At 45.8% G+C, this 223,417-nt stretch overlaps 1 protein-coding gene and 2 long non-coding RNA genes across 3 annotated transcripts; 1 reads left to right on the top strand and 2 right to left on the bottom strand.

The window, feature by feature from the left end:
* Positions 1-473: 473 nt before the first annotated feature.
* On the bottom strand, positions 474-169,117 carry HS6ST1 (heparan sulfate 6-O-sulfotransferase 1). The gene is made up of 2 exons (XM_052685579.1): positions 168,521-169,117; positions 474-6,897 (listed from the first exon to the last, which is right to left on the bottom strand). The coding sequence occupies exons 1-2, from the start codon at positions 169,036-169,038 to the stop codon at positions 6,189-6,191; spliced, it is 1,227 nt and encodes a 408-aa protein (XP_052541539.1). The 5' UTR covers positions 169,039-169,117; the 3' UTR covers positions 474-6,188.
* Positions 12,372-32,859, top strand: LOC128081880 (uncharacterized). The gene is made up of 3 exons (XR_008207438.1): positions 12,372-12,487; positions 14,400-30,175; positions 30,273-32,859. It is a non-coding gene; the product is annotated as an uncharacterized LOC128081880 (long non-coding RNA).
* A 17,145-nt stretch (positions 169,118-186,262) lies between the features above and the next one.
* LOC128081878 (uncharacterized) lies at positions 186,263-223,057 on the bottom strand. Its single transcript, XR_008207436.1, has 5 exons — positions 222,827-223,057; positions 222,518-222,606; positions 196,486-199,383; positions 192,628-195,821; positions 186,263-186,436 (listed from the first exon to the last, which is right to left on the bottom strand). It is a non-coding gene; the product is annotated as an uncharacterized LOC128081878 (long non-coding RNA).
* Between the last annotated feature and the right edge of the window lie 360 nt (positions 223,058-223,417).

Here is a 223,417-nt window from a genome sequence, read left to right as displayed (position 1 = left end):
TTTCCCCTCTTTGCACATTGAGGTGCCCCCCCTCGCTTGCTGCCCCTCCTTCCTTCTGGTGCTCCCAGGAGGAAGAGACATCATAAAAATGGCGTAGAAGGACTGGGTGTGAATGAGAGTGCTCTGCCCAATGCCAAAGGGTTGGGGTGGGCAGTGCTACAGAGGGGATGAAGCTGCGGTGCCGCCGCCGCCATTTTGTGGCTGAGAGGCAGCATGGCCGTGCACAGCTGAGGGGGCAGCGGGTGGCACGTGGGGTTCTCTGGGAAGCACTGTGCCCGAGGCAGGTGGCAGCCAGCCCACGGTGGGCTCTGAGCTCCTGCCACAGGGCTGTGGGAAGAGCAGCCAACCCTCCCTGCTGGTGGGAAGAGAAATGGGTGCGATGCAACCGTTGCTGCAGCAGCACGCCGAGCGCACTGCGGCACGCAGCTCCGCGCCGTGATGGAGGTCAGCAAGGACGACACACACACCGAGGCTTGGATTTAGGGTTTATTTCATCTGCTAACATTCATTCTTCATCTAGACAAAAAAACAATCAGATGACTAATTTTTTTAGAATCCAATCTTTTTTTTTTTTTCTTGTGGAAGAAAAGGAGAAAAAAAAAACAAACTTGAACACTTTTGTTGTTGATGTTGTTTTGTAAGATGCTTTAAATAAATAGATGAAGCTGTAGGTGTTACGTGGTTCGAGTTGAACTGCTGCCTTCTATCTTATTTTTAAGCTCCTGATCGAGGAGAAAAAAAAGCACTGAAATAAAGAGCAAAGCATACAGACTGAGCGCAGTGGGATGGCTCCACCACTGCAGATCTGTCTGATGGAAGATTGAGGTGGGAAGGGGCATGTTTCACTTTTTGTTTTACCCTCAGTCACACGATTCCCTAAAGATAAAAACTGAGTTCCATGGGAGGTAAAGCACACAACAAAGAGGGGAAGGGGGAAAAAAAAGAGCTCCTGCATTGCCTTTCCCTTCCCTGTGCAGATCACGAAGCACAGAGGAAAGAGGAGACGATGCAGGGAAAGCCTGTGACAAAACCACAAGTATGAAGAATCAGACAGCAGAAGGAACCAGTGGAAAGGCTGGCGGCTGTTGCAGGTTTGCCTGGAAGACTGTGCATAAACAGAGGGATTTCACATTGAGAGAGTGTGGGGGTTTCTGTCTTTTCCTTAAGAAAAAGAAGGTGGAAAGGGGCAATAAGTTAAATCATATTTTGGTATGTACAAAACTAATCATGGTCAGTAAGCCGTATGAGTATAAAATTCTTCATTACTGTACAACTCTCTCAATCCAGTCTGCAGAACAGGAAAATGGGCAAGAGGAGCTGCGGGGCTTGGAGGAATAAGATAATCATTTGCAAATCGTGCTTGTTTTTCAGCTTGCATGGCTCAAAATGAGAGAAATCCATCACCTGCAGCTGGGACAACACGGGCCTTATACCCATGTGCTCATCAGGACTGTGTTAATCTTGGCAGAACAGTGGATAGACAACACAAGCAGGCAGCTCAGCCCGTGCAGACACAAACCCTGCTGCTATGCTGCTCACTGCCTGCTGCTGGGCCGGCCTGGTCCCTGCAACACTGAATCCTGAGCTCACTTCTGACCTGAACGTGATCTGCTACTTCCTGCAGAGTAGTCTGCCTTGCAAATTGCTGTAGTGCTGTTCTTGTGATACTCAAAATTCCACAGGCTAGGAAGAGATCTGAGTAGCTCAATGCTTGAATGAGAAGCTAGGGAAGCTGGTAACCCTGGGATATAAACACAGGCCAGGCCCTGCTCTGCTCTGCACTTCCCCATCACTGCCTGCAGTGCAGTCTGCACAGTGGTATCATGAGCTCAGTGGCACTCACTCCCCAGCAGGGTGTCCCTGTGGTCCCTCTGCCTCTCTCCTGCCTCAGCCCTGCACTGCCCCTCCTGCTCCCGTAGAGCAGTCCTGGTAAGGGGGACAGGTGTCTGCTGTTTCCACTGCCACCCCCATTTTGTAGCCATGGAAGGGTGCAGGGTGCAAAACCACCCACCTGGAGTGTTTTCCATTTACTCAAAGATGTTGGGGATGAAAGGAGAAACTGAAGCAAGGCAGAAGTTTGCACAGATCCCGTGCAAGGAAGTCTTCACCTCAGTGACTCTGAGCCCAGTGACAGCCTTGGTCTGCAGCCGGTGCAATCTGCATCAGTCCTCAAGTGTGACTTGGGGTGGTGCAGGGAGGCACCCACCTGGGAAATGTGGGTGGGAGGCCAGCTTCTTCAGTACAACTAGCTGGACTGTGACAAGTGAGCAACACGAGGTTTCTTCTGCAACAACGCCCACCAAGCAGCGAAGTGTGCATCGTTCAGGTGTCTAAAAGCAAAAAAACCTCTTCCTTATTAGTGCTGCAGCATGTGTTGTCCTTCCCACCTTCCCAATGCAGGAATGGAGTCTGCTGGCAAATCCTTTGTGTCTTCACTCGTTTGCAAGCATGCAGGACAGTATAAGGCAGCAGAGCCTTACCCACTGTCTCACTGTATAAAACGCTCCCTCACACAAATACTGCTGGCTGGACAAGCCCTCAGGAAGCCCTCACACACCCCCAGCTCCTGCAAACGTTCTGCTCGGGGTGCTCCTGGAACGTGCACCACGGGGATGGATGTGTATCCAAGTGTCTCAGGACCAGGAGAAATCTGAACTGGAGGGGAACCAGCTTGCTGACCCCTGCAGGAGGCAGGTCACAGGGCATGGGTGGTCCAAGAGAAACACTTTACGTAGTGCAGAAAGTGTCATTGTGTCACGGGAAAAACATTTTGGGAGGAAGGGGCACACACTGAATGAGGATGTATACTACCTGGCCACTACGTCAGGCCCATTAAGCCATTGCTCTCTGATCACTTTAAAACTATACACACAATTTTCATGTTATTGTAGCATCAAATCATCAGCCCTAAAAATAAAATTGTACCACTTTGAACTGTAGTACATAGAAATCACAAAAACTACATTCACATTATGTTAAAATAAGTTCCCTTAAACCCACGAAAGGAAGAAAATAGTGCCAGGTGCACCCTGCAGCCTATGCTGTGGCACACAGCACTTAAATAAATCCAAGTGTGGCAGACAGCCTTAAGCAGACTGGCATGGCAGCCGGGGCGGGGGATGGCTTTTGGGTCATTCTCTCCATTTCTATACTCAGACTTAAAATCTGTTTTGCAGTGTGCTATACATCTGCTACTTTGGGATGCCTCTTTGCAAAGGCGAAATGTTCTAATCCCAGTGCACAGGTGGAGAAGCAGAGGAATTGCCAGGTGCAGGATTGGAACCTGCAAACTCCCGCCTCAGTGCTGAGCTGAGGTCGGCCCTCCTTTTGTGGGTTGAAGTGAAACCGTTAATGAGACTCTGTAGTTTCATTCCTTTTGCTTGTTACTGTAATATATTACAAAGCAAACACTGGAACAAGCTCTACCAACACGCTCCCAGGGTCAGAGGCTGCCTCCCATTTACAGAACGCTGAAGACAGAACCATTAAAATCCAGCTGGCTGCTCAGAGCCCATAATACAGCAACAACTCAGGCAAAATGAACCCAGTTACGGTACCGGTCCCGATCATCTGCAGTCCCATTGACCATCACCTTTTGGCAGACAAGAGCAGAATCTGGCCATCAGTGCAGATCGATTGGAGCGCTCGCAACACCGGGGCTGCGTGGCTTTGCTGCCGTACCCATTTGTGCATGATGGATCCCTAACGCAGGGCAGATCACAACAAAAAGCCTCCGGGCAGAGCTGCAAACTGTGCATATGACATGGCTGCTTTTTATACCTAGCGTGCTGGTTCTGTTGGGTAAGCAGCCTGTAAAATGGCATTTTGAAAACATAAATGTTTTCCTTAGTTACAGCAACACATGAGAGTGCTGGGAACTAACAAACACAGCTCCTCCCAGTCTCGGAAGTCAGATTTGTAAATACTTTCTGCCCCCAAGCCAACAACTTTATTTTGCCTCTCACATTTCAGCCAGGAGCATGTGCTGATGGCCAAGAATACACATCTCCAGAAGGGTGGGCCATTTCGTGAGAAACCTGGAATACAGTGACTCCACCAGCACGCAGGTACCAGCCAAGCGCACAGTAACAGCGCTTTAAGATGAGCACTCTGCAGCACCAGGATGCAGACCTGACCAGCACCCATCTTAAACCGACAGGCAATACGTCCTTCAATGTCAGTGGATTTGGGGTTGGTCTGTAACAGGGCTGTCTGACCCCAGCGTGCTGCTTGTAGGTTCCATTCCCAACTTGTTAGTCATCTTCCCTCTTCTGGAGAAGAACATCTCCAGCAGCCAGGTGTAAACCTCCTTTGCAAAACACAGTGTGAATTTGAGACGGCTGGGAACAGTGTGCTCTGCGCGTGGGGCAGAGAGAGAACCAAAGCACAGAACGAGCAGCAAGTTCTGTGGATTCGTGTGATGGGAGAGGCTGCAAAAATGACACGCTGAGTGTATCAGGTCTCTGCCTCTCCTTGTGATTTTAATGCCATAATCGATCTGCAGTTACCATGGCCTTTGAAAATCAAATCCTGTTCCATCTGAGTCATATTTTACCCCAGACAATAGCTGGTTCAGGTCTTACCAGTTGAGTAATAACGAGATGAGACATGAAGCAGGCAGAAATGGCATCATCTCCATGCTTCCAGACAAACAAAGAAGTGCTTGCAACAGCAAGAAAATAAGCCATACTTCAATTTGTTGAGTGGGAAGAGGAATTAGGGAGGCCATTGTTCTCTGACTGAAAAGTCAGTAAGCTGAACCTGGCTGGACTGTCACCACATCAGAGGATTAAACTTACATGAGTCCCTAAAAACCAGAATTAAAAGAGAGAGTTCTGCTTTGAAAGTGGTCTGAGACTAAAAAAAACATCATCCACGATCCTCCTTTCCAGTTTTTTGAACACAGCTTGTTCATTTAAAGCAAGAGCTGCAGCGCAGGCACTCTGCCAAAAGACAATGTGCACCATCTCATCATTAATTCAGGCCACAGTCAGAAATTTTTACAGCTCTGGAAGAGAGCCCCATCCTGTTCCCACTTAAATCAGTTCTAGTGACTTTGCTGGAAGCAGGATGACGCCCATTATCTCTTGATAAAAGCAAGTAAAAATAGCTTTAAAAAATACAGATACGGGTACATCCGTATGCTTGTTGTGGTTAAGTATTTCACATAGCAATGAGCAAAACAAAATCACCCCCTCATCTTGTTGCCATAACCCATTATTTGCAGGATCTTCCAGGAACTTGTCCTGCAGATTTATGAGGGAGTACTGCTATTCCACTCGTTCTCCCTGTCTCAGCATGTAGGACAGGGTTTTCATGTGCTGTTAACATATTATACAGATGAAGGAATGAGTGTGTAGGGTGACATTATGACATGGGGCTGCATCTTTGAGCCTATGCAGAATTTGGTTGGCTTTGAAATTGGTTTGGGACCTGCCTGTGAAATCTGGGAGCTCTGAGCAGGAGTTCCCTATTCATTTTATGGTGAAGATGTGTGATACAAGTGCAATGTATCAAAACCACTGTGCTACGTACGTATCTTAGGCCACAGCCAATTTGCTTTCATGTTTCTTATCCTCCCATGCTTTGCTTCTTCTTTCGTACTCACGGTGCTCTACTTCCTGGCAGGGCTGCCAGCTGAAACGAAGCAACTGCCCTTGTGCTCAGCTCACAGCCTGCCAGCACAGCGCACGCTCAGCTCAGACACTGTTATCAGTTACTTATAAGCAATGCAATCCTCATCCCACCTCTAAAAACACCCACAAAAGAACACCTCCATTTCCTTGTTGTTTTCTTTTTTAATTAAGTATTCTGATATCATTATGCTCGGGGAAAAACAGATTTTAAAAAATCCTGCTTCTGCCATTCGTGTTTGAATTATGAGGATAAGAAACATTCTTTTGCATCTGGCCTTAAGAGGGGGTAACTGCATCTGTGCATTTTTTACCTCTGCGTTATAATGTTGACCCTTTTTTTATTTTTATGCATTTCTTTATTTTTTTTTAAGAATCTCACTGGTCTTGTAAGAAACAGTAAAAAGACCCTATGCTTAAGGAAGCAATCTACCTTCTGTTTTACAGACTTGCTTTTAAATAAAATATTCTTCTGCCGTTTTTGTGATTTTACTTCCACGATCTTTTAAATGGAAACCCTAGAGTATCATTCATTCGTATAAAAGTCTGCCTAGGCTACCACTTCTCTATAATATGGCTCATGTAGTCCTCAGTGGGCAAGCGTCCTTGCTCTTCGGTCTCTTCCTTGGGAAGCGCTTCATTGGACCGGTGAAGAAGCCTCTCTTCCCGATTCTTTATCCTCTGCTCCATCCTCTCTAGCTGCCGTTTGTACTGGTAGCGCTGCTGGAAGAGGTCCTTTGCATAGTCGTAGAGCTGCATGTCCAGGTCATTGAGCTCCTCGATCCTGCGGATGGTGTCATTGTCCACCTCCACCCCTCCTGCCCTGGTGCTGTTGTACTGCATAAAGGGCCGGATGAATTTCAGGTTAAAAGTTCTCTCAAACAGGTACTGAGTCTTTCTCTGGAATTCTGTCAGGCCGAAGAAGGCCATGTCTTTGAGGTTCTTTTTTGCGCTCTCCAGCAGGATCTGTGCTCGCTTGTTCTCCGGGATGAAAGACATGTTGTAGCAGCCCACCAGGCTCAAGTCGGCCAACATCCTCACCTGGCGGTTGTTGGCCAAGTTATAGGGGCAATCCATGAACTCCTGCAGCGTGCAGCCTGACCAGTCCGTGCCCTCGTAGCACGATGGCAGCTCTTCGGGGGTCGGCGTCCTGCCATCACACATGTGCAAGGAGGTCTTCCAGGTGGCTCCTCGCTGGACGTGCCGCCATTCGCTGAGGTAACGAGACACGGGGTCTCTCAGCAGCGTGATGTAGTAAAATTTTCTACAAGAAGGAGAGAAAACAAAATAAATTCTCTGCCACTAACAGGAAAGATGTTTGGAAATACGAGATCTAGAGCAGACATCAAAAAGGACAGAGTCAATCAGCATCATGGCATCCACCGCAGTGTACCCTTGGTCGATTTTCTTCCTGCAGTCCCCGCACAAAGTGCTCAGACCCACCTCGCCCACCATTTCAGTCATGCCAAGCAGGAACTCTTCCACCGGTGCAACCCTTTCTAGAAACAGACTGCAATGTCAGAACAAATCACCAGGATTCAACTCATACACCAACCTCAGAGAGCAGCTGTAACTTCAGAAGCCTCCTGGCCCTTCCTACTAGCGCGCAGGCTCTGAAGAAGCCAAGGCCTGCTCTGCAGGACATGCCCAGGAGCCGCTCTGTTTAAGAGCTGGGCTATCACTTCCACTTCATGCAGCTGCTGACCTTGCTGCCGAGCTGAAAGCCAGGAGTCTGTGCTGCTTAGCAGGATAACGCCACAGGAACATAAGTGAAAAATAAAGGGAAACAGGAATGGGATATGCTTTGTGGAAAAAGAAGGCATGAGTTGACAGCCAGCAACAGTAGAAATAGTCTGTTCTCATTTCAGCTAAGCTGTTATCAGTTCAAACTTAAGACAAACCTGGATACATGAGGCTATCAAGGGCGTAAAGGGTGTAAAGCTAGGTGGAAACTCCTGCAGCTCTGTGCGTAATAAAGCCCTAGAGCTGAAAGCATGACAGCTACTGCCTGCAGAGAGAGCCCCCGGCTCTGGCTCACGTCAAGCCTGGCTAAAGTTATGGGACTGCTAACGATGGCAGTTTGCAATGGCCCTGTCCAGACAGAGGGAAATGGGTTGGTTTTTTTTCATTAAATGGCTTGGGACCGTAGTGTCCCAGAGTGTTTCTAGAACAAGGAAATGCCTTCTCTAGTTGCTGAAATTGGCAGGGAATTAAATCCACATGTGCTCCTGGTGCGTGGGGCTGTGTGACATGGCACACACAGGAACAGCTGGCTTTGGCAGGGTAATGCACACCTATGGGCTACTGGAAATGCTTAGCATTGGGGGTGGCAGCAGAGTTTTTTCCCATCTTTGTAAAGCTGCTATGGCTCACTGCTCTGCCAGGAAGGCTCGGGAGAGCTGAACGTGGTGGCTGCTATGAGGGCACTGCACAGTCGTATGAGAAACTCAAGATATTTTAAAAAATAGCCTTTGGCTAATATTAGCACACCCATATTTTCCTTAACAACTTCAGTGTTATTCTTCCTAGAAGCAACCCAAATTACTGCAATAAGAATAATGTAGTTTAAAGAAAATACATCAATTGCCTGGGAAGTCTGATTTTAAGGAATGTTGGCTTTCCCAAGTTATTACTAATTTGCTGAAGAGCTGCCCTAAAGCAGTGCATCTTGGTCTTTCCAACAACAGCACGGGTGTCAGCTTGGGCTCCAGCTTCTCCTTTGTTTTCTGCTTTCATAACTAGGGCTGCTAAAAAAACTTGCTATTTTTTGAGCCTCCCTTCATAGCCAGGGTATCACGCTGTCTAGCAGTGCTGTGCAATACAATGTTTGGGTGTGGGGAGAGGGGACATGGGGAGCAGAGCGCATAAGAGAAACTCTCCCTTTAACTTGACCTCATTTTCCTTCATTTACACTGCAGTCTGTAAGGATTCAGCAACCCAGCTACCCAGACTGTGAAGCAGACATTTATACAGACACTGCTAAAAGCTCAACAGATGGGGATAAAATATGACAGTGGAAGGAAAATGGAAGCAATGATGAATGCCAGATGTGCAAGTGACAGACACTGATGCTAAACACTACCAGCATTTTTTAAATTATGAACCATAGTGGGCTTTTTATTTACACCAGTGCAATCCAAAGGCTGCATCTTTTCCTCAAGCAGGTTGAAGGCAATTATCATTGTGTGGCTTACACAAACAGTCACGTTTCACCTCAGATCAGGGACCCACATGTGAGGCATCCAAAGGCATGAGAGGAACTAATTCCTGCCCAGACCTGCAGCTTATACAAGTGTGGATAGAGGAAAAAAAAAGGACTGGTAGACAAGGGAAATATTAAATGATTCGCATGAAGTTGAAGGGTGGCATTGGCAGAACTGGCATTAAACTCACTGCTGTAACCCTCAGTCCAGTTTGCCATCTCCTCCCCTTTAAGAGTCTGTGAGTACATCAGCTTAACAAACATCATGCAAAGCTTTTAGGATCCACTGAAACTGAGACAGCTTCAGCAGGACACGGAGTGTAAAAATATGAATGAGCAAGAATTTCTTTCTTCACATCTGTACTATAAAAGCTATCATCTGAGTTGATGTGATGCACCAGTAGATGAGTTGCCACTGTGATCTCTAATATCCATCTCAGAGAGCAGAGAATGCAGTAAAACAGCTTACATACTGAATTTGATGTGCCCCTTTGCAGATCTGCTAGGTAGCCAGCTCCCCCCCTTCAAGCACTGTGCTGTCTAACAGAAACAAGATGCATCTTTGCCAGCTGGAGTATAGGCAGCAGAACCAGGCACCCTGAGGTTCTTTGGGAAGCTGTCCCAAAAGCGTATAAAATAATTTTTACAAGACTCCAAAAAACAAAGACTGCAATGCAAAAGAATAGTTTTAACTGCCCAAGTTGAGATGCACTGCTGACACACGGGGAGCTGTGCTCCCAAAGCTGTATTCAGCTTTCAGGTTACTGGTCTCAGAGGTGCAGGATCACGCAGCTCTCAAGGAAGTGAAGAGCACATCTGTGAGAAGACCGCAGCCTCAGGAACTGCAGAGGTAGATAAGCTGCTTTGTTCTTAGATGAACGACCAAGGAAGTATTCACCCAAGAAGTTCCTCAAGATAATTAGGTTTCCATTCTCAAACAGAAACCTGGGGATTGCATTTAAGTTCAGAGAAAAGTTAGATCTCGTCCACGAGCAGCACTGCTATCAATGCTGTGAGCCAGAAAGTCGAGAGAACTTTCTGCCAGCATGGTGGAGAACACAGGCAGCGCCACTTGACAGCACTGCCTTGAAATTTATGAGGAACCGCGCGACTAATAAGTTCTCTTTTGTCATCAGAGATAAAATGAGCTCATAAAATACGCAGAGCTGGGGGTGCCCTTCCTTTCAGCATGGTGCCCCAGACTGCTACTTAACTCCAGTGTTCCTAAAGGCTCATTGCAGAAGTGCATTCTTCTCGCAGCCCAGATGGCTCCACTCAGTGCTGCCTCATAAAAAAAACCCAACAGCCCAAGCTTGGTCGTGCCACACCAAGTCTCACTGGCCTTCCTGGAGTTAAAAACCTTGAGAAAGAAAAAGGGCCTTCTAGTTAACAAGATATTTCCTTCTTCCCCTTCCCATGTGAGGTTGGGCAGGAAAGTACCACTACTCTTGCAGGCTCCCTTTCTATCCAGTAGGCTGTAATCGCCACAAGGGCAAGGAAAAGCTCAAGTCACATCTCTGTCTTTCCTTGCATTAGTCTCCTTGCTGCACCCAAAGTGAAAACCCACCCGAAGCTTTTGCATTTGCCACTTCAGTACTGCAACTCTGCTGTGCATGCAAGCTATGCAGCTTTGTCAGAAGAAAGAAGCACTAAAATATTTATTAAATAGAGCAAAATATAGTCGTGTTTTTGATAGACAAACCTGTCGTGGAACTGAAGTTTCGGAGAGAAAAAAAATCTATTGTTAGAGAGCAGAAGAAGCCCTGTGGTTGCAGCACACAAATGCATTCAGGAAACTTGAGTTTAAGGAGCCCTTATGTCAAAGTTCCCCTGTGTGCCCCAGACAAAGCTCTCTCTCCATGCCTCCATTTCCCATGTGTGAAGGGCTGACAATGTTTCCTTTGTCTATTTTGGCACTTCAAAACATAACATCTCTTGGAGCGGGGACCCTCTCTTCAATGATTATGCAAAGCCCCCGCTTCAGCAGGGATTGAGGTCAGATGACAATGGTTAACTGAAGGCTATTTTCATGACACAGTGTCAGCAGCAGTGCCGCCCTACACATTTCCCACCCTGGACCTCTCATTCCCATCTCACAGCACAGCACAAAGCAGCCTCAGTTTTGCCAGCACTGTTTTTTTGAAGGGCCACGTTGCAAACACAGTCACTGAATAGATGTGCATGAAAAATAATGTGTTCTTGCAGATCCAAGGGAGCAGCTGAAGCCTTCCATGTATTTTGCCCTAATTCCTCAGCAAATGAGGGGGAAATGAAACCTTCCTTCCTCTGAAAAACACAACATTCCTTTGCTTATAACCAGTCAGCACACTTCTGATTGTGACAGATTCTAAGTATGATACTATCGTCTCTAGGCCCATTTCCATCAATTCTCTCCAACGCTCCTATGTGATACCCCCTTCTTCCTTCCCACCGCTGGTCTCTGACATCTGCTAAGAGCTGTGCAGTTCCCCATTCCTTGCTGTGATTAAATTCTTCCACACAGCCAAAACATCTCGTTTTTTTATTCCTACAGGTTCTGAGCTTTCCGCTGTCCCTCAAAGGAAGAGCAAAATCCTAACACAGCCTTCCTGTGGCGGCCTTCCATCAGATTAAGAGCGAAATAATGATAGTGCTTCCATTCCCATGCCGGTGGGGGAAGGGGAAGGAAGCTGCATAGGTCAGCTTCAACCATACAACCCCAATCTGTCAAAGCACTGTGCCCTCAGGCTATGCTTTAACAAAAAAAAGATATATCCTTCCATGTCCTTGCTCAACGAAGCGGATGGAACAGGGTGTCTGCCAGCTTGCAGGACCAAAAAACACTCTGTTTTGTTTTAAAAAGAGGAGCAATGCCCAACTTATGGTGGGTGGAAGGCATCTCTGCAAGATGCCTTCATGCCACGTGCCAGTTGTCCCCTCACTAAGGCTGCTGGAGGAGGACACTAGTTAGCTCTCACCTCCAGACAGCATCTCCTAAAGAAGCACTCCCAGCCACGACCTGCGGCTTGAGAGTAACCTACTCAGTTCTACGGTCAGATTTCTGGTGTAACACAGCACACCCTCGCTAGAGATTGGAATTTAATATATGTACAATGATTACTTCCTTTGGTAGCAAATAGCCCTAATTTTCCTCCGTCTATTTCCTCTCATCTGGTGTTCATTTAACCTCTTCCTGCGTTTCACACACAATCAACTCTCTCCAACCCCTTGAAGTCCTGCAAAAGAGAGGAATACCCAAAACAAATAAGTCAGCCTGAACTCTGGCACCTACAGCACAACGGCTGGGAGCTCAGGAGAGTCCATCCCACGCTGCAGAATGCACACCAACTTTTTTTGATTGAAATAGTGGGGGAGCCAAAATCTATTACACGCTTCTGTCATCCTGCAGGAATTAAATGTGCTGTACTCATTATAGGCACACTTAAAAATACCAGTTTGATTTAACATTGAGTTAAAAAGTAATTTACCTATGATTTAGGCACAGATGGAAAGCCACACCTCTCCTTTTTCCTGTTTACTTCCTAATGTTGTGAGGCTTTGTGATGCTGGCTGACACAGCCTTCCATCACAGCCAGGGAGTGCAAAGCTCGTGCAGGTACGGACCTCTATGTGCAGGACTCAGCACATCTCTCCTGCAGAAGTGGTGGAAAAGGTAAGAGAAGCTGACCCTTCTGCCTCAGCTCTCCGTGCTGCACAGTTTTGATGCTGCGCATTTCATAACACTGTCCCACACTCAGCCCCTCTGCTCGGCTCTTGTGAGGCCCCATCTGCAGTGCTGCATCCAGGCCTGGGGCCCCCAGCACAGGAAGGACGTGGAGCTGTGGGAGCGGGGCCAGAGGAGGCACTGAGATGAGCAGAGGACTGGAGCAGCTCTGTGTGAGGAAAGGTTGAGGGAACTGGGCTTGTTGAGCTTGGAGAAGAGAAGGCTGCAGGGAGACCTCATGGTGGCCTTCCAGTACTTGAAGGGAGCGTATGAACAGGAGGGGGAACGGCTGTTTGTGAGGGTGGTTAGTGATAGGACAAGGGGAATGGTGTTAAACTGAGACAGGGAGGTTCAGGTTGGATATTAGGAGGAAGTTTTTCAGCCAGAGGGTGGTGAGGCACTGGCACAGGTTGCCCAAGGAGGCTGTGGATGCCCCATCCCTGCAGGCATTCAAGGCCAGGCTGGATGTGGCTCTGGGCAGCCTGGGCTGCTGGTTGGTGACCTGCACACAGCAGGGGGTTGGAACTGGATGAGCACTGTGCTCCTTTGCAACCCAGGCCGTTCTGTGATTCTATGATTCATACAAGTCAGTTACATAGCTATTGCTACCAGGTGTTTACCCAGGAAACAAATCTGGCCTTATTACCACCCTGGTGCCTTGTGACTATTTCACACACAATGTGCAGAACAGACACGGACTGAGCTTTAACAACATCTCCGCTTTTCAAGGAAATTGAGCTGTTCCGTGAGCACAAGACTTTCCTGTAGCACTGTCTCTTGCAAACAAGTTAATCTAAAAAAAGATACATCACTTCTTAGGAACCTTAGGAGCAAACTGCCAGTTCATTTTTCAAAATGACAGATGTGATGAAAATTGGCCAAAGGCTTGAGGAAAAAAATATGGGGGTCATGGTGAGGGGAGCAGCCGGGGGCGGAGAGGAAGGCATTCCTGAGCCCCCTGGAGCCTCCTGCTCCTCCCGGGCCCATTAAAAGCTTATGTTACTTGCACTGCCTATAAACAAGTGCTTTCTTTTGCCATCATAACCTTCCTCACAGCAAGCGCTTCGGAAGCGTTGACTGCTGTCTTGTAGTGAAGCAAGGCACCAAAAATGACAGCAAGTTACAAATCAAATGCCACTGATTTATTACCTTCCCAAGTTTCAGGAGGTTTGTTGCGATTCCTAAGTGACCTTCGTAAACTGACTAATCAATAGCACATCTGAACGCTGACTGACTGCAATGGAAAGTTTCACTGCCAGAGGAATGACATCAGTGCTGGCAGAGGACAGATGCAGAAATGTGGATGGCAAGCCCGTGCCTATTCTTCACATTCTTTTGCTTTTATTATTACCCCTCCTGTCATCAAGGTAGGAAATTTCAGGACGGAAAAAAACCCAGAAAACTCTGCTATTCTCCATAAGAAAGATTTCCTTCCATTCACTTACTGGGTCTACTGCAGAGACCTTCATTTTTATTGGTTTTGCAGTACACAAAATACAGATTCTAGTAACAGATTACAGCCCTATTTACTATGAAGTAATGTGTTAGAAGGATACTGTACCCATTCCTTGTTTTAGTCTCTTCCTGTTAGACGCACTGAAATCAAGCAAGAAACAAATTGACAGCTGGCGAAGAGAAATGAGAGATTCATAATGAGGCATTACACTTTCCATCTCTGTGTAGGAAACCAACTTGAACCAGACAGGTAGCATAAGATGGTTCTCCCTACCAGTACATTGCTTCAGTGGAGAACACCGGAGGTCCCATTCTAGCTGTAGGGGATCAGTGCTGTTCCCTTACCAATGGCAGTGCTGGCTGCTGGGCTACCAGGGAGGCTGAACTTGGGTGTTGTCCTCCTCAGGGCCGGAATGAGCTGATATAGAAAGGAAATCCGCACAGCTCCTCGCTGCGTTTGCCTTGGGAGAACAGAGTGTCAGGGGTTCACCCGAGCATCAACGTGCAGACAAACAATCTTAACTAATGAAGAAAGCTTCCTGCCTTGATCCCTGCACGCTTCAGGATGCAGAAGACAGATCAGGATACGGCCACACAGGAAAAAGAAAATCAGAAGCGAGGTGAAATACTGCAAGGACAAAGCAGAAGTACTGACGCAAAATGCAAAGGCGTGTTATCTGAATTAGCTGCAAACAAAGCAGATAGGCTGGAATTTGCATTTTCTTTTGAACCATAGGGCAGCTTCTCTTGTGAATCACACCAGCTCTGCCGGCAGCGAGGTTCAGGAAAGACTCAGGAAAAGGCTAACAGCCTGACAGATAGGAAGCCTGCCTCCTTGAAGATAATTAAATTATAGAGACACCATACAGGGAGACTAAGGAAGCAACAGCAGAGGAGCAGATACCGATCACTTCAGCACATGAGAACTGAATCCCTTGGCAATGGCCTGCCTTGGCCCGAAGGGATGCGGTGTGTGTCGGACACTGCAACAACCCGCAGCCATCAGGTGCCTGGGGCTCCATCTCGTCCCAAACAAACTGTGTTGGGAAGGCTCAGGAAAAGGGACGGAGATGCACAGAATTTGGAAACCAGCTTGGCAAGCCCTGGACATCCAAGGAAACATGGTAACTCTCAGCTGGCCACAGCATGTCAGGAAACAACGCGTCCCAAAGAAGACACAAAGAGCAGAAACCACTCCTGCAAGCAGCTGCAAGGAGTCATTTCCAGAGATCCCAGTGGGCTGTGGAGGCACAGCCACTGCATCCATGTCAGCTACACGATGCAGGGCCCTGAGCAGCGCAGAGAGGGGACTGGCCCTGATTCCATTTACTCAGCTTCTTCTAAACCCAGTGCAGGGAGAGGTCCCACACTGCTGCTTTTCTTGTGAACGGCCACGTCAGTGGCTTATAAGCAATACCAAAGCTCCCTCATCTCAATTAACTGCCTCTCCTTTGCACAGGAATAGCAGATGCTGTCAAGCAACAAACAGATAATCCTCAGAAAAGCAGAGGTACTAATCAGTTGCTTTTACATTTAAGATTACTAGGAGTTGCCACTGCCTAATGCTGTTTTTCTAATTAATTGCACTGGAATGCACTTAAGCAAGCCCTGGATCAAAGAATCAACTGCACAGATTGAAATAAATCCTGTCTGCTGCTAATGCCTTGGAAATGGATGACTTGCTAAGCATTCAAAATCCAATGGTGCCAATGGTTTAAAACTACAAATAGTGCGAGAATCCTGCAAAGGAGTAGAGCTAAGAATAAAGAGGAAAAGGCTTTCGTCTTTTACTTTAAACAAAAGCAAGTGTTGAACTAATTCATGTTGTAGTTCGTATATCTTAAGTTCCTTATTCTCTGCATTCCTAGCACCAGAAATCATAATGCAGAAGTGTCAATTTGCATTGCAGTGAAACTCTATCATCATTACAGATTTATTTACTTTTTATTCACTTTAACGAAGGATTGAAATCTTTTCAAAATAATGATAAATAAAAATGACTGGGGATGGATGTGTTGCCGGCTGGCGCAATAAATCACTGTCTCTTTCTGCACGAGTCTCTCCCATGGTTTAAAATATCATCAGAATGCCTTTGATTGATTTACAATTTAGTAATCCAGCCATCATCATCCCTAATTCCACAATAAACCACGCCACTTCGTGTCGCTGCTACAGATGTTCAGAAGTTCATTCCCTGCCTTTTAAGAGGTGATATCTAGACAGCAGCTGCAGACACCAGGATTAGTTGGGGAAAAAAAAATCTGTCTTCAGACAGTAAAACATCCCATTTTCCTATAACAGCGCCTTGCTTTAAAGCTGGAAGGCGCGCTGGCAACCTGGATACGTCCACATTCAATTATTCAGCACCAAGTCTGTGTACGCACACACGCACACCGCTGTTCCTGGAGTAACAAGATGCCTGCGCTTCTGTCTGAAATATTTCCTAGGAAATCAAGGCACTATTAACAGCCAGATGTGAAGCACCCATGAACGGGCATGCAGCACACAGCAGCTGACCTCACATGGGCCTTGCCAGCCCCATGACAGCCTCGCTGCAGAGCCAGAGCTTGGGAAGTGCTCTCACTGCTCCTGAAGGCAGTGCAGAAGGGCCTGCAGCTGCAGGGAGATGCTGCTGCTCCTTATGCTACACCAGCACTTCTGAAAGCACAACTGGGGACTTCATGGTCATCGTTACCTTTTTTTCCCACAACTTACTGAACTGAAAACAGTAGGTTAAGTCTTAATTTCAACTTCTTTTGCTTGAGCCTGAAAACAACACAGCATGAGCTTGGCTTGCAATTAACAGTTAACGCTGCTTCCCAAAGAAGTGGAAAATCTTTAACGTGCACAGTGCAAGGGGCAGATATTTTACACCACACAGCACCAGCACGTTCCTGCAGGCTCAGCAGCCAGAGTTCATTGAAAGCAGGCACACAAACATCCAGCAGGAACTGTCAGAGTTACAGCCTAGGTCACAGCAACAATTTCTCTCCTAAGTGAATCACCATGCTGAGGAAGCCAACAAATACTGCAAAACCCATTAGCTGGGCAGTGCCGGAAAGCACTGCTCTACATCCATCATGTGGCCAGGCCAGCACCCTGAGGTGACAGTGACCAGCTCCAGGTACATCAGCGACCAAGGATGCGGTGACAGGAGTCTCTGCCTTCCTCCTGCCTGTACCTGCAGGCATCACACAGACAAACTGGTGGCTTGGCTCCTCACAGGGGCATGGGAGCCTTCAACACGTCAGCAGCCAAAGGCTTTCTCTGCTGGGTGATCCCTCAGATCATTACAGGCCGAAGAGCTGGCAAGAGAGAACTTAAGGTTTAGGCTACTGTGGGTGTCCTGCTCTGGAAGGGAGGGATGTCACGCCTGGCAAACACAGCTCCTCCAGCCTCCAATGGTGCTCAGTGAGGCTGTGTGCCCCGCAGCAACTTGCAGGACTAACAGCTAGCAGAAGAGCAGCAATGTGCTGAACATGACTTTGAAAAGCTGCTTTTGATTCGAAAGTCCTCGTGTGGTTGTTTGGTTTTTTTAAACACAGATCAAGATTATTGCCTACCCTTCCATAGGAAGTACTCTGGAAGGCTCCCAGCTCCCCTGCAGCTTCACTGCAAATGGATGGAACGATGCGCCTGGATGTGCACGATGCAATTCCCCAAAGCACTGCCTTCAAGTGAGAAGGAGCAGTCCTCCTGCACCTCCTGCAGCCTGGGAGCACCCAGCACTCCAGCACAAAGGGAAAGTGAAGCTTGGATGGAGCGGCCCTGCTCCCACTAGATGGCAGCTGCCTGCTGCAGAATGGCGGGTGATGCTGGCAGCATCCACGGAGCCTCCCCAGGGCAACACTTGTCTTCCCTTCTTATGGGATCTGTTGTAAGCACTACGTCTGAAGGCCACAAAAGTGCAGTTTCATGTCATTGGGTGGGTGGGGGAGCAACGACCGTGTGCCCCCCTCCCTTGAGGGGCAGCAATGCCAGCCGACAGAGCCACAGGTTCAGCTCAGTGCTGCTGAGCATGAGCTCAGGCTGAGAGCATCCTCCCAAGGCAGGTTGCTGCACGCACAGCTCTCCTCCCAGGTGTTTATATTTCCAGTGCAGATGTACATACTCACTGCTTACTGAAACACCGCATGCAAAGTGCCCTCGGCCTGCAGGTCAGGCTGCATACATAACCACGAGGCACTGGGTTTTGTGTGGAGAGATTACCATTCTGTACCTGCTGAGCCTCCTGCTAAAGTCTCTCCCTCAGGCTTGACTAAGAAACCTCACCTCCAAAAAACGAACACAGGGTATTTCGCCCTCACTCATTATAGGAAAGTTCTGCTGGCAGAGCCATAGCTGGAAGAAGTAAATAACACAAGAACGTTGTCAGCCAAAGAGCCACGCCAGCAAGTTGTGGGTGGCTATCTACACAGCTGTGGGCCCAGCTTATTCTGTCCAGGGAAACGGGGTAAGTTGCAGAGGCAGAGGAAAGCTTGCCAGTGTGAGTTCTCTTCCAGAAGGCGTTTATCAGCACAGCTCCACTGAAATAATCCCATTCTGAATGCAGGCATGTCCTTAGTCTCTCTGTCAAAACAATTCATCACAGAGAAAAAGTTTCTCGTGTTTGGTAAATTCTGAAACAGGAATGTGGCAACTGAGATCCCTAACCCATGCAGGGCTAAGACTCTGCCCGCTGGGACCTGCTCCTTCAAACTGCTGCGCAGGGACAGGCTCTCACTCATCGCCAACCAGGGAAGGATGAGAGCTGGGATCTCGTTTTAAGAGGCTGTTTCCAGCCCAGAGCCATCCAGCCCCTTGACTGTCTCCTCACATGAGAATTTATCTTTCCTCTGAGTACTTTGCCAACAGGAGCTGGGTGGGGGTAGCAGGGTCATTGCAATCCATTCCTTTGAATCCCCTGTGGAATCTCAGCCTGGCGTATTTCATTTTTTCATCTCAAAGAGATGGGTGTGTACATAAGAAAAAGATCTGGGAAATGTTTAGCATCACAGCAACTGCCAGCAATGCCTCCTTTGTTTGCTCCATTTAGCCCGATGATGTTTTTTATCATCAATTAGCTCAAACAGAGAAAAGCTCCATCTCTCAGCCGACTGTGGGACACAGGTGCTGGGGTTCAAGTTGTCGCTGTTCCTCTCTCTGTGAAGCCAGGCTGATGCTTGTTGTGCATCCTGTTCTTCCAGTCAGCCTGGAGACAAGTGCCAGAGCTGGCATGAAAGGCATGTAGCGCAAGCACAGAGAAACCAAAGGTAAATTCCTCCCACTCCATGCTTGGGCTTGGTGTACCTGTTACTACACGCTTGTGTGCCTTTCGCCAGATCTAACAAAGCAGAAGCAGGAGCAATCGTTGAGAGGGACAAGGAAGGGGGTTGCTAGCATTGAAAATGAATATTGAAAGAATCAGTACAGCAAAGATTCGCAGTGCACACTCCAGGGAGACAAGGTCTTCCTACTGGAGAATCCCCCGCAGGGAGGAACAGCAGCAATAAATTTGGAATAGGAAAAAAAAAAAAAAAAAAAAGAGAAGAAATCCAATCACATACTCTATACTTAAAAATTAAAAAGACTACCAGATGCAATTACATTCATGATTAAAAGATCTAACAGAAGCATATTTAAATTCATTAACTTAGTCCACACTTCAGCACCTCAGGAGACCAGCTGCTCCTGGAATACAGGGCAGCAAAATACAAACTACATCTTGCTTGTATTTGATCAAAACCTTTTGAAAGTTTCAATGATCTGGCTGTTAACATCTCTTAGGTGATAATTAGGCTCTAGGGGCAGCAAACATTGTTTGGGAGAGAGAACGCACCGTGGAAACCCAAGTAGTGGAGCCTTCTGCTCTGCTAAAGAGCCAGTTATTCCACCTATAAGAAAAAAGCAGGCAAGGGCAAAATGAAGCCATTTTCAAACAGAGATTCATTTTGCCTGTGTGTATCAGCAATCAGCAGATGATCACCTCTGTGTGAACAGTTTACTTTAGATTTTGCTCATTTCTTGCATCTCGTATTTTCACCAAGAGATTGTAACCACTGCACGCTGCAGCTCGCTAGCACAGCGCTCCTCCAAAAGCAGACGTGGAGGGGTCCTTCATACAGTGTTTGACAGCTGCTGGGTAGCAGCTGGGCTGGGCAGACCCTCACCAACCCGCACCCTGCCAGGCAGAGCCCAGTGCTGCAGGGCAAGGTGTGGGTGGGGAATTTCAGGAGGTGCCTGGAAGAGCCAGAGCCTCTCTGTGGCTTCGACAGCAGGGCAGACGCTCAACAGTTTTCTCAGGATGATCCACAGGAAGGTATTAAATTAACAGCAGAGGCACCAAGTTTTTCCCTTCCAATTACTGCCGTGGGATCTACTTCCCAGCAACTGGACAGGAAGAGGCTTAATTAAAGAGAAATGGGAAATTCTGTTTATGGCTGGGTCTGACATATCCAAGAGAAGCCTTCATCTCCATATGCTGCATCTGGTTTTGGTCTCCTCCGTGCTGCAAGGCAGTGCCCTCCATATAGATGCTTTCCTTCTCATGGGGAATAATTTTGACAGTTTGAGTCAACTTGGGTCTTTCCTGTTCTTGCACAGTCCCCAGCAACCAAGTGCAAGAAACACCAAATGACACAGCTGGCCTTTAAGACAGACAGCTACAAGTGTGCCTGAACTGTCACACAGATGTTTTCAGGGCCCCTTCCTGCGTTTTACTCTGGTGCACTGCTATCAAGACGCAGCAGAGCTCTGCAATGTGGAGCTGCCTGCTCTCCCTCTGAGCCCCTGAGAAGATACACCGTTCCCAAGAAGCTGCAGTTCTGCTCAAAACCACCAAAGACCAGCAGATTTAGACTCCATCTGTTAGTGCCACACAAAGAGCATTTCCTCCCTGTCTGCAGATGTAACTGAAGTGCCCGGTTTCTTCCTGCATCACTAAAGAAACCTTGATGACATTCACATGCTATGCTGGTACAGTTCTGCTCCACTCTACTTTATTTCTCCTTTGCTGATGAATAACTGGAGAGGTCTATTTTGTTTTGCTTTAAAAGTCATGCAAGACAGCTGACTTCCACTGACAAAAAACTGAAAGCCAAGAATAAGTCAGGTATTCAATCACAGCCTCAAAACGTTCCCTGTTCAAGCACCAGTGTGTCAATAGCTCACAGCTGAGGATATGGAAGTGAAGCTCCTGCAGGGGCTGGAGGAAGATGCTCTTCCGTGACTCATCAGGCATCCTTCCAGCAAACAAGGGCATAGTGGTGAGTGATGGGATTAGTCAGAGAAATTGTACTGTGACCAAAAGCAAGAGGAAAATATAAGAAAGAATGGGGAAGAACATGGAAAGTAGCACCGGTTGAAAAATACTCAATTTTCAACTCAAAATATTTTCAACTAACTCAACTGTGGGCACTTGACTTCGGACAGGTTTCCATCTTTGAATAAAGGCGTTCTCAGTTCCTCATCCTCATGAACAGTAACTACTTTTTTTCTTTGTTAGATGTAAGAATAAGTATCATAAGTATGACATCACGTTTCAAACGCATGGGAAGATTTCCCCTTACTGCCACAGTTCTGGGACAATCCTTAACATGGCCCCAACAGCAAAATCTACATGCTCCGGTCCCTTTTACTACAAAACAGCTTTCCTGATTGGGACCCAGATTTCAACCTGAAGTGAAGTTACTCACAGCAAAACCTGAACATTTTTCATAGAATAAACATGCTATGCATGTGATTTAGGAAACAGGGGGATTAAGTTTAAGTGAGGAATTTACATGAGATTGTGAATGAGTTTTCCTCTTCCTAGAGTTCTCTTCCTCAGATGAAAAACGTTCTTAGATGCAAATAATCAGCAAGATGTCCATTAATACCACGGACACAAAATCCTGTGGATGAAGCTTCCAACAGCACTTACAGCAATCGGGTACCAAGAGCCTCTTGCAAAGACAGACGTGCCTTACATTGTTCTCATCGTCTGAGTGCCTGCTGTGAGACTTGAGATTGGGTACTGGAGCGGGTAGATGGCAGATTTATGAATCACATTCCAATTTGTTAACCCAAAAAACCTTCGAAAGCTTTTATTACCTTTCCCTTCATCTCAAAGTTAGTGGTTATCCTTGAAAACAGATAGCTCCATCTGCACTTTTATTCATCCCCAATGAATACATAGCTTGCCTTTAAACACAGAATCTCATCTGAGCCTTAAGAAGTAGGAAAATATTCTTAAAGAAAAACTCAGAACGACCCAGATGACAAGGTAGGAAGGACCAGGAAGGCAGAGAAGAAAGGAAGAGCTTCAGATGAGTAGTGATTAAATTTGTCACATTTAAATTTAATTTGTTTGATTACATTTCCAAAATTACCTAAAGTATTGAATATACCAGCCTTCAGTTCACTGTTAAGTCAATCTGGTTGTAAAACAAAACAAAGGGCTTCCCTTTTAAAGAAGCAAAATAAAAAATATTAGACGACTTCTGTTTTAAAACACAGGAGAAAGATGTTCTGGTTGAACAGCACAGTTAACTCTCTGTTCAGCCAACATCTGGGATGAGGTTAGCTGCACTAGTCATCACCACACAGGGTTCTTTTTACCCTTGTACCTACTCTCATTTTTCCCTTTTTCTTTACATGGACAAGGTTTCCATAGGTCTTAGTGAAAAAAAAAAGTAAATGCATTCCACTCCAAAAAGAAGAAACCAAAACATTTCAAATGATTACCAATGATAAAGATGAATTACAAAGAAACCTGGCCTGGCTGCAAGCTGACAGCTGAACACCTCAGGCGTCGACTTTCACTGCTAACACCAGTAACACCAGGAACTTCTGTCTGCATGCTATTTCAACACTGGCACTTCTCAGATAGTGGTAACATGGTGTAGTGGGAAATGGTGGTAGTGGGTGGATGGCTGGACTCGATGACCGTGGAAGTCTTTTCCCACCTTGGTGATTCTAGGATTCTACAAGTAGGACCCCAATGGTGATGTCATCTTTCTGCTAGAAAGGGAAGAGACACTCTATTGAGGATGTGTGGATCCATCAGATTGTTCGAAGGTAGAGCTTCTGAAAACTCCCAGCTGGAGCTATTGTGCTTTCAGTGCCTCCAGCAGGCTTGTCAAGCTATGGGAATGCCATCAGACCCAGGAACTCTTACCCAGTTTGTCCTGACTTCCAGCAGTGCCCAGCCACCCCGTGCTGTGGTTCTGCTGGGTTGGGACAGAGCTGAAGGCTGCTCCTTGTTAGTTTGACAGAGGAATCAGGCCATAAGGGATTGCAACAACATGCACGTATCTCATAGCTTAGGCAGAGGCTGAATGACCCATATTCTTTGGAAGGCCAACTTGTGAAAAAAGAAATTGTCAAAACTTGTGTACAGAGCCAAGCACTGTTCTCTCCACAGAGTTATGACTTATTTGCCATTACTGCAATGTCAACCTTCTGTGCCCAGTTTATTGCCTGGGACTCTGCTGATCTCACTGGCTTCAGCTGAAGCACTGGGGACTCCCAGCCGTCCTACTGCAGCCAAGAAAATTAAACACTCCTCCCTTGCTAATTCACTACGAAGCTAAAAGGCAAAAAATAAAAGTCTGAGTAGAAAACTGGTGCCTCTTACTTCAGTCACTGCTCTGCCATGACAAGACAGTTTCCCAGTCGGTTCACATGGAATCTACCAACTCCATAATCCCTCCTGCCCACACGTACAGGCAAAGTGGTTTTTATACTGTTGTGACTGGATGTTATAAAAACCAAAAGATTTGTGAATTGCCAGATTCACGTGTTCAGAAAATTTGACTCAGGCCCCTGGAAAACCACTGGGCCAGCTGAAAAATTCCACCGCTTGAGGCTGACCTCATTCTGTTCAGCTCCAAGAACTCTGGCACTGGACCCCAGGATCCTTCTAGCTCCAAGCCGTTCACTCTAAATACACTAGAGCTGCAGGAGGTGTCCTCTGCCAAACCTCCATCTCTCACAGCAGCAATGCCTCTGCTCATCACAAGCAGTCATGATTTCTGTTAGTTGTGGCCCAGTTATAGTCTATTTTAGGATTTTCAGAAGCTGTTGAAAACTAATATCCTCTCACTCCCTCCTCCTAGAATCTCATTTATCACTCTGCCTCCTGCACAGTTACAATTCTCTCTCTTAGCTGGCAATTTCTTTACTGTGATAGGAATTTTGGATGACCCTAAGGGTTTGTAAGCACATGGGTGCAGTGGACCAAACTAGAAAGTGATAAGGAAAGATTGAAGCAATTGCAACTGTTAGGCTGAGGGAAATTGCACTAATTAAAAGGAAAAGGGATGGTAAACAGTGAGAGACAAAATATGAAGATACTCCTAAGATACTCAGAAGCAGTAGCACCCAAGCAGCAGAGACTTGTGATCTGTCCTGCCTACAGAGCAGTTCTCTGAGGCAGGGCTATGAAATAATAAGAATGAATAAGTTAGTAGCATGTGGATTCGTTCTCCAAATGCATTCAGTGTCTGCTGGAGTATTTTCAGCACATTTTTACAACTGTGTGCACCACAGTCACCAAGATCACAAAAATGGCAGTAGAACTAGATTTTGCCTTGTGTCTCAAATACAACTTGTTAGCCAAGCTTGATTACCAAGGCTTGTCCAAGATGGCAGTTGGTTAGCCACATGGTGGCACACATTTAGACAATGTGCACACATACAATAGCAGAAATATTTTGGCTTACAGAATCAGCATAACAAGCAGTGATGCTTAATGTGTTAAGACTTGATGGCTAAATACCTGACTGTATTTGTTGGTCCAACTAAGTTCTACTTGCAATATCATTCGACTCACACATGACTGCTAATCTGACTTACAGGTATTTTTAAACAAGCAAATGCTACTTACGCATAAGATGTGGAAACAAAAACAGGTCTATAAAGGAAGGTGGTTCAGGAGGAAGGCAAGCTTTTCAGAACCGCTGTACTAATCAGACGCCATTGTTTCTAAATGTCAGCTGTGAGTTACTGAAGTCTTCCCACAGGCCAGCTCAAACTTGCACTAAGATAGCTGTGGGATACAAGAGTGCACACAGGAGGAGGAGGAACTCAGTCTCTCCCAGGGCTGCTGCCCCTCAGGCTGACCTCTGGTGAAGCAAACACACCTCTCTCCAACCCAGCAGGGCTCTTTCCCACAGGCAGAACCACTCTTGATACGCTGACAGTGCACCGGTTCAGAAAGCCAAGGAACACCACATTCAGGGGATTGCCATTTGGTACCAAGCATTTGTACGCTGGCAAACACAACTAAGCACCAGCCTCCTTTTCTGCTGTGTGCTGTGGCATATCCGCTGCTGCAATCTAAAAATGCATAGCATGGGTCAGGCAAGGGCCAGAGGTAGCTGCCAAACACTGCTGATCCCAAATCTGCCTTATGTCTGGCGAGTGGCACGAGTACAAAGGTTGTTTTAAGTTTATGGGCTGTCAGTGGCTCCTGTGGACCAATAAAGCACCAGGAGATCAGCAGTAGCGTGTGAAGAAACCCACTCCGATTCCTTTAAATTAACAGTGGGGAGCCGCAGTAAAGACTCTGGGGTGCAACAGGGCTCCTTCCCTCAGCTGAGATAACAGCTGTACCGCTGTGCATCCCTCACTGCGTATCAGTGCAGACCAAAGCAGCCACGAGACCTTCGGCTCTGTATGGAAAGGCAATGGAAGAATATACACCATATATCCCCCAGGTCCTGAAACCCCTCATAATGCCTAAAGACTAATTATACAAGCACACATCTCTGAGCTTCTTACTTCATGCAACTTGCTGCCTTGCTTTCAAACAATGCTCCCTCTCCTTTTTGTGCACATTCGTATCAAAACACAAACGAACGGACAAAGCCAAAACGTCCCAACTTTTCATCTCATTATGGGCATCTTCCTTGCAGCTCGCTCATTTTACTCTCTCAGGTCTGAGCACTCCCAACAGCAGGTTTCCAGGAGCAAATGAGGTGAGCTAAATTACTGGAAGTTTACCAAACGAAAAGGAAATAAAGACCTCAAACACCTCGTGGACTGTTCTCTCCCTCAAATCAGTAGCTTGTTTATTCTAATAATAATAAAGCAGGCAGAAGGATGCAATTAATGTCAAGCACAATTCATTCTTGTTACTTTTCTAAAGGTCCTAAAGGTCCTAAAATCAAAACCAGGAATTCTGACTTTGAAGCGACGTACACACAAAAACACAAAAAACTTTTGTATGTAGGATTTTCTAACTTAGCAACATCCATGTGCAATGTGAGCTGCTCAGCAAATTGAGGCAGGAAATACATTAACTGGAAGCTCATTTAGGGCAGAACTATTTTACCTCATATTTGAAACTATTCCACCAGGTTATTTCACTGCAGAAAAGCAGAACATTTTGGAGAGGAGAATGAGTGCACTACGGGGAAGGGGAAAGGAGGAGATTTTCAACTGTAGCTTTCTGGCTAAAATGGAAAGGAAGCTATTTCTGGTGAAATGGACTCTCTCCCACACCCAATTAATGGATAAATCGTGTAAGAAAAATGTCTCCATCCCAAGGCAGACCCAATTATGTTCTGCATTAACCAAAACATATGGGAACATTTCAGTATAAACAAAAACTGCACTGTATGAGCTTTCTTCTATGAGCTTTCCAGTTCATTTAACCCTTGCTATGGTGCACATTAACTACAGACTGAGGTTACTGGTATAACACTCCACTGAGTATTTTTTGGCTGCGATAACTCCTAGATTTTATGTTGCAGAATTGAAAGCCTACCATCAGCCCTGTTCTGGTCTTTACACCAGGTTTTTCAGCAGAAGGAGCTGGATGTTGAGTGGGCTTCCACAACAAAGCCTGGTTTTTTGAAAAGAAGCACGGCAACACTTAAAATTCATGAGAATGATGATTTTAGATGCTATTCATGGGAGCTCAGGCTCCAGAATTACCTGGCTGCTTTTGAAAACACCACCACCAAGTTCTTGCTTCTGCCCGTTCCTGACTGTGTGCTTGTCCACCTTTGCACACCAGCATGATGAATGTCCACCACTCTGATCTTTGTGGAGTCCCAGAGCAGCCAAGCCCAGCCCTGCTGAGATCAGCCCTGTTGAGATCACCAGCTGTACAATTGCCTTTTGGCGACGTGGAAGAGGAGCTATTGAGTTTCACACCATTTTCTTACATTAACTAGAACTATGTTTCCACACTAATACTTATTACATTAACTATTTTACTTATGCCTCAAGAGCGAAACATTTGTTTTCTCTTTTAAGAGCACGCTGACATTAAATTAGCAAACATACCTCCAAAGTCTTGTGACTGCTAATACAAACACCTGCAGCTGCTGTGAAAAGCTTTGTTCTTATGTGTTCCACCTGTGCGTGTGGCAGGAAAGAAGCTTCCCAAATCAAAGCAGGAGTTCCTTCTGCCATGGAGAACAAGGTGAGAAGTTTCTCCAAGTCAGTGCCATGGATACATGCTGATTTTCATTTCCTGACCAAATCTCAGCAAAAAAAGGAAATACAGGAAATTCTTAATTTTGCTGTCATTCATAGAAAGTAGTACCACAGAAGCCTACTGCAAATCTCCATTCTGATTTCCAAATGACATGGGCTGTTGAGCTTCTATGACTTCATACTGCTTTGAATTCCGCGTGTATTCCTGAAAGACTCTTGTTTCAGTTTAACCGCTGTCAGCAGCGCTTCACCTACTGCACAACCTCAGGTTGGTCTGACTGTGTCCACCTTCAGCTTTCAGTTACACCTTTGTCTACCAGCCCACTGCCAAACTGCCATTCCTCTCACAGCCTGCAAATCAATGGCCCTTTAAACTTAAGCTTGAACTCAACGGATTGCACTCTGCAGCTTTCATCTCGAAGCCTCTCTTCCAGCCTTTTCATCTTTCATTTCACTGGGCCACGTCAAATGTTGTTTGGATGAGCCTTGTGCTCCTGTGTTTGGGATATAAACACTGTTCATAAACTGATCCCATCACTCACTAAGCATTTACTCTCTTGACAACAGTGGAAGTGAAGCAACTGTATGATGAAAACACTGACAGGGATGTTCTGGACACAGCATCGCATTTTGTCAGATGGAGTAACAGTGCCCCAGATTGCTCAAAACTGGAATTGAGGTGCTACAGTGTTTGGTTGCTTTTTAATTTGGCTGGGCAGGTGAAGGGGAGGCCAGGATATAGCCGTCCTCCAACAACAGTCTCATAAATTATTCTTGCTTTTAAAGGTGGCTTTCATTCCATAAGCAAATGTCTGTTTTGAACAGGGAGCAATGTGTGACACGAGGAGGGTGCCCGTTCTGCCTCCAGCAGCTCTGCCTGCTTTGACAGTTCAGTGACACAGTGCAAGAGTCCCCCTTCCCTCTCCCTGTGTGCTCTTCTCTCACAGTTCTGCTGCCCAAGAGGTTTTCACCTTTTTTCCAAACACCTTTTCGGCTATTTTTGCTTTCCTATGCAGAGCACAAGCCCCATAATATTTAAGAAGAAAACAACTGTGAGACCCACAGTGTCCAAATCATAAAAAACAAAGATTTTGTTCATCCCTGATCTCCACTGCTGTCAGTTCTGGCACTTTTCACACATCTGAAATTCACTTCCAAGTGTGTCACCATGGCAGGCTCCTTGGTGGCATCCAGCCTCCTTAAACCCTCAGGCCCCGGAGTGTTGCTGCTGTGGAAATGCCTGGAGTGCAGAGAGAAGCTGGCTGCTCACTGCCACTGCTCCCACTCTTCTCCCACAAGCGCCATTTGCACGAGGAAGAAGGAGGACAGGACTGTGCACTTCACTGCTCTGCCACGGCTGCCCACTGGCTGCAAGGATAAGCGCAGAGAAAGGAGGCAGGGAGAGCCCTGCGCAGAGTCCTGCAGGCAGAATGTGGGTGAGCTGTGCTACAGAGCTCCGGGCAGGCGATGGAAACTGGAGTGAGAGTGCACACAGCTCCCACAGCTCTGCTGGAGCACCAGGCCAGGCTGGGGAAGGGCAGCAGAACTCTCCCTAGGTATTAACAATAGGGCAGGAATCCTCTCACTGCTCTTCTTCACTTCTTAGTTCAGCTTCCCTTGATGACCTTCCCGGCTCCTGAGCTTCACTATAAATCACAGACATGCAATAACACACAGTTCTGAGCGAGCAAGCAGTTCTCCACTGCAAGTCAGGCTCATTCCCTAGGTAACTGGAGATATTAAGAAGTTAAATCCTTCGAACTACTCTTGCGAACAGCAGCACTTGACACGGTGACCTGAGACCGGAATAATCTCGGGCTCTGATCTAGTTAAACGTCCTTGTCTAATAACTGCCTCAGGCTTCCAGACTACAAAATCTTGGAAAATAAAGCAGTGTTACAGTAGAAAAAGCCCTTCTTGTGGCATTCTTGGCTGAGCACCTGCTCTCCATGAGCCGTTGGTGCAGACAGGTGGGTGGGAAGAGCCGGGCAGCGGCGCTGGGGCAGGGCCAGGCAGCTCAGTCTGCAGTTCAGCTCAGAATGAAGCCAAATGAGCTTCCACCGCCTGCTGTCTGTCTGCTTCAGCCCGTCCTGTCAGCTCCGCACAGCCTGCACTGCTCAGCAGGCAGCGCTGCCCATGGCGGCCGGGCTCTTTGTCTGAGGCTGCAAGGCCTCACATCCACACTCAGTGCCTGGCCTTGAGAACTGGGGTGAATTTTCTGGAGCATGCACAGGGATCCCACGGGTGGTGACGTCTGGGGTCAGGAAGGACTGTTAACCTGTATCTGTGCTGCCTGCATGGCTGTGCAGAGCTGCAGAAGAAGGAGCCTCCAAGCTGTGTCACGTTACACGTGAAACGATCCCCAGAGAGCAGAGAAAGCTTAAGAGCAACAGTTCTGAAATAAATAATGGAAAATAAGAAATCAGGAGTAAATTGGTAAACCAACTGAGGCCAGGCCCAGGACTAGAAGAGAACTGATAATGATAGGCTCTGCTTTTCCCCTCCAGGCTGCAGCTCCTCCTTTAGCCTCACCATGGCTGCTCCAGCCCTGCCAGGCTCCCTCAGTGCCTGTCAGGAATGAATCTGTGGCTCTGGGAAGCCCAGCAGGATGGCCATATGCCCCCCAGTGACCCGCGGGTCCCGCAGAGCTCCAGGACACCCCTTTTGGCCTGCAACATTGCTTTGGAACTGCGTGGATTACAATGAAGTGCCATGTCAGCCACGGGGATAGGACAGAAAAACTAGAGCCTTTGAGGCTCATTTACCGCATGGCAGGTATAACATTCAGTCTTTAACAGACCTTTCTTTTGCTTTTCAACAGTGGCAGCAGTTCAAAAAGACCCTTAAAAATTCTTTTTGTGCACCATCCTAGGCACTGCAACTATACACAGCCGCTCCTGGACGGGATCCAGAAGTGTCAGCCACAGCCTGAGGGTTAAGTCCCTTCCCTTCTTATTGAAAACAATAGTCTAAAGCTCACCATGAAGCTCTTTGTTCCACATCCTCTACAATGAGGCCGAATGAGACCCCAGGGCATCCCACAGGGATAATCCACCCTCATGTAACTTGCCCGAGGGCCTGTGAATTAACATTTGCAGTGACTGGGTAGGTAAGAACTTTCCTCGCAGCCATTATTTGGTGCTGCGTCACCCATCAGGGCTTGAGCATTCCTAGGGTGGCCACACACTGTGCAATATTTATTGCAGCCGTATGCTCAGTGCACATTCTTTGGGAGTGATCCAGCATGCTTCCTCTTCCTTCCATGTTTTTGTGGTCTTCTACCAATTAGCCTTCTTACAGATATGTATCCTGTTTCAAAGAACATTTTTAATGGGGAAAAAAAACCAAAAAGCCCCACAACAAAACACTGTTGAGAAGTCTTTAGTCTGTAATGGGCACAACTGACCATCTCCTCCACAAAACCCAGGAACCTTGATGTCATTGATTTAATTTCTTGTGACACATTGGCAGTTTCTGTAATATTGCCTCTGGCCCTGGCATCCAGCCACAGTGGTGAGTCACTGACAATTCCATTTCAAGGGTTAAATTTACATGTTTTACATAATGGGTACACAAATTTTTCCATTCCCACTAATTAAATGCATTGAGTCTTCTGTGACTCCACTGTCACTATGTAAATGGAGGCAACCTACCATTGTCAAGCAAGGCACAAGGCTACTGGGTCCAACCCTCCCTGTCAGTCACTCTCTGGAACACAGCCAGGCCTTTGCGGGGCTGCAGAGATGACCCAGACACTGCAGCATGTATTTCTGGACCTCTGAGAGGGGCAGCAGTACGAAGTCTGGAAAAATAATAGCGTCTTAGGAACTGTTGAAGACGAGGACTGTCTCTGTGCAAGCTGGGAAGCGTTGGGACTTGACTGTTTGCCACTTGCTGATTGCACAGAACAGTGCTTATTAAAATAAAATTCCCTACTTTAGTTCCCGTTGCTTGTCTTCAGCAAAATTCTGGGCTGTGAAGTTGTCAGAAAATACACAGCCTTGCCTGTCAACATCTGCACATTTCTAAATTCCTGCTGCAGAAATTTCTCCTCCCTAAGGGTCTAGCTCCTGAGGAGTGGAAGGTACTGAAAAGGCATTAAAAGGCAGCAAGCTCTGGGAAGGAGCGTGTTTGGAGGTATTTCACCTCAGACTTGGCAGACTCCTGAAAGCAGCAAAAAATGCAGTCTAAACCACAGACATACTTGTACTACAGCAACAGAAAGAAAACACTGCAAGCTTTCAGGGAAGAGACAATGTCTTTGCCTGTCTTTGTACACATATCACTACATCCTCTGATCTTGATTGGCATCCATCTCTCTATTGTAATTTAAACAAGCAGACATGTATGCATCTTTACATTCACTGAGCCCCATGTCAACAGCAGCAATTCTCTGGAACCCCTGCATGAAGGCAAACACGAAGCGAGCGTGTCTGGCTCCTTGCAGTCCTGGACAGATTTGCTGCTCCAAGGCTGCTGCACAGCTCCTCAAGCCTTCTGCTTGCCTCTCCATCGCTCCCAGCAAGGCCCTGGGAAGCAGCAAGAGAGACACAAGGTGCAGCATGGCACAGCATGGCACACTGTGGCATGGCATGACACAGCAGTGCTGCCTGCAAGGCGCTGCCAGGGGCTGCCAAGGAAAAGACCAGCCTCCTCCCCTGGGAGCACCCCTACTTGCAGCCAATGGTTAGCGCAGACACAACAAGAAGTGTACCTCTTAATTGGACTTCTTGCACTCCAAATGGCCGCTAATTATTTTGCCTCTTTACGAACCTCTTCCCCAGCTGGCTTTCAAGTTGAATTTCTGCACCTCAGATATATGTATGATACTGACTTAGGAAATAATGTTCTTACCTTTAAAGTAATGAAGAAGAAAGGATCACACAGGGATATCAAAGCCATCCAAAGACAAATCCAGGTCAAATGAGAAAAGAAAGAGAGAAAGAGAAAAAAAATTACATTTATATTTCACTATGAGCACGCCAGCTAAATAGGAAAAAGAAATTTAATTTCGTGTATTTTACTTTCTCCAAGAAAATGATAAAGTTAAAACAATGGAGCAAATGAAACACAGCTATACAAAGTGCTTTTGTCAGTGGATAAAGATTTCAAAGACAGATGCAAATAAATTTTCATCAGCGTTCCTTTGTGGCACTGATTTGCTGTCATCAAAGGAATAACAGCAAAGTCTTTTATGTACGATGAAACTTAACGCAGACACATACCATTCTACTTTTGAACAGTAAGTGTAAGTAATGGGTGCAGATATAGAGGAAAGGTATGGTATGTATCAATACATCTGTCTGCACGCACTTAACAGGATTAATCCCTTGGCAGAACCCCAGTTCCCAATGGTACGAGACCAGCCTATTGTACTTGGCACAGCGTCTCAAAGCCTGCGTGCAGTTTTAATATCCAGTCACTTTTCTCTATATTAGCACTATACTTCCGGCACTCAAGCAAGGAAAATGCTTTGGAGACCTGTAAAAGCTAAAGCAAAAATCCATAAAACAACAGAAGTTCGGTGCAATGAAGGGATAAGAAGAGGGGGGGGAACAATTACTTGTAAGAAAAGAGAGAAAGAGTGCACTGAAGTCAGAAATTCTGGGAGATTCCTGGGGATTTTATCAGGGATACTGAAAGATTTCCAGTGCTACTGAATGAAGCATGAGGAGCTCAAATTGCTTAACTGCCTCATCAACCCAACCATTCTATGATTCCACGATCATTAGCACTTCAATTCTGGAGCAAACTACATCTCCAGTACTGCGTTCAGCTTTGGGCACCTCAGTACAGAAAGGACATGGAGGTGCTGGAGCAGGTCCAGAGAAGGGCAACAAGGCTGGGGAAGGCTTGGAGAATACGGCCTACAAGGAGAGACTGAAGGAATTGGGGCTGTTCACTCTGGGGAAAAGGAGGCTGAGGGGAGACCTTACTGCTCTCTTCCAGTCTCTCAAAAGGTGCTTACAACAGAGTGGGGCTGGTGTCTTCTCATTGGTGACAGGTGACAGAACGAGGGGAAATGGCCTCAAGTTATGCCAGGGTAAATTCAGGTTTGATATCAGGAAAAACTTTACAGAAAGGTGGTTAAGCATTGGAATGGGCTCCCGGGGGAAGGTGGTTGAGTCACCGTCCCTGGATGTGTTTAAAAACCATTTGGATGTGGTGCTCAGGGCCATGATTGAGCAGAGGGCTGTTAGAGTTAGGGTAGGATGGTTAGGTTGTGGTTGGACTTGATGATCCTTAAGATCTTTTCCAACCTGAGCAATTCCATAGAATTACTTATGATTTGAAAGGGCTTTCTAAAGCAGAAAGTGGTCTCATGTGCTCCTCCACCTCAGGCCTGCGTTCAGGTATCATGAGTTTGACTCGTCCTGTTTGATTTCGCCCACCTTTTTCAGGAGTTGCAAAATCAAGTTTGCATTTATACGAAAAACATTCACAAACGGTGCCTTAAGAGCTCTGTATTTTTTCTACTTGAACTTCGTTGCTTGAACATGGATAAAGACAAAGAGGTGCTCTTCCAGAGGACGTAGGGCCATAATACAAGGAAAACCACCACAGACAGACAGACGAGTCCCAGCTCTGACACTGCCTTTCTCAACGTAAGGCTATGATGAAAACTGAGGCCTTCTGCCAACACGTTCTTCCATCCACCTTTGTTTCTGCTCATGCTAAACATCAGGGAGGAAATGAACTCTTGGATAAAGTCACTCTGCTGAAGGACCCACAAGGGTGGGGAGAGCATGGCTCTAAATAAATGCCAGCTATGATCTCATTCCTGAGTATCTGCTGAATGCAGACGAATGAGAAAGGAGCAAGCACACGTGTCAGGAGACATATTTTCTCTGAGTTCATACGTTCACAGCAGTAGGGAACATGAACTGCCTCTGCCTTTCACCCCCACCCTTTATGGGATGCCAGTTACTGTCTTGTTACACATCAGTGTATGGAACTTACCCAGTGAACTCCCTTTTCAGAAGTGAAAGCAGTAAGAAGGGAGGAAAGCGATGCAAAAAGCCTGCTGTAAGTGGCAGGGGGAGCCAGGAGGGACAGCAGAGCCCATGGGGACCAGGCTGGGGCAGAGCTGAGACCTTGTCTCTGGGCTGGAGGAGAGCTGCTGCTTCACCTGGTCCTTGGAACCTACAGGGAGGCTTTGCAAAAGGTCTGCTTCTCTCTTCTTCTGTCTCATAAGGACCATGGGGCTCCACTTCCCAACTGTGCACCAGCACGCAGCACCATGCATGCGTCCTGCTGCTGGGGCATGCTGTGCACAAGTCAAGGACATTTGCTCTCTGCATTTCCAAGACTTCCTGATGCCCTTAGGTGCTACGTTAATGCTGCTCTACAGAATCAGAAGAAAAGAGTCCTGCAAGCTAACTCACAAAAAAGATATCGTATTCCAGGTGAATACCTAATGCTTTGAATTTACCCTGCTGGATTTTAATTGTGGGCAATGCTGCACTATGGGGAGACTGAACATAAAAGCCAGCTGTAGTTACCAGACTTTATTTTTGTTCCTAAGGCTAGGTGAGCTGGTGAACATATTTATTTAGCAAGGGGATGACATAAGGGACAGCTCCATGGGGCTTAAGAGCACCTCCCATCACAGGGTCACAACCAACCTCAAGGGCACTGAAATGCAGCTCTGCAACACCACGCTGACTTCAGACCCCCCTGTTGAAAGCACTGCAGCCACGTCTGCCCATGCCTGACACACAGCCTGCAGCAGAGCGTGACCATGAAGCTGGCTGAGATATCAAAGGGGGTTTTGCCTTTTTTATCTTGGATGGCACGGTACTGATGGAAATACGTTCTGTGGTAGCGATGAACTAAAGACAAGGCTGTCTGCATGGAACTGGACAGCACTGTGTCTTCAGCACTCACACAAAAGTGCTGCTCTCTGTGTGCTGTGCTACGTTCCTGCAGAGCCCAGGGCAGATTCCAGTCATTCCAAAACCAAAGACAGCATTAAGGATCCAAGAGGCGAGCACATCCAAACTCAGGTTTCCTTTTAATTCATTTCCTTACAGCCTGTACTGATGTGCACAGCGTATCCTATCAGCAAAAAGTAAGAGCATCACCGTGTAAATCTCTTTCCAGGGGTCAACGTGAGAGCACAGAACTATTGTCTAGGGAGAGCAAGGTTATTTGCTTTATTCAAAACCACTTTTTTCTCATTAGCTGACAGAGACAGGGAAGGGAGTAGAAAAATCGATAAATATCATAACTTTAATAATAATCGCATAGGGAAAAGTTGAAATGAAGTTAAATAAATGAAGTTTAATAATGATTTTTAATTACAGGGGCTCTCATTTCACTTTTCCAATGGATCTTAAAATCCCTGCCCTCTGAAACCTCACCGTATTTATGAAATAATGAATAATTCAACACGGCTGCAGTTGACACCTTACACGCCGCTGATGGTGACAGCACTGCAGTGATCAATCTGCAGAATGCCTTCCTCCAGAGCTCCTATATCTGCCCGCTCACACAGCCGTGTATCACAACATCTTTCTTCGCCTCCAACTTTGCGTAGAGGTGCCAGCAGAACTGAACTGCCTCCACGTGACGCCTCCTTTGGGGCTGGGAGCAGAGCACGGCCCTGGAATCACAGCAGGATGGCACTGCTGGCTGGGGCAGGGAGAGGAGAACAAGCAGGAATGTGCCCGCGGGAGAGAGGCGCTGCGATGAGCCCCGGCACGCATGCTGAACAAGTGAGAGTTTTGTCTCTCTTAGGACAATAATTTCTGGAATCTTACAGATGCCAAATTGTTCTTAAGATCTGAACAGGAGATGAAAAGCAAGAGAAGCTGACTGCTCATTTACTACAAACGAAGTCTGCCCCGGCCCCTTTTCTTAGAATATCCCATCACCATCAATGCACTGAAGTGCTGTTTGTTTGCATTCAGCAGGGAGAAAGCTGTGTTGCTGAGGGCTGGGGGATGTCAGCAAAGCACAGGGGATGTACGGATCCACAAGCATAAAAAGAAATGAAAAGGCTCCCATTAAAAAACAACAACAACAACAAAGCAACCTCAGAAAACCAAACAACAAAGACACTCAAACTTCAGAAGGAAGTTTCCCAGTGAGTGACAGAGCTGTCACTAAGTTTCACGATGGGGAGAGAGGAAATGGCTTTAATGTTCTGCCTTAATCAGAGCGAAGCAGGGACCTGAGAGAGCATCACCTGCACTTAGTGCTGCTCTACTGAAGGAGCTGCAAAACTGTTAAGAAATTGTGCCACGGTTCACATTAACCCAATTTTTTAGGCTGTGGGCTCTTAATTCAGTCGAGTTAGATTCTGGGGGGCAAACTTAAGCCAATTAAATAAAGCCCCCTCCCTGGGAGGCCAGGCTGGATGGGGCTGTGAGCAACCTGGGCTATGGGAGGTGTCCCTGCCTATAGCAGAGGTTGGAGCCAGGTGATCTGAAAGGTTCCTTCCAACCCAAACCATCCTATGAAAGTATGAACATCAATTTGTGGAGAGCTGGGTTTGCAGGCGATTTGGTAACAACTGTAAATACGGTGCAGATGGTGGGCTGCAAACAGCTATGCAGTTGAGTAATTTCATTTCCATGCAAGCTAAGGTGCAAAACGATCTCATTCATTATGATTGGCAGGACTGGGGTAGACACGAAGGGAAACAGGGTGAGCCTGCGGCTCCCAGGGTTCAGAAAACTACTCACAGCTTATTAGCAAAATCTGTGGGTTGTTTTTCCTCGCTCCGCTTTGAGAAGTTGATTGACTCTAAAATGCTGTTTGCCAAGCAGAAGTGCCAGAAGCTGTGCTGCCTGTGCATTCATCATTTCACAAGTCCCTTCCAAAACCACATCCCACAACCACCAGGTGAGGAGGAGTTCAGATCCCTCTCAGAACCCACTTGTGGGAAATCCCACAAGTCTTCAGTTCTGCTCAAACTCGGTCCTTCATTCCCTTCAACTCACTCTCTCCGCCACTGCACAGAGAGGCCCTTCAAAATAACGTGCACACTTAACTTTCAGTCTAAATTTTAAAGGGTATTGCAACAGTAATGGCTTTTTCATTTGGGGCTAATCCCAGGGAAAAGCCCTAGCTCTCTCAGGAGACTTCAGTTTTTATTAGTCATTTGGAAACGCAGGCATTTTTAATGTGATTTGGAAAAAAAATATTGGAAGTTTGCGCTCTCGTTTACCTGCCAAACCCAAGAAAGAAGCAGCATTAATGCTTACCAGGCAATAGGAGAAAATCTTCCTAACGACTACAGGAAAGAATCTGCGCTGTGAGCCCCTCGGCATGCCAGAGGGGAGAAGAATCTGCTTTGTGGTGGCATCTCTCAAGAAGTCCCTGTGGCGGACTGGAGGCTTCTGTAATGTTTCCCTGTGCCCAGCCCAGAGCTGTGCACTGATTCACAGGAGACAAGCGTGGCTTTGGATCCTTCCTAAAGCCATCGGCATCAGACCGCCAGCTCCAGAGGGGCACCAGGAGGGACAACAAAGTGCAGACCCCACGACACTTTGGGTTTCACTGTTTCTGTTCCTTTCTGCAGAATGACATGCTGACGGAATAGGATTTCAGCTGTTACAGGCAGGAATATAATCTCGCTCCTGCAGTTTGAGAGGTAAATGCAAGAAAAGATCAGATGATCTCCAGAAGTCCTTTCCAACCTGACTGTTTCTGGAAATGGTTGAAAATGTTTCATTTTCTTGTCAATAGTATCATTAAAAAGTTGAGATTTAAAAAATAACCCTGCTTCTATAGAGATTGGGTTAGATCTGCTATTGGCCTTACTTGCTCTGGGTGTGAAGACATTAAAATCTGGAAGAATGCTTCCAGAGCATGTAAGACTACACATTAACCTGTGATTCTGTTACTAGAGTTCCTGCATTATGATGTGAGTTTGATATTTATTAAGTATCTTTGAATCCAGCACCAAATGCTAGTAACAGAAATAACTCCTTAGTATGTCTTCCATGTTGCAGGTCAGTAGGTTGAAGGTGTGGAGGTCCCTCCAAGAGCCAATGCAATGTTTCTGGGTACAAAACTAGAGGTGCTATTCTATTTGCTAACGGTTCTTTGCCTGATGCAGCACAACCTGTATGCTGAGCTGACCTCGTGCTGGGTTAGGACAGACCTGGGCAGCCTGCTCTGGTGGTTGGTGACCCTGCACATAGCAGGGAGGTTCAAAGCAGATGATTACTGTGATCCTTTTCAACCGAGGCCATTCTCTGATTCTATGATTAAGCAAATCCTAGCACCACATCTCTGAAATCAGTGAGATAGCGCAAAGTACCAAGGTCCTTTGGAAGCTCAAGTGCCATTTCACTTGCAAAGACTATGCTTGCTTTACTGGAGCAGAAATTACTTCAAAACTGCCTTTGGATGGAAGCTGAGCACATGAAAACTCTTGGGAAGCAAGCTTTGGTTCTGCTCCTAGCACTAGCTTCACTACAACCTGATATTTCTTACCCAAAAAGAACAAAAAGCAGAGAATTCTGACTGAACAGACTTTGTTTTGTTTCCTTTTTCTCCTTCTTTCAGAAGAATCGCTGATGTCAAAAATGTCAAAACACAATCAGAGAGGTCTTTCCTCTTCCTCTGCATGCTTTCTGACAGTATTTAATCATTACCTTCCAAATTAGTTTCAGAACGATGGCAAATAAACTGCAAACCAAGTGCAGCCAGGAAAGGCAGCAGCCAGGGATAACGCCAAAGCCTGAATGGTGCTCATGCTCATGGTTTCCCTGGATCTTGTACACTTTGGCTCCTTCTTTTGGGTGATGGGCTGCCTGGGTGAGGACTCACCTAATTGTGGTGTTTCAGTAGACCTACACAAGCTGAACGGCCATCGATCAATCCACAAATAGCAAAACTTACTCTACATGCCCAAATTCTGAGATGCAGAAATGGGACAAAGGATGCTGTCTTTAAGGAAAAGGCAGGTTTTACTCTTGTGTAGATCAAATCCCAAATCCAGACCTGTGTCTGACCTTTGGCTGCAAGGAATCTCACACAAGACAACCGCACAGGATGATTTGCCATACTACAGAGTTTCCAAAACAGCTAAGATAAATAAGGAGGAGAGCACTGGCAGGAATTTGGAGGCAGAGCAAGCGCTGTGGGATTGATGCAGGTTTACCCATGTGGAGCTGAAACTGAATTCTAAAAAACTGAAGAGAAGGTGGATGCAATGCTCCATCCTGGGCTCAGCACCTTCACGAGTCAGGCCAGACCGCTCAGCATCACCTCCACATGACAGAAGTCAAGGCTGGCTTTCACCTCCATTTGTTGTCCCACAAGGCTGAGGCTGCGGCAAACGGCTGCAGAGAGCTGCGGTGAGGACTGTGCTTGTGGCAGCAATCTGTGCTCTCCAGCTCTTTCCTTCCAGACCTGGATGGTCTGTGTGATGGCATGTAGCTCACTCTGATGGGTTGCTAAAACTGTTTTCTCTGCTCCTATCCCACTAGGGAGCCTTTCTCCACCACCTGCAGCTCCAAGCTTCGGAAACACATATCAGCCTTCCTCTCTCTCCCCCCTGTATCTCTTCCTCTTACTAAAGTTCAACATAAAAACCCCTCTGTGTACAATATAGAGTGATACACTCATTACTTCTTGCAAGTGAACTGAGCATAGTGACCAATTACACAAATGTACCTTTTTATCTCCCATCACCCCATTTGTAGAATGCTTGTGAATGTAATATTAATTTTAGAGTGACTTTATTGTCACTCTAAAGCTCTTTATTGTGCATTTCTTATTTCTGATACATAGCTCTTCAGCATAGCTGGACAACATGCTTTTCTGCTGGTCACATACACTTAATTACAGAAGACAAGGGGATATCTTCTGCCTTAAATCATGCCCCAAGAACTACATCTGAACACCTTAGATTTTTACTCTAGATTCTCTGTCCCAGAAGAAGAAAGCAGACCAAAGAAATAGATGGGCAGGATAAGGAGGGAATTTCTAATGCTGAGCTGTGGCCCAGCAGTTCAGCAATGCTCTGTGCAGCTGAAGCACTCCTGCATCTCCAGAGCTGCAGCCCAGCCCCAGGGCCTTGCCTTTCCACGAAGGCAGGAAGGAAAAGGGTTCTCAAAATTCAAAATTGTAGGATTTTGGAGAGGGAAAGAGGCAACCAAGTCACCAGATCTACATCTGCTGAAGGAACTGAGGTCTGATGTGCCTGCAGGACCAGAGATGGGGAACCTCTCCATAAGGCTGCACTCTACACAGGAAGATCTCTTTGAAAGGTGTAAATGCTAACTACCACAGTTCTACTAATGCAGCCAGCTGGTGCTTCTGCTGAGCCTGGCACCTGCCCCAGCTGCTGTCTGCAGGACCTGGTGTTCAGCAAAGGCCAGCAGATTGCCTCCCAGCCCTGCAGGCCAGCTCCCATGGAGCAGCGTGCTGCTGGAGTCTGGAGAGATGCCATCTGCACAGCACCGCTGCTAAGTGCTCCCTGCAGAAGGACATCACTGAATCACTTCTGGGGATGGAGGACACCAAACTTGTTTAGCTCTTTCACAGGACACTCTGACATGCACTTCACCACCTGCAGAACTGAGGGGCTGGGTCCTGTTCTCACGGATTTTTTCAGGGTATGGACCCTCCTCTCATCATCTCCAACAAATCAGGGCGCATCACGCACCTCTTCCTTCACACACAGGATGACGGGGCAGCTGCCTGCATGACAAACCTGCACAGGCTGTATCATCCATGGGATGCACCATCCACACAGGGTGATGGGACAGACCAAATCTGCTCGACGCTACTGCTGAGGAACACCACGCAGCAGATCTAACCTGCGAAACGGCCAGCGGAGCGAGAAGGCGGAGAGGAGTCACAAAAGCCATTAGGAGGGAATCTGAGACAAAGAGCCTCCCATCTGCTTGCTGCAGGACTTCCACCCACCTCTTCCCATGTGCAGCAGGCAGAGTGGAGCTGAGCATGCTGCATTACTCCTTCCCTTAGAAAGACTTCTGGGGTTAGTGAATGATGACACTACAAAATACACAGAAAGGAAGAGTGATCTGCTGGCACTGAATCACGAATTTTCTGGAGAGATTTGATGAAAATTAATGAGAAATACATGTAGTCGTGGTTGTATTAGCCAGTATTGACTCTCTTGAACTAGTTACCAGATGAAATCACGCCCTGGAATGCAGTCTGCTTTGCCAGAAGCATTAATTCTTTCTGGAATTCAGTTTTGCAACCCAAGAAACAACCATACTCTGTCTAAACTGGAAGTATCAGGCAACAGCATTGCATTTTAAGCATGTACTGAAAGTTTAAGTAAAAAGGAAAACAAACAGGCCTTCTGCTTCTTTACCTAGCTCTGTCAGTTCATTCAGATGTCCCTTTCAGGGCTGCAAAATAAAAGAGACACCTTTAAAGAGTTAGCTGGCTTCCAGCACCACCAAAAGGCAGGCATGGCCTCTCCTGCTCTGCTGCTGTGCTCTGTCAGCCTCGGGGGACAGCAGGGAACACTGTAAGAAGGCAAAAAGAGGGAATCTCTCTGAACCCCAACCCAGAGAACCAGCCAAGCTTATCACAGACCCATTTCCATTTGGGGTAGAAAGCCTTTAAGCGACTCAGTAGGGACACATGCTGCACAGGGAAGGTGAAGAACAAGCTTATCGTTTTGCTAATTGTAGAACAGAGAATGATGAGTGAAAACCGGGCTGAGTTTTGCCAGGTTAGTCTGCACTGATCTGTGTGAGTGGGAAGTAATATACAAGAGGGAGGATGAGAGCTGAGAAAGAAAGCAGGGAGCGATCAGGCTGCTGCAGGACACCCACACACCACAGCAATGCTCCCCTGTGCACAAACGGACATGATGTAATTCCCACCTCGCATTTACTATTCTGCTAGCTCGTTCCGTATCTGGGGAAAGCTACCTGAACACGAACACAGCAGGGAAATCACCCATATGGGCCCTGCATCCATTTGCAGTACAGAATTTGGTTCCTCTGAATGTAAGTACAGCACAGGAGTCAAAATATGACCTCTTTCAGTGGGCATGTGCTATTGGCTACCAGCTCCAGTGCCGTGGAGGGGCACGCATACCCCTGCAGGAGCTGCTTGTTGGAGGCATGCGCTGCAGGCAGCCAAGCAAGAGCAGCTCTGGGGTGTTCAGGGGGGTGCTGGAACTGACCTGCAAATGGGAGAAGATCCATGGCTTTCTGTCATACCTGCTTGAAGTGAGTGAACACTAAGGCTGGGGCAAAGGCAGCCCGATGCAGAGATGCTCTGCCTGGCCCAAGGCAGCCTCTGCTGGCCTCCGTGGGGCTGTACCAGTTAATTCAGCGAGAGGAGTGATGCCAGCACGGAACATTACTTTATTTGCGGCTGTGCCTTAGGAGGGACAGGTCATTCTTCACATTTACCTCTCTGTATTACAATAAAGCACCGCACAAAAGCACTTAATCTTCACTTGGGCCAGCAGGAGCTTTTTGCACCGATTGGTATGTCAGAGACGTGCTGGCTTTGATACTGAAAGGGCAGTGATTTTCTTACAGCGAATATGCACATATGTCATGGAGGCGATGTGTTCAGAACAGGGAGACGGGAAAAAAGGAGAACAGAAAGCCAGCAGCAATCTTGCTTATCTGTGCCATGCTGTGCTCACAGCCAGGAGAACTGCTATCTGCATCGCTGCGATACGGCCTCGTGCCTCGTGGGACTGCAGTAACCATCTTCACATGGAGAACAGCTAACAACATGCTACATATAAAAGAGCTTGCCACAACCGATCCTCAGCCGCTCCACTCAAAGACTATTAATCTAATTTCTTCATGATTATCTCTTCAGAAATTGGATCCAGCTGTTCAGCAATCTTCAGTGGGAAGTTAATGAATATTGCTGAGCTTGCAGAGCAAAATGTTGAGCTTCAAAAAACTTCTGGGTTCATTTTTAATCAAATGCTTTAAATTCTTGGCTTTTATCTATTTTGCAAGCTTCAGAAGTAGCCCTGGCACTCTTTCATGTTGCTTACTTGATACTTTTTGTAAGAAGAAACTCAAAACGCGTGTATTAAAATGCATCATATTGTTGCCCTTTTAGCCCACATGGTATGCAAAATTCAAAGCCTTCGCTATCTTGTTCCCATGAAAAATTGATAGGGCTCCAATATTTCTTTGTGAATAACTAAAGCTGCACAAGAATCTACAAAAAGTCCTATTTTTTTCTGAACACGCTAGGGATTAAAAAAGGAAGAAAAGGGCTCTGGGAGGCTGGCAGGGAGCTGGGGGCAGGTACTGCACACACAGTATGCTGCCAGCCAGCCCTCAGCACCAGCTCTGAGTGCTGAGAGGTGAAGGGGGGTTTGGGTTGGTGCGGTACAGCTGTCCTTGGCCTCCTGATGCAGCCCTCACAGCGCGTGCTCAGGAAGCCCTGCCTCGGCACCCTGCCTTTGGGACAGTGCTCAACCTCTCTGCTTCCTTTCCCCTGCTGCTGACTCCACGGAAGAGTTAAAAAGATGCTGGGGATTCACCAGATCAGTGGCCTTGCTCCTGCAATCAATGTCCACTGGAAACAACATCCACCGTGGGACTCAGCTTTGGCTTGGCATCCCTTGTTCGCTTCATTATTTAGCCTTAATGTGAAAGATTCATTGCTGACACAAATGTGGCCAGATCTGTGCCTCAGAGCTACTTTTACTTCCCACCCCCCCAGAATTTTCCCCCACAGCAGGAGCACAGCAATGCAGCCACCTCTCCGTGCTCCCACGGAGCCCTGTGCTGCTCCTGCAGTGCCCCGTGCTTCAGCCCAGGCAGGACACAGGCCAAGGTACTCCCCAGCCCGGAGACCTTCTCACCCCCATACACCACAGTGCAGGGTCCCTTCTGGGATCTACATCACACCCGTTTTCCCTTTGGGACCAGCTCTGGGCATGCAGCACAGGTGGATGCACTGTTGCTCTCTCAGGCCGACTTCTCAGAGCCACCTTCCCACCCTGTCATCTCTATAGAACTATTCTGCCACTGATGCTCGTGTGCATTGCTTTTGTATTTTACAGTGTTAGGCATATACAGATCTCTATGACAGATCTCTATATTCTTTCATATGTCTGTTTTCTAAGCAAATGCTAACAGGGTAAGTGTACCCTCAGCTTCAGTCTCTGCTTGCCTGTTTCTTCCAAATTAGTTCTGCAGGATCTGAGTGCTCTCTGTGGCAAGCTGGTTCTCTGCTGTCTTTATCCACAAGCTGAACACTGGCACATACAGAAATGACAAGGCACATTTTTGTGGGAGATAAACTGAGCTTTGGTCGGAATTTGCTCTTCTCTATATGAAATAATAATAAGAAAAAGTATGTAATTGTTGTACAGTCCCAGTGACTTTTAGGCATATCCACTCTTACACAGACCTGTGGGACATGAGGAGGCAAGAGTTTATGGTAACTGAGGCACTTTTACATCAGTTTACTATCAACAGGAAGCAAACAGTTTGAGAAATGCCAGACAAATGGTTTTCTGAAATCTCGTGGCCTTATAAAGTAATGCTTTTAGGCAGCTAAGCAAGGGAAATCTCTCGAATGAAACTAAGTGATAGCTCACCATCAAATGCGCTCACAGAAGGAGACAGCAATGCTTCAGCCACAGGAAAATTCACCCTGCTATCAAGTTAAAAGCTGCACTCGGCTAATTATGAATCCAGATAATAATCGTGAGAGGAAGCAGGAGAGACTGTTCTGTACAGGTTGAAAAATGCATTTATCCCCCGAGAAACTCCTCTTGCACTTCTATAAACATGTGGTCTTGCATCCAAACAGCCTGATTTCCAGCTCAGCTCTGTGACAAAGGCTTCTCTGCTGGCTGGCTCACCTGTAACTTGCTGCCTGCCTATAAGGGGTACAGCTTTCACTGCCAAATGCAAGGTGGGAGTGGAAATCCAGGCTTTCACAATGTAAGGTCTGGTTTAAGAGCCAGCCTTACATAGCTGCCTTTGAAAGATAGGATACTTCTCATTTTCACACCACAAATTTCACTCTGTGTAGGACATACGCTGCATAGCACCATGATGGATCTCCTACCTGTGGATTTAACATCCTCTGATTGCGAAAGCCACGTTTTTATCTTGGACTACTGAGTGGCAACTGCGGGGAAGGGAAGGCTTCAAAATGCTGCAAAGATTTGCAACAAGGTCTCATTAACTTGCATTTTATTCTTGCAAATTGGGAAATCCAGTTAAAAATGTCCCTGTACATAGTATTCTCCTCTCCTGTAATATCCAGGATATTGGTAGCAGCTGCTTGAGCAGCGCTCTGCACTGCAAATGCAGACTCCAATCTTTCAGTGTAATTGCCGGGCGCTGTGGAATTATAAACACCGGCAAGTACATCACAGGTGGAAAAAATCTCCTCATATATAAGGCTTAAAAAGATCTTACACTAAATTGACATTTCACTACTTCCCCATGTTAATAAAAAGCCTCACAAGCAGCATGTATTTTGAGACCAGCTCTGATGCTCACGGCTCGGCACACACATCCCCAAAGATGTAATTTGTACTTTGATTCTGAGAACATGTAACACTCACTGTATAACAGAGTAAATTCATCCTCTATAAATATTTTTGAGGTAACTTCAAAGGCTGGCTGGAATCTCTCCCACGGAAAGCATGCAACCTCTAGGATTACATGCATGAGGAGGGCAGCCCAGTGCCGGGGATGACAGCGATGTGACAGGCTCCCCTGCCAAGGTCACAGCATCATGGCCAGCCTTGGTGCCTGCTTTTACCTAGAGACTCACCAGAGTCCTATGTAAACTGGGAAACACCTAATCCAGCCCCTAGGCAACGGATGCCCACATCAAAAACAAAGCCTTACACAACATGGTGGACTGGCAAGGCCAGGGGAGATGCAAAAGAATGAGGACACGAGCAGTAATGACAGCTTTGACCTACGTGCACCTTCATCGTCCTAACAGCTCAGCTAATGTTCCTAAAAGGGCTGCTTCTTGTCGATGAGGAAGCACTGCTGAGGAAACTGTTCTGCTCCCTGTAAAGAACCTTCATGGAGGAGAAGCAGCACCTTCTGAGCGTTTAGGCTCAGAAATGACCTTAATTCCTGACACTGGAGGACCCCCAGCATCCCCCCACCCTGTGCCCTTCGTCCTCGGCAGTGCCAGAACAGCTGTTTGACAAGGCTGAATGCCAGGCTTCATCAGGCAACTGGGCCAGGTAAAAATAACCCCCAAAGCACTCGGCCCTGGGCACCGTCCTGCTTCGGCCCTGCATCCCACGCCAACCCCAGCAGCTGCAGGAGGTCAGGGAAGATGGAAGGAACAGCAGGAACAGCCTCCGGCCTCACTGAAGTGTACTGCTCTTTGCTTCATTTTACATACTAAGAAAATAACAATTTGGTGGAATTTCCCAGGCTGCACCACCAGCAAAAGTGCAGCTCGGTGGCTTCAGATCCAAAGCCACCCACATAACCACAGCGCTGACGGGGTGACAAATATCTCCTCGTGCCCAGAGGTGCTGATGGCCCTCAGGAGAGCAGGCGAGATGCAGAGCTGACCCTCAGCCTGGACTGCCCTGCAGAGCAGTTCTGACAGCTGCACAGCAGCAGGGGCTGGGCTCAGGGCTGCCGTGCTGTAGCTCTAGACCTCAGCACATCCCTGAGCCTCTCCAGCCCCTTTCACATTGCCTCTTCCACAAAGCCCAGCTTCTGCCAGCCTCCTGAGAGCATTTCTGTGCAGATTTCTCCCTGGCTTTGGCTTTTCCCATCTCAAATGTGCTGCATGGTGTTGTGCCCAGAAAGCGCTCCTGCTGTGCCACAGAAGCAGCACAGGCCCCTGTCCCTACAAGGGACCAAAGGGAGTTATAAAATTAAATCACTTTATGTAGTTCCAACTTACTAACCACGAGATGTCATATGAAAGCGGAGCCTGCGTCTCGATTTTCTAGGCTTCCCCAGCCACGAGGGCTGTGTCTGTGCCCTCGGTACAGTTCAGCTGTACTTCCCCTATTCGTGAGCTTCCTGTGAGTCCAACCAAATTGATGGGATAATTACATTATAAACATTTACTAGGAGGCAGCAGAATTTTGGGCAAACTCCACTAGCTGTAGCACCGCATCCCTATTCTCGATTATAAACCAGGCTCAGGATTGCTAAAGCTGATACCTGAAAGACTGTGATCAGAGAAGACACAGAGCTATGATGGGCCGTCTCAACGCAGAAGGAGTTTATTAAGCCTGCAGGGCACAGACATTCCCGCAGCTCCCATGTTCTCCCTGTTACAGAGGTTGGCAGTGACATCAGGAGCAGGGCAGTGTGACTCCCAGTGAAGGACGAGCCAGCAGCCACAATGACTGCCCGCGGGGCCTTGGGGAGCTCGACCACTAGCGGCTGCAAGAAGCTGTCCATCAGTGGAGCAGGTCAGTTTGCACTGATCCTTTCTGGGGCAGCAGGGTGGCCTGGATGACCTTCTGTGCTTTCAGCAATTCCAGTAAAAGCACAGGGACCAGAAGCCCGATTCTAATCTCTTCTCTGAATACAACTTTTTTTGTCCACGCAGTTATTGTTAGTTTCTCCTATTGCTCTACTTGCTAGAGAGCAGGGATTAAAGCAATTCCTCATTAATACGAACATATAAAGCATGCACAGAGACAAATTCATACATGATGTGAATCTCTAGCTATATTTGTCTCTATAACCACTTTCTACAAAACATACATGTGTCATTTCTGTAAACAAGAGTCATTGCAGACGATCATGAAAACAGTAGATGGGAATGAAAATGGAAGAGACAAGCATTAAGGCTACAGATACCGTAGCAGTAATTCCAGAGCTGCTAGTCACGGCTGCTATTTTTAAAGCAGGAACAGCTACATGTCAGCCTAGTCACATTCTGCTTATAACACAAATGAGCGACTGCAAGTCCTGAAGCCAGAACAAATAACTGACTGCCGTGGCATGTTATAACCATCACGCTCCAAAACATCGCAGGTATCACTAGCGCTTCCCTTCTGCACCAGTATGTGCCAAACTGAGTAAAATAGAAGCTCTCAAATAAAGGAATGTTCTACCGCTCATTTTGCACTGCGAGAAACCAGAGGAAAGGGCACAGTGACACATCAGAACTTCAGTGTGAAGGCCACAGAAGGCAGCAGAAGCTGCAGCTTAGCACTTACATTTCAGGTAAGCCCTGAGCAGAGCGGTGGCTTGCACTGAACTGAAACCACAGCTTGGGACAGAAACAGAAACCAGGCAGACGTTTCCTGGCTAGTCTGCTTAGCACACCCCATGACAGCGGCTCAGCTCTAATATACGGTCTAATATAAAATACACAGAAGATGGAGTTTGCTACAATAGTTGTTTACATATTCTAAGCACACTACGGGATTCTTACACAGCAACCAGCTTCCACTTGCACAAAGTGCAGCGCAGCTCCTTGCTGGATCATGTTCATTCTACCTCAGAATGCACTTCTGCTCGCTGAAGAGGATGCATGAAGAGGCACTGCAGGCACACTCATTGGGGCCAGATGAGAAACCTGGTGTCCTGCGTGCATCCACATATACTGTCTATGGCTGTCGAACACCTGAGTATAGGCAGGCAAGTTTAAAACAGTATGTAACTACTACATACACACATTCCTGGGGAGATCAGATGTCTGCTCTCAAGAAATGACAGAAAACGATTGGAGAAAATTTATGAAAACTGAAATAATCACCATGCAAATCAGCAAAGTGGGTTTGAGATGCAGAGGGATTTAATTCATCAATTTGCACAGATTAGGCAAAACTGAAACTCACTGCATTAAGAGCTCCTATTTATTTCTTAAAACCTTTCTTGGCTAGGAGCCATTAGGTGCTCGTAGAAGATTAGAATTATTGGTGTTTGATGGGCTCTCCTGAAAGGGATGGAAGGGAGAAAACAGCAGATTTGAGTCATTAGAATCATCTTCTGTTAACTCCTGTATTTTACAAGAATATACTTCTAAAAGCACAAATAGACGACAAATTGCCTAACTATTACCTAGCATGATTCCTGACTGCTTCCAAACATGCTTCCAGGCAAACCGCCTGCACTTTGAAAGTGTTCTTCTTCTCTCACACTGACACATACCAGAGCTGAAAGATTCATTTTACACACCCTTTTGTTCTGTCCCGCCACGTGAACACTCAACAACTCTTCCCCGATAGCAAAACAGCTCTTACACACCACTAAGCTAGCTCCCCTTCCCTTTTAAATAATGTAAGCAAGCTGACTTAATTCAAGATGAAGGATGAGCCCCGGTGACAGCACGCCTCCGTTCATTAGGCTGCGTGCAAATCTTCCTCGAGCAACTCCTGTTGAGATACCTACAAAGCAACCATCACATCTTCCCTGCTCTTCTCCCCACTGCTTTTCTCCTCCTAGACAGCCCTTGTTTTGGAGATGAGGCCCCTACCAAAACCTGTATGCGTTTTGGAAAGCGCTAAAATCATTCTAGCCAGTTTGATTTGCAGATTAACCTCAGGTTTTTATTGGGCAAGAGATTAGCATCCTAATGCATTTCATTAACTGTGTATCAGCAGACTCAATCTCTTGATTGACTGAAGTTATTTGATTTGCAGGCACTGTGGAAAGGAATGCTTCTGCTGACCTTGGATTCCAACAGAAAAAAAAAGAGTAACCTCTGAGACAGTTCTACACCATGGAAATATGCAGACTAGCCAAAGCAGTAATTTTGCTACTGACCTCAGAAAAGCTGACCCTGGTTTCTTACATTATTTTCCCTCTCCACTGATCCATGAGCCTCAAAAATGGTTTAACAGTTGCTTGTGATGGCTCAGAATTCTTTATGTTGTCAGAATTTCGTGAAGTATCTTGAAAGTTTAGTGCTTCAGGATTAAGAACATCACGTTCCAATGGAACAAGCTTGCTAACCCTGCTACAAACAAGTTACATGCAATTTTAAGATGCTAACTCTCATCCAGCCATGATGCATGAGAAGTGCATTGCTGTAGTTCATACAGGCAGTGCAAGAGAACTGGCAGGAGCAGGGTTAGCCACACACAGATGGCTGATTAATGCCAGCGTCTTGCAAAATAAATGTATAACCTTTCTGCCTTGTTTTATAACCTGTATCAGGTGCTAACTGACTGAGCTATAACTAAAATCTGCCTGGATCTTTAAGGAATAGCTCAAATGTGACACACAAAGATAGGCAGCAATCAGATTAGGACCTGTTCTGTGCAGTTTCTTGCACTGCTATAAGTTCAAACCTGAGATGCACAAGACTGAAGCATCCATTTGGATTGCTGAAGAACAGGCAGTAACACCAAAAGAATCTTGCATGAGTTAAAAAGGTGTTACCTTGAGAACTTGCAAAGAAACCATGTGAGGTTTATAGTTGGATGAAAAAATGAAGGTTAAATGTTAGGTTTTCTGAGTTTTCCTTCTGTTTTGCTAAGTTTTCCTTCCCACTTATTTATAGTACAGATTTATGTCTTGCCTGTTCTCAAAGGTCATGCCAATGCCAGAAATCGTGACAGAGAGAATCAGGAGAATGAAAGCAGAGTAATTGAGAAGACCTCTCAATTTGGGCTGTATAAAAGCTCTAATATTTTGTTTAAAATTCCAGTAGCTAACGAGCATTTTTCAGAATGGATGTCCTTGTTAGCAATTCAATAGCTCTACTCTTTCAATTATGAAGTACGATCACACTCATGCTTGAATATCTAGGAGCAAAAATGGGTACAAGTCTGGAGCACAAGAACATCCTTTGAAAAGGTCACTTTCTAAAGACATTCCAGAATGCTATATAGGGCAGCTGTGCTACCTCCCCCAAGAGCCTGGCATGCTTTCATCCCTTTTAAATGTAATTCTGGGGAAATGAACAGCCCTGACTTTTCCCCTCAGCACTGCAGAGCCCTGCTTGCTGTACTCAGCACTCAGTACACAGGCACTCCTGTTAGGGCATGCACAGCATCCAAATGTAGTCATTTATTTAATTGCCTGTGATGGGAGAACAGGCTTCACAGGTAGTCAGAGGAGAGCAAGGCTCCCTGGATGCTGACCCACAGCATGTTAAACAGAAGCCTGTCCCACTATGTTAACAATATAAAGGGCTTGAAGTTAGATGCTGTGCAGTTATCCCAGCTGTGACAGTACAGTGATACACTGATTAAAATTAGTAGGAATACACATCACTGTATTCAAGCACCATCAGAATCAGGGACGTTCTGGAAAATGCTAGATGAAATTCAGTTATGTTTGCAAATTGTATTGTATCCCTGCCTGCACCTCTGCCTGTCACTGCACAGAGCTGGCAGAGCTGCCACACAGATCTTTCCACATTTGGCTTTGCATACGTTCTTACCTTTTTGCTTTCTCCCTGACAAAATGTCAGTGCTGTTACTAACACTTGGCAGCCAGTGGGTTTCCTCCTCCTTCCCACCTAGATCCCAGGCTGGGCAGAAAGTTTGTATTTTCCTTATGGATTAAATCCCCTTCCCAAAGTCCACTTACCTCATAAAATGGCCTGGGCTGAAAAGGACCACAATGATCATCTAGTTTCGACCCCTCTGCTGTGTGCAGGGTCGCCAACCACCACACTCATCATCTTAATAACGCTAAAAATACTAAGTGCACTAATTCAAGGTATGAGTTTGCAGTGCATTTCAACCCCTCTGCTCCAGAATTACAACAGTGGAAGAAAAGAAACCCTTTTGAAGAAATCTTTTGTTAGAGGGAGGATGACAGCAAGGTTGAGTAGCACAGAGTATTTTCATTTCAGCTCCTATCTGAATTTTGATGTTTGTTTCTACAAACTGTCATAACAGATAATGCATGAGACACCTAGGAAAAAAATCACATTATTTTGAAACTATGAAGATTTCAGAAAAGCTGGAGTCCTGAGGAGCAATGACTGCTACATTGCTCAAGAAGAAAAGGACACAGGACTTTTGAAGCCATGTTTCAAATGAACAAAACAGGCCTCCTACAGCAGGCCAAGGACACAACAAGCAAACAGCAACAGGGTGCTCCTGAGAAACTGGCCTTAGCTCTCTGAGTGACAACAGGAAAGAAAAAAACATGATGGACGGATGTAAGTTTACACTGTGATGATGTACAGATTTGGACCAGAAGCCGGGAAGGGCTGCGTTCATTCATCTTGGAATGGCTGCAAGAAGAATGAAAAGGAAGAAAAGCTTTCTAGATTTGATCTCTAGTCCTATTCTGAGAACCCTCTCAGGGCTCTCTGCAAGCTCACTTCACTGCTTTCCACTCTCAAATGTGGGTAATAAAATACATACATATATATATATATATATATAACAAAAACAGCATTCAGACAAATAAAGCCAAAGGATTCTTGTTAATCAAGCCCCCTCCTCCCTGCCACCGTGCCATGTGCCATCTGGGCTCCCTGCTCCAGGCTCTCCTGTGGGCCTGGAGTGCTCACAGGGAGCAAAACTGCTCCTCAGGAGGAACAAAGCAAAGCACCACCCTGATCTGTTGCTCCTCTGCCCAGCTGGGACATGCGAGCAGTCACACCAGTCACACCGCGGGAAACGAGGCCTTGCCAAAACCTCGCCTCCACTGCTCTGCTGTGCCGTAAAGCAAAGTGTGTGGATGTGTGCACATGTGTGCATGTACTTGGATGGAGAGAGAAGATGAAGTAATAATTCCCCCCTCCACAGGCCAATTAACATTCTCTTGGAGGTTTTTAATTAAAGCGAATGTCCGCCCAACAAAGAAGGCAAGTCTGGGAGGTTGACATCACACCTCTTTAAAAAACACACACAGACACACCTCCCAGATAAAGGCTATTTATTATCTGCTCAAGAGACTCTCTGGGATTCTTTCCCCCCTTTTGGCCTCTCTATGGCCAGAGAGTCCCTTTCTTATCTGTCTGACAGGTCCATACAATGCTTAATTGACTTGCCTGGGGTCTTGTTTTTTATTTCTTTGAAGGAAGTAGAGCCTAGGGGGTGGTGATGGAGAGAGATCCTGTCCTTTTTGCTTGGAATGAAAAGACTCCATGATAATGGCATCCATTTGCAACCATGACCCCCTGGAAGAAGATACTGTGCAGACAACGGCTTTCCACGCACAGTCAGTGGGAGCTGGGACAAACACAGTACTGAATTCCCAACTACTTTGCCTTTTGTTTTCCTGACGCTTTCAGAAATCTAGCATTCCCAAGCACTGAAGCTGGTTTTCATGAACACCAAAAACTTCAGACAAGGCGGTCCAGCTCAGCTAGAAGCACGGCTGACTGCCAACATGTCTGGGACAAGTAAGGCCTGAGAAGAGCCACCTCTTGCAGAAAGCCCAGAAACCACGGCATCAGCGATGGTCCAGACCTGGGGAAGGAGTGTGGAAGGCTCCCAGAGAGCACCTCAGGAGCATCACTGCCGAGGAGCTGTGTGCCCAAGCACTGTGGGACTGGTGACATTTTTTCCCAGCAGCACTGGATGGCAGCATGGACCCTGTGTGTGAATGAGGCCAGCGAGAGGAGCAGAGCTGCTTCTGCAGTGGGCTGCTGCCGGCAGGAGCGGTGCTGCGGTGCTGCGATGCTGCAGTGCAATGCCATGTGGTCTCACCCTCCATCAGCCCCATACTGGCACTCACCTGATGCCCCACTGAGCCCAATCAGCACAGCGAGCTTTAGTCCTTAGCACATCAAGTCAGCACACACCTTTCTTGCTCTGCTAGTTTTTTTGCAGGTTTAGTGAGGTGAATCCGCTCGCTATGGTGTCACATCCCACGTATCTTCCTTTGCAATTAAGGTATCAGTATGTGTCCCCCACCAGGCCTTCCACCACAGCGGTCCTGTTCCACACCAAAATGTGAGACCAGCCTTGGTGGGGCTGGAACACACATCTACAAACCAAGGCTTGGTGAAACCTAGTGGCTGGAAATCTGCCACCCATAAGATGAATGATGACACCAGCCCTGCTGCTAGAACCGGGGATGGCAGCAGCTCGCCTTGCTGCCTCTCTGCCCCAGGAAACGGCTTGGACTCGGGGTTCAGCTTTGCCCACACGTCCTTCCTGATGAGAATGATCAGAGTGCAGAGGGGACGCGGTACAGGAAGGGTCAATGAGCAAGCAGGATGTGCTGAGCACCTTCCCCTCCTCTCCCTGGCAGTGCTGACAGCACAGGGAACCATGTGTTGCCGCAGGGAAGGTGACGCAGAGCACTTGCCATCTGTGCACATCTGTGAGTGTCACAGACCCTTAACACACCCTCGGGCAGGGCCAGGGCTGTGCGCTGCCAACTGCAGGGACAGAAGTGCTGGAAATCCTCCAGAGCAAACCAGGAAGACTGGGGATCTTACAGGTATGTGCAGCGTGGAGAATGGTCTGCGAGCAGGATCTTGTGCTGGAGAGCGAGAAGCTGTCCCTGTGAATTGCCTTCACCAAGTATATTTAGCATCTGTTTGTTGTGCTAAAATCAATTGCCATAATTAGATAAGAAAAATGAAAAAAGAGAGCCGAGAACTGTCTGAGTGCCTGCTAGAGAAACATCCAGATAATGTAATAAAAGTGCAAGGAAATCCGCAATTAAGAACCAAAGCATTCCACAAACCATTTCTCTAATTTGACAGCTTAGTATCTCTTCTGTCTTGTATTCTGAAATTAAAAGATGCTGCCCCAGCATCCCAGCAATGCTTTCAATGCTGTTCTCACGCAGCAGTGAAATTCAATACCCTGGAACCCTGTCCCATGCTCACAGCTGTACGCTATGTGCACATGCTATGCAGCATGTTCCCAAGATATTAAAATAGAGCAGAGGCTTTATATGGGTCCCTATCCCCACTGCTGCTTTTTTGCACATATTTAAAGGTAGATAAAGCATACTGAGATCCTCAGGTGAAAGTATTCCAAATGCAAAGAACAATAAGCATAAACAAGACCCTTTCAAGAGATAAATGCATCATACACTGTGTGTTTATATATTAATATATTATAATTAATTCCCTCCTGCACTAATGCTGGCTTGGCCTGGAACCAAAGCAGCTGTCTTGGGGGATTCTCTGCATGGTACTCCCTCTTAAATACACTAGAAGCAGACACTTATCCACTTTTAGGCCTTTTATAATGTTTGCATGGACGAAAATAGAGAAAGAGGCAAAGACGGAGGCATGGGGAGAAAAGAATAAAAACAAAAAAAGAAATGCAGCCTGGAAGTCAGGAAAAGCGAGTTTCCTGCAGCACAGCTCCAGGGGTGCTTTCTAAGTCTCTCAATAGTGATTCAGAGAGCCGACGCTTACTGGAGGAAACCAGGCTAAAGAGATTATCTGAGTTTGCAATTGTATATTGGTTTGGTTATTTTACATGCGGCTTCTGATGTCCATTTCTATTCCAGAGACAGAGCTAAAAAGCTCAGCTTTGTTTGCTGCAGCTCAGAGAAGGAGGTGTGGGGGGGCAGCTTCCATCGACACAGCAAAACAAAGAAGTCCACAATCACTCCAAAGTCCAGGGTTGCTTTTCTTTGCAACCTGATCTTTCTCTGCTGGTTTACAAAATGTCCAAATTTCAAAATAGTTCTCACTGTGACCTTTAGTGGAGGCTGCAACGTATTTCCCAGTGATCATCAGTTGGGATGAGACGCTGGATTAGCAAAATGTGCCATTATTTAACCCCCTTAGATTCACCTTCACCCAAGCCAAGGATCCAACCATAGCAAAAACGAGTACTTCAAAGACATAAAGATCTTTACTGACAGCAGCAAATATAGCAAATAAATCGAGGATGATGTATTAATAAGTTTGCGTCACATTCTGTACGCAGTACTGTGTTCATTAACTGCAGAAAGGAAGGACTCCTATCAGTGAAAGTGCTGAAGTTCTCAGACCTTCAGGAACATGACCAGACCGGCTGACCTGTTACGACAAACTGCAACCTAAGCTGAAGAAAGTTGCCTGAGAAGAAAGGGTCTCATAGGTGGAGCTGAAAGATTTCAGCGTCAGAGATGCATCCCCTTCTAGCACCTAACACACACTGCACAAAGTGCTGCCAATGGATATCCCTGACTTCAGCACCTTGTCTGCAGCTGTCCTCGGTGTGACACCATGACTCTGCGGGTAACTCAACCTGCCCAATCGTGTATCTTGTGGTTAGTTTCACTAGAGGTGAAGAGTTCACCAGTTCTAATGCTTCTCACCCACGACCATTTCCAACTCTCTCTGACCTACTTCTTTTAAAAGCCTCAGCTTAAAAAACACAAAACTTCCTTCCATGTAACTGAGTTCAGCTAAGAGGGACTGTTAGCACTGCTGCTCCCCTGCCCCTCGTACCGCCACCCTGCTTCTGCAGGGCTCTCATCTGCCCAGCCCTGTGAGCAGAAGGCCTGGCCTCCAGGTGGAAACTCAGGGATTACTGCCTGCTATTTTTCACACAGTCATCAAGAACTTTCAGGTATGCTGAACAGCACTGATGGGGCAGGGGTTTTTGTGAACTGTCCTGTCATGCTGTTTTACATAAATGGCTTAAATTACTACAAGCTGACTTGGCCAGTGTGATGTTAGTCTGCAAGATGCGTTCGCATGTGTAACGGAGCCCAATAAGACAGAAAGATTAAGGTCACACTGGGAGAACAAGAATGAGCAGAAAGTCCACAGAACTTCCTCGGTCTGGGAACAGCTACTTAAGGCACTGCAATCCCAGGCAGCTGTGTAAGAACCACCTGATACTTGGAAAGTCAGGCACAGCTCCAAGCGCAGCACGGACACGAGGTGCTGAGCCCACCTTGGCTGCTGGTGCACACCAGGTGTCCCTGCATGAAGCCCTGGGGCTCCTAACCACAACCCTCACCACTTCTCCTAACACCCATTGCACGGTGCTTCGTTGTAAGTCAGGGCATTCCACAAACTTTGGTGGGTGCTGACACTGCTGGCTCTCCAGTTCAGCCTGGAATCCAGCCAGCTCTTTGGAGCAACGTGTTCAGCATTCAAAAGAAAACGGGGCACCCCTGAGAACTTCACAGTTACAACAGCAACAAAAGATACAGGAAGAATAGCTGTGAGCTTCTTCTTTTCAGGTGTTTGCCACTTGTTGCATGGCAGAGATGCAGCCTAGAGCTGGGTGCCAGAGCCAGAGAGCAGCAGGAATGGAGAAACCCATAGCAGAAGCAGTGGGGAAGACATTCTTCTGCTAGACAGCAAAGCTCCTCCACAGGAGAGGTTGTCATGAATGCTGCTTTCAGGTAAAGCCTTACTAAAGCAGCAGATCAACCCACAGGTCACAACTCTTTAAGAAACCAGAGTTCGTCAGCTCTGCTGCTCACAGGGAATTCTGTGCAAAAGGACACAGCCCGGGATGAGGTTTTTTACCCTCTGACACCCTATAGACCTACTACTGTCAGCTGCTGCTGCCAATGGCAGAGCTTCATTGTATCTTCTTCATCAAACAAGAAAAAACAGGAACTTCCACTGCAGTCTTGGAATCCGAATTTCTCTGCCTGGCAAGCACTGCAGATTAAGCAGAACACCACAGTACAGTGCATCAAACCAAACTAATACAGCTCAGTCCTTCTTGGATCTATTCCTATTGCTGCAACTAAAATTAAACGTCGTCCAGCAACATATCAAGCGCTAATCAGAGTTTTCCCTTTTTTATTTTAGGAAACCATACAGTATTTTGTCTGAATTTGTCAGGAAATTTCCAATCTTAAGCCCTACATCTGCTAAGGTTAATAAATCTCCCCATGTCATCCTGCTCTGCTCCTTATTTCTCTTTTTCCCCTGTGTGAGTGCTCTGGGAACCGTGCTGCTGTTATTTATGGCACTCCTCACCCCTTTGCTGGTGCAGACATTTTTATGACTCATGGCCACATTCCAAAGCTCAACGTGAAGGGGCTTAATGGCTGTGGCAGAAAACTTTTTAGATGCCACCTCCACGTCAGCCTAATGTTTTAATCACTCCCTGCTCTCGGCACAACGCTCTGCCCTCCAGGGCTCAATGGCTCACAGCACACTGATATATGTTTCAGCAGCTCTTCGCCGCAGGAAAGCTGCATCAGAATCGATGGCAGGGCAGCCCCGTGTCCAAAGGCTCCGGCCCACAAGCAGACATGAACTTCACAATGTGATCCACGTGCCTCTGCTGGACAGCCCTGTGCAGGGCTGCATTGTACTGCACCATGCAGCTGGGGGAGAACCCGCTCGCACCCCAGCACTCCCACTGAACTGTATTTACCAACCCACCACACTGAAGTGAGCTGACAAACCTGCCTGTGGGAGGTGTTCCTCAGGTGACGGCACCAGTCGGTCCCCCCACAGTGTTACACACCCCAGCCATCCCCGAGAAGTGCGGGGGGAAGAGGCAGCTGCAGGGGGTCTGGAGAAAGATGCATGGAAAGCTGGGGCTCCTGGTATGCCACAGGAATAGGATTGGGGGACTTCTTGTCCAGGTGGTTCTGCACGTGTCCCAGTTACTCATTAAGACATGAAAATACAAGTAAATGAGGATTAATAGCTGTCAGCTCAAGCTGGAACACAAGGCGCAGGCTGAGCGGCGCACCCTGGGGCTGCAGGCCAGGCTGACACGACCCTCCCATGCTGTCTGGCTGTTCCTCTGCTCCGGCACCAGTTTTCTCCCAAAGAGCCCTTTAATAGGTGACCGACCCTGCACAAAGCCTGGGAACACAGACCCGTACCCCAACCCTGCCCCTTCCAAGAGCTGAGGATGCCCAATCCATCTTCTAGGTGATGGGGCTGCTCCCCAGAAGGAACCAGCATGCCTCACACAAGTTTCTCCCCTGCCATCTGCCCAGCCTGCCACACTGGGTAAGTAATGCTGCTCTCCTCCAAATGGCAGGCCTCCATTGTGCAGAGGTGAGGCATGAAAAGGAGGATTAAGTCTCCTGACTCGAGTGCTTTGTAGAAGGGCTGATCCAAGGTCAGGCCCGCGCATCTCATTCCCACAAGGCCCAGTTGAAAAAATGAACTGCAGACCAAGAGAATCGGCCAACAGAACTGCAGTTATCTTTTTTTAACCTTTTAAAAATAAAACCTGCACCAAAATGAAAATAAAATAGGCAGGGAGGATAAAAATGTCTCTGGAGCATCGGGAATCATTTGAACATGTGCTTCAGTGCCTAAACATAGCTCAGCCCCAAGGAGAAGCCCAAGCACAAAGCGTAACCCCAGAGGGAAGATAAGCATTCTAAGGCAGGCATGGTTAGAGAAGACCCGCCCAGAAACCAGTTCCTGGAGCTGCATATAGCCCGAAAATGATGACAACAAAATTGCACTCACACAGGGTATTTCCTGCCTCGGGATGCAAGCACACCCGCTGCAGGGCTGTCCCAAACCTGCTGCTTTCTGCTGCAGAGGCCTCTGCAGATCTCAGATCTTCTGAAGCATACTTGAGAGACATGCTTCTAAGTGAGAACACAACACACCGCTTATTTAAAAATTAAAATAATACACTCTTCAGTATGAAATAAACAGAACCGAAATGGTGCTGTTTGAACACTACAGAACGCATTTTAACATCCCTCAAATTAAAAAAAAAAACCCCACAAAAAAACTACTACAAGGATATCATAAGAACCCCTTGTGTCCTTGCATGCCATCATCCATCGGCAGCTGCAGCCTCACACTTCAGTGGGATGGCTGTGCTCACCTGGGCTCCTGTGTGCTGCAGGCGATGTCGGTGCAGTGCAATGCTTTTCACAGCATGAAATGAATACAGCCAGGTATCATATGATAGCATCTCTTTATCTGGGACACTCGGAGCATACACTGAACACTCCGGACTGGGTCTCTAGGGGAAGGATCTGGGGCCAAGCCTAAGCAAGGGCTGAGCAGGAAAGAAGCAATTCTTACAGCAAGAGGCCTTAAGGAAATGCAGTGTTACAAAGCCAGGTTCCCTGCCTCCCTGGGATCTGCTGCTCCCAGCTGCAGCTCACATGCGCTCTCCTTGGGCTGCCTCTGAGACGCGATGCTGCTGCTGCTGCTGTCGTGATGCAAAGAAGCCATCTCTGCCAGCAAACTGACAGGGAAATTCAGTCTTTATAATCATCCTGCCCTGCACTGCAGCCTGATCCACATCCCAGAAGGAAGATTAATCCACTAAGCCTCTCAGCTCCTAGAAACGATACTTACAGGCCAACAACTATCCCCAGTCATTCTCCTCCTCAGATGATAATCAGAAAAATGTCTGTATTTGGCTCACTATGACAAGCTGATTTTAAACCTCCTAAGGAGCAGAAGCTCCTTGGCCCTAGGGATAACCTGGATCTGCTTCAGGCAAGCCTGCCTGGTTGGGCTAACGTGGGGTTGTGTAGGTTTGGTGCCTGGCCACCAGCTGGGCAGGGAAGCCTTCGCCTCTCACAGACCACAGCTACATTTCATCACTACTAAGGCACTCCTTAGACGCACAGAGCAAGCAGATGTGTAGGCACCATGGACATCTTGGCACCTTGGAACAAAATTCATTCACAATTAAGTTTGAAGCTGGATCACTTTTAGGAAGCCAGTTAAGCACTCTATAAAGAAATCAATACCTTTGAAGCTTCATCTTGCCACGCCTCAGTTTAAAGCAGCTATTTGGTAGAGGCTTTGCAGAGGATGAGAAAAGCAGTGAATAAAGACATGAAACATCACGGTCACAGCATTTAAGAAAGAACTGGGTACATTTTTTTCCTCTTTTTTACGTTTTTCACTTTGAGCAATTCTCTATAAATTACGCTTTATCCTACAAACTTTACACTTGCTTTTCTTACTTAGGCTATAAACCATTTGAATGATCAACCATATTTTTTTATGCATTTATAATGCATACCACAAAGATATCCCAGGAACTGGAGTTAGTAAATTACACAGTTGTTTTTTTTTTCCCACACGTAGATAAAGTACACAATTTCTGGCTGAAGAAAATTGCCTTTGGGTATTTCATTCTCTCCTGGAATCAAAAGGAGCTGGAGGAAGAAAGGACAGGCAATAAAATACACGCAACACAAATAGCTTGTGATAGGCTATGGCTGCTTCACATTAAGAGGAGGTTAATTAGAGCAGTGATATAAAGCAGGCAGTGATGGAAACGAGGAGAAGGTCTGCAGGGAGAAGGAATAGCTTGCCCAGCCCCGCTAAGCATTCGTTGGGTCAGCAGCATGAGGCTGCACAGCGCAGAATGCTGAGGAGCTACGACCTCTTTGCACACCTTCCTCCTGATTCAGGTCTCAAATGCACAGCACGACAGGTCAAAGCCAGCCCTGAATTTCTGGCAGGGAAGGCAAGGCAGAAATGCACAGGTAGCTCAGGTTTTCTACTACAAGTGATGCGGTTGCTCAGCCTCACCTACATCTAATGCTGTACGTTTGGAATCTGTGCTGCTCCACCTCAGATTCGGGTATTTTCCAGATGTTTGCCCACTGCTGCAGGTCATTGCTGTGCTCGCTGCTGTTTTTGGGAGGTTCAGCAAACGTGAAAAGTGCACAGAACCACAACTAGGGAGGAAGTGATGTCCTCTGCCATGCAGGTGTTAGGGGAGCCCTAGGAAGAAACCAGCGGCACCTCGCTACAGCACAATGAAAGTGGATGTAACTGAGACCAATGGGAAGAGAGGAACACACTGTTAATCTTGAAGTAATTACTCCACACTGAATAGTTGGGAAAATGGTGCAGATGTAACGGGTCTTCCCCTACGTATCTGCAAAAGGAAACACTGCTCTTGCAGCAGCTCCACATTTTGTTCTCGCTCATTGGACCAAGCACTCAGAACAGTTAGGGATCCTACACTTTCTGAAGGCCTCAGTGCACCAAAGCCAGGCAGGTCATTCAGGAAAGCTGTGAGTTCACAATTTGCTCTAATTAATTCATTTCTTTGTAAACGACGCTGTGGAGCCTCCATTACTTCAACACCTTCCTAATGCCCCTCTCTGGCAGCTTTCACAAACTCACACCTACATTTTGTAGTCTTAACAATGATCCATTTTGCTGAGATCTGGTTAATTTCTAACACATTCTCCCACTCAAATCGGGCTCTTTTAAGGATAAGAAACAAAATAAAAGGGCTGCACTGTAACCAATCCTTCCACCCTTCAAAAATAAAAATAAACTCAGCAAGCTCAGTAAAATGAATGACAAAAAAAAAAACAACACCATAAGCCTGGAAAAAGTGAGTTAAACAGAAGATTTTATAACAAACCCTCAGCTCCCCAGTGTTGAAATTGAACTGCACAGGAGGGCTCTTTTTTTCTCCTTCCTCTTCTGAAGGCTTTCTCGATAAAGTTCTGTGACAGGACTAATTCTGTGTAACCAAAGTGCGCTAATTGAAATGCAACCCGTCATTTCCTTCCAGGTGATTTGCTCTTAATATTTGTTCTGCATCAGGGTTTTGATACTTAGATGCACCCACTGTGCCATTGGGAGGAAGGAAAAAAACCCTATTAGCTGTAGCGGAGATGATGAAAAGCACAGAAATCAAAGGGGAAGGGAGACAGAAGGCTTCCTCTCTTCAGTCCAGGCCGTTCCATATCCACATGGCTTGCCAGAGCTGGGCCAGCACTGCCGAGTTGGCACCCGGTGCCCTGGAGGAGCAGGCTGGCACCAGGCTCTCGGCCCACGCTGGATCCCATCCTGGCTCTCCAGCTGACACCTGACTTTGGATGGAGCTCAACAGGAAGCAAGGCATCTGGAAAAAAGCCCGTGCTTCCTTGTCTGGGGAACAATGAGAAGCTAATACGGCAGCCTAAATGAGACATGACTCAATTAATGAGAGCTGATGGGGCTAATGACTAAACAGATGGTATTCCTAAAAAAAGATGAGGGAGGGGAAATGTAGCTGTGGTAATCGACCTGCTGCAGCTCACACGGCAGCACCAGAGCTGCCTCTTGCAGGGCACCAAAGCCATTGGGAAAGCAGTGCTGCTGCCCTGAGCAATGGGGCCTCACAGCTCTCCCTCCTGAAGGCAGGTGATGATTTCCCTAAAAAAGTCTCTGATAAAAGCCACTGATAGAGTGGTGGGAGCTTTGTTAACAACCACAGCTTTTCTCTACACACACTCATTCTGCAGCCCGACACACCAAAGCAAAAGCACCTTGCCAAGTCTTTTGCAGAAGTGTTCAGAAAGGAGAAACAGATGGAATGAAGGCACTCCTAACTGCAGAGCAGCGTGCAGAGGAGCTGCCAGCACCTCACCTGGTGACAGATGGGCTGTCCGTTGTGGGACGTCGTTACGTGGTCCTGGAGCAGCCCCACGAGGGTCTGACTGGGCTCAATCCCACTGACTGCTGTAACTCTGCTGTGATTAGGGGTCAGATGTTATGGGCCACTGGACTGTCAAGGCAAGTCACCATTAGGGGGAAGGAGCGGCCCCTCTCTCACTGTATGTCAGCTTCAATTATATCTGTGACATTTTATCATAGGCCTGAGAAACCGTAATGAGCACAAACCTCCAGTCTGATCAAAATGCAATGCTTCTGGCCCTAACTGGAAGCCTCCTTTTAAGCACTACCCATATGTTCATCCGCCAGCCTCTCTTCGATCAAGCTGCTGTGATCAATACGCACGGTGCTGCCGCAGCTTCCTGCGGGTTAAATACGCCACGCAGCCTGTCTGCTCTGATGGCAGGTTGTGCAACAAAGGGCCCCTCCGTGCTGAGTGCCAGCGGGAGGGAGCAGAGCCGGCCCTGTGCGGCCATGCATGAGGACCAACGTGCAGTGCTGTGCTGTGCTGTGCTGGCTCTCTCCCTGCACGCCGGCGGCACGCAGCTGCCCTGCCACAACCAGCCCAGCACAGCACACGCTCCAGACAGCCACAGCTCTGCCGATTGTTGCCATTCAGCAACAAGCTAGAGGAAAAAAAAACCAAATAAATTAAGAAAATGATTTTTTTCTATTCCTGAACCTATAAAGATACTTCCCGAAAACAACAATGCTCAGAGCATCCCTTTTCCCACTTACTGACATCTCCAGACTTGACATTCTCGTGCATCACTTTTCGCTGTGTCCCTGAAGGCACTGCACTGTGACTCCCGCTGGGCCAAGCAGCCCGTCCACACACAAATCAGCACCACCAGAAACCTTCCCATCACATCAGGTATAATTTGCAGAGGAGGAATGCCAGCATCGCTCAGCTGTTAACTTCTTGCCAACAAGCGCAGGGAATTTCTCTCTGTAGCAGGGTCTATGATGTTTATGAGATTTATAGTTGAGCTGCATAATAGCATTTTTTCAAGGAGTATTTGAACAGCTGCCATCCATCCCAACTTCCAAATGCAATCATCTTGATATGCCTCGTGACTATAGGCAGCCAGTGACAAGAAGCACTTGCAAAAGCCAATGGCCCCACTGACTGGCACTAACATACAGAGTGCTGAGCAGTTTTATGGCTACGAAGGGTCAATCTGAAGGGTGCATGAGATGTTAAGGCAAGATGTAAGGCAGGTGCTGCCTTCAGCTCCCCAGGCTCAGGGACAATGCTCAGGGAGTTTACAGCATGGACCCTGCCCATACCCACCATCTCTGGTGCTGACTTTCAGCCTCTTTTTTAAGCTAGAGACGCAGCAGTGCTGGTAAACCTTGAGTTCTTTCTGATGAAAGAACATTAAAATATGCTCACTAAATTCAGAAAGATTCAGGGGCTGATGTCAATATACTTCAGGAAAGAACAAAAACTCCACTCCTGGAGACATTTGCCCCATCCCTGCAGGCATTCAAGGCCAGGCTGGACGTGGCTCTGGGCAGCCTGGTCTGCTGGTTGGTGACCCTGCACACAGCAGGGGGTTGAAACGAGATGATCATTGTGGTCCTTTTCAACCCAGTCCATTCTAAGATTGTATGAAAAATAAATACATAAAGCCAACATTTCTGCTTATGTTTGATAGCGGCTTTGAGTGATGTCCAACGCCAACCAAGATCTGGTTGAACATTGCTGCTGACAGTCAGGAGCAGAGCCCACCTGCCTCTTGGTGAAAGAAGATGGTCACAGAAATCAGAACTGTGTGTAGAGGAAGGAAGAGGAAAAAAAAGCCCTAGCACAACAGTCTGAAATGACAGACTATACTGCAGGATTTAATGTTTCATCCTTAGCTCCACCAAACAATTAGATCAACACTTCTTAAAAATGAAAGGAAGCAAACGGAGCGTTTTCAGGGCTTCTTTATCCCTGCTCAGAATGTGCCATGGAGATAAAGGGCCCTCCACCTCCGCTGCCACAAGCACACATGGTGGCAGGGGAGCGTGCCAAGCCCGGCTGAAACCAGCTTCAGCAACTCACAGCAGGGAAGCAGCCCCAGAAGGTAGATGGACCTTTCTTCCAAATTACACTGCAGAATCCCCATCAAATAAGCAGTGCGGCTCCTTGCACTGCGATGGAAAGAATGATTTACGAATATGGCAAATCTTGGGCAAAAGGCACAGGGGGGGGTTCTGAGGCAGAAGCACAAGAGAATTAAACTGAACGCACAGGCACAGCATCAACAAATCTTTCAGAGAAAGGCTGACAGTCCTGCACAATAAATCTGCTCCCTCTTCGCTACAAGCCTGTCTGCGAGAACTCTCTCCACTAAAAGCACTGCTGTAACCAAGTTCTATTTATAGCAATCCTCATGGCAGCTCCCTACTTCTCCCCCTTCCTTCCCCTTTTCAGCAATTGTAATGATTATCTCTCGGACGGTAGTAAAACGGGAGAAGCTAATTATGGGGAAAGGCTGGTATTACACCAAAGGACCGAATAAAAGGTGTTACAGTGGTGACACTCGAGTTCTATGACTGTGAGGTCAGCTCATAAGCACATGATTTGTCTTGATCTTTTCCCCTCTTTACCTTATTATACCCTCCTGGAGCAGACCCAGCCACAAGGCTGCTCACCACACTCCAGGGAGAGCTCATGCAAGCCTGCATCATCTTGTGCGTGTGCTTGAGCGTGAGCATTAATGCCGGAGTTGTACTGCAACCAAACAGACCAACCACCCCTACAACACCTTTTTTCAGGAATGTTTTGATCATTATGGCACAGTATTACCACTCTGGTTTGTGTTCTCCCTTGCTCAGCCTTGATCTCTGCTAGAGCGTGGCAGTTACCACAGTGGCAGGTGGTGAGGGACTCGCGTGCAATTCCCACATTTGCTACAAAACGGAGCGCTTCTTGATCGCTGTCTTTTTAATGAGCATCGAATCATCCAGCAGTGAAGACGTGTGCGTGCAGCAGGACTCTCTGGATTTCTGCTCTTGATTCTCTCCTTTTCAAAATGAGAGTTCCCTCCTTGCAGCCCTATTCTTTGCGCAGGGTTTGGATTTCTGGGCCGGGGCTGCCTGCATCTGACTGGGCGCTCTGCAAAGGGAAAACCAGGGCAGACTGCACTCCTGGGTTCTGACCTTGAGGCACGGCTGGTTCAGTGGCAGGGCAAAAACGTAGCGGGAACAGAATACTTGTTATGTTTGTTCCCAGGAATTTACGCTTCTGAACGGCGATTCTGCTGACACACTACACCTCCAGCTCGCTGGGTGCAGCTCCATTTTTAGTACTGCAACAAAAGCTGCTGTGCCTAACAGCTTTCTGTCAGTCAAAGGGCAGCACCAAAACTAGAAGCCCAAAGTGAGGGGCTCCTAAAGCGCCTGAAGTGTCGGCACACGGAGACAAGCCAGGGAGTAGCTGCACTCCCTGTGTGTTTCTCCTGATGCAATTTTCACTACGCTGTTTCAATCTGATTAGGATCTTCATAACTTTCCCTATTAACTTCAAATGCAAACAATATGCCTTAAAAATACATACAGCAAGCCAAGTTTCCACTTTCAGCACAGCCTGACACACGGGCAGTAAGGGCTTTTATTCAAACGCTGCATTTCCAGCCTGATACTCCCATTACATAATTTGAAATCAGGAATGCTTGAAGCTTCACTTCAAACAGCAGCATCCGCCGGTGACGCCGGCATCGCTGCACCATCGGCTTATTCTTAGGCAGCGAGTACAAAGAGCTGAGCAGGTGAGTGCATGTGCTGTGCAAAGGGAGCTGGCCCAAGGCCAGGTGGACCGGCTCTCAATGTCTTTTTCCATCCATTGGATTTGTAAATTTTCCAAGATCTTTTGCGGTCTTACGAGTTTTCAGTTATTAAACCATAACTGAAATACACAGAAAGAGGCATGTGATATTCAAAATAAAAACCCGGAGCCTTCTGGAGTGTGAACAATGTGCCCTGGGGAGCGCTGCTGTTACTATAATATGGATTTATTCTCCATTTATAAACAGGAGCCAACAAACTCTAGTGCAAAATTCCTTCTTTCAGTTAACAGAGAAGAAACTATCATGAAAGGATGAGATGTGCCCGGATATGGCTATGCACAAAATCACATCCAATCCAGTTTTTGATTGAGTTTAGGAGGCTGAATGAGAAATTATTTAACGACACCGCTCTTTTTCACTGACCCCCTGGTAAACGCTTTGGAATTATTTATCATTCTCATACTAAATGGGGCTACTCAAAATTACCTCTCCTTTTTTAATCTTTTTCCCACCAAACGACAGTATTTGGTACTCGTGCTTACAGATGACAGAACCTGAAAAGTAATTTCTTCCACTTTCCCGACTCTTTGTGGGAAAAGTGGTCTTTTGTGCTTGCCCTGACTAAAGCACGCAGCGTCAGTCCAACTGTAACTGACACATGAGCCTCCAGCTGGGAACTCCTGCATCGCCCATTCACACTTCAAATGCAAACTTTAACAGTCACAGACTTTGAAGAGAATCTCAGAAAATTAAGAAGTGCACCCAGAACGATCCCACGTCTGGGATCAGCGAACACGAAAATGCTCTTCTCTCAATTTCTTTCAACGATCAACAATTGCATGTTTGCAGCCATAAAGAAAGGAGCTATCCATGATGTTCCACCTTTCTTTATATATTACACCTCTGTTTTTATAAACATACGGAAGTGCTAATTAAACTTTGCTCGTTCCAAATTTCAAATGCTATTCCTTCCATTTCAGATCTTAGCTCTCTGGAGGTTGATTTTTTTTCACTGAAAATAGTATCAAAAAGTCCCATTTTGGTGCAAGCAGTGGCTGGAGCCAAGCTGGGCAATGTGAGTGCCAGAAGCGCTGCCAGCGCTGGAGGTGCAGTGTCCCCTTGCCCAGCCCCAGCTTGTGTGGAATAAGCAGAACTCAGGCAAGTGAGAACAAAACCTTCTGAAAAACTGATAAAAGGAAGGGCTCTGGTTTTGTTCCTACTGTGCTTCAAAGCCTGGAAAGAAGGCGTAAGACCCGCATCCTAGACACAGAACCCGCTAAGATAATAAGAAGGATTCACATCAGCAGTAGATGGCAGCTGCCCACAGCCCTTGGCACAGGACCCGCGGGCGGTGCAGTGTGCAATGCCCCATCCCAGGCGTCAAGCAGAGCGGCTGGGGAAGGCCGGCTCACGTCACCCCTCACAAACAGGCAGCACTTCGACGCGGAAGGCTGACTTCTTCTACTTCATCTCTAACCGATTTGATTTCCTGAAGAGTTCCTTTGAGAGAGGTGGTTAATAGGGAGGCCCTATAGAAATGAAGAATACGGCTGATTGCATATGCAAATCTGCGTGTGCATTTTCTTTCGCGAGGAGGATTTGCAGCTGAATGGGTTAACGATAAAAGCAGTGATAAAAGCGATTACTTGGTTTTCTTTTTTGTTTTTCTTTTCCCTCTCGAGCTCCACAGCTGAACTCAACGGGATGTGTGCGGGAAAAGGATGGTTAGGGACAGAGATTAAGCAGTACAAAGCCATTCTGACTGCTTAAAGCATTTCTGGTGAGGCCGATAGAGCTGCTGAGCGCTGCCACGTGGGGGGACTCGCAGCTGCCCGGCGCAGAGCCCTTCCCTCGCAGCCTGCCCCAGCTGCTGCACAGAAAGCACACAGCTAAGGGAGCAGCGCAGCCTTCCTCTGCTCAGACGCTGACGGGAAGGATGCCTGTGTTGTGAAAGGCTGAAGAGAATAAAGGTTCTATATGCAAACAGAAATAACGAGGCAGGAGCCCGGGCCCTCCACAAGCATAAACCTTCCCTTCTTTTCTTTTCTGCAGTGCCTTTGGAAGCTGCTGCTGAGGCACACTGAAAGGGGGCTGTCACAAGCCCTCTCTGCAGATGTCTCCTGATCCCCTTTGGAGGCATTTCAACCCTAATACAGCTGTCACTTTCTCCCTGCTGCTCTAACATGGAAAAAAAAAAAAAGGGGCAAAAATATAATACCAATAAATTTCTGCCTAACTGAGCCAAGTGCCGCTGACAGCCACCCAGGAGGGGCCTAGGATTGCTAGGATGCCCTCTGAGCACTGAGGAGCCCGGCCTGCGGCTGCCCTGCACCCCAGCCTGCTAGATGCACTTCTGACACCTCCAGCCGCCCCCCCATGGCCGCACTGAAAGCCGAGGCCCATCTGCGGCTGCCGCACAGACTTCGCCCCACTTCCTCAGGCTCATCTCTAAGCCTCCTTTAGGCTCCCCGCGGTTTAACGCATCCTGAAGAACTGCCACTCCATCACTGCCTCCCTCCCCCCCTCCGCAAATCCTTCCCAGCTGAACAAGCGTTTCCACCGTGCTCAGCTCAGAAATGGGCCCTCCCCCCTGCCATGCATTCGTATCCCCTGAATGAGAGCCGCCGGAGCTGCGCTTTTTGCTGTCATTTATGTAAGATGCCCCTCGCTCTGCACGTCAGGCTGCCTTGGGACACCACGCACACCACAGCATCACGTTTACACCTTCGGTGCGTTAACATCTCCAAAATGCAGTTCTCCTCCCTTTGTTCCCCCCATGCACTGTAAGGAAGGATGAGGGGCAGTAAGGAAAACAAAGAAAGCATTGCTGGAGGACTGTTCACCCCATACCACACCTGCACACAGGACGGCCCCAAGAACCACACCAACGGGAATATTCCATAGCCGTGCTGGAGGGAAACCAGAAACCACCTGCCAGCACACAGGGCTGCTGTTCCACAGACTCTCCCATGCTCAGTACTCCTTGTGCCCACAGAGGAATGATCCCACAGCTGAAGGGGTCATTTTCAGTCTTAAATTCCTGAACAGGTACAGCAGCAAGAAGCTGGGAAATATAAGAGCCACTTGGTGATGTGAAGCTAAAAGACCTGGCACGTCACTGGCAGGGCAGGGAATTAAAGTCCCAGCTCTGGTTTAGAAGATTTTCCTTCCAATGAGGATTGTTGCAGTTTTGATGGAGGGAGGTTGGGAGGGCTTGAGCATAAAGGCACCGGATCCTTCAAGGGCAAAAGCTCCACTGACTGTGACAATGCCTTATTGCTTGAAGCAATAGAAAGCTGAGAAGGAGCAGGGCTTTCTCTTGAGGAACAAAAGTCCTTTGAATTGTTTCAGAGGCGGCGGATTCACTTAGCTCTGAAAGCTGCAGACTAACCTGAGCTGGTGCTGACCTGACCACCACCACCAGCCCTCCCTCCCGCCGAGGCAGCCCTCCATTTCCACATCCTGGTGGCAGAAGCCTTGAGCCTTGAGCTTGCAATCAGACAGCAGGAACCACTCTAATCAAACATCACAAAGCCCATCCTGAAGCTGGAGCAGAAACAGTACTCAAAACCCAGAGCCAGGATTGACTTGACAGACCGCTCACCTCCCTCCCTCCTGCTGCCTGACACTGACAGAAAGCACCGCCGACCCTGACAGGTCCCACGTAAATCCCAGATTGGATTTCTCTACTTCCTCAGCACTACGGTTTGACAAACTTCCCGTGACACCAGTGAGACACGGCCTTCGCAGAACCCCCGGCACAGCATATTTCTCTGCACAAAAGAAAAATGTAACGCTCAGATGAGAAAGAACTGCTCGGTATTGGCACAGAGTTGTACAGCTTCCTCTGGTGGGCTGACACTGCTGTTCGTGCACGGAGAAATCCTGCTGAAAATGCAGTGGATTTGCTCGCAGACCCAATGCTTAAGTCTTCAGACCTCTTTGTATTCAGGACAGATATGAGCGAAAGGATATTATTCTGAAAATAAAGCCATTTATAACGTTTCCTGCACACAGAACAAGACTGACAAAAAGAGGAAAGATCCATAACTGGTTTGAAAGAACTGAGAAAATTTATTTTGCGCTGCTATTGAGGTGGAAGAGAGAAACTGTGTGATAGCCTCCACTCTCCCCGTCAGGAATGCAATAACACTGATCTGTTTTCTGTCCCCAATTTTGGGGTTGATTGAAAAGCAGATAACTCCCAACACTGAATTACAAGCAGTGCTGTGGCTGCCTGGAACATACACGGAATGGGGCTGCTGCTGTCGTTCAAGCACACTATGTGCTGCACACACTGCGTGCCACATACGTGAGCTGTCGGAGCGGAAGCCACCTGAGGATGCAGTGAGAGCACAGCATAGGGTTCACATGCTCCATACAGATGCTCTCTCTGATAAGTCCAGCCATCGAGCACCAAATCCACAAAGAGCTGTAAATTAGCACTGAAATTTGTGGGGTGCTGTTGACTTGTATGAGCATTTGGCTGACCGTCTGTGAACAACGAGAAAGGACTGTAAGCGAGCAGTCAGTATGAATGCAAGACCACAAAACTCCTCCAGTGGTGCTAAGAGCTATGTAGGGTCGCACTTTCAAGGGCCTGCATCACTCAGACACCTCTGAAAATTTCATTTACTGAGCTGTACACTCCCACATTGTCCCTACCGACACATACTGCAAAGCGAAGCAGGTGGGATGTGTATTAAGAGGCAGGGTTTAATAGGGTTAGAAAGGATTAATAGGCAGGCTGACAGTGAGAGGCTGGGACTCATGAGCAGCAGTGCCACACTGCACACCACCATAAGGCCTTCTATAAAACCAGATGAATAAACATGCTGCACTAAGGCTGTGCGCACACTGTGGGCTGCATCAGCCCATGGGGGGTGAGGAAGGGTGGCCTGGGTGGGATGGTGCCAGCAGGAGCCCTGCTGTGCTGGCAGAACTGGCTGAGGGCTGGAAGGCTCCCTTCATGTGTGCTCACTCCAGGGAGAGGTGCTACTCAAACAGCACACAGCAGCTCTGCCAGTATAGCTGATGCCATTGCAAGAGCAATTTGTCAGTGTGGTGCTTCTTTTTTTTCTCCTGAAAAAGCACTTCCAGTGCAGCTTTCTTATCAGTTCTTAGGTTAACCTTAGTATTGACTCCAGCATTCACTCAGAACTCAGACAGAAGTTGAATGTGGAAAAGTTAGAAAAAGCTCCTTTAAAATAAAAGACCTCAAACAATTCCACCCTTGGGTAGAGCTCTGTGTCTCTGAGGTGATACACTGCTAGCTGATCTTCAGCAGCTGTGGGATCTAATTAGTGCTCGATGCTCAGGTGCGCTCAGAGACAAACTGAGAAGGTAAAATGTTGAGTATTTGTAATCACGGAAGCACCAAATGTAAATAATGAGGCTTGGGACTTTGCTGTGGCCAGGGAAGGGTGCTGTCAAGGCACCAAGCCTACTTTCCAGATGAAAATGTCCAGTAAGCACTGAATCAGGCTGCTGTATAGCCTTGCCCAATGCCAGTTACAATCAATTTTCCATTCTCCACACTGGCAGGAAGCATTTTTTGGGGGACTTTAGGCCAGAGAATAAATTAAAGTTGACACTGCAGTGTATTATTTTGCTGTCTGAAACCTCAATTTCCTTGCAGATAAGACTACAGGAACTCTAAATCACGTTTATCAGATGCTAACCCTCTGGAATGGGACGCACTCTTCCATCCATTCCATTCTGCACAGGGAGGTCAGAATGTCCAACGCTGGCAGTGTTCAAGAGGCATCTGGATGAGGAGCTATGGGATATGGTTTAGTGCTTGTGGTAGCAAAGGTAATGGGAGGATGGCTGGATTGGATGATCTTGCAGGTCGTTTCCAACCTTGCGCTTCTATGGTTCTATGATCCAGCTTCACGACAGAGAGAAGGAACAGCTTCTGAGGGGCTCTGCATGGCCCACTCCAAATGCTGTCCTGGTCTCATCATCTCTCCCGGATAGAGGGAAGAAATGCAATTGGCCATCAGTTAGCAAGAGTTCCCACTGAACACGCAGAAACTCAGATTCACTGTTAGCTCATTAAAAGTGCTGATGTTTTTAAAGGTTCAGATGGGCTTTTCAGGCTTCAGCCAGCAAGAGATCTATTCCTCTTGCTTGTTAGGTAACTGTCAATTAAAGAATTTAAATGCTCTGTGGCAGTTTAAATGCGGAACTGACAGCTCTTCAGAATTCAACAAATCCAGGTGACATGAACATAAACAGAAATACTGCAGAGTATCCTAAATACATGACAACACGTGTGTGACCTCAGAGCCTCTGCACGGCCCCATTTCATGGCTGTAACCAACAAGACAGTGGCATGCAGCATTTAAAAGCAGCATGCAGCATTTGAAAGCAGCAATGCAGCATGCAAGACTACATAAACCTCTAGCAGCTCCTTCATCTTGTTCTAGCAGACTGTTTTAAGGCCTTAAGAGTTATAGCCAAATCCTTTGCAATCCAAACCACACACACATTTTTGCATTTCCACTGAATGGTAGTAGCAACAGGCGTGTGTGTGGAACTATTCAGCACAGGTCTGAATAGATTGTACAGTTCCTGCCCTGCATCACTGTTATTTAATTCAGAGACCACCTCCCCTACCTGCATTCACTGTAGGACCCAGAACAGGAGAAAGCAGACTACAGCATAAACTTAGAAATAAGCATCTCTGTAACAACAACCGAGGTGAACATTTTGCCTGTGGTCCTGGCAGAGTATGCATAGTTTCCCTGAATCCACAGAGGAGCCCACTTCCTCAGGAGAAGGGTCCTGGGGTCCCTGTGAGCACAATTAGCTCAGTGCTTGCTGGGACTGACGGGGCTGAAAGCAGCTGGGCTGAGGCTGAAGGGCAGGCCAAGTCCTCACCTCACCTCCCTGACAGAAATCACTGCTGTGTGATGAGGGAGTCATTCTGTCCTTCCCAGACACTCTTCATGGTGAATTTACTGCCTGACAATCACAAAGGAAAGGACTAAACAATGGGGGAAGCACTAGAGGGGAAACATGCTTGGCCTTCCCTTATTTTAAAAAAGGTTACTTGCCAGGTTTTAAACAGTTTTTATGTTGTTTCAAAGAGTGGCCAAAAAGAAGAAGAAGAAAAAAAAAAGCATCTTTTGGGAAGTAGGTGTGGATAAAACTCCCCAGTGGATGTGGGTAAAAAATCAGCAATCCTATCCTAGACTTTTTTTTAACTGTCAGAGAGAGTGAAGACCAAATTACGCATCTGCCTGCACCTCTGCATGGAACCAATTCTTCAGGACAACCACAAGCAGTCCCATGTGAACGGCCACGGGACACCACAGCAGCAGCAGCATAGAGGTGGGCTGGCAGAGGGGACAGGCAGCGCTCCAAACTCTCACACTTCTTCCTGGTGTCACTGCCCCTGGCAGATGCCTCTGGTTAACAGGAACAGGTCTGCGTTGCCAATCTGCAAACACTACTGTCCTCCAGGAGCAAGGCAAGTCTGCCACCTGAAGCAAACAAATGCACAATGCCAGCAGTTCCCTCTGCTTCAAACGCTGTATTAAGGCCAGCTATCTGCCTGCTGAACTTGAAATGAAGACGTACAATTAAAGTCCTAACAGCCAGTCACGAGCAATAACAGCAGGCTGCAATGGTTTATTACCTCTCATGAAGCTGCAATCAGAAGAGCTGATATTACCAAAGCCTTCACATCCTGCTGGGTGACAACACAGTCCCTCAGACCTTCCAGCTCCTTATTTCTCCTCCTGCCTCTGGTATATACACACATACTGATTTGCACCAGAGGCTGCCAGTGCCGATGCTCTCCCAGTGAAACCATCAGGATCTCTGCTCCGTGGCTGGTAACCATTAGCATTAGTGCAACACAAGGTACAGAAAGTCTAGGATTACTGAGCACAGATGTCTGGAATGAACACAATCACCTTTCTTGGGCAGCACTGTAAGTGCCATCTGACAAACGGGAAGTTATTCCAAAGAACCTTGAAGCAACAAGCAAAGGACTTTGGAGATATCTTCTTCACAGCTTGCAGCGTAACAGTGCTGAGCGGGGAGCTTGATTCCTGGTGCTCAGTATGGCAATGGCTCTTCAGTCTGGAGTCCTGTTTTTTTGCCTCCAATATTAGACATCACCAAGCAGTCTCTATTGGACAGGCCCAGGACAGTTCAGTTCCTGAAGTCTGTACATGCCCTGAGCCCACTGCAGTCAGTGCTGGACACAAAACAGTTCTGAGCTACGCCCCTCCAAGACACCTAAAACCACAGCTCTGTGATGGGACTTTTTATATTATCTTTGGCTGCTGCTACATGCTATTACTATTATTAGCATTGAAACCACTCTCCATTCTATAGTTTATAAGCAGATTGGTATCTCTTTTTCCCTCCCACCAGAGCATCACACTGCTTATCCATTGCCTCTAATATGCCATTTGGCTCCAGTGACACGTCACAGAGATAGGGATAAGAGGGAAAAAGCTTGAGAATCTGCATGATGAGAATCACTCCTTAGTTTGTCCCGTACCTCCAAGCCCATTGCTGTCCTCCCATGGCAAACAGCACTCCCTGCCCATGAGATGGCATGGGCTCAGCAGGACGAGGTGGCTGTAGTTGTGCTGTGGCAGGGCAGGGGACACGGAGCTAAGATGCCAGAGCTGCCCAAACTGCACAGGTGACAGCACATTCACTGCCACAAGAGTGTGCTGGATGAGCCCTGCCATCTGCTCGTAGGGAAGGTGAATGTGCCAGCCAGGGAAAGTTCTTGACTTTACTGCTGGCTGAGCTGCTGACTGCTGTGACCTGAGATGAGCTGCGTGAGTGATGCAGCCGACAGGGCTGCAGAACTGGCAGAAGCCCCTCTCAGAAATGGTTGCTGAGATAAGGGCTATAGAACCAGTATGATTTTAAAAAAGAAACTCCATAGCCTTTTCCCTGCTTGGAAGCACATTTTTAAAACCAGAGATGCCAGGGTACAGTGCAGGAGCAGAGCTGGCAGCAGGCAGTGGGTTACAGCCCCAGGCAGCACAAAGCCAAGCATGCCTGAGCCCCCAGCACAATGCCTGCTCCCCAGGGCTCTCACTCCTGCCTGAGCTTTGGAACCTGCGGGCTGAAACTGTGACCAGGAACTTCAACGTCCTTACATTCACACATAATACATGTATACATATAATATACAATATATATTCCTTACATTCACAGGAAGGTAAGGAGACTTGCTTTGTCTCCTAATAGCAGCAATAAACACTTTGAAGCACTGATGTATCATGACTACTACTTTAAATTCCAAAGCACACAACGTAATGTGAAACTAAACTGTGGCTTTATGCTTGGTTTTACAAGCTACAGCCTGAGCTCTGCAGCAACCTGATGCTACCAACAAAGGCAGCCGCCTCTCAGCACTTGTGATCGGGATTTGATTTTGTAACACACGCTTCTTCCTTTGTATTTTTGGAGACGTTTTTGGACACCACCGATTTAGAGCTTTAGAGGGGATTTTCTCCTGCTGTCAGCAGGCATGTCACAATCTTCCTACAAGTGATTTGAATTATACGCAGTTCTGCTGCAGATACTTAACGGAGGTAATTTTACTTAACCTTTGCAACAGAATCCCAACAGAACAGTTGGGTGAGCTGCCTCTGCTGCTCCCACCCAGCAGGAAGCTGCTGAGATGGGCAGAGCCCGGCACCTGGTGGGAGCAATCCTGGAACAGGCTGAGGGCCGGAGCTGCCCGCGGCGCTGGGCTGCCTGTGCACCACGAGCTCCCCGACCTACTGGGCCTGGTGAAGGATCACAGGCAGCCCCGGGTGCAAGGGGCCACGCACAGGCTTCTGCACCCTCATTCACACCTGTCACGTTCTATGCACAAAAATTCCTTGCAAAACAGGAACAACCAGCAGCACGGCCAAATCTCACCATTCCTAAAGACTTAAAAACCAAGCAAACAACAGCAAAACAAACAAAACCTACAAAGCCCCCCAGGAAATACCTTTTTTAATACTCAAGTGCTGCTCTTCATAAGCAAGTGAATATGAAAAGGGGAAAAGTGTTAATTGGTCAGCTGTACTAGCAAAGTGTTGCAGGAACAGAGCGGATTTCCACAGCTTCCTGACTATCTTTATCTTTTCTTGAGAAACATATAATTATGTATCAACCCCCACAGAGCAAAGAGTAAAACACAACAAGGTCACTCATCAGACAGTTTAACCCATCTCCTAAATTCTGGCCTACAGATCCAAACATTGTGAAACACAGCTAACCCAAACACTGATGTCCCCGTTGCACTGCCAGTCACCTTTGCTTCTAAGAACCCCTCTGAGATCACTTTCACCACCCTCAAACACAAAATTAGTTGCTGGTTTGTATTTGCTAATCAAGTCCTTCTTTACACTCAATCACTTCTTTATATCGGGGGTTAGAAAGACTAAACAACACCCCAGGGCACAAGAATACTCACAACTGACTGAAGAGTAGGAACAAGAAAATTGGAGGAAAATGGGAAAAAAAACCTGGGGCTGGAGCAAGACAAACCAGCTGGCTGTAAGAACTGGGAACGCTGCAGCACAGCAGCTTTGTATTACTGCACCAATAAACACAGCAGCAACAGGAAAAGAAGTTCTACAGGGAACTGAAAATAAAATGGTATCAAGGTATGTGCTGGTAAAACGGGATCCGTGCACAAAGCAGAGCGGGGCAGTGCCTGGCACGGTGATTCTCCAACACTGATAGCCCTGTGTCCTTCTAATAACATACCAAGGGCAGAATGGCCTTTTGCCTCCTGGTTTGTTTGGCATTTTCTCAGGAACATGCTTCCCAGAGGAAAAATACAAGGGCTAGAGAGAGATCAACTATCAGAATAATTTAAACCTTTGAGAATTATAAGTAATGGGTGTGATTTTCTACAAGCCAGTACAGTTTATCTCAGCTGATGTCAGGGGAGTTACAGTGGTGCAAAAAGGCCTGATGCTGAGCAGACTGCTTTGCTCGGATGGCTCTGCATCGCTCATCTGTGCTCTCTGGGCAGTTGAACTCCCAGCACGTCTAATAGCAAACTCATTTTTGGTTTGTTTTTCCCTGCCCTTTCTTTTGAACAGGAAGGACTGATGGGCGCAGGAAGAGATGGAGCACTCTGCTCGTCTCAGTGGACCATCTGCTGATATTCCAGGAGAATGTGCTGGTATTAATTAACTGCACAGCCCCGTGTGCTAATTCTGCTTGGGAACCTAGCTGCAGCAGTTTAGCCTATTTTCAATGTGATGCTGCCAGCCATTGATGCTCTGAATCTGTTTCATGAAATAAGAATGATTGCCACAGATTTGCCTGGGAAATACTGGAGGCCTTTGGGAAGTTTAAGCAATGCCAGATGTGAATGCCTTGCTTTAACTTGTGTGCTGCCAGGCACTTCCCCTTCTCAGCCATCATCTTCAGGACCACAAAAGCCACAGGACAAAGAAAAAATTACACTGCACATTTCAATGAAAGACAAATGAAAGCCCACGTATGTGGCCATTCACGGATGCAAGGCTGAAGAGTTTTCTTTCCTCTTAATATCTTCTGTCTCAACAGATCTAAGTCAAGCTCAAGCAGCTCCAAAAATTAATTAAAACATTCATGCTGGTGTGTCATGAAGAAGTGAAGCCATCTCTCTGCCTGCTTTTAATTCAGCAGTATCTGCCCAGGGCACTGGTGGAGTCCCTGAAGGTTTTCAGCAAACGTGGAAACGTGGCACTGAGGGACATAATTCAGTGGGGAAGGTGGTGATGAGCTGATGGTTGGACTACACGATCTTAGAGATCATCTCTTCTCAACCCTAATGATTCCACGGCTCTATTCTATGACTCTAGGATCAGGAAAGCAATGTATGATAATGGCAAAGTTGTCACTGTTCACCGTTCAACTGCACAGAGACTGACTTCAGTTTGCAGGTGACACAGTGAATCCCTGCAACTGAAACACCTGTGACAGCTGGGCATCAGTTCCAGTTGGCTCCTCAGGGTGTAAAAGCGTGCAGTGGTTGAAATTCCCAGACTGTGTGATGTTTCTGCCTTGTTAAAGTGGCAAAGGGAGCCGGCAGGGTGAGGGCACAGAGGGCCAGCGGGCAACCAAGGCTGCCGGCCTGCTGCCTGGCAGCAGCTCTCTGCTTCCCCAGGCTCAAGGCTTTCTGCTGTGAGTTCTGGGTAAATAGAGCAGTCCTTCTTTAGAAGACCAACATTCCCCCTTGCACGGGTGGATGCTCTCCATCTCCCAGCAAGAGAGTTAAAATGCTGGCTTCCTGCAGCAGCCCCAGTCCCTGAAGTACAGCAGGCTCTAAAACTGCATCAGCTGCTACAACCGTAACAGTGTACTTTTCTCAAGCATCCTGAACTTCTTCTTTAACATAATAAAGCTCTTGTATCACATAAGTGCACAGAAAAAAATATAATCATCCCACAGCACAGGCAATTTGTCCACCGTGTTATCATTCCCATGTAAACTCAAGTGCTCGGATTGAGGAATGCTTGGAGCTTTCCCTCTCCTCCCACCCCCAGAGAGGAGGGCCAAGGCTCAGCAGCAGCACAGCAAGGCTGCTCACCAATGTCTCAGTGCTCCTGCTGGGCTGCTTGGGCCCGCAGGGAAACCAGCCAAGACAGAATGCCCTTCCGGGCATCTTTTCAACATGCAATTTCATCTCCCCTTTAGCCTACGTCATCTCTGTAAAAAGCCCTGTGCTCCTGAATGTTCTTCCATTCCTTTAGCTTGCAGCTAAGGCCCAAATAAGAGCAGGAAACAAAGAAAATACAGAAGCAATAAGCAGCATAAAGCCAGTTTACCTGGTCTTATTTCACTGTGATCATAAAAATAACTCTATCTGCTCTCTGCTCACAAGAATGACACACACACACACACAAACACACACACACACAAAAACAAAAAACAAACAAAAACAAACCAACAAAAACAAACATCTGAAGAAGAAGGGAAGAAACTTTCCCAATCAATTTACTGAAATTTCAGCTGAAAGGCAATTGGATTTACATAAGGAAATTCTTTTCGGCAGTGTTTGCATTCTAATTCTAAGTCTATAAAGGAAAACAAAGTAAGCAAGCATTACTGCTGTATAACTAATGAACCAAAGAAGAAAAATATTTATGCTACAGAATGACGTTAACTGCATTCCCACTTGAGTGCATGTTATGGTACAACATTTAATTACATGCTTGCTTATCATTTCTCAAATGCCTATTGCAACGTATCTTCTGTTGGACATGATGCAAGCATTTTGTTTGTCTGAGCAGCACTGTAATACACTGAACAAAGCTGCAGGAGCGGGCTGCAGTTTCTGAGCAGAATGCCAGTTGCTTTCCATCACAGACAGCCACCTGGACCACTGGGCTGCTGCAGCCCTGCCTCCTGCACAGCCGTGGGCAGGAATGCCTTAACCACAGCCTGGATCCAGAATGCCATAAAGAATAAAGAAAATATCAGAGCTACTAAGCAACTCTGAACACGAGGACTTGCTCCCGATACAGCTCTATCATAGCAGCAAGGCCAGGCAGCAATTCACATAGCTTGAAAGTAAATAAAGCAGAAGAAAATGCAGTGTCTTCTGTAACTGATGTGTGCTCTCTCTCGGCTCCTTGTATCAATTCCAGAAACTTCAGCCAACCACACTAAATTCACTTGAGAATACGATCGATGTTCAGCTGAGCTTTCACTGATACTCAGGGTTAGTAAACTGCAAAGCCTGGCTGAATTTTCCTATTAAAGGCTGAGCAGTGGATCTGTAACAGTATTTAACATTTACAGGAGCCCCTCATAGCCACAATTACATACGTATATCAAAGTTTAGTGTCTAAACCAGCAAGCCCAGTATTTCACTTCAAAGAGATGTCAGTACCTTTGATATGGCTTTAAACCAAGACGGATGGCACTGTGCTACTTGCAGGCTGAAACTCAGTGGTGTTAGATACTGGCTGGGAATGCTCTAACTGCACACAACAACAGAAATTAGAAGTTAAATACAAGAGATGGAAAACACTTCTAATGCATTTCATCTTTTTTTTTTTTATGACAGTCTTTTTTTTCCATAAATCTTCAACATTATGTCGATTGTGTTCATCCTGCTACAGTTTTACTCGATTTCTCCTACCTTGAGATTTCTTTTTTTCTCAGGAACTGCATTTGTTTACTAATTGCTAAGTCAGGAAAAAATTGCTTTGGTTTGATTTGTTCTCATATACAGTGCGTTAAGGCACGAGAGACAGGAGAGTGCTGAGGAGCTGAAGAAAGGGAAGATGGAGAATTTCAAGGCCATTAAACTGGACGATAGTCAGAGGACTTCCAGCGAGGTGAAAGCAGAACCTTCTTCATTTTTTTTTTCTTTTTTAATGGAAATATCGGTTGTAAATAAGGACTGTCTTTTCTAAACAGAACTTTTATGTTCTTAGGCCTCCCAGTCACAGCTGACAACGCTCCAAAGGCATCGTTTGCCAAAAGCAGCAGACAAGATTGCTGCACATCTTCCACGTGCTACAGCTGGCCAGCTCAGAGCTTACAGCTCAGTTAAGCCCCAGCACCGAGTTCTTATTCCAACACCCTGCTAAAGTAAACCAAAGATCTGTCCTTTTCAAACAGATTACCTTTTCAGATGTCTGTGCATATAAATATAAATGAACCTTTAGTAAGAAGAATAATGGCACTGCTTGTGCTATTGCTACTTGCTCTCTCCTGCATGTAAATAACTCTTACCTTTGCTGCATCTCTCAAGAAGCCTTTCCTGAGCATCATCTGCTCGAGGACACAGAGCAAGCATTGTACTGGTTGCACAGCCTGCTCTATCCTTTTCAAGAAGAATTTGAGTATAGCTGATAAAATAATCTACCACATAGAACTACCAAGCACATCCAGCTCCTCGTCTCCAACACAGGCATGCTGTATTTCAAAACGCACATTCTGTAACCAAACTGAACGTCATCTGTAGAGGATGACAAACTACTTCTGCAGTAAGTTATTTCACAGTGACTCCCACTCTCCCTGTTCCATAAAGGATGAGAAGGCCAGCTAATCATGCTGGTGATGAGGATTACACTCGGGCTCATGACATCCCTTGGACACTGGAACAGCTGGGAGTCACTCCAGAGAGATTTACTTGCCGTTCTACATAAGCCCATGCAGTCACCAAGACCTTGGCGTTCACGTGAAGAACAACTGTTCCACAAAAAGCTAAACCAGAAAGAGTATTCATTCATAGCAAGACTGGAAGACAGTGCATAAAAGCCATGGCCAAGCCCTGCGTGAGCCCTGTGCCTCTGCCATGAAGCGAAGAAAAGGCTCCTTCTTCTCCAGGCCCACCACCAACTATGACTTCATATGATAATTATCACTTGTGCAGAAATGTTTTTAAGAGAGCAGCACAAAATTGGGGTGCAATGCTGGGTAAAACGGGAACCTTAAGGAACAGGGGATTTGGAGAAGGAAGACCTATGTAGCTGTGAGCAGTGCTTAAAAACCTGAGGTCAGAAAATCCACATTCCAACCTACATTTGTCTGGTGAGTTTAATTCTTACCCCAAATAGCCTACTTTAGTTATACTTCAGTCACTAAGCTGAAAATAACTGAAAGCTGGAGAACTATTTGAGGGAAGTATCACATGAGCTCATCCCTTTTCACTCTTCCCTGGCTATCACACTGCATGGATTTTTCTCCAACCCCAGTACAGCTCCTTACCTTCCTTCAGAGATAGCATCCCACATCAACAGAACTTAAGGGCAACTTCTACTTGTGCAAGTATTCAGATGACATCTGCATGCATATAAACTTGCATAGCTGGATCACTTCAAGCTCCATGGCACCGTTCAGACCCACAGCTCAGACATGCTCCATGCATAGCATATGCAATCCTGATGGTATTCTGTTGTATTTCAAATTTTAAGGCTATGAGGAGTATGCAGCTTTTAAAGCACGCAATTTACACAAGAGCCATCATTCTTGCAATCACCATTTGCTTGCTTGGTTACTTAAGTGGTAAAACAGTTTTTCAACAAAAAAAGAAAAAGGGAATTTTCTTTTATTTTTTTGGCTGTTCTCTCATTTTGCAGTACTTTGTTAGCCAAACGTGTGAGTAACTGCACCACAACAAGATTCAGCTTGGACAAAATTATGACTGGTGATTGAGCAGTGGCAAAAAGACAGCAGCGCTGCCTTTGTAACATCAGTGCAGCCGCACAGCTAGGAGATGGATGCAGAAAACACAAGGTCAAGAACAAGACTGAATTTTCAGCAGCTGCCTACAGATCACCATGAAAATCACAGGAGACAGCTGAGGTGTCCCTCAAATGAGGCAGTGACCGCAGGGAGCTCCAGAGCAGTGAAGAAGCAGTTTGAGGGAGGCAGCAGCTCAGGTCGCACTGAGGACAGAGAAGCCCAGGATGCATCCTGTGCTGCTGAGCTCAGGTGCAACCACCCAGCCTCAAACTGAAGGCTCCAATTTGAGACTTCAGACCTTTTCTGCTCTCCCCACATCTCTGAAGGCAGCAGAAAGTCCTCCAGGACTCCAGAAATTAAATGCCCCTTGTTCCCTTTCTGTGTATTTCATAAACAGAGGAGGGCAGGGGGCAAGATTTGGGACAGATTTTGAATTACAATAGGATTAAGCATCACAGTAAACTTGCCAGCAAAGCCTTTCTGAAAGCATGCTAAGAGTTTTGAGCTCAAGGTTCTTCTGATGAAATGCACAGGTATTCTTTCTTACATAGAAAAATCCCAGTCACATTTCTGAACTGCACTTGGAAATACATTTGTGACTTCCTATAGAGGTCCACCTCACAGAAGGAAAGGAAAGAATCTCTTCATATAGAGTTCTGATTTGCAGTGCTTTTAATTACAGCACGGGCACAAAGACTAGGTTAGGATTTCACTGGCAGGAGAATGGTGCTGTCCCACTTTCCTGTTTCTGGGTTAAATGGGAAACTTGCTTTTCGAATTTTCCTCTCTTTTTGTGAAATGGCTCATTGTTTGGGAACATGTATTTATACAGCTCTGGGGATTGTATCTTCCTTATTATTTCTCTCTCCATGAAACACACTCCTGAAAAAGTCACTTGCAATATAGGAGAGAGTATGAAGGAAAAGGCAGGGGGGGAAAGAAACACCAAGGCCTCCAACACAGGAAGGATGTGGAGCTTTTGGAGAGGGTCCACAGGAAGGCCATGAACACAATCCAAGGGCTGGAGCACTTCACCTATGAAGACAGGCTTGCTCAGCCTGCAAAAGAGAAGGCTGCAGGGAGATCACACTGCAGCCCATCAGTATTTCAAGGGAAACCAACTTTTTACAGAGGTAGATAGTGATAGGACAAGGGGGAATAGTTTGAAATTAAAGGAGGGGAGATATAGATTAGATGTCAGGGGGAAGTTTTTTACTGAGAGAATGGTGAGGCATCGGCACAGGCTGCCCAGAGAAGCTGTGGCTGCCCCATCTGTGGAGGCGATGAAGGCCAGGCTGAATGGGGCCTGGGCAATGTGGGCTGGTGCTTCACCTAACAGCTGGCAGCCTGCCTGTGGCAGGGGGCTGGGAGTTGATGATCCTTGGGGTCCCTTCCAGCCCAAGCCATCCTATGATTCTAGGATTAATAATGTAATTGATATTAGCAAACAGGTCATACACTTACCTTTGTTTCAGTTCAAGTTGGAGGAGCAGATTCAACAGCAGCAGGCACATGGAAAAGGAAACAAAAGACATACTGTTAATTCAGAAAATTAGTGATCGGTTATAGCAGCACGTTTATGCAATGCATACAGCTCAGTCTTGTCGCAGCAGAAGTCTGAACATCCTGCCCACTGCCTCTTCAGGAACTAGACTGCATCCAGGGAGGAAAAACATCACAGCAGAATCATGGCCCTGCAGCCCGATGGGGAGCTTGTTTCAAGTCTGAGGACACCATCTGCTGAAATAAGCTAAAGCTGTGGAAAGCACCGTTTCCTCCTTTTACCACAAGGAAAGTTTGGCCAAAGTATTTACTTTGCTGAATACAATGTAGATCTACAGTAACCTCAAGATGAAGAGATTTTCCAGTGTATCTTTTTGCACATTCTAGTAGTTTTAAAGAAAAGAACAGCAGAACAAAATATTTTGGCAGGAAAAAAACACTCGTTCTATCCCTGGAGGGGGCCTGGCCCTTATTTGTCTTTTCAGTTAATGCTTATTTACCATCAGACTGCTTTCGAGGAGTCCAAAGCTCAGAGGTCTTCTCCCCTTTGCCCTTGATGAATTTTACCAACGCGGGACACAGCCAGGAAGACAGGACTGCCTCTTTCCTCAAAAATCCTCCTCTCCCTCCCTCCATCCTGCCCTCCCAGCATCACTGGGGAAAGCGCCCACATGAAAGAACTCCCTCTAACTAAGCCCTCTGTCTCCAGGAACTGGGGCTGAGCTTTATTCCTGCACCGTACACAAAGAGAAGCCATTAGAAGCCCAAGGTTACGGGAAAGGCGCTGACAGGTTCCTTTTAATTAGGCTGAAACCTAACTTGGTGAGAATAGCTTGTCTGTATCAATAGCCCTAATTGACTGTTCTGAAGACAGACAGAGCGAATAAAGCAGGGGGTAATTATTGTCTGTGACAATATGATTGACAAGCTTGTCCCCTGGAGGAGAATCCAGAAAGCCTATTGTCTACTGAATCCCCCAAAATAAAGCACTCACTTGCTGAGGGCTCCATTAAAAACCACACTGAAGGGCTGGGAGAACTGGCATTTGTGCTAATGGGCTTCCAGAGATCTCAGCACGAACAAATGGCTCAGGTGGGCTCACTGCAGAAAGGAGGAGAGAGCTGTGCTTCTGCCCAAGGCAGGAGAAATGGGGACCCATGGCAAAGGTGCTGCTTTGCTCTTGCTGCAACACACCAACTGATTATCAGCAGCAGATTGTCAATTCAGCATCACAGCCTGTCTTGAGAAACTGCTGCCTGCGGTCAGCTAAAAAAAAAAAAAGCAACTGAAAGGACTGATCTGCCCAACTGAACTCAGGGATGCAGGAGAGATGCCACCCACATCTGATTTCCAGATTGCCCCGTCAGCCTCACAAAATGTGAGCTGTGGTTTCAAAGGGCTTCTCTGGAACTGCTCTAAACTGCAGCCAACAGCCCTCAAACCATCGTACCACCTCCCAGCACTGGGTGGCAAAGGCATGGTCCCCAAAAGACAAAGAAAACTTGGCAAGATGGAAGAAAGCACCAACTTGCTCAGATCCATCTGGCAGTTACCCTGCGAAGCAGCAGACACCTCCGTGCTGCCCGTCTGCCCGTCCCTCCCGTTCCTGTCTTTTACACACACACACAGCACCACGGATATTTCATCCACCAGCTGGTGGCCACATTTGCTTTCTTCTTTGATGACTAAGTGCGTGCTTCGCTGAAAATGAAGTGCCACTATAACCAGAGGCATGCTTTTAATTTTGACTTGCTTAACTATTTAATCAGTACACCTGCTTCCTATGGAACCTGTCTGGGCATCCCAATGCAATTCAACTCAAGAAAAAGAAACTCATTCCCGAAGAAGCAGCCTGAACTTCTCATTCACTGACCCAAAATTTAATCATAAGAATGATGCACTGATCCAAAATTTCACCTGAAGAAGTACTTTTTTGGTCTTTCCCACACACTGTAACAGTGTGCAACAAGTAACAAGAGCTGGGGGGGCTCAGGCAAATGATGTTGGACCAAAGCTGCCTAAAGCCAAGGCAGCAGAGGCACTCAATTCCAGGCTGTTGTCCCATATATGACAAGCAGCAACTGCTCAGCTAATTAAAGCAGGCACCATAGTACTGCACAGTGGGAAAAGCAGAGTCTTTAAGAGCTTGCAATCTACATATCTGAGACAAAGGATGAACAGGAAATAGCCGTGAGGTAAAGCAGGCTGCTCAAGGACTGAAAAGCACGCCAAGGGCAAAACTTGCAAAACTCCCTAGATTAGTTGACCTCTGGTTCAGGAAACAAGCACTAGCTCAGAGGTCAGCAGCCATCCAGCTTCACATACGACAGTTCCCATTTTGTGATGGAAAAAGACAAAGAATGCTGGTTTCATGTTTCTCATCTTGCTTCTGTGAACATTCCCAGCTTCCACATCCTCTCACACAGCAGCGCTTGGGGTTCCCCCATTCAGAAGGGGATGCAGCAAGGACTGCTGGCAGCAGTTTCTCTCTGAGAAAGGCAGCAGGAGCCTCTTGCTCTGTGCTCCTACCTGGTTGCTCCCCACAGGGCATGCGATGGGCATCTTGCCTTCTGCGTACCCTGGGCTGGAACACATCTCAGGAGGCTCAGGAAAAGGTCAGGTTTGGGAGCCATATCCTCTGGCACAAGCAAACGAAGCTTCTTTGATGCCAAACCATTTGCCTCCTTAGTGCTTTCAGAAAGAGTGCCGCAGGTCAGCAGTTCCTGCACTAGATACCAGACTCCCAGAACATGGTCCCAGAAGAATTAAGAATTAGTGAGTCACAAACACGGGTCAGTTTATACAGTCCAACTGCTGCTCTGCCTGCAAGGTCAAAGATACTGCTTCAAGAGCTGAAATTGTGCTTAGAGGTCATTGCCCAAACAGACATTGCAACAGCACGACCACATAAACCACAATCTCAAGAGACGTAGCTGGAAGAGTCAAAGGGTTAGCGAGCATTGCAACTTGGGCCTTGAAAAAGGAATAGAGAAACCTCAAGGCTCCTCAGCTCTGGAGCATCTTTTGTTAGTAGAGCTTAGGCTGAACTCAGGAAAACTCCTGAGCTACACAAAACATCTTTTTAAAAAACACTGACCAAATCCATTTAGAAGTCTCATTTTTGTTCTTACAGGAACAATTTCATTTTCTGAATCTTAGACCTTTGTTCCATATACACAGGAAAAGAGTACTTGAATGAAACTGCCAAATATAACCAGAGTTCAACCACAACACTGATTCCACCAGTCCCCCTTTACACTTCTTGGCCAACTGAGTATTCATGGGATGTTTTGCAGTCATCTGCATATAAACAACTCAAAGAAGCAGGCAGCCGAACTGAGGATGCCACAGTGAGAAAACACACCTCAAAATAAGTCACAGCCTGTATTTCTACATTTCCACAGTAGATACAGCAAAAAAGGTTTAAAATACGCAGAGAGGACTTGCTGAATGCTGCCAGAAATGCAAGCCACATCTAAATCCACCATCAGGCTCACAGCAGCAGCTTAACAACACGGCCAGGTCATTACAGCCCAAGCCAGAGTAGCCAGGCTCCTAAATGATCTGGATTACAGCCAGACCAAAGTCATCTCAACTCTTGAAGGAACAGCAGACAAAAAAAATCTCAGAATTGACAGCGTTCACTTATGACATGCTCCTGCCTTCCAGATGAGGTAAACACAATTCGGCCTCCTCCCAAACTGCAGTTCTGATACCACTGCATGGGAGCTGCTCCTGCAATTTTCTTTGCTGTTGGCTAACTGCTTAATGAACAGACATGTTTCAGGCCCTCGGGTGTGAGCAGTTAGCACCCTGAGCCACCATGTGCCACTGGCAGGGCTGGAAGGCCACACTGCTTTCCCTTCACGCAGAGCAAGTGCCACCTGTCACTGCAGATACATACATCCTCACCAAAGGCACAGTTTCAGAAGCACCTCAGACACTAACGCGCCACTCAATATGCTACACAACTCAGCAAGCGCAAGAACAGACGGAGCTGAGATACCCCTGCGTCCCAGCACTTGGCTTCGGTAAATCATCTGCAGTTTGGTGGGATGGTGGGTATTTTAGCTGATAAAACGGACTGAAGCAGCTGCTCCTGAAGCTGAGAGCCCTTTGTTTCTGTCTATAGCTGGAGACAAAGAGCTGGGCTGTGTAAGAAGATCATCCCCTGGAAGAACTCTGACGGGTTCACCTCGTCCATGGGATGCTGGTGCCCGTGCAGAAAGGCAGCGCGCCTGGAGGGAGCTGCCTTAAAATGGCAGCAGGGCCTCAGAGCCTCGCTGGAGGAGAAACAGATGGCGGGGCAAAGCATGGGCACGGAGCAGCATGGAGGTTCCCTGAGGCAAGGCAGAACTGCATCGATCAGAGCAAGGGCGCAGTGGCACTCACCAAGGCCATCTCCTGTGTGGGGTTTGATTATCCCATGGTGAATAACTGGGAGCTCTGCTCAGGGCTGCTCCTGAGCCAAGTGCCCTGTGTGGACTCATTAACACCTAATTATGTAGCTGAGCTTACCCCTAACCCTCCCCTCCAGGGGGAAGTTAATTTGTGCCTCTTTGCTTTGCCCAGGCACTTATTTTCACAGAAATTTTAGGCTGAAATTGTCCAGTGGGTTCAAAAGCTTCTAGAACAGGAGTGGCAGGCATGTGAACAGATGATACAATCGCAGGAGCTGCAGTCCCTCCAGAAAACAGGCTAATGATGGCTCCGGACCTTTCTCAGCACCAAACTCCTAATGGTCGATCATTTCAGAATTATTACTATTATGATTTTGTAACTAATATGGTAAATAGCAATAATTAATGGGATTAAAATGCGGTGCACAGGAGCCTGTGCTCACAGCCGACCCGATCAGAAAGCATTTCAAGTATGAAGGCCACACTAATTGGAACCACACCGCCATGGGTAAAGCACAGCAGCTCTTGCTCCTGCCACTGAAGTCACCAGGAAATACTTTCTTCCTTAGCTGTTTTGGAAAGGACACATTCCTAGTGACTGCTGCTAATTTGTATTGTAAACATCCAGCTCTCAGAGCTAGAAAAGCACAGATGACTCTGCCCGCAGTGGGGACCCAATTATTCCTCCATCCTATACGTAGGGATGCAGGTTTCCACGCACGGCACAATGGCTGGCCCTATGAGCAGCCACCACTGTCCTGCACGTGCTTCACACTTTGCATTTATTCGCGTTTTTCAGCTGCTGGCACCATTAAGAGAGATGCTGTTCTCAATTAAAACCAGCCCATTGCTTCTCCAGGCTTAATTAGGAGTAGGGCTGTACATTCTGGCACCAGCAGGATTTTCTTTTCAATTAATGGACTTAACAGGCAGCAGATGCCAGTGTCTTCCTTTCTTCACTCTCCAGCAAGCACCCCATCCCTGTTTTAAAGTAATTGACGATGATTTAAAAGAGATGGCTAATTCAGACACTGCTTCTTGGACTGGAAAGAGAACAGTCCTTAAAATAAATAAATAAATGAAATCCCATGTACTTTTACAGCACTGAGAGAGCCTGCAGTAGTCTCCCATCTTCTCTATACTGTAGAACCACTGATAAATACTGAATACTAAGCAGAGTAGTAAATTAAGTAACAGTGCCAACCACGGTAGTCTGTATGATTTACCAACAAGCCCAGCGGCGGGGCTGATAGGGAATGTAAGTGTGAGAAAATGGTAGTTAAATTTTTCCCACTGAAAGAATTCAGTCATTTGGAGTTTCCTGCATCATCTTCCTCAACATAAAACATGAAGAGCAATCGGTTATTATTCTTACTGGAAAACAGCAGCATTCCAATTAAAAATATACTTCAGCTGTATTTCAGACTTTTCTACAGCCATCCTATGGCATGAAGAAGTTAATCTGTGTCATTTCAGATAACGCTCAGTGCTAAGCGTAGACTTCGGGAGAATATTTTAACTTGATTGAAAGCATATGCAGGAGTGTAGAAAGTTGAAAATTAAACAAAGAGAGGTGGTTTTTTTTTGTGGACATTTTCAAATTCTGTGTGGATTTCTCACCAAGCAAACACATTCAATTACCTCTCTTCCTTTCTTGTACAGTCTTGTCTCCAGGCAGTAATTATTGTGATTAGGCTAATGAACATGATGCAATCTTTCCTGGTAGCCAGGTGCCAGTGAACAAGCCTAGGCCAGAGGATGCCTATCCTGTTCATAAGGGGACGTAACACAGCTGAAGTAATGCACGAATTTAGCACAGCACCTCCATCCACACAGGGCCCTGGCCAACCTAGTGAGATCCTTCCCTGCTACTGAGCAGCCAATGGAACTGGGCAAAAGGGGTTTCTTTTGTTGGGCAGTAAAGTTCAGATCACAATAGCGACCGTCCATCTAACTCAAGATTACTAAAGAAATGAACCTTTCATCCCCTAAAACAATGCATTAGTGAAAAAGCATCGAGCAGATAACCCTGAAGACATCTTTGTTCAACTGTGTGATGACTTGCATGAAGTGTGATGTTTTCCAGGTGGCTGTTTGAGACTACCACTAAGAAACGTGAACTCCATCTCAGTGCTTACTTCAGGTTAGCTGGCATACATGCTGAGAACGAAGTACTGCCTGTACCTGCCTGGGTGAACAGCAGCACGATGGCAGGACTCCTACGTGGCTAGGTACTGGAGACACTAGTGAGACATTATCCACTTCCCAGACATTAACATTAAATTACATGCAAACTCTACTTGCAAATTTTCAGGTCTACCTATGCTTCTGGAAAATCCTTCTGTGCGTAACAGAGCAATGATGCCTGGCTTACAACACATCTGAGTCTCATTTTCAGGAGCTGGCATTAATTCTCTGATGTACAGTAGGAAGCTCCAGCCACTGCTCTGTGAGATGACTGCATCTCTCTCCTCTGTCATTACCTCCTGCCTTCATTAAACTTTCTAGACCTCTCCCTAAGGTGTCCCTTCCTCTTTGGCTGGAGTTTGTCAGACATCTACTCCAGATTGTCTGCTGGGGGAATCCACGGGAACACAGCATGCTCACATAAACCATGTTTGCTTGGAAACCGAAGGACAGCAGTGGGGAAGTCATTTACAACTCATGATGATGAGGACTCTGTTTGAGTAACTGGGACTACATAGAGGTTTCAGATACTCCTCATAACAATGCTGCCTTTCTGCCAGGACCAGGCAATAGTCCATTTCCAAGCCATGGATGAATCACATGCAAAACCCTTACCATCGTCCATTGGGTACCTTCTGAACCTTGAAAGATAACAATTATGAGGTTGAAGGTTGCTTTAATAAGCCCAACAATCTGATAGCAAGCGTACTCCTGTTTTTCCCTTTAGTTATAGCACAAAAAGGGGAATATATCAGTACAGCACATAAGCATCAAAATATACGCACTGAATTGCAGTGCTTTAAATCAAGGCTTCCATTTTACAATAGTGGGCCCCAACGGTTCAACAAAGCACTTCTGAAACCTGCCTGCATTTAATGCTTGAGGACATCTACCTGTCCCACGTGTGGTGATGGATTTTGTGATTCTGTGGAGACCCCTCTTTACCAACGGACTGCAAGCACTCCTCTCCCACGAAGCTGCTTACCACAGAGCTGTCAGACAGCACACCTCAGTTACGGTCCCCTTCTGTCATGTAAACCTGGAAATAGATGGCAACGTACTCTAACATTCAACAAGCTGGCCTGCCTTGTTCAGAGGTTTCACAGGAGTGATGAAATCTCCCAGATTCACCTTTGAGCACTGTACTGCAGAAGGACTGATGTCACTCTTCTCCTGTTCCCACAACCCAGGTCAGTATTTGTGCTCTTTTCATGGCAGAGAGCCAGGAAGAGAGAGGAAAGGAACAGTTTGCTTTCCTGGAGCCTAAAAAAGCTAAACGTCTCCTTCCGCTGAGCAGTTGGATCAGATGAGGTTTAAGGGAAACTGTCCTTAATTAATTTTGTAAAATTAAATTTAATTTAGAAAAAGCACAGAATCTACCCAAGGGAAAAATCTCCCTCTCCAATCTGTAACCCAAACTGATTCCAACTCCGTATCCAGTTTAGTGGAAACTGTGAATGTGAAAGATAGGGTCACGTGGAATACTTAAAGGGGAAATGCAACGTAATTGTTGCTGACATCAGAATTATTACTCTTGTTTAAAAACAGTGCTAAGCAATTACAAAAATGGTAATCAAGAAATAGGGGATGGGAAAGTAGATGAGGGAGTTGTTCTCAGATGGATTCTTAAACTCTGCTTTTAGAAAATCGAAAGGAGACTGGGTTAGTTTCACAATCTATAAACACTTTAAAAATGATGCCTTCCTAATGCTATCTATTTCTAAATAGTAATAGATACTACTAATACATGCTAACAAGACTTAGCTAACATGACTGAGCATTTCTGCTGCACTCGGTTTTCATGATCACACATCACATTTTTCTCAGCCTTCTGCAAGTTGGAAGACCAACAAATGACTGCTGCTTACAGAAAGCCTTCTGAGCAGCACACCAACAACCAGAGGAGGCCACGACCAAAAGATCCTCCTTAGAGACAACAAAAACCTCCTCCTGCAAGATCTAAGGGAACTGAAGAAGGAGAGGAAGCACTGCAGCAACACGAGGCAGAACAAGACTTGGCCTGCTCAGGAAATCATGCCACATCACGTTATATGCTAAGTCTGGCGCGGGCATCCTAAATGAAGGACTTCTATTTGATGCTTTCCATTTGACGTATGCTGGTTTGCTTTAGAAAAAGCAACTCTGTCTAGCTGAAATTTGCTGACATTTTGCCTGTCATCCTCTAAGAATGCTGGTTTTGAAGCTGTCTGATGAGCACAGAGATGCTAGAGAGATCTTGTGCCTTACCACCTGGTCTCACAGCCAAGGGCTTTCAATAAAATCCTCTCCAAGTCCTTGACTGACAGAAACATGAGGGAAAGGTCTCGAAAAAGACCCTTTGGCAGAAATCCATTTCATCAGACCAAAGTGACTTTTGTGTGAAATAGATTCAAGGAAAGAGTTCACTAGAGCATTTTCCTTTTTGTTTGAAAGGAGTGAGGTGGACTTTATCTTCTACTACCACTGCTAACCCAGACTGGGAAGAGGTCAGCAATTGTCACCAACTTCTGCTTTTCATGAAGGCTCAGGCTGGCAGCAGTCTTCTTCCCTTCACTCTACCTCTGCTGTAAGCAAGCAAGCAGGGAGGATGACAAGAAAGGACAAAGAGATACCATAACCATGGTGTGTAGGACCACAATGACATTATCCAAAAGGTCTTTAAAAAAAGAAAAAAGTTACTCTCAATACACAAACTGCCTTGGACCATTTTACAGGAAAAAGACCTGGGACGAACATTTGCTAAACTGTGCCCAAAGTAAAAAAGTGTAGAGAGCCAGCAGAAGACCAAGCATGCTGTGATGCCCTACTGCAGTGCCAGCTAGAGACTGTGACAGGAGCTGATACAGAGCTCATTGCACACCTGTTAATTCTGGGTATGCTGCACTCAACATCTGCTGGTTTTTACAGTCTGCCAGTTCTGCTGTTGGTACTGATAGTTTACACAGCAGGGAAAAAAAAAGGTTTTAGGATGGAAAGACAAGTACAAGCCTGGAAAGGCTAACACAGAGAAGCTCTGTACGAGGCTTCCTTGAAAAGCCTGCTTCTAGGGACAGACTGGTTTCAAATGGTTGATGTTACATTAAAACATGGTGTGAAGAATGAGACGCTTGGGGATTTCACTCAGTTTACACTGTCTTAATTAATATATATTTTTTTCTTACTGTAATGCTCATCTCAAAGACAGCAAATCAGCTCAATTTCCTAGCTGAAACAGGACCTTCTGGGATCTAGTATTTGTGTGCCATCCAAATATAGAAACCAAGAGCAAAATGAATGCATGCGGTGAAATACAAGACTGCTTCAATATTATTTAAAACAAAGAAAAAAACACACAGAAATCCCCAAATCCCACAGTTTGAAGTTCTCTTCCATTCAGTGCTGCTTCCAGAAGTAACTGAATTTGAAAAGAAAAAGCACAGCATTCTCATCACAAATTGCTGCTGACGGTGCCATCATTTTATGAGACGCTGTCTCTTTCCTGCCATCGATCCGTCCCTGAGGGTCCTCATAATAACAAGGAAATACAGCCAAAGTGAATTTCCGAAGTAGGAATGTGCTTTGCATCCCACTGCCACACCGGCAGCTGACGCAGCCAGCATGCCACCCACAGCACGGGCACGCATCCATCCCAGGGCTCCTGGAGTGAGCAACTTCTTTTCCCCGTACGCTGCATCATCAGGTCCGCCCATCAGCTCACAGTGAGCTCATCGCAGCAGCACCCCAACATACTGGAGACTGCTGAATTTCAACTAGTTTATCTGGTAATACTCCAAGCATACGTGCCGACGTGAAGGAAGCTTGCAGACATCTCCCAGGAGCCTGTTCTTCACACTCACCTTCTTGCTACGTGATTTAAATACACTTTAACAGGAAGGAGCATTTAGACCTACTGAATCATCATGAAAATGGCAGAAAACAGGATCTCTGTGCCATGCAGATAAGGAATGTGCTCTGATGTTTCAGCTAATTAAATAGCTGCCATCAAAAGCCTGTCCTGCTTCCCCACGCGTATCAGGGTAACACAAGATACCATCTCTGTCTTTGAAACTCATACACCCTTACACTTAGATCAGTGCAGCACTGCTGCTATTTCAATAGTCTCCCAGTTGCCTAAAAAAAGACATGTGAACAAATGCAGGCTATTCTAACGTGTCATCTGCTCTACTCCTCAGCTGCAATAAAAACTCACTGCAACTTTAGCTCAGCAGTCCAATAATGAAGCCTGCAGCCCAACCATTTCTTGTGCACCAAGGAAAGTGTAACAAAAGCTAAGCGAACAAAGGTTGCACTTTTGAAAAGTTTCTACAGCTAAAAGAAGATAAACTGGTTTAGTGGTGTAGCACTTAGCAGGGGGGTTGAAATGAGATGGTCATTATGCTCCTTTTCAACCCAGGCCATTCTATGATTCTGTGATAAACAGGAAAAAAACCCACAAACAATCCCAAATCAAAGAAGCATGGAAGTGAAGCAGAGTCGTAGCACACCTATCTAGCTCAAAACTGAAGACTTCATTTTCAGAGTAAGGCGTATTAAAATGTTTCACTCTGAATTTTAAAGCACAACTTCAGCAGAACCTTCAGGGCCAGGAGTTCAGCTAGTTAAATACTGCAGGCGATCAGGAAAATATCCATATTGCCTAACTCAAAGGGCATGCCACGGGATGAAAGAAATCCGGACTCACTTTTCATTGCAGCCCTTGCAGTCACGTTCTGTTCTCGTGTTGTAACAGGGAGCACCCGGGGGCACTTAGCAATGCACCTGGCTGCAGTTCGGCAGGAAGGCAAGGTTTGGGCTTGCTAAGTTCACAGTTAGGCCAGGCAGCTGCCGCCTTTTGTTCCTTGGGTGAGTTTTGCTGTAACTTCTTGAAGACTGATATCTGTTCTGGTCATGACTGAAATGTCATCTTTGGGCCCAGCCCAAGCCTTTCACTTCACTTTGCACACTGGATAAACAGAGCAGTGAGAAAATTGTCACCTCACGAAGTTGGTGCTTGTTTTGGCAGGACAGATGGAACTGGTTCTGATCAACAAAAACATCTCCTGTTTTTCAGGTCAGTAACGTGACACAAGTTAAAAGTTTGCTAGCAAAAACGTGGGGGAAAAGAGAAGCTTTGCAAAACAAGAGCTACTCCAAAAACAAGGCAAATGAGTTGAACTGTTCCTATCTCTCCCATTTCAGATCTGCTCACTGCTGCACAACAAATATTATTTGCATTAATTGAACTTTACATTTTGGGAGAACTACCCAAGCTGCCTGATTTCACTGTCAGGGTGTCTGCCTTCCTTCCTCCCAAGATTCTCTCGTTTCCTGCTTCCTTCACTTCCTCTTCTGTCTCTATAAATCAATCTCCTTCCTGCGCATCTATGCTTGTCTTGAAACTGCATTCCTCTCAGCCACTAATTTTGTAAATTAGCAAACAAAACAATGGGATTTCTCTGGCAAGAGTCCCTCTGCGCAAACCCCACGTGCTGACTGCTTGTGGTTGTGCTGCTCATTAGGACCAAAGCACTGGCAGCACTCACAGCACACTCACCTCTCTGTGCTTCTCCTCCAGCACAACGCAGCATCCTCCAGCTGCCTCGAGCCAAGTCAAACCCAGGAGATACACCCCCACAACAGGTGCCTAAATAAAGCCAAAACCTGCAGAGATTCAGTAATATGCAGAAAGCAATTCTTCTCCACCCTCCCTCCCCATGCTGGTGTTAAATACTGCAGTTGAATTTGAGCTCACTGCAGAGATTACTGCTAACCTGATGGAATATTTGAGCTCCGTTATCACAACGTGCCCTGCAACACCCAGCAAAGCGTGACAAAGCTGTGAGTGAGTGCTCTGTGCAGAAGCCAGAGCTGAGTAAAAGATATTACAGGATAAAGAGCTACAGCAGGCAGGTAGATAGCAGGTGTACAACAAAAGCTGCTGGAACACCAACTCTGGGGCGAAGGTCTTTGGTCAATCAGTGGCACGCTGATGGACAGCCAGCACTGAAGCCCCACTTGTGGGCCCTGGATAAGATGATGAAGTCATGGACATGCATAAAATCTGGCACTGCCACTGTAACATGGCTTCCACGGACAGGAGGAACACAGATTCTTGTTTATCTGCATGCCAATTTAGGTATGTCCCATGTGCAAGCACGGAACAGTAAATGCTTCTTTGTAGACATAACTGCTGCCAAACCCACTCTTTGGAGGAACCAGAAAACTGACTTTATTCTAAGAGGAGAAGACATGTACATGCTTTATTAGCCACCCGTGTAAGGACAAGGCTGAGAGACCAAACTTCTTTTGGTGCCCACTGAGAGCCCAGTATTTTAAGCAGTACTCTTCGTGTTGGTTCTACTGACCTTGACACTTCTATATTCATGATGGAGTTTGAGCCTGAAGATAAAATTCTGGTCTCCTGCGCTGTGTTCCGTGATGCAAAGACATGGTGAGTAGAGAGCAACACTGGTAATGAACCAAGCTGTGTGACAGCTCGTAGATAGAGAGCCGATACAAGCGTGTATATCGTAATCTGCTTTTATAGCTGCAATTCTTTGGGTTTAACACCACTATACTTTACTCTGAACAGTATTATCTGAATGGCAGACAAATAAGCACAAAGAGGATACAATTTATCTACATTTTCGGTGAAAATTTTACGAAATCTCCTCTAAAAGAGACCATTAAAGGAACACAGAACTAAAAGAGCAAACATCCTGTCACAAACTAGAGCAATGGGAAGCATAAATGGGAGACACTTACACAAGCTTTCCAGTGTACAGACATGCTACTGGGCTCAGACCCTGTGCTGATGAAAGCCCCTTCAAGTCCATTAGTGCTCTTGCTGGCATCTGAAGAAAGAACTGGAACTGCAGGGACTACAGCTGCGTACCTTATGGGCAACCAACCGAGAAGTCTCTCTACATGATCACCTCTACCTGATGTGACCACATCGTCTGTCGGCAAGAAAAACCAAAACAACCAACCAAAGTCAAAATTAATCAGCGCTCGGAAAGCTTAATGGGAAAGACTAAATGAACTGCAGGGAAACTGTGGAACATGCATTAAAACACGGGGGTCAATAATACAACAAAGGATTACTTAACCCATTCCAGATCTGAGCAGAACCTCCAGCTACATGCACAGTTCTCTAGGATTCCCATGCGCAATCCAACAGCACAGGGGAAGCCGCATGAAATGTCTTTGCAGCTTTTACCACAGCAAAGTCCTGCCTCTCCTCTATCGCACAGATGGAGGTAACAGATAAATGCCGTGCGTGGAGTTATGTAAAACTGATCTGAAAAGATGAAGGGTAGAGGAGGCGTCAACGGAGCTGCAACAAAAAAGGGAAAATCTACATCAGAGATGTGGAAGGAGCCAGAAGAGTCTTCTCAGGACCTCCTGGTGATATGAACTCCCATGTCCAACTGGCGAGTGCACCTACAGCTGCCCATAAACAACCACCTGTGGCTCTCAGAAAGAGCGAACAGTGCATGTTTTCAGTCTGGCAATTTATTAACCTCATCTATTGGCTCAGGCAGCCTTTTAATACTCCGATCTGTTTAAAAGAGATAAGCAGTCCTAAATCTGTGCAAGATGAGAATTTCTTTGCCCAAACTGGCTAAAGGTTACCACAGACACTCGGAGGCACTGGCCAGATGCTAACAATATGGCACTCCACAGACAACAAGTACTCTTTTTAAGAAAAACACATAATGTTGAGATAATAGCTATTACTGGTCCTTGACAGGCAAGCACCTTGCTCTGCCATCAGACTGCCAGGCAAAGCCACCACTCGCACTGACTTGGAACAATGATCGACATTCATCTGACTCAGATTTGCAGGTCTATAATTAGGAAACCACCCGCAGACAAAGTATGATTCTCCACAATGAAGACAACTCCTGAAAATGCAATGCTAACAGCGACTGCACAAATAGCCAAAGGATTCCTAAACATGCTTCGTGATAGCAAACACACAATAAATAATTCCAGGCCACCGCTCATCTCCTCCATACTTTAAAAGGACTCAGTTGCTGCTCACATCCTCTACCTGCCCTGCCCTCTCACAGGTTTCTCCATCAGAACCCCCACCAGGGAGGATCATTCAGCACCTAACAAAGCTTGGAGAAGAGGCAGCTGGCCTTTGCTGTGCCTTCATATAATGACTTACAGAATGGGTTCTTGTTCTTGGTCAGTAAGCACAATGGGAGACATCCACTGAAGTGGAATAAGGACACAGACTTACCACTAATTTGCCTCTCAGAGCGACACAGGGCATGGATCACACGTAAATCACGAAGACTGTAGCCGTAATCTGAGATGTTCATAAGGATTCATTTTTACTTATGTTCTGTATTGTAGGAAAAAGACAATATGGCTGCACGAACAGCAGGATACTTCAGCCTTGAACTTAAAAAGACCTTTTTCTCTCACTAAGGGGGGATCCCTTTGAACAAAGATAGAAAACTGATTCAGCTCTGAAATTTCCTCTCATTAGCCACTGTGATTTCCTCTTTCCGTGAGTAATGTATTTCCCACAAAGATCAGACTGTTTTTCAGAGCATCGCTATTAACAGACATCCTCTGGGTTTTTTGCATGTATGTTTTTCGTTGTTATCTTTCACAGCAACAAAGCTAATTCCAAAGCATTAGGATACGTTGTCTTCACAGATCAAAACTGACAGATTCGCCACAGGTTAGAAAATAAACCTTAGTGCTATTCTTGCGCTGCCCCTGGTGTTTTTTACCTTTTACTTGTTGCTGTTGAAAATCACTCAGCTTAGAGAGAGATTCAACTCTCAAGCAGCTCTTTTAACAAGATGTGGGGAAGGGCTGGCACATGGCACAGGTTGGAGTGCTCAGCAGGTAACAGCTGCTTCCCTCCTGCAGTATGTAAAAAGTTTATCTGGATATGTTTACAAGGGTGGGTGGTGATAGGACAAGGGGGAATGGTGTTAAAGTGAGACAGGGGAGGTTTGGGTTGGATATGAGGAGGAAGTTTTTCAGCCAGAGGGTGGTGAGGCACTGGCACAGGTTGCCCAAGGAGGCTGTGGATGCCCCATCCCTGCAGGCATTCAAGGCCAGGCTGGATGTGGCTCTGGGCAGCCTGGGCTGCTGGTTGGTGACCTGCACACAGCAGGGGGTTGGAACTGGATGAGCATCGTGCTCCTTTTCAATCCAGGCCCTTCCAAGATTCCCTGATATGCTCTCCAGTTGGGACTGCTCAGAGAGCAGTAGAACTCCAAAGACCAAGCAGAAATGTGCAACTAAAAACTCTGCACCTGTGTGTCTGAAGAGATGATCCATGATGAGCAAAACTCAAAGCAGGAGACAAGGCTGTGCTCTGCCTCTGTGGCACCTGGAGGGGCTGCTGGTGAGCAACCCACCAACCTGCAGACATCACCTGAGTACTTTGATGGTACACACAGATGGGGTTGCCATATTTGAAGGGATTGTAGGATAAGCTCTACATCTTTCTGGAGCTCACCTGCTCTGTCTTAGGGTGCACTTCTTAGGGTGACATACACCAAAGGTACAAGCCAGCAAGCTCCTCTGGTGGGACTGCCTGAAGCCTACAGAGCACATTTGCAAGAGATGGAAGCTGGCAGTTGTGAAACAGATGCTTAAAATCTACAGAGGTGATGAGGATCAGGTGAGGACAAGTGACTTGCATCCAGCTGTGCAAACAGGTGTGCAACTGGAACACGCTCTCTTGCTACGGCAGGCAATGCTGGGGGCACAGCAAGAGACACTGCCTGTAAACTTGTGAAAAGACTCCGAGGACACTTCTTCCTAAACCCATCCCTAGACATCACATATAACCCAGGACACCACTTCTCCATGGAGCAATTAACCAAACATTAAGGAGAAATAGTAGCAAAGATGGCCAAGGCGGTACTAGAAATCTCGTGCCACCTCATCCTCATCATCCATCCAGGCACGTATGATAATGGAAAAAAGCTCATGCATACCAGAACTCACAGCTCCTCCCAACTCAAGGCAATCAAGTAGGGACAAAGCCAACAACAATTCATGCTCCTGAGCACAACCCAGAGCTCTCTCTTTCAAGGACACCCTGCAACTTGTTAGCCTGCAGATCCTTTGTTCAGCAGAAATAGCTCACAGACAGTTCTGTGAAACCTCACCAGGACATTCACCTTTTAGACTCATGTGCATTTTGTTCCATCTACTTGTTAAGTTAAACTTAAAAATATATCCTAGAAAATACAGGTTCCAACATTATTACCAGTAATTGACAACAACAAAAAAAGTAAGTCTTAGGAAAACATATGGTGAATTCTAATTTGCCTTGGAAGTGCTGCAGCCCAGCTACGTTTTGCAAAGCAAGCCTTGATGGGATTATTCCCTGCCCGCATGGAGCTCAACACCAACTGCTCATGCCAGTCTGTGCCCATAATCTCTATCTGTGTAAGTATCCAGATAATACTATTTCTACTATTAATAATGATAATAAAAATACCTCCCCCAGATCAAACCCAGTGAGAAACCACAATCTGAAAGCATTTCAAATGCTGTCAACCATGAAAATCAATCAGCGCTGACAGGCTCAGCTGAAGCGGGCTGGCTGCAGCCGTCCCAGCAGTGCTGGAGCACTGCCAGCCTAATCCCCTGGCTGTAAATACAGTGCTGTGTGTGCCTCCTGACAAGGGAAATGAGCAGATTACATGGGGAGGTAACAGGCTTGAGCTGCACCGCAGAACTGACTGGGCCGGGGGAAGACAGCAGCTGCTTCTCTTATTCTTAAACTACCTGCTAAGGACCAAACTTCTGCAAGTTTCCCCTGCACACGTACAAAATAGGATGGCAGTTGAAAAAACCAAGCTCTTATCACCCAGTCAAACAGAAAATAAGCAACGTGCCAATTCTCGAATGCACCGTACCAGTGTGAGCTGCGCACCGCTCTGCCAAAGCAGCTCTGTGGTGCGACACCAGGAGCGCTCCCTGCCAGCACTCCGACAGCCGCCCTGGTAAGAGGAAGGATGCTGCGGGGGGCCCCACTGCAGCACCCCTGGGAAAGGTACGTCGAGGTGGCAGATGGGCACGTAACCACACCGCCATCCACCCACGTCTTTCGTCGCTCTGTGCTCTTAAAGGAAACCGGCAGGTCGAAGCCACATTTTCTCACCATTTCTTATGCTTGTACTCCACTAAAAGGCGCTCACTTGCTGCAATGGAGGAGGAAAGATTTAGGTTGGATGTTAGGGGGAAGTTCTTCACAAGGAGAGTAGTTAGGGCCTGGAACGGGCTGCCCAGGGAGGTTGTGGATGCCCCGTCCTTGGACGTGTTCAAGGCCAGGTTGGACGGGGTCCTGGGCAACCTGATCTGAATGTGTACGTTTGGTGGCCCTGCTAGGCAGGGGGGTTGAACTACATGATCCTTAAGGTCCCTTCCAACCCGGGTGATTCTGTGATTCTGTGATTCTGTGACTGCCTAACCTATCTCGACCCTCGGGCATCACCAGCACCACGAGCTGCATCAGTTCTGCTTTTCCTCATGCACATGCAGCTGTGGGTCTGTTATGCAGAGCTGGCACGTGGCAGTTGGCCCATGAGCTAGAAACAGCACCCATTCTACAAAGCCTCGTCCTTGCATTAGGAACATCACCCCAATGAGCTCACATCGAGGTCCACATGCTGCTGAGACCAGCAGTGCTGCGTGCAGGCACACGTGCTCTGTGCGTTTCTTCAGACAGCACTTAAGTCAGTATTGGCACCTTCAGGCATTCCCAAGTTTCTGTCTCTGTCGTTGTGCATCAGTGCTTTATAATTTTAATGGTTTGTGCTTTTCTAGAAATGTCACACGCACACGCAAAGGGGTGAGCCCTTCAAGGCACGCTTTCCATGCTGCTTCTCACCAAACAGCTGTTACAGACAACACTGCCTTATCACTATGCATGAATTGGGGTTTTATTGTTTATTTCCACAAATGTTAGGGATAGAGCTGCTTTCTCCAGAGCTGAAAGGGTGCTCCCACAAGAACAAGAATCCCCATTATTACCTAGATGCTCATTATTCTTTGTAGTTCATTTCCTTCCCTTAGAAATGTAAATTATGCAATCAGAACAAAGCAACAATATCACCTTCCTTATTAAGGCCAATCACTCACTACCAGTTCCAAAGAGAAAATAATTCAAATGAGCATTTTCTAAATAACTGTTTATCCAAACTACTCAGTGAATTAGCCTCAAGTTTGCTTAAATCAGGCTTGAAAAGGAGTTCAGGCCACAGCGAACAATGGTGCTCTTTAAAAACTATTATTTTTAGCAATAAACCACTGATCAGCCTTATTTTTGAACAGCTACAGACAACAGGCCGGTAAGAGCCTAAATACTGCTGAGGAAAGCACGAGGATTATAAAGTCATTGAGCAAATTGAGAAAACCTTCACCAGTTGAACTCCTGAAAAGATCTCCTTTCCTACTGCATCCGTAGTGGAACACATTACCCAAAGATGATCCTTGCTCTGCCTTCACGTTGGAAACCGCACCTCCCACCTCCATCCTCAGACTCCACCTTTCACCTGTTTCGCTGGGCACCTCGGTGCTTTCACAGCGGAAACTGAAGAATCAGACAAAAATCTGCCTCAAAAAGGAAGCTTCGGTGGGTGTGGTGGAGGACAGATAACTGCCTGAAACACAGATAACAGGAACAGCAATGGACATGTTCCTCCACAGTGCAGGGGCTCACAGAAAGCAGCACAAGGACCGATGGTACAGCCCAGGCGGGACAACAACAGGTGACCCATGACACCAAATCTGCTGATAATGACACATCAAGGCAGGGAAGACGACGCATTTCAGGAAGTGGCTCTCCACACTGTAATCCAAGTACAAAACCTATCTTCACAGCATCCAATAAACACTAAGATGCACAAAGGCTCAACAGACAGTTAAAAAAAAATGAATGGGAATAATATCCGAAGGTGCCATTGATGATTCAGGGAAGTCTTTCAGGTTGGAATGCCACTAAGAATGCCCCTGTCTCCTCGCCCCTGTTTGGGTGCTATTTGCCAGGCTTTCAGTCTAGCTGCTGTTGGATACAGGGAGGTAGATGGAGATTTTTAGTCTCACATATACCTTTTCTCTTTTTTAAACAACAGAACTTAGTCTAAACAGATCTAAACCGCTTGTGCTTTGTTATTTATCTGTGCACCGCTCAGGAGCTCTTCAGCAGAGTTCCTGTAGCAAAAGGCTTCTGGAAGGGAAAACACACACACGACAGGTCCTTTCAACACATCTGTACATCTACTCTGGAGTGCCTGGATACAGATACAGGCATGCTGTACTCAGGCTAAAAACATGAGAAAAATGCTTACATAGTGAAAGGTAAAACAAAACATAAGCCTGGAGGAAAATAAAAATACACCCTTCCCCACCCCAAAACAAGGAACTCCTTCACATCAGCTTTGCTACAGAAATCTGTCAGAAGCACTGAGTGGCTCCGGATGGATGGCTGAAAAAAGAGGAATCACATGGAGATCCACGGAGGAGAGATGAAGTGTAGTTCTCCCCTCAGCTGTGCGACCTGACATCACCTTCTGCTGGCACTGCCCACCCGCACTGTGCATTACCCCTCTGCTGGCCGTGCCACGGGGAAGCTCATTCTGGCCGGAGAAACCTATCCACAGAACATCCCCTTTTGCTCCCTAAGTAACCCAAACACCACTCCAAACCACAGACAACCAAAGGGTTCCACTAGAGGACTTCTCCACATCTCTGAGTGCCAGCAGTACTGACATAAAAGAAATTCAGAATGGCGAAGCCAGCAACCCAGACATGAACAGTACAAATGATAAAGTGAGCGCTGTAAGACTGGAGAAACACCTCCATGGCTGGGAGAAATGAAAAAAAAATGGGAGAACTCTATGCACTTATGGCAGGAATCAACTGTGTCTGCTTTGGGCAGCTCCACAGATCCCAGGAGGATTTGAGCTGCCATTCACGTGCTGAAGAGATTTCCACGAACCAGTCAGATCCAACAGGGGGGATGGGAACAGGAAAGGGGAGAAAAGGAAACAAATGCCCTGAAACCACCACGGTTTGGCTGGAGGCGGGAGCAGGGCTGCCAGGTTAATGGTGGCACCGAGCAGGAGAGGCCAGGCAGGGAGCAAGGGCAAGGCTGAGGCCCAGGGCAGGCCCAGGCCGGGCTGTGGGATGCTGGCGGCCAGCAGGAGCACAGCATGGTCTCAGAACATGCTCCCATTAATCATCTGCTGCTAACCGGGGCTTCAGCAGCGAGAGCCGGCATCTAATAAAGCCCTGACAGGTGAAAGGGAGCCCGAGCCTCCGGCCCGCTGCTCTTCTTCCTTTGAGAGCTGGGGTGAAGGCTGGGGGAGAACAAAAAGATGCTGATGATTGATAACAACTTAATATCTTCGTGCAGCTTTATCGGGCTTTTTAACTAATGACTGAGGCAACTTCACCTCTACAAGATCAATCATTGTGTCACAGAAATCTGAAACACTACAAAATGAAGTGCCTGCCCCAGGGAATACAGCGTGTGTCATGCTTAAAGTGAACCTAATTCTGCTGGGGGTCCCTAGATGTTATTTTTGACTTTTGTTTCCCTTGGAGATAAATTCAGAGATGGAAAGAGACACTAAGAGAACCCCGCATTAGAGCCTTCCAGTAAAGAAGTGAGCTGAGTAAACCCAGCTACCTTCAGCTCCCTTATCAGAATGGTGTGCTTATCACACAGAAGTGAAATCGGTGGTAAAACAAAGTAACTGTAAACACAGCAGAGGGAACCACGCTGCCGAAGTGCACCACGCTGGACAATACAACCCAGTTCCTCCCCAGGATGCATGGATTTCGGCACCAGAAAGGCAAGCAAACCCATGAGGCAGATTCTGAGAAACCCTTGCTTCCTCCGCGAGGTTGCACTGGGTCTCAGGGAGGATCTCTCCCTGCTTGTACAGAAAAAGTCATACTTCTCACCAGCTTCTCTTCTTGCACAAGAAGAACAAGAGCTCCTGCATTTTCCTTTGCATTCTCTGCAATCTCTTGCTGCACGAGGAGCACAGGGGTACCAGCAGCTCGCTGTGCAGTGCATCTGCACCACTGCTCTTCCCCTCCCACACCACTAACCTGATGCCTTTGCTTCCCCACCACCGAGACAGAAGCCCACATCCTGACCTCCAGGAGGCAGAAAACATTCCTCTAACTTATGAAAAGGAACATTTTTCTTAACTGAGTCAGACACCTAAACTGTGATCAAGGCTTGATTTCCTTAGCGATTTAAATGCTTTAGGGCAGAAAAAAGAAAACAACAGACATATTCTAGTTCCAGATTCATAATCCCCAACTGGATATTTATGTGACTAAACTCATCATTCTCAACAGCTGTTGCACACTGCCAGGTGAGATCATGGCTCCGCGGTGCAGCCAGCAGATAGCTGTGCTGACCAGGACACAACACACTGCTCGGCCCTTAAACTATTTCAATCTTGTTTGTACCCATACAAACTTTTAATAGACAGAGCCACTGCCAAGTACAATTACTTGTACAAGAAGCTTTTTTATTTTATTTTAAAAGCTCACATTTGAGACAAGCCCTGGGATCTGTTTTTCCCCTTCTCTGCAACACATTATTCAACCTCTCCTCATTCACAAACTTTCCAAGAACTGTACTCAGACAAAATCTAAACTGGCATATTTTTCATACACTTCATGGAAATATTCCTAATTCCGCGAGCAGCTGAAGACCTGCTTTTATCTTGCCATGAAGTCATAATGTTTAATTTGCAACATCACAGTTGCTTCTATGGCAACAGATGGTGACATCAAACACAGGATCATGACTTCACTATGGGATCAAGAAGGATTAGCTTTGCACTGAGGAAGTTAAGATCTAATGCAAACAGATAGCTGCAACAATTGCAAAGAGAATTTACGGCAGGATAGTTTACTGGTTGTGTAAATGTTCTTCTTGTTTACTCCAGGACGAAAATCCCTTTAAATCGACCAGCTGTTCATAAATTAAGCACAAATGGATTAGTTTTAAACAGGCTCATAGGTTTAAGATGGGGTTTGCACTCAGCACACTCGGTGAGTTCCACCTATGCTAAGAAAAAAGCACGCATGGCACTGCAATCCCACCGCCTCGCCACGACTGTGAGGACATTTACCTGCCCCAAAAAGGTTATGGCAGGAGTGCTGCAGGTAGATCCATGATTTTTACTGAAGCTTTTTTTTTTTTTAATTGCTGCTTGTTACCCCTGAAGACCGTGCAGGCACAGTTATTTAATTACTGAGATTCTCCTTCCTAAGGGGGGATGCTCACAGTGATGAATTCCCTGGCCTTTCACCTTTAAGTTAACAAAGCAGGACCAAACAGAAGGTCCCCAGCTTTGAAGGCCTCTCTCGAGAAACCTCTTCATCGTTAATTATCCCGATAAGAGCAGCCCTTGGTAGCTCCACGCACAGTCAACAAAGCAACTTCCCCTAAGGAGAAATACAGAGACTCTGCTGTTGGGATATGGAAATCTGTGTCCTGCAGCTGCTGCAAGGACTCTTGCAGGTGGGAGAAGAGACAAAAGCCCTCCTAGAGGGGGAACTGCTCCTGGGATCCACCCTCACAGAGAGCTCCAGGGTTCCCAGGAGGTTCTCTGCTCATGGGCTCTACACACAAACCTCACACTGCACCATGCAACTCTTCACTTACTGAAATGCGTCTGCTCACAGCAGTGTACGTAGAGTCCTTTCAGCAAGTGACGTTTCACCATCTGATGAGTATTTGAAGGAATTCTGCTGGACTACAGCATCCTCTGCACCCCCACAATTTTTGTTTTGAAATGGTGCCAGATTCAACAGCTTTCCTGCCTCAAGAAGCAATAAGCTCACGAGTGCCAGCATGCCCACTGCTGCATGGCCATGCCCTGGGAGAACCACCATGGCTGGCCATCGAGGTAATTTGGATTTCACGCCCAGTCAGTCTCATGCCTCTGTTGAGATGCCAACTAGGGTATAAAATTCTGTTCCACTAGCAGAGTTTTCTTTTACATGGACACATCAATTAGACTACCAGTCCTGATGCATAAAGCAGATTATGTTGATTAGCACAGCCCTGAAGGAAGGGAAAACTTTGAGCAGTCCTCTCAAGAATTACAGCTGAGCAATATATGAACCATGCACAGGGTAGCAGTCACCCCGAATCTCCCAATTCTCTTCCATGGGTTTTTAAGTACTCTTGCAAACAGGGCTCATCTTTTCAGACTTTGCTGGACTATCCTTATCACGGTTAACAGCCATTAATTTGTAATCAGTAGAGACTCACCCAGCTAAACGCACGCATTTTGCACACGACCAATATAACAAAGTAAATCAGGAGAAGGTGGGGCACGATGGATCCTGATGTAGTGGGACACATCAGTTACATTCATTTCCACCCACGTTTAGTTTGAACTGACAGATTTCTTTGACCTTCTTCTTCACATACTTATGTGATAATGGAAAATCTTTTGGACTGCCTTGTCACCTTTACTCTTCTTTTCCTGTCGCTTATCACTTCCAACCAGCTGCCCTCATGTGCCTACCGAGTGCAGCTCCTATTTCAGCAGCACTATTCGATACTTTGAAAAGGAAGCCAAGATCTTTTCATTCCTAAGAAATTGTCAAACAGAATGAAAACAATTTCACTTCAAAATAATCATCATTTAGTGAAATCAAAGGCTGATTATAGAGAAAGGAAAAAACCATCCACCTCAGCGCTGCAGAGATTTGATGAGCCATTTAAGTTCTGTGCCTCCTTCCCAGCAAACAAACCCTGGTGGTAACAAACCCCATCTCCCGCTTCTTGCCTGCCCAGGCATTATACAGGGCACTCACCTGAGCCCTACGCCCAGGAGACTGCTTTTGGCCAAAGAAACCATTGACTCCTCTCAAGCTGTGTGCTGGCTCCCAAAGCCAAGCAATGCCTTCGAGGCCAGGAATAGTGCTGAGCACAGAGGTGTAGGTTCCACTGACGTGAATAAAGAAAAGATGGGGAAATGTACGTATGTGCACCTTTTAGGAATTGGTTTGAGCAAAAGGAGGAACAGTGTCCCCAAGTATGGAGGTAACCTGAGCTGAAGGCCAGCTCCTGCAAAAGCCAACTTGTAGGAGAACCATTTTTGGACAGTTACATGGAGATGAGAGCTGGGAGCATCAGACCAAGCATTTGTGTGAGCCCCGATGGTCAGCAGGCTGGGGATGAGCTGCGTGCACAGCTCTCCAGTCCAATTCTTTTCTAAGATTGAAGAGCACTAAAGTCAGAATGGGAAACATGGCAGCTGCTGCACAGAACGGCTGGAAAGAGAGAAGGACAACATTTCCTAGGGCAGGTCAAAGGAACACCCCATCCTAACGGCTACCAGCAGCGAGCTGCTACAGGAGGAAGTGCAGCAGGTGCTGCTGCTGAGCAATGGGCAGTAGCACTGTAAAAACTGAGGTGGCTTTTGGCTTCGAGTTTTACTAGAAAGATTCAAGGTCTTTCAGCCTTCCTACAACGGCTCTTAAAATGAACCTGGTGTGCTGTTCCTGACCCAGTTCCACTTACTTCTCCCAGAAAGCAATGCTCTGAGCCCTGACCAGCAAATGAACCTGGGGCTTAGGCTCGCTTGGGTTCACCTTGCACAACACTGTCTATCCGAGCACGAACTCCAGAGGCCCAGATCCCCATCCATATTTCATATTCCACACTTGTTTTCTCCCCATTTTTGCTGCCTGTTTTTTAATGCACCACTGGGTCTCTGCACAACCCCCTTTTAAAAATGCATCCTATTTTTTGTTGTAAGAAAGCAGTGGGGTGAGAAGCAAAACTGAAAGGCCTGACAGTCCCAGCTTCCCACTGTCATAATCCCTTGTTTACGTCAAAAACCAGGGGCTGGAAGTGACAAGAAGGCAGCGGAGAGTGGAAGGTGCACAGAATCATTTATAAGGCAGTAGCGACATGACAACCTTCAAAAGGCCAGAGCTGATGTTTGGCAGGCCAGGAGGGTGGGATTGCATTAACTTGCATTTCATTAAGAAAAAATAATACTCAGAAACTATTAAGGAGTCCCATGTGGCTCCTTCACCACATTTAATTTAATGTCTTTCCTCTCCAGTGACCAATCCACCCCCCACTTCCTACAAACGATGACTTGTGGGTCTTAACCTTACAAGCGAAGATACATTTGACCCATTAGCTACCCTATTTAAGGGCTTTTGTTAACCTACAGCAGAGAGCTCCAGCCATGATTTTACTTTGCGACTCCAGATCACGGAAGCAGATGGTGTCATAAAAACCCACCTCCCCCTACCCTAATTATTCAACTTCTGCTGTGTCACTGACATGCATCCTTCATGCTCCATCTTCTAGGCGCCGTGTCATCACGCAGAGCTGGAGCCGGGGCAGTGGGGCTCTGAGAGCTGCTCGTGGGGAACGCCTCGGGCAGCACGTGTGCCTGAAGCTGCTGCTCCTGGCCTGCTTCTTGGGAACAGAGCCCCGAATGCCGAACACCAGGCTCCAAAAAGCAGAGATCTCCTTGAGTAAACAACTCTGATTGTGTTTGGGGGATTCAGAAGAGAAACATAGGACTAATTCATCTAAAATTCATCCCTGCTCCTACACTGCCTTCTGAGGCTGTTTTAATTTTTTAAGCTTCCTATTCTCACCGCCCAGAACCAGTTTCCCCACCAAATATATTTTCTCTTTCTTGAAAAAACTGTGGGAAAGATGATAAATCCTGGCTCTGCTGGTTAGGGAAGAGGATTTCCCAGTAAGCTGCAAAGTTCACAACCTGCAAAATTCATCTCTGAGGAGAGATACATGACTCAGAAATAAAGCATGTGGAATTAAGGAATGGAAATAAATCCAGACATGGGCAAGTCTCTCTTACATGACTTTTCTGAAAAGAAACTGGAAAGCTAAAAGAGAAAAAAAAACAACAACCCAACAACCCTAAGGAACTGTCAAGGAGCATCACACGTGCACAGAAGAATAATAATTAACGAATGATCTGTTTAGATATCCTGTCTCAACCAGTCAAATCGCTACAGAAGAGATTTCCAAAGTCTTCTCTGTTTGATTTTCAGACGGAAAGAAGAAAGGATAGCACTGTGGCTTGATGGTAAAACATTGACATTTTAAGGCAAAGCTAATTCCACTGCAGCTTAGCACTGGCAGAACATCACTTTGCCTTTTGTGCTGTGAGGTGCTGCTCTAAACCCAAGGAGCGTGCTGGATGCCTGATAACAGGCTAGGTGCAAGCTCCTGGCCACTGGATTCTCTCTTGCTGAGCTCTGATACAGTGACACGTACAGCAATGAGCTTTCAGTGATTTTACGTTTGGACCTGGCTCAAGCACTCAGGCTGTCTGTCTAGAGAAAAAAAAACCACACGATATGAGAGTGTAGGAAGGACAATTCTGGTATGAAAGTAGCAAAAATGGAAGAAATGCTATTTCAATTCTTTGAAAGAAATGAGCTGCTCCACAAAAATCCGGAGAATAAAAAAAAAAAGGAAAATCATAAAGGAGAACTAAAAGACAGTAAAAATATTAAAACCGAAATATGTTATCGGCTCAGATCTTCATTGGAATCTTCTCCAACAACTGCCACCTCCCTCTGATCAGCTCTTTGTACCCTGGTCATTCTCGCCAGGCTGCAGACAGCTTCCCCCCGCCCTGACCTGCCTGTTGCAATGAGGATATCTAGCTCAGCCCCTGCAGGAATTCCATCCTCCGTAAATTCTACCGCACTTCCCAGCACAGGCACATCTGGTGGGAAAGCCAGAGAGGCTGTGCAGGCCTGGCAGGGTCCTGGGAAGCACATTGACTTGTCTCTGTTTGTTGTCCAAATGGAGACTGTAGGGAAAGCCTGCATTCCATCAACGATCAGATAACAAGTTCTGCAGAAACCTGTGAGCTAACATCACCCACACTCTCATTGAACTGTCTACAGACAGACAGCAAGCAAAGTCATCAGATAAGAGAATCTGTGTAAGGACTACAAGATGCCCTGGGCTGCCTCCTCAGTTACAGCACAGCTCACTCCACAGTGTTCAGCAGCGGGCCCCCAGGGTGCCAGGACTGAGCTGCTGCCCATCAGCAGCCTGGGCAGAGCTGATACAGCCGCACAACTTCAGGTAAAGGAAATCTTCCTGTGTGCTTGGACCAGACACAGCCTCTGCGTGCAAGTCCCAGACTGCCACTGCAAACTTACAGAAAAATAGTAGGGAAAATCAGTGTGATTGCCCCAGCTGAAAAACTCAATAGCTCATCTTGATCAGTCGTGGGCTGCTGAATGTCCACAGGTGGACAGACACATGAACGGCCCCTGTCCTTGCCCTGCTCACCAGCAGTCTCACATTCCTCCTGCTCACCAGGAGCACAGTTCAGGCCTGGATCCTGAGATGCAGCAATGCAGCTACAGCTGTGGCAGGTGCAGAGCAACGGCAGGGTGCTCACCTGGAAGGCTTCAAGCCAGGCAGAGAATAATGGACCAAGATGACAATGCAATCAGCAGCACAGCCGTTATACCTCTGCTTCTCTTCTGCATAAAAGCCCAGGCAAGGCATTTAAGAGCACGTGGGCTTAGGGGCCATGAGATCTGCAGTGCATGAGGCGATGTGCAGTGGGAATGACAACACTGCTATGTGAGGCTGCGACTCACTGGGCTGCTTCTTGGGATCCAGTGGACAGACTTCACCTTTTCTAAAGAAGCTTCATTCCCATCCTTCTTGCCATCATTTATTTTGGTTCCCATGAAACAGTGAGGGAAAGTTCACAAATCTGTGCTGATGTATAGAGAATGTGCTACAGGCGACTGATGGGTTATTAATAGTGCAAAAATTGCTGCAGATTAGAATACGCTCCCTAATTGCAAAGCAAAATATTTATCTCACTAAGTGTGTGGCACTTGAAGGGAAATACATGTCATCAAACCTCAGTTTTCTTTCCCTTCCTCATGAGGTTGGTGAAGTGTCACAGTCATCAACAAAGGAACCAGGCCACAGCAGGGAAATGCAATGAGAGGGTTTTAAAGACGAGGTAACACCCTGATAATGTAATCCTGCTTCTGCTCCACCAGGTAATCAGGAGTCTTGGAGACTGTGGAAATATGTTTTGTTTGAAGCAAACATTTTCATTGCCTCCTGCCCTGCAAAATTAGAGAAGAGATGGATTCCGGTCACCAGAGCAGCCAAGCTCACAGTGGACACTGCTTTGCCTCCAAAGCTGGAGAGACTGGGTTACAAAGAGATGCTGTGTCACCTCTCAGGAGTACATTTTGTCTTTTTGCACAAATGGAAGTGGCTGGGGAAAAAGATTTACAACAGAAGTCAGGAGAAGAGCTTGGAGAGTCCTTGAAGGCCTGAAGAGACCCTGCTCCCAAGAGATTCACAACAGAGACCTTTTCGGTAAATGTTTGCCCGGCCAGTCCTTAAACTTGAGCAAATTCCCTCCACACACACTCAAGAAACCCACTCCAGTGTCTGACGGACAAAGTTCACCATTTTTTCTAATACCAGCCTTCTGTGGCTGAAATGTAAGCCCATTAATTCTCAGATCGTGCTTCCCCAAGCACTTGAGCATGCAGCAAAACTGCAAAGACTGAGCTGTAAGCAGCCGCTGCTGCCGTCTGCACGTTGCTTCTTTCATCCCAGCCCCTGCCCGTTTGTCTCCCCCATGAATGAGATGACAGGCTTAAGTGGAGGCAGGCATTAATTACAGCGTTTGTTCTGAACCTAGCACAGCACAGAGATAACATAATCAAGTCTTTTCAGCGCTACTACGGCATAAATGATGCACAGCCCCCTTCAGAGCTGTCTCCTGCCCAGATGTTCTGCCTGCTGTCAGCAACGCACAGCCTTAGCAGGGTTATGGGAGCCAGGACAGGGTCAGGCACGGCTGGCTCCCTTTGTCCGCTCCCTCGCCGTCCTGCGCTCAGCTCCTCACAGCTGCTCCACACATGGAACAGGCAGCAATCAGACGACCCTGTTCTTTTAAAAGGAAGTATCTTTTCTTTAATAACGTAGAGCTCTTCCTAACCACCACACTAATAGAAACCATAGCTCTTTTTCCTTTCCCTCCAGCACTGACTTCTAGCATAGCTGGCACTGTGAGTACTCAGACCGGCTGCCCCAGACCAGGGTTCACCAGGTGACAGGAGGTGCCTGTGCTGGATACTCCCTTCTCTCCCGATGCTCACAAACAGCCAACACATTGTCACCCAACAGTCTTCCTGCTGAGCAGCCTCTGAGACGAGCCTCCAAGAGGTCCTTCTCAAGAGCAAAGGACAACAGGTAACAAATGGGTGCTGTCAAGGAAGGGCTGGTAATGAAATACTGGTGGCTTAACACTACGAGAACACGTGGGGACAAATGTTCAACCAGGCATGTCACCTCCACTGCAGGTGGAGAACACAGAGCTATGGGATTTGGATGGCAGTGACAAGCGAGCAGAATCTGCTGCTGCGGCTCGGATAGGAAACGATATGATGGCAAACGACACCTCATTTAGCTTTGCTGAGGCAAGTACAGTCCCTGCAGAAGCACTGCATAAATGTGCGTGGTTAGCGATACATTTTCCATGCATGTGATGTGCTGGGGGCCCAGTTGGCAAGCTCTCTATGGCGAAGACAAAGCCGTTCTGCTTTTGCCGTTTCCCTCAGCACAGCAAGACAGATGTGCTCAGTGCTGTGCCTTCTTCTGAAAGCTCTTTTTTTGCTTGGAACAACTACCTTGGAGAAGAGCCGCAGCCGTGCTCATGGGGCCGCTCAAGGATTCCGAGCAAGCAGCTGGTGGGCAGCTCCTGTTTGGCTGCCCAGCACACACCGCACTGAGGCCCAGTGCCCCACTTCTCCTACGTGAGGACACAGCCAGCTGCACGTCCCCTGGAGCTGAGCTGCGTGCTGCTCCCCGCACTGCCCTGGCCTCCCCCTGAGAGATGGCAGCCTGGCCTGGGGCTGCCTTGCCATCTGCTTCTGTCAGCAGCTGCTGCAGAGGAGCTGGGCTTCTCGGACAGGATTTCTTAGCTGGTCTGTCCTCATTTGCTCACAAAGGCAGCATGTGGGGTTGGGTATTTTGGCCCCTATGGGAATATTTTCCTTTTTGCCTTTTCCTCACCACCCAGCCTCACACAATCAGCACAGAAAGCAGTTAGTTTTGTTGTGCACAGATCTCAGCGTTATCTCTGAGCTGAAAAAATACAGATTTGAAGGATGGACTATTCAGTGGAAAAGGAATTGTTTTGAGAATCACAGTCAGGGGATCACAGTCAATGGCTCTATGTCCGGGTGGAGGCCAGGGACAAATGGTGTCCCCCAGGGGTCCATCTTGGGACTGGTGATCTTCAACACCTTCATCAATGACCCGAATAGTAGGATTTAGTGCACCCTCAGCAAGTTTGCAGATGACACCAAGTTGAGCGGTGCAGTTTGGAAGGAAGAGATGCCATCCAGAGGGGATCTCACAAGCTTTAGAAGTGGGACCAAATGAACCCAATGAGATTGAACAAGGCCAAGTGCAAGGTCCAGCACATGGGTCATGCAATCCCAAATATCTGTACAGACTGGGAGAACTCATTGAGAACAACCCTAAGGAGAAGGACTTCAGAGTTCTGGTAGACAAAAAGCTTGATGAGAGCTAAGAGTACGTGCTTGAAGCCCAGAAGGCCTTTTGTATCCTGGACTGCATCAAAAGAGGGATGACCATGGGTGAGAGAGTGTTGTCCCCCTGCTCTGCCCTTTGTGGGACTCCATCTGGAGTACTGTGTCCAGGCCTGGGGCACCCAGCACAGGAGTGATGCAGAGCTGATGGAGCAGGTCCAGAGGAGGGCCATGAAGGCAGTAAGGGGGCTGGAGCACCCCTCCAATGAAGAAAGTCTGAGGGAGGTGGGCTTGTTCAGTGTGAAGAAAAGAATGCTGTGGGAAGTCTCCACTGCAGCCTTCCAGTACTCGAGGGGAGCTAATAAGCAGGAGGGAGACTGACTTTTTACAAAGGCTTATAGGACAAGGGGGAATGGTTTTGAATAAAGGAGGGGAGATTTAGATTAGATGTTCGGAAGAAATTCTTTACTCCAAGGGTGGTGAGGCACGAGCACAGCTCTCCAGATAAGCTGCGTGTGCTCAAAGCCAGGCTGGATGGCCTGGGCAGCCTGATCTGGTGGGGGGCAGCTCTGCTCACAACAGGGGCTGGAACTGGATGACCTTTAATGCTCCTTCCAACCCAACCATCCACCATTCTATGATTAGCTCCGTAAGGTATCTGCTACCTACACAGCAAATTTAACAAGTAGGCTGTCCTCTATACTTACACTTTCGTAAAGCAGATGGAATCCCACATTATGCCTGCAGGCATTTGATGAACATAAAGCGATGTTTCTCTCACAAATACTCACGAAGGAAAGACAGTTCATGCAATCATATTCTTCAGTGCAAATTGTGCCTCATTCGTATCACTGCAAATCCACTGCAGCTCCAGTGAAGCCAATATCTGTTCTATTACATCACCTAGAGTGTGATCTGTTCTATTACATCACCACCCCAGTATGTCAGCATTTCTAAATGCTGTCTCACTTTTCAAAACAAAATCCATCACAAAGCTTCACACTGATCAGAACTACAGCCGATATCACCAGTAAGTTAAAGGTACCTAAGGCAGATCCCCCATCAAGTGCTTAACTTGTCTAAGTGCGTGGCTGTACTGACACTCTCAGTGGATGCCAGTATACCCTTCACAATTTGTGAGCAGGGGTAAACAAACGCCAAAACTGGAGCTTTTGCCAAAAAAAAGAAAAGGGAAAAACAAATGACAAAACTGGAACTCTATGTAAGACAAAGTCATCTTGTGCAGACCTGGATCTGAGGGTGCCGTGTCAAAGCTAGGCCAGCAGCAGTGTGACAGACTCCAAACACAGCTTTCCTGTGGCTGGAGGAGCAGTCAGAGAATGCTTCATGATGTACAGGAGGGGAGAGGGAGAGCAAAACAAAGAAATAAAACCATGAAACGCACAAAAACTCACATCAGAGCAATACTCCCGTACAGGATATGCACTTACCTAAAATGCATCAAATGGCGGAACAGGTTCAAGAAGCATCACGCAAGCATGAAAAAGAAGAGAGAGAGTAAAATTAGTTCAGAGAGATGCAATTCCAGCTACCTTGATAACAGCAGCTAAAAGCTCTCCAAACAAAATCAGACGCAATCTGCATTCTAGCAAGCAAAGCTTATTAAATGAATACTACTACTCAAGTGCAGCCTCTGCTATGTGATGGTTTTCATCATTACAGCAGCGTGGCAAGTGCAGGTGAGTTCATATCAAAGGCAGGCACAACAAGGAGCCCTCAGTGCACTGCGGATGGGACAAAGCTCCGCCTGCCAGCCCGCAGCGCTGCCCACCTCTGCTGGCTCTGCACACACACAGCACCGCTGGATCAGCACCCGTGGCTCAGGGGCACGAAGGCCTGGCTCTGCCTTCAGATCTCACTGACTTCAGCTAAGAAGTTTTAGGAACTTGATTCCTATTGAGCCCCTTAATTCTCAGCTGTGCTAAGCCTGAAGCAAATTTCAAGAGTAGATAATCACCAGGGGAAAAAAAAACACTTCAGTAAGAGGGGGATAAAAAGACAGGAAAAACGAGTAATCTTCAAAACACCTTTATTTTGCACCTTTATTTTACCTACTGAGGCTCTTTTTGCAGTCTGTGATATTCACTTAACACAATTTAGCCTGACTTTTTTGCCCCATTACACGGCAAAAATCTCAATGATCTTATAGAGGAACAGTCAGCCCTCAGCCCTGGCAGCTGCAGTAACTCACAATAAGCCACATTTCTGCTCCAAACAACACCAGCTGTTTACCCCAACCATACACACACGCCTTTTTGCTCTACTGGGACCGTGCTCTATGGGGCCAGCTAGGACCCTCTCCCCTCGATGGGAAGACTTCCTCCTCTCACCACCAGCCCACGTAGCATTCTAAGAAACTGCAGGCAGAAGACGTATTTTCTTGGTTTCTTTGTTAATCTAAACTCAGTTTACAAGCAAACGACTCGAGCAACTCGGGGCAGACTAGAGGTAGGTGAAGCACAGATGCTATTCGGTCTTTATCAGCAATAATATTTTAGTCACTGTGTGGCTCTGCTGACATAACTCAGCTCTGATCTGCAGTTCCAGACCTGCTGCCTCATTAAGGAGGATAAATGTGCCTTTATCTTTACAAGCGAGCACTTCTGCGGGATTAGAGCTGCAGAGGTATAAAGAAGAGAGATTGTTGCTGGCCACCTTCCGCAGCGTATTAAAGAAACCTATATGAGATCCCAGAGGCAGACAGTAATAGGCATTAAGATTAGAGGTATGTGGCATTGCCAAGGAGATGGTGTAAGCTCTCACGGGCTGACAGATGCAGCAGGAGCAGCGAGGAAACAAAAAGCAGACGAAGGCAGTTGTGAAAGAGATGACACAAACATCACACATCTCCACTGAGAACTTCTTCCCAGTCCTGAGCTTAATAATTACAGCCTAACAAAAAAAGAAACCACCACAGCACGATGCTGTGTCGAACCCTCCTGCATTTCTCAAATCCTAATTCCCATTGCAATCCAGACCTGTGAGGCACAAAGCTATGCTACAAAGGAGCAAGACCCCGCCAGCATCCTACCCTACAAGGAGTCTCCTGGGGGTAGGTAACCCTTCTTGCACACCCAGGGCTCAGCTGGGTGCAGTGAGACAACAGGGCTCCTCGCTTCAGCTGTTAAATGAGGTTCTGCTTCAAAGCCTTGGGCAGGGAGTGACAGAACTGCACGGTTATTCTGCAGCTCAGACTCAACAGCCTCTCCAGTCAGGACCTTCTGTGACATCACCCCAACAGCCCTTCTGTGATCTGAAGAGGAGGAGAACCAGCTCCACTAACACAAACATTTCTCAAACGCCTTGACGACTTTCGCTGCTCCGAAAATAAGCCAACACTTCATTGAAGTAGAACCATATGGTAAATGCTACGAGTTGGTTTTTTTTTTCAGATCAATCATAAAAAGGTTTGTGTGGAATGAAACTATGTTGATTCCTTTTAATTGTCGCTACAGACTTTTCATTTTCTCTTACTGTACGAACCAAGTTCATTTTTCATTGGACGTGGATGAAATTACAGTTTTCTCCCCTCTGTACATTTAAAATGTATTCAGTATTCCACTTTGAGAGTTCCCAGATTCAGCAAAATGAAAAATAATCAACAGATGTCAAAACGTTAACAGGCAATAAGGGCAGTGCTTCAATTTAAAACAGAATTGCTTATCCAAGTACACTGGATATTTATTTCATTGAACACCAAGAGGTACTTTTCAGAAAGCCTATGGGTGCCCCATGCCCCTGTGATACCTCAGCCGTTCCGTTTGGTCTTGGAAACCAACGAGGTGCTTTAGTGGACTGGCACTGCCATGGTTGTCCTCCCACAAAGCAAACAGGACCATCAGCCTGCTGCCAGCAAAGCAGGGGCTCTGGTCAGCAATCCCACCCCAGGTTCAGCACAGCTTGTTCTGAGGGCAGGGCTTCTCTCAGAGAGCATTACAGAGCTGCTTACTTTAGAAAGAATAAGAATATTTGCAGGAAAAGCTGGTAAAAATAGCACTAACGTGCTTCTTCTTTTCAGGCATATCTTAGGATTGAGAAAATAGTTTTGTTCTAAGGATGGGAGGGCTACAAGGTTTGCTTTGAACGAGAAGGAAGCGGTCGAGGCTGGCTGACAGAGCACAGGGTCCCGGCTCCTTGCCCTGTTGCACAGCTACAGCAGCAGCATTTCCCCTTCCTATGCTCATGTTCCTCCTGTCTTTGATTGCAGGCATCTGCAAGCAGAATTGTCTGTTACCACAAATTTCTATGACATCCAACAACAACAACAAAAAAGCAAAAAGGCAACATGATTTATGACATTCTGTACCACCACATTACAATGATTTTGCAATGATTTCCCTCAGCAAAGCAGCTGGAGCACCAACCTGGGTTCTCCCCCTCATCAGCTCCATTCAAATTAAGCTTTTCTTCTGCTGTTTGTCAAGTTCAAGAATAAGAGGTTGTTCTTATTAACAAAGGGATGTCAGCTCCTGAAAAGCACTTCCTCTGTGGCTTCTGGTTACAAAAAGCTTTCCAAAGCCTTTCACAAGGTCTGCTCTAGCTTTCCATCCCTCAGCCTTGCCCTCAGTCTACAAAGCCTTTTGGTGATAAAGCTGCACTCAGACAGATGATCTTTAGCTGAACATCTATTTACTAGAGGTGTAGAGGTCAACAGGTATGAAAATCTAAAAGACTGCTTAGAGAGTGAGTGAGGAATCTCATCCTGCCCAAACCGGGCTTCCTCAAGCCCCCCAAGTCTCATTCTTGCTTTTGTTTAGGAATTACGGAAAAACCAGGGAGCTGCAAAACCTCTGACATCTTACCAGAGTGAGAACCATGAATTCTACTACATCCACTCAAAAAGCAAATCAAAACATTCCTTCTCCTTCCCCTTCCACTAACGCAGACCGCTCACAGAATCACAGAACCACAGAATGGCTTGGGTTGGAAGGGACATCAAGGATCAAATTCCAACTCCCTTGTCACAGGCAGGGCCACCAACCTCCATTATTACACTCCAGCCACCGCATATGGGAGGCTTCTCTCCAGCACACAGCTTCATGGCAAAACAGCACAGGACTGCTGTGACTGCATTACGGTGTTCACTCAATCAGAGTGGAGCAGACAGGTCTAATGGGCAATTGTATGCACAGCCTGAGATGCAACACAGCAAAGCAACTCAGCTCTTTGACAGGGTTGATAACAGCAGGACAAGGGGAAATGGTTTGAAGTTGAGGGAGGGAATGGTTTGAAGTTGGATGTCAGGGGGAAGTTCTTCACTGTGAGAGTGGTGAGGTGCTGGAACAGCTGCCCAGAGAGGCTGTGATGCCCCGTCCATCCCTGGAGGTGTTCAAGGCCAGGTTGGATGGGGCCCTGGGCAGCCTGGGCTGCTATGAAATGGGGAGGTTGGTGGCCCTGCCGGTGGCAGGGGGTTGGAGATTTGTGATCCTTGAGGTCCCTTCCAACCTGAGCCATTCTGTGATTCTGTGAAGCAGATCAGTACTTCCATCTAAAAGGCTGGTATGCGTGGCTGTTTTACTCAAGGCACTTCTTATGTCAAGAAAGGAGAAGAGGAAGAGTGTTAAAGAAAAAACCTTCTTAGAAGAACGCCTTCCTCACAAGCAGAAGACATCATTGCAGGTGGAACCAAACACAAACTGGGAGCACTGAGGATTGGCGATGAGTACCTGATAGCCCACAGTGGCTGTGAAAACAACTGGGGCCTCAAAAGTTTTCTGTCCTGATGAGTGCAGCCGTCAGCCATTGACCGTGTGTGTCAGCTCTGTAATGGAGAGGGTGAACACAGAGGGATGGAGGCACCAAACAGAGGTTACAGCACTGCAGGTACCAGTGGGATATGGTACGGCTGCGGTGGAAGGGGAAACACATGCAAACATCCATCCCATATTGGTAGATGCCTAGCAATACTTTTATGCCGAAGTGATTTATAGGCCAGCTGCTGTCAGAAATGAAAACAGTGCTCAGGAAAATATTGTCCTATGCATCAGCAACAAAAGGAATAAAGCCATCTTGCAGTCATTTCCCTAGGGCCAGATAAAAACAAAACAAACCGCCACCACACAACTGTTTCCCGTGCCGTAGTAAACTCAAGTTGAACACTCCACTTTGACAGAGCAAAGCACAGCACAGGGTCAGTGCTTCCTCATGTCTTCATTTAAACTCAATGCAAACCTGAGGGACATTACACTTGTCCTTCATCAACAGTGCCAAAAAGGATAGCCAACGGTCCAGACCTAAATCTCAAAGTTCAAAAGGGTCTTGCTATCCCAGTTTGGAAAGCTTTTGATCAAAGACAGGAGTAGCTATGGAAGCCCACTTTAGCTGTTTAAGAGGAATATAATACCTCCCAACATTCCAGGAGCTGTGTCCACCAGCGCATCTCTAACATCTCCAGCTGAGCCCCGCAGTACAGGATCAGGCCACCTGCCTGGAAAGGGCAGCACATTTATATGCTACTGTGCAAACAGACATCATTTGTCTGAACATCAGTACAACTTTCAGCGAAGCTCAAAGCAACAGCATGGTGACAGCTGCCTTCTTTGTTGTGAAAAAGCACTCAGACAAAGGTTGTGCACTGATTTCAGGTGTGCTGGAGGTGAACATGGACACCTGCCTCCTTCCACCTCACCCAAGACCATGTTAGGACAAGCCCACCCTCTAATACGCCAGCACGAAAGGATTTAAATTTGGAGGTGCAGACTGCTGCAAGACACCTTTGTCCAAAGAATGAATGCTCTTAAAACCAATCATGAGTTTTGTTTGTTTTGCAGCACAGAGTCTGGCATTCATTAGGCTTGAAAAAGAGAACATCTGTCCTACAGGAGTAGCGTTGCATAAGAAACTTTTGGACACGGAATTCTGACCTTGCTTCCCAGCACTCTGGTTTGCTGGCTAAGAGCAGCCCTGCCCACAGCCAGCTATGAGCAGCATTTTCCTGAGCCCAGAGTGATGCAGGCTTTCCTTTCCACCCTCTCTGTGCTACAGTGGGATGCAATCTGGCAATGCTGAGCTCTGGATCTCATCGCACAGGAGAATCTATCTGGAAGAGGTTACAGAATAAGCTTTTGCCCAGACATGGGCACTTATCCCAGGGAATCTTTATTGAATTTTTTATCCTTCTAGGAAGAACCCGAGAGTGACGCAAGGGAGTTGTGCTATGGCTGTAAAAAGTGCTAATCCTGGAAACCAGCTTCCAGCCCACGGACAGTGCAGCAGGGCAAGAGCTCGGTGCTGCTGGGTTCACTCCCAGCAGAGCTGAGGGGAGCACGCTTTACTTTGCATGTGAGGAGTTTGTAAGCCCTGAGACATACCACACTTTCCTTCCCTCTGCTGTTTTCTCTCCCAGCCAGGCAGAAAGGTAGACATTTAATCTGCAGCCTCATTACTTGTCCTAATGAAATGTCAGCAGCACATGCACAGGTGTTTAAACGCTGCTGGAACGTCTGCAGATGGCAACAATCCCTCTGGCAGGGAAATCATCACAGTCAGCTGCCTCCAAAAGGGCATGGAGGCAGTGCAAGGTCACAGGAGACCTCTGACCTTCATCTGCAGCTTTAGCACTCTTTCCCTTTGTTTTCCCAAGCCCAGAATGCATTCCCTCTTCCCCCAGCTCTGGATGGCAACACAGCCTCTCAGGGGTTCTACCTTATTCAAAACAAGTGCAAATGTGTGACCTAAGGGAGACCTGGCTGGGACTTAACAAAAGAGAGGCACAAACAGCCAGCCCTGAATGCAGCCAACTCTGCCTCCCTGCTTGCTCCCGGCATTCCCGGGAGATGCGGATCGTTCATCTGCATTACAAGCCCCAGCTCTCTGAAAGCATCCTTCTTCCCAGCCACAGCAGTGGGCGTGATTTATGGCTGCTCTCAGCCCTGTGTTGGCCATGGCCCTGGCTGTGAGCAATCCAAGGGGAAAGGACATATGAGAACTGAGAAGAGAAAGTGCAAAGAAAGAAGAGGCCAGCATGATAATCTAGTCAGATTCCTGCCACCTCCACCCCCTTGGTTTCAGTTAAAAAATTAAAGATCATACGACTGCCAAAATCTCCTACCTGGCTTTCCTTTCTTGAAAGAGGGAATGGAGGAGCCTGGAGGGGGTGGGGAAAAAGGACTGAATTCCTGCACACATTTCCTTTTTCTCAGCTGTAAGCCACACAACAAAAAAAAGCCTGCAGATCCTTGGACAGCCACAGACTGCCACCGTGGTTAGAAAGCAGGACAAAAAGGAGGAAGAAATGCAAAGCAACATTCTCAATAAGGCAGCCAGAGCTGCCTTTGTTTTATGCCTGGAGTCAGGCACCAGCACAAAAGTAGTTGGCAAGTCTCATCCTGTTCCTCGGGGGCTGCAAATCCACAGCACCTTTCAGCACAGTCGGCAGCTTCTGAGAGAGCCCCACCAGGAGAGGCCCTGTGGGTGACAGGAGGAGCCTGCTGACCCGCACACAGGGAGCTGGGCTCTCATAGCTCCCTGCAAAGCCATGCCAAAACATACCTGAGAACAGACAGCTTCCTTGTCTGCCTCAACAACACCTGTGCTGCCTCGGACTGGCACAGAAAGTTAAAGCTATGAATTCCAGATTCTGCTCATTTGTAGCTGACTGGAAAGTTCTCTTGGTGACAGTTTCTATGTTTGGTCTCCATGAAAGATGAGGAATTGCAGAGGTTTATGAAATCAACTGACCTTTACCCGAAGTAGAGGCAGACTGGTGTTTATAGTGCCACAAGATTTGAAATTAGGCACAAAAAAATAAAAATCAAGCAGTCGTTTTGGAATAAACAATAAAATCTGGGAAGGCAAGAATAAAAGATTAAAATATAAAGTGCCTGAAAACGAAGATGCTGATAAAGAACCTCTTGGTCCACATGAGCTTGTTTTTTTTTCTGTTCCAGATTTTGCTGGAAAGCATTTTTACCCCAGTTACAGTGCATGGCAATGCAACCCCTTCCTCCACAAACAAGAATGTAACCTTTGGGTCCAAGTGACCACATATATCATCTCTAGGACCTGTGGTATAAGGCACTGCCGGGACAGCCATGGATCAGCATCTGAAGAGCATCCACAGGGCACAGGGAGAGAGGGCTGTGGAAACTGGTGCGTATTCAAACAGATGGAATCTCACCTGCCTGGGCTCTCCAAAGAGTTTAACCTGTTTGGGCAACTGCTCAGAGAACAGCTAAAGTTGGCACTAAAACCATTTTGGGAACAGCAGGGCTTTCACTCATGTTCTAGCTCTGATGGTGCAACGGAAGGCTCAGCTCCTTGGGCTCACAGGTGGGTTCTCCTCCCAGAGCTCCATCAGGACTGAGTTGTGGAGATGGTGCCAGACACAGATCTTGCAGGATTTTCCAAGTAAATGGAGCTGCCAGAACTGTTTTAAAATCCCCCCTTCCTGCCCCATTAATCCTCTCCACAACTCCTTTTCCCACACAGATGTCACAAACTCACTCACTCATCAGCAGACAGAAGGTGGCTCTGGAAATTATCCCCAGCACAAAACACCAAACTTCCAGCTGGGAGCAAATTCCCCCAAGCCCTGAGCTCCCCTGGAGTTTATCAGAGGTCAGGGCAGCTCCAGGCAAAGCAGGGTAGAAAAAGGTTCACCTAGCACAGACTGGCTGATGGTGGTGGGTACAACGAAAAGCAGCATTTTGTAGCTGAGATTTTCCTCTATCAAACAGTGTTGTTGTGCTCTTTGTATCTGTTGTAGTTTTCACGGAAATAAAATGGAGGCATTACTTTCAGAGTGACCCACGTAAGTACCATCCACCCGACGTTCAGCTGAAGGCAGTGGGTTCGAGGTGCCCGCTGTGAGATACGCAGGGCTGGTGCTGAGAGCTGAGGTTTCCAACTAAGGGAAAAACAGGAAGCGGTTACCCCAGCCAGCGGAGCCTTGAGGAGGCCCAAAGTTTGCCTTTCTAAACACCAACAGTCGCTCTTTAAATTCTATGTTCCTTTGCTGGATAGCAGCCCTCACAATGAAGACCAGGTCTGGAGCCGGTACTTGCTCACATTATCATCTGTTTGTGGTCATTACAGCCTTATCCCCACACGATTTATGCAGACAATGCAGGCGAGCAGAAAAAGGCAGCTCTAACCCAAGCCTTTGTGCCACAGACTTCTCCCATTGCACCGTACAAGTTACATAATTTCTTCATGCCGCTCCCTGTGCAATTTGGAAAGCCTGCAGGGGTTGGGGTGCATTTACGCAGCACCCAGCATGATCCTGCAGTCAGATCCCCACCAGCCTACAAATCAAACTCCTTAAAAACAAGATATAGGAATCACTGTGTTGCAACAAAGACCTTAAAACAACTAGATCTTGAGCCAGCTCGGTGAGGTTCTGCTGCTGGCCCAAGCAGTCCCAGCCTAACAGAGAAGCCTCTCTCCCCCCCTCCCTTTCTGTGTATGGTAGGCAATCACACTGGCTAAAGACTGTCTTCATCATTAGCTTCAGAGAAACGTTTCTAAGAAATCTCTTGTCTGTGCATTGCATCACACTGTGTCAGCTTACAAAGAAATCTGTTCACAACTTTTTAAGTGTCCACAGATAGCCTAAAACCAGCTTTCTTACAAAACATCCACACTGTGCCTCTGGTGGGCCTGATGGATCCGTCTCAGCTGGGTGCTGGCTGGCACTACACCACTTAAATCTGCACATTTATTTACAATTTTGGTATGTAATAGGAGATAGTCACAATATGATTTTTTTTTTAACTATTTAAAAAGTTATCTCTCACTGTTTTCCCTCCCCTGGCACGTATTAAGGTATTCACATTAGAATTACTCCGATAACTCAGCATCGACTGCATCTGAATAAGGACAGAAATTCCCTATGCTGACGGAACCAGTGCAGTCCAGGAACTCCAGTACTCTTCTTCCAGCTAATGGCACCGACTGGGCGGATCGTGTGGCATCAGATCATGCGGTCATTTGGAAAGCTGGCTCACATATGTCAAGGAACAGAGATGAACCTCAGAGATCCTCACTTTTGGCATGGGGACTGAGGTAAAAAGTTTAGGAGCAACAGCTTACACCCCAGGGAAGGAGAGCACGGCCGTGTTTCTAGCCCCATCTCTGCCGTCTGCCCCATTCTTCCTGCAGAAAAACAAGCCTCTCCTTCAAGGTACTGATGGCAATTTCTCTGCACTGGCAGTCGGCACAACTGCTTCAACCTAAGGACAGAAATAGCTATGGCAATACCCCAAATAAATATGCAATTAAGGAAATAATTTATTTGCTAAAGATGGCAATTATATCAGTTCTAGCCAGCAGGTGCTGCTCTGGCAATAGGAAGTGAAGAGTTACAAAAGCTGGGTAAGAACAACTGAACTGCATGAAGACAAAAGAAACATCCTATGGATATACAGACATACCAACAAATGAACTGTAACGGTTCCTTGCCCACTCCACTGTAAGCAGCAGCCCAAACATGCAGTAAGGAGAGGGAAAAGGAAGAAGGGACACAAACATTTTATTTATCTACAATAATTATTTTTTAAACAAGAATTAGCTGAAGAATTGCTGAGCACTTGCCCCCTCCCCTGATGTCTGTAACCTCTCCTCTTTCCCAACCACCTCCAGTCCAGAGGGAAAACATAAGGGGCTTTCTATTCATGGAATATTTATGGACCTGGAGACCTGGGGGCCTTGAAAAAGAAGAAAGACTCATGCATAATACAGGGGTGGATCTTGCCGTATGAAAAGGCAAATTTACCACACTGACAAACTGAGCGGAGAGGCTGAAAACCCATTAGCAGCAAAAGAGATGGTTCAAAAGTTGTTAACACTGGACAAAAAACAGAGTCAGAATAGGTAACCACTGTACACTATAACAGAGTAACAACATTTCCTATTATAATTTATTTGCTGATAAATAATCAAGCTTATTAAATCAACGCTTCTCCGCTGATTGAAAAGTTCCATCCTCTCTTAATTACAAGTATGTTAGGAAAAACTAATGAGCAGGAGTAATTAATGTAACGGAAAAGCCTTCAGCTCTGGCATGGCACACTAAGGGGAGGAGATCAAGCAGCAGGCATTGCTCCCTGCCTCAGTGGTCAACACCACAGGTCCCAATCCACCAGCTGCTGGGGAAGGAGAGGAATTTCTGCACACCTTCCCTTGGTCCCCCTGTGCAACCGAACAGATTGACACAGGACATGTGCAAGACTCTGTGCTGCACGGATGCAGCCTGATGCTTCTCAGTGCTGCTTCAAAGCTGCCAGCACACAGCTCCTCCCAGGTACATTCAGCAGGGACACGTTATGAGGGAGTTCCTAGAAAGCAACAACCACAGGACTTCACCTTTTCTGACTCGTGGAACCTTAAACAATTGCTCACAGACAGATGGACAAATTGTTTTAAAGGTTCCTTAGAGTATTCAAACGGACCTCTTCAGAAGCAGGCTGCACTATGGGCCCAGGTGAACCTCACGAGGTTCAAGAAATCCAAATGCAAGATCTTGCACCTGGGTCCAGGCAACCCTCACTACCAATACAAGCTGGGGGATGACAGGATTGAGTGCAGTCCTGACAAAAAGGACCTGGGGTACTGGTGGATGGCAGCTGGACATGAGCCAGCAATGTGCCTCACAGCCCAGAAAGCCAACTGTACTCCAGGCTGCACCAAAAGAAGCATGGCCAGCAGGTCAGGGAGGTGGTCCTGCCTCTCTGCTCTGTGCTGTGAGGCCTCACCTGGGGCACTGCGTCCAGATGTGGAGTCCTCAGCACAGGAGAGACATGGAGCTGTTGGAGCACAGCCAGAGGAGGGCCACAGAAATGATGCCAGGGATGGAACAGCTCTCCTACAGGACAGGCTGGGAGAGCTGGGGCTGAGCAGATGGAGAAGAGAAGGCAGGGGGAGAGCTGAGGGCAGCCTGTCAGCATCTAAAGGGGAGCGACAGGAAAGAAGGGGACAGACTCTTTAGCAGGGTCTGTGGTGACAGGACAAGGGGAAATGGCCTCAAGCTCAACAATGGCAGATTTAGGTTGAGTATAAGGAAAAAGTCGTTCACAGCGAGGGTGGTGAGGCACCGGCACAGGCTGCCCAGAGATGTGGTGGGTGCCCCATCCATGGAGACTTTCAAGGCCAGGCTGATCAGGCCCTGGGCGACCTGATCCAGCTGTGGTGTCCCTGTGCACTGCGGGCAGTTGGACTGCGAGGCCTTCAAAGGTCCCTTCCAGCTCTGAGGATTCCATGATTCTGTACAAGAGCAGTGACAACGCAGAGGCTGAAACAGGACGTAGCAGCACTCGTGGCATTTGTGAGAGAAACTCCTCGCTCCAGACACAGTGGGAAGCTGCGCCGCCCCCCTCAGCCACGGCTCCCTTCCACAGCAGCCCCAGGCCGGTCCCTGCCCTGCACTGCTGCTCTCAGCACGCACCACGGGAGGCCCAGCACCCCCTGCCATCCTGTGCTGCTGTCCCTGAGGACGTGGGAGCACAGGCACGCTTCACCCAAACCTGCCTCAGCCCGGCACAGTGAGCAGGCAGGATGGGTTTCTCTGCTTTCTTTCTGCTTTCTTTGCAAGATGGAGGCGGCACCGTGAACATGAAGGCGACTTTGTCATTTCAACTTTCTCTAAAAATAAAATTATAGCCTGCCCTTCAGTTCCCTTTGAAAGGCATCTGAGCTCAATAAACTCTTTTATCGGGATGAGAGGTGAGGCTGAAAGCAAACGGTCTCTTTTAGCTGATAAAAAAAGGCATTCCATTTCTCAACCTCCCCACCCCCTGGGCTGAGAGTTTCATGCATATTTGACATGTTTTCCATGCAGACAGCAACGCAGCATTTCTACCCACTTTCCTTTTCTTTAAAGTGACTCCGGCTCACTGTGTTTCTCCTGAGAGCCAATTTATTTTTTAATTGTGTCTGAGTACTCAGGGATCTTTATCTTTGTTTCACATTTTAATTCACTTAAGAAAAATGGTGTGTATTATGACCAAAAGGCGTTAGTAGTAAATTCAGAAGTGTTATGGGGTTACTATTTATAATTACCCTCGTTCTTACAGTAGAACCCAGAGGTTTCAACCAAGATTGGTGTTAAGACAGAGAAGAAAGGCTGCTCCTGGCCCAAAGCACCTCCAGCACCCAATGAAATCAAACCTGATGGCATGAACTCACACTGTCATTTCTAACAACCTGTACTGAGATCACAGAGTCACCACCAGGGATACAAAGGCCACAACAGGCCAAGTTCCCCTGAATAAATCTATAATTCAACATTACTTTTTAAGCACTTAAATATAAGTGACAGACCTGCAATAGATTTCGTTGGCATACAATCATTTGGGTACTTCTGCATTCTGTTCTATGCCTCAAAAACATGCTTTAACTTCTGGCTACACCTGACCTGGTCAGACAGTTGGTCTCTGTAGGTGCCTTCCAACTGAGCTCTTCTAACTGCATAAGGAAAAAAAAATCAGGAAATTGAGGTCAAAAGAACCCTCTGAATTAAGAGAACACTGATTTACAAATACAGCACTACTGCTCAGAAAGTGTATCTGTTGGCTTGAAAGAAAAATAAAAATACGATGCTCTTTATAAAGGTAAAATGTTTGGATTGTGCTTGCAATGATTGCTTTTGGTCAGTAATGAAGTGCAAGGTTAAGTCCCAACATATGTGTGGAAATGACAGCAAACACTGATCTAAGTGCAAAGAAAGCAACTGCAAGAAATGCTTAGAAAAGAGTACAGCGCGCAGCAAAATGCTTGTCAGGGCATTTTTACTGTGCTATTTATATTCATAACATCATCTTCTCTTTTGCCAGACCATACTAAATAAAAAAAGGTAAACAGTTGTTTTGAGTTTCAGCGTAACTGTCATCATCACTGTCTTTGGTATTTCCCTTACATAAATCTGTACTTCCCTGTAATACAAATTGAAAGAAAAAAAGTAGGCTTAACAAAAGTGAAGTGTGTTATCTGAGATCCATTGAATCCTAACCACGTTTGGAAGTCTGTGAACGTAATGGTTTGTAACACCTACCAACACACTCGGCACCTCGCTTTCGCCAGAAGCCACTCGTGCCTCTCAGCCCGTATGCAGTGCAGCAGACTTACAAGCATGTGGCCATAGGCAATTATCAGCCCAACTTATGCCCATTAGGTTGTTCTCTCCCTGGACCAGGGCTGTATGGCAATTCTAAAAATCACAAGTGACTAAGTGCCTGTGGAACCATATGTCTCTCCCATTTCTCTAAAGCCACTCTTTTTACTCTCTATTGCTACAACAAATCGGCTGTTAAAAATTAATGTGGAAAAAGCAGAGTGCTACATTTTAACACAAATTCAAATACGCCAATCGGAATTACTACATCTACCCTGCCACTCTGAAATAACTTTGGAACAGAAACTCTGACAAACTCCTCTGGAAAATTAAATTTCGCAGTCTCTCAAATGAAACAGTAACCTATGATTGGAGGAACTCGAGTGCAAAAGCTGGAAATCAGACTAAATCACTTGGAATCGTGGGTACACAACCATGGCAAAGTCTTTTACTTTCGTACCAGTGCAGTTGTGGAGTTGATACGGCCTTGAAATGGCACATAAGATGATGCAATGTAAGCAACACCCAGCAGGTGCCAATTCATTCTTTGTTCCCAAAGCTATCTTATTTACCTCCAGGTCTGACCTGTAGTAACGATAAGACAGGTACAAGCTATCCTCCATGGGCTGCACCAATTTTCAGTACAGCTTACTGCCAACTCTTGGCTTCTGCACACTGAGAAAACCGTTTGTACCTTGCAAAGAGGCAAATGCAACAAAGCAGTTAATTCTAGAAAGATGAGAAATCATGCAGATCTGAATGTGGCTGTGGTTCACATCAGTTCTACCTTACCCATTTTCCCTCACCTCTTTTATCCCTCTGTTCCATCCTTCTCCAACGAGGATTTCAGATCCTGCTGTTAGTGACTTTTGAAGGGAACGGCAGCAGATGCAGAGCGAACAAATGCTGTACTTTCCTGACGAACAACAGTTGGATGTGTTAATTAGTTGCTTAGATTCAACATTTTTCCAAGCATGCGTAGGAGTCAATGCAGCGGCTCCGTTCCACCATCTGTATCAGTGACCTTGGGCCTAAGAAAGGTGGTCCCACTTGCTGTGGTTAATCTGTCTGTCAGGGCTAAAGTGCTTTATTCTGGTCTAAAATTTCTTTTTTCCTGTCTACTCAGTGCTGCTGCCCTTTCCTATTACTGCGATCAGCACAGCTCCTGTTACAAGCAAACACAACTTCTGCAGACAGCCTGGCTCTGCCTCCACCCCAGAAGGTAGTACAGAAGCCTGCAGAATGATTTGCTTTTTCACACCTTTCTGCCTTACACTGCTCAAGGCCTGGCACGTTCACAACTACGTATGCATTAAGAGATTTCAGAAATGATCACATTAAGGATATAGGCAGCGGGAAAAAGAGGAAGGATGCCATGGAATGAAGGGACTCATTAGGCACTGTGAGGCCTTTTGCCAAATGAACAAAGGTTAAGATAATCCACCTGCCAAAGCCCACACTGAAAGTGACCCTCATTTTTAAGAAGCTTATGTATTTACAACTAACTTACATCTGATCACATTCTACATCTACAGCACAGTTATTCTAATACACATAACATTACATACGCTGTCTTTCTTCTCTAACACAGCAGGAACACTCAGCATATGCTTTTATTTGCAGAGGAATCTTTCTGGGAAATGGAAGGCTCTTCTCCGCGAGGAAATCTGCCTTAATGGACACAGGAGTCGCTTTCTCCCCCCTCTACTCTTCTGTTTCTATTACTCATTAAACGGATAATTTCCTTTTATAAACACTGGAGTCCACATAATACGCACGCATATTTAGATGGATGATTAATGAAATAATAGCTTCCTCGTTTCGCAGTGCCACAGATGAAACCTGACCACAGAGGGCTCCCCGGAGCCACCCCTCCCCAGCAGCCCGGCCGCCTCTCTCCTTTCACGCGCTGCTCAGGCAGCGATGACTTCATCAGAAGCTGCTGATACCAGGTCTAGACGATATAAATCTTTCCCAGCTCCTCTCCAAGGAGATCCAGAGAATATTCCCTCTGCAGATTACCTCAATCATACTGTTTCTTGTGGAAGCTTGCCATGCAGAGATCTCGTCAATGGGGATTCCTCAGAAATCCATTGTGGCTTCCTAAGCATCGTGCTCCAAAGCCCAAGCCAGGAATTTCAGTCAGCCTTGCAATGTCTAGCTTGTTGCAGAGAGAAACAATCAATTGGGTGCTGATATGTCAGGAAGGAAAAATGAAAGAACGGGCAACTTGGCGATGTGGGAAGCACTCATATGGCATGTTTATAAATTGGATAACTCCTAAACCAAAAACAGACGTTCTTACTAGGTTTCAATATTTAGTTAGAAAGGGCAATCGATGTGTCAGAGCACAAACTCTACAAAGCATGCTTTGATTTGCTTTTGAAAATGAACAAAGTTATCACTCACCCCGGTTCCTCACATAGGCGTTCTTTCCAAGCAGGGCACAGTTCTGACAACTGAAATCCAGTCTGGGTTAGGATTTCCCTTTAAACCCCCACCAGAGACCAGGACTGGAGCTCAGAGAAGCAGGCAGGCAGAGGTGCCCAGCAAGGGGGGCTGTGCTGCAGGGTGCACAGCTGCTCTGAGCCACCTCTGCTGGCCACAAGCTTGGAGACACACGCTCTGACCACTGCTCTGCCTTCCCTTTTTGCTGTTTGAAATCAGGCAGGCTTGTTCTCACTTCTGTTCCACCAGTAACCAAAGCTGAACAACAAAGCAGGGACAGGAGGGCAGTGAGTGTTCTTTGTCCTTTCACTGCTGGCATTGAGGCCAGCTGACCTCAGAGAGGAGGAGGATGGATGAGACAAGACGGACTGCAGAGCAGTCAGTGAGCTCCTTTCCCGTGCCCAGGGCTGCAGGAAGGTGCTTAAGGCAAAAATACCTCCAATATAAATCTGATAATCAAATAATTCCTAGCTGAGGTCAAGAGCAATGATATCTCCTGCTGGTAGCAGCAGGGAGCGTGCTATCAAGGTTGCAAACTCATTCCCACCTACCTGAGTCCTCTGAAGGACTCATTCATTGCTCCTATGCAGCTTGAAATGGTGCAGAGTGAGTCTAAGCTCAGACTAATTCAGAAAATTCTCAGGCAGAAAATTCTGGAGTATATGAAGATGGATGATGTAAAACACAAGAAAAACAGAACAGAACAAAGTAATAAACTGCACTGTTTTCCAGCTTAAAAACCTTTTGTACTGCACGCTATCTGAGTTCTTCCCTCTACACCAATTTCTTTTATTTATACATATATACCAAAATAAACCTGCACACACAAGTCTAAATATGTACTTGTTCAATAATGTGAAGTTTGGGAATATAAGACTGAGTACAGCAAGCTGACTGGCTTGTGCAGCAATAGAGATATTGCAAGTTAATACCTCTCAGGTCTGAAGGTTCTTCCAGCACTTCTGTCTTCAAATCCCTTAGCTCTAAATGTGCAGATAGAGCTATGAAGCGAGGGCCTAAAGCTACTGGGTCAGCACCGATATCCTCAGGCACACTGACACCACCCAGCAGGGCCTGCCCCACTCCGTGGGGCCCCAACTTGGGATGACAGCGACCTGCCAGCTTTAGAGGAGGAGCCACCTCATCCCCTGCTTGCAGCAAAGACTCAGCCACAACCTGCAGCTGCTCAACCTGGAAAATCAGAGCCAGCACAAGTGGATTTAGATCACTTCCCCATTTATGCAGTGTGTTTACAGCATCTACATTCAGGAAGAAAACTGACACAACCACCCTTCCTTCCCCAAAGGTCTGTGACAGCAGTAAGTGCAGTGGGCACTGCCAGCCTTATCTTACACCCGTGGAGTCCATCTGGGCAGACTCTGGGGCTAAATCCTCAGCAAAGCATCACAAAAACGACACCTTCAAGACAAGGCTGGGTCATAAAAACTGTGATCTTAAGAAGGATAATAAGTGAGAAAAAATGAATTGTAAATGCAAGGGCATTCCTTCAGGGCACTTCTTGGTTTATGTTGTCCAGTCCTTGCCTTCTCAGTACTGTCTAAATGTTTTGGCTGGCTGCTTAATAGACTCTGGTGAGAGATATCATCAGCCAAACATCTCTGTCTTGTGCACTTTGTGAGCCTGAGGCAACAGACAAAGGGAGCTTCAAGAAAGAAAAAGCAAGCATGTGCTTACCTGAGACATCCCTTCACAGAACACTTTTTTCCCCAGCAGCCCTAGGAGATTTTGCTACTTACTTCCACATATCAGTCATCTTTTTCCCAATGAACCTGCTGGGATGAGTTCATTTTCTGGCCTGTCTGATTCATCAGGCTATGCCCCCTCTGAGATCTACATGTCAACTGTCCACTGTCCAACATCTCAGATCAACACGTCTCTGTCCAAGAGCTACACTCTGCTGAGTTGCTAAAACAGGTTACAGCTGTCTTTCAGTTTCTTGGATGTATTACATCAGAAATCCTGTACCTACCGTGTAGAATATATATATGTATGTCTATACATACTTAAAGATGATTGCAATAATTCCAGGAGAGAAGTGGAAACAGACCATCAAGGTGGTACATTTACTCTCAAGTTCCTGTGTCATCTTCAGGACTAAGTGATGCTGAAGCTCTGACCAACTGCTAGCATAAGCCCTTATTCCCTGGCTGGGGATGTTTCCTTGTTGCCCCAAAGGCAGCTTGCCATTCAGGAAGCCAAAAGTTCTGAAAACTTTCAATGCAAGGAGTGGGAGAGACGTGTAGAACGCACAGCAATATACCATCTTTTTTCCCTTTTACTCCTAACACTTTGAAAAAGAACCCATATTTCCCATTTCCTGGCAATAATCTCATGGCCTATGAAGCTCACGTACAAAAGAGGAGCAGCAGGAAAGCTGCTGCCTTCCCATCCAGGCTACAAGCAGAATGCTGTGCAGAAAGAAGCCACGAGCTGGCTGCCCACCGCAGAGCTCACGGCAGAACTGCAGGCACCCTCACTTGCTCTGACTGCACCCAGAGATGCTTCCTATGGTCAGACTGCTGCTCACAACAGTATTTTGGCCACATCTCTGCCCGGTGCGATGTGACGAGCTGTCCCAGCAGAGCAGAGGGCACGGCTTGCTTGTGGATGCGCAGCGTGCAGCCGCATGCAAGATGAGCTCAGAGAATTATTTTTAGAGACTAATTCTTACACAGAAGCAATATCACCCACTCCACTTTCTCTTCCCTTTCATGCTTCGCTGGCATTAACTCATTTGTTAATAATGTCCATCTGTGATGGTCCATTTTTATATCCATACATTTCATGGCCGATTACAGGCTTTTAGGGAGCTCCCTGCACCTCAGCTCCACACAGTGCAAGCTCTACCTGTACTGCTACGTCACACGCACCCGAAGGAAGCAAAGCTGCGGTATGGGAAAATGGTGTGCGCTGCCTGTGAGCAGAAAGGCCGAGCGGGACCACAGCACAAAAACGCCAAGGCGGGAATGAATGGAAGCTTTGTATAGGGATATCTCAGGGTCTTCACACCCGAGAAGTGCCATTAGTGCATACCTTAGCCCAAATACCAGAAGAGATTACCTATCTGATCAACAGGGATGGACCAACAATAGAAGTCTATTAGCGAGCGGCTCTGAGCAGCTCAGGGCAATTAGCAGCTGACTGATTAGCCTGTCGGGGACAGTCAGACTTTCTCAAATCTCATTTTCAATAAACTGTTAAAAGCCAATACTGCACAGAATGAAAATTCAATTCAGAGTAACGAAAAAAAAAAAAGCTAATTATTCTTCTACAGCATCATTGATCCTTCCCCATCTCCCTTAATGCATAACACTTTTTTCTTGGTTAGATTATTCGTATATAGATTTCCCACAAAGATAATCCGAGGGTAAGAAAAGGAACCAAAAAACAGTTCTACATGCCAAGGTGCACAGAAATTTAAATACTGAACTACAGATAAATAGCTCTCAAATGCTATGGGATCTCTGCAGAAGAGAAACAAGCTCACAGTCAGTAGAAAAAAGACCTTGTTTGGGATGACCTACATCAGCTCCTTTACAGTCCCATGCTGCCAGGAGAAGCCCTCCAGCCCTACCTGCTGTGCCAGTGGCAATGCCATGTGCAAAGAGCAACAGCACGGCCAGAGTGAGGACATTCTGCACTGCACGGGTGTAGGGAAGTGGCAGAAAGAGGCAGCAGCACTGCCCTGCTGCCTGCCATCACCGGGGTGGCTTACAGAGCATTGGGTGGAGGAGGAGAAAAACCAACCAAGACTTCTCCTTCCACACTTCAACATCACACTGTGATCTCTCCCAGCTGCACAGAGGCAGATGTCTGCAGGACCTCATGTAAAAATCAGTGATGCAGGTTAGAGAAATATGTGTGTTTGTTTATCTGAGCTCTTTTCAAATCATCTTCTTTCAGCAGTATTGTTCCAAAGCTGATGTCCAAATAGTTGATCCAAGATAGCAGCAATATGGTATGGGATGAAAACAAATGCCAACGAAATACACAAGCCAGCTGAAGAATCCATGTTGCGTGCCTTAAAGATTCCCTGTAGTTAAAGAGAACCATAAAGCAGAGAGGTAACAGCAGAGGGTGAGCTGTACAACAACCTGCTGCACTTCTAGGTAAGACGCTGGCACTGTGCACCAGGCATAGCAGCGCAAAGTAGGCACTGCCTGGCTCTCCTGGAGGGCTGCAGCTGCACGGGGAAGAGCAGGATGAACACTGAGGGGCAGTCCTGAACCCATCCGGTCTCCAGCTTTCACTGTCTCACCTTCAACACAGTGAAAATTGCTGATTGTTGGCATGCTGAGGGCTAATGCCCTGGTGTTAACTCATCCCAACTGAAAACAACGTGAAAATATGCAGTTAGTCAGAAGAACTACATGAATGAGGAAAGAAACTGACTACAACAGTGCCAGAGATTCAGTGAAGTAAAGTGAGCAATGCAGATTTCTAAAAACTACAACAGGATTCAACAGAGGAGTGCATGACCTGAAAGCTCCGTGGCTTTGTAAACTCATCTGAAGATGTCTGCCCTGGAGATATCTTCTGATGTTGCTGAAACCACAAGAGATCTTCAGAGTCTTTTGGTTGTTTTTTTTGTTTTTTTGTTTTTTTTTTGTTTTTTTTTTTTAGAAAAATCCAGTGAAGAGCAGATAAAAATCATGCAAGTATTTGTTTTTCAAGCTGAAGGCAAAGACCCCAGAGCTGCGTGACTCCTCTCCTGATGCTTTCAACCAATGGACAACTAAACGGGCTGCAGGACAAAATCCTGCCACAACAAACTCCCTGCCAAACACACTTTGCTTCCCAGTTTCTCCAATCTCCAGTCTTCACATCCAGAGAGGAATGCCACAGATGTACAGGCTGATGATCGAGACAAATAAATAGTGAAGGGCCTGGGTTTGGTACACTGTATTGGGAGCCTGGTTTGTGTTGCTGCCAGTTTGAGAGCCCTACAGGCCGTGAGGTCACAGCCAGCCTGGGGAATGGGCAGCCCTAGGGCTGGGGAGGCCCATGGTGGGGCACCAAGGAGATGCTGTCTTCTACTAGGTGGCACCTCACCATCCTGTCCTTGGGCACCACTCTCACTCTTTCCAAGTGAGACAGGACTCACATTCAGTGGTGCAGATTCCTGCCTTACAGCTTCCTCAGTAGAGGGAGAACATGATCATGGAAAGAACTAAAGCCTGCAGTCAGAGCAGCTCCCAGCTCTCCAAGAAGCACCGACTCCTACTGCACGTGTTTGCTTGTAAGCACATATTCTTGGTGTTCTATTTCAGGGGTGCTCACAATGACCTCCTGTTGTTTTTAATCAGAAAAGACAAACTGATTACTTTTGTTTTGGTGATTATTCACCAAATAGAGGAGGACTGCATCAACTTTGGCTCAGCTGAGGCTCGAACAGAATCAGCTCTGCTTGTGCCTGCCAGCAGGATGCAAGCACCAGCTCAGAACGTACTCACCACTCCCTGCTTCCTACCCCATGTGGACCAGCCTTCCGCTCACCAACCCCATTTAGCAAGCACAACAAGCACAGGCACAACCACCTCATGAGCACACGGAGGCATGGCTAGCTCTGGCTTATCAGGGTCCAACCCAGGGCCCCCACATCAGGACACAACTGCACCCACGAACCCAGCAGCACGTACAGACTTGGCAAACTGGGACACCCCCAGAGCTCATCTCCAGCCACAATCCGCAACGCTGTGCCAAAGCTGCAGACCTCCTGCTTCATGCTTCAGAAATGTTTTTAAGATATTTGCTTTATATGAGATAATTATTTCTAAAAGGGAGACTTCTTCCCTCCGGGAAGAGTTTTCTAACAATCTGGTATTTTTTTACTGAGCGCTGCATGTTTTCCAAGTCCACTGGCATTGTTTACTTCCCCTAAAATTATTACCAGGCCCATAGATACGATAGCTGCATGTTTTCATAATGTTTTTCCACATTTCTGTGGGCTGTTTTTCAATCTGTTGGCTCTGAGCGCTCTTTGCTGTCACAGAACACGCAGATCACAGCATCTCCTGCTCCTCAAGCAGACAAGCCAGTCTCACGGAGAGCAACAGGAGCTCTGCCACCAACAGCAACACAGGCAGGATCGAGCACACAACCTCTGTAAGGAGAATAAACAAACATTTTCATTTTCATGTTTGAATCACTTATGCTGTAATAAGAAGAAATAACTTTCTTCTCCTGCTAATAATATTAAAAGAAAAACAAAACTCTGAGTATAATTGCAATTCAGCTGCTGCTTGAAGGAAGGAAAACAAAATTCAATGAAGCTTTCTGTTTCATTTGCTGTTTGCAGTAAAGGTGAATGATCCATCTGTGCCTTCCTACTGCATTTAGGAAAGGTGCCTGATGCTGGCAGAACACCCAGGAAATCCCTCTGTTTGCTGTGGACGTGACTGCCCCAGATCTTAAACATATCACACAGATCCCCTCCACATTTTCCAGGCTGCACGCTGCTGGGCTCCAGTAACACTGAGAGTGCTTCTAAGCAGAGTTAATTTATAACCCCAAATACCATTTCTCACTGCTAAGTTCTGATCCGAAGGGCCATAGCAGTGGCCCAGCAGAAGAGATACCTCTGGTCAGCAGCCCAGAACCTAACAGTGGTTTGATGGGCAAAGGAAATAGCTCAAGGTGGTCAATTCATCTTTCCCTTCACCGGTACCTCTGCAGTTCTGTCTGCACCAGGTCTCTGCCTTTCAGTCTGCAGGAGGCAATCTGCGCTAGTAAGTAACATGCTGAAACAGAAGTGGGGATATTGTCTCCTTGTGTAAGACTCTGGCACCAGGATACCAGACCAAGCACCAACACTGGCCTGATGACCCACCTGCGTGAGCACAGTGGATCCACAGCTTTCACTCCCAGCAGCGCACTGCAGGACAGCTGGTGGGCTCAGGCTCCAGCCCAGCAGGAGGAAAGGTGACGCTGGCTAAGCAGGAGCATCTCACTGCCATGTATGGCAACCAAGAGCTGGTTTTCCTCTGTTTTTCTCTTTGGAAGCTGTTCCAGTGGCACACACAAACAAGCAAAGTGCTTAAGAGAAGGCAGAGAACCAAGCGACCTGTGAAATAGCCCTGTTTGAACCCAACTTCCACAGGCACTCGGCTGTTTCAGAAAAGCAGACTTCTCTTTTACACGAGCAGCAGACAGGACGATCTGTGAACAAGCAATGAATGAGAAGAAAGGAAGAAAACAAATTCTCCTCTGCCTTCGATGCTGCACAGTGGCTGATGAGGCATTTTCCTATTACTGCCCCATAACAACCTAGAGCAATGCAGGACCTTTCACTGCATCTAGGATGGGATGGAAGTGGTTTAGAATGCAGGAAGGTGTCAACTTTGCCTTTTCCCAGCTTATTCTGCAACCTATCAGAGAACAAACAGTGGTAACACAGATGGGCTTTTCTGAATCATGACTTCACAGATCACCACTGCAGATGTCCCTGTCCCAGGAGGGCACATTACATATGCAACTGCTTAACAAGACTGAAAGGATAAGCTCCAGGTAAAGCACAGCCTCACCTGTTCGTGCCACAAGCAGACCCCGCATCCAAGCCCCAGGTACAGCTCTCCTTGCAGCCCTGTCAGGCATGTTTGAGGCTGTGGTTCTTTTCAGAGCGTAGAGCTGCTGATCAGAAAGGCTGCTGCTTCGGAACCAAAACATCCACGCGTTGAGTAATTTCTTATAATATAAGTGGCAGGGAGCCAGCCGGGATTTTTCTGAATCAATGCATGTCTCCTTTATAAACTCAGTTCTCTTTGTAAAACACTGAGAAAAAACAGGAAGCACCTTCTAGAGCTGCCTTCAGCCCATTATTTTTCGCTTCCAAGAGAAAGCCATTCCCAGTCTGGTGAGGAATGCTGGACTGCAGCGCAGCAGCAGCAAATGATCTTCCACAACACACAATTTGTCATCGAGTTTTTAGATCAGCTAGCAGAAGAGAACTCGATTTTCTTTAGAATGCCCGCATTCCTTCCTGTCCCAGGGAATACTTAACAGTCCTCTGGTGCCACTACGTTAAGGACTCATGCACGGTACGTTAGCTTAATAACTCTGTCTTTGGGATACAAGATGGCATGTCATATTCAATCTACCACAGAAACCGCTCCAGTCAGGTGGAAACAGTCATTGATGGCAGTGTTGGTTTGTAAAATGATTGCACTATTTCACTGTGTCTCATTTGACTGCTTTATCGAACACTGGGTTTTCCACTAAGTAGTCTGGACTCAGTTATCTACACAAAGAAGAATGGCTACGCACAGATAAGGAAAGGCAAAGAGCAGGAATCCTACAGCACACATCCAGGCTTCAGTCCCTGTTTGTATCTCCTGTGCAGACAGGACTGAAGGTTTTATTTTTGCTTTCTTTCCTCTCTTTATCCCCTTGCCCACTGCTTCAAAAGGCCACTCCTGGTGAGGCCGTTCCTTGCACACCCCTGTCTGGAAGGTAGGCAGCGATGGGGGCTGGGACACAAGGCGTGCAGGACAAGGCACTGATGTGCCAGCCTGAGGTTCACACCCCACGTCTAAGCTCTGAACTAAATTACTTTTGCATTTTTCATGAGTTTCGTAACTGTTTTTCAGGGTTCCACAATCAAGGTCTTACAGAAGTATTCTCACACCAGCATCAGCAGTAGCTTTACAAGGCTATGTATGTAGTGCACCTTCCACTTGGTCAGTTTTGTCACCAAGAGGAATCACGGCAGTCCCATCTCTCCCACAGCCTTGCTTCTCCATCAAACTCCCTCCTCCTGACTTCCTCCAACCTCCTGCAGTGCTTCTCTCCACGAAGCGAAATTAAGCATGAAGACACGACAGATACAGGAGAATAAGCCATGCTGGGCAGTGCTGCTGTAACGTGCAGACAACATCAAAATTAAAACCAAAATCTTTGTCCAGTGCACGCTCCGGGTATAACGCAGCACCTCCCCAAAACAGTCGCTCCAAGTGATCATTTGAGTTCTGCTCAGCGGGCGAATGCAGCACACCAACTCCTCCCTGTTGAAAATGGAAATCAGAGGGCTAATAGTGAAGGAATTTTCTAGCGCACAGCTTGGCAACTTGTCAAGGAATACATCTATTGTGTGTTCAGGGTAATTTTATCAAATTAGCCTTACTTCACCATTTCCTCTTTCCCTACTTGTGTAATTACAAACATCACATGGTAGACATTAAAACTTTCTTTTAGAGTAAATTCAAAGCAAAACCAACCCAACCACTGAAAATTCCACACATCACTGTTAAAACCTCAACCTCTCCAAAAATATTATTACGAACACTATTTTTACCATCTCGATGGGTTTACCCCCTCCCCCAGTCTGGCATAACTCTGCTCTCAGATTGCAAATCTGACTCATATATTTCTTTTTACAATAAGATCTGCCGATTCAAAGCAAAATCTTTATGCTTAAATGGAGTTGCCTATCCACTGACAGGGTCGGTACAGAGCTCACACGTAAGTCCTTACAAGAGAAGACTGCAGACTATTTAGAAGACTATTTAGCTGCAGAATAAGCAAACAAACACAGAAGCCTGCAAGACCCCACATGAGTTGTTAAGAGGTGTGCCTGCCTCTGTGCCATCTGTGAGGTGTACTTAAGAGGTCTGCCTGCCTCTGTGGGATAAGAGCAGCAAGGAGTTTACTTGAAGACAGGGTACCTGTACACTCCAATTGCTCTCCATTCTTTTCTGTTTTGCTTTTGTTTTCATTTCCTATGTATGCTGTAAGAGCTGGAAAATATCTCATATGGAACTGATAATGGACCCTACTGGAATTCAAGTATTTACCACAGGGGAATCAGTCATGCCGTTCCTTTTCCTGCCAGCAATCACATGTTCCCAGCACAGATAGCATTATCACGTATGAGCAAGGCCACGTATCCTTGCTGCTCCTTCTTGGCAAGTATGAATCTTTGAGCTGTAACAGCTATCCAAACGCACACTCACAATCCACTGAAATCACCCAGCCCTCTAAGCCAGCCCCCTAATTTAAGAGGCACGCTCACACTCATGCATGTGCAATAATATCTGCAGCACTTCAGTCTCATTCAGTACTACTGCACATCATGTAAAACACTACCACCTATAAGGACTGAGGCTGCAAAGCCAACTTCTATTAGTTCCAGTTCTGACCGAGGCTCTCCATGGAAGTGTTCCGACTGCTTGCACTGCTGGCATCGCCCAGCCTGACGCCTGGCTGTGCCTGTTGGTCATCCCATCCCAGCAGAAGCTGCCATGCCAAGCCAGCACACCCGGGGGTCCTCACAGAGAGAAATGGTGTATCAGTGACTATTGCTTTCAGCATGGAACAAGAACTGGTGGAAAGTGCAAACCAATTTAATTTAACAGGAGGGATTCACATCACGGCACGCAGTTGTCCATTAACAGAACAAACCCCTGTCCCCCTCCCTTCTCCAGTTGGCAATTGCAGCAAATCTTCCATGAAAATACATTTCCTGTAATGTTCTGGTCATGGTCGGCAAGAGCTGCAACCCATTTCCATAAAGCCACCATGTGGAAAATTGCCTTGGCTGTTAAAATGGACTAATGCAAAGGGTGTTTTTTTCTTTTTTTTTTTTCTTTTTACATGTTGAAGGCATCAATCCTTTTCAAAAAACTCCAGTTTTCAGAATATTAACAGGTCACCTCCCAGCAATAAGGCTGAACCCTTGAACTACAAAGATGGCAAATCAAAGAGCTTTAAAGAAAAGAAAAAAAACAAAAACCCAACCCTTCAAGTCTTTACAGACTGTTTACAGTGCAAATCTATTGAGAAGAAAAGGCTAAAGGAACCTCGCAACAGCAACACTTCTCTCAGCAGAGTATAATGCATGTGCTGCAATGCTAAGTCACAGACTTCCACGGGGTTAGTTTGTTCCCCAAAAGGTAAACCCTGAGAGCAGAGCCTCTTCCTGCCCAAGGAGCTGGGGAGCTTTGCAGTGTTGTTTTCAGCCTTTGGAAAGGCCCTTGAGCTTCAGGGTAGTACAAGACAAGGGGCCAACAGATCACCTGACCTGGAGAAACTCACAGCAGAGTTGTGGAAATGATTGTGTCTCAGGTTAACGATGTTTCTCTTCTTGGAAATCTTGGAAACAGGAAATTCCTCACAGATAGGAGAAGGGGGAATGGTTGATAGGACAAGGAGGAATGGTTTTAAAGTGAGACAGGGAGGTTTGGGTTGAATATGAAGAGGAAGTTTTTCACCCAGAGGGTGGTGAGGCACTGGCACAGGCTGCCCAAGGAGGCTGTGGATGCCCCATCCCTGCAGGCATTCAAGGCCAGGCTGGATGTGGCTCTGGGCAGCCTGGGCTGCTGGTTGGTGACCTGCACACAGCAGGGGTTGGAACTGGATGAGCGCTGTGCTCCTGTGCAACCCAGGCCGTTCTGTGATTCTATGATAAGGCGTCAGGGGCACTAACTGGTCTTCATGATGATTTTCCATTTCCAGGATTTCCAAGAAGTTCTGTATGCTCAAAACAAAAAACCTGCCACCTCTGGACACCCACTGCTAATAATACATGCAGCGGAAGCTCGAGTGCTTCTCAAAATCAGGCCAAAGGTATCTCAAGCTGGGCATTACATTACAGATGTATTAAAAACGTAAGATTTAAGGCTTATGTCAGAAGCCCAAGGCTTCACAAAACTAGAATAGAACAGAAAATAGGTCCTAGCAATCTTTAAACCCCAGGTGACACTCCATCAATAGCTCAATTTTGGATTACTCAACAAGAAGGAAAGTTCATTGTAAAAGTTAAGAATGAGTCATCAAAGAAAAAAGAGAACAGATTTATATGGAGAAAAATACTTAAGATTCAAATAAGCAATAGACCACTGAAAAACAGATACTTGTGAGCACACAAATGCTTTAAAACAAACATTTTTGTGATTCAGTCCTTGACTACTAAATTCTCCTGGCTGTGACTCCCAAGCACAAAGCTGTCGAAAGCAGTATGTCTAGAATTACAACTAAGAGATTTCCAATTTTTCCCTTGCTTGCCCAAGGAAGAAATGAAGAAGTATCTCAACTGCATCTACATGTACAAAAAGACTACGGTACCTCCTTCTTTCTTTTGAAAAATCATTGATTTTATTTTCTGGAAAAAGGATTCCATCATATGATGGTGTTTTTTCGTTCTCGAGATGCAGCAAGGGAAGGAAACACGAGGAAAGAAACACGTGCATCCCTCAGAGCACCCTGAATCCATGCGCACCAAACACAACCAGGTGGGCACAGGGCTTTGTGCACCATTCCAGTGCGGCTAAAAGACGTCACATCTTTCTGAGGAGACGCTGTTAGAAGGGAGCAGAAGGAAATCTACACCACTCTGATTTCTTTCTGCATCATCTTGGATTTCTGTTTGTCACACTGCACAAAACTCTGGCATGTGCAGGGTCGGCGAGCAGCTGAAGTACCTCTAAAAGAGAAGCCCAACCTTTCCTGCTCAGCTGTGCTTCCTGCAACCACCCCGTCACCGTCTCCCTGATTTATGATTCCCACTCTGCCACTATGATTCAAAGCATGACAGCCCGTTTGCATTCCTGCTCGGGCTGATTAGTTTTCTGCCCTTCCTCTGGCTTCAGAGAACCCCTGCAGCAGACAGGCCCACTGGACAAAGATCTGTGCCATGAGCAGGAAGCTGCCTTGCAGTGAGAGCTGTGACTCACCCAATGCACTGCCACAGCATCACCGAGCCGAGGGCACAAGCAGCCCACGGCTGGCTGCATCTTCACCCCGACTACAAGCAGCCTAAACTCCTTTCCTTCTCTATTTAGACATGTAAACCCACATCAGAAGACACTTATAGACTCAGGCCCCAATGGCCTGCAAAACGAAGCCAGCTGTGGGCAGGCTAAGTCTGGCAAGCTGCAGGCTGCTCCAGAGAGGGCTTCTCATGATGCTGGCAGGTAACACAGGACATCCAAGTAACACCCTGCTCAGAAAGTACCCTCTTAGAACACGAGAAACTGGAGTTTAACAAGGTCCTGGCATACCTGTGGATGAGAATACCCTCAGTAACTACAAGCAGGTCCAGCCTGAAGACTAATATTTATATTTTCTGAATGACAGCTATGAAATTTGTTCACATCCCACCACGCAACACAACAAATTAGCTGCTGTGGAAATACAAAATTAAAGCCAGATGTCGTGAGCAAGGCCAGCACCTGGATGGAATGCATTTCTCCTTTTTTTTTGGTATAGGCAGCAGCATGACTCTTCCTCTGCAAAAGCCAGCCCATGCTCAGCCATCTGCTCCCTGCTGGCTTCCGCAGAGCTGCGGGGAATTCTGGTCAAAGGGGACAGTTGAGCTGTGCTGCTTGCAACTTTAACCTCTCTGTAAGCCAAGTCTCAGTGGACTCCTGGCTTGTATACAAGGTGGTTTGCAATTGGTCTGCAATGCCTTTTGCAACCCGTGCCTGCAAGATCCTTCTCGTCTCCTGTCCACTGCCAGTGCTGATAACAAGCAAAAAACACTCATGGGAGCAAGTTAAAGCTATACTGGGTTACAGCAGTTGCAGAATCCAAGTCAAAAGGCACTTCTTGCCCCTATGGTCATGTGCACAAGCTTTCTTTGAACTTTTACTGGCCTACCTACCAACTTGTTCCTCAAAACTGAAGTATTTTGCAAGAAAGTCTATGAAGTTAGAAGTTATTTGGCAATTTGTTTGTTTTATTTCATAAAGACAGGCACATCCTAATCCATTTCACTGCAACACCCTGAAGCAAATCAAAACATAGCCAGTACTCCACTTTTCTGTGGACAGTGAATACTGCAGTTCCCTCAGAAGCTGCTCCGAGTTTTTATTACTGGTAGGAAAGCACTTATTGTACAGAAAACGTTAAGCCATACGGTACTTAGATCGGTGCTTTCCACCTCCCATGAACTTTTAAAACTATGTGCTTATCATAGATTAACCACACTTCCTGAGAGGCTGCATGTAAGCTTGCTCCTGTGCTGGCTCCTATTTGTTCTGATCCTCTCAGTAGCTCCAGGAGTTCACATGTGTTCCTGCACCCTTGGAAGTGCCATCTTCCCAGGCAGGCAGCTCACGGATGCAGCTCCTCCAAAGCAATGTGTGTTCTCCAGGAGGCAGCTTGTGGGTGCAGGGGAGAGGGTTAACTACTTTCAATGGCAACATCTGTTATAAAAATTCCCAAGGTTATTATAAAGAAACTTCTGAGTACCACGTGTACTCATTTTGGATAGTCAGGAAGAAATTATCATGGGCAGAAAATTAATATAAATCTGGTTGAGTCTTAGTAAACTTCTGTAATGCTGAATAAAACAGTTAAAAATGCATACGTTCTTGTTCAGACGTCTACCAGCTCCTGCCTCTGAAACAGTTTAATATCTGCTGAGGGTAACAAGAAAAACAACACCCTGATCTGCTCCAAAGGTAACGTCTCCTACTTTATGATGCTGGCCCCCAGCATCAAATATGTATGTGGTGGGATCAGCAGAGGTTGAGCCTTCCCACCAGCATCCCATTACATGTTGTTGCTGTATGACAGATGGCAGCAGAGGGGCAGTCTGACAAATGGCAGCTGATGTGGAAGTGCGGATAGAGAAAAGGGGTGGGACTGAATTCCTCCATGGGGAAAAAATGGCACCCACTGCCAACCACCAACACTTGCTGAACACTGATGGAGACCAACCAGTGGACAGTGAGGGGTGGGGGTGAGCTCCAGCTGTGGTGATAGTGACAGTGATTACCTCCAGTGGTACAATTTGTACGAGCGCAGCATGCAGCTCTTGCTCATCAGTGCCAAGAACGCACAGCTAATGGTGGTGACTGTGTTGAAAAATAGTGTTTTGTAGCTGAGAATTTGCTCTGTCAAAAAGTCGTGCTGTGCTCTTTGCATCTGTTGTAGTTTCCATGGAAATGAATAGGAGGCATTACTTTCAGAGAGACCTATGTCGTTTGGCTCAAACATTAAGTCACCTCCTCTTCCCTAATCTCCGGAACCACAGCAGCCCTCCTTTTTCTCTGAGCAGTGGCTAATCATTATTAGCAACCTTGCAATGATCGTCATCCCCTCTACATCAAAGGTGTTACTCATCCCAAATTGCCGAGCAAACCGAAGAAAATGTTCTGCCTGACTCACGAGTTGGCTCACAGCCCTACTGCTGGGGCCTGGCTGCCCTTCCCAGAGCAGCATATTTACGGGTTTTATGCTTTTATGATAGATGACACCCAATTCAATCATCTTCAGCACTGCACTGAAGAACTGATCAAGGGACACATCCAAGCAGCCAAAAGCACACTACAATACCAGAAGGTCGGGGTGGCTTCGTGAGACAGAAATCCCAGGAAAATGAGATCCACAGAGGCATTTTCTCTGTAAGAAGCCTCAGACGTTTTTACTGTCCTCCATCAACCTATGATCCTACCCAGTTACATTTCTCATTTTTCTAACCCGATGTGACAAAGACAGTACAAAAAACTTGCCTTTTCTTTCACGTTTTTTCTTCAATACTGACAAGAGCCCTTTATTATCACGGTGGCCAATGATGCACCTCCCCCAGTGACCATCGTTTCTCTCCCATCCAACCAGATTCTCACCGGGTGGCACATCGAGTGGTAGAAAAACACCATGCCACATAAGAGCTGGGTAAGTCCCAGCACCAGTCGTCTCTTGCCATCACAAAACTCCTCTTTATTTTCAGTGCTGAAGCCCTCCTGCAGAATATCTGTTGTTGCAAAAGTAGCTGTAAACGTGCTGTGGTGAGACCTCATCTAACATCACAACCAAAAAGCAGCCCTTTGCCAGCAGGGCTTCTGCCACCCAACACCAACACCCCTGATGACTGCAGCAACACTGCCTCTGCTGAGCTATCTTTTGTGTTCATCTGTCACTAAGTCACACCATCATTTCATTGCAGAAAGAGAAGATAAAGGTGCTTTTTCAGCTGACACTGGATTATTTCAATTATGTATTTTTTGTTTTGCCGTTTAATTTTGGACTTTCTTTTTCATTAAAAAAGGTCCATCGAATCCATTTTTCTCCAATTTGGAGACCAGGAAATCATGTGGGACAGTGTCAAATGTTTTGCACAAATCCAGGTAGGTGACATCAGTTGTTCTTCCTTTATCCACTGATGCTGTAACTCCATCACAAAGGCCATCAAGTTTGTCATGTATACTTGATGAAGAACGTTAATTATATAGCATGCAACAGCATGGCAATGACCTGTGCTAGAATTCCTTTTAGACAGACACACAAAGCAACAATCACACAGTTTTCTGTGCAAACGACTGCTTTGAAAGGAAGCTGATACAACAGCCCAAGTGAGAGAAAAAGCCAACATCACATTTCCTCCTTCTCTACACATGACTTCAGTGCAGAAAAGGATTCCATCATCAAAATAACGTACCTTGGCTGCTTTCTGCTTGTGAAACAGGCTCTGGTGAGTGAAACAGATCTCTCCATTGTCTCAGGGTTTACAACAATTTAGTGGGGTTTCTTAAATAAGTAAATGTAGCTCAAATGCAAACTGAAATATTTCTTGTGATTCATGATTAGCGTATTTTTCCAAACAGCAAATACTCCAAAAAACTACAGAAATAGAAAGGATGCTTAGGAGAATGTTAACCTATCGCTTCTGAATACAAACTTGAACAAATAGTACACTAAGAACTAGTCCTTGTTAGACCTCTTTCCAAGAAATTGTCTCCATTGCAAAGTGATATCCTCAGCTTTACCATTTATTATTTCCTACACTCCATTTGCTTAACTTTCTAAGAAACTAAGACAAAGCATACATTTTCATTACTGCATGCAAAGCTTGAAAAGATGAATGAGGCCCAGACTCAGTGCCTCCAAGAGCGAAGTCTGCTGGTACCTCTGTCACTACTGTTCTCTGCAATTTGTTGTACGATGCAACACAAAGATTATTTTGACCTCATTTTAAAAAGATGATCTATAAATCATCATGAAGTCTCCAAGACATCTGAGATAAGCAGCATCCCTTTTGTCATCTTCAGGAACAAAACATACTAGGTCTGCCTACCACACAGGCATACCAAGGCTTCCAGGAGCCCTGTTTTGCCACTTCTGAGAGCAGACAACAGAGCTGTGTCGTGTGCAGCTACAGACTGGGGCACAGCATACAGCCTTAGTACTCAGTGAGAACCATTCCTGACTCTGAGTTTCAAAATGAAGGAGGAAATAAAGAAGTACTTTCATTTTTTGCCCACTATCATCTCTTTTTTAAATAGATGGAGGAGCAAAGCACAGCAATTGCAGCAAACTGCCCAAGGTGAAGGCACTCTTTAAAATGGAGCCCAGCAGGTTGCCCTGACAGAGCCTGGGAAATACCTGTCTGCAGAGACACAGCCAGACAGGTGCCCATGTGACAACACCCAGAGGAGAAGGTTTCATCCCACCTTATGGATGGAGCTGAGCACTCCCAAGTGAACCCAGCACAGTGCTCGTGGTCTGGGTGAGGCCCTGGATGCTTTCTTAGAGGCAACGGCAATGGTCCTCCTGCCTCTGTTCTCTCCAGGAGGGAAACTGTCGATGTTTTCGCTCATTTCATAGTCTGCACATATTCACTCATTTGGTTATCAAAATATTAGCCGAGGGTGATATGGTAATGTTGTTCCACTGACAACAAATGACTAGACTGCATTTACAACAAGACATGGCTGCAGGCAACGTGCTGCTGCTTCTGTCAGGAACACTTCTCCTCCTGCTCCCTCCCTGCTTGTTTCAGGACTGTCAGTCTTCTGCAAGTGAGGAGTGAACAACCATAAAACAACCGTGATGACTGGGAAAGCTGCTCGCGTATTCCATTTAAGCACAACTTTATACATGTTATATATATGCATGGCATATAATGTGCCTACTTTTCTTTTTATGACTTAGAAATAAAAATAAATGTAGTGGATTTTTACTGTGTACTTGCGCTGATCACTGAATGCCGTAAAATACTGAGTTGGGCACAGCTTTGGAACATCAGTAACTCGGCAGGTGCCAGCTGTGCAGCCACACGGTGCCAGGCAGCCTGTTCCTCACTGCCTTCCTTGTGACTTGGGCACAGAAGGTTGGATCCAGAGCTGAGTTTCATGACACGTACACTGGGACAAATGGAATTCAGTGATTCAGTGACATTAAACTCCTTTTGCATCAACTCCTATACCTTCTTTCTTTACAGCAAGGTGATTTGATTGACTTCAGTCCATGAGTTGGACACACGTCCAACTTTGGGCTAGTTAAATGTGAACTCGAATTAAACCATGTAAATACCACATTCCAAGGAAAATCAATCCACACCAACATACTGCACCATGTCTCATTAAAACACTTCCGAGAGAAGCAGCTCTGCAATTATCAATTTACCAGTGCTGCTTGAGCAGACTTGCTCAAAATAAAAGGCATTGCTGGTTATTTCCGAAACAAAACCAAAGGACAGGTACTGAAATATAGAGAAAATGGCAGCGGTAACATTATCCCTCCTAGTGCTGGAGTTCCTGCCCTGGGCTGACAACATGAAATATGTCTGGGCCTCCTGGGAGGTTGCAGGATGGGGCAGAAAGGGGCAACCTGCAGCCCTGCACATGGTACAGTTCTTAGTGCTGCAAGACTTCTGAGGGGATCTTCTCTGATGGTGCTGTGCACTGAGCATCCATCAGACAGATGCTGCGCACAGAAGAACAGGGCATAAAGAGATTTTCTCTCTCCTCGAAACAGGAAGACAGACAAAACCAGGGAAACCACAAGCCAGCTTCCTACCCCTGAGTGTTGCAAGCGGTTTGAGAACCAGCAAACAACTTCCCGATTCCTCCTTCCCAGTTCCAAACTGAAAACATTTCAGCAAAGGGAGAAGTGGGCATGTCTGCTGAGAGGGAGGAAGCAGTGACAGCAGCACTTTGTGGGTTCTCATGCCCTACTGTCATTTTATTTCAGACTGTGCCATTGCACTGTTTTCCAAAAAGACCGAGCCGTCCAACACGCTGCCATACAGACATGGAGAAGGCCTGGTCTGTCCCTCCTGGACTTGGATAAGAACAGCAGGGAGTCATTCAAGGTTTTGGGTTGTGGACTGGTAATGCCAGCTTTGCCCCTTTGTGCAGCACTTTACAATCAAATATAAATTTCCTTTAAAATCCAACCTCAAACTCCACTCTCTACATCTAGAATTCTAGAGTCTCTACAATCTGTTAATTTTCTTTCTGGGGAAAGGTGGAGCCAGAAAGTGAGAGGAAATACTAATCCCTGCTTCCCTTTACATGTCTCCAGTTTCCAACAGATGGCTCTTTCCTTTATGCACTAGTGTCTCTGCAGATTCCCAGCCACACAGCAGCATGGGACACAGCGAAGAAAAAAGATAATAGGGCAGCTCCCTTCTAAATCCCTTAAATCTGTACTGCAGACAATGGACACCACAAAGCAAGGGGGAGAAGGAGGAGGGGGTGTTAAGCAACACACTTAGATTATGTCACCTAAGAAACATTCCTCTACTGCATTGTTTCCACCACTGGTCCTTGATGTGATTCTGGCCCACGCTGGTCAATGTCCTCCCAAACAAATTTTGGGCATAGCTCAGGAATTACTGAGGGTCCAGGAGCACTGCCAACAGTCTGCACACAGTCATTCAGTTCTGAAGGGTGGCAAGAGTTTTACTTAACAGACTTGTGTTGTTTCATGCCAATTTGCTGAGGAATTATCTGGGATCTTGTAATGCACTGTTAGATACTCAGCCTGAATGGTTTCAACGTAGTCTCCTAATTCAGATCATGACTGGTTTAGGTCAGCTCTGAGTACTTTAAGTCTAACTGGAAAGGCTGCAGATGGACCAGGCTGCTCTGTAGTGAGGTCCTGCAGGACATCTGCAGAGCAACTCCTTTCCAAGGCTGGAGTTACAACTGGTAGTGAGATAAACATTTGAAAGCAGGAGCGTAACTCCTGAAAAATGAAATCACGGAATACAGATAGGGAGAGAAAAAAACACCTTTAGCAGAAGACAGGGAACAAAAGCTCTAAATTCTCAACAGGCACGTCACCTACAGAAAAGATAGTCAAACATATTCAAAGCATCTGAACACCTCCAAAAGAATTACATATCTGATTTCTGCTTAGCACGGTAGGTTTATTTGTAGTGTTTATAAGTAAGGTTCAAATGGTGTGTAAACCAATTCCCATACCTGCATTTTTTTTAAGAGCTTAGCAACAACAGAAATAAATGTTTCTAACTAAGGCATAGCCAGTAACAGACTGAAATGTATAAGGTTCATGTCAATTTACCTGGAGGTGTTTCTGAAGCAGTTTGAGTCCTTGGGTCGTGATAGAACGCCTGACATCAGGATGCAGTTCAGCAGGAGAACGTGAATGCTGTCACTAACACCACTGGAATGCCCTCTGTACATAGTTTGAGCTGCCCATAGGCAGGACCATGCAGAAAAGCTTCACAACAGTTTCATCCATTACATGAATACCCACACAGTTAAAGGACTCATACCATGGACACTACAAATAAAGTTCCAAATACTTAGTTTTAATCCAGCCTAACTATACTTCACAGAACGCACAAATCCCTGTGGAAAAGGCAGCATGCTGCATGCCAGAATAGACTGTGCTGGAATTAAAAACGCTGCTCTATTTTGTTTCCACCTCTGTGCTCCCATTCAGGGCACACTGACTGCTCTCCTGAAGTGTCAGTGTGAGAAGCAAGAGGCAACAACTGGCAAAACATACAGAGAGGCTGTCACTGTTTGATGGAAGCATAACCACCTCTCCAGAGCTCCTTGCCAGTATAAGTAATCTGGGCCTTTACAGAGTCTTTGGATGAGGTTTCTAATAATGCATTTCCTGCCAAAATTTAGTAATACAAGTCAACGTTCTGCAGCGATTCAAACATGTTTTGTGGATTGGCATAAAACTTTTTTTTTTTTAGTAATGCTGCTGCTTAAGTCAAGTGTTTGGCACTGGAGTGCCATACATGTCATTCCTTTACCTGCTGAAGGAGATGAAAATGAAAGCAAAGAATGAACCACACTCTTTCACCTTGCCCCTTCAAATTCCACAATTGAAGGGGAAAAAAACAAGAATCTCTCTTACTACTGAGAATATCGTTATATCTTCTTTACAGAAACAACAAAACCCCAAAAAACACCCAACCAAACAAAACCAAACAAAAAATCCACAGAGAAAACCAGCTTCCAACAGTCCTGAGAGATGCTTTGTTGCTTCTTGCCAAGGACTGAGGACCGGCTGCACCGGGAAATACGTGTGTGAGCAGCAGAATATGGTCACGCTGAACTTTATGCCTATATCCCACAGACTGACAGGGCTACAGAGCTCAGAAGCTGGGCAGCAAACTGCACATCTATGGCAATTCTTATAAGGATCATCCAGTGACAGAAAGCTTTCTCCTCAAAGGCACCACTCCAGAAGTTGCTTTTTTAGAACCTTTGGCATGTGCACCGTGTCTGTCCAGCCTTCCCACAACCTGAGCCTCCCACAACCTGAGCCTCCCACATCTCCGTTCACGGAAACAGAAAGCTGGATGTGTACCAGCCAAACTCAGGAAACAACCTGTGCGAGACAGCAACGTAACAAACTTAATGGGATAAGAGCACAGCCTCACAGAGGATGTGCAGAACTCAGCCAGGAAAAGCCTGAAGGCAAATGGAGGTTCTTGGCCAATGAGCCCAGACGCCTCGCAGTGTCCTCCTGCCGCCTCTGCCTTCTTCCAGGACGCGGTCTGAGGCAGCACGTAATGCTGGACAGCCTTACCACACGCAGACAGACAAAGATTAATTACACCAGAGCCCGTCTGGCAGCCACTGAGACCAACTGCTGAGTGCTGTGAGAGCCTGAGCCCCTTTTCTGTCAGAGGAGCCCTTTCTGCCCACTGCAGACAGGACCAGCGCAGCCCAGCGGTGACGCCGGAGCTCAGACAGCTGGCAGGTTGGCCCAGCCCGGGCTCCCACACTGCTGAGGGGCCCCCAGAGCATCTCTCCTGGGACCACCAGCTGCAAGTGTTATCCACGCTTGGATTTCAGTGCTGAACTGGTGAAACTAAACCCAGACTTCCCTCCTAAGTGGCTGTGAATCCTACAACAGGTTCATTTAGTTCTGCGGCTTGAGCCAAATCAGACAGTTCCACATTTCTCAAGGTTGCCATGTGCCCACATTAGCAGCACTCACACGGTTCCCACCACTGGCAAATAGCACTGCTGGAACCCAAAGAAACAGCAAGAACTTGTGGCAGAGATGCTCACCAACCTCCCCTGGGCTCCAGACAACTTGCTGCTCCCCTCCACCCCAACACAGTGCGTCTTACATAGTATTATTTCAAGGAATGCTATCGCATGAATTTACAGCATGCCACTTGTGTAAAAATAATAATAATACTGAAAAAAAAAAGGTTATGTTTCTGTCCCGCAGTCGGAATGAGGCCTGCCAGCAGAGTTGGGCATCGCCAGCATCTTGCAGCCCTGCCTCACACCGCAGTGCTCCTGCAGTCACACCTCTACAGCTCCTCCAGCAGACGCCTTCCTGCGAAACAAGAGGGACTAACTGGATATAAACAGCAGCCCGGACTTCACTCTCCAACTACAGGAATTCTGAGAACCTGAAATTCACGTTTAAAGTCCAGATCTACTTTTAATTCTGGTGTTAACACAGTGCCTGTCTGTATCTTCCTGCAATCAGAAAGCTGCTCCTGCCTGCCTGCCAGGCGAGCTGACAGTTCAGTCTTCATTAAAACTTCCTCAGAGCTTTCAGCTGCTTTGCAATATTGCCATTAAAAGGAAAGGAAAAATAAGAGATCAGTACAGTGCCAAGCTACGGAAGCAACTTCAGGTGTGATTACATCCAGAAGTCCCATTTCAACTCCTGTTGAATCTCCTTCCTGCGCTCCTACTCTGCGCTGTTGCAGCAGTACCTCTAAAGTAAGCTGATGTTAGGCATTCCTGGATACTTCAATATTACCACATTGGAGTGAGACAGCTAACAGAAGCCAGGATTGCATTTTCAGCACTGCTCTAGACACAACCCAACTAATGTGACACACTCAGTACCTGCATCCCGTTCTACCACCACTGCTTTATTTACAGAGGAGCACTGTGGCATGACAGGAGAGGATCACTATTCAATCAGAAATCATCAGAGAGAGCTTTACAACACCATGAACAACTCAGACATTTGCATAGCTCAGTTCATCTAATTCAATCTTAGGTGCTCAACTAAGACTGCAAAAGAATGAGGGATCTATTTAGTGCCATACTGAGAGCTGCATTTGTAGAGAGGACATCTGTCACCTAAGAACCACACTGAAATTTACCAAACAGATGGATCCCAGCTTTTAGCACTTTAAGCATGTCCTGCATTGATCTGGTGACCCAGGGGCAAGAAGATCCCATATCTCCTTATATGACCTCAAGGCACCGGCCACATCTCTAACCAAGTGCAGCACTTACAAATACCGTACCATTTCTCTTCCCTTTCCTGCAATATCATCAGCTGTGTGCTGAAGAGAATGAATGAATTTCTCAAAACTTGCCTGCAGTTTTCCCATACAAGCTCAGAGGTGTGATTTAAAAGCGTGGCTTGGAAGCCTGTATGCTTTTATAGAGTTTAAAGGGAGCTTAAACAACAAGGCCTTTGTTTCAACTTGCATCATCCACCAGGGTGGAAAAAAAAAGATTATGTGACAGGTAGTGAAGTTCTAGCTTTAGCCATTAGTCACGTTTAAATGGGTTATAAATAGAGAGGGGGGAGAAAGGCCAATAACCAGAATGAATTGGTGTAACAAGCTCCTTCTCTGAGCTCCTTTACCACTATAAACACTTGTTTAATTGTCTTCTGGAGCACGAAGCCTGTATTCTTAATTGCAAAAATCCACCAAGGTTCAGAGCTGCTACTCACACCCAGTAACTGGATTTGTTTAAAGGGAGGACTGTTTGTCCTTTATCCTGTGGGAAGTTGTTAACGCCCAGTCATTTCCCCCTCGTATTCTCTCCTCACTGACCCCAGAGAGACCACTCCATGTTAAAGAGAGGGCTTTTTTCCTCTTGGAGACAGCAGTATTGGAGCAGAATACACAGCATCATTCAATCATTCAATACACATTCAATCCTAAAATACTTCATATCCATCACCTTTGAAATTCACTAGCTCTAGATTTTTTTGTGCAGATTATTTAATATTATTTTCAGAATAAACCAAGACAGCAACCTGTTTAGGCTTACTTAACCTATCTATTTTAACTTAGTTTGGTTTTAACTTCCATAAACATCCCCACATATTTCCGTGAAAAGAAGGAGTAAAGAGGCATTTCAGTTCTTGGGCATGTAAGCCTAATGACCTCCACAAGAGAAAGCTGTTTTCCAGCCCCTTTTGCACTAGGCAAAGTCTTTAACTCTCTCTTACCTGCAACAGTAGAGTTGACAGATAGATAGAATGGTTCTTTTGTTCTCATAAGCAGTTACTTCCCGATTTGGGATTGACCAGGCTTCAACCCAGAAAACAAGAGTTTTCATGACAATCCCCATTTACTTCACAAGTCAGGAAATACCCCAGTTAGGAAAGGGAGGGATCCATCCTGTCTGAAGGAGGGCAGGCCCAGCACCCCACGCATCCTGAACATCCAAGAAGTCCATCCCCCAATTCCTGCAGTATTTCTAGCTGTGCTGTGCTGAGGGCCAGCACTTCATCTCACCACCCGCATCCACCAGGCCTGCAGGGGAAGCACTGATCATCCAGCAGGTTTTATAAACTGCAGCTGCACCCTTTCCGTCACGATTTATATTGTCATTTTCGTCCAGCTGCACCTCGAGTATCAATTCCTCCTCCGTCAACAGAGAGCACAAAAAAGAAAAAGCTCTCATCAAGAGGGCTTTTCAAGAGAAAGCCTCGGGGGGAGGTTATTTCCAAATAGAAGTAGTCAGGCAGTGGACAATTTGCAGCAAGATTTACTTCTCTGCTTGTTCCAGGATATTTACAAAACCGATTCAGAAGATCTTTACTTATCTGACCGAAGGACAGGAAGCTTTCCTGTATACCATGTTGCCCAGCACAAGCTCACTTCTGACAGATCACAAGTTCATCCTGCCCAACCCTGCCTAACCCACCAGTGTAAGCATGTGGCTGAGTTCTCAGCACACATCGCACCCCTAGATTTGATGTTACAGCATTAGGGTGAGCTGTTTAACCTTTGCCTCTTTCCTGCATTAGTAAAAGGAACACATAGAAGCCTGGCTCAGTATGGCATAGGGATGAGCAGCTGTACTGCAGAGGAATTAGAAGATACAGACTATCCATGCGCATACACTTCCCATCCCTATATTCTTCAAGAGCAACAGCCCTTACACGCCTTTGCTAGGTAACAGCTTCTTCATCTGTGGCTTCAAGCCTGTGAAACTAATGGGATACAAGAATTTCTGCACTTTTCCTCAGGCAACTTATTACTAAGGCAATACATCCACTAGAAAATACAATAAAATCGTACTGCTGTTGAAATCCTTCAGGTCAGTTGGCAAGCAGCCCTCTCACTGAATGCGAAAAGCAGGCCCCAAATTCTCTGCTGCCCTTTTGCCATGACGGCTGGGCTGTTCACAAACACGATACCAACACCATGGAGGCAAGAAGCTTCCATTTTCATGTGCCAAAGGCATTTGCTGCTGGTGCAGCTTCCTTTGCATGCTGCTGTCAGCCACAAAGGAGACTCTTGCAGGCTTCCACAACAAGACTCTGCCCGTGGTACCCTGAGTGAGCAGCTCTTGGATGCAGGCTTCAGCTGCTGGGCAGGAGCAAAGCCTGCGCTGCACAGCTCCAGCACACAGCGTCCCACTGCACTCATGTATCACCTTACAGCTCAGTAACGTGAATGCTAGCTGAGCAAATTGTGTGCATAACCCAGCCTCAGCACTGTCAAACAAACCTACAAACGTGTCTGAGCAAGCCAGGACAGACAGCATGTGAGAAAGGATTTCTGCTAGGTGTCCTGCAGTACCTAGTAACGGGCAGAGATCCTTTCTGTTTAACACAGCTCACACGCCCCTGGCTGGTCCTTCTGCTGGGATGGAGATGGGAGGGACAGCTTCCTACCAGCTTCCAGTGGGTGAAACTCTACTTGAGTGAACAGCACAGCTTTCACCATCCCATCCCAAAGGGTCAGACAAAGCAAGTGTGCTTGTCCTGCTGACAGCTGCTGTTCTGAGTGCTGAGGAAACACTTCAGGCAGTGGCAGCAGTATTTCTTTAGGGGAACTGCTGCCATGGCAGGTTAGCACCTATGTAAGAAGTTACGAGCTTAGTCCAGAAAGGACTTCAGGGATGTTCTGAGCAAAGAAAGCCGAAGGCTGACACATATCGACCCAATGGCTGTGCCAGCCATGCAGAGTCAGCCCCTTCCAGAGCAATCAGGATGCTCTGGGACTGACGAAACCAACCCCAACCAGTACGGATACGATTCTTTCTCCTTATGCTCCACTACGTCTGGTATCAGTCATCTACCCATTTTACTCATTGACCATCTCACTAGCTTACCATGCAGGAACCTGTTTCTCAGATTGGGAAGACTGAAAGGACCATACCAGACTTCTGTGCCGTGGCCGCTGCAAGCTGATCCCTTCCTCAGTGGTATTCCTGATTTCTGAAACTCCCTCGAGCTTCAATTAGCTGCAGAGGAAAGACAATTCCCTCCTCAGCGCACTGCTGCATCACAGAAGCTGCTCTCAGCAGCACATCACTGCACGCTCTGGGCAGCCTGGTCTGGTGGTTGGCAACCCTGCACACAGCAGGGGAGGTGAAACTCCATGATCACTGTTGTCCTTTTCAACCTAGCCCATGCTATGATTCTATGATTCTGTGCAGAGCTTTCAGACCACCTGTAGGCAAACCCAGGACTTTTTCACCACTTGCCTGCTTGAAGCCTGACTGCCTTCTGAATATTCCATGTTGAAAACTGGTAGCTGGCTAACACACAGCAGCTGCTAAAAACAGCCATTTGAGGATTCTAAATATCTGCAACACATGCATTTGCTAGATATGCCTGGCTCCATAAACAGGTGTCAGCTTCATCCAATTTAGTAAAAGTCATGAAAACAACCCTTTCTGAGTACTGCTAAGAGGCTCATCCTAAGACGGTAATACCTCACTCAAAAGATTTGAGTGTATTGACTGTATTAAATTTGACTGTTGAGATTAACAGTTGTTTCTAATGTTGGCAGAGTTCTGTTTTGCAAGCCTTAAAAAGGCAGCTTTTTGAGAAGAACAAGAGAAAATATAAACATAAAAGTCCCAAGGCATGAGAAGCATTTGGAAATAGATGAATTCTCTCTTTCTGGGAGAAGAGTGGCTCACAGTGTTGGAGTATGACCACTCTCTCCATCACAGGGTGTGAATTAAATACAGAAACACATGCATCCGAATGGTAAACGTGAACTACATTCACATCACAATTAACAAGAGGAGGAAGAAGGTGCTCACAGAGCGGTGGGCTGAATTTACGTGATATGGAGACTGAGCATATCAGAAGGTGGGACTGAATGTACATTAGAATTAAAGATGTGATGGAAGCAGAGACTGCTGGCTGACACAGAGTGCAAGCCCCATCTCTAGAAACTTGTGAGAGACAAGCGTTAGATAGAAGGAGACCTCTAAATGAGATCAAACCTGCTGGTGGCAATGGTAGGAGTCCTGAAACATGCAACACACTGCGGTTGTTAAAAACACAGGACCTAACCAGACTGAAGGTGAAGCTAATGCTGAATTCTTCATCCAGAAGGTCTAAGGCTCTATGGGAGACAGGCTACATGCACATTAGGAAGATGATTCTTATTTCTAAATCCTTACGGAGACTGGTGAAAAAAGAAAAGACAACGTCCAGGCAAAGGCTTGAGATTATTTACCTTGTATGCATTGCATATAACATCATCAACCACAACAGTAGGATCAGAGATAGGAACTCCACTCAGACACTTAGAACTGGAAGAAAGGCCAGTTTTGTCCCTGTGGAAAATATGCCAAGGCATTCCCTGATCTGCTAAGGGCTTCTGAGCACACGCACTGGCTCTCTTGTGCAGTACACAATGGATGAGGTATCTCTCTTAATGTGGACTTTCACCAAGCACGTGGTTCATCAGCCAGGAAAAGACTGTCCAGCTTCCTCCCTGCAGAACTACACGCGTCACATCTGCCTCTCCCCTTTCAAAGACCTAAAAAGAGGTACAGGCAAAAGAGAAAAAGGAGAAAACAGCAGAAGGTAATCTTGTCTTGATTGATTTAAGGCATGTTAACAGAAGGGATGGTTGACTGATTATGATTACACTCTGCAATTCCTGTGCTCCTCGTTCTTTCCCCATCTCCAATTGGAAAGCAAAAGCTGCCAGGAAGCTGATGAGTCAGCATGCTGCTGCTGTTTGTCTTAGCTATGAGGCATTGATTTTTTCCCAACACTTTGATATAGGGTCACAGGTAGCCTAAGTAAAATCTTTTACTGAGAGCAAGCGGGTCAGGCAGTAAACGCTGTTAGTTTAAACAAAAAAAGTCAATTCCATTTTCACAGTACTTGTTTGGACATTTTATTTTTCTAAGAGACCTGAGAGCAGAAAGAAAAATACAAGGATTTTTTTCTCTCAGATGTTGAAGATAAAAGTAAGCAGGAATCACACGTGTTCTTCACAAATCCTCTTTCCAAACTCTGAGTACCTCCCTGTGATCAGGTATCTCATGCACGTGCAAGTCTAATTAACACAAGAACTAAAGCTAAAATTTGGAGTAACTCCAATACGTGGAAGGAGTTTTTACAAGGTGCTACTTCAACACTTCAGCACTTCTCCAGAAACCAGGCTCCTTTCATCAGACCCAACATCAGACAATGAAAAGTCATTTGGAAACTTTAAGCAAGGCTGTTTGGCTAGAAAGCCTTACATTCCTTAGTAACATCAACCAAAGGGAAAATCAGGTAAATCTGAACAACAAAAACACAGAGGTGGATCAGGAAGCTTAGAGAGCTCCCCCCATTCTATGGAAGAGCTCTGAAAAAGGAAAAACAACGCTTCCATCTGCAGTGAGGTATAGCCACAAATACAACATCACACCATACAAAGTTAATTGCAATCACTGTTTTCTTGTTTAAAAAGGCAGGAGACTGTGAAATTTTTCCTCTATAAAAGCACAGGTGAGCTGCTACGTAGAATTCACCATCACCAGAGGGGAAGGGAGGGAAGCAGTGAGCAAGGTAGCTGTAGTGTGTTGAGAAACCAGCTGGCTCTGAAGGCATTGGGCATGGAAGGTCCATACATTATAGTGCAAGTCTGAAACTGGGCAAAGTCAGCTTTAAGGCAGCCCATTTAAGAGCTGCTTTGGGTTGTGAATGAACATAGCAGCAGGTGCTATTTACTACACAGCTCACAGTCGTGCAGCAGCTGTCCACAGAGGTATATGGGTGAAAGCACTACGTAATTAGCACTGCTAAGAAACTCAGGACAACAGAAATTTTTCCAGCCTTTTCTGGCTGCATCATCAACACAGAGATACCCCAGAAGGTTTCCTATCACTGGCTCTACGTGGCAGGTAGTAGGGATGAAGCAGCATTCAGCCCAGCACATCACATATCTGAGGGGAAGCACAGCAGTGAGAAGGTGTGTACATCATCGAACACAAGCATTAACAACAAAGTCGTATCAAGGATGTGCTTTTCATTTGACAACCTCTCTCAGCACAGACCTCTCCTGAAAACATCCCCCACTCCAGGATCCACACGCTGCTGAGAGGCTCCTCCTTGGGCAGCAGCACACCAGACAAACTGAAGTATCCTCTTCAGGTCTGAAACTTGACATGCTACACTGCAGGTGTTAAAGGCTCTTTGTGTCCTCATGGTAAGCATCTCCAAAGGACTCTTTCAAGACTGGTTCTCAGATTGGATTTTCAGCGGAGTACTCTGCTATGGAAATAGTGGGAAGGTAAACAGAAATACACCAAATGGCACTTACAGAGACTGCATCGCCTTGAATCGATGCTAGTGATTAAATTTTCCTCATCAATCCCTGCTTTAATTCCATCTGAAAAAGTATAAAATTTTGTTGTTGGCTTTAAGGCCAACCACTATTTCAAAAACAGGATAAGCTGTCCTGGACTCCTTCAGCTCCGTGCTCCTCCTGCACTCCATGCACACTATCCCTGCCTTTCTTTAGGAAGACATCAACTTTTGATAGTGAAGTATCATTTCCTTCCAGCATATCAAACAAGACTGTACCAGCAGCTATCACAGTTGTGATTATCAGGAATTAAAGACCATGTTGTATCTTTTCTTGGTAAATACGACTTCAACTTCTCTGTTCTAACACTTCCTAGAAATACAAGCATAAACAAAGATAAGCTGTGCTGCTTTGCTTTTTCTAACAGAAGCAGAAGCCCAAGTGTTCACTGACAAAATGTTATTCCAAGCATTACTATTACGAATTTGCAGAGCCCAGGTGAACCCTCTGCTGGCTCTGCCCGTCACTGCGGGCACTGCCCTGTGGGTGAGGGACACAAGTCCTACAGAGCGCTGGCAGGAGCAGGAAGCATGGGCACTGCTTACAGATACGATTCAGGGCACAGCACCGATTGCATCTCTGAAACAAACTTGCCAAAAAGTCAACCCTGGGCCTTCAAATCCTATGTTTCTACCCGGAGAACAGCTCCCTGGTCACTGCTCCAGCTCCAGCAGCAGGCAGACTGAAGGTTCTGCTGGGTGCTGACCATGGGGAGCCCAGCCTTGCTGCGGAGTGAAGAAGGTGCCCGAGGGAAGGTCGGTCTCCCCTCCCTCCTAGGAGGAACAGATGGCCGGAGGAAGGCAGCACAGTGGTAATCTCCGAGCTAAAACATAATCTCTTTGAGTAGTGTTTTCTTAAGAGGCAAGATGACCTCCACCAGTTCACATCCTAATATCCAACTGAAGGCCTTTGCCAGCATCCTGCCAGGAAGCCAGACATACCGAGACGTGCCCTACCCAGTCACACCAGTAAGCCTGCGGCTGTTCTATCAATGCCATCACTTGCAGAGCACATTATTTTCTACTTAAATGCCCCTACAGTTTTAATTAACTCCAATTTTCTTAAAGCACAGGTATTTGTTCCCAAATGCAGAGATCCCAAGGCAGCATGCCCAAAGTCGCACCAGTCTGGAAGAGACACACAAGAACCAGAAGTGCTGAAGGAGTGGCAAAGAGTGGGACGGACATCCACTTGGCACCAGGACCATCAGCACAGCTTTGAAAGCCAGCTCCACTCCCACCACCATCCTTCACAGTTTTGTAAACTGTAATTTTCAATCAACTGAACTCCAGAAAGTTAGGTGAAGGAATGTGGTGGAGTGTATCAGCTGTGTGCTGGCAGCAGACCGTTCATCTAAGGCAGTGCAGGTACATAAACCAGCACTGCACGCAGCATCCAGCTGGGCCACCACATTTCAAGTCAGTTCTTTTAAAGTAATTGGTTTTTGTACTGTTTGAAAAAAACAAAAAGTGATTATCAAAATATTACCAGAACAGCATGCATTTTCACTGGTTAAATGGGAAAGTATAAAAGCAAAAAGGCAAAACCTCACATCTGGTTTAAAAGTTTCTGCAAACTTCTGAGGCAGAAAAACAAAATGACTATGTTACGACACAACATTTATGTAAAAAGCAATGAAATACAGCCAAACGCATACAGTTATGCAAAATCAAGATAATGAAGGTCTACACTCAAGCAGGGATGTACCTAAGGTCACATCCTCTTGCTTTGCCAACAGAAGAAAAAAAAGTAATTAAGCCCAACACAATATATTAGCCAAGTCTTAGGCTCGGGTGAATAAAATACCTCAAGTGTAGGGCAGCTGCTTGCAGAGCCCCAAAGTTTAGCGACTTTAGTTACAACATCTGCATAAAGACCTGTGCAGAACTGATGGGCTGCTTTCTGGGCAGCACAACTGGATGCAAGAGACAGGGGGCTGCGTGTCAGACCTGGGGCTGCGCAGCAACCCCACGTGCTGGGGCCATAAGGGAGGAGCCAGACCATGGAAAACAGGTTTATATTAACACTTTCAACCAATCTGTAAGAGAAAGTAATGGGCCAAATCAGTGCATAAAGGCATCCCTTGCTCTCTGCAGGTGGGTGCCCACCAGCCCAGCACACAGCTCCACAAAGGATAAGCCTGTAGAAGTGCTAAGGTTACAGAAGCGATTTGGTAGAGCCCTCCATTCGCAAACAGTTGGTCTCCTGACAACATGTCTCCGCAGCTCCTAAACACACATATAATAAAAACCTCATCAAGAACAGATCCCAGCAAGGGGACAATCTGTGGTTGGAAGCTGTGAAAGTTCGCACTTCGCCACGCCAACAAACTGCTGAGCCCCATTAAACATTTCTCAAAAAAAAAAAAACAACAAAAAAACACACAAAACGACAAACCAAAACAGAAGCTGTAAATAGCTTCACCTAAGTGAGATGCCAAAGCTTGGGCCCATCAACTTTGATAACCTAATAAGGGAGCACCCAGCTCTGAGGGTGCAGGCAGGAGGGCACCAACCTGTGTCCCCCAGTGCCCAAATGGTGCTGGCAGTGGAGCCTGGCTTTGTGTCACAGTCAGCAGAGGAGATGGGATCTCACACAGCAGCGTTAGGGTGCCTGTGTTGAGGCAAATTCAAGGGAGCAGCTCACAGAAAGTGCTTAGCTTCTGCTTTCTTAAAAATATCAACCCGATGACTCAAAGCGCGCATCCCAGCGTTATCTGCTTTTTTAAGAAGTCTTTCCCAGCAGTTATTCGGGCCCGGCAGCACAAGGAATGAACAAGCCTCCATTCCCAAAGCCTGGAATTTGCCCTTTACTAACACTGTGGCCAGCAGAACTGATGGACGCGACCAGCCTGGAGCTCTGAGCCTCGAGCCCCAAACAAACCCACAGCACAAAGCACAACATTTGCTTCAAGAAGTGCCTGTCTAGGAGTCCTCTGAATACAAAACAGGAAAAGACACAGGGGGGTGGAGAAGGGGGGGGGGGGGGAAAGGCACAGTAATTTTTTTTTTTTTTTTTTAAGAAGCGTGCTGGCCCATTACAGCTGAAACACCCATCTTTGGCTGTTTATCAACGCAAAAGAAAGAAAAAGGGGAAAAAAAATGCCCTCTTTGGAAATCCAAGGCTCCCAGTCATTAAGTCTAACACGGAGCAGCTGAACAATAAAAAGAGCAATTGCATTGTAAATTTATGTACCGTGCACGGGTTATGGAATGTAGTGCAATAGGGCACTGTGCAGTGATAAAACCGCATTCCTTGCAAAGTTAACAGCTCTAAGCTCATGATTTGTACATGTGGGCAATACCGAATGACCTTCATGCTTTCCAGCACTCACAGGAAGGGAGATTTATCTGCGGGCACAAGTCAGTAGGTTTGCTCTGTGGGACAAACAGAGGCGTTGAGGAACAAAGCTTTAAACTTAGCAGTAAGGAGCAAATGCAGAGATTGGTACACTGGGTTTAAAAGTGAGTTTGAAGCCCACACTCCAATAAATCAAGTGGCTAATAGTGGTATGTGAGTGAGCTCTGCCTAAAGGAGTGTTTGCTGCCTTTTTTTTTGATTTGGCAAAAAGATTTGCACAGTTCAGTCCCCTCTCTAACGTGCCTCCTGTAAACCAGTCCTGATTCCCCACACAAGATACAGCGTTCACGATGAAGAAATAAAGTTGTATTGATCTTAATGTAAGAGACATAACGCAAGACCAAATGTTTTCTGGGCAAGAAGACCCATCAGCCGCATTACGTGAAACAAGCACAGCCTGCCGTAATCCCGGTTCTAGAGACAGAACAGCTTTTTGCACAGGGTGACCGCTGAGCCGGGTGCAGTGCTGTCCTGGAGCACCGCTATGGAAGCAGGCAGCAGCTGCCTGCTGCACCAACAGCCCTGTCTTTAACCCACCACGGTGATGTGAGCGTGCACACCGGGGCTCTCACACTGCTGGGCACGGAGCTCTGGTTTAGATTAAAGGGAAGAGGGGACACGGGCAGAAAGGAACAGGGCAGTAATAGTCACCCAGCGCTCCAAAGCCAAGCAGCCCACAGCACGTCATTTACAGGCACCGTGATAAGACGAGATGCTGCTGGGGCTCAGCACGCCGTGTGCTGCACCAAGGGGCTGCCGGCCGCTTCCCAGCCCGCAGGCGCGGGGACCCACAGCCGCAGCATCTGGCACACGACCGCTCAGGATGCACGGAGGCTCTGAGGGATGTGCTGACACCCGCACAGGTCTTTCTGTACGGCTAATGGTTTGCTAACCAAGTGCCAAGGTTCACCAGACGGCACTTTCTCGCTTCTTTTTTGAAACGAGCTTTGAACATTGCGCATTTTTCATCGGATCTCGGCGGAGCACAGCCCGGTGGGTCGGGCTGCTTCACCCCGAGCTGTCGGTATCACACGGGAGCGGCTCAGAGGCTCAGTCCCACCCGGCTGCACCGGGGCGTGCAGCGGCAAGCTCGCGGCTGCGGGGCGAGGATAACGCTCCGAGCGGCTTTAGGGAACGCGGGGAGAAAGCGGCAGCGATGCTACAGCACATTCTTAAAGGTCACTTTTCAGTAAAGGGATTATGTATGGCATTAACAATGCACGTAGGCACGGAGCACACGGCACGGGAAAACGTTCGCGTAGGAAACTTCAATGCAAAGAGGAGACGGAGCCGCAAAGCATCGATAGGTTGCGGAGGAACGGAGCTCCGTTCAAAAACCCCAAAACTCGTGCCACGGAGGCGCGCCGAGTTAGGCGACCACCACCTCCGGGGGTTCTGATAGGAACCACCGCCTTTAGGGGAGCTCCCAGCGCAGAGCCCGGGGCGGGGTGCGGAGCGGGCAGGGTTTGCCGTGCGGGGGATCGCGAGGCGCAGCGCCCGGAGCCGCACCGCGGCGCGCCGTACCTGGGCGTCCGGTTGGGCGCGCTCTCGCGGCGGCCCAGCACGCCGGGCACGCAGTTGGTGAGCTCGGTCCAGTCGGCGTGCAGCCCGCAGCTCCAGCCGGTGGAGAAGCGGGAGAAGAGCCAGGTCTCGCGGCGGTTGGGCCGGTAGCAGGTGCACTTCTTCTGGCCGGGCCGGCAGTCGCAGGGCACCTCCAGGCGCACGTTCTGCACCAGGTGGCGGCCGAAGGTGGTGCCGCCCGTCTTCTGGATGTGCAGGAACACGATCACGTCCTCGCCCTTCATGTCGAAGGCGAGCTCCCGCTCCAGCTCGCGCACCGGGAAGTAGTACTTCTTCACGTAGTGCGGGTCCGGCGTGGGGAACAGGTCCGGCTCCTCGGCGTAGGGGCGGCCGCTGGGCGCGCCCAGGCTCAGCCCCGGCCCCACGTACTGGTACAGGATGAGCATGAAGCACACGGACGCGGCCACGATCAGCAGGAACTTGCTGGTCCTCTCAACCATGGTCCTCCCCGCGCGCTTCATGTGTCACCATCTCCCGGGGCCGCCGGCGCTAGGCGGGCGGCGGGGCCGGGGGCGGGCGGCGGAGCCGGGCAACGCTGCCTGCCTGCCTGCCTGCCTGCCTGCCCGCCCGCCCGCTGCCAGCCGCCTCCCTCCGCCGCTGTGGGGCCGCCGCTCCCCGCCTCGCTCCGCGCGCAGCCCGCCCCGCAGCACCGCGCCGCGGGCACCGGGCCGGGCCGGGCAGGACAGCCGGCAGCCAGCCGCTGCGCAGGGCCGCGCCGCGCGCCCAACTTGGGCGAGGGGGCGGGACGGGGCGGAGAGCGGCCGCGGCGCCGGCTCCTCCCGCCCGCCCCCCGCCTCAGGAAGCCGCCCCCGTCCCGCCGCCGCCGCCGCCGCCGCCGCCGCCGCCTCCTCCTCCGCCGCGCCCCGGCACGGCGGCACCCGTCCCCGCCGCCGGCTGCGCGCGGCCCGGCCCGGCCGGCGATGAGCGCTTCCTGCCCGGCATGCACAGCGCCGAAACCCGCCCGGCGCGGAGCGGGGCCGAGGGTCTGCGAACGGCGCGGCGCTCCGCCCGCCGCCCCTCCCGGCTCCGGCTCCCGCACGGAGGTTCCCAGGGCGCGCCGCCCTAACGTGAATCCGCGGGCTGCTCCCTCTGAAACGGCGGCTCCGCTGACGGCGTGTGCGTGGCGGCGAGGTACGGCCGCACGCGGAGCGCTGCCCGCGGCCCCTCCGCGCCTGCGGCTGCGGGCTCGCGGCGGGGTGCGACCCACGGCCACGCACCGTCGGCCTCGGTTCGAGAGCGGTGGCCTCGTGCCGAGGCGCTGCACGGCGCTAGCCCTGCCTGATGCTTCCTCCCGTCCGACAGCGGCTGCGGCGCGGGGCTGCCCCGAGCCAGGTGCCGGCAGCGCGGCCCCTCACGGCTGAGACGGGCTGCCGGCACGGGCAGGGCGGCGAGGCCTCGCAGAGGTCACCGTGAGCGCACCCAGATGCTGAACGTCCCCCAGAAGTTCCCACCCGAGGCCGTGTTTTGTACCGAGCTCAGGGCAACGTGTGCAGATGGTGGTTCGGCGCTGGGGCGATGCATGAGGGAGGAGGAGGAAACGGGATGGTGGCCGAGCAGCCTGCAGGGCTGGGGATGGCTGCGCTGCATGGCGTGTCGGGCAGCTCTTCCCTAGCGAGTAATGAGAAAATGTTTGCAGTGCCCAAAAGCGCTGTATGCTGCATTCATACTGCTTATTTCTTTTGATATTTTCCTCTTAAAAGTCTGCTTCTGATTTTCCTCTTTTCATGTTGGCTCGTAACTCCAGAAACAATGATGTCATTCTTGCACACGACGCTCGGCAGCATCCAGAAGCATGGCATAAACTTAATTTAAAGGCCCGAGATTTATATTATGATTTGAGAGATAGAGACACACACATGAGGTTTATATACATGGTTGGGCTGCACACTGCGGCATGAAAAGCAGAGCACTGCAACGTGTTTGCCCATGGCTGTAGCATACATACCTAGAAATGATGGAACTCGGAAAAAATCACCTATTGATTTCAATTATATGAGTTGCTTATTGTTAATGAATTGTTTTAACTCTAAGCTATAAACTATTTAAGTTTTTTTTTCTTAGTTGCGTGGATGGAGATATTCTAGTGGGTTTGGTAACCGGCTGGTATTGGTGGTAAGTGCAGTGCCTGTTAGTTTGTGGGAGAACACACTCATATACATTCTGTGAAAGACAAATAGACCATGGAGAAGCACACGGGGAGACAGCCAAAAATCTACTGTTTCCTTTATGGCAGCACCTTCCTCCTATGAGTGGGAAGGGCTCACGTCCTTCCTGCACTGCTCACTGAGGCACAAGATGTCCTGCCTACAAGATGCTGCAAATCCACTGCTCTGGGAGTGACACTGAAATGCTGTGGAGTCCCCCCTGCTCACTCTGTGTACTGCTCTGAAATGCCATATTTCCAAGCTGCTTACAGGCATGACTCACCTAAGATGATCACTGAAGCAAATACTTAATTCAATCCCTGCTTTTACTCAGGCGAAGTCCCACTGAAGACAATAACAGTAGTTCTGTGCTGCACAGGGAGTTAAACACCGAGCACTGCAGCAGCCTTCGTTTAGAGCAGCGTGTTTCTTAGAGCTGGGAAGGTCAGAGTGCAAGTAAAATAGTGAGATCTACTCTTTCCTTGGCCCTTCTGCTGGAAATCACTGTGCAAAAAGGTGAGAACTGCAGAAAACTTCAATTTGTGACTGTCCCCTTTGCTGCTTGTCCCTGCGTTCACCCAGACCACGTGCCCAGCTATCACCCCTCTCCACGCACTGTATCTTCCTCCTGCAGGCCAGACCCCAGCGGACATCTCCAGGTCTCCCCTGGGATTCATCACAGCATTGTCAGAGCAGCCCCAGGAACAGAGCTCTGCTTCCCATGGGGTCGGCAGTGACAATCTGCAGTCACTGAGACATCCCAAACCTCAGTGTTTATGGAGAATGAAAGCATTGTACAGTTTGTATTTTCATCTGTAGCCAGTGGACTGGAAAGACACATTTCAGCTTTCCTCTCTCTGCATTCTTCTAGGCAGATGTGAACAGGAGCTTGCCCTTAGCCCACTGAAAGAGTTCTTTGACCCCTTGTCTGCTGTACTGAACCTGCATGAACCCTGGCATAACTGACTGAAGGTCACCGTCCACTCCTATCTGCATCGATGCAGACTGGGGCTTTGGAGTGGTTGGAGAAGTAAACCTATCTTAGGTGCTAGAGGAGATTAAATCCCAGCATGGACTCCTGATGTTTTATTTTGATTTTCAGTACAGTTTCCTTTATTCTGTGCTTGATGCCAGACCGAAGACTGATTTTAGTGATGTTTCCAATTGCTTGTTTATACTAATGTCATACTGAGATATCCAGTGACTAACCACTGTGGATCTTTGCCAGACAGCAGAATCTCTCCTAGTGGAAGCAGGAACAGGCATTCTGGGAGGAATATAGGGATGCTGCTGGGCTGTGTAGGGATGGGATCAGAAAGGCCAATGCCCAGCTGGAACTGGACTTAAGCAAAGAAGAACAAGAAAGGCTTCTATGGGTACATCAGCCAGAAGAGGAAAGTCCAGGAGGGCGTACTTTCTGCAGAGCACAGTGTAACCAGGCTGGTAACAATGGACAAGAAGGAGGTTGAGGATCAACAACTTCTTTGCTTCAGTCTTCACTGATCACTGCTTTATACACAGCCCTGAGCAAAATGGTTCAGAAGGTGAGAACTGGGGGAGCAGTGCCCCTTCCACTGCAAGCAAAGGTCAGGTTCTCCGACACCTGAGGAATCTGTAAGTCTATGGTCCCGATGAGATGCATCCCAGAGTCCTGATGGAATTGGCTCAGTGATATCTGAAGAGTAATGCGGGCAGGTGAAGTTCCTGATGGCTGGAAAAAGGGCAATGTCACACCTGTTTTTAACAAGGATAGAAAGGACAACCTGGGGAGCTGCTGACCTGTCAGCCTCACCTCTGTGCTAGGGAAGAACATGGAACAGATCCTCCTGAAAGCTATGCCAAGGAACATGGAGGAGAGGGGTCTTTGTTTCAGCTGGGATGGAATTGTTTTCCTCAGTGTGCCTGGTATGATGCTATTTTGTTTCTAGGAGAGAAACAGTGTTGGAAACACACTGGTGTTTACAGTTGCTGCTAAGCAGTGTTGTGCAGAGCCAAGGCTGTTCTCAGCAAAGGGCCCAAGGAGCTGGGAGGGAACAGAGCGAGGACAGCTGACTTAAACTGGCCAAAGGGACATTCCATACCCTGTGACATCATGCAAAAGGCATTTTGAAGGGACTGGGAGTTCATCTTGCTCTCTTCTGCTGCTCAGGGGCTAGCAAGCCACTGGCTGGGGAGAAGAGATCAGCTACTTGTGCATCACTTGCTATGTATATTCATATATATATATATATATATATATATATGTCATAATTATAATCTTTTTCATTACCTCAGTAACAAGTTTTATCCCAACCCATGAGTTGTACTTTGTTTTTTTCCCCTGATTTTCTCCACCTGCCAAGTTAAACCACAAAAGGGAGGTGATGTGGGATAAACAGCAGGGCTTCTCCAAGGGCAGGTCCTGCCTGACTGGAGGAGTCAGGGTCCTGCCCCTCTGCTCTGTGCTGTGAGGTCTCACCTGGAGCACTGCGTCCAGATGTGGAGTCCTCAGCACAGGAGAGACATGGAGCTGTTGGAGCACAGCCAGAAGAGGGCCACAGAAATGATGCCAGGGATGGAACAGCTCTCCTACAGGACAGGCTGGGAGAGCTGGGGCTGAGCAGATGGAGAAGGCAGGGGGAGAGCTGAGGGCAGCCTGTCAGCATCTAAAGGGGAGCGACAGGAAAGAAGGGGACAGACTCTTTAGCAGGGTCTGTGGTGACAGGACAAGGGGAAATGGTTTCATAAAAGAGGAAAGACTTAGATTGGATATAAGGAAGAAGTTTTTTACAGTAAGTGGTGAGGCACTGGCACAGGTTGCCAAGAGATGTGGTGGTGGCCCTGTCCTGGAGATATTCAAGGTCAGGCTGGATGTGGCTCTGAGCACCTGACTGAGCTGTAGGTGTTCCTGTTCACTGCAGGGAAGTTGAACTAGATGGCCCTTTAAGGTCCCTTCCAACTCAAAAGAATCTAATTCTAATACAAGCAAATACAAAAGCTGTGTTTGACGTTTGAGAGGAATCCAGCTGATCTAGGACTATAAACTCCACTGATTTGCAGTGATTTTTACATTCCTGAGTCACTTCAGGTACACCTGAAAGGTCTGTTTTGTACATTTCCTCACAGTAGTTCATATTTGAGAAGGCATTAACTTTGCATTCACACTTTAGAAGAAATGAAGCTGATGTCAGTCTTAAACTAGTTAAGTCACTTTCCTGGTCAAAAGGAACACAGACAGATAAGCCACCTCTCATGATTTCTTCTAGGAGTGAGATAGAAAGATGAGAGCTCTTCTTACAGACAACATTTTGCAAGTGCAATTGAAACGTATTTTATCACTGCTTGCTGCTGTCTGCTACACGCCTGAATCTTAAACTAAAGATCTAACAGAAAGCATGCTTCCTTCTGTCCCACAGCTGTACTTTCCCTGCAGAGGAACTGTGAGCAGTGGCTTGGTTGGACTTTGAGTAAGGAGGACTGACACAAAGCCATGCTGCTTACAGCCGCACACGCTGCTGTGTGCTCACCTGGAACTCCTAAGGGCCGCAGTTGGTTCCCAGCACAGCAGCCTGTTCCTGCCCCACTCCTTCCAAGTCACTGTGAAATGCAAGGAGTAAACCTTCAGAGCGCTCAGCCTGCATCACACTGCTACCAGCACTGACAGCAAGCAGCATTCAGGCTTAGCACTTAGACCGGGTGATGGGACAGGGCTGCCAGGAGTAAATTACTAATACATACCTCAAGGTTTATGTATTTGCAGCTAGAAATGCAATGAAGAGCAATCTCTGAGTTAATAATCAAGTGAGGATGAACTCAGAGCGAGAGCAGGCAGCTTATTACAGAAAACCACCCATGACAAAGCAGCAGGAAGAAATGTGAAAACCACACACCGCTCCTGCCACCAAAACCTCAGTGCAGTACTTCTCTCAAAGGCCAGTCAATAAATACCCACTTTATTAGGCAGGGGGAGTCTGAAGGCTTCTCAACACAGAAGTTCCTCCCATTTATTGTGAGCTGGCATAACTTGGCTAACTAAAGCAGTAAAAAGTCCTCTTCAAACATTTGCAGACTCTAAGAAATCCTTCAGTAAAGGCACCTAAAAAGAAGTTCTACTACTGACCATCAAGAAAAAAAATGTGTATTTACTTTGTTTCCTAAGGATAAGCTCCCTGTTCCCTTGAGTAGGTTGAAATAAACCACTTACTGTGTTCATTCCAACGTGGATTTTTCCCTGTTGCTCTGGCTGATTAGGACAAGTGGGCATGCCATGCTCTCATTCATGTTGGTGATATGGATGGGAGCATGAGCATACACCAAGTAAATACTGAGGAGTCACAAGGCATAGGATTTAGCAGTTGCCCTGTCATATCAATGCTCAGACCTGCAGCGAAGTGTAGAGCGGGGGTTTCTAAACTTATTTTGCACATCCACTGCTGTTAGCAGCTGCAGTAGCTGTTCCCAGCCATACACACATGCACAGAGTGGGAGTACATTCTGCTGTACCATAACTGCAGATGGTAAACTGCAACGTCTGTCACAACCTTGAAATGCTGGGAACGATCCTAGCTGAGCTCTCAAAGTACAGGACTGCCAACAAGTTGGAGGCTGGGGCCGCAGCCTAAGCATCTATCGTTTCTAGGGTATTAACCTGCCTGAGGGAGGGCTGGTGGGCCCACAGGGAAGGCACAAGATGTCAGCTGCTCCTTATTCAAACTCTTTTTTTTCCTACTTGCATCGCAACAGCTGCCAGACGATGCTGTCTGGGACTGATGGAAAGGACAGGCTTATTTGTTGTTGGCATGTTATTAGCATTGTTACCCATTGCAATATGGAGATTAAATAAATGCAAGGGGAGATTGGTTTCAACAAGATTTTACGTCCCCCAGCCTCTGTCTGATGCAGCAGCTGTCTGTTGTGACATGCCTGTTAGCAGCAAGCAAGTGCCACCCTTTCAGCTTTGCTCTGTAAAACCCTCGAAGCACAAATGGCACACAACCTCTGGATTTCTGGGAGGGGGTCACATATGAGTGTCACATATCTGGAAACACAAGGACGATGGTCTCTTTGTGGAAGGAAGTCAGTGCAGCCAGCAAACTTTCTGCTTGTTGACCCTGTCTGCATCCAGAACAGGTGTCCAGACAGTCAGAAAATGGGAGGCATCATTTCTGTCTGGGTGGCTCAGCAGCCTTCAGCAGTGACCTGGAGCTTAATGTTTGCTTTTGGCCAAGCTTGCTGGCATGTAGTTTTTACATGCACATATAATTGGCATGTGAACACATGCACTGTTTCTTAATGTTTTATACCATACATTCCTTGATCTTTATACAAAAACTGACTGCTCAGTTTGGGAACAGTAATTCTAAACCAAACATACTTACAGGGTTTTGACTTGAGATCCCCGTGTGATCCTCCAGGGAAACAGCTAATTGCAACAGGCATTCATCCTATGCTGCTGTGGTGATGTTACTGGTGAGCAGAGAGGGATGCTGAAGTTCAGGAGAGCTAAGAGACACACACAGGTGTAACTAATCACTTTCCCCTTTAACTCTCAAATTAAGAAGCCATGAATGAAGACAATAAAATGAAAGCTATACAATAAGCTGGCTGCATAGCAATTGTATGCTTACAGGTGTGCAGTTAAATGGGAAATGTGTGCGATTCAGCTCTTTGAAAGCTTTTAGATGAAGTCAACCACCTGAAAAATACCAGGAATTTGAAGTATACTGCTTAATGGATTTTAAAAAAGGGAAAAGAAAGAAATTGACTGGCAAAGCAGAGCTGCGGACAGTCACAGTCCACAGAATCAGCTTTCAATTATGCCTCTACACAGCAGAAGAGTTGTGGACTTGACAAACAGAAGTCTGAATGTTTTCCAAATGACTAAAAGCTGCTGGCTTAAAAACCTCTTCTTGTAGGGAAAAAACAAACAACACCAAAAAACAAAAAAAATAAACCTGTGCAGAAATACTAGTAATAATAATAATAATAATAACAATAAAAATCGTCATTTTGTAATATTAAGGAGCACCACACATTGAGGTCAGCAGGAAAGGGAATGGGAAGAAGCTGCATGCCAGCTGCACTGTGCAGCAGAACCTTGTCCTAGATTCGATTCCTAGGCACAGACAGCTCCAGCTACCTGCTTCCTCCTCTGTCACTACAATTCATTCTGTTTTAAAGTGTTGCTGCAGTAAAATCTCCTGCCTTGTTCGTTGTCCCAGGAGGAAGAAAACTTTGTACCCACAGCCATGCACAGGCAGAGCTGCAGAAGAGTGCGGTGTCGCTCTGTCACTCACTGTACTGCTTTTCAACCACTGGATGATGCTGGATGGAAACAGGAGAAATTCCAAGGCAGTACAATGGGACGTAAGCAGGAGGAGACAGCCCTGCCAATTTCTGTATGTTTTAAAGAAAAACAGAGCATGTGCACTCTGCTGTTGGAAGCCCAACAACTTATTAGCAGTAAAATATACATTGGAGAAAAAGAAAGTGACTGCCGGTTAATTTGCCATGTGTTAACCTCTCCTCCTAAAGCACTTATTGTACAACTGTTAAAACAATTGGAGTTCTAATGTTGCTGAGGCCTCTTCTTTTAATTAGCCTTTGTATGCCTCTTCTTCTTCCTCCAGTCTGCTTCCTCATTCTCTTGCACTGCAGCAGGGATTAAAATCCTTGTGACAGAGGCTGCCTTGTCCGAAGCTTTGTCACAGGCCGTGCAGTGCTGCACTAACGGTGTGTGCTCATGCTGCTGTAATGCAAGAGATGTCACTGCCATCTTTCCCAGGAGAAGAGGATGTGAAAGCTGCACTCTGTGATGAAAACCTAAGTCTAATGTTGCTTTCCTTAATTGAAAGAGTATTAATCCGTTGCGAAATGAAATGATTTCTTCTGGTTACGAAAGGAGTTATAGGAACATCGTTAGTTAAAAATGGAAAAAGCTGAACTTAGGAGGCTGTGGAACACTTTTCAAGGAAAATGACTTCTTAGAATTGAGCTTCCTAGATTTGATGGGAGTTGTCATCAAAAGGCTACAAGGCAAAAGATCTTTTTCTCTAACGCTGATGGAAACGGATACATGCCCAGTTGTGTTTGCCATGGGAACTGTGCAAGACAGACCTTAAGCACTTCCCAACAGTATGTAAGAGAGAGAGGGGAGCAAGCCTGACCTTAAGGGAAAGGTATGCTGAGGAACAGAAGGAGAAATATTTCTCCTTCCAGCGAGAAAATTAAAGCTTTCCATGTATCTGTCACTTCGGTAACCTCCTGGAAGACAACTCCTGGGAGCACTGAGATAAGAATCTCTGAACAGAAACGCTCTGCTGACACTACTCTCACAGTGGAAATGACCTTAAAATGAATTCACATCGGCTTGATGTTGTTTAAAATAAAAGTATTACTCTTTCCAGTTAGTGCTTGGCAGTGTAGTGAAATTTATTAGAATAGTTTCCAGTGCGGATACTCTTCTATAATAAAAATGATTTGTTCTGGACTAATCAGTTTGCTTCAAATGCAAATGCAGAGTAGTTTGCTTTGATGTAAACCTCTCCCCACAGCTATTTCTCTAGACCTGCGTCCAGACAGGAAGGACATTCTGGCATTCTTCCTGTGGTCATTCACTACTTCTACAAAGAAGCTGTTAGCTTATTCAGGAAGTGGAAGAGATTGTGGGAGTGCTCCATTTTTAGGGAGAACCACTTTAGGAATGACGTGTACCTTCTGTAATAAGTATGAGTTTGGGGCTTTGTGTCAGAGCTATACCACTGTATCATTTCAGCAACGGTTGGCTATGTGTATGCATTATTCATCTTTGAAATGCAAAACAATGGGAAAAATTAGGGCTGTTGAGAAGCAAAAGCCATGTTGGGTAATTGCAACACACTGGAACATTTTTAATCCATCGTTTCCTCTGCTCCTGCTGCTGGTTTGCCAGGCTAACAGTGCACTCCTTCCCATACTTGAAGGGAGGGTATAAACAGGAGGGGGAACAGCTGTTTATGAGGGTGGATAGCAATAGGACAAGGGGGAATGGTGTTAATCTGAGACAGGGGAGGTTTAGGTTGGATATGAGGAGGAAGTTTTTCAGCCAGAAGGTGGTGAGGCACTGGCACAGGTTGCCCAAGGAGGCTGTGGATGCCCCATCCCTGCAGGCATTCAAGGCCAGGCTGGATGTGGCTCTGGGCAGCCTGGGCTGCTGGTTGGTGACCTGCACACAGCAGAGGGTTGGAACTGATGAGCACTGTGCTCCTTTGCAACCCAGGCCATTCTGTGATTCTATGACTCTTAAGGGAAGAGCTGTGGGGAACAAAGTGTTTTCTCTTAGTCCCAGACACAAGACCAGAAATTAGAAACAGATGTTGTACATTGAAGCAAAAGCTTCAACAAGGCACGACAAGTGCACTCACCTATGGCTTCCATTGGAGGAATACAGGAATGCTTCTGATGAGTGCTGGTGCCACCTCTGCAAAGAATCTGAATGTTCTCAGTGAAGGAGAAACCAGAAGAGGTTGTGAATATATCATTCTTTGGGTAATCCAGCAAAACATGCTCGGAAACATTCCACATCACGCCTGGAAGCAACTGAAATCTTGGAGAAGGTTTTGTGCTGGTTTTATAGAAGCCTAAATGAGTTGTGGTTAATACTTCAATTCCTAGCTTGAAGGAGCAAGCAATTGCCTGCTGATACGGTCAAGCCTTTGTGTAGTGTTTGTTTCTACTGAGCTGGCAAGAGCTCCTTTAAATAACTACGTGCGGTTTATTTCAAAAGAGTAAAGAATTCCATATGAGAAAGTCTAGAAACCATACAAGAATGCAGATGTATCAAGATGCTCATCCCCTTTCATTTGGATAAACATCAAATTCCCATCAGCAGAGAAAGAAAAGTGTGCCACGTTTTGCTACCACCGCATTTTACGCAGCCATGCAAAAACCCTGCAGTGTCTTGATAGAACGCAGGCCCTCCATTGTCTGCACCAAGCACACAAGGTCACTGCTGACACAGGGCTCCAAACAACGTGCCAAATGGACACACTCCAGCAGCACAGCCGTGTCAGCAGCTGTGTGCCCCGTGCTGGCAGTGCCAGCACCTCCAACGAGGACGCTCAGCTCTGGAAGAGAACAGCTGATGGTACACATGCTCCAGCAGCACAGCAGCAACAGCAAATGGAGATCAGCAAAGCATCTGACAGCGATGCCTCCTAGCGTGGATGTGATCTCTGTGCTGACAGTGGTGGTTACAGCACAGGAATCCCACCTTTACTCACACTTGCGTAGGTGTGCTGGGAGCCTGAGCGGACGAGTCTCTCTGGCTGGACAGCAGCATTCAGCAATGTTTGGAGGTGATTTGATAGCGATGGCACTGAGAACAGCTGTGGAAGGCTGGTTTGCAGGCAGGCCATGTGTTGTCCAGCAGTGCTCTCTGGCAGCAGCTGCAGGAGGAACACAACATCTTTTCTGGCACCTCGTGCCGCTGGACTGAAAGATGTTGCGGCAGGGAAGATCAGAATGGGAAAAGCAAGAATCTTCTTTCATTCTCTCCCCTCCTGGTTCCCTCAGGACTATTTTCGTCAAAGAACTGTCCTTCTGGGAAAGGGTTCAGTGCAACTGTAACTATCCCCCTAAGAATGATAGCCCCAAAAGTCTAAGATACAGGGCTGTTTGGGGAAATGCAATTCTGACCCAACTTCTGTGGCATTCCTGAGGAATGAAATGGCAATGCAAAGAAAGAAAATAGACAATATTTGCAGAGCTGTTCTGGGGACCAGCCTAAATGAGAACACCTTGTGCATGATGTGTGCCACTCTCCCTGGACCAAGGTGAGGATGTTTCTGCAATGCATTTCTCTTCTCTCAGTGCTTATGGACCAGATAACTACACATTAAATTGTAAGAAGATCTTACAGTAGATCCATGTGCTAACAATTCTCAGCAGAAAACTTCACCATATACTTTTTTTTTTAAAATTTAAAAAAAAGAAGTAACACACATAAAGGAACGTCCTAAATGTCTTGAAATGGAAGTGTACAACCACTAACAAGAGATCAAGGAGGCTGTTTTCTGAAATGGGTTCAGAAAGAGATTTGTTCATGAGAAATGAAATCTATTCTCGGTGGCTTATGACCTTGGCTAATGGGTGATGATCACAGTAACAGACCAGAAAGTATCACACTGGTAAAAGTTTTGGAACTAAAGTCATATCACAAGGTTCTGTCAGGTCCTGTATGACTCCCTGTGCACTGTGGTGTGCTCAATAATCACCAGACCTTCTGTTCTTAAGTTTACTAATGCAGGACAAATTTTAAGAACTTTGGGCTGTAAGACAAGATCTGTACCAATAACGCTTAGCCTGAACCACCAACTACATCCCAGAATTCATGCTGTTTTGCCACAGACCTACACGAAGCCCAAACCCCGTGCTCCTTGCACTACAGCATCTTCACAAACAGAAAATGCAGACATGTGCATAGATGTGGCTTAGATTTAGATACTTCCATATCCAGTTTTGACCATATTTTGCTCAAGTTTACTTTGTTCTTCTCACAGACGCTATCACGGGAGAGAATAAAGAGAAGACTAGTTAGTATAGTTAGTTAGAAAGCAAAGTACTTTGCTTTCTAAACAGACAAAGCTCTGAGCTCATGCCATCTTTGAGTTGGCAACTGATGCAACTCATTGAGAAAGGCATAATGGAAGGTTCTCATTGATCATTTGAAGAGAAGAGTTATCTCCCATGAAAACAGAGTTATGACTGTGCCAAAGCACAAAATGAGCAGACATGAAATTTAGGGACTAAAACAGATTAGATTTCTGTGAACTACCCTGATCTTTCCAGTATGACAAACTAAACCATTGGACTCAAACACCCTTTGACTCAGTATTCTTGGAGGCAAATCTATTCTTCATGCAATGCAATAAACATGTTTCCCTTTTAGGCTTTTTATATTATCATACTAATTGTCTTTTTTTATTTTTTTTTTTCTGAATAAGAAAATGAAGCCATGTCAAATTAACAGACCTTCATCATACAGCAAAAAAGGAATTCATCTTTCTGTTGAGCAGCTGAGCAGTCGTACAGTTTCAGCAAATTTATTTTTTATTCTTCTTCTTTAAATTCCTGCCATCTTTTGACCTTGTCCTAATCTCTCTCGAACTCAACCTTTATAAAGAACAGAGAGTTCTGTTTTGCTATCTGGAGTTTTGCATCACTACTCATTTTTTAGCAGTGCATCCTGTTGATATGCTATGAATCAGCTGATTTTCTATCTGAATATTTTTGGTACTTTCTTAGCAGCTCATCTAACATCAGACACTGGGTCTAAAAATCTCTGAGCTCAAGCTTGAGGTGTTGCTCATTTTCAATGGGTTTTGCGTTTCCTTAACATTAAAAACTCTCTGGCCACATAGGCCTTAAATAAATACCCCATGCTGACATTAGAAGTAAATGCATATAATTTAAATCAAGATATAAGGTATTCTTGGGAAAGTTGGACATTGAACATTGCATCAGCTGCTCATATCATTGGATCTTTGGGCCCTCTGTTGCATGTTGCAGCACCAGCCTCTTCCTTACACTCTGTTGAGCACCATGGGCACAAACTTTCCCTTACTGTCAGAGCAGGACCTTGCTGCCTTGCTTGTGGTGTGGTGCTCTGTTATCTTAAGGGCTGTATTTGTCAGGACTCCAACCATGTGGACACTTGGGATCTTCTGTCGATCTCTCCAAGAACAGGTGCCCATGATTTCAGTTTTCAAAACACCACTGTGTTTACCTGTTTAATTCTGCACACTTAATTTGTCTCTAGTTGCTTGCTTTCGCTTATACACATATATTTCCTTCCTCCTGTTCTGTATTCCCAGGTTTTGAAGGTTCAGGGCTCTGCTGGCAGTGAGTATTGCATCTCTGAGTTACAGAAACTGCTTTTAATCTGTGCCACCACTTTTCTTGTGATTTGGCTTGTTAAACAGCACTTCCATCGCAGTAACACTTGCACCTGTTCACTTCTGCACGGACTTGTTGTATTTGTAAGTAATTTTTTTCTATTCCATCACGGCTTCAATTCCCAGTTAACATTTCAGTCTCACTTCCTTGCTGGGGTGCTGTCAGCTCACCAGACTCCATCCTCCAGGTTGTGTTTCCTCCGTTCTGACATCTGACTGCTTTAGTCAACCCCTGTCATCCCTTGCACCCTTTGCAATGAGGATCAATGTGAGGCTGGCCTTTTAGCAGTGTTCTGATGAATGGAATATGACTTGCATTTCACTCTTGATGCAATTCAGGAGACAGCAGTTTGAGATACTGGCAAACTTGGCAATAAAATGCCAATTAGCTTTGACTTAACACAGTGTAATAACACAGTGCTTGAAATGCCCAATATTCTCCTAACTTTTCTCTTTCCTGTTATTGAATTGCATCCATTTAGACCCATTATGTCCTCTTGATAAAGAGATTATGCAGTCCACTCCCTCTGTGCTCACTCCATGGTTCTCAGGGGGATTTCACAGGCTCTTCTGAGCTCCACTCCTTTGTAACCAGCTGCTCTGACACAAGAACCAGCTCACTTACAGCAAACTCTGACATATCCGTCCTCCAGCACACAACAGAATGAATCTGAGGCATCATCTACCGACAGAAACAAGTTACAACCAGGGAAATTCCAACTGAATATTAGGAAAAGATAAAAAGGAGCATGAAATATACTGGGACGGGCATCCCTGGAATGGTTGTGGAGTCTCCACCCTTGGAGGTGCACAAAACTTGAATGAATTGGCTCTGAGCAAACAGATCTAACTCTGAGGTTGGCCCTGCTTTAAGCAGGGGTTTGGGTTGGTGACCTCCTGAGGTTCTTGCCAACAAAAAAGACAGGATTCTGTTGTAAAAATAGTGCAAATCCAACATGAAAACAGTTGCGATATGAATATATTTATTTCTTATTTGCCTGCCTCAACTAAAATACCCATGGAGTGGGAGAGATTCAGTCTCTCTAACTAGACATCTAATTTAGGCATGTGAATCAACCTCTGAAGTTTCTATTTTAACTGTACCGTAAATTTGGGTGTCTGAGCACAGATGCTGCTGACTGCTGCTGAGATACATCAACAGCACAAAGCAGATGGAAAAAACACTCCAATCTTCCCCCTTACTGGGCAGTCATATTTCAAGCTACATCTCTAACATTACATTAGAATTGTACCTGATGTGACAGCCTTAAGTTCAACCATAATCAAACCCCACAACATGGACTATGAAAAAGGCCATTTAGGAGTCACAGGATACTTGAAAGCATGGCTGTCCTCTTCCTAAATTCAGGCAAAATGAAATCCTTCTTCTTGTTATTACATTGCCACAGATAAAACAGTCTGTGCAAAGCTACATATGCTTTGACTGTAGTGCCCCACTTCTATGGCCTGCCTCTATCTCTAAAAAGCAGTTTGTATATCACCAAGTCATTTCTCCGATGGTAAATTCACAGTCATTTAATTTCTTGTAATTTCATTCTCCTCTCTCACCCCCACCCCTGCTTCACGAGCTCATTTTTAGTTTAAATCAATGGCTTTTATTTATTTATTTGTTTTTTGGTACATATAAGCCAGAGCTCTGGAAAGTGTCTTACATGGGGATAAATACTGATTTGGGCTCCAGAGCAAACTGTTTGGCACCAGCTGATATGTTTGCATAATTCAGCCCAACTCCCAGCACACTGGTTTGTTACACCACATTTTTGCGTTTGGGATTTGGACTTATCCCATTGAGTGCTAATGCTAGAGGACAATTGAAGAAAACCAGAAGTGGAAGTTTGCTGGAGGAAAAGAAAAGGCCACTATATAACATTCATTACGTGTGAGTAGTTTGCTATGGTGCAAGGAAAAATGCACGGTTTCCATCATGATCGTGGAATGAATTGTGAATAAGAGCATCCTGGAGTCCTAGAAAATGGCTTTTCTAATTCATGGAATTCAGTAACGGAGGAAAGGCGTTTTGTCTTGTAACTAGATCTTTGTAGCAAGAAGAAAGCTTAAAAGTTAGGTTACCTTTTAATTTAGCAGAGCTTTCACTGGATTACAGCTTTGAAAATCTGTTTGGAAACTAGCGATAGCACTATTGTGCTAACGAAAGCACTACAGTTTCACAGAGCTCATTTCATAGTTGTGGCCATTACGTTCTTATGCTTACTAGCCTAAGAAGAACGATCCACTTATCCATCCCCTAAAATCACCACTTTGTTACAGAAGAGAGGAAGAAAATACAGAAATGAGGCCTGAGAAGGTGAAGCTCATGCAGCCTGGAAGGGCTTCGTGCTCACCGAAGCACAGGACTATACAGAGTCTTAAACAAATCCCTGTATTTTCTTACACCACATCTCTTTTGAAAGCAAATATTTCCAAAGGTAAGACAAAGATTCCTTCCCTCCTATGCCATCTGGCTACACTGGGAGGGCTGTTTTATGATTACCATAAAGCGCGAGCTCAAGTAATAAGCTTTCTAATGGGGCTTTTTGATTATGTCAATACTTTGATGGAATCTGAGGAGTGAGAGGGCAAGGGTCAGTTTGCTATTTGGTAAATCCAGGAATTTACTCATTAAAAAAAAGAGCTTTATGTTTACCAAGTCAAATATTTGAAAATTAGAAAATACCAGAAAGAAAGCTTGTTTGTATAATCTAAATTGCCCTTTTTTTTTTTCCTGTGAAAAACAGAATATTGAATTACATCGTGACATGTGTACTTTTTGCCACCAGGCCCCATTCTGTACAGTACACAGAGCAGACAATGCCTGCTGAACAAGTAGCTGTAATAGTTTTAATCTTCATTGTTCGGTGTGTGCTGAGCAGCCTTACTTACTGAATACAACTGAAAATTTCAAAAAGGCCTTTTTATTTCTCTTTTCAGATCGAAATGGAAGTAATCTCTCGTTTTCAAGTTGCAAAGTATTTGTATGAATGAAGCAAATATAGCTTCACCTTGTCATCTTAGATGACGGGACGTTATCTGCATTACAGAAGGGATCTCAGAAATGTACAAATTAAGTTAAAATGTATCACATAATTTTTAACATCCCATCTGCTATGACAGAGACCCTCTTTTAGGAACAATTTTTGCATCACAAACATATTCTCTGGTAATATTAGTACAATTGTTAGGGCTTATTACCTAAAGGTAATCAGTTCAAACAGCAGTTTTTGCATTTGATAAGCCTTGAAGTGTTGAAGCATTTGATTTCTCAGCCTTACTAACATTTTTCATTTGGCATGTGTACAGCATCACTGAAAGTCTCTTATTGACAGGATGCTACTAAACATATACTGTAGAGAACAAATAATACGAAACGAGGCCTCACTGCAAAGTGTTTTTGGTGTTTTCATCCAAAAGTTGAAAATGTCCTTCGCTGCTGTTCTACTCTGCCTCAGCATTAGAGTGCTGCTCTTCTCCGAGGAAGCTGTAGGAGCTATGAAAGTGAACATGTGCCTTGTAATGCCTTGAGACATTAGGCAAAGGCTTTGTACAAATGCTTGCCCCCAGCATGCCACTGTTCAGGAATCACACTTAAACTTCTGCTGTTTGAAGAAGGAAACTAACAAACAAACAGACAAACAAATCCTAGCCTCAAAGGTCTAGACAAAACACGAATGAACTAAACTGCACTGGCACAGGTTGCCCAAGGAGGCTGTGGATGCCCCAGCCCTGCAGGCATTCAAGGCCAGGCTGGATGTGGCTCTGGGCAGCCTGGGCTGCTGGTTGGTGACCTGCACACAGCAGGGGTTTGGAACTGATGAGCACTGTGCTCCTTTGCAACCCAGGCCGTTCTGTGATTCTATGATACACAGTAGTTGAGTAGACACATGCAGTTGTTCCCAATCTTCAGCCTCCTCTCCTGAACATCTTCTATGCGTTTGTGGGTTTCACAGCCCAGATACCCACTAGCAGTTATTAACAGTATCCATAACATCAGCACCAAGAGAGCATTAGTAATATTGGCCATTTTACGTTAACTCTTGAGAATGCAATCTTCAAGAACTTATTTCTTATTCTCAGAATTTTGCAGGAATACTTGAAATCATTGTCCTTATATTATTCAATGAGACTCTAGGTCAACAGCTACAAAAAAAGGTGAAAATTACTATGCTGTAGCAAGGTCATGGTGAAGTAACATCCAGAAGCAAAAAAATCGCTTCACACACAGCATAGATTATGAACCAGCTGCCCAGCAGTGTATAAGTCATCCACCCAAATCCAAACCCAGAAGTAAAGCTCTAATGCTCTGCCTTTCAGATGGAACAAGGTCAGTGATCTCTCTCAATCTGCATCTCACTCAACCTCAACTCTCTCGTACTGAACACTAAAGAAAATCATTTCCAAGAGATTGTAGGCACTAAGAGAATAAAATATGAGCCTAGCATGCCAAATCCCATTAAGACTATACATTCAGAGGGTCAGACTTCCTTTCCCTGGAAAATGTGATACTAAAGAGTTAGTGCCCACTCTATAAGAAAGAGGGAAGACTCTGTACAACAAACCATCCCACATCTAATTCTGCTTCCACTTGGTGCAGGTTTGTGAGTTCAGCAGTCACAAAGACTGCTCTGGTGCTCAAAAACTCACAATTCACAAAAATAGATCATAGACATTTGTTAAATAAAAAATGTGATTGAAAAGCTGGAGCTCATCAATTCTGGAATGCTAGACAGATCCGTGTATTATTAGGATAGTTAGGAAAACTTGAGAGAATTTGGATGTTTTAATACATTACATCAACTGTCATTACTGCGAGTGTTGGTATTTTAGTTTGGGAGCTGACAAAGATTTTTAAGAGCTTTTTTTCATATGAACATATTTCTAGCAAAGTGTATGTCTGGAAAAGATTCTCGCTGTCCTTGAAACAATCAGTGAATGAATATAATTTTACAAAGTAAAAGAGGAATACACTTGTAATTCTGAGTACAGAAACGAGAGCAAAGCCACAGGAATTCTGCAACGTGGTTATGTTTTTCCCTTGAGCAAGTAATTTCACTTAATTCTTATTTTTCTGTTGACAAAAAGGGAATCGCTTACTTCAAAAACATGCTGCAAGGATTATCTGGAAGAAACGCTAAGACAATTATTGAGGTAAATACCATCAGTGTGTAGTAAAAAGTCCTCGTGGTGGAGAGTGCTCTGCAGACCTCGGCAATCTTGAAACTGAAGATTCAGCATTGCTAATGTAGTGAGACTGGAAAGGTCATTACACTGCAAAGCTGGCATTATTTTCATATTTGGCATAAGGAAAGATTGCCTCTATTGCACATTTGCCTAGATGAGTATTGATTTGGCCTCTCTGATTACGAATGGAACCTAAACTGATTACAAAATAATTAAGAGTAAATCTGCATGAAAGGGTCTATTTTTTTCCTTCTCGGCCCGTTAACTTGATGTGGCATGAATGAGTTTGATTGCAAGTTTGCCGCTGACTTGCAAAAGCAGGCACCGAGGCCAGAAGTTGTCACTGCTGATTGAACTACAAACGGTGACAATAAAAGTCTCTACTCACACTGTTTCTCAAGTACGAAAATCTCTGCCATCACTAGTTCCTTAGAGAAATACCAAAAAAAAATAGGAATGGCTTCTTAAGGAAATACTCCCTTATTACATCTGGCCTTTGCCTTGAAGCTGTGCTGCTTAGTGTAGTTCTGTTAATCCCTGTAATGGCTTGCTTAACGCCTGGGTTTGCACAGATTTGCAGACCACATTCCCAAATTCACCCCCTGCTCCCCATATTTCCCCTGGATTTGCCACGCTGTCAGAGTTTCCCAACCCTCTCTTTCACATCTTCTATCTGCAGTTGTACGACATGCTGGCTACACCGGGGCTCAGTCATCATCTGACTGCTGTATGTATCAGAAAGACAGGAACATGTGTATATAGAGATAAGAACATGTGTGTACGTATCTCTATCTAACAGTATATATCAGAATATTTAATTTTCTATTTAAGACTATGCATCTCAGAATGGTAGAATTCGAGCTAAGTGGGAAGCCTGCGTCTTTCTGATAGGCAGCTAAAGATCTTTCACAGAACTTGTAGGAACTTCATGTCTTTGAAAATGCTGCTTATCTTGTTGGCTGCACAAGTTGGCTGCCCTTCCACAAAAGGCAGGAGCGGTGGGACGGCGTAAAGGAACAGCCCAGCGTTAGAAATGGTGGCACAGGCACAGCCAACATAGGTGGCTTTTTCTGATGTCAGGTCTCACAACAGACACAAGCCCAGACAGAATGTTGTGTATCAAGGCGGTGTTGCAGGTTCCACTTTGCACTGGGCCATAAATGGCACCATGAGATGTTTGCCACCAGTTTGTCCTTTGGCTTGAAGGGCAGCAAAGCCACTACTGCTAACAAGTGAGAGTAGGAGTTCCTGTGTTGCTATGTGAAGGCAGCAGTGGCAGCCAGCTCTGAGTCCTTTCCCTTCATCCCTCATCCTCCCTTTATGAGAGGTGCCTTGCAAGGAGGACTTCTGTGCTTCCAATTCTTTCAAGGTCTGAAGGATAAGTTTAGGTGGCCGGTGAGACAGGTAATGCCTGTGCCTTAGTTCTGCCTCAGACATCACCTTCTATCTTACAGAATAGTGATCAGTGATCTTGCTTGGCATCATTCAGTTTTTTACCCTGTGTTTTCACCGTATGGCAGTAAGAACTTTTAGATGCTCTGAAAAACAGGGAACACTTCAAACTGGTTCCCTGAACAGGTTGACCCCATCTGCTGCAGTAAGGCAGGATATGGCCCCCACATGTCACATGTTTTCCTATGTAGCCAAGGAAGAAGGCTCTCACATTTCACATGTTTGGTATTGCAAAGTATTTGTAGATTAAGAACACTTTATAATTACCATTTGTTGCAGCTTTGTGTACCAGTGATGTTTACGCTGTGACGAAAGACCTTTCTTCCTACTTGATTAAAAAGACATTTGCTCCATGGGAAGGATTAAATGCGATGTACTTGGAGAAGAAAACAAGCCAGCACTGGATGCAATGTGTACTTGGGGTGCCTGAAGAAGAAAGGCCAAGATTTCTTGAAGATACTGTAGTCCAAACAACTACTGGCAAATACCCTTTGGGCCAATGCTTCTGTAGATCTTATGGGGCATTCAAGAAAAAACAATAATCCTTATTGCTGCCAGTGGCTTAGAATGGTAGCTCACAGAAAACGAGGGAAAGAGAAGGAGTGCAGTGGGGAAATAGGAGTGACAGGAAACATTTTTGTGTGATCTAGGTGCAGTAGACTTGAATTCAAGATTTAATTTTTCCTCTGAGCACAGAGAGGAAAGGAAGCTTAGATGGAAAGAAAGCACAGTCACATAATGAGTTACTGTTTAATGATAATGGGAGTACTGCAGTGCATGTTCCGTAAATCAAATATTCTCCAATTAAACAAAAACATTTCATTCCTCCTTCCACCAAAGCCTGGAAAGCAGACAAGGAAAGCAGAGCTTGGCCTATTCCAAAAGTAGAACTGGATCTAGAGAGTGTGTGTAACCTGGAACCCCAGTTCATAGGATGGATCAGTCAATGGAATGCAGTCAGGCTGCTGGCCCAAGAAGTTGCAATGAAAAGCTTCTCTTGGCCTTTTAGGTTGTCTGCATTTAAAACCCACAGATGACACATCCCTCCCTTTTAAATTGATGATGGTTCGCTTCAGTGATTTCAAACCTATGTCGAAGTGTTCTGCTCCTGTCATGGGGTTTTCCCCTCGGCTGCAAGGCGAGCGTTCTTATCTGAGTGGCGATTGTAAAGATGCAAAAAGACAACTACACAAAGATGGTTTTATTTAAAGACATAAAGGAATAAATCGTATTTTAATTGCTTCTACAAGAGGAGCTCAAGTAGGCCGACTCCATTTTTCAAACACAAGTAATTGTAGTGCCGTCCTGCCACGTTGCAGTGTGATTCTTGTGCTCATCTGGAATGTATTTGCTACAAAAATGTCATTGAAATGGCAAAAGACAAAACAGAAAAAAAAAACTGCACACTTCTCAGGCGTGAAACTTCAAGCTTTAATTATTTTAAGCTTAAACAACGATCCTTTTGCTCCACCTCTCAGGATGGTGTCACATTTCCTTTTGCCTGTGTTGAAGACACAAAAATACTTGGGATATGCTGCTGGGAGGCCTTGCAGTATTGGTGACCTCTGCACTGGGATCCGTTTCCAAATGTTTGGTTGTATCAGAAGAGTTAAGCCATTTTGCTAAATTTTGCTTGTTTCTTTAAGCTACATTCACCAACAATCAATAGGGAGGAATTAAAATGCAAACAATTTACAAGGAACTTTTTGATATATCTGACATTGAGGTTTGTTTGGTTTATCTATCACTCTTTTTTCTTTGTGAGTATTGAGATAAATCTTGGCTGGCATCTGTTAATCTATAACATGGATTCAAGTTTCATGTGTGAAGCAGAGGCATACACAGCACTTATGAAAAAGGAAATTAAGAAAAAAAAATAGACAACACTGCAGCTATTGGAAAAAGCTGTGAAAGTCATTAGCCCAAATTCTCAGAGAGGCAGAAAGCTGTAGGGTTGTTGTCTGGATGATGCTCACAGCTTTGCGGACTTTATTCTTGGGAAGGTGCTTTTGTTTTGGCAGAGGGTTCGGCCTGGGCTCGGATGAGCGTCACGTCAAAGGGTTTCTGTAAGGCACCCGTAAGGTACCAGACTGAAGTAGTTGACAAGTGTGGAACAGTGATCCTGGCCTACTTCTGCAGCCTTCTTCCAGGGACATCCTCTGTGGAGCAGCATCCGCTTTCTCGAGGCAGCCAGCTACACTTGTCAGCTGTTCTGTATACCATCACCCACATGATGCCTCATGCTCAGCTTAGGGCTTTTAGCAATAAGCAGAACACTGAACTGAAGGCCACGCACAGAGATCTATTTACTTCTGTCCTAATAAGACAAATATAAAATTAGACAGTGATAGGACAAGGGAGAAATGGTTTTGAGCTCAAGTAGGAAAGGCTAGATTGCATGTCAGGGGGAAGTTCCTTACAGTGAGAGTGGTGAGGTGCTGGAACAGCTGCCCAGAGCAGCTGTGAATGCCCCGTCCCTGGAGGTGATCAAGGCCAGGATGGATGGAGCCCTGGGCAGCCTGGTCTGCTGCCAGATCTGGAGTTAGTGGCCCTGTCTGTGGCAGGGGCTTGGAATTGATGATCCCTGAGTCCCTTCCAACCCAAGGCATTCTATGATTCAATGATACTACGATTTGGTACTGAAGTTACCTTCCACAGTTAAGTACAAAACACCAACATGAAGCACTTGGTCTTATTTTCTCTCCAACCAGAGCACAGTTTCTTTGATGGCAGTTCTGTATGTCTGTTCTGCCTGATCCCTACAGACACTCAGAAGCATTTGTGAATCCCAGTGTGGGATTCCACGATAGGAGGTAAACAGCTTTGTGTGTGCTGAGCAGTGAAAATTGGCAGCAGGCACTGTCTGAGGAGCCAAGAAACTAAATGTTTCATAGCTACCTATTCTTCTTCCTGCTTATCTTAAAGACTTCCAGGGACTTGGGATGCTCTGCAGTGTATGTGATTAACTCGAAGTCCCAAACCCAGCATTTGAAGGGGAAAATGTTCCAACTGCTTACATGCCCTTTCATCACTCTGACAGTTCATGTATTTCCTACAGAGCCCAGCAGGTGCTCAGAAAAACACAGAACTCCATTAGCTGACCATACCTGCTGGTATTTTTTAAACAAGGGGTGGCTTACACGGTCTCTTGAAATCAACCTCTGGGGGAATGGTTTTAAACTGAGGCAGGGGAGGTTTAGGTTGGATATTAGGAGTGAGTTTTTCAGCCAGAGGGTGGTGAGGCTCTGGCACAGGTTGCCCAAGGAGGCTGTGGATGCCCCATCCCTGCAGGCATTCAAGGCCAGGCTGATGTGGCTCTGGGCAGCCTGGGCTGCTGGTTGGTGACCTGCACACAGCAGGGGGTTGGAACTGATGAGCACTGTGCTCCTTTGCAACCCAGGCCATTCTGTGATTCTACGATACTGCTCCCTTGGTATCTAAGCAGAGGTGGAGGTTCATAAACTGCCTTAGACATTCAAAGTTGTAGCACAAGTTAACAGAACTTGAATAAATCTTGTTACTATAGCTGTTACAGGGGGAGTAGCTCTAAATGTTGAAGTGGCCAAGGGCAACAGCAAATGCTCAAGAAGTTGACAAAGGCTCCAGGAAGTGATACTGGTATCTTGGTGCGATGCTATCTTTCATTTCGGTAATGGACACGTGCTGCCTCCACACTAGGAAACAACATGGCCTCTTGTGGTTAAGGAAGGTAACGAAAGGATGCTATGTTATCAGAAGCAAATTCTAGCTCAGGGAGAGGACAGCCCCATTCCTCTGTTGCTTCCAAAATACAATGCTGACTGCTCCATCCCCAAACACTTTCTGGAAAGCTGTTCTCCCCAAAGACTTCTAGTGAAGGTCCATACAATGTTTGCATCCACGTTCTGAACCAAAGATAGTGTGTATGTTTTTCATCCATGCTGCACAGAAATGAACTCCGCTTATTTACAAAGAGTTAGAATGAATGACGGAACTGATCTAATTCTGTAATAGACATCTCAATCACAATTGTCTCTTAGTCACCATCTTGACAGAGAAGAGTCTGCATTGTCACTCTCTGCCAACCACATCCATATCACGCTTTTTAAATTGGTGGCCTCAGTGATCCTTCTCTACCCTCATCTTAGCTGAGAGATGTGGGACAGCTGAGCCATGACACTCAGAAAGGTGTGGAAGCCTTTCTTCCAGCACTCCTGGCTGCTCAGAAGAGCAGTCTGGTCACACTGCACAGTGAGCAATGGGGCTGGGAGCTGAAGCAGGAATGCTGTCAGGAGTGGCCACACAGCTGGGAGTCCTGTGTGTGCATTTCCCTCTTGGCTAAAGGCTGACTTTTGCTTTTGGATGGATTTTACACCCCTCTGATATTTACAGATTGCCCAGCATACATTGGTTTCTGACTGTTCTACCGTGCCCAGACCTACATGATATGCTGTTTAAATACAAGACCTTGGGTTGGAAATCTGCCCTCTGTGTACCGAGAGAGCAGCACAGCAGGACGTGGACATGCAGAGAACTGCTCTGTGCCCTGAGCCCCCAAAGTCACACAGGGCTCCAGCACAGACCAGACATCTCTGTTTCCACCCAGTTTAAATGAGTCTGGAGAGCAGACACATGGGGCATCTGGGGATCCCATTCTGCCAGCTCCTCCCGGTGGTGAAAAAGAAGTAAAGCACAACGCAGCTGGCTGTTATCTTGACATTTTGCTCCAGGGAGAACTTAATCAACTCTGCTTCCCTCAGACTTTCCTGGCACTATCTGAACCACCCGAGCAGCCCCTTCACCTGCTAGCTCTGAGCATGGCCTCAGACTGGCAAACAAGGGATGCTTGAGATGTAATTGAATTAAAAACACGGGTGGTGGATGGATGGATGGCTAGAGATGTTCCCAACCTTAGCATCCTTTGACTCCTTTTGACTACCACGTTTGGCAGCTCAACAACAAAAACAAACTCTTTCTCCAGGCTGATGGCTTTCGTGGTCAAAAGCTAGAAGAGCACCCACCACCTCCTGCGTGGATTGAAGAGCACAGTCCATAGAAGAGTGTGCAGCTCAGCTCCACACACAGGCAGCAATTCCATGTCCCAGAGGCCACAGTGAACCATGCACAGGGGAACGCTGCAATCAGCAATGAAAAGCCTCTTAGATATGATGGCTTCTAGCACTTTTCACAGTAGATTTAGAAATCACTCTGCTTTGAAACCACTGGCAGCCTCATCCACAGCGCAACTAAGAGGAAAGCACTGTCTGCTTTGCCTTGATCCATCTCTAACCTGGCTTCTGAATTTGTAAGGAGTGAATGCCATCTAGTTCTCATAGAAGTGACCTCAGAGTAGAGTTATACGTTTACAAGAGAGGAATTTATTTCCTTACAGAGATTTGAAAAGATTCCTATTAGCTCAAAGTGTCATATTTGCACACTTGTCTTATCCCACCAGTGAGGAGAGGGAAGCAGTGTCTCTGCAACTCCCTGAGAGGAGGCTGTGAACAGGTAGGAGTTGATCTCTTCTTCTGGATGACAGCAATAGGATGAGATGTGATGTCTTCAAGCTGTACCAGGGAGGTTCAGGTTGGGTATTAGGAAACATTTCTTCTCCAAAAGAGCAGTAATGCATTGGCCCAGGCTGCCCAGGGAGGTGAGGAAGTCACCATCTCTGGAGGTGTTCAAGAACTGGGGAGATGTGGCACCGAGGGACATAATTAGTGGCATGGGAGGGAGAGTTGGTGGTTGGACTAGGTCATCTTCATGGTCTTTTCCAACCTTTAGGTTTTTGTGATTCTATTTCGTAATGGAAACTTATCCCCAAGCAGTACTTCCTTAGGTGGAGGAGAGATGTTTCTGGGCTGATTCCTCTGATTCCTTTTCTTTCATTCTTGGGGCAAGGACATAGCTATCCCATCAGGGAGACCTTGCTGGGAGTGGGCATGGTCTGATGGTTGGACTAGATGATCTTAGTGCTCTTTTCTAACCTATGAGCTTAAGAGACTTCCTTTCACTTTAAGGGCCCAAAATAAAGACCAGGGCTTGAACTCTTCACGCTGAGAGTGAGCAGAGGCAGTAAGGGGCAAAAAATGCCAAAATCACAACAGTGCTGAAATGAAGTGGGACACAATGCCTCCTGGTAGAACTTCTCATTTACTTGTGGGGAGGAGTGGCTGAACACATTGGAGAGAACTTTAATTTTTTTTTTTTTTTTTTTTTGCAAGACAATGAAAACACGCTTCCAACTGCACTCATTTTATACTTCACATCAGAGCATTTCCTGGGGCTCTTGCCAACCTTTCCTTTATTTCACTTCCTCTTCTTCAACCAATAAATCATCACGAATCCCATCTCCATTTCTATGTCCATTACTGCAGCTCCTCTCAGCCCAGCGGAAGGTCTGTGCTATGAAGTCGTAGATACCTCTACGCTGTGCTCTCTTATTTTGGAAATAAAATTTCCAATTGATTTTGAAAACATCTGCCTGGAGCACGAAAGACTGGTTGACACACAGCATGTCCTATAGCAGTGTCCTGGCAGAGATGTTCTCAGATAATGTCCCTTCATTAGGACAGTGCAGGAAAAAAAAAAAAAAGGAATAAAAATTACAAATGATAAGGTAAAAATCATTGCATTTTCCATACATAGACTATACTTTGCTACTGATTTAACTTTACATTTCAAGTCAATGTCCCAAGGAATGGAGAATGTCAGAAAAGAATGAATGCAGGTAGCAAGAGGTGATCACCAAAACTTATGGTAGCGATCACAACTTTAAGTTCTCTGTGGCAGTGCAGCACACCAGAACAACATCTTATGGGTAGTACCTCCTCCTAGGGATGATTCATTACAATTCCATGACTCCCAGCCTGCTAAAATTGCCCAGTGAGGCTGTGGATGCCCTCTCCCTGGGAGCACTCCAGGCCAGGCTGCATGGGACTGTGAGCAACTTGGGCTATGGGAGGTGTCCCTGCCTACAGCAGGGGTTGGAACCAGGAGATCTGAAAGGTCCTTCCAACCCAAAGCATCCTATGCCTCTATGATTTAATATTTGAATAAACTAGAACATCCAGCCCCAGTTCAGGACTAAAACCATCCAGTGCCAGCGGTCAGAAAGTTCAAAGAAAACACAGCTGTTCATATCTAATAAGAGCAGCCCCTGCTGAGCACTGTAAGCTGTTGGACCCCAACGCTCATCTTATTTTACACTTCTCACACTGCTCACCCCAATCCTTGCTCCAGCCCTGCTCCTCACAGCAGACCTTTGCTGCCGCTTTGCTCTTTGCCGCTTCTCTCCATCTGCCTCCCCTCGCTTTACAAAGTAGTGCTATTGAAAAAAAAAAAAAAGAAAAAAAAGGGGGAAAAAAAGGATTTTCTCAAGCTAAAAAACACAACCACAGGGTTCGAGACCAGCAGCACGGCTCCTTGTGCTGCTGCAGCTACACGGACGGGTGGGTGGGAGCTGCGCTCCGGCTCCGGGCTGCCGGGAGATGGCGGCAGTGCCCCCCGCCCGGTGGCGGCACCGGGGAGCCACGGGGCTGGCTGTGTGCTGCGAGGACCCGGGCAACGAATCCTCTTCCTTATTCCCGAAGCACGACGATGAACGAGCACGGAAAAGCTGGGAGCGATTTCTTGCATGCCCAGTTACTTCTGAATTCCTCAATAATCACATTTGTTTGTGGCTTATTTGCTCTCCTTGAGAAATTGCAGCTTTACCCAAAGCCAAACGAGAAGAACTTTAATCCAAAAAGTTATAAAAAACTAGTGACCCACCACCTTCACTAATTTCCTTCAAAACACAGATATTGTGGACTGTTTCTTCTCTGACCACGTGCAAATCTCCAACTGTTCTGATCTCCAGTGCTGAGGTGGATGAGGTGAATATCAATATTTACCTCTACACGAAATGGGCATATGCTTTACCTACAAACTTCACAGGACAACAAGAATTAATGAAATCTTGGGTTCCTTGTTTCCAGGCACATTTTTCGTTTTGATTCCAATTTTATGAGCCTACACACCCTTTTACACATGAATACACACCCACTGCCTTCTTTTTATCCAGCTGTCACGACCCAGTGTTGCAAGACACTGACCTTTCATTGCATGCAAGCTCTGCTCTTACAGTGTGCTGCCTTTGTTGTTCTACCATCACAACCAGCATAAATCCCGTCTTCCTTCAAGTCCATCCTTAAAGGGTGAATTTTGCATCTTTCCCATAGGTTTGTAAGGTCTGTGCATGACAAACTGCAGAGGCTCCTGCAGGATGCAGATGAAGTGAATATTCTGGTTATGACAGCCCCACAATGTCTTTTCTAATGAGCCTCCCCTTGGGAACCACAGCCCCATTTAGACCTGTAGAGACTTGTCTTCAAGTGTGAGAATTTGAAACCTCGTAAAAAGAAAAAAATTAATCTAAAAATAATACCTCAAAAGTCATAGATGCAAAAGTAATGCAAAGTCAAGAGATGCAAAGCCTGCTGAAATTAAGCTATTATGCTGGGATAATTATCAATCCCTTCTGAAAATCTTTAAATGGATTATCAAGCAGGGCTGTTTTTCATCTTTTTATTGCTATCTTCAGTGATACTTTAATATCCTTCACTCGCCCTTAAATATCAAATAAAGGCGTTCTGATTTATGAGGATTAAAAATCTCTTCATTAATGGCATCGTGGGGGTTTCACAATGAATGTTGCTGCATGTTTCCCAGGAACAAAAAAACCCACCTCAGTCACAGTGCCGGGTGAGAGTCACCATTACCTTTCAGTCCTCAGACTGGGCGAACCAGCAGACTTCTTTAATGAGCAGGTGAATCGTGGGTCAAACCAATTAGCAGATAAGCTTCGATTTGAAAGGAAAGCGTTAAGGCTCTGGAGAAGCTGGAGATAAGGCTGCTTCTGTCAGTTACTGTGGGCTACCGGAGAGTTTTCATCACTAAGAGCACTGCGCTGAGATGGGGTGGAGAACACTGCCGTTTTCTCCCTCTGCCTGCTAACACAGGACGGGGTTCATTTGTACATCTAAACCAAGTGCATCTGCCAGGCCCATCACCACAGCCCTAAAGGGTCTGGTTATTATGGTAGTGGCAGGTTCCTGGTCAGGCAGACAGAGTAGGACTGAAAAAACAAGACAGTAACAGCTGGAAGCTTAGCAGAGATAACAGGAGCGCAGACAGAAACACAAAACTGGTCTCTACAGAGAGGCTCAAACTCTACGCTGTAGCAAAATGTCTGCTGAGCAGTGTTGTGCTTGCAGAATTCAAGTCATGCTTCCTCCCCAGGAGAGCACTCTTGACTCAAGGAGAAGAACCCCAAACTTCTGCAGCAGCTCACAAAATCCCACAGCATGATTTATGTGCTTTTGGGCTGTGTGATCCAGCTCATTACTTCTTAGGGAAGGTGCTTTGCCTTAATTACTTCCACAAACTGTGAAGTCGTTCAATGTATTTTTCTAGCCTGGTTTATATAAATTCTTTTGCCCAAGGGACTCTCATGTAGGTCTTTGCTCACTGTGTTTTTCTGAAAGTTTATTCTTGATTTATTCAGAAAAGCATCAATAAGGAAACTAAAAATATCTGCGAGGTAATTAGCAGGAGAGATTTGTTTGCAATAAACACAAGAACATGTTGTGTTTTGAAAACTACCTAGCGCACAGAGCAGCAACCCAAACCCAACCCTACCAAACCTGCCTGGAAACCAGAGCCACCAGCCTAGAACACAAGCAATTTCTGATCCTCGCAAAAAGAGGGACAGTGAAACAAAACAGCAGCCTAAAAACCCAGTGCAAAGCAGCTATATTCTGGTTCAGCAATTTCAGAGTCACGTTAAAAGGGATTGCACAGAAGAGTTGAATTACACTCAAGGGCTCTTAAAACCACATTACAAAGCTTTATTTTTCCTGTTGTGATCTGCAAAGACCTTGCATTATGCTCGAGTTTGGGTTTCAGCTTTTTCAAGGCTTCCGTACCGTTCTCTTCCCTGCACAAAGCAGTTTTTTGGTTTCACTGGACAGCGTGACTGTTAAGAGGAAAACACAACACCTGCTGCGTGGTTAAAATTGCACTTGTTCATTACCTGCACCTCCCGTGAAGGCAGTCCTGCTCCAGCATGCACAGCGTCCAACTTCCCTATAAAGTGACCGAGAACAGATTACAGAACATCCTGGATACTGACAACAAATAGTTGATATCTATTTATTCTCGAGTTAATCAGTAATTATTTCAAAATTGTTTTGATTACTTCTCTGTCCTTTGATCTTATCCTCCAGAGAAAGACCACGTTGTTCAGAATCACAGCCCATACATCATCATCCTGTGCCTGAGCACAGCCAGTGAAAGCACGAGCCCTCTGCAGGATTCATCTACATTTCCATTATTCACACTGCAACGAGGCTTCTTATGGATATATATACTGAAGTAGATTAGCATTGCTACCTTCCAGTTCTTTAGTAAGTCTTGAAGTATTTGTAAGGTATTTCTGGATATTCATATGTTCAAGAAATGCTTACATGTGATACTAGGGACATGGTTTAGTGGGGAGATATTGGTGACAGGTGGATGGTCGGACTGGGTGACCTTGGATGTCTTTTCCAACCTTGGTGATTCTTCATGATATTTCTTGGGTACAATGGGATTACAGTTTGTTATGCATATATTTTCAGCATCTGTAGGTTGGGAGAAAAGTTTGCAGTTGCGCACATGCAGAACAGTTTGAAAGAGAGGCAAATAAATTAATTATGGGAGTTCTGAACTTCTATAAACAATCTAAAGGCTTTTCCAACAGCTTTCCAAGAAATACAATTTAGATGGAGGATGGCTTTTGGGCACTGTCAGTAATAGTTCTGCAGTCAACATAACCTTCCTGTTTCCAAAGAGAGAAATATCTCCTCCACTCTCGGGCCTCTCGTAAATTTCCTGGTACTAAGGCAATAGAGTAAGGCATTGTAAAAATAGATGCAGTTTGTCCTCTAAATGTTTCACAAATGGAATTTAAAGTTTCATTGCTTGCCACAAAATCCTCTGACCTTTGTGACACACTGCAGTGCAATTTTGCTGTGGAAATTTCCATAGCCGTTCTGTGATACAGACAGGTGTTTTGTGGGAAGGCAAATCCCAAACTCTGGGATGTGTGGCAACAAAAAGCTTTCACTGACAGTACCACAGGCTCCATCTAAAGTCCAGTGCAGTCAACGAGGATCCTTCAGTAAGCTCCCACTCCTATGGATTCCCATGAGCTAGAGTGCAGCAATAGGGATGTATGCAATCCTTCTTGTTTCAGAGGGGAAAAGGCAGCATTTCCTCGTCCCTCATGTTGAACTGCTACCTTCACCAAACCCTCTTCCCAAAAAGCTTGGAGTCTATGCTCTCACTGACACCTCAGTTTTTTTTCCCTATAGTGCTACTCAGGCACATCGGCACACAGAATGCCGTGAGGGAGCTGGGATGCTACAAAATTACACTTGCTTCAGCGTTATTCACTGCTAGAGCTGCATTCAGAACTGCACACCTGCATCCTCAGCTCTCACAGTGGGAAATGCACAAGTGCTACCTCTACCTTCAACATCTTTTTCACTTTTTGTAATAGCAGCAGTTTGTGTTGCAAATTTTGCATGTCTCAAACTATTGCCATTTATTCCTGGTGCAGTGGCAATTTGCTCCAGTGCATGAATTAAAAGCCACGTCTGCATGCATTGCCCGTCACTCAGGTATCTGTCACTCCACCTGTAAATGAGGCCTGGAATTGTCACCAAGAGGTGTCACCACACGCACTGCAAAGAATATTTTCATGCTCTGAATAAGTAACAACCCGACTTATTTCTTGCTTAATGGAGATACCATGACCAGTTATCTCATCCCAATACGAACATGTCAGAGTTGAAGTGATGAACTGTTTTACTTTGAGGCATAACAAATAAAAAAGGAATGGCAAAGTATGAATTCCTGTGAACACATCATAGGTGGATATCAATGTACACACAGCATTTAATATTAGTTCATTTTTCAGGCTATTCTGTTGTATTTTTGGATCTCAAACGCACTGTCCAGAACAGATGCTCTCTTGGGAAGTTAATACAGCAGCAGAGTAGAACTGGTTGGAAACTAATGATGGTACAAATAATTTAGGTTGTTCAAAGCTTGCCTCTGTCTGCAATACAGTATAAGAAGCATCTCCTCCACAGAAAGCAAAAGACAATATTTAATAAAGTAGTATCTTAGGGCAATCTAAAGATACAGATCTCAATGCTCCATTCAGCAAACAGCTCATACGTTGAGCGGTGTTGGTGGCTTTCACAGATTTACCGGAGGATGCCATGTGCACGAATTGGAATGGGTGTTAGACCACTTGCAAGGAAAGGCCAAGGAAAGGACCAGAAAAAAAGTACAGAAAAACAAAAAGGCAGAAATTGTACGAGTGAATCAGCACAACCAATGCCAAGCAGAAGAGATACGGTATCATGAGTTGTCTCATGAGATTTCACAGCAGATATTCACAACATAGCAATGAAGAAGGAATTCGTGATGGAGCTAGTTTAATCTCCTTCAGAAAGCTTTTCTTACAAGGTATTACAAGTTCAGTGTCACAATGCTGCATTACAGCAGAAACTGAGTTGCTTTGTACAGTGGCACTGGCCATTAACACACTCTTGCAGCACAGTTGCAATTATGCAACTATTGGTCACTTCTGTGCAGCAGTCCCTTTCTCGAACTGAGATTTTTGGACTACTTCTACATCAGTTCCTTCCATACTTTAGAATGGGAAGTTGATATTTTTTATCCCCGCCCAGTGTTATAAATAATACAACATGCGTCAAAACCTTTCCTGCCTTCATTTTTTGTCTTTTATTTCCATTTTAGTCATGCTTAGATACTTCTAACTCCCTATCAGAAACTCATTATTCAACATAAAGTCATGTTAATGTCAATGAGCTTTAGATCGTATGTCTAGTATTAACAAATCAATCAGAAAACTGATTAATTTTACTCTGCTTTTTAAGTTAAATGTCAATTAATTTTTAGCTGACTGAAAAAAAATCAAAATATTTTGTCTAGTCTAATAAAGCATGCTCTTTTACAGAAAAACTCCCCAGTGAGACCCCAACACCAAATCTATAGACTTCATTGAAAACTTTGCCACTGACTTTAACGCACTTGTCCGAAGGCCACACAGCTTAGAGGAGCTGTGTTATAAATGGCCCTGGCCAGGGCTATCAGCTGATATAATTCAGATGAGAGAGAGGTTGCAGCTTGAGAAAACTGACCTTGTTTATGGGCAAAGCCTGAGAGGAACTGCCTTAAAAAAGGAAAATAGGAGTGCTTTGTGCCTCTGCCCTTGCTTCTCGCAGGAGAATGAATAGTGGATGTTGGTAAGAGGAAATTGGCTGGCCAAAACCCAACTAATTCCTTTTATTTTTCACGTCTTTGATGTACAATTTAAATGCAACTTCCTCCCCTTTTTGAAAGGCTCTAGGTCAACGTTTACACGTACGTGTTTCAAAACGCTGCGCAGATCTATTTCCTAGTTATATCTGAGGCCGGTGCGCGCAAACTGGTATGAGAAACTAACATCCTTCCAAAACTAATTTGAAAAGTCCAAGTGTTTTCTGCTCATTTCCCATGGTTGCTTAACACAAGACCTCCACTCACACCTATGTGGAACAGTCAGTGCAGAAAACATACTGTTTTGTGTTTGCTGTGATTGCCTTTACTGCCTCCCAATGCTAGTAGCCCTGTAAACAATATAACTGGGAAAAAAAACATCCTCATTACTCTTACTTTTCTTTGTCCAGCACCTTAAGGAATCAGATAATTTCCTTTGAAAATCAAGCTGATGCATTTTGCCTCATTTTTCCCCTCTTCTTTTTTTTAAAAGTCTGTTTTAAGTCGGGTTGAATTAGAATCAGAGAATCACCAAGTCTGGAAAAGACCTCCGAGATCATCCAGTCCAACCAACCAGCTACCATCAATATTTCCCCACTACATCATGTTCATGAACCCCCTCCAGGTATGGTGGCTCAACCCCCTCTGTAGGCAGGTTGGATTGATTTTGACACAACCTTTATCAGAGGCATAGGAAGTTGAGGGGCATTATCTACTGACCATGGATACCATACTATAACACAACAACACAGATGATATTCTTGATAATTCAGTGACACTACAGAGCTTAATGTTCAAACATTTGTTGCCAAAATTACTTACAACTAGAAATCCTGGTGGTGACAGTTACATCCCTAAGGGTATTTCACTGTGAATTTAAATCTCAAGTTGAAGAGCTGGATATATGACAAGCTATCACTTCATTACTGTGAAAATACAGTTTCTTACCAGTCATTTTAATACAGTACATAAGTTGCATTGACTTGCAAGGATTTCATCAGCAAGGAAATAGTTGTTCAGCCTCTTCTGTAAAGGTGCACAGCCTCTTCCTGTAAATACTGGAAACAGCTGAGTATTTATATCATCATTTCTTTCCCCTGATGTACTGGGTGTGCAATATCAATTCTTTCTAGTTCAGATCCACTACTTACCTGAGTTTCCTCGGCCCTTCCTGACCTTCGATTAGCAGCAGGGATGCATTAAAATAGTTCAGCTGCTTAAAAACGGCCAGAGTTATGCTTGTGGACCACTTCAGTCAGTTTCTTTCTCTTTCAGAAAGGAGGGAAAGGGAGAATCTAGCATACAGTTCAAGCACATTTGTTCTAGCAGTTAGCTGGTGCAATGAATTTTAAGCAAATTCATTGATGTGCATTTCAGGGTGGTGAAAGATGTTTTCTGTAGCTGCCTGCTGGAATATGGAAAAGGCCAGATTATCAATGAAGCAATTGGTAAAGCAATGGCTGACTTATTTCACGTTTCTTTTTCCCCATGAAAATTAGCTAGTTATGCCTATTATATGTTTTTAAAAGGAACTGCTTCTCACCTTCCCTTTGCTGGTGACTCATTCCAGAGATTGAAATACGGACATAGAACTTATTCTCTCCTCCTGGTGGAATATTTTCTATTGTTTAACCTTCCCTTTTGATATTTCCCTCTCTGGTATAACAGCCTTATTCTGATCTGCATTTTTCCTTATGCCAGAGTAAATGTCTGCCTTTCATAGCATTATAGAGTCATCAAGGTAGAAAAAGACCTCCAGGATCATCCACTTCCACCACTCATCTACCACCAATATCTTCCCACTAAGCCATGTCCCTTAGTACCACATCTACATGTTTCTTGAACACCTCCAGGGATAGTGACACAATCACCTCCATGGGCAGCCTGTGCCAGTTCGATCACCATTTTTGGGAAGAAATTTGTCCTAATACCCAACCTTAGACATTGGATTCAACCTTGAGTAGAATCCAACCTTGATTGGTTGGATTAGTGTTAGGGAGTAAAAAGTCATTTGAACTACGCATTCCTACTGGAAGACTTTAGACTCTGTTATACTAAAGACTGAGGTGCAACTAGAGCAATTTTGGTGGACATGGTGGTATGCATGGTGGTAAAGCCTTCATGCCGTGTGTGCTTGAAAGTAAGGGTCGAATCTCTAAAATCTGAATGCAAATCTTGCATGCAAGCATGTTTTCTGTACTTTCTTCCCCTAAAAAACAGGTCCCAGAAAGCACTCTGTATAAAACTTAACTGTGTCACTGACATCATTGCCAAGCTCTAACTGGTGCAGCTGGCACTGTGAATACATGCACACTGCTCACTGCAGCATTTTGTCATACAGGATCTAGTGCAGTGCTGCAACAGAGAAAAAGAGCCCTCAGGATGCACAGCATGAGAGAGCACCAGTGTGTGCTCGTTGCTATAGCTTATTCCAGGTATCTCCATAAAGACAGAAAGCAAAGCTGAACTATTTAAATCAAGAGTATTCTAAGTTAAACCTGGAAAGCTGTTTCTCATGACTTTTTTTTTTTTTTTTTTTTTTTTTTTTGAGTCATATTTCTACTTAAAGTCATTCCATAATTAAGGCCTTCCATGTCTTTTTACCACATGTAAACTCCTACATCAAGTCATTATTTTTTTAATGGAAATTGGACACTGCTGTTTATTAGGCTCAGACTCCCAAAGGGGCCGTTCTGCTAGGGAGTACTACAAAACCTAACTTAAGTGCAATCCTCTGGTCCTAAAGAGGATAAAAGCCTGACTGTGAAAGCATTCCAGATATGCTATAGTTACAAGCTTAAAAGTAAATGATCCACTGGAAGTAAAAACTCTGACCATATGGGAAGTATTGCATTTGAACCAGCAACTCAGCTCCTGGAGTTATGGTTGTGTATGCGTACAATACAGAGTATGGAAGCTTAGCAGGTCTTAAAGAAAAAGAAGGAAATAATTACGAAGAATTAGAACATCCCATTTTATTAGGCTGGACAAAGCATTTTTGGAAGAGATCTAAATCTTTCTGCTTGAGGCTGTACCTGCTCCCTGAACTAATTGTGATTGATCTACCTTTTTCCTTTCACTCTCGCCCTCGTTCACCCTGTTTTGAGCTGCAGCATGCTACTCTTAGCTCTGTCTGAATACCTCCTAACACAGCATCAAAGATTATCTCATTCTATCTGGATACTACTACAGACCTAACACACTTGGCATTCAAATCACACGCATAAGAGAACAGGCAATGATTCTCTCCTCTCACGTGCGATTCATTTTTAAGAACACTGGTTTGGCTTTCTGCTCGTTTCAGTGGAAACTAAATTCCACTTGTCAAACTTCTCAGAGCTGCACCTTTTAACAACAGCAGTGACCTTAAAGAAGAACATTCACAGCGCTCACAAGATCATAGATTCACAGCTCCTACGGTCTGCCAGCACATCCCTTGCCTTGTTCTTCAGACTAGAGGAGTGTGGGGTTGTTCAGCTTGGGGAAGGGAAGGCTCCAGGGAGACCTCACTGTGGACTTCCAGTACTTGAAGGGAGCTTACAAACAGGAGGCAGACCAACTTTTTAACATCTGATAGTGACAGGACAAGAGGGAATGGCTTTAAACTAAAGGATTTAAGATTTAAGTTAGATATCTGGAAAAAATTCTTTACTCAGAGCTGTGGGGCCATGGCATGGCAGCCCAGAGAAGAGTGGGTGCCATGGTACCATTACAGCGGTGACCAGTATGTAAGTCTGATCGCATACAGCTGTGTAATAATGATGTATCACCGTTGTCTTTGAATGTAACAGCCTAAGCTTCCAATTTAGCACTATAAATTAAAGTGTCTTTGGTCACCAATAGCATCAAAGCTACTAGGGCTACACTGAAGGGGAGCAGAGCTCTTGAAACAAGAGATGCTGCAGCATGTTTTGAACTCCAATCTGATTTTGAAGCCAAGGACTCACTTAAAGCAGTATCTACAAATGGCTGCATTTCAACAAGTCTGTCCTTCAGACATCACTCATGTTGCAGATACTGTTTGATACAAGTTATCACTCTCTCTCTTTAACATCTAAAAGAGAGTGCCATGTATGATAACATGAGTCCTGGAATGTCTCTTCTACCCTAAAGAGGAAGCACAATAAAGAGAAGAAAATAGATACAACTCTAAAACCCAAGGGAAAAAACCCTCTCTGCAGAATATACAGCTCTTCAGACAAGACACCAGCTAGTCCTTTAATATCTATCACTTGCAATTCTCTTGCATCTAAGTAGGCTTTGCGAGAGCTGAAGTGCTGGGCTTCTGCTTTTTGTGAAGCAAGGTGAGATACTCAGATGTCTTCACAGGCTACTGCAACAACTTCCCTATTTTTAGGAACAGAAATGAAGGCTGCTAAGTTGTCTTTGCAGACAAATACCAAAACTTGTTCGTGGTGAAACTACCACCATGAACAAGTTTTGGTATTTGTCTGCAAAGACAAATAGGAAAAGGCTCTCCAAAGAGCACATATAGAGGATGCTAAAGGCAGACTAAAAGTGGGGAAAGAAAAGCTAATGAAATGCTTATACACAGATACTAAGGACATATATTGAATGTTTTGCAGCTGGGAACTATTATCAAATTCCATCAGTCTCAAGTGAGAGTCCTGATGTGATTTATAGTAAGTCCCAAAGGTATCATCAGTGGAACTTCAGCCACCTGACAGGTGCTGCTCATGTAGGTAACACGGAAGAAGAAAGATATTAAGACATACTGAGACGACATAAATAACACCTGTGCTACCATCCTCTTGCAGTTCCAAAACTTCAGTGTCTGAAGAAATTCCAGGAGTATAGGTTATAACTAATTCCTCCTTTTTTTTTCTTTTCTTTTCTTTTTTTTTTTAATCTGAATAAAGTCAGAATTGTTGGGAAATGTGGTAAACAAGAACATGTGTTTTCTACTTCTAGTTTCTGTTTTCCTGGTATGTACTCTGCCCCATATAAGGTTATATTAAAAAGATATATTTCTACTGCAATTCTTCTTCAAAGCCTGGTTGAAACAAACCAGTGCATCTCTTAGAATGAAGACAGCTGTAACAGAGGCCTACATTACAGTTGCAGCAAAGCCCTTTGGGCACACCATGTTGCACATGACTATGCTGTTGGGATGGTTGGAGGCATGTGACCATCATAACACCTCAGAGGCAGTCTGCTATGATGGATAACACATGCATTACTGTGTTTTTGTACTCAGATGAACCACACAGCTATCAAGTTAACACTTCAGTCACCGCTTCTTAGTGAACCTAAGCCATACCATATTGCACAACACTATGCTGACTCGAGCTACTTTAGCTTAATAGTAAACGTTATGAAGTTCTACTTTGACTAAGTATAATCTGTTCTTACTGGGCATAAGATGTGCAGGTTAAATGGTGCTGTTAATTCTGTTGATGATATTTAGCAGGACCTGCTGAGATAATCTAAGGATTCAGTATCTAAGGAACACATATCCAAAGTTGTTTCTGAAGCAGTGAGACAGCACTTCTGTGCCTTTTCTTCCCCCCTCTTTGAGCACAAATCCATTGGATCCTTTATATCTAGGAAAGGATGCATCTCCCTCCCACTCTTTCCTTTAAACGCATGCATTCTATGTTCTAATATCTGCAATCAATAAAATATTATTTTGTATTAAAAAAATAAATATTTAGTCTTCAGATATTTTAAGTCTACTGCAAAACTTATCAGCATAGTCAGTAACTGCAAGGGTATCCTCATGGAAAATGGAGGACTTGATTTTTCAATGAGAGAAACGTTCACTGCCTTTGACACGTGCAGAAATTCCCTTTCTTCCATTCACGTCCAAGTTGGTGCCACACTCTAAAACAGAACCTCGATCCTCTTCTTCCTAATGTGCAGTCTAGGAAGGTTTTAGCTAGTTCAGAAGTTAACAAACAAGGATGTTGACTTAGGGAAGATTTTATCAGCACTGTCTTAATTGCTAGAAGGGAATAACTGGTGATAAAAATCACGTGCTTTATTAATATATAAATAAATGATGATAGCAGACTTTCTAACTCTAGGAAGTTAGCTGGAAAACAGATTGTCATGGCTGGGTGGCATTTACTTTTCTATCTGTCAATATTTGGAGGATTTTATTACTTTGCAGTGCCAAGTACAAAATGGCTAATGGAAATATTAAAATGGAATTAATCTAACTAACTAAATAAAGCTGGTTCTCAGTGTTATTCCCCTAGAAGTGACTTAATGTGCTTTCCAAAACAAAACTATATGGAAGAATGGGTTATAGTCAAGCTTATATATCATTTACTTACTTATTGCCTTTCAGAAACTTTCTCTACCAAGCAGAGGAAGGCCGCATTGCTTTATTAAAACCACACCTCAAATATTTACCTTTTGAGGTACACAGAAAGAGAAGGTTAAAAATGGCTAGAGGGCTCCCAGCTGCACTACCTCACCAAATGTTCTTCTCTAGGAAAACAGCAATACTACAGTGGCAATTGATGACCCATGTCAATATTATCACCATGCTGGAATAAGTCACTGCTACAAAGCTTTGCCAACCTAACAGTGTTAGCTTAACATGAAAAATACACACCTCGAGGAATTGAGGCGCTAACAAAACTCCAGGTGTCAATGTAAGACCTCTGTCGAAAGAGAACCCTTTAGTCAAGTTAGTTTTGCCGCCTGCAGTGACAGCACAGCTTTGTCATCCATGGAACAAATACAGCTTGCATTTCCCATAAGGGACTCCACAGCCAGAGCTGGAAGAGTTGCTGTTCAGAGACATCAATAAAAGGAATATTGCCAGGCAAGAATCGTAGAGTGAAACGAACAGTCTCCCTTTGCACTGCCCATGTACCAATTTTAACTTTATACATTGGTTTCTATCCTTTGAAAGAGTAATTTATTGAGTTACTAGCAATGAAGTGGAAATATATTTATTTAGGTGAAGAAACAAAGCTCTGAAAGCACTACAATAACTGATTACAGGAAGAAGAGAGCCTAACTGAAGAATCAGCAAGGAACCAGAAACTGTAAATCCCCAAACAAAATCTCATCTTCAAAGAAGAAACTACTCCAGCCAGAAGAACTGAGGGAGTGGTGGGAGGTACAGAGACAGGCACACGTCAGGTTTCTGCATTGCATCCCTTTCCACACCCACTGCATGGATGTGCAGATCCTGCAGATCCTGCTGTTGTTACAGCAAAGCTCTCCTGTTGCTGTTATCACACGTGCCTAAGCAAGGGGAGAAGAGGGAGAAACAAGACAAGCAAATGATGTGCTCAGAAAACAAATGTGATATAAACTATCTTCTCCTCTTGTATTTATCAACATACAGAGCAGGTGTTTTACGAATATATGAAGAGAAAAGAAAGCAGGAAGACAGAATGATTTTGGTTTTAGTTCACTCATCTTGTTCTTGCACTGCTTTATCCACACAGACTGTTAACTCTAACTGCACTGCCACTTTTGACTTTTAGATTCTCTATTAAAAACATGTCAGCTTTCTCATTAGGCACTCAGACTCAGTTTGAGCAAAAGCAAACCATGAATGAGGGAATCGCTGCGAATCATTCCAGGATACCAGCAGTCCTGCATTCCTGTTTCCGTTACAAAAGGCTATATGCATTCATATTTGCTTCTTCATTGCAATCTAAGACACCACTGTCAATATCAGCATCTCAAAGTCTTCATTATCACCGCACTGAGCCTCCTTCAACTCTGCAGGCACACTGCTAGTCCACAAGCAATGGATGACATTTACCTCTTTTCAATTTAACACAGAGAACCACATCTGAGTTGCTGGAAGGAATGTAGTTGAGACTGAAGGCAGTGTATGCAAGCCACTCCTCCACGTCTGGCTTCTTTTCCCATTTTTCTTCTTATTTTTTTTCAAACGCTTTAAAGATGAAGAGGATAACCAGGAGCTGTAATACCACACTACAGTAAAGGGCAGGAGTTCACTGGGCTGCATTTTGCAGACATCCAAGTGGTGGTGGTGCTGGAACAGGAGAACACAGACTTTAATGCAATTTGTAATTTGCTTTCACCTGGTTAAATAATGTAAATTATTCACATTTCAAAGGTAGGAATACAGACACAAATTAAGAAGGATTTTCCCGAGGTCTTTTGTTACTGATCAATAAAATTACTATTACAAAAAGATGCAGATTTTCCTCATTTGCTGATTACAGAGCTGTGTTTCTTCCTGCCATCACTCTTCCCTTAGAATACTCCCTGAGCACCAGGCCAACTGGCAAATTTGCTGGACTGCTTAATTAAAAGGGAACATGTTTTCCTCTGCAGGCAGCACATTGCCATAGATGACAATGAGGCAAGGTCAGTCTTAGTACTTCACGGGGAAATAATGCCAATCTATGGATTTCAACCCATGGCAAACATCTGTGGTGTCTTTAAGGACCACAGCATGAATGGCTTGTCAACTTAACTACAGAAAGAGTTGCCAATACGCTCATCCATATCCAAAAACCTGAATCTTCTGGTGTCAATTTACAGTATATAAGAGCAATAGGATAACAGGATCCTTAGTCTAATTCTGCTTCACAATTGCACGCAAAATTATGCAGGTTCATAGAAAAAAATAGCACTTATAACCATCAACATTTTCCTCATCACATCTCATTGTTAACAGCACAGCAGTAGTTGGATAATCTGCTAGGGCTGAACTTAACACAGCAGTCTTCATTCCAGCACTTTTTTTTCTACCTTGAATTGGTATGCAAAAGATTTCACACCCGCCCCGTCCAGCAGATTCAAGATTCAAGACCACACATCACAACTTCTCAGAGGTTAAGCAAATACACTTGACCTCCTAATGAAATGCAATGGCTGATGTTAGCTTTTGTCACCACCCTCCTGGCAGCATCAGCTCCTCCTGTCAGTCACTCTTCAGGGACAGTTGGCTGGTTGACTTAAAAAGGTCACCTCCAGAAGTATGCACGGGGCTCCAGGACTAAAGCCTTGAAAGCAGGCCCTTACATCTAGGGGATTAGAGTGACACATTGCCAGGAACATAGTGCTACATAATGACATACTATCTGCAGTTAATTGCAATCATACGGCCGCTGTAAGAGACAACGATCTCAAGCAAGTTAACACACTTGTAATTTCTTTCTTGCAACTACAGACTGCTCCACATTAAGGTTACAGTAAGGAACTGGATGATCTTGAGAGTCCCTTCCAACCCTAAACCATCCTATGATGCTATAATTTATAAACTGGGTGTGCCTTTGTACTCAGGAATGATTTTCCCCACAACCTGATGAAAAATTCTGACAGTACCTACAACAACTCAAGAAACCACAATTTTCCCTACAGATTCCTGGGCTGTAATCCACTTGTTCATTATGAATGTTGTGATCTTGCAGATTAAAGCATGGATCTGGCTGCTGGAGCACATCTTAGGTAAGTGAAAGTATAGTTTTGTGTGAACTATCTACCTCCATAGCAAAAAGACATCCAAGTCCTCCTATGGACTGGAGGGTTGTTCTTTATTTTGTCACATTGCAGCCAAAGGAGCTGAAGAAGCTCTCAAGTCTGAATTTCCTGCAGGCCGGGAAAAGGCTATAATGATCTGGAGAAAGGACCATGAGCTCTCTGTTAAATGTCCCATGGAGTATGTTCTCATTTCAATGAGACGACACCAATTTCACCTTTTTTTTTAAGAAAAGCTAAACAGTCCACATTCAGTGGAGGGTCTTCGTACTGATCCACTTCAATTAAGGAAATCTCTAATGCTAAAATAACCTTATTACACAAGCAATGTAAATGTCAAAGGTAAGATGATGAATTTGCCCCAGGGATTCAGAAGATGAGCTGTACTTTGGTACCAGTGCTGTGGTAGCCTATGGGCAACACGTTTTCTCCTCCAGCAAGAGCTCCAAGGATTTTCTTTGCTCAATTGATTTTTTAAGCATGTGGATACCATCAAGATGGTTTTACAGTATTCTTGTTTCCCAGGCATTTGTCTGCAGCTCATCACCTGGCACACTTTCTCAAGCTTGTTGTTATGAAACGTCAGGTCTTCCTCCCTTCTTCTCATCAGCATGGAGGTATGCTGACAGCAGCTCATTGTCATTCCCATGAGCTTTTCTGATTGCCTCAAGTGCAGCTTTTGCCTTCCATTACCAAGCCATCCTTATTCCTCCTGTTGCTTTGCCATTAAATCCAGGATCTTATCACTGACACTGATAAGTGATCTCCTTGTTTACCTGGCCCTTCCATGACAGCTTTAATACTGTTGCAGTTGTTTCTGACAGAGTGAAGAGGGTGGAAAGCAGGCTACTGCCCTTGAAAACATAGCAATTTTGTTTTCTGTCCACAAGTTGCATATAATACCATTGCACTGCTCCTTTTTCTTATTACTGTGCGACAAAACATTTATTTAGTGCTTCTATAGGGTTATCAATCCAGCCAGAAAAATGGGTAATGAACTTCACCTTCCAACTATACAAACATTCTGATGCTTTGGGAAGAAGAGGAGGAAGCAATGAGCTGATGGCCATTAGAAGGACAGCACAGCAGCAAGTGGGATTACTGACAGTCTTTGAAGCTGGTGCGGTGCTGTGAGATGTTCTAATGGTTCAGCTACCAGAATCAGATTATTTCAGGCTCCAAAAATGGAATCCTCTATCACAAAAATCTCTGCAGCTTTCTGCAAACTTGTAAGAAATTGAGCAGTGACTTGGGTTCAAAAGATTGGCTGAGGGATCTTTGCCTTTTAAGAGAGTCTTAAGGAATAGCTGAAAGTGTTTTCAGATTTTGTAATGAAATCCCATTTTAACACTCCAAAAACAGATGAAAATCACATAATTAGTAAGCCTGCCTCTGCATTAATGCTAGGATACCCCAATAGAAGAACAGTGGTGATGAGCACCTTGAGATGCAGTTTTATAGTAACTAAGTCTAGACACAGTCACCATCATTTATTGAGGTGCTTCAGCTTTTACCCCTTTTACCTTAAGAAAAGTGTTATTTTCTAAAGGCCAACATTTTGCTGTTTCATACATGGAAGTAGGTAAAGCCAGAAATACTGACAAGGGCACGTGGGAGAAGCACAGACAAACAGCAGAGTAGCAAATAGTGCAACATGCTTATTTATAGTTCCTCCAGGTCTGCACGAGTAGAAAGTCGCAATGCTTAACCCAGAAGAAGTCATCAGCTATGCTGAGTCAAGATGTAAGCGTTCACAAATCAGCAACCAGCAACCAAGGCTGTCTTAGTTGTACTGAAAAAAATCACATCAATAAAATCGCTTCAAACGGTGCCGCTGCAAATATGCATCACAAGTTGCTGCAGCCTCTAACAGCTTTACCTTGATACACACAAGCAAAGGCTAGCTGCCACAGGCAAATCAGCTATAATCAGTTGTGTGCACACGCGAGACTATTTCAATGAAAGCAAAATCAAATCCATGATTCAATACCAACTTAGGATATTACAAAGTACCCAAATTATAGAAGCTGAGGGAACAGTCTCTAAAGGTATTAGACAGACTGGTTATACGTATTTATTTTTGAGACTATACGTCTTTTCTAAAGCAACTTGCAATCAAGTTCTGCATTGTGGGTTTTATTTGTCCTAGCACGGTCGTGTAGTAGAACAGTTGTAGCAGTTGTGCTGGCTTTCCCATTCCTCAGGCTGAGAAACAGATCTCTGCTCTGTGGTTTTGTAGTAAATAGTAGAAGGCTGAGGACACTGTTACTGCAAAACTGACACATCAATTATTTGGGAGAGGTGCTTGCTTATCTCATCAGCTATCTTGTGTACTAATTAAATTGATGGATTATAAGACAGGGAGAAATCTTCAAAGCTGTTTAAGGAATGCTGGAGGCACTTGGAATCAAATGCAAACAGCTTGATGGTTAACAGGATACAATTAAAGGCACAAGTAATATGTTACAATACTGCCCATGGGTTATCAGAGAGCTTCACCCTACCCCAAAATAGGTGTATTAATGGCAGTACATTAAGGAACACTTCAGCACTTAACATCAGTATGCAGTTAGCTTATTCTTTGGGGAAGTCTGTTTTTTAACATTTGTTTACTGTATTTTAGCTTGACAAGATCACAGCTGAGTGTTACTTGCATATGGAATCATATATATAATACTACACATGACTTCGTATATAGACAGCAATAATTCTCTCCAGTATTGCATCATAAAAATTATTTAAGTATGATTTAGCTTGAAAAGAAAAACCCTACCTAAAAATGTTATTTCTATTCAGGCATACATACAGTTTGATACCATGGTGATAAAACACATGAAAATATTTAATAGTACCAGAACCTTATTTGAAGTGTCTGGAAGAATAAAGACCTGTGAATTACGGCAAGATGTAACTAATGTGACAACTTCATTTTTGTAACTGAATTACTGAATTTACATTTGGAGGCTACACGCACAGCCTAGCTGTGATAAAAACCTCTCAAGTTTTTACTGAGCTCTTGAGTATAAAGCCATTAGAATTTCATGCTGACCACAATTTAATTGAATGGGACACCATGCTTCCCTTCCATCCCTATCCCACAGGCAATACCTCAGGTTCCAGGAGGCTTAACAACACCATTTAGCATTTAGTCTTTAACTTCAATCTTCTTTAGCCATAGCAAGGAGAAATAAAAATTCCGAAGTTCTTCTGCAAGAAAGACTTCTCAAATCATGACTTTTACATGAGGCCCACAATCATGAAAGCTACAATATCAAGGGTTAGTTACCGTATTTGTATTGTTGGAAAGAAGTTGGATCAATATACAGAAAACTTTAGCTTTAGACTTGCTGAACAGTTTTGAATTTGCTCCCATGTTATCTCATTTCAAAAAGTCATTTACTCCTGTCTACAGGAAAATGATTCAATACACAGCAAAAGGCTTTTGCTGCTCCTGTCCGACTCTGCTTTTGTAATGTGGCAATGAAATGCCATCCTGAATGGCAGTGTCTTAGGGCAACAGAAGGGAAGCAAAAAGGATGAATAAAAGATTCAAGGGATCAGTCAAGATTTCAGATTCATCATTTCAAAGCCAAGTAATTACGAGAAGTATTTTAATCCTCCCGTTTCAATCCCATCCCCCCAAAAAATCCAGAACATGATTTTATTTGATATTATGTGATTAATTCTTGGCAGAAGAAAAATTTTGCCTAAGATCAACTTCCTGGCAGCCCACCACAGAAGCTGCTCCTTGCAGATATGACCTTATGGTGGAAGGGACACATAAGCCAGCTCCTCTTTCCATACTCTCCACCAGGAACAGGATATTGTCGTTCTGCACATCCCTTGCCAAGCTCAGTCCCACCTCTGCCTTGCCTTTGCTGATCTCATCATGTCTGTCCAGATAGTATCCCTGCATTATTTCTAGGCCATACAACCCTACTCCCACTCTGTGCATTTTCCATCTTACCCCTCAGTTTGACCAGCAGGTCTTTGCTCAGCCATACCACTTTCCTGCCTCCCCTTCTTGCACGGGGAGATCAACATTTTCTGGCAGTGCATTGAAAATAATCTTTTCACTAGTACCTTGTTAACATCTGGAGTTGTACTGAGAAACGTATCAGCTCAGAAATGCTACAAGACATAGATTACAACTAGAAACAAAACTCTGCTCACCTATCATGCTTTTGTTCTATGTCCTCTTCAAAGCAAAACTAGGCAATAGACTTAGCTGCTAACAGCTATGTGGAGACTAGAAGTTGCAATGGTGTTAGTAATTATGTACAATGAAACTGAACACTAGTTTAGATAGGACTTACATTGTGCTCTTGGCTAAAACCAAAACAATTCTAGTCAGTGCTGGCAATGGACTTGGAGTCACTTAGTCGCCAGGATGGATTTAAGCCAAGCACACAACAGCATTCAGCAGCTTAGCCTGATTTCTCCAACCTTGTTTCTGAACAATGGCAGTGCTCCATTTTTATGAGATGAGGAAAAGAAACTGACATAAAGGCTGCTAAATTGGCTTCTTCTGTCATTTGGAGGAAATACAAAGATAGGTGATTACTATTAATAGGTTTAAGGTTTGACAAGTCCGTACCTGTTAAAAAAAAAAACATCCATCTAAAATATTCTTAATCAAATCAGCACAGAATCTCCCTGTATCTGATCACAGTTCCAGAAACTCTATATATTTCAGAGTTTTTTCTTAGAAAAAACGTTGCAGGGTAGGCTTTTCACTACAGTAATTCTCATAAAGCAAAGGTGACAAAGCCTTTATGTTCCTTGACTTAGGAACGCTGATTTTATTCACATTCATGAGGAATACTAGCACCTGACCAGATAAGAATGCTCCTAGCTGAAAATCACCTTCAATTTCACAGTACACAGGAGCAGAAGCTGTTATGGAGAGGCACAGAGAGCAGCTTCCCAATTCCTGACCTGACAACGACCTCTGAAATCGCTCCCAGTGCCTTTCTCAGGAAATGCAATTCACACAAATTGGGAAGACTCAGAGCAGGGCAGTGCTCACGTGGGTCCCAAGCAGGCATTTCCTCCCTGCTCAGGATTCTGAGCTATTTCATAGCTCACAGATCACTGCTGGGGTTTGGCACTCAAACACATCAGGAAAAAAAGGAGATGGCAAGCAGGAAACAAAGCAGAACTATTTATGGTGGTCAGAGAATTGCTTAATGTTAATAGACAATGGTTTTCCCTTCTTCCCTTGGTAAGGAAAAACATTAACGCCGAAATTCCATTTAGAGGTGTCTCGTTTCTTTTGACCACTAATGTAAGAAACTCTTCCCTTAAAAGCTGAATTTATCTTTGGAAGCCTTATCTTTGGCGCCTTCTGTTCTCTACAGAAAGTCTCATGCTGCTTGAACCGCAATTTCAACTGAAGGGAAAAAAACCAAACTATTCCAGGCAGCACTGACGTAGTCAGGTTGAATATTAGGAAACATTTCTTCTCTAAAGGAGCAGTCAGGCACTGGCACAGGCTGCCCAAGGAGGTGGTTGTGTCACTACCCCTGGAGGTGTTTGAGAAACATGAGATGTGGCACTAAGAGACATGGCTTAGTGGGGAAATACTGGTGGTAGATGAATGGTTGGACTGGATGGTGTTGGAGGTGATTCCAACCGTGGTGATTCGAGGAACATAATCATGAAAGCCATAGAGGTTATTCCATTCATACAGGAAAAAAAAGATCTCAAATATTCCATCCACTTCAGGATATTGCTTAAGAAAAATGTTATGAGGACTTTTCCTGCATTGGAAATTTCAACAATCACTTTTGTAAACATCCAAATAATGGTTTTCTGCAAATTCAGGTGAATACTTACAAGGCTGGATTAATTTTTGGTGATCTGGATTCTATATTGTGCAAAAGTCTACAATTCCATGCCAAGAGCATACTTACATGCACATTATCACTATTTTCATAGGAGACTACTTAGCATTAACCCCGAGTTGAATATATACAGTTATGTAGATCCAGTAATGCAAGAGACCTTGACTTTGTTCCCCTGTTCCTGCTTACCCAAGCTATCTGAGGCCTTAGGGAAAAATAAAATACTCACATCCCATTGCCCAGGTGCTTCCTTTTAATTATTTTCCATCAGAACTTTCCAAAGAATGTTTTATTTCAAGAGAGGCTGTGTTACCAAGGTGGAATAAAGTTTAATGGTTTCTCGATAGGTTTTCTTATCAGTATTCTCATTTCAGTAACTTTTACAGTCTACACAGAGTTCCATATTGCAACAAGCCACTCTTCATCATTTTTTAAAATATGTGAATAAAGGATTAGCCAGTAAATATTATTGCCACCAGACATCTGAGTGCCATGTGAGTCTCAGTTTGGAATACTCTCCCTCCCCCCCACTTCCCTGATTTTCATGGAGATTTCATTTTTAACTCACATCAGAGTAATATATATTTTTTTTTTAAATTAAGTTTTGGGAAGAAAGTTGGGGATTTTTTTGGTAGCCTTTTACGTCAGTAACCCTCAGCATACTTTAATCCACGCTGGGCACTTAAACTGTATTACTCACTTGCTGCATTCTGCACACTAGATTGATCTGCCTTTGTTTGCACAAGAATAAATATATATATGATATAATTGTACGTTATATCATTTTTTTGAGTTGGAAGGGATGCTTGATGGTCATCTAGCTCAACTCCCCTGCAGTGAACAGGAGCACCACAGGTCCATCTGGTGCTCAGAACTCCATCCAGCCTGACCTTGACTGTCTCCAAGAACAGGGCTTCCCTCACCTCCAAACTGCCAGCACAACCATCCCCATTGTAAAAACTCCCTTATATCCAATCTGAATCTCCTCTCTTTCAGTTTGAAACCATTTCCTCTTGTCCTATTTCAACAGGCCCTGCTAGAGAGTCTGTCCCCAGCCTTCCATTAGATACTGACAGGCTGCCCTCAGCTCTCCTCCATGCCGCACAGCCCCAGCTCTCAGCCTGTCCTTGCAGGGAGGTGTTCCATTCCTTTGATCACCCGAGAGGCCCTCCTCTGGACCCGCTCTAAAACGTATATCAATATCAGATGTAGCATTCTTGCTTTCTCAGGCTTCAGCACTGCATTAGGAAACATTCACCCAGTTCCCATTGGCAGCCCCCATCGAAAAGACAGGAAGCAGGCTTGGTTTGTGGCCTAAGGAAACATCAGAAAATGAAGTTCTCATTAAAACATCGGGTATATTTTTGTGCTTTCTGCTCAAATTTACAGGTTGCTTTATCATTAAACAGTAATCTTTATCATTACTTTATTATTAAACAAAGCCTAGTATTAGGAAGCAAGAGAACGAGTGAGAAGATACAAGTATGAGCAATTAACCTCCAAATTAGAAAAACTGGATCAAAAAAAAATAAAAATCAGTCATCACGTGCAGCACACACTGGATTGCTACAAGATACATTTATATTGCAGCTGTGGCTATGAAAGGAAAATGGTATTTTAAAAACCATTTATTTTTTTCTGATTACTGGTGTTAAAGGCTGTATTTGATCTGCACATTCTGCAAAATACGTCGATTTACTGAAATTCAGTACTGCTAATCAGATATAACAAAGCGACCTGTGCAAAAAAAGAAAGCTTGGAATCTCTCTCTGATATTGAGTAATGGTAACCTGTGATATTCACTGTGTTTTTAGAGTATACGTTAGAGAGGTCTTTGTGGACGACATTAATCCTTCTTTCCTGTGAAGTATGTACCTTCAAAGTTCACTTTGGCATTTCTCACACGCTTGACAATATAGCATCAGGCAAAGCGATGGCAGATTCATTAAAGAGTTATTAAAACTGCAAGAATTCACATTCAAGACAAGGACAGCACAGTTTTCCCAATCTTACAGAAGTTTGAGAAGAAATAACAGCCACAAGAGAAGAAATATCAGCCACAAATAGGATGGCCTACACAAAGGCAGCTCTCCTGCTCCCAGAACTGCAGTCAGCTGTAATAAGGCCCAGGGTTCTCATTGCCTACATGCTGTCTGTCATTAACCTTCTGCCCAGACTGTGCCAAAAAATTACTTGTGTATTAAACCAAACCCACAGTAATAAACACTGCAGCTCAAGCATTAAGATCTCATGTAATTTTAATTAGAGCTAATTCTTTACTGACAGGTCTATTGCACACCTGCAAAGTATATAAGATACCGACTACAGCATCCTAAGTTTCCAGGTGACAGAGTAAGCATTCCTCAATTATGTAAGAGGCACTTAGAATTTATTTGCTCAAGGCTTTGCAGTGCAGAGCTCTTTCTTGGAAGTTTTACTGGGACTTGAAAGAGTACAGCTGAAGTTTTCTAGCTGCTTTTTTCCCTCTCCTCCACCATGACTGGTTGTCTTAATCCACTCAGCCAGAGTTATTTTTACAACCAAGTTGAGCCATTCAGGACCAAGCTGATATCATGCTTCTTTAATGCCCTGTCCTTAACTGTTTTCCCAAGAGGGTCTTAGACCCTTATTGTGTCAGAGACCAAAAACAATCTTCCCTTTCACATAAATGTAAATTCTCACCTTCTGCACAGACTGCAGTCAAGGGTCAGGAATTTTGCTTCCCTACGTGGCATCGCTCTGGCACTGCAGGGCCAGCTGAACTCTGTTGAATCCATTCTAACAGGGTATAAACCTTCCCTGTATTTACCAAAAGGCCTGCCATTTTAAAATGCAACACAATTGAGTTTCACGTGCTGAACCTCAGCACATGACAGGTTTTGAAACACCATTCAATTGCTTGTAGCCTGTGATCTGCAGGGCTAGACACCTTCGTATGGAGAACTGGGAAGAGACACAGCTTACCAGCAAGAGGTGCCACACTGCAGCCAACCAAAAGATTTGAGAAATTGTGTGATCCACCATGATCTAAAATGCTCCTCCACATGGGCATCAGGAATATTTTTGTGAATAAGTTCAGCAGAACTAAGTTACAGGAAAGAAAATTAAATTTAAGTAATTGACTCTTATAACCCAAGCCCATCCTACTAAAGAGAAGCAAGTTGCACTACCTCAGCATCCAGCTGACATCAGCTGTAGTAGATGCAAAGGCAAACAAGATCTCCAGAAGCTTCCTGAGAGAAGTTATCTTTCATGTGAGGTATGCACCACTCACATATTGTCACATTTTCAGTTTGTTCTTAAGCTTTCTGACTTACCCCAAATTACTGGTGAACCCTTTACACTGAACGGTCATTGGGAGCCTGCATGGAGTTGCTACCCTCAATGCATAGGGCCTCGAAGGATAAGCTTTCTTTGTGGAGTTACAGCCTTTAAAGGTTATATTTTTGTTAAAAGTGTGTCCCCATAGTCCAGAACTACCTGGGAGGGACCCAGCTCTGTGCCAAAGCTACGCTGAGTTCTTCTGGCTGGGTGAAACAGGAGGTAGACAATGAATTTCTGCACAGGTATACTCAGCACAAGAGCACAGATTTCTCAAATGATCTGACCACAGATATGTTCAGGATGTTCAGACTGCACAAATCACCCAGCTTCTAAAGAGTTGGAGATTTACAGTTTTGACTAAACATAAGTTAAAAGGTCTTTCTTAGATCTGCTTCCTTTAATTCTATTTCAGAAAGAAGATACTTTGAGAAAGGAAGAGACTGGAAAAGTCATCTCGTAGCACAACAGTAAGCTGAAATATGAAACGAATGTTATTCTTTTCCCTTTTCTCAAGCACAGGTAGACAGCCAATGTAGTTACTCCATTGCATAGCAATACTTGGTATAGTTCTTCACTTAGAAAAGAAGAAAAAAATATCTTATTTCACAGCCACCCGGGAGATACAGATGCAAGCATCTGGTCATTATATTGGAATCTGCACATAAAGCTTATCTTTCAATACTTCTAGGCAAATAGAAACCCAGCTAAAATAGAACACTTCATAGTACAGATAAGATACCACATCAGCAATGTGTAACAGAGAGGAAAGAATTTAAGAGCCATACAATTCTTTTTTGTTTCCTTTTTGTTCCACATAAGGGCTCCTAGTGACTTATTTTTGCTCTGATCAGGGAAGCCCCTCAGAAGCTTTCCTAGTCCTCATTCTGTCCAAGTGGCTCCTTAGCCAACTTCTCCAAAACCAGGAGTTCATGTATGTACGTGGTATTTTCCTAGCTGCTTTACAAATATCTTCAGCACTATGATTTCACAGTACTTCTGGAAAAGCTTCTAACAGCACCATTTTGCATGAAATTCACACAAGTTTTCTAAAGCTTTCTGATTATTCACCTACCTCATTTTAAGAGTTATGGAGAAAGCTTCACAGTCAGGTGCACCAAACCTTGGCACAACAACCAGGGATAAAAAAACAAACAAACAAACAAAAAACAGCCTGCAGCTATTCCCCATCTTTTCTACTTAGCAGATCACTCCCTGCATTCCCAGAAGCTATGCCAAGCAGAGGCAAGTACACACACTTACACTCACTATGCTCCAGCAGCTCCAGCAGCCATGCAAAGGAAGCAGCACAACTCAGTGCTGCTACACAGGCAGTGCCATCCTCTGGATACACACTTCTGCAATACTCAGGGAAGCAGATTATAGTACTAAAGTATCTTGACTTGTACGCTGTTTAATCTCTTGGATTTTAAGCAGTAATCTACTAGGATCTTATAGAGACAGAATACATGCTTGGCTTGGTTGATGAATGCCAGTCCATCTGACTTTTCTCATTCAGGAAAAAAAATTTATTGAAGATTGATCAAAAAAGTGGATACTGTAGCAGATGAAGTTTACCTGACTTGCTCACTACCAGCCCAGACTTCCAGCTGCCTGCAGTTTGATTGAAACACCCCCAGCTGTGTCCAAATGCAGCTCTCAGATATGAGAAGATGATGTTCCTCCCTTCAAAGCAGTGTCCTGAATAAGCTTTCTAAAATACCTTTCAGGCTATCAGCAATCCTTATACCTGTCATCTATCTCATAGCTGTATTGGTGACATGCCGTCAGCTGGGGTAAGTGCCTTCATCTTACTTACTAACTTCTGAAAGCCCACGGTCTGTCTTTCCAAAACAGATTGAGAAAATTCAATTAAAAATTAACTTCACAACAGACCTACAGGACACGCTGACACGCTCCCTACTGCCATGAGCAACAGCCACCATGTTTCAAGTTTACCTTCAGCACAGACTGTACTCTTACCATTTCACTGAACTCCAGTGGGAAATAGTAGCCCTGTGCAACAGATTGGAGATGCCACAACCAAGCCCATATATTTTGTTAACATTTTACTTCGAAAGTCTGGGGCAGGTATTAATTTTTTTTATTTACTCAAAGTCAGTCTATTATCCAAGGGTTTTTCTAGCTATCTTCCTTATGGCCCTGCAG

This window comes from Tympanuchus pallidicinctus, unplaced genomic scaffold (assembly GCF_026119805.1).
Source record: "Tympanuchus pallidicinctus isolate F22 unplaced genomic scaffold, pur_lepc_1.0 scaffold22, whole genome shotgun sequence".
Classification (NCBI taxonomy): Eukaryota; Metazoa; Chordata; class Aves; order Galliformes; family Phasianidae; genus Tympanuchus; species Tympanuchus pallidicinctus.
This window is presented reverse-complemented; position numbering and strand designations above follow the sequence as displayed.

Bases quoted from the DNA above. Each gene is read 5' to 3' on its own strand.
- HS6ST1 (XM_052685579.1), bottom strand. From the start codon at position 169,038: ATGAAGCGCGCGGGGAGGACCATGGTTGAGAGGACCAGCAAGTTCCTG. The intron at 6,898-168,520 runs GTACGGCGCGCC...TCCTTCTTGTAG, and splicing joins GCGCCCAACCGGACGCCCAG to AAAATTTTACTACATCACGC.